General features: G+C 41.6%; 4 protein-coding genes across 9 annotated transcripts in view; 2 read left to right on the forward strand and 2 right to left on the reverse strand.

Annotated features, from left to right (window-relative positions):
* Positions 1-80,188: 80,188 nt before the first annotated feature.
* On the forward strand, positions 80,189-205,423 carry PIAS1 (protein inhibitor of activated STAT 1). Of its 3 annotated transcripts, none has more exons than XM_047767151.1 (15): positions 80,234-80,300; positions 116,919-117,363; positions 151,166-151,250; positions 151,502-151,549; positions 152,019-152,078; positions 154,848-154,938; positions 155,581-155,715; positions 162,766-162,871; positions 176,201-176,274; positions 188,307-188,467; positions 190,392-190,522; positions 191,247-191,427; positions 196,322-196,464; positions 200,465-200,502; positions 201,388-205,423. In XM_047767151.1, exons 1-15 carry the CDS (start codon positions 80,277-80,279, stop codon positions 201,679-201,681), a joined length of 2,016 nt encoding a protein of 671 aa, XP_047623107.1. In that variant the 5' UTR covers positions 80,234-80,276; the 3' UTR covers positions 201,682-205,423. The 3 variants fall into 3 exon arrangements, with proteins under 3 accessions (XP_047623109.1, XP_047623107.1, XP_047623108.1); XM_047767152.1 differs by lacking the exon at positions 80,234-80,300 and adding an exon at positions 115,435-115,455; XM_047767153.1 differs by lacking the exon at positions 152,019-152,078 and having other exon boundaries at positions 80,189-80,300.
* Positions 205,424-207,755: 2,332 nt separating this feature from the next.
* Positions 207,756-221,035, reverse strand: CALML4 (calmodulin like 4). Of its 2 annotated transcripts, XM_047767154.1 has the most exons (5): positions 218,002-221,035; positions 217,889-217,919; positions 213,295-213,435; positions 210,717-210,905; positions 207,756-208,068 (listed from the first exon to the last, which is right to left on the reverse strand). In XM_047767154.1, the coding sequence occupies exons 1-5, from the start codon at positions 218,002-218,004 to the stop codon at positions 207,971-207,973; spliced, it is 462 nt and encodes a 153-aa protein (XP_047623110.1). In that variant the 5' UTR covers positions 218,005-221,035; the 3' UTR covers positions 207,756-207,970. The 2 variants fall into 2 exon arrangements, with proteins under 2 accessions (XP_047623110.1, XP_047623111.1); XM_047767155.1 differs by lacking the exons at positions 217,889-217,919; positions 218,002-221,035 and adding an exon at positions 216,915-217,853.
* A 5,316-nt stretch (positions 221,036-226,351) lies between these two features.
* On the reverse strand, positions 226,352-244,515 carry CLN6 (CLN6 transmembrane ER protein). Of its 2 annotated transcripts, XM_047767156.1 has the most exons (7): positions 244,285-244,514; positions 237,243-237,357; positions 232,922-233,020; positions 231,515-231,703; positions 231,145-231,200; positions 229,492-229,614; positions 226,352-227,721 (listed from the first exon to the last, which is right to left on the reverse strand). In XM_047767156.1, the coding sequence occupies exons 1-7, from the start codon at positions 244,368-244,370 to the stop codon at positions 227,451-227,453; spliced, it is 939 nt and encodes a 312-aa protein (XP_047623112.1). In that variant the 5' UTR covers positions 244,371-244,514; the 3' UTR covers positions 226,352-227,450. The 2 variants fall into 2 exon arrangements, with proteins under 2 accessions (XP_047623112.1, XP_047623113.1); XM_047767157.1 differs by lacking the exon at positions 232,922-233,020 and having other exon boundaries at positions 244,285-244,515.
* A 41,133-nt stretch (positions 244,516-285,648) lies between these two features.
* FEM1B (fem-1 homolog B) overlaps positions 285,649-288,358 on the forward strand; it is a 15,569-nt gene continuing 12,859 nt past the window's right edge. Inside the window, exon 1 of one of the 2 annotated variants that reach the window (XM_047767158.1) lies at positions 285,649-286,567. In XM_047767158.1, coding sequence (XP_047623114.1) covers positions 286,320-286,567 — 248 coding nt within the window. In that variant the 5' untranslated portion in view covers positions 285,649-286,319. Of the gene's footprint in view, positions 286,568-287,604 lie in introns of those variants that run through there. The other variant, XM_047767159.1, reaches the window with a different exon arrangement.

Below are 288,358 nucleotides of genomic sequence, written 5' to 3' on the forward strand. Positions count from 1 at the left end.
TGGTACATCCTGTCTACCAAGAAAAAAATTACAAAGCATGCCAAAAAGCAAAAGCAACAACAATAACAAAAAATACTTTGAGAAGACAAGGCAATCATCAGAACCAGACATGGCGGGAGTATTGGAATTGTCAGATTGGGAATTTAAAATAACTCTGATTGGTATGCTAAAGGCTCTAACAGATAAAATTAGACAGCATGCAAGAACAGATGGGCAATGTGAGCAGAGAGATGGAAATCCTAAGGAATCTAAGAAAGAACCAAAAAGAAATGCTAGATTAAAACAACAACAACAACACACGTAACAGAAATGAATGCCTTTGATGTGCTCATTTGTAGACTGGACACAACTAAGGAAAGAATTTTTGAGCTTGAGGATATCTCAATAGAATCCTCAAAACCCAGAAAGCAAAGAAAACAAAGATTTTTAAAAAATAGAACATCTGAGGTCTGTGGGGCCACTATATAAGGTATAATACCCTGTGTGTAATGGAAATACCTCAAGAAGAAACAGAAGAAATGTTTATAAAAATAATGACTGAGAATTTTCTCAAATTAATGTCAGATACTCAACTGCAAAGTCAGGAAGACTAAATATTTAAAAAGTGCATCATGGAGTTCCTGTCATGGCTCAGCAGGTTAAGAACCTAACTAGTATCCATGAGGATGTGGGTTCAATCCCTGGCGTTGCTCACTGGGTTAAAGATCCTGCATTGCCATGGACTGTGGTGTAGGTCACACATGTGGCTCAGATCCCATATTGCTGTGGCTGTGTCGTAGGCTGGCAGCTCCAGCTCCAATTCGACCCCCAGCATGGGAACTTCCATATGCCAGGGGTGCAGACCTTAAAAGTAAATAAAAAAATTAAAAAGTGACTTCTTGGCTTCTTAGTTTTAAATTACAGAAAATTAAAGATAAAGAAAAATCCCTGAAAGAAACCAGAGGAAAAAGACACTTAACTATAGCGGGGGGAAGGGGGGGAGGTAAGAATTATATCCAGGAGTTCCTGTCATGGCTCAGTGGTAACGAACCTGACTAGAATTCATGAGGACACAGGTTCGATCCCTAGCCTCGCTCAGTGGGTTAAGGATCTGGTGTTGCTGTGAGCCGTGCTGTAGGTCACAGATGCAGCTCAGATCTGGCGTTGCTATGGCTGTGGTGTAGGCCAGCGGCTACAGCTCTGATGTGACCCCTAGCCTGCAAACCTCCATATGCCTCGGGTATGGCCCTCAAAAAAGAAAAAAGTGGGTTAAGAAACAGGCTGCAGCTCTGATTTGACCCCTAGCCTGGGAATTGCATATGCTGTGGATGCGGCCATAAAAAAGAGAGAAAAAAAGTCATAGAATTTGCATGTGACTTATGCACATCCTTCTGTATACTTTAAAGCATCCCTAGATTACTAATACCTAATACTATATAAATGGTATATAGATAGCTGTAAATACAATGTAAATGCTATGTAAATAGTTGCCAGGGAATGGCAAATTCAAGTTTTGCTTTTTGAAACTTTCTGGATTTTTCCCCAAATAACTTCAATCCAAGGTTGGTTGATTTATATATGTGGAACTCATGGATATGGAGGGCAAACTCTAGGTCAAAAACTCAGATGTACATTGGGAAAAAAAAAAGCTTGAAGAAGGAATAAGTGAAGGCCAAATAAAACTTGTTTTTCTTATTCTTTTTTTTTTTTTTTGTCTTTTTAGGGCCACACCCATGGCATTTGGAGGTTCCCAGGCTAGGGGTCAAATCAGAGCTGTAGCTGCCGACCTATACCGCAGTTCACAGCAATGCTGGATCCTTAACCCACTAAGACCAGGGATCGAACCCCTGTCCTCATGGATACTAGTAGGGTTTGTTAACCACTGAGCCACAACAGGAACTTCTTTTTCTTATTCTTAATTGATTTAACAGATAATAGTTTGCTTAAAATAGTAAGAGCTACAGTGTTTTTGATTCTGATGCTTATAATAATTGGAGATAAAAGCAATGATACAAGGGACAGAATGAAGGAATTAGGATATTTTGTTGTTATAAGGTTATACTATCTGTGAAGTGTTATAGTATTATTTGAAAATGGACTTAGATTAGTTGTAAATATATATTGCAAACTTTAGGAAAACCACTAAAAAAAGAATAACTGATTTGTTAAGAAAGGAGAGAAATGAAATTAGATAAAATGCTTAATTAAACCCACAAAAGGCAGAAAGAGTGAAAAGCAAAAACATGGACAAAGAATAAAGGCGAGAAGTAGAAAACCAGTAAAAAATAGGTAGATTTTTAAACAACTATGTCAATAATCACTTTGAATATCATTGGTCTAAATGCACCAATTAAAAGACATATTTTCTGAGTAAGTCAAGAAACATGACTCAACTATGTGTTGTTTACAAGAAACCCACTTTATTATTTTTTAAAATTATTATTATTTTTTTTTTGTCTTTTGTCTTTTCAGGGCTGCACCCATGGCATATGCAGGGTCCCAGGCTAGGGGTCTAATCGGAGCTGTAGCCGCCGGCTTACACCAGAGTCTCAGCAACTCAGGATCCGAGCCATGTCTTCCACCTGCATTACAGCTCACAGCAACGCCGGATCCTTAACCCACTGATGGAGGCCAGAGATCAAACCCGCAACCTCATGGTTCCTAGTCAGATTCGTTTCCGCAGCACCATGACGGGAACTCCAAAAAACCCACTTTAAATATAAAGACACATATAGATGAAAAATAAATAGATGGAGAAAATATACTATGCTGACGTTAGTGAAAAGAAAGCAGGAGTAGCTATATTAATTTCAGACAGAATTAACTTCAAGAGAGTTATCTGGGATAAAGAATGGCATTACATAATAATAAAGAGGTCAATTCTCCAAGAAGACATAACAAGTCTTGACATGTATGGGCCTAACAACAAAGTGTCAAACTACATGAGGCAAAAACTGATAGGACTGCAAGGAAAAGTTGATGAATCTACTATCTTAGAGATTTCAACTCTTCTCTGTCAGAAATGGACAGATTCTCAGGCACACAATCAGGACACAGTTGAACTTAACAATACCATCAATCAACCAGGTATTATCTATAGACTACTTCAGCAACAGAAGAATAAACATTTTTCTTAATGTTCACATGGAATATTCACCAAGAAAAGAAGATGAGCAATTTTCCCTCTTTATCTCTTGTCTGAAAGAGTTTTTATAAGATAGGGGGAGTTCCTGCTGTGGCTCAGTAGTAATGAACCTGACTGGTATCCCTGAGGATGCAGGTTTAATCCCTGGCCCTGCTCCCTGGCTTAAGGATCTGGCATTGCCATGAGCTGTGGTGTAGGTCATAGATGTGGCACAGATCCTGCGTTGCTGTGGCTGTGGTGTAGGCTGGCAGCTGCCACTCCAATTAGATCCCTAGTCCAGGAACTTCCATATGCCACACCTGCAGCCCTAAAAAGCAGGAAAAAAAAAAAAAAGGAATTATTGGTCCCCTTACAGTTTAGTAAAACTCTCCCATGGAACCACATGGATCAGAATTTTTTTAATGGGTAGATCTTTGACTATAATTTCAATTTCTTTTATGTTTGGTATTTTATATTTTCCTGTTTTCCATTTCATCTGAGTTTCTTTTTTCTTTTTTTGCACAATGTGTATAGCAGTTTTTTGTAAATTTTATAATCTATTCTGAGTCAATAGTTGGTAGTTTGACCATTTTGTCCATATATATAATATTAATTTTCACTCTCTTTGTTTCACTTGATCGAGTTCTTTAAGTCTTTTCGAAGAATCACTAATTAACTCTTCCCCTATTTTATTGCTTTCTACTGCAGTCTTTATGATTTTTCTTTTTTTTTTGTCTTTTTGCCTTTTCTAGGGCCACTTCTGGCGGCATATGGAGGTTCCCATGCTAGGAGTCTAATTGGAGCTACAGCCGCGGCCTATGCCAGAGCCACAGCAATGCCAGATCCGAGCCTCGTCTGTGACCTACACCACAGCTCACGGCAACGCCAGATCCTTAACCCACTGAGCAAGGCCAGGGATCGAACCTGCAACCTCATGGTTCCTAGTCGGATTCATTAACCACTGCACCACGATGGGAACTACTGTATGATTTTTGTTTATTCAACTTTTTTTATATTTCATAGGTTTTTTCCAATTCTTTCTTCATGTTTCTTTTTAAAAATTTTATTTTTATTGAAGTATAGTTGATTTACAGTGTTTCATCAAATTCCGTTGAACAACAACACCTTCTTTTTCTCATACTATTGGCCATCATGTTCTATCCCAAGAGTAATTTATTTATTTTTATTGGAAGCTGTGCTGGATTGACTAGTGTCTTCCAAAATTGATGTCTATCTAGAACCTATAAACATGACTTTATTTGGAAATAGGGTTTTAGCACATGCACCCAAGTTCAAATGAGGTCTTGCTGGGTTAGGATGAACCCTAAATCCAATATGACTGGTTTCCCCGTAAGAAAAGAGAAATCTTTCTCTGGATCCAAAGAGACACATAGGGAGAACACCATGTGATGATGGAGGGAGAAAGTGAAGTGTCCAAAGCCAAAGAGTGCCAAGGATTGCATGCAGGCACCAAAAGCTAGCAAGAAGCAAGGAAGTATCCTCCCTCCAGCCTTCAGAGAGAGCATAGCCCAGCCAACACATTTATTTCAGTCGTATAAGCTACTAGAACTAATAAACAATAAACATATGTTGTTTTAAGCCACTTCATTTGTGGTAATTTTTTATGGCAGCCCTAATGCAAAAGCTAAGTTCATCCATCATTAGTCTTTCTTTTATAATAGTTTTATAATAATTGCTTCTCAGTCTATATATTTCCTTGAAAACTACTTTGCATCCCAAAGTAGTACTTCATTCAATTCTAATTTTATTATGATTTTCCTTCAACCCATTAATTACTTAGAACTGTGTTTTTAAGTTTCCAGTGGTATGCAGGTTTCTAGTCATCTTTACACTGCTGTTGACATCTAATTTTATTTCTGTGTTGTCAATAAATGTTTTGTATTACATCAGTTTAAAAATATTTTGGAGACTTACTGTGCAACCTAATAGTCAATTTTCGTAAATTTTTCATTTGTCTTTGAAAAGAACATACATTTTTCTTTTGGGTTCAGAGTTATCCACTAGGTTCACAGGTTATTAATTACTGTGTTGGAGACTGGCTAACTGATAAACAAACTTATTTCTACCTTCTTTCCTGGGCACACAACAAGACTATCTTTCATGGCCTCTCTTGCAATTAGATGTGGCCATGTGACTGAATTTTGGCCAATGTGTCACTTCCAGGACTGGCTCACGTACAATTCTCCATTCTGTCTTTTACTATGTCTGCCTGCTAGGTCTCAACACTTAGGGGACCATGGAAGCCACATTTTGAAGTTAGCAGAGTATCAGCTTGAATCCCTGAATGACTATGTGAAGCGGAGACCTTTTCTCAGTACCCCATGATCTAAGTTGAGACTGTACATGAAAGAGAAATAAATCTCTATTGTGTAAGGGTTAAAATCCTGATATTTAAGGTTGTTTTTTTTTGTTGTTGTTATAGATGCTAACATGACCTAAATTGAAACATTTTTACTCTCATATACTCCATACCTTTATACTCTTTGTTTTACTTATTAATCAGATGTGAGGGATGTGTGTTAGAGTCTCTTAATATAAATATTGATTTATAAATTTCTCTTAGTAATTCTGTAAAATTTTCTTGTATATTTCACAGCTATGCTATTAGGTGCACACAATCTTGTAAGTGTTATAAATGTTGAGTACATTTTCCTGTGTTTATTAACATTCATTTTTAATGCAGATATGCAATATATTTTTAAAAGAATTCATTAGGATCTATATCCTCATCCAAACAAGGCAGAAATGCTGAAAGAAACTTTTTTATTTTCCTTTACTTTTTGTGGGATATTTCTTCACACATTTACTTGGTTGACACCTGAAATTTAATTCCAGGTAGTTATTTTATAACTTTCCCGGGAAGTTCTTATGATTTCTTAAATTCTTTGTTCATTTTGGTCTTTGCATGACAGTTTCCTCTTGGATTTACTCATTTTTTTCCTTAACTGTAACACAACATCGAATTGGTTTTTGTTTAATTTTATTTCATTTTCAGAAGGGATCTGGAGAAGAGAGGTGAGTAAACCTTCTGAGTACCTTTTTGTGTGTGTGTCTTTTTAGGACTGCACCTGTGGCATATGGATGTTCCTAGGCTAGGGTTCAAATTAGAGCCCTAGCCACGGGCCTACATCACAGCCACAGCAATGCCAGATCCTTACCCACTGAGCGAGGCCAGGGATTGAACCCACATCCTCATGGGTACTAGTCAGGTTCTGCTGAACCACAACAGAACTCCCTGGAGTACTTTTTAATCCTCACATTTAAATAATAATTTGACTACTAAATACTAAATTCAAATGTCCTTATGGTTAGCATTTTGAAGATATTGAACCGATGTTGCCAAAAAGAAATCCAACTTCATTCTTTTGCAGTTGGTAAATCTGATTTTTTTTTTTGTCTTTTGTTGTTGTTGTTGTTGTTGTTGTTGCTATCTCTTCGGCCGCTCCCACGGCATATGGAGGTTCCCAGGCTAGGGGTTGAATCAGAGCTGTAGCCACCGGCCTACGCCAGAGCCACAGCAACGTGGGATCCGAGCCGAGTCTGCAACCTACACCCCAGCTCAAGGCAACGCCGGATCGTTAACCCACTGAGCAAGGGCAGGGACCGAACCCGCAACCTCATGGTTCCTAGTCGGATTCGTTAACCACTGCGCCGCAACGGTAACCCCATAAATCTGATTTTTTAAATGAACTTTTAATTTAGAATTTCTACTTTGTCCTTCATGTTCTGAAATTTCACTGTGATGAGTCCAAGTGTGGGTTTAAACATTTTATTGGTACATAATGGACCCTTTCATTCTGAAGACTTACTTTTTAAGAAAATTCTGGTAATCTGTGGTAATAAGGCAATTATTTCCTTAAATATTCCTTAAATATTCCTTTCTATTATCTCTTCTCTATATCTCTAAAACTCTTATTAGATAAATATTGACACTTCTCAGTCTATCCCCTATATTCTTAATTTTTCTCTTTACCCTCCATCTCTGTTATTTGTGCTGCATTTCAGAAGAATTCCTAGATCTCATCATCCAGCTCCCTGATTTACTCTTTAACTGTGTTTGCTACTAGCTCATCTATTTTTAATTTTAATAATTACATTTTATTACAAAATCTGTAATTGCTTCTTTTTAAATTTTTCTTAATTACAGTTGATTTACAATGTTCTGTCAATTTCTGCTGTACAGTAAAGTGGCCCAGTTATACATACATACATATATATGTATATATATATACACACACACACACACACATATATATACACACACACACACACACATTCTTTTTTGTCACATTATCCTCCACTGTGATCCATCACAAGTGATTAAATATAGTTCCCTGTGCTATACAGCAGGATCTTGTTGCTTATCCACTCCAAATGCTATAGTTTGCATCTACCCCAAACTCCCAGTCCATCCCACTCCCTCCCCCTCCCCCTCGGCAACTACAACCTGTTGTCCAGGTCCATGAATTTATTTCTTATCTGTAGAGAGGTTCATTTGTGCCATATATTAGATGTAAGTGATGTCATATGGTATTTGTCTTTCTCTTTCTGACTTACTTCACCTAGTATGAGAGTCTCTAGTTCCATCCATGATGCTGCAAATAGCATTATTATTATTATTATTTTGTCTTTTTAGGGCTGCACCTTCGGCATATGGAGGTTCCCAGGCTAGGGGTCAATCAGAGCTGTAGCTGCCAGCCTATGCCAGAGCCATAGCAACTCAGGATCTGAGCCACATCTGCGACCTACACCACAGCTCACAGCAATGCCAGTTCCTTATATTTTGTTCTTTTTTATGGCTGAGAAGTATCCCATACCACATATACCACATCTTCTTAATCCATTTATCTGTCAATGGACATTTAGGTTGTTTCCATGTCTTGGCTATTGTGAATAGTGCTACTATGAACGTAGGGTGCGTGTAACTTTTTCAATCAAAGTTTTGTCTGGATATATGCCCAGGAGAGGGATTGCTGGGTCATATGGTAGTTCTATATTTAGTTTTCTGAGGTACCCCCATACTGTTTCCACAGTGGTTGTACCACTTTACATTCCCACCAACAGTGTAGGAGGGTCCCCTTTTCTCCACACTCTGTTCAGCGTTTGTTATCTGTAGACTTACTAATGATAGCCATTCTGACTGGAGTGAAGTAGAACCTCCTTGCAGTTTTGATTTGTTCTTCTCTAATAATTAGTGATTTTGAGCATTTTTTCATGTGCCAGTTGGCCATCTGTATGTCTTCTTTGGAGAAATATCTATTTAGATCTTCTGCCCTTTTTTTTTTTTTTTTGCTGTTGAGTTGCTTGTGTATTTTGGCGATTAGGCCCTTATCAGTTGCATTGTTTGAGAGTATTTTCTACCATTCCATAGGTTGTCTTTTTGTTTGTTTGTTTGTTGTGGTTTCCTTTGCTGTGCAAAGCTTGTAAGTTTGATTAGGTCCCATTGATTTATTTACTTTTATTTCTATTGCTTTGGGAGACTGACCTAAGAAAACATTTGTACAGTTGATGTCAGAGAATGTTTTGCCTAAATTCTAGTTTCATTGATTTATATGCAGCTGTCTAGTTTTCATAGCACCACTTGCTGAAGAAACTGTCTTTTTACCTTTTTATAGTCTTGCCTCCTTTGTCAAAGATTAATTGACCATAGGTGTCTGAGTTTATTTCTGGGTTCTCTCATCTGTTCCATCAGTCTGTATGTCTGTTTTTGTATCAGTACCACACAGTCTTGATTATTGTAGCTTTGTAATATTGTCTGAAGTCTGGGAGAGTTATGCCTCCTGCTTGGTTTTTGTTCCTCAGGATTGCTTTGGCAATTCTGGGTCTTTTATGATTCCATATAAATTTTTGGATTGTTTGTTATAGTTCTGTGAAAAACTCCATGGGTAATTTGATGGGGATTTCATTGAATCTGTAGATTGCTTTGGATAATATGGCCATTTTAATGATGTTAATTCTTCCCACACAGGAGCATGAAATGTCTTTCCATTTCTTTGAATCCTCTTTAAATTTCCTTTATTAATGTTTTAGAGTTCTCAGGAGTTCACATCATGGCTCAGTGGAAATGAATCTGACTAGTGCCCATGAGGATGCAGGTTCAATCCCTGGCCTTGCTCAGTGGGTTAAGGATCCATGTTGCTGTGAGCTGAGGTATAGGTCACAGGTGTGGCTTGGATCCTGTGTTGCTGGGGCTGTGGTATAGGCCAGCAGCTACAGCTCTGATTTGACCCCTAGCCTAGGAACCTCCCTCCATATGCTGCCGGTGTGGCCCTAAACCCCTCCCCCAAAATAAAGTTTTATAGTTCTCAGCATATAAGTCTTTCATCTCCTTGGTCAGTTTTGCTGCTAGGTATTTAATTTTGGGGGGGTATGATTTTAAAAGGTATTGTATTTTTATGTTCCTTTTCTAATATTTCATTATTAATATAAAGAAATGCAACTGATTTCTGAATGATAATTTTATATCCTTTTTTTTGCTGAGTTCATTGATCTGTTTGAGTAGTTTTTGTGCAGAGTCCTTAGGGTTTTCTATATATGGTATCATGTCATCTGCATAGAATGACAATTTTACCTCTTCTCTTCCAATTTGGATACCCTTTATTTCTTTTGTTTGTCTTATTGCTGTGGCTAGGACTTCCAATACTGTGTTGAATAAAAGTGAGAGTGGGCATCCTTGTCTTGTTCCAGGTTTTAGTGGCAAGACTTTCAGCTTTTCTCCATTGAATATTATATTGGCTGAGGGTTTGTCTTAAATGGTTTTTATTATGTTGAGGTGTTCCCTCTATACCCACTTTGGTAAGAGTTTTTATCATGAATGGGTGTTGCATTTTGTCAAATGCTTTTTCTGCATATATTGAGATGATTGTGTGGTTTTTGACTTTTCTTTTGTTAATGTGGTGTATGACTCTGATTGATTTGCATATGTTGAACCATCCTTTTGAACTTTGGATGAATCCTACATGTTCATGGTGTATGATCTTTTTTATATGTTGTTGGATTCGGTTGGCTAAAATTTTCTTGAGAATTTTTGTGTCTGTATTCATTAAAGATATTGGCCTATAGTTTCCTTTGGTAGTATCTTTGTCTGGTTTTGGTATTAGGATGATGGTGGCTTCATAAAATGTCTTTGGGAGTGTTCTTTCTTCTCGAATCTTTCGGAAAAGTTTAAGAAAGGTTGGTATAAGATCTTTGTATGTTTGGTAGAGTTCGCCTATGAAGCCATCTGATCCTGGACTTTTGCTTGTAGGGAATGCTTTTATTACATATTCAATTTTGTTTCTAGTGATCAGTCTGTTCAGTTGATCTATTTCTTCTTGATTCAGTTTTAGCAGGCTGTAAGTCTCTAGAAAGTTGTCCATTTCTTCTAGGTCATCAAATTTCCTGGCATATGTTATGGTTTTTTTTATTTCTGCAGTATCCATTGAGAGTTCTCCTTTTTCATTTCTTATTTTGTTTGAATTCTTTCTCTCCTCTTCTTGGTGAGTCTGGCCAGAGGTTTGTCAATTTTGTTTACCCTTTCAAAGAACCAGCTCCTAGTTTTATTGACTTTTTTTCTATTGTTTTTCATATCTCTGCTTTATTGATTTCCTCCCTGATCTGTGTGTTTTCCTTCCTTCTGCTGACTTTAGGTTTTGTTTGTTCTTTTTCTTTTTTTTTTTTAGGTGGTAGGTTAAGTTGTCAATTTGAGATTTTTCTTCTTTTTTGAGAAAGCCCTGTATTGCTCTGAACTTCCCTCTAAGCACTGCTTTTATGGCATCACATTGATGTGTGTGTGTGTGTGTGTGTGTGTGTGTGTGTGTCTTTTTAGGGCTGCACCTGCAGTATATGGAGGTTGCCAGGCTAGAGGTCACATTGAAGCTATGGCTGCTGGCCTACGCCACAGCAATGCCAGATCCAAGCCATGTCTGCAACCTCCACCACAGCTCATGGCAACACCAGATCCTTAACCCACTGATCGGAGCCAAGGATCTAACCTTCGTTCTCATAGACACTAGTCAGATTTGTTTCTGCTGAACCATGGTGGGAACTCCCATCCCATAGATTTTGAATTGTGTTTTCATTATCATTTATCTCAAGATATTTTTTTAATTTCCCTTTTGATTTCCTCATTGACCCATTGGTTTTTTAGCAGCAATTGCTTCTTTTTTTGCAACCAGCTCTTCTTGTTTCATAAATGAAATACTGTTTCTTATCTCTCTGAGGATTTATCATTACATTTATTTTAAAATCTATTAACTCTCTTTCCTCATTTGTGCATTTATCTGCTTGTCAGGCCTATGTTCCCTTTTTTATAATATTGCCCATCTCAAACAATTGGTGATTCTTGACTGTGTATGCATTTTTGCAGTTGCAGTGTCTGGGTAGCCTGACAGCTGCCTCTGGTTGAGCAGTTTGCTTGCTGAGAGGGGAAAACAGCTGCTAGAACTTGTACTCCACACTTCTTTGATGGGCAGGACCTGCTGCTGGGTGGAACCTCAGCAGCTGGTCTTCTGGGCTTGGATGTTTTTCATTCCTTCCAAGACTTTAACAGCCACTCAGTACATGGCCCTTTCTCATTAATTTAATATTCTCCCCCAAAGCTCTTACATGTAGGTTACATGGAGAAATGCAAGGTCGGTGGGCCTGGCTGCTCCTGCCACAGTTCCCCAATTAATTCCTTTATCAATTTCCTCCTGGGAACTTTTTTTTTTTTTTTTTCAGTTTTCTCCCTTCACTTTGGGACATGGAATACTTTGTTGTTCTTCTCTCCTTTGGGGTAGCTCACTTCAGCTATTGCTGCTACTAATTTCCTTTCTAATTCAATCCTGCCTGCTTTCAGTCTCATGGAGATCCTTTACACCACTGGGCCATAAAGAAAGCCCCTTCTTGGAGTTCTCCTGTGGTGCAGCAGGTTAAGGATCTGGTGTGGGTTAGATCCCTGGGCTGGGAACTTTTATATGCTGCAGGTGCAGCACCCCCTCACCTCCAAAAAACTCCTACTTGTTTTTGAACATATATCTTGTCCCCCTATCTTTTCTAAGGCTGGGTGTGGGCTCAGTCAGCCATATATATATATATGTAATTCTGTATTTTTCCACTTAATATTTTGTTAAAAACATATTATCAAATATGCCAGTATAAGTAAGTGTGTGTGTGTGTGTGTGTGTGTGTGTTTCCTAGCTGTGTCTGCTAACAGGGCCCAGAGGCAATGGTACTTTAGCAGTAAAGAGAATACTTGTCAAAATCTTGGTTTCTAAATATTATTAGCCACTAAAAGTAACTAAGGCTTCTTTGGAGAAATAACTAACCCTAGAACTGAGGCATGGACAGTACAAAATAAGCCTGGAACATCTTGTTGCATCAAATAGTATGGAAATGCCAGGAAAAATGATGAGGTTCTGGAGTTCCCATCATGGCTCAGTGGAAATGAATCTGACTAGGAACATGAGGTTGCAGGTTTGATCCCTGCCCTTGCTCAGTTGGTTAAGGATCCAGTGTTGCTGTTAGCTATGGTGTAGGTTGTAGACACAGCTTGGGTCTGGCGTTGCTCTGGTCATGGTGTAGGCCGGCAGCTGTAGCTCTGATTAAACCCCTAGCTTGGGAACCTCAATATGCTGCAATTATGGCCCCAAAAACCAAAAAAGAAAAAAAAAGATGATATTCAATCAAAAGGATATAGGAGTCAGTGGAAGGGGTTCCCAATGGCCACATCTGGGACAAATTGAGCTTCAAAATAAATGATATAATAAATAATAACTCCTAAAATAATCCATGCTGATAAAATCCATGCTGATAAAAAAAGTGAATAAATATATAAATGGAGGAGAAGGAAAATTTCTTCCTTAGGCTAGAATTACAACCAGTAAAAAGAAAGGATTGATGGAATCAGAAAAAAATCACCATTTGGCAACCACCATAGTAAGAAATATTTCAAACAAATATCATCAACAGATGCTAAAACTAGTAGGTAAAATATTACAAGAAATAAGATATTTGCATAGTCTCAGAGTATCTCTCATAGATACTTACTAATTACAAAGGGAAGAGGAGTTAAGTTTACAGTGGAGAAACCTGATAGTCACCACCTTGACTGAGTAATTACTTCACCAGTAATGTGACAAGAAGCTACCATGTGCCTCTTAATTTGATAAGGACCATCGCCTCTGTCATGGTTCCAATAAAAATGCATGATCAGAATCTAATCATGAGGAAACATCAGATTAAACCCAGATGGAGGGACAGTCTACAAAACAACTGACTTGTGCTGTTCAAAGTTACCAATTCATGAAAGATAAGAAAGGGGTGAGAAACTGTTCAGGATTAAAGGAGACCAAAGTGACATGACAGGAATTCCCACCGTGGCTCAGCAGTTAACAAACCTAACTATCATCCATGAGGACTTGGGTTCGATCCCTGGCCTCGCTCAGTGGGTTAAGGATCCAGCATTGCCATGAGCTGTGGTATAGGTTGTAGACATGGCTCAGATCTGTTGTTGCTATGGTTCTGGTGTAGACCAGTGGCTACAGCTCCCACATGACCTCTAGCCTGGGAACCTCCATATGCCGCAGGTATGGCCCTAAAAAGACAAATAAATAAATAAATAATAAAGTGACATGTCAACCAAAGGCAAGATGTGATCCAAGGTTGTATCCTGAACCAGAAGAAACATTTTTCCCCTTTGGTATAAAGATCATTACTGGAGAGTTCCCTGGAGGTGCAGAAGGTTAAGGAACTGGCGTTGTCACTGCTGTACTTCAGGTTGGCTCCCTGGCCCGGGAACTTCTGCATACCACAGGTGTGACCAAAAATTTTAAAATTAAAAAAACGAATGTTACTGGGACAACGGTGGAATGTTTATGTCTATGGATTAAGTGATGGTATCATATCATTTTATTTCCTAACTTTCTTTGCTTATTGTTATGTAAAAAAGTATTTTTAGAAAAAAATCATACTTAAATATTTATGGATAAACACACACACATACACAAAAGCACATATTTTTATGCCATCAAGAGGTGAACACCCAGCGTAGGACCTGCATAATACTCCACTGGCTAGCTACGCTGTAATTTATTAATCATAACTTTCATGCTGGACATTCTATTATTTCTGATTTTTCCCAATGATAGATAGTACTGAAGTGAACATGCTTATATTAAATACTCTGTCCACATTTCAGATTTCTTCCTTTGGATAAATCCATAAAAATATTCCTTACTGTCCAGGAGTATGAACCTTTTAAGATTCTTAATACATACTTGATTCAGATGAATTGGAATAACCCAATCATGTTCATGTATGTTCTTTTTTTTTTTTTTTTCATTTTTGGCTCCCTGTGGCATGTGGAGTTCCCAGGCCAGAGATCAGATCTGAGCTGCACTTTTGACGTAAGCCATAGCTGCAGCAACCCCTGATCCTTAACCCACTGTGACAGGCCTAGGATTGAACCTTCATCCCAGCATTCCCAAGATGCTACTGATCCTGTTGTGCCACAGTGAGAGGTCCCGTGTATGTTTTCACTCATTTAAACATTTTGCTAATTTAAGAAGGGAGAAGGGAACTATATTTCTTTCTTTCTTTCTTTCTTTTTCCTGGTTTCTCCCTCATCCAGGAATCAAACCCATGCCACAGCAGTGACAGTGCTGGATCCTTTAACTGCTAGGTCACCTGGGAACTCCAGTTTTATATATTTAAATTGGCATTTCCTTAATCTTTAAAAAGGATGGTTTTTTTCCTCTAAGAAGAGTGGATTTTGTTTTGGTTCCTGGTTCCTGAAGGGATTCATGACAGTCATATATTTCTCCTGGGGGTAAGAATAGCAAAGCTGCTTGTAACTTCTAAGAAGTAATAAATAGTGATTACCATAGTAGAGCATGCAGTCAAATCATGTGTGACACAACCACATTACTACACAAGATTGAACTGACAATTTATTTAGACTCCCAGAATGAAGAAACACTATCTCCAGGAAAGGGTGAAGAGTGGGTGACGGGAGGAGGAAATAATTTCCTTACCTGTTTGTTTACTTACCCACCTCTTTCCCTCTTCACATCCCCCCCCACTCCTCCCTTCTAAATATATCCATGCATATGCCATCTACTGTGTGTATATGTATATACACACATAATATATACATTATAATAAAATGTTATGTATTATCATTATGAATATGATATAATCCATGATAATGTAATATACACATGACGTTACCAGGCATCAAGAAAATTCAGGGAGGTGAGGTCAGCTGTCTTTCCTCTGGGGACACACATTCTAGTGAAGGCAATAAGATACATGCCTCATGATTCCAAGCCAAGGAGGGGTTAAGCCTGGCCCCAGCATTCTTTATAGACCTTTTCATTGCCCACCAACCTGAGCTCTGCCTTTTCTATAAATCCCTCCTTGCTTTTCTTCCTCAGAGCCTCACTTACTTACTTACTTACCCATTGATCGAGGCCAGGGATTGAACCCACAACCTCATGGTTCCTAGTCGGATTCACTTACTTACTGCCTCTCAACTAACCTAATCATCCTTCAGGGCTCACTCAGATGCCACCTCTTCCCAAAAGCCTTCTCTGACTTCCCACTCTTAGATGCAGTGATATGTGGCTTCTTTCTGCACTCTGCCTGCTCCTGAGGCACCTGGCACTTTAGACTTGACACTGCAGCTGTTATTGTACTTGTCATAGGCCTCTATTAGGCTGTGAGCTCCTAAAGGGCAGGGCCTGGTCTGATGCCTCCCTGAATCCCTATGTCACCTGTCACAGCTCCTGGCATGGAGAGGGCATCAACCTCAAGGCAAGTGAAGGAATGGACACATCCATACCATATTCTTGAGTTTCACAGTTTCCCCACACCACCTGCGATGTGCACAATGTGTGTACGAGAGTGGGCTGTGTTACACCTCTGAGTGATAGCACACAGATTGGTCTCTGGACAAGTTCCCAGAAGAAACTTCATTACCTTGTTTAATCCTTGCAAAGGCAATAAGAAATAGGTGTTATTGGAGTTCCCTTCATGGCTCAGCAGAAACGAATCTGACTAGGAATGATGAGGTTGTGGGTTCAATCCCTGGCCTTGATGAATGGGTTAGGGATCTAGTGTTGTTGTGAGCTGTGGTAAAGGTGGCAGACGTGGCTCGGATCTGGCATTGCTGTGGCTGTGGCGTAGGATGGCAGCTATAGCTCCAATTAGACCCCTAGTCTGGGAAACTTCATATGCCACAGGTGGGGCCCTAAAAAGCAGGGGAAAAAAAAAAAAGCGAACCTGATTAGTATCCATGAGGATGTGGCTTTGATCCCTGGCCTCACTCAATGGGTTAAGGATCCAGCATTGCTGTGGGCTGTTGTGTAGCTTGCAGACACGGCACAGATCCCACATTGCTTGGCTGTAGCATAGGCTGGCAGCTGCAGCTATGATTTGACCCCTAGCCTGGGAACTTCCATATGCCTGGGTGTGGCCCTAAAAAGACACACACACACATACAAAAGATGTTATTGCTCCTATTTTCAAGATAAGAAAATATTGGCTCCAAAAAGTTGATATGAAGGAAAAGCCAAAATTGGAATTCAGGGAGTTCCCATCATGGCTCAGCGGTTAATGAATCTGACTAGCATCCATGAGGATGCAGGTTCAATCCCTGGCCTTTCTCAGTGGGTTAAGGATCCAGCGTTGCCATGAGCTGTGGTATAGGTCACAGACACCATTCAGATCCCATGTTACTGTGGCTGTGGCATTGGCCAGCAGCTGTAGCTCCCATTCAACCCCTAGCCTGGGAACTTCTATATACCTTGAGTGTGGCCCTAAAAAGCAAAACAAACAAACAAACTGGAAATCAGATCCATGACTTAGGACTCCATCTCTAGGAGGCCACCAAAGGCCTCTGCCTCATTTCATTTCCCACCATCGTGTCCTCCCTGCCACGCCAAGGGATGCCCAGACACCCCACTGCTTGCCTTCTGTGGACTCATAGTTCTTTACACCTAATTCCCTATAACTGGCATCTCTTCTAGTGCTACCTTTCTTGGAAAAGTCTTCTTATTCTTCCACATCTACATCCAACTTCACCTTCTTTGCTCTCCCTGGTATTCTCAATCATAACTTCATTTGAATGCTTATCAGGACAGACTATTATTTTATGTTTACACATCTCTTGTCCTCTCCGGATTCTGAATTTCATGAGAATCTGGATTTTATCTTATCTTTATACACCCAGAGCCTAGCACTGTGCCTGGCACATAATAGCTGCTCAAAAATTTGGGCTGAATGGATGTGGAAGATCTATGAGTCTGCCCTTGTTCTGCGTGGCAGAGAATATTCAATGATGTATGACGCTGTGATTTATAATTTCATTGAAAAGATAAGAAAGACACATGGAGGCAAGTAGGAAACAAAATCTATGCAGCTGGATGGCAAACTGTGGTTTAAAGAGGGATGAGATCTTTGTGGCTGAGATGTCAGAGGAGAATTTAGGGATCTGAAACAGATGTGGGTATGGGACAAAGCCCTCCCCTCAGTGGGCTCCACAATACTTTTTATGCAATGGCGCTAGTCGGCCAAATAAGCTGAAGAAAGGCTGAGCAGAATGAATACATTGATGCACAGAATGAATTTCTAAAAGATCATGGAATCTTAGACTTTCTAACTAGTAAAAAGGGTAATAAAAATTGTTCTGCCAAACAAAAGAGGGACGAGAGGCCCAGAGAAATTAACTTATATTCATTGCAACCAATGTTCTTTTTGTAAAATTTGATTTGTTAGAAGCTCAGTGTATTTTTAAATGTTCAAAGTACCTTAATGTATGATTAGAATTTTAATAATTAATAACTTTAATATCTGATGATTGAGAGTTAAAATTTGATAAGCTATTTAATTTCTAAAGCTGATACCTCTATTTTCTCATCAAGTGAAATGTGATGGGATTACTCTCTGGGCAAGCACACCCTCCTTGATGTGTCATTGAGAATGTCACTGATGGTCATAATTGTCTCTGCCTTAAGGTTCCATTGTCCAGCTGAGCCTTTCTTGAAACCCTTTATTCTTGTCCAGAGTTTCTAAACCTGTCAATGTCAATTGCTTTCACTCTTAAATTGACACACATTGTCACATGAAAACATAAAGCCCTTTTTGTGAAGAGATGGGAAACTATTATGGGTCCTTACCAAGACTATGAGAAAAAAGACACCCTCTGCAAAGATAGGGTCATAGCAAGAAGAAGGTTCACTCTGGATGGTTCACATGAAGGCATTAGATGGACAGGAATACTTAGAGAGACAGGAGCAGAATTCAGGGAACCAACAAGGGATGGTGGGGGTCCTCAGAGACCAGCATCTGAAGGAGGGAGAGGAGCCGCTTCCACCCTTAGATCTGAAGGGATCAAAGGAGTAAATAGTGTCACTAGAGCTCAGTATGAATTGGATCTGCAAGAAGGGACTGCCCATCAGGAGCAATAGCCATAAAGGGAGGCAGCCACTGCCAAAGACAGACCATCACAGCAGGGAGAGAGGGAGGGCAAAAAAAAAGATCTGACCCACATCTCTGCCTGTCCCCAGTTTCCTGCTAACCAGAAGTAAACTGGCCTGGGAGATGCATCCACAGAGGCAGACTTTAGGGCACAGAGGAGGGAAGAGATGAGGTCTGGATAGTGTGTGTGTGTGTGTGTGTATGTGTGTGTGTGTTGCCAGGGAGTAGAGGAAGGCTAGCCAGTACACTCTTGGAGAGCCAAACTGGAAAAATCTACACATGATGGAAGCCATCAGCTTCTCTAAAGCAGCCCTTGATGGGTGACTGTAAGGGTTGACTGCACCCAGGACTTCAGTTAAGGCACTCGATTAAAAATTGATTGCATTGTATCCAATTTGGGAGTCATAAGAACTCTCAGTAGGAGTATAGGCAGCTGGGGTGAGATCTCAGAGAACAGAATTTGACCACGTGTCTCAACCCTGTCAGGGGAGAAGGTGGGCTCACTGTCAGCCCCCCTGCGAGCCTGCCCCCAAACAGAGATGGATGGATCAGACTGTCCTAGCTTAGTAACACCTGCTGTGAAAGCACCTGCTCCAACCCATGGCTCTGGTTCAGAGTCTCCAAACAGCCTGCGTTTAGCATTTGACTTCCCATATAGCTTTTCCTCTGTAGGGAGAGAATGTGCTGATCAGCCCACAAAATGCTCTGATGCCCTTGACCATTATAGCTCATGCTAAATTAATAAACTGGCCTCTGGTGTATCTGGTGAACTTGGGAATTCTGAATCAGGGCTCTCTCTATAGTTCCCCACCACTTTTACTTCCATTCCCAGAACCCGGTCACACTCAGATTCAATAACCAAGTGTCTGAAGCTCTACTTCAGAGGACAAGATTCTGGAATGAGGGCCTTGCCTCTCTGGACAACCAACCAACCTCATCAGATCATATCTTTACTTCAGTTCTCCAGCTGTGGTGAGCAGCTGATGGGCTACCCTCTACCTGCTTTCTCTCTCTCTCTCTCTTTTTTTTTTTTTGGTCTTTTTGAGGCCGCATTTTGTGTATCTTCCATGAACTTAATTGTCAGTGCTGTTCATTTGATACCAAAGAAAACCTGATGGAAGAAATACATTAAACACTAAGGAATAAGATTTTGCCAGATAAGGTTGAGCTTTTCAGGGCCATAAGCCGTTGTCCTGTTTTAAGACTGTTTCACCGCCAGAACCAATGTTCACCCTCTTGAGTGTGAAGAGAATGCTTGAGTTAGTCCAAGAGCATCATTTTATGGATTAGAAAGATACCGAGAGCTGGAGGAATAGTCACACAAGAGGATTAGGTAGAGCTGGAATGAAAACCAGCTTTTCAGATTCCAAGCCCAGGGCCCTTTTATGTCATCCAGGAACCTTGCTCACCAGTCAGCGTGAACTGGGTCCAGGTTCTGCCAGCCTTGATGCTCTTTGACTCTCAATTTTTATTGGGAGAAAAAAAAAGTCTTCATTGTGCTATGGAATGTACTGTGATTATTAAGCTGTGTTACAGTTGCTCCCCAACCCAATTTCCACTGTGGCATATAAAAGCGGAGAGCTAATTATATGATAGTAATTACCTGGAAATTATATGTTTATTGGTTTTCCACTAGCAGATACTACTCTTTTCGAACTTCTCATTGCTCTGCTCAGCAACAGGAGTCACACTGTCTCTACCCCAAATATGCCCTCCAATCCCATGATTAGCAGACTCTTTAAATGGAGCCACTGCTGGCAGCAGGGAGAGCCCCCAGGTAGGAAAGGGGGCACGTTGACTCCTTCCATGCAGGAGGCACCCGGAAGTCTCCATGGCCCATGTTCACGTGCATCTCACTTCTTGACAGGAGCCTTTAATCATACAGTGCTCAGCATCCTCCAGTCTAAATGAAGCACATTCCTCTCTTTGCCCTTGGATACTGGGAATAGTATCCAATAGGAAAGGGCTGCATCTACCACCAGATATATTTATCTACCCTTCAATTACATGCCTTGGTTAATTGTCCCTTTTCTACCAGCTCTTCTTACGACAGAGATCCTGAGCCTTGCCTGTAATTATAGTGAGGAAATATTTCTACGAGCTTTTAAAGGGAAACCTAAACTGGGTCAAAACATTGAAGTTGGATGGTCAGGGAGCAAGGGTCAATGTTGGCTTTACTCTGATGTGTTGGTTTCTTGGGGCTTTGAGCGTTTGCTGCCACTTGAGGGCCCTGGCCTGCGTTGCTACCATCAACATCTCATTTGACTGTTGTTATTACTACAATTTGGATTTTACAGTTGACATAGTATTTTTTTTTTTTATCTTTTATCTTTTAGGGCTGCACCCAAGGCATATGGAGGTTCCCAGGCTAGGGGACCAATCAGAGCTGTAGCCACCGGCCTACTCCACAGCCACAGCAACATGGGATCTGAGCCTCATTTTCTACCTACACCACAGCTCACGGCAATGCTGGATCCTTAACCCACTGAGCAAGGCCAGAGATCGAACCCGCATGCTCATGGATGCAGTCAGGTTCACTAATTGCTGAGCCAGGACGGGAACTCCTACATGGTATCTTTTACTTGACTGTCTCACTTATCTTAAAAAGTGCTGAGAGGAAAAAAAATTGCTGAGAGCAGTTAGGTGACTTGCCTGTCCTTACTTGGCCATTAAAATGTATCTCCTTCCCATCTGGAAGGGCCAGAGGGCAAGCTGTGTCCGGCCCTCTTTATGCCTCAGTGTGGTTTAGGAGGCAGCTTGCAGCACCAGTCACTCTGCATGTGTTTTCTGTTCATAGTAGGACTTCAGCACCTAGCACAGTACCCAACTCATGGTAGGACAGAGCAAGGGTTTATTGAGCAAGTGATTGCATGTATCTAGCACAGGGATTTATAAGATTATTTTTAATATCTGGGTCATCTCCTTGTTCAGTACGTGCTCACCTCCATGCCTTTGCTGACAGTGCCTCCTTGGAACCCCTCTTTGTTTACCCAAATGTGGCCATCAGCTTTGCATGAATTCTACTAACTTAGAGACCTTCTTGGGGCCACGGACCCCCAGGGATCCCTTCCTATTCTGTACTTTTCCAGCCTTGCTCACCTAAATCTTCATTCCATTTGCTTAGCCTTGACCTGAAGTTGGAAATCAATTAATTACCTGCCTAACCACTTCATTTAACAGATGAAGAAAGAGGTCTGCAGAGGGAAACCGCTTTGCCCAAGCCTCAGATAGCCCAGGGAGTCAATGGCAAGGTTGAAACCGGAGTCCTTGTCTTTTGATTAGCCATTCAGTCTACCTTCCATTACACCAAACATAGGAAATAACTTTCATCACAATCGTCATCTTAGCTGAGGCTATGGTAGCTGCCCAGAGTGAGGGATTGAGATGGCTTGTGAGGGGGTAGCCTGCTTGGTGGGGAAAAGTGCTGAGATTGTTTAATCATGTCTGCCAAGCTGTGGGAGTGAGTGTGTGGGATGGAGAGGGGCTCACATTGCAACATTTGGGACCTCCAGTTAACCTGACCTCAATCTTCTATTGCAACTGATGCTGCTGGCTGCCCCAATTGATTCTGGGCAACTCCTTTTGCTCATGCTGAAAAAAACCCCACAGTCTGAAGATGCCAGAGCCAGGTCAGGACCTATGTCCTGCTCAGCTGGTGACAGGGCTACAGTATTGCCTCTCCTTCCCCACCATCTTGCCCCAACCCCAGAGGTGATTTCAAAGCTTTGTCCATGTGTGTGTATCATTAGAAGAGCAACCTTTAAGAGAAAAGCCGCTCCATAATGGAATTTTAAAATGCCAACAGAGCCAAGGAAGCTTATCTGGAAGAAGGAAGGAGGGGTGAAAGAAAAGATCAAACTCACTATAGTCATAATATGCAGCACCAGCTCCACTGAGGGAGAAGCAGGTTTGCAAATTAGGAGACAATTAGGAAAATGTTTCTCTTCTTCCTTGTGGGTCCGGAAGAATAGTTGCAAACACAGATGCCTATAGAGGCAACACAGATAATAGAAATGAGTGCATTAGCTTGAGTGTAAGACACTAGGGAACAGAGGGGACTGTGGCTAATGGAGAGGGTATGGCCTACCTAAAGGAGTTCAAATTCTCAAATATTTTCAAAAACATAGCACTCGCCAAATAGTAGATGTTTGCAGATTTCATTTGGCTTTAGGGCTTTAGCCTGAAAACTGTCTATTAGAGATATGTGTATGTCTGCTCTAAAGTTACTAACTGGTTAAATCAGAAAAATAAAGAAGCCTACATGATAGTAACAAGGTAGTGGTAATGGGGGTTGGGGGTGTGGGGGCTCTAAAGGAGACTGATGAGGCCCTCCCAACCTCTGACTCTTTTATGGAACAGAATGTCATTACCGCCTGCGGTCTGTCCTGCTGACCCTCTGGCTATCATTCCAGACTGCATAACTCACACTTAAGGAACTGTACTGCTGGGGTGGGGAATGCTTTAAAGTGAGATCAAGTCCTAGTGTTTGAATGTGGCGTTTCCTAAAACAAGGGAGCAGATTTGCAAGGCAGAAGTAAAAAGGAAGGCGCTTTCTCAGAGAAGCCTGAAGCTGGGGCATAGGGTTAGGGACTGGCAGGGCTGAGCTGTGCCATATGACGGTTTCGAGGGCTTGTGGTACCCACAATCATACCTGGGATGACTTCTTGGCCCTAAACTTCTTAGTTTAACTTCTTGGCACTTGCTTGCAATCTATGGGGGGAAAATCATATTTAGCATGCATGCTTAAAATTCTTTCCATTGCTGCATTGAGATTGTCCCTAGTTACCCTGCTTCCCTAGTTGAGCCTCATGTGATGATGCCATAGAGAATAAAGGGAGGGGGCAGGATGGTGAGAGTGGCCCACCCCTCCCATCTGGAGCAAGCAACTTGCTCTCAAGGGGGCCATGAAAAAGTCCCAGGAGGTCCCAGGAGCTGTCCAAGAGGAGTGCATGATGCTGGAGGGGATCCCTGCCACTCACACCCCCTCTTTCCTAATGTGCCATGGAGGACTGTAACCCCCAAAAGGGGAAGCTGCTGACATTTGGAGCAACCTGCCCGATCTCCACCCATATCCTCAGAGCTGGTGGTAATAAATGCTCCAGCAACCTCACAGGAGGGCTGGGTGACTCAGTACAGTGGAAACTGTAAAATGCTTAGGAAAATAGAGCCCTATAAATGCAAAGTATTATTATGAGCCCTCCCTTCCCACATGCTTTTCACTTTCATGAGATGTTTTCTTTAAGGCCCAGTCAGAGTGCTTTGAGTTATAAGATTTTTAAACTCAACCAAACTGACAAGCAAGCATCCAGAGGAACCCCAGGCCCTTGGAAATAACAGCCCTCACATAGGCCTTGCCTCTCTTCCCTGGGAGGAGAGAGAGTATGGGCCAGTGGGAAGTGCATGGGCTGGGGCTACTGGCAAGTCTGGGTTTGAATGTTTTTTGCTTTTTAGGGCTGCACCTGTGGCATATGTAAGTTCCCAGGCTAGGGGTTAAATTAGAGCTGCAGCTGCCAGCCTAACCACAGCCATGGCAACACCAGATCCGAGTCATACCTGTGACCTACACCGCAGCTTGCGGCGACACTGGGTCCTTAACCCACTGAGGGAGGCCAAGGGCCAAACCCACATCCTCATGGATCCTAGTTGGGTTCTTAACACCATGAGCCACAACAGGAACTCCCTGGGTTTGAATCTTAACTTCATGAACGGTGGAACTTCCCCTCTCTGGGCCTCCATTTCCTCAGCTGTAGGATGGGTGGTAACACCTCCCTCACCAAGCTGCTGTGAAGCTAGTTGAAATAGTCCCTGAAACTTTGAGCAGCCTAAAATGGTGTTACAGGTAAATTTTTACACAGATGGGAAGGAAAGAATGGCTGTTGGATTCTCAGATGATGTTTGAACTTTCAGTACAATTCAGCTATTTCCTCAAAGAACAGACCAGGGACACATGAGCTGTGTCCCTAGTAAGATAACATTCTTTCATTATAGAAGATATATTAGGAGTTCACATTGTGGTGCAGTGGTTAACGAATCCGACTAGGAACCGTGAGGTTGCAGGTTTGACCCCTGGCCTTGCTCAGTGGGTTAAGGATCTGGCGTTGCCATGAGCCGTGGTGTAGGTTGCAGACGCGGCTTGGATCCTGTGTTGCTGTGGCTGTGGAGAAGGCCGGCAGCTACATCTCCGATTGGACCCCTAGCCTGGGAACCTCCATATGCCGTGAGAGTGGCCCAAGAAATGGCAAAAAGACAAAAAAAAAAAAAAAGATATATTATTTGTCCCAAGGGGCCTGTGAAAACTGCCCCACCCCTGGATAGTTAGACTCTGAGGCTCTTGAGAGCCCAAGAGGCCAAAGGTCAAGGCCCAGGGAAATGGCCGCATCCCACGACTTGGGGCAGTGGGACCACTTACTCTCCTGAGGCCCCTTGGGTATGGTCAGCAGGTACTGCTGCTGTGTGCCCACCTCTGTGCACTCTCTTAAGCAACGCATCCTTGTGACTGGAACATCTGCAGCCCTGCTCAGCACAGAGGCAGTGATAGAGCAGCACACAGCTTGCATCCATTTCCTTGTGGCTTGTCCTCTGGGACACAGAAAAAAACATGGCCACCACCAGCTTTCAGACAAACCCAGTAAGGCAATGAGAGCTCCTGAGTTCAGAACCACCCCTTCTTCATTGAGAAGAAGGTCTTCTCCATGGTTATAGGATGCATTTTAAGGCCTGAAGTCTACACCCAAGGCTCCCCCCATATGGCTCAAGCCCTCTGGCTCAGGCTTATTGGTATACACAGCCCCTCTAGCCCAGAGCCCAGCTCCTCACACATTTCCTGCCTTTGCACTCATACTGCTTTCTTCCCCATTTCCACCAGCTCTATAGCTGCTTATTTGTCAATATCTCTGAGAAAACTTCTTTCCCCCCCAAAAGAGCAAGATATTCTCTTCACATCCTAAACCAGCAAACTTGGCTGATCCACCTGCACATCACACCCCTTACAAGCATGTAAAGCTTGATCCTGGAGAGGTCCCAGGGGAGAGATGGGGATAGAGGAGCAACAAGGAGCAGAGAAGGGGTACTCAGGCAATTATGGTCAATCTGCACCACCACCCCTTCCCAGATCTGTGCTCCAGCACTGAGTGTTGCCTCTGAATCCTTTATCTTGTCCATCTCAGAACTTTCATTCTGTCTTGGGCCTTTGGCTTTCTGCTGGACCCTGGACTTGGTTCAACCTTCTGGTGGCTCAACTATCTGCAATGGGAATTCCCTGCCCCAGCCTCAGATTCTCAAGACCTCACCCTGGTTTCCACCTTCAAGGGAGGAGTCAGGCTTCTCCCTCCCCTTTGCTTCCCACCTTTTTTGATCTGGAACTTAGCACTTTATCTTGTAACTATTTGTTTATTACTGAGCCCCTCCCTGGACTGTGAGGGATTTGAAGGCAGAAATATGACAGGGTGAGAGTTTATGTAGTGGTTCAGCAGAAACAAATAGTAACCACGATGTTGTAGGTCCGATCCCTGGCCTCGCTCAGTGGGTTAAGGATCCTGCGTTGCCATGAGCTGTGGTGTAGGTTGCAGATGAGGCTCAGATCTGGAATTGCTGTGGCTGTGGCGTAGGCCAGCGGCTGCAGCTGCGATTCGACCCCTAGCCTGGGAAACTCCGTATGCCATGGAGTGGCCCTAAAAAGCAAAAACAAAACAAAACAAAACAAAAACAATAACTAAAAAAGCATATGGCATGGTGGATGTTGAAACATATTTTTTTCCTTCAGAGTTTTTATTTTATGGAGGTATGGTTGATTTACAATATTATATAAACCTCAGTTGTACAACATAGTGATTCACAATTTTTAAAGGTTATACTCCATTTATAGTGATTACAAAATATTGACTATATTTCCTATTTTATACAATATATCCTTGTAGCTTATTTATTTTATATATGATAGTTTGTACCTCTTAATCCCCTACGCTTTCTCCCTGCCTCTTCTCTCTCCCCACTGGTAACCACTAGTTTGTTCTCTATATCTGTGAGTCTGTTTCTTTTCTGTTACATTCACTGCTTTGTTTTATTTTTTAGACTCTGCATATAAGTTATATCATATGGTATTTGCCTTTTGTTGACTTATTATACTACCATAGAAGTATTACTGACACAATACTCTCCAAGTCCGTCCATGTTGTTGCAAATGGCATAATTTCATTCTTTTTTCTGATTGAATACTATTCCATTACATATATATATATACACATATATATATATATACTATTCCATTACATATATATATATATATATACACCACACCTTCTTTATCCATTCATCTGTTGATAGGCAGTTAGGTTGCTTCCATATCTTGGCTATGATAAATAATGCTGCTATGAACATTGGGTTGCATGTATCCTTCAAAACATATTCTTAAAATGAATACATAAATGAATCATGGCCAGTCTGATAATAATGCAAATGATATCTGAGCACAACGAACTACATAGGATCACTTTTCTCATCCATGACTTCCATTTCAAGCCTCCCAAGGAGGAAAAAGAATCTCTACCTGTCTGGCCCCACTTGGAGTCAAAGGAATATTTTAGTTCTTTTCCCTGTATTTTTCTAATGCAACCACTTTCTTTGGGGTGTGTCCATCTTACTACCTACTGTTTGAATTTGGATGAAGTCTGCTGCTTGGTTATGCATTTTGAACTTCATCTTAAAGTGGTCGTGGCTCATTGCGATGGCTTCACATTTCATCTGTTGTGTTTCCTCTATTATTACTTTTCTATAGGTTGTGACTTAGGATACTAAAGTCAAGATAAAATCACCCCAAGCCACTTGCAGCTCTGGGAAACTGGCACTGGGCTGTCTGAGGCTGGCTGGGTGCCATCAAGAGGAGGAAATGTTCTTCCATGTCACCAGCCTTAGGACTGCTAATAACTTCTTGCCAAAATTTTAGGAAGATGATGATATACTGCCCTGGAGCTATCCTGTATGTTTCTATAGGTGGGGAGTCTTTCAACAGGTATTTTGACTATAAATGCCTCTCATGTTTTTTCGTTGGATTAAGCCTGTAATTTGAGCTCCATATTGTGAAATACTGACATAGAGATAGTAATCACTGTTCGTAGTTGCGGTATCACTGTCATAATCACCAGCCACTCACACTAACTCAGTGTATGGAACCCCATTCAGGATATGCTCCTGAAAGAATAATTGGAGACTTTTAATCACCAAAATGTTCTTTTTGAGGGAATGAAAAGCAGGGAGAATGGGAAGAGCTGATGAAAAGCTGGTAGTTAATCACAATCTCTTCTTTTAAATATTTACTCTCTATCTCTTCATCTCTTTGATGCCAATTCAGATAAGAACTCAATTCAGATAATTCAATGCATTTCAGGGTTTTTCTTGTTTGGTGGAGGAATTTGTCTATCTGGCCTGGGCAAACTGAATTTCAACTTCTTAAGTATTGACAGGCTATAGCCTTAAACATGTCTTTCCCCAATCAACTGACCATCAATCAACTATGCCTACTAAGCCCAGACTACGTGCCCAGACCTGTGTTTGGAAGGATACAGAGAGGAATAGGGCATTGTTTCCTCTTTCTCTTTATCAGTTTATATTCTAATCAAATAGTCTGGGTTCAAATCCTAGTTCTGTAACTTAGTAGCAAAGTGGAACTTTAACAAGTGATGTGATCATTCTGAGCTGCTGTTGTTATCATTATCCCATTATCAAAATGTTGCTCCTCAGTGTTGCTATAGGATTTGAAGGAAAGAGTGGGTATCTTGTGCCGGGTGCATCTACAAATGTTGGTTTTCTTCTCCTTCCCTTAGTCTTTATTTAGCCTGGAGATGCTCCAGTGGAAAGGGTCCTAGGGCCCGGTGTGAAGGCCCTATTTTCAAGGCCATTACCTCGTGGTCACGTGAAAGCAGGATCATGGTGGCTAGCCTGCAGCAAAGGCTGTAAGCTGGCTACCTGCAGGCCAAAGCCAGTCTCAGGCACTTCTAATTAGTTCTATGTGATGTATAAAAAATAATAATAATAAAATAATAATAATAATAATAATAATAATAATAATGCAATCTGTTGTCAATGTTTAAGTATCAGAAGATATCCATGAAAGCTTGAATTAGAGGATTTTCTTGAAATTCAGAAGATTCTGGTCTTTGACACTCAGATGGGACTCACCAGAACTCACCTTCTTTGAATGGATCAAGGGCTGTTGTGATTGCTTGTGGTTTCCCACAGGGAGATGAGCTGTGGTGGAAAGGCCACCATTTAGATGAGATCCAGTCAGAATCCAAAGCCAGGAGTGATGAGCTAAAGCAGCAGGAGCCCTAAGGAGATCCCTGGGGAGAGCAAAGGCTTCCTTCATTCGTTTGTTCATTCATTCAACACATATTATTACTGAGGACCTTAATGTGCAAGTTGCAGTGTTGGCCTTTTGAGGAAGAACATTTATTGAGAAGCTGCTTTGTGCCAGGCTCTAACATGAGACTGCAATACACTGGACAGGCTCCTACAACAAAAAGTTATCCATAAAATGTAACAACAAGGTCAAGGTTGAGAAACTCTGAATTATAGGCATTAATGTAGATGAATATCATAAATACAATGTTGAGCACAGAAAGCATGTTGCAGAAGAATATATACAGAAGAATACTATTTTTTTAAGTTCAAAGGCAAAAAACAAAAAGAATACATTGTTTAGGAATTCACACACACACACATATATATATAGTAAAATTATACTGAAAGCAAGAGAAATAAAAACAACAATAAAATCAGTTTCTTTGGTGGGGAAACTTGGGGGTGGGGTTGGAAATGTATATGCAAGAAAATGCAGGGAGTTCCCTGGTGGTTAGTGGGTAGCACCTGATGCTTTCACCACTATGGCCCTGTTCAATCCCTGGTCTAGGAACTGAGATCCCACATCAACCTGGACACATTGCAGCCAAAAACATAAAATAAAATAAAATAAATTTTAAATGCGATGCTATTGGAATGTTGTAAATCTTTTCTTTCTTTCTTTCTTTTTTTTTTTAAAGACCTGCACTTGTGGTATATGAAGGTTCCCAGGCTAGGGGTCAAATCAGAGCTGTAGCTGCCGGCCTACACCACAGCCACAGCAACACAGGATCCGAGCTGCGTCTGCGACCTACACCACCGCTCACGGCAATGCCGGATCCTTAACCCACTGAGTGAGGTCAGGGATCAATCCGGTGACCTTGCGGTTACTAGTCAGATTCATTTCTGCTGCTCCACAGTGGGAATTCCCTGGAATGTTGTAATTCTTAAAGTGGGAGATGGGATCATGGTTATTAGTTTTATGCTTCATAACTTACATATACGTTATACATATTCTTTTATAAGTATCAAATACTTCAAAAGTAATGTAGTAAAAACATAGTTTTGGGGTTTTTTGGTCTTTTTAGGGCCACACCTGTGGCATATGGAGGTTCCCAGGCTAGTGGTCCAATTGGTTCTGTAGCTGCCAGCCTACACCACAGCCACAGCAATGCAGGATGTGAGCTGCGTCTGCGACCTACATCACCACTCACAGCAACGCCAGATTCTTAACCCACTGAGCGAGGCCAGGGATACTAGTTGGGTTCGTTAATCACTGAGCCACAACAGGAACTCCAAAACATAGTTTATTTTTGAAAGAGTATGTACTATTCAGTTTACAGTGGTATGTCTAGGGATCAAGTTTATGGGGGACTTTCTCTTTCATTTCTAAATTGTTTTTATCCTTCATGTTTCATATGCAAATGTTTGTATTGGGAGGAAAACAATAAGGAAAGAAACAAGGAACAAATACATTGGAGTTTCTTCACCCACAAAGACCATGTTACAAAACCTCAGATGTACCTAAATGCAAATACTACCACCATGATTCATCAAACCCAAGATACCTCAATTATGAAATACATTCATCATTTTATGTATTGCTAACAATGAATAACAGGAGTTCCCATTATGGCTCAGCAGTAATGAACCCAACTAGTATCCATGAGGATGTGGGTTACACCTCTGGCCTTGCTTGGTGGGTTAGGGATCTGGTGTTGCCATGAGTTGTGGTGTAGTTTGCAGACGAGTCTTGGATCTGGCATTGCTGTGGCTGTGGCATAGAACAGCAGCTGAAGCTCTGATTCGACCCCTAGCCTGGGAACTTCCATATGCCATGGATATGGCTCTAAAAAGACCAAAAAAAAAAAAAAAAGATGAACAAAAAAAAAATATTGCCAAATAAACTGCAACACAGTATTTATCCCTTAGATTTTCATCTTACACTTATTGAAAGAGCTCTCTCAGACTCATTTAGACACTCACTACATATAACTCATACATAAAAAGGGAAATATAGGCAAATAAATTGGCTAAGCTATTCCTGAAATACCTTCAGATTCCAAGGCTAACTCTCCTAGATTATTTTTTAACGGAGAGTGAGTGACGTCTGTGTTTTCCATACAATGGTGTTCTCTCTGCCATGAAGACATTAGTGATGCAATGTGTCCTCAAAGAGTGTCTGCGATTGTTACTGGGATTTTCTTCTAAGCCCCTGCCTCCCATTCTGTTAGTTAATCTTGCCAGAAAGTGCCAACTGTACCATGACCCCTCTCTGGCCAATAGCAATCTAAGATGGCATTGATTGCCATAGGTGTCTCAGTTTCAGAGATGTTATAATGTGAAAGTGTACATATCAGAATTGATGAGTTACAGAAAAGCAAATGTTACCATCCCCCAAATGCTTCTCTATCCCAAAGTAGCAAATAATAAAAATTTAAAAAACTAAAGGGCAGGAGTTCCCGTCGTGGCGCAGTGGTTAACGAATCCAACTAGGAACCATGAGGTTTCGGGTTCGGTCCCTGCCCTTGCTCAGTGGGTTAACGATCCGGCATTGCCGTGAGCTGTGGTGTAGGTTGCAGACGTGGCTCGGATCCCGCGTTGCTGTGGCTCTGGCGTAGGCCGGTGGCTACAGCTCCGATTGGACCCCTAGCCTGGGAATCTCCATATGCCGCGGGAGCAGCCCAAGAAATAGCAGAAAGACAAAAAAAAAAAAAAAAAAAAAACTAAAGGGCAGAGGACTGCAGGCAGGTCACAGGCCTTCAAGGTCTCCTACAACAGGGTGTAGCAAGAAACAGTGTTGGCAGCAATCTTCTCTGGGTACTGGCCTTGAAAGGATGGGCTCTCTCTAGAGAAGCTAAAAACAAAAATAAAACCTTAGTTCTAAGGATCCCTCTGCTTTGTATTATGATGTTCTGACAATTCTAAACAATGTCCAAGATAAAATAATCCTCCCTGAAAACATATCTTTTGTTGGTCAAAGATCTAAATAACTGAAGCAATTTATGCTTGAATTTTAATTCTAAACCCATGAATACTCAAAATTGGTGTTATGATTACATATCCTTTAATAAACATTGTATTCTACATGGAAGTTAATTTGGAGAACTCCTAGTTCTACACTTGGCAGACTCAGCTACAAGTGTTCAGTTCAAAATCCATAATCATAAGCCTGCTTTGGATCCAGTTCAGGTTGCCAGCCCTTGTGGTACTACATCTTCCTGCATTCAAACAGCACATTTACAATAAATAGTGATAGCACAGTGACTGTAAGAACTTGAGTTATTTCAGTTCTGTCATTCTATATCATGTACAGTTTTTGTGTTTAAAATATAAAACATTGGGCGTTCCCATTGTGGCTCAGTGGGTTAAGAAACCAGCTAGTATCCATGAGCATTCAGGTTCGATCCTTGGCCTCACTTAGTACGTTAAATGATTCCAGTGTTGCTGTGGCTGCAGTGCAGGATGGCAGCTGCAGCTCTGATTTGACCCCTAGCCTGGGAACTTCCATTTGCTATGGGTGTGGCCCTAAAAAATAGAATAAAATAAAATATAAGACATTGAAACAGAGTAAGAATGTGAGATGGAATATTTTAACGTAATAAGTAGAAATTTTAGTTCAATCCATGAATGAATTTAATAATTTTGAATGATATATTTTAAATGTAGTTATCTTTTAAAATTGTTAAGTATTTAAAGAACAAATCAAGAAAACAGAAACTGTAATGATATTTTTGATTACTAAAACAGATTGGTAAGTAGATGTAAGTTTTTTCCTCTTTAAAAAAAAAGACACATTAATGTAATTAAGTATTGCTCATTTGTTTTTTCCCCTTTCATTGTATTATTTTTCCCTGACATAATTGTATATATGAAGTTTAATAGAAGAAAATTTTTATTGACTGCCTTTTTTTCCTTTTTTTAACTCAATGAATTTTATTACATTTATAGTTGTAGAATGATCATCACAACCCAATTTTACAGCATTTCCATCCCAAACCCCCAGCCCATCCTCCCCGACCCCCAGTCTGTCTCCTTTGGAAACTAAGTTTTTCAAAGTCTGTGATTCAGTTTCTGTTCTGCAAAGAAGTTCATTGTATCCCTTTTTTTAGATTCTACATATAAGTGATAGCATATGACATTGGTATCTCACTAACTTTACTTAGCATGATAATTTCTAGGTCCATCCATGTTGCTGCAAATGCCATTATTTCTTTCCTTTTAATGGCTTAATAATATTCCATTGTGTATACATACCACATATTCTTTACCTACTCCTATGTTGATGGACATTTAGGTTGTTTACATGTCTTGGCTATTGTATATAGTGCTGCAATGAACATTGGAGTACATGCATCTTTTTGAGTTAGGGTTTTCTCTGGATAGATATCCAGAAGTGTGATTGCTGGATCAAATGGGTAATTCTATTTTTGGTTTTCTGAAAACCTCCATACTGTTTTTCACAGTGGTTGCACCAATTTACATTCCCACCAACAGTGTAATAGAATTCCTTTTTCCCCACACCCTGTCCAGCATTTATTGTTTATAGACTTTTGGATGATGGCCATTCTGGCTGATATAAGGTGGTACCTCATAGTAGTTTTGATTTGCATTTCTCTAATAATGAGTGATGTTGAACATCTTTTCATGTGTTTTTTGGCCACCTGTATATCTTCTTTGGAGAATTGTCTGTTTAGATCTTCTGCCCATTTTTTGATGGGGTCATTTGTTTTTCGGTATTGAGCTACCATCAATGAATTTGGCAAAGTCACAGGATACAAAATTAATACACAGAAATTGACTGCATTTCTATACACTAACAACAAATGATCAGAAAGAGAAATTAGGGAAACAATCCCATTTACCATCACATCAAAAAGAATAAAATACTTAGAAATAAACCTACCTAAAGAGACAAAAGACCTATACTCTGAAGACTGTAAGACACTGATGAAAGAAATCAGAGATGACACAAACAGATGGAAAGACATACCATGCTCTTGGATTGGAAGAATCAGTGTTATCAAAATGACTATACTACCCGAGGCAATCAACAGATTCAATGCAATCCTTATCAAATTACCAAGGACGTTTTTCACAGAACTAGAACAAAACATTTTAAAGTTTGTTTGGAAGCACAAAAGACCCAGAATAGCCAAAGCCATCTTGAGAAAGAAAAATGAAGTTGGAGGTATCAGGCTCCCTGACTTAAAACTATACTACAAAGCTATATTCATCAAAACTGTACAGTACTGGTACAAAAACAGAAATATAGATCAGTGGATAGAGATCCCAGAATTAAACCCACACACTTACAATCAACTAATCTATGAAAAATGAGGCAAGAATATACAATGGAGAAAATATAGTTCTTTCAATAAGTGGTGCTGGGAAAACTGGACAGCTATATGTAAAAGAATGAAATTAGAACACTTCCTAATACCATACACAAAAATAAACTCAAAATGGATTAAAGACCTAAATATAAGACCAGATACTATAAAACTCTTAGAGGAAAACATAGGCTGTACACTCTCTGATATAAACCACAGCTATGTCTTCTCAGATCCACCTCCTAGAGTAATGACAATAAAAACAAAAATAAACAAATGGGACCTAATTAAACTTAAAAGTTTCTGCAAAGCAAAGGAAACCCTAAACAAAATGAAGAGACAACCCACGGAATGGGAGGAAATATTTGCAAATAAAGTGACTGACAATGGTTTAATCTCCAAAATTTATGAATACCTCCTACAGTTCAATGACTGCCTTTTTTTCCCTGACCATTAATATTTGCTTTTTGGAGTTCCTGTTGTAGCTCAGTGGAAACAAATCTGACTAGTATCCTTGAGGATACAGGTTCAATCCCTGGCTTCGCTCAGTGGGTTAAGGATCCAGGGTTGCCGTGAACTGTGGTGTAGGTTGCAGACTTGGTTTGGATCTGGTGTTGCTGTGGCTGTGGTATAGGCCAGCAGCTATAGCTCCAATTTGAACCTTAGCCTGGGAACCTCCATATGCCATGGCTATTGGCCTAAAAAACAAACAAAAAAAATTATTTAATTACTGTTATTGAAAAAAATTGTCAAATACAGGAGGGGAATGTTAAAAAGTGATCATATTTGTCACAGCTCAAAGGAGCCTAATGAGACACAGCTGCTAAGTGCAATAAGGTATCCTGAATGGGATCTTGGAACAGAAAAAAAAAAGATGTTAGATTAAAAACTAAGGAAATCTGAATAGAGACTTTAATAATAATGTATCAATAGTGGTTCATTGGAGTTTCTGCTGTGGCACAGTGGGTTAAGGATCCAACATTGCCACAGCTCTGGTGTAGGTCACAGCTGTGACTTGGTTCTGATCCCTGGCCCAAGAACTTCCGTACGCCACAGGTGTGGCAAAAAAAAAAAAAAAAATTGTTTCATCATATGTATCAAACACACTATAATAATGTAAAGTGCTAGTAATGGGAAAATGTTTGTGGAGTATACATGAACTCTCAATTTCTTTAAATCTGAAATCACTTTAAAATTAAAAGTTCCTCTGATGTAGGCTGGCAACTGTAGCTCCAATTAGACCCCTAGCCTGGGAACTTCCATATGCCTCTGGTGTGGCCCTAAAAAAAGGACAAAAGACAAAAAAAACCCAAAACTTCAGCACAAAAATAAAATGATCAGCTCTTGAGTCGGCTATGCTGGGTACAGCATTAAAGACAATCAAAACTTCTGTTACAGGGAGTTCCTGTAGTGGCACAGTGGAAACGAATCTGACTTGTATCCATGAGGATGTGGGTTTGATTCCTGGCCTCAATCAGTGGGTTGGGGATCCGCCGTTGCCATGAGCGGTGGTGTAGGTCGAAGACACAGATTGGATCCTGTGTTGCTGTGGCTGTGGTGTAGGCCAGCAGGTGTAGCTCTGAATTGACCCCTAGCCTAAAACGTCCATATTTTGTGGGTGCGGCCCTAAAAAGAAAAAAAAAAACAACTTCGGTTACAAAATCTGTCTGCCTTAGGGATCTTCTATGGTCACTTCCAAGGACCCTATGTTTATGTTTCTTTGTAGTTCCCCAAATCCCTCCTCTAGGCCATAATCCTTTTAGTTACAACTTGTTGTTTTCTCTAGTCCAGCTGTTACAGAGTGTGGTTTGTGGACCCTTGTTTTTTTTTTTTTTTTTTTTGTCTTTTTGCTATTTCTTTGGGCCGCTCCCGCAGCATATGGAGGTTCCCAGGCTAGGGGTCCAATCGGAGCTGCAGCCACCGGCCTATGCCAGAGCCACAGCAACACGGGATCCGAGCCGCGTCTGCAACCTACACCACAGCTCACGGCAACGCCAGATCGTTAACCCACTGAGTAAGGCCAGGGACCGAACCCGCAACCTCATGGTTCCTAGTCGGATTCGTTAACCACTGCGCCATGATGGGAACTCCGACCCTTGTTTTTTTAATTAAAAAAAAATTTATTGGAGGAGTTCCCATCATGGCACAGTAGAAATGCATCTGACTATTAACCATGAGATTTCGGATTCAATCCCTGGTTGCTCAGTGGGTTAAGGATCTAGCATTGCCGTGAGCTATGATGTAGGTCACAGATGTACTTGGATCCTGTGTTGCTGTGGCTGTGGTATAGGCTGGCAGCTGTAGCTGTGATTCGACCCCTAGCCTGGCAACCTTCATCTGCCAGGGGTGTGGCCCTAAAAAGAAAAAAAAAAATTGGAGTATAGTTGACTAATACTGTTGTGTTGATTTCGGGTGTACAGCAAAATGATTCAGTTGTACATATACATACATCCATTCTTTTTCAGATTCTTTTCCCCATGCAGGATATTGCAGAATATTGAAAAGATTTCCCTGTGCTATACAGCAGGTCCTTGTTAGTTATCTATTTTATATATAGTAGTGTGTGTATGTTATCCCAAGCTTCTCATTCATCCCTCCCCTCCACATTGCCCCTCTGGTAACCATAAGTTTGATTTTGAAAACTGTGAGTCTGTTTCTGTTTTGTAAGTAAGTTCATTTGTATTATTTATTTTACATTCCACACATAAGTGATATCATATGATATTTGTCTTTGTCTGGCTTACTTCACTTAGTATGATAACCTTTAGGTCCATCCATTTTGCTGCAAATGGTATTATTTCATTCCATTGTATGGCTGAATAATACTCCATTGTATATATGTACCACATTTTCTTTGTCAGTGGACACAGGTTGTTTCCATGTCCTGGCTATTGTACATAGTGCTGTTATGAACAGTGGAGTGCATGTATCTTTTCAAATTACAGTTTTCTTTAGACATATGCCCAGGACTAGGATGCCTAGATCATAGGGTAGTTCTATATTTAGTTTTTTTGTTTGTTTGTTTTTTGTCTTTCTCTCTTTTTAGGGCTGCACCTGCGGCATATGGAGGTTCCCAGGCTAGGGGTCAAATCAAAGATGCAGATCTACACCACAGCTCACAGCAACGTCGGATCCGAGCAGAATCTTCCACCTACACCACAGCTCACGGCAGCACTGGATTCTTTACCCACTGAGGGAGGTGAGGGGTTGAACCTGCGTCCTCATGGATGCCAGTCAGGTTCATTAACGACTGAGCCACGACGGGAACTACTATATTTAGTTTTCTGAGGAACCTTCATACTGTTCTCCATAGCACCAATTTACATTCCCACCAACAGTGTAGGAGGGTTTCCTTTTCTCCACGCTCTCTCTAGCATTTATTGTTTGTAGACTTTTTGATGATCCTTTTCTGTGCAAAAGCTTTTAAGTTTAATTAGATCCCATTACTTTATTTTTGTTTTTATTTTCATTACTCTAGGAGGTGGATCAAAAAAAATATTGCTGCAATTTTTATCAAAGAGTGTTCTGCCTATGTTTTCCTCTGAGTTTTTATAATATCTGGCCTTAACCTTAGATCTTTAATCAATTTTGAGTTTGTTTTTGTGTATAATGTTAGAGAATATTCTAATTTTATTCTTTTGCGTGTAGCTGTCCAGTTTTCCCAGCACCATTTATTGAAGAGACTGTCTTTTCTCCATTGCATATTCTTGCCTCCTTTGTCATTGATTACTTGAGCACAGGTGCGTGGGTTTATCTCTGGGATTTCTATCCCATTCCCTGATCTATACTTCTGTTTTTGTGGCAGTACCATATTATTTTGATTACTGTGGCTTTGTATAGTCTGAAGTCAAGGAGTCTGATTCCTCTAGTTCCATTTTTCTTTTTCAATATTGCTTTGGCTATGTAAAGTATTTTGTGTTTCCATATAAATTAAAATATTTTTTGTTCTGGGAGTTCCCATTGTGGCTCAGTGGTAACTGACTTGACTAATATCCATGAGGAGGCAGGTTCAATCCCTCGCCTTGCTCAGCAGGTTAAGGATCTGGCATTGCCATGAGCTTTGGTGTAGGTTGCAGATGCATCTCAGATCTGGCATTGCTGTAGCTGTGGTGTAGGACAGCAGCTGCAGTTCTGATTACCCCACCACCACCACCACCAGCCTGGAAACCTCCATATGTCACAGGTGTGGCCCTAAAAAGATGAACAAAAAAAATTTTTTTGTTCTAATTCTGTGAAAAATGCCCTTGGTAATTTGATAGGTAATTGGTATGTACAGATTCAGTGCAATCCCTTGGGTAGTACAGTCATTTTGACAATATTGATTCTTCCAATCCAAGAACAAGGTATATCTTTCCATCTATTTGTGTCATCTTCAATTTCTTTCATCAGCATCTCATAGTTTTCAGATTAGAGGTCTTTTGCCTCCTTACATAGGTTTATTCCTAGGTATGTTATTCTTTTTGATGCAATGGTAAATGAGATTGTTTCCTTAATTTTTCTTTCTGATCTTTCATTGTTAGTGTATAATAATGAAAGAGATTTCTGTGCATTAATTTTGTACATGCAAATTTACTGAGTTCATTGATGAGCTCTAGTAGTTTTCCGGTAGCATCTTTAGGATTTTCTGTGTATAGTAGGATTTTCTTGTATTATGTTGTCTGCAAGCAAAGACAGCTTTACTTTTTCTTTTTCAATTTGGATTCCTTTTATTTCCTTTTGTTTTCTGATTACAGTGGCTAGGGCTCCCAAAACTATATTGAATAAAAGTGAGGATAGTGGACACTTTTGTCTTGTTCCTGATCTTAGCAGAAATGCTTTCATCTTTTCACTGTTGAGAATGATGTTAGCTGTGGGTTTGTCATTTATGGCCTTTATTATGTTGAGGTAGGTTTCCTTTATGCCCATTTTTTGAAGAGTTTTGATCATAAATGGGTGTTGAATTTTGTCAAAATTGTGGACCCCTGTTCATCCCCAAGACCATTCCAGGGAGTCTGTCAAAACCATTTTCATAATAATACCAAGGCATTATTGGCTTTTTTCCCCAAGGTTGACATTTGCACTGATAGTGCAAAAGCAATGATGTGATGGTGCAAAAGCGATGGTGGCAACAACTGCTGGTCCCTTAGCATGGATTAACACAGTGGCACCAAACTGATAAAATATCACCAAACTGATTTATCACCAAACCTGATAAAAGTTGCATTTTTCACCGCTCTGCACTCTCAGTTTGAAAAAAAAAAGAAAAAAAAACCCAGATTCATGTAAGAATGTCCTTAATGAAGCAGTAAAAGTATTACTTTTATTAAATCTTGACACTTGCATACCTGCCTTTTTAATGGAAAGCAAAGTAAAGCATTGCTACTAAATACTGAAGAACAATATTTGTCTCAAGGAGAAGTCAAGTTGTTTTGAGTTGCAAACTGAATTCTCTGATTTTCCCCTGAAACACCATAATTTTCTGGCCACACCTGAAGCATGCAGGAGTTCCCAGGCCAGAGATCAAAACTGTGACACAGCAATGACTCGAGCCACAGTAGTGACAACTCTGGATCCTTAATCCATTAAGCCACCAGGAAACTCCATGAAACACCATTTTAACTTGAATGAACTCAAGACTGACAAAGATGGTTACTGAAACTTGAATATTTGGCAGACAACCTCTTAAATATAGTCAGTTACTTTAAGGAAAACAACTGATAGCACTTGTTGCCAATGATAAAATTCAAATTCTTAACTGAAAATGTGTAATTACCATTGAGAACTTGACAGCTTACCGACACTTAAAAATTTTTCTGATAAGTTTAGTGGTGGTATTAACAAATGTGATTTTAAAAAATATTACATAATGAACTATGTCAATATTTGGAAGATCCATATAACTTAGTGAGCCTATATTTTCTAAATGACCAAAACATATTGTTCCAAAATCACACATGCGTATGATGATCCATACATGGATTTTAATATAATAGAGTAGGGAATGTTCATGATGTGTAATCCACATTGCAACTAAAATTTAAGAAACTATCATTTAATGTGTAGTAGGGTGGTAGCAAATAGAAACATTCACAATTACCTAAAAAGGCTTTTAAAATACCCCTCTCTTGGGATTTCCCTTTGTGGCTCAGTGGTTAACGAACCCAACTATGATCCAGGAGGATGTGGGTTCAATCCCTGGCCTTGCTCAGTGGGTTAAGGATAGGCGTTGCTGTGAGCTGTGGTGTAGGTTGCAGACGCAACTTGGATCCTGAATTGCTGTGGCTGTGGAGTAGGCCAAGGGCTGCAGCTCCAATTCAACACCTAAGCCTGGAAAGTTCCACATGCTGCAGGTTCGGCCCTAAAAAGCAAAAAATAAAATAAAATAAAATACTCCTCCTGGGAGTTCCCGTCATGGCGCAGTGGTTAACGAATCCGACTAGGAACCATGAGGTTGCGGGTTCCATCCCTGCCCTTGCTCAGTGGGTTAACGATCCGGCATTGCCGTGAGCTGTGGTGTAGGTCGCAGATGCAGCTCGGATTCCACGTTGCTGTGGCCGTGGTGTAGGCCGGTGGCTGCAGCTCCGATTAGATGCCTAACCTGGGAACCTCCATATGCCATGGGAGCAGCCCAAGAAAATGCAAAAAAAAAAAAAAATACTCCTCCCTTATATGTTTGAATAACTGTGTGAGGCAGTGTCTTCTACCTGTACTTTAGCCAGTACATTTCGCAGGTTGAATGCAGAAGCAGATATGAAGATCCAGCTGTCTTCTGTTAGCCAGACTTCGAAAGTGTTTGCAAATGCCACTTATCTCACCATTTTTTTGGTGTGGAAAATATACTTATTTTTCATAAATGATATTATTTATGTTAACATGTAATGAGCTTGTTATTGCTATTTTTTAAAAAGTAAGACAATAAGTACTTACAATGTTCTCAGTTTTAATTTTTTGATACTGTACATATCAACAGAGCCCAAATAAACAAAAGTTCTTAGGATCCTTGATAATTTTTTAAAATTAAAATTTTTTTTTTTTTTTTTTTGCTTTTTAAGGCAGCACCCATGGCATATGGAGGTTCCCAGGCTAGGGCTCTAATTGGAGCTGTAGCTGCTGGCCTACACTAGAGCCACAGCAACTCCAGATCCGAGCCGCATCTGTGACCTACACCACAGCTCATGGCAACACCAGATCCTTAACCCACTGAGCGAGGCCAGGGATCGAACCTGCAACCTCACGGTTCCTAGTCGGATTAATTTCTGCTGCACCATGACGGGAACTCCAGGATCCTTGATAATTTCTAAAAGTGTAAAGAGATCCTAAAACCAAATGGTTTGAGAAGAGTTGCCCTAGTCTACGACAGATCTATTTCCTTTATCTCCTGTCCCATTTTCGTCTCTGGAAGAGTTCCATTTATTGAGTGCTTACCATGGGCAAACACTGGTTTAAAGTAGGATGAAAGAGTTATGAAATTCACAGGACTTGGCATCTCATTTTTTGACTCCTATCTCTACTTTCAGCTAATGTCTAATTAGATTTTCTCCAAGTTACTTTCTTTCTCCTCCTTTCTTTGTACTCATTCATATAGTAAATATTATAGAACACCCTTTAATAATAAATAAAATCAACTAATCAGTATCAAACCTTTGCCTGACTCAGACACTATACTTCATTTGAGTTGGTTATCTCATTTAGTCCTTCAACAACAGTATGAGGCAGGTATCATTCCCCTTTTAGAGGTGAAAAATGAAAGGTTAAATGAGTGAAGCGAGTTGCTCAAGGTTATGCAGGAAGTAAGATGTTACAGAGTCAAGACGTGGCCCCAGGCCTCATAAGCTTCATATCTGGGTTTAGCCCCTATCTTACACGGACGTAAAATTGTGTGGGAAGGATATGAATATTTTGAAAAAACATAGTCTTTGTTGGGATTTCCCACTGTGGCTCAGCAGATTGAGAACCCAACTAGCATCTATGAGGCTGCAGGTTTGATCCCTGGCCTCACTCAGTGGGTTAAGGGTCCAGCGTTGTTGTGAGCTGTGGTGTAGGTCACAAATGCAGCTTAGACCTGGTGTTGCTGTGGCTCAGACCTGGCAGCCTGCAGCTGAAGCTCTTATTTGACCCCTAGCCTGGGAACTTCCATATGCCTGGGTGCAGCCCTGAAAAGAAGGAAAAAAAAAAAAAGATATAGTCTCTTGTTTAGGAGCTTATAGAATAGTATTGAAGATTAAACAATTTTGTAAACATTTGGTATTTTAAAATTTATTTCTATCCTGTCTTGTTCAAGAAAAAAAATTTTTTTTTAAAGAGGTTTAGTGGGAGTTCCCTTTGTGGTTCAGCAGTTAATGAACCCAACTGGGATCCATGAGGGTGGAGATTCAGTCCTTGGCCTCGATTGGTGGGTTGGGGATCTGGTGTTGCCGTGAGCTGTGGTATAGATTGCAGACACAGCTCGGATCCCACGTTGCTGTGGCTCTGGTGTAGGCCAGCAGCTATAGCTCTGATTCAGCCCCTAGCCTGGGAACTTCCAAATGCCATGGGTGCTGCCCTAAAAGCAAAACAAAAAAAGGTTTGGTGGTTTGTATTCATTTACTGTCTAATTCTCCCAAATATTTGGGAATGTTAATAACCCCTCTCTGAGAATTAACTATGTACTGAGCAGTTCATTGGGAGAAAAAAAAAAAACAAAGGTGGCCTGCCACGTTTTAGAGGGAGGGGGTTGGTGGAAAGGCTCACAAATAGCTACAACATCGGGGAGAATGAGATAAGTTCAACAAAAGAGGCACACCATCTAAGGTGGGGACAGAGATTACTGGATGGAGAGAGAAAGTCTGATTGGGTACCTAGGCAAGGCTTCTTAGAAGAGGTGGCATCTGAAAGATAGGATGAATTGAGGCAGGAAGAGATGGCAGAAAGTGGGAAATCTAGGCGGGCAGAAGGATCCATGCAATTGCCAAAGCATGGCTTCTCTAGAAGCAGAGTGTTTTAGAAATTAATATCTATAAAAGGAAGGGAGAGGAAGCAGGAAGGGCAGAGGAAGTAGTGGAATTGCAATGCAGACTTGACAAATCTTCAACCAATGAGGTGGGGAATTCTGCCAGGAACAGAGCCTGGCTATGCTGTCCCAGGTCAGGTTGCAATGGCCAGACTTTTAGACCCCACCTCCCTTGGTTTCACTGTAGGGCAGCTATAGGCTGCCCTGGGGCATTACCAGGGGTGAGGTGACCCTGCAGCTGAGGTCAAGTTGCTGGGTGAAAGTGACCTGATCAGAGCTCTTGTTTGGGACAACAGTCCTGTAGCAACTTGGCAGACAGATTCAAGGCCAAAGACATAAATTCATCCTTGGGTTGTTTGTCCAGCTGCTCTTCTCTGGGAATGGCCCTGTGGTGTCCTCATGGCAACATTGCTCCATCATGGGCAATCTTTGGCACAGTGGGATGCTGTCCCCAGCACACAGTTGAGTGGTCCCAGGGTAGAGGTATGCCTACCTCTAATCAGAGTGTCTTGCATGGGAATTTGGAATTGAGCTTGAGAGATTCTCATCCCTGCCAGGTGTGGTTTCTTGGAAGCAGATGTAAAACTATGGATCAATGGCCATGATTTCCTCCTTGAGGTCTGAGGAACAGGAGAAAAAAATGCATAGACCAAAATCACCAAGGAGTTCATAGAAACAGGTAACAAACAAGCCTTGGTGATTTTTCTTGTCCATAACTCTACCTTTCTTTTTGAGTTTCTGTAGGTTATCCTTGTAATCTTTTCATGGATTTTCCTGCCAATCTTTTTTCTTTTCTTTATTTTTTTTTATTTTTTTATTTTTTTTGTCTTTTTGCTATTTCTTTGGGCCGCTCCCGCAGCACATGGAGGTTCCCAGGCTAGGGGTCAAATCGGAGCTGTAGCCACCGGCCTACGCCAGAACCACAGCAGCGCGGGATCCGAGCCGCATCTGCAACCTACACCACAGCTCACGGCAACGTCGGATCGTTAACCCACTGAGCAAGGGCAGGGACCGAACCCGCAACCTCATGGTTCCTAGTCGGATTCGTTAACCACTGCGCCACGACGGGAACTCCTTTTCTTTCTTTTTTTTAAAACAGTCCATTTCCACTGTTGGCTCCATGAAGTCAAGAGGATTTTGGAGTTCCCGTCATGACACAGCGGAAACGAACATGACTAGGAACCATGAGGTTGCAGGTTTGATCCCTGGCCTTGCTCAGTGGGTTAAGGACCCAGCGTTGCCATGAGCTGTGGTGTAGGTCAGCGGCTATAGCTCCAAGTGGACCCCTAGCCTGGGAACCTCCATATGCTGTGGGTGTGACTCTAAAAAGCAAAAAAAAAAAAAAAAAAAAAAAAGGAAAGAAAAGAAAAGAAAAAAAAGTCAAGAGAATTTTAACAAGGGGTCCAGGGATGGGAACGAAAAGAGGATTACTTAGAGAACCATTTAGTTTGGCAGCAAACTGAGGGTGGAGGGGACAAAAAAGAGAGAGAAAAGGAAGAGCTTTGGTGCCTTTGTGACAGGGAGGATGGCAGCCCCAGAAACCAAAATAGGGACATCAAGGAGTTTTCCTATGGTGCAGCGAGTTAAGGATCCAACCTTGTCACTGCAGCAGCTTGGATCACTGTTGTGGCGAGGGTTCAGTCCCTGGTCCAGGAACTTCCATATGCTGCAGGTGCAGACACAAATTTAAAAAATCAATTAATTAATCAATCTTCCAAAATAGGAATGTCAAGAAGAAGAGCTGGCCTGGAGTGGGGCAGGGCCTGGGGTGTGTCTTGTGCTGGCAGGTGCTCCATGTGCATCTCACTTTGCTCTGGCCTTTCTCCTGTCTAAACACCAACACTTCTAAACTAATGTCCTACCTGCCCTCTACTCCACCCACTCCCCAAATTTTCATAATTCCATTCTTGCATATCTAATCATCCAGCCCTTGCAACCCGAGTCTTCAATTCCATTTATTCCTTTTTTAAATTATTTATGCCCATAACATTCAACAGTAATTTGTCGAAAAACCACTGCCAGCCAGATACTGGGATACGAAGGGGATGAAAGAAGCATCCCTGGATCACAGACTAAAAGGACGACACACCAGGTGTGGCAGGATAATGCACAAAGACAGAAACATATACAAGTCATCAATGTACCGACTCATGCATTTTCACAGAGTAAACATATCCAAATCAAGAAAGAGAACAAACCAGAAGCCCGTTGGGTCACCACCTCTTCTCAAGGACTCAACTACATTTGTAAAAGACCTCTCTCGAAGCAGCTCAAAAGCTGGGTCCAAGGGGTTGAAACTGAAGATGAAGAAATTTGTTAGAAGGCAACAGAAATGGTACATGCATGAGATGGTGAGGCCTGACTCGGGCTGGCAATGGCGGAAAGGAAAGGAAGGGTAAGATTTAAAGATTTGTGTATATGATGGAATTGACAATATCCTCTCTGCAGGAAGGTCTGCAGGATTGTGATCTGACCCTGAGAATTTTCAGTGGTTTCCCTTATAATTTAAAGGTACTCAAGACTTAAGAAGAAGCAAATGCCTCAATGCACTTCGGCTTTTAAAGGGAGTGCTTTGGTTCACTTTCTGGGTTATTTAAACACAACAACAAAGACTAAACTGGACCTTGTAAAAAGAGACTACAGATACTTCCTGAGTATCTTCAGCCTGGAAGAGTCTTTTTGCAGGTTGGAACTGCTCACTGAGGCACACTGGCAAAGCTATGTGGCATGGACTCAAGCCATTTAATTTTGCAAACACCCACACAATATTACAGGGGAAAAAATTTTAAAGCAATAAAAAAAAAACAACGAATAATTGCTATACATGTGTCTGCAATCCTGACACAGTAATAACTTGCCTGTAAACACCTTCCTTAAAGAATTGGTTAATAGGATGCATAATACATGGCAAAGGAAATTATTAATCCCACAAAAGCTTTTTTTTTTTTTTTGTCTTTTTGCTATTTCTTGGGCCGCTCCCTCGGCATATGGAGGTTCCGAGGCTAGGGGTCAAATCAGACTATAGCCACCGGCCTACGCCAGAGCCACAGCAACGCAGGATCTGAGCTGCGTCTGCAACCTACACCACAGCTCATGGCCGGATCCTTAACCCACTGAGCAAGGGCAGGGATTGAACCTGCAACCTCCTGTTTCCTAGTCGGATTCGTTAACCACTGCGCCACGACGGGAACTCCCACAAAGGCTTTTAAAATGGGCCATTCATTGATTCTTCCTGTGAGGCTGGGATGATTCTAGAAGATTGGAGAGAGTCAAGTGACAACTTTCTAAGGATAGAGGGTAGAGTAGATGTCTAAGACATAGAAATGTTCCTTGACCATGGTTGTTTCCTCAGCAAAATGAAAGCATATATTGAGACCTGTGGGGTTTTTTGTTTTGTTTTGTTTTTGGTCTTTTTAGGGCGGCACCCCCTGCATGTGGAGATTCCCAGGCTAAGGGTTGAATCAGAGTTGTAGCTGCCCACCTACACCACAGCCACAGCAATATGGGATCCGAGCCACATCTTCGACCTATACCACCACTCATGGCAACACCAGATCCTTAACCCACTGAGTGAGGCCAGGACTCGAACCCATGTTCTCGGGGACACTAGTCAGTTGTTTCCTGTTGAGCCATGATAGGAACTCCAACCTGTGGGTTTTTAATTTTGATCTGTGGAGGTGGGTCCATGGGCCTCTCTCTCAGCACCACTGTCTCCCCTGCTTTAACTACAACCTCTCTGTTCTCACCTATTTAAATGTTTCTTTGTAAGATTTTGTTTGAAGAGGGATTGCAGAACGGAAATAGAGTTCAAAAACCTCTGGATTAGATAATCTCCAAGGTCCATTACAGATTTAAAATTCTAGGAATGTAGGGAGTTCCCGTCATGGTGCTGCAGATACGAATCCAACTAGGAACCATGAGGTTGCGGGTTCGATCCCTGGCCTCGCTCAGTGGGTTAAGGATCTGGCATTGCTGTGAGCTGTGGTGTGGATTGCAGACATGGCTTGGATCTGGCATTGCTGTAACTGTGCTGTAGGCTGGCAGGTGTAGCTCTGATTGGACCCCTGGCCTGGGAACCTCCACATGCCATGCGAATACAGCCCTAAAAAGAAAAAGAAAAAAAACTAGGAATTTAGAATCCATCTAACATATGCCTGACTTATGAAAGGTGCTGAAGGATAATGCAATCCCCATCTATATCTATAAGCAGGTAAGTTAGGGGATCCCTAGAGGAAGAGAAATAGACATGGCTTTCTTGACATAAGAGAAGCCATTTTGGGGGCTAAATCATTTTGTGATCTAAGCCTGGCCACAATGCTCACCCTTGAACAGGTCTCAGTAATCATCAATCTTAAGGGAATAAAGGAATGCAGGAACAGAGAAAAAGCAAGCAAACAATAGTGCAGTGATAAAGCAGAGTCCTATTTCCTCCCCAAGGGACTTACACAATAGTATATCTTCAAGTTCTGTGGGAACTAAGGTCCCCAACCTGGTGGAGGATGAAATGATGACGTTGATCCTCCAGCCTTCAAACAACTAAAGCTTGGACTCTGTCGATCTTTGCCACATTTCTATGCTGGATTCTCTGCTCAAGCACCCTGATAAGGAGTTCCTATCGAGGCTCAGAGGAAATGAATCTGACTAGCATCCATGAGGATGCAGGTTTGATCCCTGGCCTTGCTCAGTGGGCTAAGGATCCGGCATTGCCATGAGCTGTGGTAAGCCAGCAGCTATAGCTCCGATGTGACCCATAGCCTGGGAACCTCCATATGCCAGAGGTATGGCCCTAAAAAGGCAAAAAAAAAAAAAAAAAAAGGCCTCTCATGAATATGCATGTACCCTTAGCTTAAAATTTCCCCAATTTTGCTGTTCAGGGATAAAGTGCTTTGGGAAACATCCCTGATGTTCTTATTTGCTGCAAGAAATAATAAATCTTTCCTTCTCCTGATCTTTTGCTTAGTATCCCTTGGCACAATACCCGCCAAGAGGTGAACTCCATTTTGGGGGTAACACTAGCATAAGGTGTGCATGTGAGTGTGTGGAAGGTGAAATAGTATTTTTTTTTTGGCCACGTCCATGGCATGTGGATGTTCCCAGGCCAGGGATCGAACCCCAATTCCAGTATGTGTAGTATTAATGATAGAAACATGATGGGGCCTAAGATGGAGGTATGAATCAAATGTTTGGGAGATGCTTTTGGAAGATTTTTAGAGAAAATAACATTTAAGTGAGTGTTAAGTAAAGAATAGGAGATTACCAAGTCTAGAAAGAGGAGGGGAGTTACTGGAGGCAGAAACCAGCATGAGCAGAGTTATGGAGGCCACAAGAGGGTGCATGGTTGGCGAACTACAGTTAACTCATTCTGTTCCCAGCACCCCCAGGGAGAGTGGCTAGAAGTGGCCAAGAGGCTGCTGAGGGACCAGCTGAAGAGAGTAGAGGCACTCCTCCCAAACTCCTAGATCCTGTGCACTCTTTTGGGGCTGTTGCTAGATTCTGCAAGAATAATAGGTTGTTTAACCATTGACGAGCCACTCCTTCCTTCTATTATTTTGCAATTCCATGAAGTTAAGTAAAAGAGGAATGTGTTGATAAGACAATGGTGAGTTCACAACAAAAGCTTAGAAAAGGGAGAGTCAGAGCTACCTACACTGGCAGTGCTGGCCCCACACTCCTTCTGGCAAACAGGAGACCTGGACCAGGGATGTGACCTGCTCAGACCTGGCCAGGGCCAGGATTCTCCTCTATGCCAAATAGGTTGCTTCAACCTTCCAGGCTAAACGCCTTTCAGAAAACTAGACTTTGTGTAGAACTCTGAAACTAGTTCCTCCGGGAGAAGAAAGTCTAGTCTTCCAGGGTTGAGAAGGCAGTCCATTTCTCCAAGACAGGGAAGGACTGAGTGTTCCAGAATAACGGATTCATGGGTGGTGAACCCTTGAGGAACCACTGGCACATGGTGCCCCAGATTGAGGGTGACCCAGGGAAGCCAGACCCTAGGCACTCTAGCCTGGAAGTCTAGGTGAAAGATCTTAGTGACTTGCTTGAATCAAAGAAGACAAAGTTGCCTCAAAAGTTAGGTAAATATTTATCTCAGCAGCGAGTGACCAAGATAGACCCAGAAGGGCTTTCCCCACCATTTCTGGCTTGTTGGAGCCTCCAGGGATTCTTGTATAGTTTGAGGAAAGAAGATCTTCAATAATAAACCACTCTCTGGAAAATGGGAGCTCAAGGTCAATTTCATTTGATTGAGAAAGATAATGAGATGCCATGATTCTTGCATCCAAATATTGTGGTACAAACGCTTGCCACTCTAATGGCTTTTCAGTGGGTATTAAGACACAATCAGACCTGTCTTTTGGAAAGATCACTCTGGTAAGTGCAAGAGGATGTTCTATAGGAGCAGGGATTGACTGTGGGGAGACCAGTCAAGAAGCAATTATGGAAGTCCAGGGAAGGGGTGATGGAGCTAGGAGAGTAGAGATGAGATTTGCAATGGGATTGGGAGACATTTTAGAGGCAGAATTGACTGGTCTTTGGCAGCCAGTTTAAAATAACAAACGAAGTGGGAGTAGGTAAGGATGACACTAAAGCAGTGGTTTGTACCTTGGCTGTACATCAGAATCACCTGGGAATCTTTTAAGCCTCCCCTCCCCCGATGCCCAGGCTACACCTCACACCAATTAGACTGAATTGCTGCCTGTGGGACTCAGGTGCACGTACCTTCGAATGTAGCCAAGTTTGGGAGTCACTGCACTCAGAGTTCCACCTTAATAAACAGAGTGAATTGAGATGTATTAAATGAGATAGGGAACAAATAGTTCTTTGTGGTTAGGGTGTAAAATAGGCAAAGAGGGGAGTGGAAAAGCAAGTTCAGACAGAAAATAATGAGTTTGGTTTCGGATGGGCTGACTGCAATTAATGACCTGTTGTCCTTAGGAGATGGCTGGGAGCTGGAACTTGGGGGTAAGGGGTGACAGCTTGGAAAGGGTGGGGCATCACTTCTTTTGAAAGAAGGATGGGTGAAATTGAGAATCACTTCCAGGGGGGATGAGAAAGTTCTGGCTTGGAAAAACAACCACAAAAGAATGTATATGTCTGTGTGTGTTGTGTCAAGCGCTATCACTGAAGGGTTAGGTGACATTACTCTGTATTAGCTACTATATTAACCCAGGAGTAAACCTGTATGTGATTTTTTTTTTTTTTTGGTCTTTTCTAGGGCTGTGGCACATGGAGGTTCCTAGGCTAGTGGTTTAATCGGAGCTGTAGCCACCAGCCTATGCCACAGCCACATCAACACCAGATTCGAGCTGCGTCTTCGACCTACACTACAGCTCACAGCAACACCAGATCATTAACCCACTGAGGGAAGCAAGGGATTGAACCTGCAACCTCATGGTTCCTAGTCAGATTCGTTTACCACTAAGCCACAACGGGAACTCCAACCTGTATGTGATTTTGGCCAACATTCATCTTAATCTGTGTGTGCTAGAGCCAGCTTGTACCTGTTTGCAAAAACAGATGGTCAAATTTGCAGGAATTTCAGTTATTAAACAGCCATTATTAAAATTAAGTTGCTTAAATTGGAATATATTAAATACATTCTATTTAAAACAGAAGCGAGAAATGCTTATTTAATACTCATCACTTCCTAATTATTTTACTACATGTTACTGATACTCTTGAGGTAATTTACATCTTTTGTACATGTTTCATTGAACCACTGTATAATAGTGAAACTGCACACTTCAGATGGGACTCGAACCCACAATCTTCTAACTGAAACTGCACAACTCATCTTAGGGCTTAATGAAGCTTGGGGTTCTTTATGTCTTGGTGCAGAAGGAGTTGAGCAAGAGGCAAAGTAATAGGTAAGTAGATATATTGAGAGAGACACACTCCACAGGCAGTGTAGACCATCTCAAGAGGCAGAGGCTCCAGGATATGGGAGTGGTTAGTTTTTATGGGCTGGGAAATGTTATGGCCTAATGAGCAGGAGGACCATTCCTTCTCCAGGGAAGGGGCAGAGATTTCCAGGAATTGGGCCACCGTCCACTTTTTGCTCATTTATGGTTGGTCTCCAGCTTTCATGGCCCCTGTGGGTGTGTCATTTAGCATATGCAAATATATTACAGTGAATATATAATAAGGCTCAAGGTCCACTGCAAGTTGAATCTTCTACCATCTTGGGCCTAGTAGGTTCTAACGAGTTTATGTCGTATCCTCAACTACGTCATTCTTTTAAAAGTCATGCCCTGCCCCCTTCTCTCTCTTCTTGGTAGTATTCTTCTTCTAACTCTGTATGCCGTCTTAACATTGATAGCTTCAAATTGGCCATGAATGGAGTAGTTACACTTTGGAAATTGGAAAATGCTACAAATTAAGGCTGACCCTTCCCATCCCCCCACATATAAAGCCTGTTGTTAAACATTTACCAAGAAATCATTGACCTGAATCCACTGCACAAGATTTTCTTGATAATGTCCTAGCATTGAATTGTATGTGCTCAAATTCCTATTGCAATTTATACTTGCCACAATATTGGTTGTGTATTAGTTTTGAATCTTTTGACTAAAAGATTAAGCCAAATTTGTAGTAGAATAAATATAATTGGTAATTAACAATTTGGCACTAGAATCCAGTTTACGCCAACTTAAGCAAAAAGGGGGATTTACCATGAGGATACAGAAAATTCTCATGGTATCTCAGTAAGTAGCCAAGTCTCAGAAAAGAACAGGGAATGTTGGCAGAACTTCTCTCTCATTTTTCATCCTCCCTTTCCTTTTTTCTAACTGCATTTTGGCTTTTTTTGTTCTACTGGCCATGTGGCAGAAATTTCTAGTCCCAGATCCTGGGTTCATAAGTCCAGTCTATAAACCAGTCACACTGAAAATGGAATCTTAGTCTTGGTTCTAGATTCCCAGGGAAGGAGCTTATTGGCTCAGCTTGCTCCAGATGCCCAGCCCTGGGCCCACCAAAGTGTCTTCTTTTCTTATGTAAAACACGGCTGAGGAAGCCAGACAGGAAAATACTCTGCATCTTTCTGTCCATTTTTTGCCTTAGGAGGAAATGCATCATTTGTACTCAAGAGTCCACTGGGTGTTGTAAAAGGTGACAGCTGTCCTGAGACCAGCCATCCAGAACATCATAGCAGACCTCATTGTTCTTACCTCCAACCTAAGATAAAACCAAGATATCACATACGTCTCTCATCTCTGCCAGAGAGAAGAATAGCTCCAGAGGGCATCAGGCAAACAAAGTACATTAGCCTAAGTGGCAATTTTTTTTTTCTTTTTAGAGTCACACCCTCAGCATAGGGAGATTCCCAGGCTGGGGCTTCAATCAGAGCTGTGGCCACCGGCCTACTTCACAGCCATAGCAACACAGGATCCCTCACCCACTGAGCCAGGCCAGGGATTGAACCTGTGTCCTCATGGATGCTAGTCAGATTCATTAACCGCTAAGCCATGACGGAACACCTTGCAATTTCTAATTTTAATGGCTCGGCTGCTTGCCATGGTATTGTGGGAGACATTTGAATCTAGTACTGTTTGCTATAAGACTGAATTCCCCCCCATCATTCACTGTGAAATGTCTGTAGCTGAACAGTCTAGTCGATATTTAGGACAGTTGTTTGGTTTAGGGCTTGGCTGACTTCTTAGTCCATTAACTTCTCATTGACCAGTTCAGGTACAAAAGACGAAGCCCGTATCTGTGGACTTAAACAAAAGCTAAGGTTAAGACAGGAATGATACACTGTTTACTGTCTTCCAACATTAGATTGTAAACAATTGAAAGCCGAGCTGTCTAGAATCTAGACTTTAGATTACCTCTACCATCTTATCAAGTCTTAAAATACTAGATTTTGATGTTTTTTTTTTAAGAGGAAACGAACTGCTCCCAATCCCTATAACTGACGAAAGTTATAGGGAAAACACCCCCAAGTTTGTGGTGAGCAGTAAGAATTTTTGCAGTTGATTCTGTCTCCACACTAGTCATGGGAATGTACATTATGTTGAGCAAATGTCTCAGCAAATGTCTCTCGAGAACTTTCTTAGTCAAGCTGAAGAATTATCAAGTCCCTCGAGAAGGAACTGATGTTCTGCTCAGGGGTGGTTAGGGACTAGCTATGTTACGTTTAAACTATATCTGGATTACTAATTTTCAGAAAATCTAATTATAGTAAGACATACTTGGCACTGAAACTCTTGGGGTCATAAATGAGTCTTTTTTTGATGACCTAGCAGGCATATTTGTACCTTCTTTCATTTAACAGATTTTGAAACATTGAGTGTCTCTTATGACACTTGTGAGGCTTGTTCTAGACCTTAGAAATAACAACGATAAATAAGACTGCCCCTGTTCTCCAGGAGCTTGCTAATTTAGTTGAAAAGGGGAGGCTGAAGGGGAGGAGGAGTAGGCTGATGGGCTGGTGAAGGGGGGATATTTCAGTACTAACAGAGCAACATACATGTAGGGGCTGCCCTGAGAAGGGGTGTGTCACCCAGACATTTGCATGGGGCCTGGTCTAGGAAGGGCCTTCAGAAGTGGTGACATTTTAGGAGTTCCTGTCGTGGCGCAGTGGTTAACGAATCCAACTAGGAACCATGAGGCTTCTGGTTTGATCCCTGGCCTTGCTCAGTGGGTTAAGGATCCGGCATTGCCGTGAGCTGTGGTATAGGTTGCAGACGTGGCTCAGATCCTGCCTTGCTATGGCTCTGGCGTAGGCCGGCGGCTACAGGTCTGATTTGACCCCTAGCCTGGGAACTTCTATATGCCACGGGAAGCGGCCCTAGAAAAGGCAAAAAGACAAAAAAAAATTTTTTTTTAATACATAAAATAAATAAATAAATAAATAAACAAGTGGTGACATATTATATGGAGACCAGATCAATAGGAGTTTGCAAGGGGAGGGGAGGGTGGAGTGAGATATTCCAGGAAGGGGGACAGGGGCTGAGATAGATGCTGGAGAGCTCAGCCTCCAGGACTGTAACTGCCCTTGAAGGGCGTGGTTATTACCTCTGAAAGGGCTAGTTGTTATTATCCTTCCTGACATTATTCCTAAACCCAGATATTTATTATCGTATACTTCATCTCCATTATCTTCTTTTATGCAGGAACCCTGTGATGTAGGTGTTGTGGCTCCATTTCACAGGTGAGGAGCCTAAGGCTGGGCATCGTCACATGGCTCAGGAGTCTTAGGGAGTCTGGGGCTGTGCCAGCCTGAGCTCCTTCACCAACCACCCTCCCCCCAGCTGCCTCAGGAGGGGTCACCTGAAAGAGTACCTGGTCCGCACCCATGCCTCTGGTATCAATCACTCCTCAGGGAGCTTATGGAGGTATTAAAGCACTGAATTTCAGCAATCCTGCGGCATAATTGGGGTGGGAGGGGTGTTAAGCCAACAGAAGTGGTCTTGAATACAGGCTCTGCCATGCATTAACAGCTGTGTAAATGTGGGCAAGTGACTTAACTGACTCCAAGGCTATCCTGCTGTGACTTGAAACTGAGTTCCCTGCTTCACTAGCATGGGCGGTGCCACACAGCACCAGAATCTCCCCCGGTGCCAAGATGGGGGTGGGCAGCAATGTTTTCCTATCAGACACATCATACCACTGAGACAACCATTGGCCCTGCCCACATGGTCCCTTTAGGCCCAGCAATTCTGTTATCTTTGTGCCACATTGGAGATTTGGGCATCTTTTTTGAGTCTCCTTATAATCACCCATCTTAGATGAAGCCAATAGCCATTCCTCCCTGGGGATTTGCTACCTCCCAGAAATAAGAACCAGGCTCCCTGTGGATCAGGGCCCTCCCCCCACCAAGGAACTCTATTTTTGCCCCTAAGCATTATCTATACCTGCAAATAGCCTTCTTCCTTTCTTTCCTTTACAAAACCTCTAATTTTCTCTCCAGCTCATTGGGTTTTGGAAAACAAAAGCCAAAGAGCTTTTCCTGCTTCTGCCTTCTGCTCTACTCAAACCTGTCTTAAGGTTGCAGAGTTCAGAGCTGACCCTCTGGTTGAACAGGAGGAAAAGAGAGGAGCAAATAAGAGGAGGGGGGGTGCTGACAACATATTAAAATCTTAAAATGTAAAATCTAGTTACATAGTCAAGAGATAACTGAGGTCGCTGAACTGTAGAAGTAGAGTGGAGATAGAAGGAAATAAATAAGGTCAAGAGATGTGGTAGAAGAGTCGTTCATTTTTTGCCAACCAATTCAATGTGGGAGTCATGGAATGCACAGGTCAATCAAACAAGGTGGTGAGTAGGGAGTTCCCGTCATGGCTCAGTGGTTAACAAACCCAACTAGGATGCATAAGGATGTGGGTTCGATCCCTGACCTTGCTCAGTGGGTTAAAGATCTGGCATTGTGTGAGCTGTGGTGTAGGCTGCAGACATGGCTCAGATCCCGCATTGCTGTAGCTGTGGTGTAGGCCAGCAGCTGCAGCTCCATAGACCTCTAGCCTGGGAACCTCCATATACCGAAGGTGCAGCCCAAAAAAGACAAAAGACAAACAACAACAACAAAAAACCCCCAAGGTGATGAGTAGTTGTCATTTTAGGTTGACTCTGAGTTACCTGCAAGTAAATTCGTTGACTTGTCATCTCTTGACTGTACTTACTCAAGTGAACATGGTAGAAATAAATATGGATGTTTTAGATAGATTAGACTGGATCTTGGGTACATGAAGTTTCATCATATGATTTCTTTTGGGTATGTTTAAAATTTTACATACTAACGTTTGAAAAAATAAGTACATAAATCCATCTTAAAAGCAAATTTTTACAATCCATCAACTTGTATATTATGACCAGAAATATTTGAACTAATATTTCAGATTCAATGTGAACACTTTATTCTACTAGTTAGATGTTTTCCATAACCCTTAGTTCTGACCTAATGAATCGGTAAAATTTTAGAAGGTCTCTTGCTAAAGGATGAAACAAGCAGACCAAGAGAAGAAGAAGTGAGGGGAAAAAACCTACAATTCTAAGAAACCCTGTCTGTATTTTCTTAGAGGTGAAACTAAAGCCAAAAAGGAAAAGGAGATTATAGAACCTTAGTGTACTTGGCTGTACCCTCAACATCATGGGGTAATGGGGAGAGAAGGGGAGCCAGAGCCTGAGGGCATGGAGCTAGAGAGAATGACCCTGCCATCAGACTAGCCCCCAGGGGAGCTGGCAGCCATCCAAGACAGTGTCCAAAGGGACATGCGGTACTCAGAATCAGACAGGCGGAAGCACCTTTGTTCTGGGTCATCAGTTGATTCAGAACAAGACAGCAGCCAGCAGTCAGGTGTTTAGAGAATTTTGGCCAGTTCCTCAAAGAGAGAGGCTGATGAATGTGGCCAGAGTGTCCTGGTCACGTGGTCCCTCAGTCAAGGCAGGAAGTGGCAAGACAATGAGGACACAAGGCAGATGCCTGCTGATTGTGGTCCTAAGGCTCCTTCTGGTTGGAAGGAAAGGAAACAACTCAGGTTACTCAACTGCTTTTAAGAATGCATCGGGAAAGTGCTTTGAACCCTCTCGACATTTCTTCTCTCCTTTTCACTGTAGCTTGTGACTTCTGAAAGGTTTCTATGAGGACATGGGGTCTGCAATCTCATGCCTGTTGCTCACTGTCTTCTCTGAATGTGTCTGGGCTTCTGTTCCACTGTCTGCTTCCCCTTCTGGCTTAGAATTCCCAAGGAAAAGACTCTGAGGTGGATATTTGTATGTAGGAAGTTTACTGGGAAGAATTCCCAAGATCGACACCTATGAGGAGTAAGAGACAAGGGAGAGGTTGGACTTTGGTGCAATCCACACAAAGGCCTTAGCCAACCAGGAATTCTGAAGCTGGGATGGCCTTTCAGAGGTGCTTCAGACTGAGACAATGGAGCCAGGCCTTTGTACTCTCAAAAGGTTTTAGATACTGGCTGCTCCTGGGGAAGGAGTACAATCTGGCTGAGGGCAAGTCTAGGAGAGAGGTGAGTTGTGAATAGCCAATAATACCTGCAGGGGGGAAAAATGAGTGCCTCAGTCCTAAAGGAGGGTATGTGGTGCCGTATCACAGCATCCCCTATATCTTCTGTTTGACTGTCCCCAAAAGAGTAATTCTGGTGGGCCCACTGGTCCCTATGCTGTAGAGAAATTTCCTGTTTGTCAGAGTTCTCATGCCTGGCACTCTACAGACTGGGCTTTACCATCTATCTAATCATATGGGGCCATAGGTTGCAGAGCTACCTGGCTCAGAGCAAAACAGCTTTCTCAGAAGGGCCCTTAAGAATGGCATCTCATGCTTCCAGTGAGATGGGTGTTGGAGAAACTCCGAGGCCCAGAGACCCCAACAAGTGTGCAGAAGAGCACCTCATCCCAAACCCACCTGCCTGAAGGACCTGTGGAGGCTAATGCCCTCCCTATGTTGGTCAGTATTGGCCTGGAACCCGTGTGGCGTTGAGTCTGTACATTGTGGGCTTGATGGTCTCAAGGTGAGAGAGCCTAAGGAAGCATTCTAACTCCACAACTTACTACTTTTAAGCAAGTCATTGGCCCAATTTTAGTCAGTTGGTAAATACTTAGTTAGCACCTATGTGCCAGGAAATACGCCTCGCATCGGTGAGTCCCTCTCTGGGCCTCAAGTTCCTCTTCATAAAATAAGCGTGTTGGGAAGTTCCTGTTGTGGCTCAGCCGTAACAAGCCTGACCAGTATGCATGAGGACGCGGGTTCAATCCTGGCCCCACTTAGCATTGCTGTGAGCTGTGGCATAGGTAGGAGACGTGGCATGGATCCTGCATTGCTGTGACTGTGGTTTAGGCCAGTGGCTGCAGCTCCAATTCAACCCCTCGCCTGGGAACTTCCATATGCCTCACATGCAGGCCTAAAAAGCAAAAATAAAATAAAATAAGGGTGTCAGAATAGATGATCTAAACGGATTTAAATTGTGGCCATCTTCTCAGAAATAAAAATCTACAATACACTGTCTGGCAATGTCAGATTTGATGTTAAGCATGCCCCCAGAAAATCCAAGATGTACAACTTTGCTGGACACCTATAGATGGACTCCATTCCCTGCTCCCCACCTTTATTTGTTTTCCCCAGACATTCCACATAGAATGACTTGGTCCTCAGAACTAGGGGTGGGAGCTCTAAGAATTATATGGTCTCCTATCTTGCTTATCTTTAAAATCATTTAAGTGTTTACCCTTATTTTTTGCATTCTTTAGAATTTAAACCATCTGAGTTTAAATAGTCCCAAACGCATTCCTCAAACACTCTTCTTTAAACAAAGCCACGCAGTGGTGATTACACAGCCAGGTCTGTTTCCAAACCCTTGAGACTTTATAACTGTTTTATCTTCAGGACAAGCATGCATACCTCCTAAGAGCTTTGCCTTTGGTCTTTCAGAGGCTGGTGCCACAGCTGCACTTCTCTCTAGCACGGTCCATAGTAGTTCAGGCAGAACTAAAGTGGGGCCACTAGCCACTGCTACAGGTGCAGCCCTAAAAAGATACACACACAGGGAGTTCCCATCATGGTCAGCAGTTAACGAACCCGACTAGTATCCATGAGGTTTCGGGTTTGGTCAGTGGGTTAAGGATCCACATTGCCGTGAGCTGTGGTGTAGGTTGCAGATGCTGCTCAGATCCCGAGTTGCTCTGGCTCTGGGGTGGGCTGACAGCTACAGCTCCGATTAGACCCCTAGCCTGGAAATCTTCAAATGCTGAGGGTACAGCCCTAAAAAGACAAAAAGACCAAAAAGAGAAAAAAATAAGAATAGAGCTGTATTAGGTGGATCAGGAGGACCCATATTAGAAAGGTACAGAAGGGCCTTGAATTTTTGTCATTATTATTATTTTTTTCTTTTGTCTTTTTAGGTCCACACCTGTGGCATATGGAGGTTCCTAGGCTAGAGGTCAAATCAGAGCTGTAGCTGCTGGCCTATACCACAGCCACAGCAACATGGGATCTGAGCCGAATCTGCAACCTACACCACAGGTCATGGCAACATCAGATCCTTAACCCACTGAGCAAGGCCAGGGATCGAACCCATGTCCTCACGGATACTCAGTTCGTTAACCACTGAGCTGTGAAGAGAATGCCCCAGGCTTTGAATTTTAAATAGGTGAGCCAAGTGGTATCCCTGGGAAAGTGACATTTGAGTGAGATGGAAGCCATCAGGGTGTTTATAGTTTTTGTTAATCTGTGTTTTTTGGGCATGCCCATGGTTTACGGAAGTTCCCAGGCCAGGGATCAATCCCACCCAAGCCATAGCGGTGACCCAAGCTGCAGTGACAATGCCAGATCCTTAATCTGCTGTGCCACAAGATAACTCCTGTGTTTTTTTTCTTAATGTCCTTTTTAAAAAAAGGAAAAAAAGTTATTTTTTATTAAAAAACTTTTTGTGGAGCTCCCACTGTGGTGCAATGGGATTGGTGCCATTGCTGGAGCACTGGAACACAGGCTCAATTCCCCCCGCCCAGCACAGTGGGTTAAGGATCTGGTATTGCTGCAACTTTGGCTTAGGTTGCGACTAGGACCCAGATCTGATCCCTGGCCCGGGAACTCCATATGCCACCAGCAGCCAAAAATGAAAAAAAAAAAAACTTTTTGTTATAAACAATTCAAAAAGTACATCTAGTACCCAGCGAAATTTTCCTTGTGTCCCTTATACTTATTATACATGCTTCCTCAGAGGTTCTTATTTTTCTTTTTAATTTTTTAAAATTAAAGTATATTTTAAAAATTACAGTATAGTTGATTTACGGGAAAACTCCTGTTAATCTGTGTTGTAAAATAGGGATTGGCAAACTTTTTCTATAAAGGGCCAGATAAATATTTTATCCTATGTTGGCCATGTAGTCTTTGTCACAACTACTCAAAAAGTTGCTGCTCTGGCATGGAGGTATAATGTGTGAAAATAAGTGTAACTTTGGTCCAACAAAACTCCATTGTTGTGCACTTTGGAATTGTGTATAATTTTCATGTGTCACAAAATATTATTCCTCTTTTGATTCCCCCCCCCCATCTTTTGAAAATATGAAAACTATTCTGAGCTTACGGGCTGTATTTGGCCTTACTGATTTGCTCATGGACAAGGAATGACAGGGTATAATTGAGCTTCTGCCAGAGCAGCCTGGCTGCTGTGTTGAGAAGAGATTGGAGGGAGAAGCACCGAGACAAATGGAGGTCATGGCTATCAGCTGGAGGAAAGGTGATGCTGATCCTTGGACCAGCAAGGTCATGGCAATTACATTCTCATTTATCCTCCACCATCCTTGGAAACAGATATTATAATGATCCTTCATGTATACTCAGGCTCTCACAGGTAAGTGACTTTCCTAAGGATACAATACACACACATGGTAGAGCTTAGATGTGAAGCCCAGTTCAACTGCAAACCATGGGTCTCAACAGTCACACCTGTATGGTCATGTCACGTGGACTGTATTATACCAAATCGCACACGAGAATATTGAGACTCCAAGAACTCAGGAAATTTGCCCGAGATCAAGTAGGTCTTAGTGATTCCAAAGCTATTACTCTTATTACTAACCGAGGCTATTTCTCAACCTAAAATGGGATTTTTGCCCACAAGGTGCTTCTATTCTAGGTGAGAGGATTCTTTTTTTTTTTTTTTTAAATTTTATTTTTATGGCCACGCCCATGGCATTTGGAAGCTCCCAGGCCACGGGATCAAACTGGTGCCTCCAGAGTGATCTGAGCCACACAGTCAGGCTCTTAACCCACTGCGCCACAGCAGGAAGTCCGAGAGGATCCTTTATATGAGTGCCTCTGAGGTGCCAATAAGGTGACCAGGGCATGCAGAGGAGGTGGAGTGACATTCACCTGGAGTGGGAGGAGGAAGGGATTGATGGAAATATTGCTGTTTGCCACAGACGTTGAAGAATAGCTAGCTCTTAGGTGATTCCTATTGCCATCAGGACTGCTTACCGGTTTTTCTCAGAGCTAGTTTGTTTCTTTTGCTTGTTGTTTGGGATGGGGAAAACAGTATCTTAGGAACAGTATTATTCCTCTGAGGTCATGTGAGAAAAAGCAGTGGGGCCCTTAAAATGCATCTCATTTTATATATATATATATAAATAAAATAGAGAGAGAGAGACAGCAGCAGCAGTATATATCTCAATATTATATATATCATATATATAACTTTTAACAGGTAGAAGGAAATAAAATTTTTAAATAAAAATTGCTCAAAGGGAGTTTCTTCTATGGCACAATGAGTTAAGAATCTGATTACAGTGGGTTAAGAATCTGACTGCAGTGGCTCAGGTTGCTGTGGATGAGCAGGTTCATTTTACCAGCTGGCTGCAGTGGATTAAAGGATCCGACATTGCTGCAGCAACATCGTAGATTGCAGCTGTGGCTTGGGTTCCAAATGCTGTAGGTGTGGCCATAAAATTTAAAAATAATTACTGGAAGTTCCCGTCGTGGTACAGCAGAAACGAATCCATCTGGGAACCATGAGGTTGAAGATTTGATCGCTGGCCTTGCTCAGTGGGTTGGGGATCCACTGTTGCTCTGAGCTGTGGTGTAGGTCACAGACGTGGCTCAGATCCTGTGTTGCTGTGGCTGTGGTGTAGGGTGGCAGCTGTACCTCTGATGAGACCCCTAGCCTGGGAACCTTCATATGCCGTGGGTGTAGGCCCCCCATAAAAAAAAATAAATAAAAACAATCACTCAAAATCTCATACCCTGAGATAACCGCTGTTCAATATATTAGAGTATGCCTGTGCATGTTTTTTCCATGTGTAAACACACTTTTTGAAAATGGGACTACAGGTATATATTGGGTTTTTTTTTTTGTCTTTTGTCTTTTCGTCTTTGTTGTTGTTGTTGTTGTTGTTGTTGCTATTTCTTGGGCTGCTCCCGCGGCATATGGAGGTTCCCAGGCCAGGGGTTGAATTGGAGCTGTAGCCACCGGCCTACGCCAGAGCCACAGCAACGCAGGATCCGAGCCGCGTCTGCAACCTACACCACAGCTCACGGCAACGCTGGATCGTTAACCCACTGAGCAAGGGCAGGGACCGAATCCGCAACCTCATGGTTCCTAGTCGGATTCGTTAACCACTATGCCACGACGGGAACTCCGGTATATATTGTTTTATAGTGAGATTTTTCCCACTTCACATATTTTAACCATTTTCCCACATGATAAAATGTGGAAATTTCATTCTATAAAGTCATTTGTAATGGTTCCAAAGTATTCCATCATTCACTTCCTCCGTAAATGGTAATTGAGCACCTGCTGTCTGAGAGGCCCTATCCTGGGCTCTTCGGTACATCAATCAACAAAAGTGAGAAAAATCCCCATCCTCATATAACTTACATTTTAGCAAGAGGAGACCCAATATTTTTTAAAAAAGAAATGTAGTAAGTAAATAAATATAGGGCCTTGTTGGCCATTGTAAGGATTTTTATATTTGCTGTGAGTGAAATGGGGAACCATTGCACTGCCTATTGTGTGAGTATGTAATTTATTCAACCAGTCCAGGCATTGGTTGAATATTTAGATTATTTCTAATATTTTGCTACTGTAAAGTACATATTTTTATATAGAGATACATGAGAGACACTTTTTATTTATTGGATGTTTGATACTTTTATCATAAAAGTAATATATTCTAATTGTGACAAGTCAAACAATATGGAGATATATACAAAAATTTTAATTATCTCCTCACTATCCTCTTTCAGTTTCACTCTTCTGAGATAAAGTAAATCTATCAGGAAAATAGAAAATACATGGGTATTTTAACAGAGATAATTTTATCTAGAATGGAGTTGATATGCTAAGGCCTGTACTTCATTCAAGTGCAAAAGTTGGCCAAATCTCATCCACAAGCTATTTTTGTAAATAAAGTTTTATTGGAACAGAGCCAGGCTCATTTTGTTTCTGTATCATCTATGGCTGTTGCCATGCTACAACATCAGGGTTGAGTAGTTTTGACAGATACAATATGGCCTGCAGAGCCTAAAATATTTACTGTCTGTCCTTCATAGCAAAAGTTTGCAAATCCCTGCTCCAGGGGATTGGAGTGGTAGGCAGAGTAATAGTCCCCAAAGAAGTCTACATCCTGGTCTAGGTAAACAGTTATTATGTTACTTTACATGGCTAAAGGGACTTTGCAGATATGGTAAGATTTAGGATCTTTAGATGAAGGGAGTATCATGGATTATCATTGTGGATTCAATGTCATTGCAAGGGTCCTTACAAGGAATAGAGGGAGGCAGGAGAATCAGAGATTTGAAGATGCTATGCTGCTGTCTGTGAAGGTGGAGGAAGGAGTCACAAACAAAAGAACCAAGGAAGCTTCTTTTGTTTTTTGTTTTTTGTTTTTTTTTTTTTTGTCTTTTGTCTTTTGAGGGCCGCACTCGCAGCATGTGGAGGTTCCCAGGCTAGGGGTCTAATCGGAGCTTTAAACACCAGCCTACGCCACAGCTACAGCAACACTGGATCGGAGCCACGTCTTTGACCTACACCACAGGTCACGGCAATGCCGGATCCCTAATCCACTGAGGGAGGCCGCAACCTCATGGTTCCCAGTCAGATTTGCCTCTGTTGCGCCATGGCGGGAACTCCCGAAGGAAGCTTCTGGTAGCTGTAAATAGATTCTTTTCCAGTCCCTTCAGAAAGAATGATAGCTAGCTGACTCCTTGATTTTAACCCAGTGAAACCCCATTTTGGACTTCTGGCCTCCAGAACTATAAGATAAATTTATGTTACTTTGGAGTTCCCGTTGTGGTGCAGCAGAAACGAATCTGACTAGGAACCATGAGGTTGTGAGTTCGATCCCTGGCCTCCCTCAGTGGGTTAAAGATCTGGCATTGCTGTGAGCTGTGGTGTAGGTTGCAGACGCAGCTAGGATCCTGAGTTGCCATGGCTGTGGCGTAGGCCGGCAGCTGTAGCTCTGATTTGACCCCTAGCCTGAGAACCTCCATATGCCATGGATTCGGCCCTAAAATACAAAAAAAAAATTATGTTGTTTTAAGCTACTAAGATTGTGGAAATATATTAGAATAGCAGTAGCAAACTAATCCAATTGACTTAGGTACGAAAAGACTCAGGAGGCATGGGGGCATTGAGATAACAGAGAAACTGCAGGAAGTGGCTCACCACCCCCAGGACTGGGGAACCAAGGGAAGTGGCCAGGGTTATTTAAACTCAGAAACTGGGAGAAGAAGCCTTGTGGAGCTGGGACGCCGACCTGTGAGGAGTAGGTACCAGAGTAACCATGCTCTACGGTGCCATCACGAAGCTCATTCTGGGGAGTAGGTACCAGAGTAACCATGCTCTACGGTGCCATCACGAAGCTCATTCTGGGGATGTGGAAAACACTGGAAATTGGAACCAGCTGTTGCTGCCAGAGTGAAAAAAATTACTGGGGCCCCTCCAACAGGAAGAGAAAGCCATCAGAAGGCAAATAGGAAGTCCTTCCTCCAGCCTTCCTGTCTCCCTCCAGCATCCCTCATTAACAGAATTTAACAGACAGAAGCTGGCAAAGCAGAAGTGTGATTTGTGTCAAGTCTCAGCTCTAGCATCACAAAGCAGAATTAAAGGTTTTTGACCTGAGACAATAGTCTGTAACAAGTACACAATGGTAATGATTTTGTCCGTATGTTACACACTTTTCTATATGCTCATACAGAGATCTGTCCCATGTATTACAGGATTTTCCGTTTTCTTTTTCTTTTTTTTTAGGGCCCCACCCGTGGCATGTGGAAGTTCCCAGGCCAGGGGTCCAATCAGAACTGCAGCTGTTGGCCTACACCACAGCCACAGCAACACAGGATCCGAGCTGCGTCTGAGACCTACACCACAGCTCAGGGCAACGCTGGATCCTTAACCCACTGAGCGAGACCAGGGATCGAACATGCAACCTCATGATTCCTAGTCAGATTCGTTGCCACTGCGCCACAACGGGAACTCCCCTCCCTTTTCTTAGAAAAAATGTGGTCATAGTATACACACTATTTGGAAATTTGCTTGCTTCATTAAACTATATATCACGCACATCTTTCCAGGTAAGCTTACTAGAGCAATTTCACGTTTAAAAAGCTGCTCAGAGAGTTCCCGTTGTGGCTCAGCAGGTTAAGAATCTGACTGGTATCCACGAGGATGCAGATTTGATCCCTGGCCTTGCTTAGTGAGTTAAAGGATCCAGTGTTGCTGCAAGTTGAAATGTAGGTTGCAGACACCGCATGGATCTGGCGTTGCTGTGGCTGTGGCGTAGGCTGATAGCTTCAGCTTCGATTCGACCCCTAGCCTGGGAACTTCTGTATGCTGTAAGTGCAGCCCTAAAAAGACCAAACATAAATAAATAAATATTTGAAAAATTAAAAAGCTGCTCAGTGATATCTCATGGAAATGCCACAATTTATCCAGTCTCCCAATTTCAGTGATTGGTTAGTTTGGCATGTGACTCATTCCAGTCTGGGGTCCATTGGGGCTAAGGATGTAGCCAAACCTGTGTAATCATGTGCCTGAGAGTATGAGGAGGGCAGTTCCTCCAAAAGAAAACCTATGTGCTTTGGGCAGAGGGAAAAAGAGTGCTGGAGAAGGAAACAACAAATGTTTGCTACAACTTCCTCATATCTTTTGCCTATTGTCCCTGTTGTGTTGTTTTGTTATCAATTTATTGATGGTCTTTGAATATAGCTAACATTAGTTAATTCTTTGTATATGTATTGCAGATGTTTTCCCATCATATGTTTTCTTTGTCTTTTACCATATAAAACTTAAAATTAGTATATAGTCCAATGCAGCTTTTTCTTTTTCTTTTTTTTTTTTCAGGGCCATACCTGCGGCATGTGGCAGTTCGCAAGCTAGCAGTCCAATCGGAGCTACAGCCCCTGCCCTACGCCACAGCCACAGGAATGTGGGATCCAAGCCAAGTCTGTGACCTACACTACAGCTCACACCAACGCCAGATCCCTGACCCACTGAGCAAGGCCAGGTATTGAACCCACATCCTCATGGATACTAGTTGGATTCATTTCCACTGTGCCACTGGGAACTCCCAATGTTGCTTTTTTCTTCTTCTTTTTCTCTTTTTCTTTTTTAAACTTTATGGCTGTGGATTTCCTTTCCTGTTTAATGTTTTCTTCCTACAGAATTAAGTACTCTGGTCACTATACTGGTGAGGAGAGGTTAGAGGTGCTGTGGCAACAAGAAAAAAAAAAAAGCCCTAAAATCTCAGTGGAATAGCTCAATAAAAGTATTTCTGCTTACACTACATTTTGGATTGGCAGAAATCTGTACAGGTTGTAGTCACTCAGGGGCCCATAGAGGCTGCGTGTTAAGATGTGCTTCTACAAACACAAACACAGAGGGAAGGAGAGGAAGAGGAAAGGATGAGTCAGCACTGACTCTAAGAGCTTCTGCCCCAAAATGACATCCATGACTTCCTTTCATATTTTATTGACTAAATTCAGTCGCACAGTCAGGATTAATTTCAAATGGAAAGGGGAAGTACAATCCTTCCATGTGCTTGGAAGAAAACCAAAATAATTGTGAACAGTCATGAGGACTACTATAATCCACATTTTAGCCACCCAATGCCTTTCCCACAATAAAAATCTTCTCACTCACCCTTTCTGAAGGGAGTCAACCCCCAAATCCCATTTTGCTTGGACTTTTATTCTCACATTTTAATCCATTCAGAGATTTAAGTGTAGACATAAGGTCAATAGCCTTGATCAGAATCTTACTATAAGATTGAGGGTTTTTGTTTTGCTTTGTTTTGTTTTTTTCTGTTTTGTTTTGTTTTTTTGTTTTGGCTATACCTGTGGTGTGTGGAAGTTCCCAGGCCAGGGACTGAAACCCATGCCACTGCAGTAATAATGCCAGATCCTTAACCTGCTGCACCACAAGGGAACTCCTGTAAGACTGAATTTTCAATGTTTGATCTTTTATCTTATTTGTAATGAAAAGCACTCTGTCCTTCAACTCTGCAAATCTCTGAATTTCTGGACTCTCCTTTGCCTTTCATTCCTACTTGCAAACCACCCAGTCCCCCACCACCACCCAATAACTTGTCAAATACAGTCAAACCATACTGTTAATATTATGTTTTCTAATTGCTTCTTCCAGAGCTACATGTTCATTAGATGCATAAGTTACCTTCCAAATAATTTCAGGCAAACAATTTACCAAATATTTCACCATTGGGTAACATGACTCACCGTCCTTTTCACCGCCAATGACACTTTTTAGGTTTTTGTTCTGGTAGCATCATATTTTAGGGATTAGGTCAAAATAAAGTATGTTATGCTATAGTTATAAACTCCCAGATCTCGATCACTAAAAACAATAAAAGTTTATGTCTTGCCTCTGCTACATGTCCAACATGGGTCAACAGGGCCACCTGTTCACTTAAGTCACTCAGGAACCTTAGCTGATGAAAGATCCACTTTGAACATGTGCTTCCACAATTATCACAGCAGGGAGGTAGGGGGATATGGCACAGATCCATGGCTCTGCCTAGAAGTGACACATCTTCCTTCTCCTAACACTTGGGGTATTTGTGAACAAACTTAATGACTATCACAGGTTTGTTTTGTTTTGTTTTGGCTGTGCCCTGGATATGCATAAGTTCCCAGGCCAGGGATTGAGCCCAAGCCACAGCAATGACAATGCCGGATCTTTAACGGGCTAAATCAACCAGGGAACTCCTATCAGGGGTATTTTTGTTTTAAAGGTTTCTTGCCGTGAAATAGAATATAGGTGGCAATAATAATCTGGTAGCAATAACAACCTCTCACTATCCACATCACTGGGTCTAGTTTTTTAACTCCAAGTAGGACTTTTGCTACTCTATTTTTGTGGTTCTGAGGGCAGGCCACCAGATTCTCAGCCCACCTTTAAAAATTTTTAATTTTGCTTTAAAGCTGAATAAAAATATCTAATCCTTAAGAATGAGTTCCTTTTTACTACATCACACTCACTTAAAATAACTCATAATTGGGATATCTCCTTATTCTTTCTTCCTTACTTGATATTTAGTTCTGCAATTCTGTTAAAAACTGAAAACCCTGGTTAGTAATGTATTTTGCAAAAGGGTCAGTAAAGATAAAGTAAGTGTTTGTATTCAAAATGAAAAATCTTATTTTGTTTTTATTCAAAAATTTTAAATGGCCTTTAGTCCACAAAAATAAAGGATATTCATGAAATTATGATGATCTGCTTTGTGGAATGGAAGAATGTTAGTGAGAGAGAAACGTGAACTGTTGTTTAGCAACTAAAAGGTTAATATAAATATCTGGGCATATTTGAGAAGTAGCAACATGAGGCAGCTTTCTAATATTTCATCCTGAAATTAGATCGCAGGTCTATCTTGAAGCTAGGCTCCCTAAATGCAGGTTTCTTAATCATTGGTTGAAAATGACTTGACAGAAATAATGTTGTGTTAAACATTACCGGGAGGATGGCTGCTGAAAACTCCTTGCGTGTAAGGAAACAGACCATTGAGAACTATGTCTAGATACTCGTGTTGCAACAGAACAAAGGGTAGGGAAAGAATAATGTATACATGTAAGGATAACTTTTTTTTTTGGCTTTTTGGCTTTTTGCTATTTCTTTGGGCCACTCTCGCGGCATATGGAGGTTCCCAGGCTAGGGGTTGAATCGGAGCTGTAGCCACCAGCCTACGCCAGAGCCACAGCAACGCAGGATCCGAGCCGCGTCTGCAACCTACACCACAGCTCACAGCAACGCCGGATCATTAACCCACTGAGCAAGGGCAGGGACCGAACCCGCAACCTCATGGTTCCTAGTCGGATTCGTTAACCACTGCGCCACAACGGGAACTCCAGTATACATGTAAGGATAACTTGATCCCCTTGCTGTACAGTGGGAAAATAAAATAAAATAAAATAAAATAAAAAAGAAACAGACCAGACAGCAGGGAAGTAAGCAAAGGAAACATTCATTCATTCATTCATTCATTAAGCTGGTATTCACTGAGATCCTGTTACCTGTCAGGTTCTGTTCCCAGTACAGTGGAAAGTAAGGCAGATATAAACCCTGACCTCCTGGAGCTTACACTTAGGTATAAGTCAGCACCAAGTAGACAAACAGATAAAATAATTACACAATGTGATAACTACAGTGAAAAAAAAAGGAACCAGAGAATGATGGCATCAGACAGGATTCTTGACTGCAAGCAAGAAAATCTACTTAGGTTAGAAAAAGAAAAAAGAAAAGTTATTAGAAGATAACTGGGGGAGTTCCCATTGTGGCTCAGCAGTTAACCAACCCACCAGCATCTATGAGGACTCAGGTTCGATCCCTGGCCTCGATCAGCAGGTTAAGGATCTGGCGTTGCCGTGAGCTTTGGTGTAGGTTGAAGACATGGCTTGGATCCACATTGCTATGGCTGGTGTAGGCTGAGGGCTATGGCTCCAATTGGACCCCTAGCCTGGGAACCTCCATATACCACGGGTGCTGCCCTAAAAAGCCAAAAAAAAAAAAAAAAAAAGAAGAAGATAATTGGGAACTTTTAGGATCAAAGGGAGCCTGGACAAATGGACTTGGAACATGAATCAAGAACCCTGAGAGATCCGGAAATGGGAAAGCAGGAACCACTGAGAAGGTGGTGCTACAGAAAGCTGTGCTTGTTGGGTCTCTGCCCTTATGTCTCTGTGTCTCTCCAGAGAACCAGAGGTTTTGCCTGAATAGGCTTGGTTCACACACTTGTTCCCCTAGCTGAACTGAAAAGCTATTCTTCCTCTGCTTCTGGCCTTGGTTTGGGTAGCTAGCTCTGAACACTCACTTCCCACCAAAATTTTCACCATGGGGAATTCCCTCTGTGAGGTCTATTTTACTGGATGTGGGCCAGCCAAAATTAGGGCAAATACTGACTAGAGGTGAAATACACTCTACTAACAGTACTGTCTTAGATATCTCAGAAAGAGTAACAATTAAGCTGAGCCAAACCCATTCTTTTGCTCTTCCCAAATTTGCCACACTGTGATTTTAACGAGTGTTTCCCTGATTCTCAGTGGGTTAAGATCTGGCATTGCCGTGAGCTGCAGTGTAGGTGGGAAGCTGCAGCTCTGATTTGACCCCTAGCCTGATGAAGTTGAGGATCTTTTTTATACATCTATTGGCCATTTGGAATATGCTCTTTAGTGAAGTGCCAATTCAACCCTCTTGTCTGTTTTTGCTCTGTTGGGTTGTCTGCTTTGTTGTTGTTGTTGTTCAATTGCTTTGAAGGAGTTTTATAGACTTTTTATATAATATTGTAAATGATCTCTTCTGTTGGATACATGTATTTCAAGTATGTTCTCCAGGAGTTCCCGTCGTGGCGCAGTGGTTAACGAATCCGACTAGGAACCATGAGGTTGTGGGTTCGGTCCCTGCCCTTGCTCAGTGGGTTAATGATCCGGCGTTGCCGTGAGCTGTGGTGTAGGTTGCAGACGCGGCTCGGATCCTGCGTTGCTGTGGCTCTGGCGTAGGCCGGTGGCTACAGCTCCGATTCAACCCCTAGCCTGGGAACCTCCATATGCCGCGGGAGTGGCCCAAGAAATAGCAACAACAACAAAAGACAAAAGACAAAAAAAAAAAGTATGTTCTCCCACTAGTGGCTTGGCTTTTCTTTCTCTCTCTCTGTGTGTGTGTGTGTGTGTGTGTGTGTGTGTGTGTGTGTATGTCTTTTTAGGGCCACACCTTTGGCATATGAAGGTCCCCAGGCTAGGTGTCGAATTGGAGCTCTAGCTGCTGGCCTATGCCACAGCAACACCAGATCTGAGCCATGTTTGCAACCTATACCACAGCTCACGGCAATGCCAGATCCTTAACCCACTGAGCGAGGTCAGGGATCGAACGAACCTGCTTCCTCAAGTTTACTAGTCAGATTCATTTCTGCTGAGCCAAGACAGGAATTCCAGAAATAGAATTGTTTATAGTATTCGTTTATAACCCTTTTTATTTTCATGAAGTTGATAACAATGTCCACTCTTTCAGTTTCTGATTTTGAGAGTTCCCATTGTGGCTCAGTAGTAACAAACCCTACTAGATTATAAGAAAGGAAGGTTCAATCCCTGGCCTCGATCAGTGGGTTAAGGATTTGGCGTTGCCATGAGCTGTGGTGTAGGCTGGCAGCTGCAGCTCCAATTTGATCCCTAGCCTGGGAACTTTCATATGCTGTGGGTGTGGTCCTAAAAAGAAAAAAAAAATTCTGATTTTAATAATTTGAGTCTTTCTTTGATTACCTTAGCCAATCTAAGATCTAAAGATTTGTCAATTTTGTTGATTTTCTCAAACAGCCACCTTTCAGTTTTGATGATTTTCTCTATTTTTCTGTTCTTTGTTTCTTTTATCTCCACTGTAATCATTATTTCTTTCCTTCAGCTATCTTTTGATTCAGTTTGCTCTTCTTTTTCTAATTTCTTAAGATGTACAATTAGATTATTGATTTAAAATCTTTTTTTTTGTCTTTTTCCTTTTTTTGTTGTTGTTGTTGCTGTTGTTCTTGCTATTTCTTGGGCCGCTCCCGTGGCATATGGAGGTTCCCAGGCTAGGGGTCGAATCGGAGCTGTAGCCACCGGCCTACGCCAGAGCCACAGCAACACGGGATCCGAGCCGCGTCTGCAACCTACACCACAGCTCACGGCAACGCCGGATCATTAACCCACTGAGCAAGGGCAGGGACCGAACCCGCAACCTCATGGTTCCTAGTCGGATTCGTTAACCACTGCGCCACGACGGGAACTCCTAAAATCTTTTTCCTTTTTTGAATGTATCTCTTTATAGCTATCTAAGTATGTTTTTTATTGCACCCCATAAATTTCAGTATGTTGTATTTTGTTTATATTTGTTACCAAGTATTTTGTAATTTCTCTTGTGGTTTATCCATATATAAGGTCTTTCTTTGCCTCCTAGAAACTTTCTTGACAAGATTTGTCTGATAATCATATAACCATTGCAAGTCCCTTTTTTGTTTGTTTGTTTTGTTTTGTTTTCCCAAGAAAGCAAAGTAAGGGTTATTTAAGTGATAACATGTGCTCAAGAAGTGGGCAGTCTCAGGTGAGTAGCTGTAGCAAGTCTCTTTTGGTTATTATTTGTATAGAATATTTTTTTCATCTTTTTACTTTCAACTACTTCGTGTCTTGTCTCTAAAGAGTGTCTCTTACAGATAGTGTATAAATGAATCAGGTTTTAAAATCCATTGTGATAATCTCTTTTAATTAATAAGAAAAGTCCCTTGGAGTTCCCTTGTGGTACATCAGGTTAAGGATCTGGTGTTGTCACTGCAGTGGCTTGGGTTGCTGCTGTGGTGTGGGTTTGATCCCTGGCAAGAAGAAGAAAGAAGAAGAAAGAAGGAAGAAGAAAGAAGGAGAAGGAGAAGGAAGAAGAGGAGGAGGAGGAGGAGAAGAAGGAGGAGAGAGAGAGAGAGAGAGAGAGAGGAAAGAAAGAACTAAAGACAGAAAGAAATAAAGAAATAGAAAGAAAGAAAGAAAGAAAGAAAGAAAGAGAGAAAGAAGAAAGAAAGAAAGAGAAAGAAAGAAAGAAAGAAAGAAAGAAAGAAGGAAAGAAAGAAAGGAAAGAAGGAAGAAAGAAAAGGGGTTCTGGCTCAGCAGTAATGAACCTAACTAGTATCCATGAGGATGGTGTAGGTCCCAGGTGCAGCTCAGATCCTGCATTGCTGTGGCTATGGCTAGGCTGGCAGCTGCAGCTTCAATTCCACCCTAGCCTGGAAATCTCTATATGCCATGGCTGTGGCCCTAAAAAGAAAAAAAAAAAGAAGAAGAAGAAGAAGAAGAAAGGAAAGACTTTCTTTTGCCATTTAACTATTTATCTTCTATATGATCTATATACTTTTTTTTTTAGGGTGGCATTTGCAGCACATGAAAGTTCCCAGGCTGGGGTCAGATTGCAGCTGCAGCTGCTGGGGATTGCTAACCCACTGAGTGAAGCCATGGGTTGAACCTACATCCTCATGGATATTAGTTGGTTTGCTACCACTGAGCCACGATGGGAACTCTGATTTATATACTTTTTATTCCTCAATTCCTTCACTGCTGCCTTAAATTTTTTTTGGTTGCTTTTTGTGTAGTATTCTGCTTTAATTCTCTTCTTCTTTCCTTTTATGTACATATTTTAGTGATTTTTCAACCTAACCTGAATAGTACCAACTAAATTTCAATAATATACAAACACTCTTGTTCTCGTGTATCTCTGTCCCTCCTTCTTTATGTCGTTACTGTCACAAATTGCATCTTTATACTTTATGTGCCCATTAACATAGATTTATATTTATTATTTTATGCATTTGTCTTTTACAGAGAAAAAAGTTACAAACCAAAAGTACAGTATGATTAACTCATATTTATTTATGTATTTTCCTTTACCAGTGTTCTTTCTTTATTCACATGTCTAAGTTATTGTTTACTGTGCTCTCACCCCAAAGGATTTCCTTTAGCATTTCTTCTAGGACAGATTCATTAGTAACAAACTCTCTTAGCTTTTATTCATCTTAGAATGTCTTATATTCTCCTTCATTCTTGAAGGATAGTTTTGCTGGATATAGTATTCTTGACAGTTTTTTTTCTTTCTTTTAGCACTTTAAATATATCTCCCTTTTAAGTTAGAGCTTAAAACAAAAAACACCTTTCCTGGAGCTTCCTCATATTTCAGTGGGTTAAGGACCTGGTGTTGTCACTGATCTGGCTCTGGTTACAGCTGTGATGCTGGGTTGATACAACCCCACAGGCCCAGGAACTTCTGCATGCTGTGGGCAAGGCCAAAACAAAAACAAAACAAAACAAAAAACCAAGCACATTTCCCAGTCTTTGCAGTTGACTCTGTGTGGTGGTATTCCTTTAATACTTAGCCAGGCCTTTTGAAATTCTTCCTCAGCCTTCACTTCCTGGTTGTGAAACAGAAGGAGAGGGGGCAGGGCACAACTTTAAAAAAAAATGACAGCCATTGAGAACCTGACAAAAACTGGTTAGTCCCAAGTTAGCAGAAGATTCAGTTTCCCCTCGACCTTGAGGCTCATTATACCCTCATTGTAATACATTAGCAAACTAAATAATACTCCTACAGGTGACATGACATTTCAGAGGCTGGCCATAAAATACCAAAAAGTTGGCAGTGGCTCAGTTCCTGGAAATCTCCTCCCCTTCCCCCAAAATATTTGGGATAATCTCCCACTCATTAGCCTATGAAATTACCCAAGCCATAAAAACTTATCTTCCCATGTATTGGGGACTCTTGCCTTCTGAGATGGTCCACACTCTTTGGAGTGTGTTCCCCCAGGGCTGCCCTCTCACCTTTTTTTTTTTTTTTTTTGCTTTTTAGGGCCACATCCTCGGCATATGGAGGTTCCCAGGTTGGGGGTCTAATCGGAGCTACAAGCTACCAGCCTACGCCACAGCCACAGCCACACCAGATATGAGCCGAGTCTGCAACCTACACCACAGCTCATGGCAACACCGGATCCTTAACCCACTGAGAAAGGCTGGGGATCGAACCTACAACCTCATGGTTCCTAGTCGGATTTGTTTCTGCTGCGCCACAATGGGAACTTCTCTCTCGCCTTTTGAGATGGACCACATTCTGTCTATGGAATGTGTATCTCCCACACTGCTCTAGCCTCCTGAGTTGGCCCACACTTGGTCTCTCTCAAATCTACTTCTTTTTTTTTGTTGTTGTTGTTGCTATTTCTTGGGCTGCTCCCGCGGCATATGGAGGTTCCCAGGCTAGGGGTCCAATCGGAGCTGTAGCCACCAGCCTACGCCACAGCCACAGCAACACGGGATCCGAGCCGCATCTGCAACCTACACCACAGCTCACGGCAACGCCAGATCGTTAACCCACTGAGCAAGGGCAGGGACCGAACCCACAACCTCATGGTTCCTAGTCGGATTCGTTAACCACTAGCGCCACAACAGGAACTCCTCAAATCTACTTCTTACCTATCACTTGGCCTCTCGCTGAATTCCTTCTGCATAGGGTCATCAGAACCTGATCTTCAGTATGTCATGAGACCAGGTGTGTGATTTTAATTAAAAAACAGTGGGTCGAAGGCCTAGTCTGAGTCTTGGCTGGATTAGAATCCCAGTCTGTAGAGTCAAGTCCTGGCCAGTGGGTTTGAATCCCAATCTGAAATGTGTGGTTTCAGTTGCACTGAACATTTAGATCAGCCAGTGGTAAAATCTTCGGGTCTTCTCTGGTCTTTCCTTAGCATGCATCTTGTCTCAGGCACATGTGTAACTTTCTAAATGCTTCCTCTATGCACAAACACTTTTGAATTTGAATGCTCTAATTTCTTAGCATGTTTATCTCCCCAGCTTTTACTTCCAGGATTTAGTCGTCTGTTGTATGTACCAGCTATAATCTTTGGGCTCAGGCAGGTGCAGTTTATTTGTTCACCTTACAGTGTTTTCAAGCAAAACCCACTGCTTTTCTGTTTTGGATTCACGGTTTGGCAAAAGACCAGTGCCTTGAAGTTAGCTCCCAAAACAGAACAGACAAACTCAATGATTACCAGGGACCAAGGTTCCATGATGGGAAGGTAGACTTCTATCTTTAAGACTGCTGCTGGAGTTCCGGTCATGGCACAGCAGAAACGAATCTGACTAGGAACCATGAAGTTGTGGGTTCAATCCCTGGCCTTGCTCAGTGGGTTAAGGATCCGGCATTTCTGTGAGCTGTGGTGTTGGTCACATACATGGCTTGGATCTGGCATTGCTATGACTGTGGCATAGGCTGGCAGCTGTAGCTCCGATTAGACTCCTAGCCTGGGAACCTCCATATGCTGCAGGTGCAGCCCTAGAAAAGACAAAAAAATTAAAATAATAAAAATAAATTAAAAAAAAGTATCCCATGGTATAGATGTATCAGCATATCTAGATGTTTACTCATTAAAGGATATTTGGGGAGTTCCTGTCATGGCTTAGCAGTTAACAAACCCGACTATTATCTATGAGGACATGGGTTAAGGATCCAGTGTTGCCATGTGCTGTGGTGTAGGTTGCAGACATGGCTCAGATCCCAAGTTGCTGTGGTTGTGGCTGTGGCTGGCAACTGTAGCTCTCATTCCACCCCTAGCCTGGGAACTCCCATGTGCCATGAGTGTGGCCCTAAAAAGACAAAAAAAAGTGATATTTGGATAGTTTCCAGTTTGGGGCTCTTATAAAGCTGCTATGAACATTCTTGTATAGTCTCCTGCATGAAAATAAGTCCTCATTTCTATGGGGAGAATGCCCAAAGATATAATTGTTATATTATATGATAAGTATGTTTTTAATTTTCTTTCTTTATTTTCTTTTTAGTTTTCAAAGAAATCGCCAAACCCTTTTCCAAAGTGGCTATATGATTCCCACCAACAATATATATGTGATCCATAGCCAAGGAAACTGCCTAACTCAAGGTCATTGAGACGTACTCCAAAGTTTTCTTCTAAGAGTTTTATAGTTTTCATTTGTTTGCTTTTTGTGGCTGCACCCACAACGCATGGAAATTCCAGGGCCAGGGACTGAGTCACAGCTGTGACCTATACCGTGACTGTGGCAACACTAGATCCTTTACCCCACTGTGCCAGGTAAGGGATCAAACCTATGCCTCCACAGTGACTGGAGCCACTGCAGTCAGCCTCTTAACCCACTGTGCCATAGTGGGAACTCCAAGTTTTATAGTTTTAACTCATATTTAGGTCTATGACTCATTTGAGGTTAATTTTTAAGTGTCAAGTGAGACCCACAATAGTTTTAAGGTCCCACAAAAAAATGTTTCAAATGTTTACAATCAGAAGAAAAAAATGAGTACATTCAGCTTGGATTACATTAGTCTTTATATTGATGCAGATATAAACTATAATTTTAAAAATTTTTTTTCTAGAAGAAGGGACCTCTGAGGTTCTTTCTCACATCAAATATGTGGAGTCTTTCCACATCAATTTTCCAACACCAACTTGGCATCTAAAATTCAGTTTTGACAGTAACTACAAGAATAAGTTCAGACTCCATAATAAGTACTTAATCTCAATCTGAAGGTTGTATATACCACATATGAGATTTCCTATAATTCCCTCTGTAGTTTTTTTTTTTTTTGGTCTTTCTCTCTTTTCTAGTGCTGCATACGGCATGTGGAGGTTCCTAGGCTAGGGATCTAATCAGAGCTGTAGCCACAGGCCTATGCCAGAGCCACAGCAATGCCAGATCCGAGCTGCATCTTTGACCTACACCACAGCTCATGGAAACGCCAGATCCTTAACCCACTGAGCAAGGCCAGGGATCGAACCCGCAACCTCATGGTTCCTAGTCGGATTCGTTAACCACTGAGCCATGATAGGAACTCCCCTCTTTAGTTGTGATAATTCACTGAAATGACAGAACTCAGGAAAACAGTTTACTTACATTTGCCAGTTTATTACAGAGAAAATAACTCAGTTAACAGCCAAATGGGAGATGCAGAGAGCAAAGTACAGAGGGAGGGGCTGCAGAGCTTCCACACCCTCTGAGGCATCCTCCTAGTACTTCCCTATATTCCTTCACCTCCTTCTAATCTTGTCTGGTCTCCTAGAGACCAGCACCCATCCCAGGAGCCCCACCCTAAGTCACCTCATTAACATAAATTCAGGTGTGGTAGAAAGGGGCTCATTATGATTAACAAAAGACAATCTTATCATTCAGGAAATAAGAGTTTTAGGAGCTCTGTGTCAGAAACCAGGGACAAGTCATCTTTGTTAATATACCAGAATCCCTAGAAGGCAAAAGTGCCTAGGGCCTCATTGCCTCATCAGTTGAGTAGTCTTCCTAGCAGTACATTTTTGAAATTGTGGCAGACTGCAGTAGGGTGACAGTAGTGAAAACAGTGAAATGGGCAGACCTGGGATATGTTTTAGAAGTAGGGTCAGCTGGACTGGCTGATGGGTTGGATATGAGAGGCTATTGAAAGAGTGAAACCAAGAATGAGTTCCATGATTTTATCTTGAACAGGTGTGTGGATGATGATGCTATCCTCTGAGAATAGCGAAAGGAGCAGGATTGGGGGTAAAATAAAGGCAGTTTTGCTATGATGAATGTGATATGACTATGAGCCACGAAGGAGAGATATTAAGTAGCCAGTTGGATTTGTGAATCTGGCTTTTGGTGGGGAGGTCTGAGCTGGACAGAAATCCAAGAGTCATGAGTTGGTAGACTTAAAGTCAAGGAGTTGCATGAGATTCACTTGGGAGGGAGTAAAATAGAAAAGAGGATAAGAACCGATCCCTGGAGCACTACAACATTTAAAGATTGAGCCAAAAAGGAGAAATCAAAGGATTTTGAAAAGGAAGCCAAAAGAGGGAATAAGAAAATCGAGACCATAAGATACTGAAGAAAGCTCGGAAGGGAAAGTGTTTCAAAAAAAGGAAGCTTGTCAACTGTTGGCAGTTCTGCTGAGAGGTCAATTTAGATAAGACTAGAGAATTGGCAATTGACTTTGGAAACCTGGGCATCATTAGTAATCTTGATAAGTGATCTAGGTGAGGGAATTCCAAGCTGGATCAGAGTTGGCTGAGAAGTGAATGTGAAGTGAGGAAGTGGGGAAACAAGCACTGTACAGAGCTCTTGAAAAAGCTTTTTCAGAATTTATGCAGTGAGGAGAGCAGAGAAATTGAGCAGTTCTGATTTTGCAGTCATGAACGTTTGTTTTGGATGGGAGAAATTTCAGTATGTTTATATGCAGATAAAAGTGATTTAATAAGAAGTTCCCTTGTGGACAGTGGGTTAAGGATCCCAGTTGCCACAGCTCTAGCGGGGGTTTGACTCCTGGCCCAGGAACTTCCACATGCCATGATGCAGCCAAAAAAAAAAAAAAAAAGGTAATCTAATAGAGAGGGCAGAAAAATAATGATGCTGGATGCTGGAGGCAGGGTAGAAGTAAAATCCTTAGGAATGTGGGAGAGAAAAAAATCCAGATCCAGTAGAGGGATTGGCCTTCATAGTTGCAGGGACACTTCATTCATAATGACCCAAATGCTACTATGCCTATAAGTGTAGTTTTGATAGTGAGAAGACAAGGGACTTAGTATTTGGTTTATTTTCCATCAGATATGAGACAAAGTTGAGCAGTAAAATGTGGAGTTTGGGAGGAGGAACAGGAGGCTTTTAGAAGAGAGGAAAAGGTGTGAAATAATTCTTTTATCATGTCTACTTAAATGGTTTAGTGGAGAAAGCTCTTCCAGTATTAAGCACATCTTCTCCCAACCCCGTTTTCTCTCACTGGACCGTTTGCTCATTTTTGGTATTCTTCGCCATTTGTAATTGTATCTTTATTGGTTAACTTGTCTGTTTCCTTCATTAGAGAACTACTGAAGGCAGGGACTTTATTGTTTTTAACTTCCCAACGTATATATATCAACATAGACCCCAGAAACAGGGCTGGTAAAATGTCACTAAATAATTATTTGTTAAAACAAAAAATGAATGAATGACTTCAGAATTTTGTCTTAGGGTAACTTCTTTTAAGTACTTGTTTGGGCAAGTCACTTTTCCCCTCTGAGTTTTTATATCTGAATATATATACCACAGGAATTGTAATCTCTTCCTTGCCTGCCTCACCGCGTCGTCATGAGGAGGATCTGAGCTAATGAACCTGGAAATGCTTCATCAAGTGATCCTTAAATATAACGGATTGTTATTTTTAGCCCACGTGTAGCATCGCAGGTAGCAGGTGCTGAAAAGGACTTGCTGATTGGGGGAGAGAGACATTATTGTTTCCTGAGACTGCAGGCAAAGAAGCTTTGCAGAATGGTTCCGCAGGCCGCGGAGGGGCGGGTTTCAGGCCAGCAGCCCTCCGTCTCTGGCCTTTCCCCTAAGGCGCTAGCCTGGCAAGGATGGGGGGCGGGGAAGCAGAGGGGGGAGTAACTGTCAAACCTCCCCGCTTGGCGCCATTATTTAAATAGTACGTGGCTGTCTCGTAGCTGTACGTGCCCGGGGCGGGGCTGCGAGCACGGGGAGCGGGGCGGAGGCCGGGGGTGGGCCAGGGAGGTGGAGGGGCAAGAGGGGACGGACCGGGGCGGGGCCAGGCTGGCTAGAGGGGCGGGCCTAGCGGCGGCCCCCGACGAGATTCACTGCGCTTGCGCTGACAGACGCAAGATGGCGGACAGTGCGGAACTAAAGGTAAAGCGCAGCTCGAATTCACTTCTAATATTCGGCCGCGGAGACGGCGCGGCTGGTGCCAGGGGGAATGGGTCCGACCCTGGGGGGCCGCTCGAGCCTGACTCCATCCAGGCCTGGAGTTGTAGGGAGGAGCGGCGCGCCCGGCCCTGGCAGAGGGGGCCCGGCAGCGGCGGGCCGCGGGCCCCGGGTGCCTCGGGGGCGCTGACGGGTCGTCCCCGGCGTGTTATTGTTGTGGGCGCCTCTGGCGGGGGTGGCGGGGGAGGAGATCGGGAGTCGGGAGGTGGGGGCCGCGGCTGTCCTCGGGGCTCGGCTTCTTCACCTTCCAGTCAGCCTCCCCGCCCCCCGTGGGGAGCGGGGGCAGGGTGTTTGTGTAGGGGGGATTGGGAAAGCTCCTCGCCGCCGCTTCCTCTTCCTCCTTTGCAGTCCCGGGCTCCTGTCAGGCGCTCTCCCCAGACCCCCGGGAACTTGGCTCCGGCCGCCCCGCCCCTCCGTGGCTCCCTGCCGCCCCCGCCCGGGACTCGGCTCTCCCCGGCCGCCCGCCTGTCAGGAGGCGCTTGGGGTGCCCCACTGGTGGGCAGCAAGATCCTGGGGGCTTAGGGGTGGGGATGTGGGGAGAAGCTCCGCTAAAGTTTAGTGAACCCCGGGCTGGCGTTGGGGTTCGACAGGGGGGTTAGCGGGGGAGTTTGTCGGGGCGGGACGGTACTCTTTCTGATTCTGGGCAGCGGCGGGGCTTTGGGGGTTGAAACCCCCTCGAAGGGTGTGTATTTGGAAGCAGTGGTAGGTGGTGGGAAGCAACTACTCCCCCTTCTTCCCTTTTGGCTGGTGTGGAGGGTGAGAGGAGCCTTCGGGGGGGTCTCTGCACACACCATGATGGCGATGCTATAGCTGATGGAGGTGAATGGTTCGTGTTTATATCCCCCCGTTGCCTTTTGTTTGTAGGGACATCTTGCTGGCCATGTTGATTTGAACGAAATTCTCCCCTCGTCCTACTTCAACTCCCAATAAATAGAACGTTCCTCCGTTCCTTTCAACTGTACCAGTTACTCACGCCTCGCGAAATTGGATGAAAGGGTGCCCCCTTTTCCCCGCTTTTTCTCCCACCCCAAGCTTCTTTACCTGATGATGGCTTCTTTACTGAAGCAGATACACCACTACACAAGCAGCTGGGGAAGCGGGGGGTGGAACCCTCATGATTGGATTGTGACAAATGGGGCCCCGCTTGAATAATTTTGCTTTAGTACCCATCAGTTTTTAACTAACGAGTATTATTTCGAGGCTGTGAATGCGATATTCCCTTCTCTGTGGCTTCCTGTGTGTGAACCGAGCAGCTGGTCGTATCTTGACCCAGAGAACTGACATCTCTGTCAGAGTGGAGATGGGATATACAGTTGTAAATCTTTGGGGAGAGTTGTCGTTTTATAATTAATAAAAATTACTTAAAAATTATCTCTGTTACAATGAAACAACTTCCAGAACAACCAAACGTCAGGTTTGTCTCTGGAGTTTTCCAATGGAAAGCTTCCCTGGGAAATCGTTTTCCACAATAATTTTTCACTGCTAACATTCCAAAATTTGTGTGTTTAAGCTCTGCTTTTGAGTGTCATTCTTTTTAAATTTACTTCTAATTGCAAATTAAGGGAGAGCAGATTGAATAGGGATGCTTTCATTTTTTCCAGTTGCAAACTATTGACTGAAATGAAAAAAAAAAAGCCTCAGGGAATTTGAATATTTGGAGATAATTAACTCTTCAAATAAAAAAGTACGCAACTTTAAGATACATGTTTTCTATAGTTTTACTCTTAAAATGTAGTTGCTATGTTGCTCTGATCTTTGCCATCTAATATTTATTTTGTTAGGAATCGTTTTGAATGATAACTAATCAGTTCTGTTATACGTGAACTGCAGAGTAAAGCTGAAAAGCCTGTGCTGGCTATGTTGTCACTCTTGATGGTGTCCAAAGAAACTGGTATGGAAAGCACATGCTGGGAGATTTCCTCCTTTGTTCTTTCTCATTTTAAGAAAGTGCCTTTGGGGATAGATCAGATCCCTGGTGTGAATCTTGTTAGGTAAAGTTTCTCTTTACAAAAATGAGCCTGCATCAGATAAACACTAAACACTGGGGGGAGGGGGGCATTATTTTTCTAAAATTGGCCTCCTTTTTTGCTCTCTTCGAAATCTACTTGTTTTTCTAAAGGAGTTTTTTTTCCCCCTACTATTTTGTTCTGTTGTATAGTTTTTTTCAAATTATAATAACTACTCTAAACATACTGGTCAGGCATTGGGCACTGTGTGTGACTAGTACTTTGAGGAGCTGTGATAAATTGCTTGGAGCTGGGATAAATTGCTTAGCTAGTGATAGCTGTGTTAAACATTTTGTATATATTTAATTGTGGTTACATTTGCTGGGTTTCTGTTTTTGTTTTTGGAGGAGAAGATCTTAGAAATGCCTCTACCATAGTTATTTGAGAATATGTGTATGTAATTTTCTGTGCAGTGAGCTTTGGAAGGTATCCCTTTTGGAAATTATATTTTATGAGTGTTTTTTATTTATGGTTTTTGGAGGTAAATAGCATTTATTCCTAATAAGGAATGAAAAATCAGAGTAAGAATGAAGAAAAGCTCGGATTTTTCAAAGTTTTAGGTGAAAACACAATACTCCAAATTTCCAGCATGAGGCTTTGAGTAAATACAGTGACTTTTTATTATATAAATTTACAATCCACATTTCATTTTGCTGTGGTTTGTATTCATGATTATTTTCCTCATGGCCCATTTTAGTGAGTCCTTTTAAATCTGTTAACAGATCTGCAAGATCAGATGTGGAAAATGGATAGACCTGTATCCCCTTTAGGAATAGTGCAAGTGGCAACACTTAAAGATATTGCCCATAAAATTAGATTGTGAGTAATACCTATCAAAAAATTCTCTGTATGCATTTGTTTATGAAAGGTTTAATTTTTCATTAGGGAAATACCCATAAATGACATTTGTAAGAGTGCGGAGAGTGAGCATTTTATTATTTTTAGGAACTTAAAAACAGGAGGGTGTGATGGCCGGATGATCTTGGAAGTTATCTAACAGCTTCATGTAGTTCTAAAGTACTTTTTAAAAAATTACAATTTTTTTTTTGCATTAAAACTCAAATCGAGTTATATTGCCATTTTTAGTCACAGGAGGAACAGTAGGAAGAAAGAATTCCATTATAATTTTAGTGGAGTAAGTAATGGAATTCAAGAAGAAAAATCATATTTTAAAAATCATACTTTTAGAAGTAGTATCTATATAAGTTGCCAGTAAATTCTGTTGTCATATACTGCCTCTCTTTGTTCAAGAAATAGCCACTTAATTTTGACCTTTGTGGTGTAATTTGTCTGCTTTTATTTCAGATAGAAGCAAGTAAATGTGACAGTTTATTCATGGATTTGATTTGAATCTCCATAATTTGCTTTTCTCAAGTGCCATATTTGGATGGCTTTTTAGTCACCATTTTTTGAACAGTTTTAAAAACAATTTGTAAAACGCTTTAGTTTTTAAGTATTTCCTATAGTTGTTTTGAAATACCACCTTTTCCTCTGCTGTTTTCTTCTGTGTGATTGTATTGTCTTTCTCTTCAAAGAGTCTCTTGTAATCCCTGTTGATTGCAGTAGTGCTTAGTGGTGAGTCCATAGCTGATTAACCTTGGGTTTCTCCTGGTTGAACTCCATCAACATGCTGCTAGGGTTCTTGCTGAGGCTTTTTAAAAGTTCAGTGTAATTTGTACCCTTTCTTGCTTGTAGCTAAGGATAAGAAAAGGAAATGGCTTAGAGTTGTAGTAGGGACTGGGAAGAATTATCTAAGTTTCTGAAAAACTGGGTGTTGATGAGATGTAGCCTTTAAAAACAAAACCCATTCAATACTGTTCAATTCTGTGAAATTGATTGTAGTGTGTTCTGTAGTATTCTGTTCTGGCATTAAACACAAAATTTTTTTTTGAGTAATATCTTATGATTCATAATGTTCCATAATATATATGATTCAAAATAATATATTCGCAGTTCATAATATATCACATTATCTCATTTGATTTTTCCAACAATTCTTTGAGGTAGGAAAGGCAGATGATATCTCCCTTTTATCAATAAAGTAAGCCCAGAAAGGGTAAGTGACTAGCTCAAGGTCATACAAATAAAAGTGGCAGGAACTTCAGCCTAGGTCTTGTCATTTCAAAACCGTGTACTGTAGGCTTCTTTAAAGGTGCCCTGCCAGTCCTGGAGCCCTCTAGGGTTCCTTGCTAGAATTCTAGTAATGTTGTTGCTAATACTTTCCTCCTTGCTCTATGCCAGGGTATTTTTGGATATTCCTTGGACTTTTTGCAAGGAAGACTTTGGAGTTTGTTAGAATTATAGATGTTAATTCTGCAAATATCATTTTACTTATGAAAGTTTCAGAGAGTACTGAAAAGTAAGTAGAAAACTAAATAGCACCTGCAATCCCAGCACTTAGAAATAATCATAGTTGACATCTGGGTGTCTTGCCATTTAGACCTTCTCTCTGTAAGCAAATGCATATGTATATTCATCACAAAAAGAGATTATACTATTTATTTGTAATCTTTTTTTTGTGTGTTTTTTTTTTTTTTTTTTATGACTGTACCCATGGCATATGGAAGTTCCCAGGGCACGGATTTAATTCAAGCTGCAGTTGAAGCAAGGGTGAATCCGTTAAACCATTGTGCTGGGCTGGCTCAAACCCACACCTCTGGGAGTTCGCATCTTGGCTCAGTGGTTAACGAATCTGACTAGGAACTATTAGGTTGCGGGTTCGATCCCTGGCCTTGCTCAGTGGGTTAAGGATCTGGTGTTGTAGTGAACTGTGGTGTAGGTTGCAGATGAGGCTCAGATCCCACGTTGCTGTGGCTCTGGTGTAGCCCATCGGCTACAGCTCCTATTTGACCCCTAGCCTGGGAACCTCCATAGGCCCTGGGAGCGGCCCTAGAAAAGGCAAAAAAAAAAAAAAGACAAAAAAACCCCAAAACACACAAAAAAACCCCACACCTCTGCAGCTAGCCAAACTGCTACAGTCAGATTCTTAACCTACTTGCCACAGCAGGAACTCCCTGATTTTTTTTTTTTAATGCAGAAATTATTTATATTTTATTCAAATATCACTATTAGGGTATTCTGCCTACGATATTCTAACCACAGTAGCAGCCTGTGAGGTATAACTTTAATGATTAACTTTCATTAGTAATTTTTTAGAACAATTGGAACATATAACACACACACCAAAAGTTTGATATTTTGAGTTGAAATTTACATTATTATATAATGTAATCTGCTGTTTTTGTAGCTGTCTTTCCAGATTAGTAAATATAGATCATTTGAAAGTTAACATTAGGAGTTCCTATCATGGCTCAGCAGAAACAAATCTGACTTAGCATCCATGAGGATGCAGGTTGGATCCCTGGCCTCCCTCAGTGGGTTAAGGATCTGGCATTGTTATGGCTGTGGCATAGGCCAGCGGCTACAGCACCAATTCGACCCCTAGCCTGGGAGCCTCTATATGCCCTGGGTGCAGCCCCAGAAAGACAAAAAAAAAAAAAAAAGTAAGTTAACATTTATTTTATTCAGCTAGTCCCCTATCATTGGACAATTAGATTACCTCCATTTTTTTTTTTTTTGCTATTTTAAGCAGTGTTTTGACAAACAGCCTGATAAAAAAAGTTTGCAAAAATGTTTTATTCTAATTATATTTATTTGACAGACATTTTTTTGTGCTTCAGGGAACAGTGCAAATAGAATTTTGATTAGATGAGATGTGATTGAAATAAGTAATTTTTGATTTGTTCATTGCCTGTACCTTTATTGTTTCTGTTTCTGTAAACCTGTCAGATAAGATTATTAAATGATGGCGAGATAGACTTTATAAAATATAAGTAAACATTGCTTCTGAATCAGAACATTTGACAAAGTATGAAGTAGATTATGAAATAGCATGTATAACTTATTTCAGATATGTTCAATTTGGAAATTATTGTAACCTAATATTTCAAGTTTATGTGTCTTATTAGATGCCCACCTGTTTTTAAACAGGTATTTTTTTAAAAAGGCAATGCTGAGCATTAGTATAAAGAAAGCACAAATGAGAATTTTTGCCATACCCATATTTTTAATCTCAAAGCAAAGTGTTGCCATAGTATAATATTGGTAGGTAACATTGTTTCGAGGAGGGCCTTAGAGAAAGGAGGTTACATAGGCCAGTGAAAACACTTTTCTATTTTAAGAACCCTTTGTGGGTTAAATCAATAAATGCATATGTGAATTGAGTTAAGAATGGTATTTGTGGAGTTCTGTGGTGACACAGAGGGTTAAGGATCCAGCATTGTCACTGCTCTGCCTCAGAGTATACCTGTGGCATGGGTTTGCTCCCTAACCCCAGGACTTCTTCATGCCCTTCTTCATGCTGCCGCCACAGTCTAAAAAAGAGAGAGTAATATTTGTGCAACATCTGAAAAGTTTTAAACTTTAATTTGCTTTGTTTTATCCTCTTAATCTTTTCTCATCATTTTTAACGTCTCTTCTCCTACCTTTTAATTTTAATTACATTTTCATTGTTTTGTTTCTCCTTGCCTGTACACTTTTACTTTGTTTTTATGATTGCCTTTTATTAAGAAGAAATGGCTGATGTAATTACGGATATGAAGTTGATCACTCTGTAAATTGATGTGTTAAATTTGGTCCTCACATAAATCTTTAGCATTTATTTTATTTTATTTTTCTTTTTATGGCTGCACCTGCAGCATATGCAAGTTCCCAGGCTAGGGGTTGGTTGAATCAGAGGTGCAGCTGAGGCCTACACAACAGCCACAGCAATGCCGGCTCCTTAACCACCTGACCAAGGCCAGGGATTGAACCTGCATCCTCACAGAGACAATGTGGGGTCCCTAACCCACTGAGCAACCACAGGAACTCCAGTCTTCAGCATTTATGCAACAAATTGTGTCATTAGAATTTTATAGAAAATAGGTGATAGACAAATTTAAAAATACTTAGTTGTCCTTTACTATCAATTTCAGGAATAGTACTAATTGCTATGTACTTTTTGCTAGTCTTACTACAAAATGTTTGCAACAGTACTATTTCCCTTTCCATGTTAAAAATTGTGGAACTTGGAGTTCCTATTATGGCACAGCGGAAACAAATCCTAGGAACCATGAGGTTGTGGGTTCGATCCCTGGCCTCACTCAGTGGGTTAAGGATTCGGCTTAGATCCCACGTTGCTGTGGCTGTGGAGTAGGCTGGCAGCTGTAGCTCCAATTGGACCCTTAGCCTGAGAACCTCCATATGCCGAGGGAGCGGCCCTAAAAAAACAATAAATTAAAAAAAAAAGTGGGACTCACATTCCTTTTTTTTTTTTTTTTAAGGGCCGCACTCATGGCATATGGAAGTTTCCAGATGAGGGGTCAAAACAGAGCTACAGCTGCCAGTCTGCACCACAGCCACAGCAACAAGGGATCCAAGCCATGTCTGCCACCCATACCACAACTCAAGGTAATCCTTGAGCGAGGCCAGGGTTCGAACCTGCATCCTCATGGATACTAGTCAGGTTTGTTACTGCTGAGCCGCAATGGGAACTCCCAAATTTATTGCTTCTGATTCCCTTTACTATTGGTTTTAGGGTATCACATGAAAAAATAACTCCCCGATTCCTCCCTCCCCTCACAATTCTCTGGTAAACCTTTATTCTTAGGCATGAACTTATAAAATTCATCTAAATGAAGAAATCACCTTTTCCTTCACTGCTTCACCTTAGATCAAGCAAAAAAAAACCAAACATAAACCCTTTGAATATTAATTAATAACTTTGAAATATCAATAACTCACAGGACTATTGTATATGTTCCTATTTTTAAAAAGTCACCTCTTTCTTACTTTTCCTGCTATTCCTTGCTTTCAGTTTACCCTTTGGTTGCCAGGTCAAATTTCCCAAAACTCCTTTCATCCTGTCACTTCATTGGCTTTCCATTGAAAACAGGATAAAGTCTTAGCTCTCAGTTTGGTATTCAAGATTTTCTGTAGTCTGACTGACCCCAGAACATTTTGTGTGTGTGATTTGTTTCCTCCATTATGCAGCAAAAGTCTTTAACTTAAAGCCAGAGCTATTAGTTTGCTTTTTGTTGTTGTTGTTGACTAGTATTCTGCTTTGTACACTGCTCTGTAATTCCCCATCCCTACTCTATGAACACCCTAGGTGCCTAAGATGTATTTGTCAAATGAACAAATTATGTTCAAGATTTCTTTCTGTTAGGAGGCAGAGTCTCATGTTTATATGACAGTCTAAATTGTGAATATTCTGAGATAGTCATATCTTCACACTTTTCATCATGGCTGCTTCGTAGATGAATTTGAATAACATTAAATCCAGAATAATTAATGAAAGACTGTTTTACGTTTGCCTTTTACATTTCTTTTAAGTTATATAGATAATAAATATTTATCATTGTAATGATAAGTAGCAGAGTAAAAATTTTATTTTATTATTTTTATTTTTTGCTTTTTAGGGCTGCACCCGAAGCATATGGAGGTTCCCAGGCTAGGGGTCTAATCGGAGCTACAGCTGCCAGCCTATGCCAGAGCCACAGCAACACCAGAGCCAAGCCACATCTGCGACCTACACCACGGCTCATGGCAATGTCAGATCCTTAACCCACTGCCCGAGGCTAGGGAAGGAACCCCCAACCTCATGGTTCCTAGTCGGATTTGTTTCTACTGCGCCCCGATGGGAACTCCCAGAGTAAAAATTTTAAAGTGGGATTAATCTTCTTAATCCCACTTTGGTATCTATCTGATTTTTCAGGGAGAGAGCATAACAGCTTTATTGAGATACAGGTCACATACTGTACACTTCATCCATTTAAAGTGTACAATTAAATGATAATATATTCGCAAAGTTGTGTGACCATCACCACAATTTCAGAACATTTTTTTTTTTATTCTCCCAAAGAAGTCTTGCACCCTTCAGCTATCACCCTCATTGCCCACAACTCCCTCCACCATTGGGCAAACACTAATCTACTTTCTTACCTGTAGATTTGCCTGCATTGAGCATTTTGTATAAATGGAATCATATAACATGTGGCCTTTTGTGTCTGACCTATTCATTATTCTTTGGACACTTCATTATATATGTCTGTATAACATTTATTGTATGTGTATATGTCTAGATTCAGAACTAGAGACAAAGACTAAACTCTTAAGTACTCATTAAAAGAATGCATACACATCACTATATATAATCATGCTATACTTACTAGACATAGTATCCTTTTTTTTTGTCTTTTTTTAGGGCTGCACCCATGGTGTGGCATATGGACGTTCCCAGGCTAGGGGTCTAATCAGAGCTGTAGCCGCTCGCCTACACCACAGCTCACAGCAACGCCAGATCCTTAACCCACTGAGCAAGGCCAGGGATGGAACCTGCAACCTCATGGTTCCTAGTCGGATTCATTTCCACTGTGCCACAACAGGAACTCCTAGACATAGTATCCTTTGACTTGCTTTTTTCACTTAACAATATGCTATATTTAAGCTCTTTCCATGACATGTCCCAAAATGAGATGGTCTTATTCTTTTTTACCATGCAGGTATTTCTTATATAGGTTTACCATGCAGGTATTTCTTTATATAGGTTTACCTCTTAAATTCATCAGTGTCTATGTCAAAAAGTTCTTAACTTGTTTTGATGATTTTGTTATTTTTTTTAAAATTGTTACCACATTTAATGTATCCACTATAGTATTAATATTGGAGTTTTACTTAAAAATTGGAATTACATTTGTAACAGGTAAGGGTTGTTTGGTTTGAGGAGAAATGGAATGTAGACTCTTTATGGGTTTCTAGCAGTACACAGCCAAAGCAATTCATTTTGTATTTGGATTTCTGAATGTGAGCAAGCCTGTTTTTAGCTTCATGGCATAGTGCTTAAAATAGAATTTAAACATGCTATCTTGTGCTTTATGGTGAATTTTAAGATTTTTCTTGCAGCCATGAAAGTTTAATCTTAACATGTAAGCTCTGAAAGATTTCAGGGTAAATATTTTTCTCATATATTAAAATCATCAATCTGGTCTATGGGCTTCTGTGATTTACCCAAGAAAGGGAATGTAAAGGCTCCTAGCTCAGAGTCTGACTTATGATAGGTATTTGGTAATTATTTGTTTGTTTTTTTTTTTAATTCAGGAAGTATCAGAGTTCCTGTTGTGGCGCAGCGGAAACAAATCCAACTAGAAACCATGGGGTTGCAGGTTCGATCCCTTGCCTCACTCAGTGGGTTAAGGATCCAGCGTTGCCATGAGCTGTGGTGTAGGTCGCAGATGTGGTTCGGATCTGGCATTGCTGTGGCTGTGGTGTAGGCCATTGGCTACAGCTCCGATTAGACCCCTAGCCTGGGAACCTCCATATGTCACGGGTGTGGCACTAAAAAAAAAAAAAGACAAAAGAAGTATCTTATTCTGTAATTAATTATATGTTTGAGTTTCTGACTCTGTGAAATACCAGATTATCAGTGGTTTGAGCATATCACCATATACATATGTGTATTTATTGAAACACCCTTGTTACAATGGAATATGTAATAAAAAAATTTTGTGGGAGGTGGCTGCTCCTGAGGCAGGTGGAAGTTCCCAGGCCAGGGATCATATCCATACCATAGCAGTAACCTGAGCCACTGAAGTGACAACACTGGATCTTTAACCCACTAAAGCACATGGGAACTCCAAAATGTGTTTTTCTTAATCATTCAAGTAATGCATCAGCTATTTCAGTGATTTTCAAAGTCTATTTCCCAAACTTCTGGTTATTCTCCAGACTTTGTGGGGATTCTCTAGATCAAAACTATTTTCTCAATAAAAGCCACACATTATTTGCCATATTGACATTTGCAAAATCAATGATGGGTAAAATTGCATGAATTAAGACAGTAGCACTAAACTGTACTAGTTTAGGACATCATTGTGCACTTGGAATTAATTAATTTTTTTTTTTTGTCTTTTTGCCATTTCTAGGGCCACTCCCATGCCATATGGAGGTTCCCAGGCTAGGAGTCCAATCGGAGCTGTAGCCACCAGCCTACGCCACAGCCACAGCAACGCAGGATCCGAGCTGCATCTGCAGCCTACACCGCAGCTCACGGCAATGCCGGATCCTTAACCCACTGAGCAAGGCCAGAAATCGAACCCTCAACCTCATGGTTCCCAGTTGGATTCATTAACCACTGAGCCACAACAGGAACTCCTGCACTTGGAATTAAACATAAATTCCAGGGAGTTCCTGTCATGGCTCAGCGGGTAATGAACCTGACCTAGTATTCATGAGGACTCGGGTTCACTCCATGGCCTCGCTCAGTGAGTTAAGGATCTCGTGTTGCTGTGAGCTGTGGTGTAGGTCACAGACTTGGCTCAGATCCTATGTTGCTGTGGCTGTGGTTCCCTAGCCAGGGAACCTCAATGTGCCACAACTGTGGCCCTAAAAAGACAAAAAAATTAAAAAATAAAAATAAATTCTAGGCATTCCCACTGTGGCACAGTGGAAATGAATTGGACTAGTATCCATGAGGATGCAGGTTTGATCTCTGGCCTCAGTCAGTGGGTCAGGGATCAGACATCGCAGTGAGCTGTGGTGCAGGTCACACATGCAGCTCTGCGTTGCTATGGCTGTGGCATAGGCCGGCAGCTACAGCTCCGATTCCTGGCTTGGGAACTTAACACATGCTGTGGGTGTGACCCTAAAAAGCAAAATAAATAAATGAAATAAATTCTAGTTATACTTTTATTGATGAAGTAATGGAACTTATTTCTATTGTCTTACTCTTTATGTTTTAAAATTTATTTTGTGTAATGAAATGGAAAGTCTTGTAAACCACTTTTTACTAAATACAAAATCTGATGGTTAATTCAAGGAAAAGAACTAGTGCGGTTGTTTGAGTTGCATGCTGAACTAGCTAATTTTTGTTGTTGTTGTTGTTGTTGCTATTGCTATTTCTTGGGCCGCTCCTGCGGCATATGGAGGTTCCCAGGCTAGGGGTCGAATCGGAGCTGTAGCCACCGGCCTACGCCAGAGCCACAGCAACTCGGGATCCGAGCCGCGTCTGCAACCTACACCACAGCTCACGGCAACGCCGGATCGTTAACCCACTGAGCAAGGGCAGGGACCGAACCCGCAACCTCATGGTTCCTAGTCGGATTCGTTAACCACTGCGCCACGACGGGAACTCCTGAACTAGCTAATTTTTTTAATGAACTACCATTTTTATTTGAAAGAATGGCTGACAAAGTATAGTTATAAAGACTTGTGTATTCGTTCCACAGACATTTTCTCAAAACTAAACCAGGAATTCCCTTTGTGGCTCAGCGATAACGAACCCAACTAGTATCCATGAGGATGTGGGTTCCATCACTGGTCTGGCTCAGTGGGTTAAGAATCTGGTGTTGGAGTTCCCATTGTGGCTCAGTGGTTAATGAATCTGACTAGCATCCGTAAGGATGCAGGTTCAATCCCTGGCCTTGCTCCGTGGATTAAGGCGTTGCTGTGAGCTGTAGTGTAGGTCACAGGCACCACTTGGATCCTGTGTTGCTGTGGCTGTGGCAGTGGCATAGGCCTGCAGCTACAGCTCTGATTCTACCCCTAACCTGGGAACTGCTATATGCCTCGGGTGCAGCCCTAAAGCAAAAACAAACTAAACCGAGTGAGCCTGTTACTGCAAGACCAACTGTCAATATTTGTGAAAATAGAAATTTGGAAGACTTGTGTTTGCTATTTTAAGCTTGATAGGTCCCAATACTTGACTTATAAATAACCAATGCATAGTGTTACAAAAAGTCATGCATGTGTGCTCGCTTCGGCAGCACATATCCGAAAAAAATTAAAAAAAAAAAAAGTCATGCATGAGTAAAAGGATCCACTGAAAATGGAAGATAATCAATGGATTTCAATATATCAGAGTAGGAAATGTTCATTGATAGGTTTCAGATTCCATGTTGTAACAGCATTTAAGAAACTGCCACTTGTCGAGTTTTGGTGAAAAATCAAAAAATATCCACAGTTATCTGAAAAAGCTATTAAATACTCCATTTTTCTTCCCAGTACACATTTGCATGAGGTTGACTTTTCTTCATATACTTCAGTCAAAATAATGCGTATTGAATGCAAAAGTGGGTATGAAAATCAGGCTGTCTTTATTAATCTAGACATTAAAGAGATTTGCAAAAATGCAAAAGAATGTTTTGCTAATATTTTGTTTGAAATAGTTTTGTAAATTTGATATTTTGATTTTGTTAACAAGTAATTATTTTTAAATGCAGTAAGTCTAAAATTTTTTAATAAAATCATATGGTAGTTAAAAGTTTTTATTATAGTTGATTTACAATGTTCTGTTAATTTCTGCTGTACAGTAAAGTGACCCAGTTATTTATATACATATATATATATTTTCTTTTTCTCACATTATCCTCCCTCATGTTCCATCACAAGTGATTAGATATAGTTCCCTGTGCTATACAGCAGAATCTCATTGCTTATTCACTTCAAATGCTATAGTTTGCATCTACTATCCCTGAACTCCCAGTCCATCCCACTCCCTCCTCCTCCTCCCCCTTGGCAACCACAGGTCTTTTCTCCACATCCCTGAGTTTGTTTCTTTTTGTAGATAGGTTCATTTTTGCCATATATTAGATTCCAGATATAAGAGATACCATGTGGTATTTGTCTTTCTGACTTACTTAATATGAGAGTCTCTAGGTCCATCCATGTTGCTGCAAATGGTATTATTTTGTTCTTTTTTATGACTGAGAAGTAGTCCATTGTGTATATGTACCACATCCGAAGCCATTCATCTGTTGATGGACATTTAAGTTTTTATGTCTTGGCTATTGTGACTAGTGCTACTGTGAACACAGAGGTGCATGTATCCTTTTGTATGGATATATGTCCAGAAGTTGGATTGCTGGGTCATATGGTAGTTCTATATATAGTTTTCTGAGGTACCTCCATACTGTTTACCATAGTGATTGTACCACTTTACATTGCCACCAACAGTGTAGGAAGGTTCCCTTTTCTCCACACCTTCTCCAGCGTTTGTAATTTGTAAATTTACTAATGATGGCCATTCTGACGGTGTGAAGTGGTACCTCATTGTAGTTTTGATTTGCATTTCTCTAATAATTAGTGATGTTGAGCTTTTTTGCATGTGCCAGTTGACCATCAGTGTATCTTTGGAGAAATGTCTCTTCAGGTCTTCTGCCCATTTTTCAATTGGGTTGAATGTTTTTTTGCTGTTGAGTTGTATGAGTTGTTTGTGTATTTTGGAGGTTAAGCCCTTGTCAGTTGCATCATTTGCCATTATTTTCTCCCATTCTGTAGGTTGTATTTTTTTTTTTTTTAATGGTTTCCTTTGCTGTGCAAAAGCTTGTAAGCTTGATTAGGTCCCATTGATTTATTTTGTTTTTTATTTCTATTGCTTTGGGAGACTGACCTAAGAAAACATTTGTACGGTTCATGTCAGAGAATGTTTTGACTACTAAAATTTTCTATTTTAACTTTTTTTTCTTTACAATTTTAAAATTAAAGTAATATATACATAACTTAAACTTTACTATTATATCATACATTTTTAAGTGTGTATGGTTCAGTTCTGCTAGGTATATTTACATTGTTATGCAACCAATCTCCAGAACTTTTTTTTTTCCTTTTTTGCTTTTTAGGGCTTCAGGTATGGCATATGGAAGTTCCCTGGCGAGGGGTCGAATCGGAGCTACAGCTTCAGCAACACGGGATCCAAGCCAGGTGTCTGCAGCCTACACTACAGCTCATGGCAATGCTAGATCCTTAATCCATTGAGCAAGGCCAGAGATCAAACCTGCATCCTCATGGATACAAGTTGGACCCATTACCACCACAACTAGAACTTCCCAGAACTTTTTACAAGATTAAAATTATATATTGACTAAACAGCAACACTAGTTTTAACTTCTAAAATAGGAAACATGGGTAGATTTAATCAACAGAAATTGGGGAGGGGGGAATCCTTCCATTTTCAGGACTATAAAAGAGTTCAGAGAAGCCGAAACTTTGAGAACCTGAGCACTCTTTTTTTCCCCCAGAACACTTTTTTTTTTGTCTTTTCTAGGGCCGCTCCCGAGGCATATGGAGGTTCCCAGGCTAGGGGTTGAATCGGAGCTGTAGCCACCGGCCTACACCACAGCTCACAGCAACGCTGGATCCTTAACCCACTGAGGAAGGCCAGGGATCGAACCGGCAACCTCATGGTTCCCAGTCGGATTCATTAACCACTGCGCCACCACGGGAATTCCCAGAACACTTTTTATTGAGTCACAGTGTAAGAGTCTGTAGTTTCTTCTTATTTTTAGAGCTGCATCCATAGCATATGAAAGTTCCCAGGCTAGAGGTCGAATTGGAGGTGTAGCTGCAGGCCTACACCACAACCACAGCAACTCGGGATCTGAGCTGCGTCTGTGGCTTACACTACAGCTTAAAGCAATGCCGCATCCCTGACTCACTGAGCAAGGCCAGGGATTGAACCTTCATTCTTCGTGGATACTAGTCAGATTCTTTTCCACTGGGCCACAAAGGGTGCTCTAAGAGTCTGTAGTTTAAAATGAGAATAATATCCCTTTCACCTTATTTATGGTATATTTTTATAATTTATAGATAATTAGTGATCCATTTACAAGGCAGGTTTGCTTAGCAGAGCTGTTTAATTGTATCCTGTGCCTCTGTGGTAAAAATACCAAGCAGTAATGGCTTGCATTGCATTATATAAATGTTCTCCAATACTTTCAGTCAGTAAGGGTGTAGGAATTATATATTTTTTTATTTTTTCAAGATTATGTTTCAACCCTTGATTACTTTTTTTTTTTTTTAACGTCCTCACCCACAGCATATGGAAGTTCCCAGGCCCAGGGATTGAATCTGAGCCCCAGCTGCAGCAACACCAGATCCTTTAACCCATTGTGCTGGGCCAGGGATCAAACTGTACCCCCCACTGAGCTGAGCTGCTGCATTTGGATTCTTAACTGATTGTGCCAAGGCAGGAACTTCTGCCCTTTTTTTGGGGGTAGTATGAGATGGCAATAGCTTGGATAAATGAAAAATTCACACAGATATATCCTAGTCTGATTTTAGCCAGTGATTTCCTCTTTAGCAGATCTTAATAGCTTTACCAAATATTTAAGGTGATTGATTTGCATTTGACCTGTTTTGCTTTCTTCCTTTCCCTGTTGTGGGATTAACAGAGATTATAAGAATGAATGCTTTTCACTTTCCACCTTTTTTTAGGGTTGTGTTTGAAAAACTTCGACCTTTATATTTCTCAAACATCTTCTTCAAGGCGTCAAACTAAGACTGGGAAAGGAAGTTTTTTGTTTTTTGTGTTTTTTTTGTCGCAATTTATTCTAATATGTGATTTCAAAATAAAGTAGCATTTTAGAGGTGACAGATCTTTTTTTTTTTTTTAAAGCATCTTTTGTCTATTTGCATCATTTTAGGATTGCTATTAGTTTTCAATCTTGAATTTAGACAGTAATGCCAGCTATAGTTCAGACTAATGGGGATGATGAACAATTAAAATTAATAACCCTTAATTTTAGGCTTTAAAAATTACTTCTTGGTATATGTGGCAAGTATTGTTCAATTTTTTCCAAGTGGCAACCCTGTTATGCCCAATGAAAAGAATATTAGATAAGATTCATTGGTAATTAGTAGCATTTGTGTTATAAACCAGATGGGTTATAACTACTGATTAGGTTAAGCTTTGATACTCATAAATTGATTGATAATTGTTTAGGACATATTTTCTTGTAGGTAAATACTGAGTTATTCTCTGGAAACTAGTGATTTTTTTTTATCTTTTGTTTTCTTAGGGCTGTACCCCTGGCATATGGAGGTTCCCAGGCTAGGGGTCAAACCAGAGCTGTAGCTGCCAGCCTATACCACAGCCATGGCAACTTGGGATCTGAGCCACATATGCGACCTACATACACCACAGCTCACAGCAACACCAGACCTTAACCCCCTGAGTGAGGCCAGGGATTGAACCCGAGTCCTCATGGATGCTAGCTGCGTTCGTTAACCCCTGAGCCACCTGAGCCATGACGGGAACTCCGTGGGAACTACTGATTAACAGGTGATTCTGTTGAGGGTGGAGGGTAATCCTGAAGCTTTTGTTTTGCAAACAGACTTGTTTTATTTGTAGCTTTGGTAAAAGTGATGCATTTTTTTTCAAACACATGTTATCATAACTGCATAATCCATTTGAAGGAACAAGGTTTGAGGGTGATAGTGTTTGTGTGTCTAAAGAGAGGCTGGTGTGATAGTTGCAGTGGGGATGCTGGGGATACTGTTGGAATTCAGAATTTGTCCTCTATATGAAGGTAATTCCACAAATAAAGTTAATTAAAGGAAAAAGTGATATTGATAAGAAATGCAAGCTCTTATAAATTAGCTATGAATTTAGAGTATTTGAAGAAGTATATAATGCCTTATGAATATGAAAAATTTTTTATTTGATTTAAAAGTCAATATTTTCCCTTTTATAGTCTTAGTTTGTTAAAAACATGGTATTGAAGAAAATTTTACTTCTATATAGTTAGGCCTTTCCATGCACTCATTTATTTATTCAGTAAATATTTGTGCCTGGTGCTGTATTAGTCAGTCAGTATACAAAGATAATTAAAACTTAACTTCCTGATGGAAAAGAATTCATTGTGGTAGAGATGGATACATACTATCTTGCATCATGAATCTGCTTAAGGTGAATAATAGAGCCGTGTGTGATTGATCTGTACTTTTTACTTAACTTTTTTTTTTTAATTTTTTTCTTAACTTTGAATCTCTACATTTCTGATACATTTAAGAAAATTACTTCTCAGTTTTCACATTTGAATGATTTAGATTAATAAAAAATTAGTTATCACTAACTTATTTTTTGAAAAACTTAGGTATTAAAGGCTTTTGTTCTGAGATATGTTCATCTTTTTTTTTTTTTGTCTTTTGTCTTTTGTCTTTTGTCTTTTTTAGGGCTGCACTGGCAGCATATGGAGATTCCCAGGCTAGACGTCTAATCAGCTACAGCTGCCAGCCACAGCCACAGCCACAGCCACAGCCACAGCCAGGCCAGATCCGAGCCTCATGTGCTGCCTACACCACAGCTCACGGCAACGCTGGATCCTTAACCCACTGAGCAAGGCCAGGGATCGAACCTACAACCTCATGGTTCCTAGTCAGATTTGTTTCTGCTGCGCGATGAGGGGAACTCTGATTTCTGTTTGTCTTTTGTCCAGCTACCTGCCCCTTGCCCACACCTCTTCTTGCTCCATGGTTTTTAAAATATATACTTCATTTTTAGATTATTTACCAACCTAAATTAAAGTAACCAAAATCTTTAGGAGCAAGAAGAGTTTAGATAAAGTTAACATTGAACTTTAATAATGATTTTAATGATTTTACTCAAAGCTAGTTAAATCTTTGACAAATCTTAGCTTTTTAGGAAATTTTCTTTAAAGACTAATTTTATCCCTTGAATAAACTCTAGACAGTTTGAAGTATGATATTACTTTTGAACATTTAGGACATTTTCTCTTCTGTACTTTTGCCTTGTAACCTAAAGAGGTACAGGGTAAAGAGTGACATTTCTGTTCTTGAACCTTTACATAAGATTTGTTTGGAGGTTTTAGGATGTTTATTCCTAATGTGCTCAAACTTCATGATTTGGAAACTTTGGGGGAGGAGGTATTTTTTCAGTTATTGTGCTAATATGGTATCTGGTGGCCCAGTCTGGAAACACATGTCCTTAATTTCTGAGAAATTTCCTTATATTAATCCTTTAGTAATTTTCTTTCTTTCCTTTTCTCTAGTCAGAGGAATGGACCTCTGCATTTAAAAGAAAAAATCTATTATTGTCTTTTGTGTTTTGTGCTTGTGAATTAATTTTAACTTTTTTATTCCTTTATTCTTTTTGTTTCTTTTTAGGGAGGGAGTATGATAGATGTTTGTATATGGTCAGTTTGTATTTCACTAGTGGACATTCTAAACATTCTGCAAAGTTCATGATACAAACTATATGATAATCATTTTTAAATATTTCCAGTATAGAATTAGGATTTATATTGAGTGTTAATAGAAATTGTGTTCTTTTCTGAGAGAAAGCCAGGTTCCTTTGTAAAAAAATAAATGTATATGGAATTCCCTGGTGATCTGTTGGTGAGGACTTAGCACTTTCACCAGTGCAGCCCAGATTCAGTCCCTTCTCTGGGAACCGAGATCCCACATCAAGCCACTGCATACTATGGCCAAAAAATAAAATAATATACAAAATAATATGTATAGCTTTATAGAAGAATGTATAACTTATAGATGACTAATAAAACAAACATCAAACTTAGAGTGTTCCAAAACTTTGAGGCTTTCTTTTGTGCACCCACATCCTGTCTCCTCCCCACTTCCTCCATGTAACTTTATTAATAGGTTACTTTTAAAATCAAAGGTAGTAGTGAAATACTAGTTTTGTATACTATTTTCTTGTAAGGTTGTTTGTAAGTTATTGCTCCTAATTAAACGTATATCACAGTCTTATAAGTTTCTAAATTTGATATGGCATTCTTTGAAGAGGAGGATTCTGTAGTGGAGAGGAAAGTTTTGGAGATCTCATTTTGAAAATATGCGTTAACTGTGGCAAATATACATGTCCGTAGAATCTAGCAGTTATGCTCACTGATTTTCAGGAGAGAAAAGGGGGCTTAGGTTAATTGCCACAGTGATCCACACTCTTGTAAGTCTTAAAAAATGTCTAGATTTATCAGTATCTGGAAGTTCCCATTGTGGCTCAGCAGTAGCAAACCCTACTAGTATCCATGAGGATACAGGTTCGATATCTTGCCTCACTTAGTGGATTCAGGATCTGGTGTTGCTGTGAGCTGTGGTGTAGGTTGCAGATGGGCTCAGATCCTGAGTTGCTGTGGCTATTATGTAGGGCAGCAGCTGTAGCTCTGATTTGACCCCTAGCCTAGGAACTTCCGTATGCCACAAATGTGGCCCTAAATAGAAAAAAAAAGATTTATTGTGTCTTTGGTGTAGTTAGTATGTGAAGAAGTTAAATATTAGAGTTATAAGAAATGTCTAGCTTTGTGGTGGAAGCATAAACCATTGTAAGCTATGTTTTACTTTCTATGATTTTTGTCATTTTGTTTGATATCTTTTTTTTTTTTTTTTGGTCTTTTTGTCTTTTAGGGCCGCTCCTGCAGCATATGGAGGTTCCCAGGCTAGGGGTCCAATCAGAACTGTAGCCACTGGCCTACACCAGAGCCACAGCCACACAGGAACCGAGCCATGTTTTCGACCTACACCACAGCTCATGGCAGTGCCGGATCCTTAACCCACTGAGCGAGGCCAGGGATCGAACCCACGTCCTCATGGATACTAGTCGGGTTTGTTACCGCTGAGCCATGAGGAGGACTCCCCTATGTTCAGTATTTCTGAACTACATACTTCCTCTACTTTCAAGTCTTGTCAAATCTTTCTTAATGTTACGCATTCCTTTCCTTTCTTGCTATCACCCTCGTTATTTCAGACTCTCATAGTTTCATGTTAGGTGTTAACAGTTTCTAAATTGGTCTTATCAGAAGTTCTCTGATGGTACAGTAGGGTTTGTCTCTGCTGTGGTTTAGGTTTGATCCCTGGCCCGGGAATGTCTGCATGCTATGGGTGTGGCCAAAAAAATTGCTCTCATATGTTAATTTCTCTTTTTCAATTTATTTACTCTTTAATCAGATTGAGTTTTTGATTATATGTCAGTCTCTTCCCATTGGTTGTAGAATTAAGAACAAACTTCAACTTACCTGTCCAAACTAAGTAAATTATTGCTTGAATACAGTAACATGCTAAGTAGGCACTGAGCAGAATTATATAATGTCCTTATTTGTGGGAGGTAATGTGTATAATTTCTGATAGGTTTGAAATACCAGTATGGCTTATAATAACTGAGATGCCAGAACATCATTACTCATATACATTGACAGTGCATAAGACACAGTTTGTACAGACAGAGCTTAATTTGGTAGAGAATAGACAAGTAAACAGGGCTTCTCTACACTGTGGCTTATATAAGAGCTGTATTGACTTAAATTGGGGAGCACATAAGAAGGTTGAAGTTAGCTAGAAAAAGGTTGAGATGAGAGAGAGAAGAGTTACTGAAAGAAGAGTATGTATATGAGAGTCCTGGAGGATGGAGAGCTAGTTAAGGGGGTTAATGGCAATGGCTAGACTGGATCATGAAGGATATCTTGGGCCATGTTAGGAAATTTGGCCTTTATCCTGAGTATAGTGGGTAATCATGAAAGATTTAAGCATGAGAGTGACATGATCAGATTTATATTTTAGAGAGATCAGCAATGTGGAGAGTGACTTTAAGGAATAATACTGGAGACAGGGAGAACATTTGAGTTTCTTATAGACATCTAGGGAAGAAATCACAGTAGTCTGCATTAAAGTGGTAATAGGAACTTAGATATTTTAAGGTGGTAGGATTCATATGGCTTGGTAAATGAGAACAAAGGAGAAGTTGGTATAGAAGTTTCTGGTTTGGGGCAACTGGTTAAGTGGTTTGAGAGAAATTTGATTTGTTAGGTTTGGACATGTTGACCACTGCTAGGACACGGGGTGCTTAGCAGATTTGATTTGTAATTCAGAAGATAAAGGCTAGACTGGAAATGAAGATTTGGGAATTAATAGCCTAGAAATGCCATTTTGGAAGTCATGAGGTGGAAAAAGTCACCCTGGAAGACTGGACTGAGTGAAAATAGAGTACATAATAGAGTGTGTAAAGGAATGGGGAATTAACTTCGTGGCTTGGCGAAAACAAATCTTGCTGGCATCCATGAGGATGCAGGTTCGATTCCTGCTCAGTGGGTTAAGGATCCAGCGTTGCCATGAGCTGTGGTGTAGATTGCTGATGCAGCTCAGATCTGGTGTTGCTGTGGCTGTAGCATAAGCCCTCAGCTGTAGCTCCAATTCGACCCCTAGCCTGGGAACTTCCATATGCCACAGGTGCGGCCCTAAATAAAAGCAAAAAAATAAAAACAAAAATAAATACAACCTCAGTTACATTTCCCTGAAAAACATTGCAGTTTTGTTGTTAGGGGAACTTTGAGGATTGAGTGCTAATTTAATGAACAGATTTTGGAAAGGGCCTTTCAGGAGTTCCTGCACAGTGGGTTAAGAATCTTACTGCAGTGGCTTGGGTTGCTACTGAGTTGCCGGTTCAATCCCCAATCTGGCACAATAGGTTAAAAGATTTGGTCTTGCCACAGCTGGAGTGTGGGTCACATCTGTGGCTCGGATTTAATCCCTGGCCCAGGAACTTCAATATGCTGTGGGTGCAGCTATAAAATAAATTTAAAAAAAAAAAAACTAAACACAAAAGCTGTTTCAGTGTTATTTCTTCTAAACTAGGCAATACGCCTCCATTTATTTCTTCCTTTTTCTCGTTTTAGACTTCGAATGCAGTGATAGGTATTGTTTCTCCTTGGTCACAAAATCTGTCTCTATGTTTTTGATCCTCAAATGCTGACTTCTAGATTTAGGAAAGAAAGAAGTGAACTTCCTTTTTTTTTTCTTATTTTTGGTCTTTTTGCCTTTTCTAGGGCCGCTCCCACAGCATATGGAGGTTCCCAGACTAGGGGTCCAGTCGGAGCCATAGCCACCGGCCTACGCCAGAGCAACGCCAGATCCGAGCTACGTCTGCCACCTACACCGCAGCTCACAGCAACACCGGATCCTTAACCCACTGAGCAAGGCCAGGGATCGAACCCTCAACCTCATGGTTCCTAGTTGGATTTGTTAACCACTGTACCACAACGGGAGCTCCTGAACTTCCACTTGTAAGAATATTAGTTGCATTGAGTATTTGGAGAAATGCTCTGGAATTTGATTAGTTATATGTTTAAGGAATGGCATTAAGTTTCTGCTTATTCTTCATGAGTATGATAAACTCATTTGTTTCTTTTAGGACAATTATAGTATATTTCTTTGTTTTATTGTCCTCTAGATGTAACAAACTTTTTTTGGAAACATTTTTGTGCTTCGAAAAAAAAATTACACTTTGTTGACAGTAACTCTGGTATTGGCATTTTGCCTTTTTTGAGGGGGTGGGTGAGGGGTGGTTAATGTTTTGAATATATTAAAATAGATGCTGTTAGGTTTTTGACATCAGAGACTTGTAAGTAGCCAGTCTTGCCACTTGATAAATTTCAGGAAGAGCGTGTAGTGTGTTTTCATGGTCTTCATCTTGAGATGTATTTTTATGTGCATTAATGAAATTTCTTAAAAGAATATGAGCATTTTTTAAAGCTTGCTTTTACTGTAGGGAGTTTCCGTTGTGGCTTAGCAGTGACGAATCCAAGTAGGATCCAAGATGACGTGGGTTGACCCCTGGCCTCGTTTAGTGGGTTAAGGATCTGGCGTTGCCATGAGCCGCGATGTAGGTTGCACACTCAGCTCAGATCCCGAGTTGCTGTGGCTGTGGCATAGATCGACAGCTAGAGCTCCGATTTGACCCCTAGCCTGGGAACTTCCATATACCTCCGATTTGGCCCTAAAAAAACAAAACAAAACAAAACAAAAAAAACCCAGAAAAACCACTTTGCTTGTAAATATCTGTCATATCAGTCTGTTCTGAAGATAATGATCTGTGTAAATTTCGTAGTGCGTTAGCAGTTTTACTTTATGTAGAATAAAAGATGCTTTTGTTGTTTCTTTTACCCGTAATTTATAGAATAATCAGGTGAAAGTATTCTGTTCTGTGTAGAAAAGGAAGAGGTGTTATCATTAAATTGGTTTCTGATAGGATTTAAATGATTACTTAGGCAAGCTGTCACTGCAAGACTTGAACAACTTTTCCTGTTTCTTTCCTTTTTTACTATTTTTTTTTAATATGTCTTCGTAGTTTGTGAGGAATCATACCCAGGGTTGTTAGAACATTTGTATGATGCACCCCAGTGTTCATAGCAGAACTTTTTACGATAGCCAAGACATGGAAACAACCTAAATGTCTATCAGCAGATGAACACACAGACACACACACACACACACAGACACACACACACACAGACACACACACACACACAAAATAGAATACTACCCAGCCATAAAAAAAGAATGAAATAATGCCATTTGCAGCAACATGGGTGAACCTAGAGGTTATCATACTAAGTGAATTAAGTCAGAAAGAGAAAGATAAATACCATATGATATCACTTGTATGTGAAATCTGAAATAACACAGATGAACTTATTTCTGAGACAAATAGACTTACAGACATTAGGAAACAAACTTATGGTTACCAGAGGGGAAAGAGGATGGGGAGGGGTAAATTAGGAGTTTGGAATTAACAGATACAGACTTCTGTATGTAAAATAGATGAACAGCAAGGTCTTGTTGTATAACACAGGGGACTACTTACAATATGCAGTAGTAAACCATAATAGAAAAGAATATAAGTAAAAAGAACATTTGTGTATATCTTTTTCTAAGCTTGTTTTTCTCTTAAATCTTAAGATTGAAATATGGTAAGCTTAATTGTTTTTCTTGTGCACCCTGGGCAGTGTTTATTGAATAATTACCTTAAGATTTGGGAATCGTGGGGAAAAGTAGTCATCTGAATCCTAAGTAGTTCAATAATCTTATTTGTAACCTTAAACTTGATTGGAAGGGAATTTCTTATCATATACCACTGGGCTCTATAGTCTTGACAGTTTTAAATCCCAAGTTTTAAGGGTATGAATATTTAAGAAGCAAAACTCTCAGATTTTGCAGATGACACAAAACTGGGGAGAATATGTTAGAAGACAGAGTCAAGAGGAATTCATCATCACCAGCATCATCTCCTGGACACTTACTAGATGATATCTACTGTACTTAGAATAGGTGATGTGGAGAAAACTGTCCTTGAAAAGCTCAAAGTCTAGGAGAGGATATAGACTAGAAAATGAACTATTTACAGCACTGATAAGTTCTATAGTGCAGGGTGCAGTTCTTCAACAGGGTTTTGAAAAGCTGGAATGATGAACTTGGGGAAAAAAAGGAAAGTTTAACAGCATTAAATATATAAAGTTCTATTTTTATCAATTTTTAATTTTTTTAAATTTCATTTTAATTTTTTTTTGACCATGCCCATGGCATGCGGAATTGAACCCATACTATGGCAGTGACCCTAGTCACAGCAGTGACAACACCAGATCCTTAACCCACTAGGCCACCAGGGAACTCCTAAAGTTCTGTTTTTATTTTTTTAGGATTGCACCTGCAGCATATGGAAGTTCCCAGATAGGGGTCAAATCTGAGCTGTAGCTGCCAGCCTACACCACAGCCACAGCAACTCAGGATCCAAGCCATAGCTCACAGCAATACTAAATCTTTAGCCCACTGAGTGAGGCCAGGGATCGAACCTGCATCCTCATGGATACTAGTCAGGTGCTTAATCTGCTGAGCCACAACAGGAACTTGTAAAGTTCTTTTTGTTTTGTTTTGGTCTTTTTAGGGCAGAATCTGTGGCATATGAAGGTTCCCAGGCTAGGGGTCAAATGGGAGCTGTAGCCGCCAGCCTGCACAGTCACGGCAAAGCTGGATCAAAGCCACCTCTGCGACCTGCACCACAGCTCATGGCAATGCTGGATCCTTAACCACTGATCAAGGCCAGGGATTGAACTTGCATCCTCATGGATACTAGTCAGGTTCCTTTCCACTGAGCCACAGCGGGAACTCCTGACACTTAAATTTTTGATTGAAAACATTGTTAATGGATTTCACTAACTATACAGGATTATATTTCCTTAATTATAGAGGAGTAGAAGAATGAGAATATTTTATTAAATAGAGTTAAATTGTTACAGTTTTTTTTTGGGGGGGGGCACACCTTTGGCATATGAAACTTCCCAGGCTGGAGGTTGAATTGGAGCTGCACCTGCCGACCTATACCGTGGCTCATGGCAACACCAGATCCTTAACCCATGAGCAAGGCCAGGGATCGAACCCGCATCCTCATGAATATTAGTCAGGTTCATTACTGCTGAGCTACAACGAGAACTCCATGTTACAGAATTTTGAAATTTTAAGGAACCTTTGAGAATCTATCATTTTTTTAAAAAAATAGCACACCTCAGGAGTTCTGTTGTGCTGCAGCAGAAACAAATCTGACTAGTATCCAGGTTCTATCCCTGTCTTCTCTCAGTGGGTCGGGGATCTGCCATTGCCCTGAGCTGCAGTGTAGGTCACAGTCTTGGCTCAGATCTGATCCCGCATTGCTATGGCTGCTATGGCCGGAAGCTGCAGCTCTGATTCGACCCCTAACCTGGGAACTTCCATATATGCCATGTGTGCAGCCCTAAAAAGTGAAAAAAACACCCACAAATACTTCATTTTTTATTTATTCATTTTTTTGGCCACACTTGGAGCATGTGGAAGTTTCCAGGTGAGGGATCAAACCCATGCCATAGCAGCAACCTAAGCCACTGCAATGACGATGCCAGATCCTTAACCTAACTTAGCCACAAGAGAACTCCCAAATTTGTCATTTTTGAAGTGAGAAAATAGAACCTGAAAGATTGAGGTTCAGTAAATTAGTGGGTAAGTCAGTACTAGATTCCAGATTGTGTGTATAGTAGTACTGTTTTATATTGTATTTTACCTAGCATATAGTAGGTATACAGTAACTTTTCTGAATTAATTTGATTACTTGTTTCTGTCTTTGAAGACTAGCCTATCTTTATATGTTCATTGTCCCTATATTCCTCTTTCAGCAACTCATTGAGCCAAAAACAAAAAAACCCAAACCAAACCAAACACATTTATTGAATCTCTCCGTGCAGAGCAGCTTTTATTTATTTATATATTTTGGCTTTTTTGAGGCCACACTCGTGGCATATGGAGATTCCCAGGCTAGGGGTCAAATTGAAGCTACAGCTGCCGGCCTACGCCAGAGCCACAGTAACGTGGGTTTGGAGCCGCATCTGAGACCTCTACCACAGCTCATGGCAGTGCCAGATCCTTAATCCACTGAGCGAGGCCAGGGGTCGAACCCACAACCTCATGGTTCCTGGTCAGATTCGTTTCCTCTGTACCACAACGGGAACTCCCCAAAGCAGCTTTTAAAGTTATATCTTCCTCCCTCTGTGTGAGAAGTTCGATACTGTGTTAGAATTTTAAACTCTGAATTAACTTTTTTATTGTAAAAGGTATTTTATCTAAATTTTAAAAGGTTTTTTTAAATTCAGGTTTGTTATTTTTAGTCCTCAAGTTATTATCTAGAAGGAGCTTTTTGAAGGACATATCCATATGTTTTATAAAATGTAGTACATAAATGGGGATGATGTTTAAATTATCAAAAATCAAAGCCATGGTTTGCCATTTTAAGAGTGTTTATTCTTGGCTCGAAGGAGAATTGAATCTCCCTCTTCTTTTCTTTTGTGGGAGCTAAATGCTTCATATATGATGGAAGAGACCAGGAGAGGAAGAAGATAATTGGCTTGAGGAGTAGGTACTACAAGTCATTTTTCAGTCATCTTAATTGAGAAATAAATAAAAGATGAGAAACTGGGTGGAACAACATTATGGAGAAATATGTAACTAGCTTGACTTGCTGCTTTAGTAGAAACTGTCTAACTAGGTTTTCTGGTTGAACTGGGCATTGTTGACCACTTGCTAGTCTAACAGCTGCTTATTAACTACTTCAAGTGGAGAGAATTAGAAATGACCCAAAAGTCAGTTCCATTAAATAAAGAATCTGACTCTGAAAATAATAAAATATTTAATGTATGCACTAAGAGAATTTTTGATGATTACTTTTATGGGTAGAAAGCAAAAGTATAAATGAAATATTGTTAAATTTGTTTTGTCTATCTTTAGAATTCATTTTGGTTTACAGTTGGTTACAAATTGATGCTAGATAAAGGTTCATAATATAGAGTCTGCTTTATGACTAATCCTCTGAAATGCTGCAGTGGGATGTGTAAACAAGAGTAATCATGTGGTTCAACAGAAAGTACCTAATTCTTATTCATGATTTACATATGACCTTTGATTGAGACAATAAAATTGTCACTATTTAGTCTCAGAAAGCACTCTGTCCTTAATACTTGTTAATATTGCTTGATTATTGTCTTGTATTTATCTTTCTCAGAATATGGTCCCTTCCTTACATGCATACACACGCATCTACATATGTGTCTTTATGTGTGTTTGTAAAATCTTACGTATCTGAGGAGGAGATTTACGTTGAAATGTCTTCTTATTGAATGGCTAGGATCTCCCCTACTCTGCCCTGAGAACATTGAAAGGCAGCCTTTTATTGCCAAAGCAGGATTTTGGATAGAGGATCCCGCTCTGTCAAAAGTTATCAGATAAAAGGAAAAAAAGAAGTCCTCAAGATAGCCAAGTTCCCAATCATCCTAGAATGAAATACTCTGGTCTGCTCACCCACATAGTTCATCTGATCATCTTTTTTCTTTTTTTTTTTTCTTTCTCTTTTTTTTCTTTTTGATTGCACCCAGGGCATGTGGAAGTTCCGAGGCCAGGGATCAAACTCATGGAGTGGTTGTGGCCTGTGTCACAGCTGTGGCAATGCTGGATCTTTAATGTGCTGCGCCACAAAAGAACTTCCTGATCAACTTTTTAGTGTCTTACTCATAGATGTACAGCCAAGACATCCCCCTTATTCAAGGGAAGTCATCAAGAGCATGAAAGGCAGAGACCAAAGCAAATAGCAAAAAAGAACTCAGAGATTACAGAGACAGTGCAGTCAGCTGAAGAAAACAACATCAAAAACCCAATTTATTTATATCCTCAAGAGAAAAAAAGATACTGCATTCATGAAAAATAAGAACAAAATGCAGAGGGAAAAGAAAAAGAAATACAGAGCAAACAAAAAAGAGCTCAGTGGAATTAAAATTTTAATAGAAGAGTTAGAAGATAAAGTTGGGGAAACTTCTCAGAAAACAGAGCTAAAGATAACAGATGTAAATGCAAGAGGAAAAAGAAAATAGACCAGGAGTTCCCATCGTAGTGCAGTGAAAGCAAATCCGACTAGGAACCATGAGGTTGTGGGTTGGATTCCTGGCCTCGCTCAGTGGGTTAAGGCTCTGGCATTGCCCCGAGCTGCGGTGTAGGTAACAGACACAGCTCGGATCTGGCGTTGCTGTGGCTGTGGTATAGGGAGGCAGCTGTAGCTTCGGTTCTACTCCTAACCTGAGAACTTCCAAGCAAACAATACAAAACAAAACAAAACTTTCTGGAACTGAGGAACATACATCTCTAAATGTAAAAGATTAGCAATTATCAGTTCATACAATTAAAAAAAAAAACCTAATCCAGGATACAGTGTTGTAAAATTTTAGAACACGTGAAGAAAAGGTGACTGTGAAGGAATGGGGATCAGATTGTGCCAGGCGTACTAAGATGATGAGGAAAGGCCTTCAGAATTCTCAAAGAACATATTTTCCTGTTTGGAATTCTATACTGAGCCAAATTCAATTATTAAATATGGGTAAATGAAGATATTTTCAGACAAAGCAAGGAATAAAAAAGGTGTATTTCCCATGCCTCCTTCTCAGGAAGCTACTGGAGAAAAAACCCCGCTATAAAGAGGAAATCAAGAAAGGAGGAAATGAGATCAAGGAAACAGGAGTCTAACATGAAGGCAGACAAGGGAATTCCCAAAATAAGTTAAACGGAAATTCTATGAACATAGTTTTGTACTGGGTCTAGAGAGTAAGCAGTCCAAATTGGTCATTTTTTTCCCTGACGGAGGATTGTAAGAGGTATATTTTTATTTATTTATTTGTCTTTTTGCCTTTTCCAGGGCCGCTCCCACGGCATATGGAGGTTCCCAGGCTAGGGGTCTAATTGGAGCTGCAGCCACCAGCCTATGCCAGAGCCACAGCAACGCCGGATCCTTAACTCACTGACCAAGACCAGGGATCGAACCCGAAACCTCATGGTCCCTAGTCGGATTTGATTAACCACTGCGCCACGATGGGAACTCCTGTAAGAGGTATATTTTTAAGAAATGCAGTGATTTACCTGAATATTTGAATATGTCGAGAGGAAAGTTATGCTTTTAGTAGTTTACAGATAAATTAGTAGTAGCATAGAAAACTAAGCAAATGCGGAAATGGTGCAGTTATTAACTAGAAGGAAAGCAAGCTCATACGTAAAAGGAACAGTAGTCAGAATGTACTTTTGGTATAGCTGTGAATATTATTTATAGCCATAGTAATAATTAAACACCAACAGTTGATTCAACCAGAAATTTTGATGGGAAAATGAAGGTAGAGGACATGTAATAGATCTAAATCTTTTTTTTTTTTTTTCCCTCTCCATTTTTGGCTGCCCTGTGATATACAGAGCTCCTAGACCAGGAATCAGATCTGAGCCACAGTCACAACCTAAGCTGCAGTTGAAGTTACACGGGATGGTTAACCCACTGTGCTGGACTGGGGATTGAACCTATGTCCTGGAGCTCCCAATATGCCACTTATCCCATTGTGCCACAGTGGGAGCTCCAGATCTAAATCATTCTTTTAGTAAGAGGTCATTTTTTTCCCTAAAAGTAAAAAATTCTAAATAGCTTTAAAAGATCTACTATATAGTGGAAATAGTGAAAAATGGCAGTAGAAATAGCTAAAAAGACTTGAAAGTGGATGCCTTAGATTTATGAAAAATGGGTGGGGCAGAGAAACATCTGTTTTCCTTTAAAACTATTTGACTTTTAAAACTGTGTGCATGTCCAGACCTGAAGAACAGACTTGTGGTTGCCAAGGGGGAATGAGGAGGGAATAGGGTAGACTGGGAGATTGGGGTTAATAGATGCGAAGTATTACATTTAGAATAGATAGACAATAAGTTCCTACTGTATAGCACAGGGAACTATATCCAGACCGTGATGGAAAATAATATAAAAAAAGAAAATATATGATTATATATATATGCATGCCTGTGTGACTGAGTCACTTTGCTATACAGCAGAAATTGGCACAACTTTGTCATTCAACTATACTTTAATAAAAAATAATTTTTAAAGAACCATGTGCATATCTATCTGATTTAAAAGATTCATTTAAAAAAGATGTCCCTCAGGAGTTCCCATTGTGGCGCAGCAGAAACAAATCTGACTAATATCCATAAGGATGCAGGTTTGATCCCTGGCCTCACTCACTGGGCCAGGGATCCCGTGTTGCGGTGGCTGTGGTGTAGGCGGGTAGCTGTACCTCCCAGTCAACCCCTAGCCTGGAAACTTCCACATGCCAAGCGTGTGGCCCTTAAAAAAAAAAAAAGGAGGGGGGCAGGAAAAAAAGATGCCCCTCATAGTGCTTTCTTTACAGAGTATACATATTTCTCAGGCATTCTAAGTTCCCTAGGCTTCTGAGAATTGTATCATTTGGGGATGTAGAGTTACCAGAATGCTATTTGAGGAGGCAGTGATTTCTAGTAGCAGTGGTTGATGTTATCCTTACTTATAAATATTCATTTTGTTGTAGTGCTAACAAATGGAGATTTGTAAACACATGAAAAATGAAAATATATTGCATTTCAACATTTCAGATGTGTTTAGTTTTTCTCTGTGTTGTCAACACTTTACATTGTGAATTGACTGCTGTTCCATGCTTCCCTGAAGCTTTTTGGTTTAGTGATAACTTCAGATGTTTGTTTTTCCCGCTTTCTTTTGTTTGGTTTTTAAATACTGTATGCTTATTACGGTCCTTAAAAAAGTATGCAGCAGCTGCTCCGATAATAGTAGATAGCACTTCATCTTTCACTATACCTGATAATAAGGTGCAATAGTTAATTTGAATCCAGATGTTTTCTTTTATCTTAACCATCTTGATTGATTGATTGATTGATTTTGCCTTTTAGGCCTGCACTTGGAGCATATGGAAGTTCCCAGGCTCTTGGTTGAATCAGAGCTGCAGCTGCCCATACCACAGCCACAGCAATGCAGGATCCAAGCTGCATCTGTGACCTGTGCTGCAGCTTGTGGCAATGCGGGATTCTTAACCCACTGAGCAAGGCCAGGGATCAAACCCGCAACCTCATGGATACTAGTCATTAACCAGTAATTGTTTTAAAAGCCAAAATGGGGAGTTCCCGTCATGACTTAGCAGAAATGAATCTGAGTAGCATCCATGAGGATGCAGGTTCAATCCCAGGCCTTGCTCAGTGGGTTATGGATCTGGTATTGCCATGAGCTGTGGTGTAGGTTGCAGATGTGCCTCGGGTCCTGCTGTGTCTGTGGCTGTGGCCTAGGCTGGTGGCTGTGGCCGAGGCTGGCAGCTGTAGCTCCGATTTGACCCCTAGCCCAGGAACCTCCATATGCCTTGGGTGTGGCCCTAAAAAGCCAAAAAAAGATAAAAATAAAAGCCAAAATGTTGAAGTTTGAGGTTGAGATGGAATGTTAAATAAATTGATCTTTTAAAAGTTTTTCTGTTTCCTAGTTAAAAGGCATGTGGCTTGTTTTCTCTAAAAGACACTAGCAATGTAAAAGTACCACATTTGGAGTAGAATTAGTTGTGTAACATTCAACAAATTTTCTTCCTTCCTTATCTTTTTAGGGCCACACCCTGGCATATGGAAGTTCCCAGATTAGGGGTCGAATTGGAGCTATAGCTGCCAGCCTATACCACAGCTCATGGCAACACCAGATCCTTAACCCACTGAGCAACGTGAGGGATTGAACTCATATCCTCATGGATATTGCTTGGGTTTGTTACTGCTGAGCACTGACGTGACCTCCCACATTCAACAAATTTCTTAACCTTCCTAGGCCTCAGTTTTCCCATCTGTAAAATGAGGACAATACCTACCTCATAATTATGGTGATTAATTATGCATCCTGTGAGAGCAAAAACAAAAATTATACCTATGTCATTAACTTTTTTCTTCTGATCATCAAGCAAGAGATTTTATTTTATATGAATTGTCAATATGTTCTTCATAAAAAGAACAGTGATACATCTGTGCTGCATTTAAATCCTTATATCCAAAGAGTCAGGACAAAAGCTGCCTTAAGTTTACCGTAATTAATGAATTTCAGTTTTTGATTGTGTTTGACTTTGAAGAATAGAGTTGAACTGAAATGGAAAAACATTCTTCTCTTTCTAAAAATTTATCCTATTTTCTCTTTAAAACAAAATGCATTTGACCATTGCCAACTTAAATTTGTTTTTAACCTATAATCTTTGAAACATAATTTGTGTTATTTCTCTAAGAGTAAAAGCTTACTTATTTTTTTTGTTTTGTTGAATTGCAGTACTTTTTATTGAATATAACTGAATTTATACGGAATTTTCGCCATAGTCACTCTCCACTCTAATTCCTGCTATAAAATACTGTAGGTTCAAGATTTCTACACATTTTTCTCATTTCTCTACTTAGTCTGGATTAACCCCTTATTGCCTACAGGATACAAATCTGTGTAAGTGAAGAGAAACACTACCCGACTTCACCCCTTTCTTAGCCTCTTTCTCAGTTCCTCACAAGGCTCCCTTTGGCAGGATGGTCTCAACCTGAACCCTGCCCTGGCTGTCCACTTGAGCTTGTGCTACTGTCTCCACTCTACTCCAAACTTCCTCCTGTTTCTTTAAACCACAGATCCTAAATCTGTTAAAATTCTCTGCCTTCACATGGACCGTCCATTCCTAGCAATCAAGCTAGATCTACATACTCCTGACTTTCCCAGTTCAACTCCCCTTAGCGTCACCACCCAGCTCATCCAGCTCATCTTCTGCTAGAGCACTCTTTCAAATTACACTGCAGTTTCCTAGAATGAAAGAAGTCTAGAGCAGGGTTCTCTTTGCAAATCCCATGAATGTGGGCACCTACAACTTAAGTGAAAATATGCTTTCAAAATGGAGAAACAGTGATTTATGACTTTGCATCCAGGAGAAGTTTACTTATTAATACAGTGCCTGTATTGCTGAAATACCTGTTCCTTCTTAAATAAGTAATAAAAAAAAATCTTTAGAACTATTTTGTACTCTGAAGACAGTTTGGAGAGTAGGGTGAAGTTGATATCTTCTGACATTATAATCTCTGATGACATACTCTAAAAAGAGAAACATTTATAGGATTTGGGGTAGAATTTGTTTTTAAAGCCTATGTTATATCTTTGGATAAACATAAGATTTGGGTTTGCATTATAGTTATACGTATAGTTATCAATGTAGAATCCACCCCCACCCTTTCTTCTGGTGTGACTTTCTTATTTTGTTGATTCATTTATTGTCCAGGCATTTGATGAGTTACTTATCAGATGCACCGTAGTGTTAGAATGCTGAAGATAACATGACATTGTACCATAGAGGACTTCAATCTGGTCACGGAATTATTTGTAAAAAGGAAAATTATAATATAGCAAGATAAGTGCTAAAATAAAGATAGGAAAAATGGCCAGTAAGAGTTGTGCGAAGAGAGTCATTTAGTTCTGCCAGGCTTAAAAAGCAAGGCTGACCAAAGCTGAGCTTCACAGAAATAAAGCATTTACCAGGCCATAGAAGGCAGGGGAAAGGTTCATACTACTTTGATTAATCAACTATATTGCATCTAAAGCTCTTTATACACTTGTTTTTCACACTGTTTTGTTTTTCTTAATTGTTTTATAATCTGAAAATAACTTCTAGATGATTGGCTTGGGATGAATGTCATCTCAGGGAGTGCTGGTAAATTAGGGCAGCTTAACTTTTGCGTTATTGATATTTGGGATGTGATGAGGGGATACAACGGTTGGGGAAATAGCAAGTGTTAATCTCATATGTGGCTTTCATCCTGACTCTTCCCTGTCAGTGGTGGTAAAGTCAGGATTCTGCTGTTAATACCTGTATGATCTTGGGTAAGCTGTTTCTTCCCTTTGGATTTCATTTTCCTCAGCTTTATTTATTTATTTATTTATTTTTGCTTTTTAGGGCCACACTGTGGTATATGAAAGTTCCCAGGCTAGGGGTCGAATCAGCTACAGCTGCTGGCTTACGCCACAGCCACAGCAACTCGGGATCTGAGCCACATCCGCGACCTACACCACAGCTCACAGCAGCTTCCTCAGCTTTAAAATGAGAGAATTGATGTAGGTGGGTATTTTCTGTTGGTAGTCTCTTAGTAGTTGGGGAAAAAGGTGAAAGAGTGACCAAATAAGTTTGGAAACACAGTGTTAAAACTTAGAATTTCTTTACTACAGCCTTATATGTTATGGTGTTAAATTTCTGTACTTCTTAGCCTGGCTTTGCCAGTAGAGTGTCAATAATACGGTTTAATGGGAAGATCATAGGCTTTAGAATTATACATATCTGGGTTTGAATCCTGATTGATATTTAGTATCAGTGTGGCCTTTGTTAAGTTGCTTAACTTTTCTTAACTAGTTTCTTCATATATAAAGCAGGAAGGATAATACCTGTGGAGTTGTAAAGATTTAATGACAACCCATATGAAAATATCAAATATATTTGGCATATAATGGGTCAAAAAAAGTATAGCTTAAACCTTATAAATTCTGAAGTTAGTGTTGGATGTAATATCTGATGTTATTTGTATCCTGCCTACATCTGGTGTTTGAAGTAGACTGTTAATGTAATTCACATATACTTATTTAATTTTTCCCCAAGAAAATAAATGTTCTTGAGGGCTCATTACTTTTTGCCATCCGGAATATGCTCAGCACTGTCCTGGAGACTTAGTAAGTGCTTGATAAATACCTGAGAATTTCATTGTAACAGTGGAATGAGGTGAGACGTGGTTCTACCTGGTGTATACTTTTATATCTTATATAACACTAGGTAGAAGTCAGTGAATTTTTGAATATTTATTATAAATTTCTTTAGCTGGAGTTCCTGTTCTTTGGCTCAGCAGTAATGAATCCGACTAGTATCCATTGAAGATGTGGGCCCAGTTTCTGGCCTTTGCTCAGAGGGATAAGGATCTGGCATTGCCCTGAGCTGTGGTTTAGGTTGCAGATGCTGCTTGGATCTATCTTTGTTGTGGTGTAGGCCAGCGGCTGCAGCTCTGATTTGCAGCTCTGCAGCCTTCCTAGTCTGTGAACTTCCATATGCCACAGGTGCAGCCCTAGAAAGAAAAAAATAATAAATTTCTTTGGTTACTTATATTAAATGGCTAAATTTTAAGTTTGAATATTCAGACTACTGTATATAGAACACACTTGATCTTAGCCAAAAGGCGGAGAAGCAATTACTATATGTAGAATAGATGGTAATGGGGACCTACTGTATATAGCACAGGAAAATTTACTCTGTACTGTATGGTAACCTATCTGAGAAAAGAATTTGAAGAAGAATGGATGTATGTGTATGTATAACTGATTTACTTTCCTATATGCCTGAAATTAACATAGCTTTCTAAGTCAACTATGTTCCAATAAAAATTTTTAAAATATTTTAAGTTTGAAATAACTAGAATTGACTGTAAATGAGCTGGCCTTTAAGCAAACCATAAGGAGAAAGTATTTATTATAACACTTTGTTTAATGTTGTAAATTATATTATTGGAATACTAATGTTTTACATTTTGTTTTGTCTCTAAGCAAATGGTTATGAGCCTTAGAGTTTCTGAACTCCAAGTACTGTTGGGCTACGCCGGGAGAAACAAGCACGGACGCAAACACGAACTTCTCACAAAAGCCCTGCATTTGCTAAAGGCTGGCTGCAGTCCTGCTGTGCAAATGAAAATTAAAGAACTCTATAGGCGGAGGTTCCCCCAGAAAATCATGACGCCTGCGGACTTGTCCATCCCCAGCGTACATTCAAGTCCTATGCCAGCAACTTTGTCTCCATCTACCATTCCACAGCTCACTTATGATGGTCACCCTGCATCATCACCGTTACTCCCTGTTTCTCTTTTGGGACCTAAACATGAACTGGAACTCCCACATCTTACATCAGCTCTTCACCCAGTCCATCCGGATATAAAACTTCAAAAATTACCATTTTATGATTTACTGGATGAACTGATAAAACCCACCAGTCTAGGTAAGATTATTCTATAATGGCTATTTGGTTACTCTTGGAGGAAATATTTTCTTTTTCGAGTTTGACCCAATTTATTATTCATAATGACAATTACATTTGGTAGTAGCATCCAGATGGTAATAAGGATCTTTCAATTTTATTTCTTTTTTTCATTTTTTTGGGGGGATCTTTCAATTTTAGACAAAATCAAGAATGTAGAAGCTGTCTTTTAGACAGAAAAAAAGTATATTCAGGTCTGCAGTGATGGTTGCTGACACAGTAAATGTTAAAAAGTTTTCAAGAATATAAAACTTGGAGTTCCCGTTGTGGTGCAGTGGTTAATGAATCTGACTAGGAACCATGAGGTTGTGGGCTCGGATCCCACGTTGCTGTGGCTCTGGCGTAGGCCTGCGGCTGCAGCTCGTTTAACCCCTAGCTTGGGAACCTCCATATGCCGCTGGAGCGGCCCTAGAAAAGGCAAAAAGACAAAATATATATATATATATATATATATAAAACTTTTTAAAGTCTTAACATTTTAGATTGTTGATTAATATTTTACAATAACCCTTACAAATTAAATAAATTAAAACCCAGTAATTACTATCAGTCTCTGAATTCACTTTTTAATTTTCAAGGGTTGATGACATCTAAAGCAAATTACTCTTTTTGATTCTTTAAATGAGTAAATGGTTTTAATTATTATAAAAGGATATTTGAACCCTGATATATAGTATTGCAATTTCAGCTGACTTTTTCAAGTGGATGTGTGTGCTTTGCAGGGGCACACATGATCATATTTATATAATACTAATGAATACTTGAAATTTCATGTACTGTGTTCTACCATTTGATTAGTGTCTAGAATATGCTGTTAATAATTCAATGTATTAATTAACTTGAAATTTTAATTTATATAATTCTACCTTTATTTAGGGTAGAATAAAACTTACCTTATTGTGATCTCTGATACTTTTGGTGTAAAATATTTAAAATATCAGACTTCTAGATGCTGGTTTGTTACTATAAATCTGGTTGGCAAACTATGGCTGGCAAAGCTGATGCATCCTGTGGATCTGAGCTAAGTTGTTTTTTTTTTTTTTTTTAATATTCCTAAAGAGTTATAAACTAAAACGAAAACGAAGAATATGCAGCAGAGATCATGTATCTGCAAAAGCTAAAATATTTGTCTGATCCTTACAGAAAAAGTTTTCTGACCCCATTAACAAATCATTAAACATTTCAACTTGGGGGGTTGGTGAGTGTTGAATTTTTGAGAACATTTACAGAAATTCTTTGAACTAGGAAATGTTTGTTTTAAATTATATCAAGTAGAATACCTGAATAAATTAACATTATAGGAGTCATTTTCAAACAACATGAATTTTATGTCACTTTTTAAAAATAGCCATTAATAAGAAAAATTAACACTTGTTGAGAATCTGTCCTAAGTTTTTAAAACCTATACATGCTCATTATAAAAAAGGAAAGTGCTGAAGTCCCTTCCTCATTAGCAGTTTAGTATCTATGCATATATAAGCAAATTATGTTTCCTGTTCTTAAGCAGGAATCGTATTAGACATAGCATTCTCTGACATGCTCTTTTTTTTTTTTTTTGGCTTTACTAGTATAGACAGTTTTCCTTGTCTTATTTTTCATTTTTAATTGAAGGCCATATATGCACAATTTTATATATATATATATATATATATATATATATTCTACCTCGTTTCTTATTAAAGACTGTGTTCTATTCTGTGTTCTAAATAAGCCCTCTATTAAAAGGCATATTTTTCTGGTTTTTCACTGCCAAAAACATGCTGTAGTCAACCTCATCTGAAATTTGAAAGAAAAAAAAGATGTTAGTGGCTTTTATTTGATTTGATTCCCAGCTCTCAAATTTTTCTTCTGGTCTTAATAATTAATGTATCCTGTTTTCAGTTTCACTAATGTAAATTTCAAGTACCAGTGTGAATAGATGATGTTTACATATGTATCTAATTTTGTTATGAAAAGTAGAAATGCAAACTAGACATACATTATGGTTATGTTTGATAATATTTTAAATAAAAATTGAGCATTTTAAATTTATTTCACAGAGATACTTTTCTTGAATATATGTTATGTCTTCATTTCTAATTGTCTATACTTTTTTTAAATGCCTTTGTAGCTTAATATATCATAATTTATATCTTACATCTTGTTGTTTTAATACTTTAGGGTACTTTATCCTTTTGAAATTTTTAATGTGTAATAGTAATGGGAAAATATATCTGATTTCTCCCTAAAAAGATATTTGAAGTAGATAGTTCTTAAGAAATTATGTTAGTAAAGCTGACAATAGTATTTGCTGTCTTTCTATAGTATTTTCCCTCTAATGACTATTTTCAGAGAATAGTCAATAAATTTTAAATAATTTTTCTTGCTTGGAGTTCCCTTTGTGGCACAGTAGTTAACGAATCCAACTAGGAACCATGAGGTTGCAGGTTCGATCCTTGGCCTTGCTCAGTGGGTTAAGGATCTGGCGTTGCCGTGAGCTGTGGTGTGGGTCACAGATGAGGCTCGGATCCCACGTTGCTGTGGCTCTGGTGTAGGCCGGTGGCTGTGGCTCTGATTGGACCCCTAGCCTGGGAACCTCATGCCACAGGAAGCAGCCCTAAAAAAGGCCAAAAAAAAAAGACAAAAGATAATTTTTCTGTCTTTACTCCCAGCTGAAAACTTATAAACTATTTCATGGGGTGTTTCTGAGTGACAGTTTAAAAACAATGTCGTAAAATTTTGCCCATTCTTTATAACCAGTAAGTAAACCCTTGCATTTGCAAAATTGACACTGGGTTGAAGTATTAAAATACTTCCCACGAGATTTATTTAGTTGGACTTTCTTTGTCTTGTCGAGCCTCATCATTTGCACATTCTGTATTTGTGAAGTCTGCTATCTCAAACTTATTTGTAAATCCAAAATCACTACTCAGAACAGTTCCATAGCTATTTATAGACATGCACAGAGCTGCAAAAGGTTTGAGATGGCTGATGTGTGCTTTCCCACCTGTGGTTGAACTATGTGATTCTTGCTTTCTTGTTTTCAGCTCTCTTACCATAAACAAGTGTCCTCTTTGCATGTTACTTAATGCCACATTTTTTGCGTTTCTGTGCTTTTTGTTGGTGATTGCTTGGTCTAAAATGGCCCCAGGGGTTCACTGGTTAAGGACTCAGTGGTTAAGGACTTGGTGTTCTCACTGCTGTGGCTTGGGTTACTGCTGTGACTCAGATTTGATCCCTGGCACAAGAACATCCACATGCCGTGGGTGTGGCCAAAAAAATAAATAAATGACCCCTAAGCATAGTGCTAAAGTTTTGTCTAGTGTTCTTAAATGCAACAGGGCTGAGTTGTGCATTATGGAGAGAATACATGTATTAGATCAGTTTTGTTCAGGCATGAGTTACATTGCTGTTTGCTATGAACTTAGTGTTAATGAATCATCAGTATATATTAAATAAGGTGTCTTGAGACAGAAACACATAAAACAGATTAGATATTGATCAGTTGATGAAAATGTGACCAGAGGCTTGCAGGAACCTAATCCTGTATTTCCCCTAAGAGCAGTGGTTCAGTATCCACTAATTCATTGTTTGTGGTGACTTTATAGAACATAATTACCACAAATAATAAAAATTGACATTTAAAGTGTAATTGTATTTGAATACCAGTTTTCATGAATAAATCCATTGTTTGTGGTATACACACTAAATGAATAGGTAGGGTAGAGTTTTGCTTGGTGATATTGTAAATAGATTTCTGATTTCTCATTATTATCCTAAAATTAAGATAAAGGCAGACATTTTGGTTATCCACGAAAAGATCTACCAGAAAGTAATTTGTGGAAGTGTATTGATCCAGCGAATATTTGAGATGGAAATACTCACTGGATCTGGAAGAGATTGAGAAAAGAGTCTGAGTAATCTGCAGAGTTTAAGCTGAACATTAAAAAAAAAAATTTTTTTTTTTTTGCTTTGTTTTAAGGGCCACACCTCCAGTGAAATGGTAGTTCTCAGGCTAGGGGTTGAATCGGAGCTGTAGCTGTCAGCCTACACTGTAGGTCATGGCAATGCTGGATCCTTAACCCACTGAGCAAGGCCAGGGATCCTCTTGGATACCAGTCTGGTTTGTTACCACTGAGCCACAAGGGGAACTCCTAGGATGAGCATAGGCCCTGTTAAGTTAAAAATAATTGAAAAAAAGAATCTATAAGATTTTTAACATTGTTAAAGGGCTGTCTCTGTACTTCACTAAATGAAGTGACTACTTCACAGAATTCAGTTTTCTAAAGGGTTACTTTTGCCAGTAGATTACTTGTTTTGAATCTAGGAAGATATTTTCAGACAAGTTAAATACCTTCCACCATTCTTTTTGTTTCTAAACATACAGATGTTTAAAATCATCACAAACTTTTAAGAGTTTAGTTATGACCTATTGCATAATAGCATAATTCATCACAATCGCTTGAGTCCAGAATGTGATGGAATAAATTTAATTTTTTATTTTTTTCCCTCTTCTTTATCTTTTTTTTTCATCTCTTAAGGGCCACACCCGCGGCATATGTAGGTTCCCAGGCTAGGAGTCTAATTAGAGCTGTTGCTGCCGGCCTACGCCATAGCCACAGCAATGCGAGATCTAAGCCGTGTCTGCGACCTACACCACAACTCATGGCAACGCCGGATCCTCAACCCACCAAGCCAGGCCAGGGATCCAACCCAAAACCTCATAGTTCCTAGTCGGATTCATTTCCGATGCGCCATGGCAGGAACTCCCATTTCATTTTTAAGAACTAGATTTAAACAGATTTTAAGATGTTCCAGTGTAAGCTGAATGTTTTTTATGTGTGATTCATGTTTCTAACTAAAATCAAAACAATGTTTTGGTATTCCCCTGTAATATTATTAGATAATATTTATCCATCTTTATAATCATGTTGTTATTTCTTTAACTGTAAGTAATTTTAAGGTTTTTATTCATTTTGGAACACAAAGAGAAATCTTTTCATTGTCCGTAGTTAACTAGAAGAATTGGGAGATGAAGTGGAGTAGTTGTAATGTAAAATGCTTGATTTACTCAGTATTTTTGTCTCAGTATTAAAATTCTGTTTGTTCCCTGAGGCCATTTCTAATGTTTAAAACCTTTTCCATTAATCTTTCTAAGATGCCCCCCTTATATCTGACAGTTCTTACCCCCATCCAAATCAACTTGACTTTCTTTCATGCTCTTATAACATTTTATTGTTGTTAGTTCCTCAAAATGGTAGGACTCTGCTTGCTGTATTCATCTGTATATTCCCATAATAGCTAGCTGTGAACCTGCTATGTGGTAGTTGTTCAGTAAACATTTATTATCTCTCCAGTTTATTTAAATACAGTGTTGAAGAAGTAAGAGTCTGTTCTTACATTTTTCCAAATTATTTGGATGCTACAGACTTAGGAATTTGAAACACTGAAACATTTTAATTGATCATATGGATGTCATTCTTAAGTTTGTGATAAAACAAGTCACTTATCTGTTTTTTTTTTTTTAAGTCTTGGAAGATGGCTTCTATTTAAATTTTAATGTTTGTCAAACAATCTTTTCCATTAAACACCACAGATTTCTCTTTGTTACGTATGTTTGATTTTCCTCACCTCAGTTACAGGTAGTTCTAATTTGATGTGTCAGTACCTGTGTTTCCTATGGAAGTGTGCTGGGTTTATATTCTCAGTATTTTAGAGAGCTAGATCAGTCTCTTTCCCTTTTTAAAGTAGAACATTTCTGTATGGAAAATTACAATTATTTTGGGCTTGGGAAGATATATGAATAATTTATAGAAAAGATTTGAATAAAAAAATTGTAAATTTGGTTTTTTGCCTTAGGAAACAAGGCAGCAGATGCTTCAGCACTCCTAAATAGTTAAAATGATCCATCTTATTTTGTGCAGTGCGGGTAAGGTTTCTGCTACATCTTAATAACATTGGTTACCAGTGTTTTCTGCCAAGGGCTCCTCTGGCATTGGATTAGATTTCACAGTTTCCTTCTCCTCTCATTTTTTATAATTGAGTTTGCCTTCCTCCACATGCCTAATAGCCAATGCCTGGAGATCAGGTGATGCAAATTCAGGGACATAGGCTCTGATAAGTATTGGAAAGGGCATTCAAAGGTTTTATGATTCACTCTACTTTGCTTTTAGAAAATTTGCCTTCTAACAATTCAGCACAAACTGTGCTCCTCTCTACTTGAATTTTGGAAAATCAAAAGCAGTAATTTTTTCTGTAGATGGGTTTCTTCCCTAGAAACTTCTCTTCCTAATTTGGCAGCACTGGTTTCTGATTTATGAGACAAAATCTAAGATTTACTTTTTTAATCTACATCCCTCTGTAGATAATCTGTCTTTGTATCTGGTGAATTTGATTTAATATTCTTATTGTCATCTGTACAAGAGGCCAGAGGCCCGAAGAATCTACTGTGTTTTTAATAAAAGAGGTCTGTGTTCTTGAGTGTTACCTTGGGAACTAAGATTGATGGACTTTGTTGTTGTTGGGAAGGAATCTTGACAGTAAAAATCAGTAAAGAATTGTTCTGTATAGTTGTAAAAATGACATTAAAGCATTTTAATTGTGAGATTAATAAGCCAGCCATTTAGGGTTAGAAGGAAGCAAGTACAGTTTCATAGAGAAATCCAATATAAAAGATTTTACTGGAATGAAATGTAAAGATCAAATACGTAGTATATGTCATGTTTGAAATACAGTGTTTCAGAATTTGCTAATGAATTCTATACCACTTTGGCCCAGTCTCCCAAGCACAAATTGAGTTAGCATAACGATTTGAGATTAGCCAGCTGGAGAACTTGGTTGTGGTAATCATAGGATAGGTAAGATGGTGCAACAAAGGGAGAACCCATTTTTAACATTCCATTTCTTTCCTTTTTTTTTTTTCTTTGGCTGCGCCTGTGGCATGCAGAAGTTCCCAGGCCAGGGAGTGAACCTGCATCACAGCAGCAACCTGAGCCACATCAGTGACACCAGATCTTTAGCCCACTGAGCCACCAAGGAACTACCTTTTCCTTTTTCTTTTTTTTGAAGAAAAATATTGTTGATCGATATCTGAGGGATTGGAAGGTAATTTTAAGCCATTCCCTTATTTTTTTTTTTTTTTTGGTCTTTTTGTTGTTGTTGTTGCTATTTCTTGGGCTGCTCCCGCAGCATATGGAGGTTCCCAGGCTAGGGGTTGAATCGGAGCTGTAGCCACCGGCCTATGCCAGAGCCACAGCAACGCAGGATCCGAGCCGCGTCTGCAACCTACACCCCAGCTCACGGCAACGCCGGATTGTTAACCCACTGAGCAAGGTCAGGGACCGAACCCGCAACCTCATGGTTCCTAGTCGGATTCGTTAACCACTGCGCCACAACGGGGAACTCCCATTTCCTTTTTTTAGCCTTACTATTTTGGTGTTGACAGTGCTTGCAGATGACTGCAATAGTTTTGAGCAGTAATTAGTCATTCTGGTTCTTTGGTACTACTGCTGCTGAATTTATGAACATTAAAATGTAAACAAGCTTTAGATGTGCCAAAGATGGGGATTTTTCAGTGTAAAAGAAGCTGGATGTTTAATGTAGTATTAGAATTAAATCACTTTGCAACAGGTAAAAATAAAAAGACTGAATTATTATTATTGTCTTTTTGAGTTTTCTAGGGCCACACCCACGGCATATGGAGGTTCCCAGGCTAGGGGTCTAATCGGAGCTGTAGCCACCAGCCTACGCCAGAGCCACAGCAACGCGGGATCTGAGCGGCGTCTGTGACCTACACCACAGCTCACGGCAACACCGATCGTTAACCCACTGAGGAAGGGCAGGGATCGAACCCGCAACCTCATGGTTCCTAGTCGGATTCATTAACCACTGCACCACGACAGGAAACTCCAAGGCTGAATTATTTTTTAAAAATACGTTAAGTCTGTCACCTCTACACAATCTGTACAGTTCTTAGAATTTTATTTCAGTGTTTATTTCGGTGCTATAGTATATATATATATATACACTTTTATATATATGTGATATATATATTTTTTATTTTTTATTTTTTTAGCCAAGGCATGTAATGGCTTAATGTGGGGTCTCAGTTTCCAGACCAGGGATTGAGCCCAGGCCACAGTGGTGAAAGTCGTGTTGAATCCTAACCACTAGACCACCAGGGAATTCTCCAGTGGTGTATTTTTCAATGTTTTATTTCTGCTCTTAAATTTTATCATTTTAATTTTAATATTATTATATAAGATATGAATTAGATGGGAAAATCACTTATCTATAAGTACTCATAGCATTTTATGCTTCTTTTCACCAGCTTTTCATGTAAGTTTAAATATAAAGTTACCAATTTGTTTACATGCAATTTAAGAAATCTCAAGGGAAATGATGGAGTTAATTACATGAAATTGTCAATACCCTATACATCAGGGGGTTTTTTCGGGGTTTTTTTTTTGCTTTGTTTTCTTTTTGCTTTTTAGGGCTGCACCCGACGCATATGGAGGTTCCCAGGCTAGGGGTCAAATCGGAACCACATCTGCCGGTCTATGCCACAGCAATGCTGGATCCTTAACCCACTGAGCGAGGCCAGGGATCGAACCTGCAACCTCATGGTTACTAGTTGGATTCCTTTGTGCTTGCCACAACGGGAAAGCCTACATCAAGTTTTTTTAAAAGCCCAACTGTAAGAGTAAATACCAAATAAAAAATATTTGAATTAAACATAGAATTACAAGAAAGAATTCGCAAATCAAAATGGGGGAGGATACTAAAGACTATCCGGCAGTGTGTGAAAAGATAGTTATTAAAGGGGAAATACTGGCGTTCCTGCTGTGGTGCAATGGGATTGGCGGCGTCTCTGCAGCGCCAGGATGCGCGTTCGATTCCTGGCCCCTCACAGTGGGTTGAAGGATCTGGTGTTGCCACAGCTGTGGCATAGGTCACAAGTGTGACTCAGATCTGATCTATGGCCTGGGAGCTCCATGTGCTGCTAGGCAACAAAGAAAAGGTGTGTGCATGGGGGGCGGGGGTGGGACACTTACAACTAGGAAACATGAAAAGTACTCACTTTTACTAATTCCAAAGATAATTCAAAGTAAGTCAACCATGAGATTTTTAAGTCGTGTCTATAGAGCTTATATTAAAATATATATGGGAGTTCCCCTCTTGGCACAGCAGAAACAAATCCGACTAGGAACCATGGGGTTGTGGGTTCAATCCCTGGCCTCGTTCAGTGGGTTAAGGATCTGGCGTTGCCATGAGCTGTGGTGTAGGCTGGCAGCAACAGCTCTGATTACGCCCCTAGCCTGGGGACCTCCATATGCCACCGGTGCGGCCCTAAAAAGACAAAAAAAAAAAAAAAAGTAGATCGGTTTGGACCTGTGTGAAATTTATAGTACATATGAGGAATTCTGATTTCTGGTTTATTACTTCTAGATCTTAGTCACTAGATTTTTTTTAAAGTGTTAAAATTATAGACCCTTCATAACTCAATACTTAAATATTTTAAAGAAAAATTCATTTTTTTAGTCCAATCTAGATTTCAGGTTTTTGCTTAAATTCATTCTGTTGACTTGTATGTGACCTGTATATGTAGGTAATCTCAAAATCTCCCTGAGGGGTTCCCCTTGTGGATCTGGCGTTGTCATAAGCTGTGGTATATATAGGTCACAGACATGGCTCGGATCCTGTGGCTGTGGTATAGGCCGGCAGCTGCAGCACCGATTTGACCCCTAGCCTGGAAACTTCCATATGCTTTGGGTGCAGCCCTAAAAAGCAAAAAAAAAAAAAAAAAGTTATTGACAGAAGAAGCATTTTCCCTCATTGCATGGTAAGAGTTAAAGTCTTAATAGATTGAATAATTATGGTTGTGAGAGAATTGCTGTCAGATGCAGAAATATACATTTACTTTCCTTAGTGCTTTCAGATTATTTCGAAAGGTCTCTGTAGAATCCAAAAGCTAACAAACAAGTCATTCAACTCAAGGTAGGAAGGGTAGGGATAAGAAAGTCTGATGGATACATTGTGAATTGAGTTAAAACTCAACCAAGAGAGTGGAGCTATAATAATATTTAACATGTCAAATTGCAATTTCATCCATTTAGTAGATTAGGAAATTCGTATTTTCAAGTTCACTTAGGACCTGATTGTTAACTTCCTTTTTAATAGAAATAACAGATTATTCTTTAACAGATAACCTTGATGCCATAACATAAATTTCCTTTTTTTTTGATAGGCAAGAAATAGATTTGTTAAGGTAGGATGCTTGTGAGAGATGCAAGCAGGCAGGCCAGGAGGCTCTCTCTAACATAAATTTCTACTTAAGGTTGAAGTTTCTCTAGAATTTATCCCATATTACTTTTAGATAAAGTAAATCAGGTCATATGTTTGTATTTATCTTTTTTTTGTATAATTTGCTTATGCTTGTGTGGATTATGGTGTACTTGTGAAGTCAGTTTTTAAAGCCAAGATTGTATTTATGTAAGTGATTTCCCCCCCCCCCCCCCCCCCCCCCCCCCCCCCCCCCGCTAGGGTCGCACCCTTGGCATATTGGAGCTTCCCAGGCTAGGAGTTGAATCGGAACTACAGCTGCTGGCCTACACCACAGCCACAGCAACACCAGATTCGAGCCCAGTCTGTGACCTACACTACAGCTCAGGGCAACGCTGGATCCTTAACCCACTGAGTGAGGCCAGGGATTGAACCTGCATCCTTTTGAATGCTAGTCGGGTTCGTTAACCACTGAGCCACACCAGGAATGCTAAGTGATGATTTTTTTAAATACTGATTCTCTCCTTCCTACCATAAGATCTAGATTTGCTAAATCAGAAGACTATCTAGAGGAGAAAGATACTTTGTGTGACTAGAATTAAAATGCTGGCGCTTTTATTGCCTAATGAGTAATCTGTATCAGCCTTTCTAAGCCTATAGCTTTCTACTTTGCTCCCCAATCTAGCATTTCATCTCTAGCTTTTCCCCCATTATGCCTTTTTGGTTTTTTTTGTCTTTTTCTCCTTTTTTTAGGGTCGCACCTGCGGCATGTGGAGGTTCCCAAGCTAGGGGTCTAATCAGAGCTGTAGCTACCAGCCTGCACCATAGCCACAGCAACGCCAGATCCTTAACCCACTGAATGAGGCCAGGGATCGAACCTGAAACCTCATGGTAGTCAGATTCATTTCTGCTGCGCCACCATGGGAACTCCCATTATGCTTTTAAAATATCTTCTGAAATGTGTTTTAATTTTATTTAAAATGAAATTATATTTCTTAGTGATAGTTTGTTATATCTCTTATTGTCCTACATATATTAGATTTTCAATATAAAATTCCAGGATAGACACTAATTTTTTTGACACATAAGAAATCACCTCACATAGTTAAACATTTTACCCTTAAAAAAAAAAAAAAAAAAGACAGTTACCAGTCTAATTCAGTTCTTCATTTGAGGGTCATTGTAAAGCATACTTCTGCTGTATGGCAAACTATGCTTTAGATACTGACTCAATTAAAGGTAACACTTATTTTTCCAGTTGATTTTTTTTATACTCTAGTTTGCATGTATATGCATTTGCATACATGAATATGTGTGTGTAAAAGAGTGCATTCATTTGCATCCACAGTTGGAGAGAGGAAGAGAAATAAGTGAGAATGTATAATTAGAGATATTAGACTATTTGCATCCCCCTTTTCTTCCCCATCAAGGCTAAAATGATGGTTTAACACCTGTCTCTGTCCCCATGAGGAAAATGACCTTTGCTTCTAGGCCTTCTGGATTTTCTGAATAGAGGGTCTTATGGTACAGGAAGGTGAACTTGAGCAGCATGAAGAAAATATTCTTTTCCCTGTGTGCAAAACTGGCCCAGGCCAAATTTCAGCAGAAAGTTGTCTTTGGCTTTTTCCCATTTGTCTTTCTTCATGCTTCTCCCACTTCCTTCTGCCTTCTTCTTAAGTGTTGAGTGTCTTTAGCTCCTTACTGTGGTATTTTTTCCAGGCCTGCATATGTACTCCTTATTAATCTCCCACAAGCCCCCTCCATTTTCTTGCTAATATTGTCTGTAAAATAACAATTTGATCTATAGAGTGAAGGGAATTGTGGGTTTTTTAATTTGTTTTTTTCGTGTGTTTTTGTTTGTTTGTTTTTGCTTTTTAGGGCCCACCTGTGGCATATGGAAGTTCCTAGGCTAGGGGTTGAATCAGAGCTACAGCTGCCAGCCTATACCACAGGCACAGCAACAGGCAATCCATGCCGCGTCTGCAACCTATACCACAGCTCAGGGCAGTGCCGGATTGCTAACCCACTGAGCAAGGCCAGGGATCGAACCTGTATCCTCACGGATACTAGTTGGACACATTTCTGCTGCGCCACGATGGGAACTCCCGGGAGTTGGTTTTAAAAGTTAGTGTATTAGCCTGACTGCTGACAATTCCTGAAATTTTCTATCAGTTACAAGAGTGTAGCATATTTAAATAGATACACAGCACAATAAGCTTTCCTCCAGCATTGGGTCAGATTGCTGTTTCTTTGGTTGAACACAGATGAAATTGGCTTATGTTGTGTGAAAAATCATTACTGGATCTTTAAAAGGTTAGCATTATAATCAGTATGGTGTGAGGTGCTCTTGTTAGGAGAGATGCAAAGAAACAGACTGACAAAGGGAATCACACTCTTCTCTTCACCTGGGACTGTGGTCAAACAGAATTTCTGGCATTACTTATGATTATTTGGCACCACAGTGAAAAGGTGGTTTTGAGCAAGGAGCTAAACCTAAAAAGCCCACTTTGTTGGCTTTCTTCTAGATCAAATTAATGAAATTAATCTTGATACTCATAATTTATTTTTCTACTTTTGAACCTTTCTGCTTAGGGTTGGGAATCCAGGATAGTAGTAGCTATTTGTACATGTTTACATATTTGTAATTTAGGTGTTTGTTAGGAATTATTCATTAACTTAAAACTATTTCCTTCTGATCACTGTTCACATCAAGTATCTTGGGTATGGGCTCACTTGGCACCACATTCACCTCATGAGTCCTCTTAATCCTTATCAGAAGGAAATTCCATTTCTTCCTGTGGGAAAGTAAACATAGTTTGTAAGATTGAGTTCTCTTAAGCAGTATATTTCAAGAGTAATCAGTATTTACCTAAATGCTTAGAATTTTTAGTTCATCTATTATAAATATAAAATCAGTTATGGATAAATGTGATTGAATTAATGATGTTTATATGAGAGAATAGTCTTTGGAGCCTTTTTTGAGTTCATGAATTTAGGTTGCTACTCAAATTTTAATATTTTAACACTTTATACTTCACTTGAGAAAGAAAGGATAGTGTAGAATGGATTTGAAAATGGCAGTTAAACTAAATCTAGATATAGTAGTTATGCATGATGACAAGTAAAGTACCCAGCATTTTTAAAGAAGAAAAAAAGTTCATGGTTAATACTTAATGGTTATATCAGCTAGAGAAAAGATGCATTTAAGAAAAAACTAAGTGCATTCACTGTGTTTCAGTCTATATTACCAGGCAGTTAATGAAACATTTTAAGTAATTTCCCTTTCTAGTCTAGAGTTGTAGTGTAGTTAGAAACTTCTAGCTGCTTTTATACAAGAACTCTTCTACAAGAAAACTACTAGAAAATCAACTGTGAGGAACCGTTAGAACTAATTAATGGTTCAGCATGAGAGCTAATTGAAAGTTGCAGTGAAAAAAATAAGTGTTATTTTTGCTACAAATGATAGACAATCCACCTAAAACTGGCATGAATGTAAAAACTGATCTATTTATATAACCAAAGGATAAGAGTCTTCATGTGGAGCTCCATGAACATCACCATGATCCTTTTCTTGATCCTCTACTTCCCCTGCCAACTTTTACCCCATTGCTTTTCTCCTCATTGTGGCAGGATTCCATGAACAAGTAGAAACAAGTGTGGTTTCTACCTCCATTTCTTCACTTTCCATTCTCCTGTAAGTAAACTTCAGCCATGCTTTTGTTCCAGTTACTCCACTGAAACTTCCCTTGTCAAGAAGAGCTGTGATACCAAAGCCCATGATCCCTACTCAGTACCTAGTTTGCTAGTTCTGTTAGCATCTTTTAAAAATTTTATTGGAGGAGTTCCCATCGTGGCGCAGTGGTTACCGAATCCAACTAGGAACCATGAGGTTGCGGGTTCGGTCCCTGCCCTTGCTCAGTGGGTTAACAATCCGGCGTTGCCGTGAGCTGGGGTGTAGGTTGCAGACGTGGCTCGGATCCCGCGTTGCTGGGGCTCTGGCGTAGGCCGGTGGCTACAGCTCCGATTCAACCCCTAGCCTGGGAACCTCCATATGCCGCGGGAGCGGCCCAAAGAAATAACAAAAAGACAAAAAAAAAATTTTATTGGAATATAGTTGGTTTACAGTGTTGTATTAGCATCATGTTTACAGCAAAGTGGGCCAGTTACACATATACATATATTCATTCTCCCCCCCGTAGTTTATTACAGAACATAGAGTAAACCTCCATGCACTATACAATATAGCCTTGTTACCTATTTTTATATATAGTAGTTTGTGTTATGTTAATCCCATCCTCCTAATTTATCCCTCCCTGTTAGTAACATGTGACACAGTTAATCAGATTCTCCTACTTGCAACACTTTGTCGGTGTCCTTCAATCTCGCTGGTCATTTCTTCTTACACTTCTTTTGTTCCTCTTCTCCCAGACCTGTTTCTGTCTACATTTGCTTCCTCGGTGATTATATCTATTCTCAAGGCTTTTAATAGTAACTAAACATTAATAACCCTAAATTTATGTCTCTAGCCAAGTCCCCTCTGAGTTCCAACTGCCCATACATATGAATCACTATTCATATGTCTGTCTCAAACTTAGTATGTCCAGGAGGGAAAATTTTTGTTCTTTCTTCTAAAACAAATTCTGCCTGCAGTCATCATCTTGGTTAAGGGCATCTTCCATCTGTCTAGTTTTCAGGCTAAAATGTTTAAAGTCACCCTGGATCCTTTTCTGTTATTATGTCCCAGTCTAATTAGTTAAGAAAGTCTGTTGACTCTATCTTTAAAATATATCCAGAATCTGGACACTTTATTGACCACTTCACTCATAGCCTTCACTGCCACTACCCTGATCTGAGCCACCACCACCTCTTCCCTGAATTATTATGTTGATCTCTGCTGTTACCTTTGTCTCCTTTACAATATTTTCAACTTAGCAGCTAGAGTGATTCTTTTGAATGATCCTTTTGATCATGTTACTTCTCAGTTTAAAACTCTCTGATGTCCTCTCCTGTGATTCAGAGTAAAATCCAAAACTGTTATGATTTAGCCCTCTGTTATTCATTGGATATCGTCATTTACCTAGTATTCTCTTTAACTTGGCTCTGACCACAGTGGCTTTCTTGCCATTCCTCAGATACACTGTATGCTCTTATCTTGGGGCTTTGGCATGGGTGTTTTCTTTACCTGGAATGTTCTTCCTAAGATAGTCACATGGCTGTCTCCTTTACTTCCTTCAAGTCAAGCTATTAATACATTTATTTAATAAGACTTACCTAGACTACTCTATTTAAAATTTTACTTCATTCTTTCCAGTTCCTATTACTTTGTCCTGTGTTTTCCATAATGAATATCACTTTCTGACATTTATTGTATCATTTATTAACTTTCTTTTTCCCTTAGAATATAAGTGCCATAAGGGCAGAGGTTTTGGTTTCTTCTTCATTGATTATCCTAAGCACTTGGAGTAATGTCTTATGCATGTTAGGTTCTCAATAAATATTTGTTGAACAAATGTTTGTATGACAAATCTGTTTCATGTTCTTTATTTTGTAACTGCTTCCTTGATGTTGGTCTCAATTTTTTAGGCATTCTGTAGTTCCCAGCAGTTCCTGGACTCCTTCCAGATTTAAACCTAGCCCCAAAGAGAAAAAGTCTTTATCCCAGCATTTCCAGGAATAGTCCTGAGGTTCACTATGATCGAACTACTTTAAATGCCATGTCCAGCTCTTGACCAGTCAACCCTGCAAGAGAGTGCAGTGCACTTTTCAGCCTAGACTTTGGTCATATGCTCCATTTTGAGGCTGGAAGTAAAGTCACAAACAAAAGTGTCTATTGCAGCTGAATACAAGAAATGTCTATTAACTTATATACCACTTTTTAACAAAATCTGATTTTGGATACTGGTTCCGTGGGATGTTAGTAGGTACTCTTTGACCATGTTGCATTAAGGGTAGAAACTTAATTTAAATGAGCTTTATTGTTGCACAATTTCTCAGGGTTTTAAATATGATTATGTACTCTACAAGTCTCTAAGTGAGAGATGTTTTATGCTACAACTTACCAAAATTCTTTGAACATGGAATCCCTTTCCCTTTAGAACATCTCATGGTGTTTTCTCATGGCCTATACTATAAAAAATATTATTATATTTGCCAAGAACTAGTTACAAAATTGAAGGAAAATCTCATGCAAGAACAACCAAAAGAAAAAAATACAGAGGAATACTCATCAAATTTATAGGATTTCAGAGTTCCCTTGTGGCTCTGTAGATTAAGGACCTGATGTCACTGCTGTGGCTCTGGTTGCTGCAGTGGCTCAGGTTCAATCCCTGGCCCAAGGAATTTCCACATGCTACAAGTATAGCCAAAACAAACAAACAAAAACAACAACAAAAAAACCCAGGATTTATTTGAAGAAAAATTGTGTTTATGATACCCCTAAGAACTTGACTATATAGAAAGACACAGTTTTTAAAAGATGTCTATTCTCAATAAATTTAGCATAGTTGTAATTACAAATCAAATTTATTAGAGAGGGAGATGAAGGGGAAAGATGAAATGATTTTAAAGTTCCTTTGTGTGATAGGGTGTTTTTTTTTTTAATACAAGGAAGGGTAGTACCTCATGCTACCTAAGAAAGGTTTATTGTAAGGCTATATAGAAATTAAAACCAGAATTAGAAAGTTATGGTTATGTACTTTCTCTGCCTGATTATGTGCATTCTCCTCCTCTGTGGTACCTCTTTATCTTTCTAAGCATCTATTTTGTTTGCCTCTGGCTACAAAGAGCTCTTGGAGACCCTCTTTATGTTTCACACTCCAAATCCTAGAAGCTAGTTTGAATTGATTTTAGTTAATGTGTCGCTAATGGATGGATTCCTTCAGACACAGTCATTCTCTGGGTTGCCGGGTAGATACACCCCTGGGAAAATTATGCTCCTTATTGCTATCAGTGGCTGTTCAGTACAGAAAACAGCCTAGAGCTGCTTCCCTGGTAGAAGGTGTGGGCTGGGAAGATTCAACTAGGAGGGGAAGTTGGTTGTGGTAGATAGCATGCCTAAAACACCCAGTATAAATTGGAAGAAAATATAGGAATTCTGAAAAAGAGGTATATGGCATAACACATATAAAGTCCGCTGTCTATATATGTGGCAAAGGTATAGTAATTGAAACTGTGGAATTAATGCCTGAATAAGCAGCTAATGAAGTATAAATACAATTTTAAGATAACATAAAAGTAAAATTTCTAATTAATGGTATGTATTAGATATTAAATTGTTCAGGAGTACCTAATTAACCTTTGGAAAGTAAGGTTCCTGCCTTGCAGCTTGTCAGAATAATAGCAAAATGGTTTGAAGATTTAAATGGTTAAAAAATAAAACTAAAGTGATATCAGATATATAGGTTGCATTTAAATAAACACATAAATAATGTATTAAACTATATAAAAATATTTAAAAATTGGGGTTAGGAAGGAATTTTCCTTCAGGATAGAAAGCATTAAGATTTCATTGTGAGAACTCAGATTTTTTTTTTATTACATTAAGTAACTAAATAAACCAAGGGAAAGTATTTATAATTTATGACCATATTATATATCTTTAATACATAAAAGACTGTTAGAAATAATTTCTCTGTGGTCAGGAGTGCTTAATCCTACCCAGCTATCAGACAGTGTGACCCTAACTTATACACTCTTCACACTTTGCTGAGTGACTGTTTCATTTAATCGTCTCACAATACATGGTTCTGTTACAAACAGCTGTTCTTCCTCTCTCTTTCCCACCATCATAAGTACCTTAAAGACACCTACCTGCAACTTTTCCCATATGTTATATATCTTCTTCTGCGACTCTGAACGAATTCTTTGGCTTCTGGACTAAGGCCAATCCTTACACTTGTGTATTAGATCCCATTTGCTTGATTATTCAAGGACATTGCCTAGTAATTCTTCCTTTTCTCTCGTACATCATCTGTTTTTTGCCTATTTACCAGATCACTCCATTAATACACAATTTTATGCTAACTTCCCCATCTTAAAAAACAAACTACTTTTCTCCAAATTTCCCTCCAACTGTACCCACATTTCCCCATTTTCTTTTCCTTCACCACAAAATTCCTTGCCGGGTTTTTTTTTTTTTTTTCTTTTTGAAAGGGAATTTATTTTTAATTAATTAGTTAGTTAAATTACTCATTGAATTTCATTACATTTGTAGTTGTACAACAATCATTGCCAGGAGTGTTTTGTTTCATTCTCTTACCTTCCTTTCTCTCATGAACCCTTTCCAAATAGGTTTTCACTTAACCCATGCCAAAAGAAACTGCTGTTGTCTAGGTCATCAGTGACCATTATGTCACTAAAAGCAATGGTTGTTTCTCAGTTTTGAAGCATCAAAAGAAAATATTAAAAGATGACTGATATAAGTAGAGTGACTCACAACACAAAGCCAATGAGGGTATGAAACGTAGGAGTTCCCATGAGTGGCACAGCAGAAACAAATCTGAGTAAGAACCATGAGGTTTTGGGTTCGGTCCCTGGCCTCCAGTGGGTCAGGGATCTGGCACTGCTGTGACCTGTGGTATAGGTCGAAGAATCGGCTCAGATCCTGCATTGCTGTGGCATAGGCCCGCAGCTGTAGCTCTTATTGGACCCCTAACTTGAGAATCTCCATATGCCTCAGGTGTGGCCCTAAAAAGCCCCCCCCCCAAAAAAAAGAGGAGAGGAGTATGAAAGGAGTCAACTTACAAAGTAGCCAAGAAATCCAAATTTAAGATAATAAGATGTTTTTCATCTATTGCCCAGTGTTGGCAAGGAACTCTGCAACTCTCATATACCATTTACTTATGCGTGTGAATAACATTTCTGGAAGCAATTGGGCAACTTGTACAAAAGCTTTAGAAATGTATATATTTTGTGGCCCTCCTATTCCTTTTCTAAGAGTATGTCCTAAGGAAATAAAGATCATACAAATGTACACCCCCACCCCTGCCACCCAGGGAGAGAGGAAAAAATTCATCAAGACATAGTTTCTAAAAAGAAAATTTGGGAGTTCCCATTGTGGCTCAGTGGTTAATGAATCTGACTAGGAACCATGAGGTTGTGGGTTCAATCCCTGGCCTGGCTCGGTGTTTAATGAATCCGACTAGGAACCATGAGGTTGTGGGTTCAATCCCTGGCCTTGCTCAGTGGGTTAAGGATCCGGCATGGCCGTGAGCTGTGGTGTAGGTCGCAGACAGGCTCAGATCTGGCGTTGCTGTGGCTCTGGCATAGGCCGGTGGCTACAGCTCCGATTCGACCCCTAGCCTGGGAACCTCCATATGCCGCGGGAAGCAGCCCTAGAAAAGGCAAAGAGAAACAGAAAAAGAAAAAGAAAAAAATTTGAAAAAAACCTAAATGTCCAACAATGGAAGATTGGTTAAATTAAATTAAATTGCAGCATATCTGTGTAATAGAGTAATACCATGTAGCCACTTAAAATGATGACAGAGATAGGTTTATTTACATGAAAAGATTTATATATACACATACATATATATTTCTTTTTTGGCTTTTTAGGACCACAGTAGTGGCATATGGAAGTTCCCAGGCTAAGGGTTGAATTGGAGCCGCAGCTGCAGGCCTACACCACAGCAACAAGGGATCCAGCCCCATCTGCAACCTACACCACAGGTCACGGCCATGCCGGATCCTTAACACCAGATAGATACCCCACCCACTGAGTGAGGCCAGGGTTTGAACCCACCTCCTCGTGGTTACTAGTTGGATTTGTTTCCGCTGTGTCACAGTGGGAACTCAGGCATGAAAAGATTTTTATTATACACTTTTTAGAGAAGTACTTATGTGTATATTACACTCATTGATGTACATACACATGGAAGAATGTATATATACCAAAGTGTTTTTTAGCTGCTGTCATCAAGTAGCAGGTTTTTTTCTAACTTGGATTGGTTGTATTGCCAACAACAGAAAAAGAGGAAAATGAAAAATGTTTGTAAAAGAAAGAAAACTAACTTCCAATTGTAGTCTGTTTCCTTTTTCTACTTACATTTAAACATTGATCATCAGACTGAGTTCAAAGCTGGCTGGCTTGGTTTGACCCAGTCTTGTTTCTTAACTCCCCTGGACTTAAAATAGTCTGATTGCCTGCCAGCTGTGAAAGAATAGATAGGCCAGATAAAATATTTACCATACTTTTAGCTTTAAAGTTACTCAGGAATCTGTATAGGCTCATTTGATTCATCGATCAGGAGACCAGCTAATATATCTGAGAAATTACAAAGACAAAATAAATAGAACAGGTAGAATTAAACTTCAGAGGAAAAAGATGATAAAAAGTATTGTAAGCTTAGTGAAAATGGATTTGTTAGGAACCTGACATTAGGATATGATAAAATGGAGTAAGAGTCTTTTGCAGAGCTGGAGTCCAATAGAATTGCATGTTACGGTATTGCTTCCTGTTTCTTAGTATTGGTAATTTTGTTCTGTATGAGTGGAAAAATTCATGTATGGCTTTTGTTTTACCCCAGAGAACTTTAGCCACATTTTATTGTGAAATAATTTGCCACCATGAGAATTAAAATCTAGCGATAGACTATTATAGCTGTATGTTTAATGTGTGTGTGAATTCTGTATAAGATATGTAAAACAAATATTATAAAAACAGTGCAGGAGTTCCTGTTGTGGCTCAGCGGCTTAAGAATACGACTAGTATACATGAGGATGCAGATTCGATTCCTGGCCTCGATCGATGGGTTAAGGATCCTGCGATCTATGGGTTAAGGATCCTGCGTTGCTGTGAGCTGCAGTGTAGGTCGCAGAGGTAGCTCAGATCTGCTGTTGCTGTGGCCATGGCGTAGGCTAGCAGCTATAGCTCCCATTCAACCCCTACCCTGGGAACTTCCATATGCTGCAGATGGGATCCTAAAAAAGCAAAAATAAATAAAAAATAAGTAAAGTTTTCTAAAAAAGCAGTACATACTCAATATGAAAATAAAGTTACAATGAAATCAGTTTTTGCTTTTTTGATCTTTCATGCATGTATATATGCACACATGTAATTTTACTTATTGCTGTACATATCAAATTTATATCTTTTGCCCTTAACATTTATTTTGACTGTGCTCTCATATCATTATATATTGTTTACTTAAAATACTTCCTGTGTTGGAGTTCCTGTCGTGGCTCAGTGGTTAACGAATCCCGACTAGGAACCATGAGGTTGCAGGTTTGATCCCTGGCCCTGCTCAGTGGGTTAAGGATCCGGTGTTGCTGTGAGCTGTGGTGTAGGTCACAGATACAGCTCGGATCCCATGTTGTTGTGGCTCTGGTGTAGGCCAGCACCTACAGCTCCTGTTAGACCCCCAGCCTGAGAACCTCTGTATGCCATGGAAGCGGCCCTAGAAAAGGCAAAAAAGACAAAAAAACAAACAAACAAAAACCTTCCTGTGTTAAAGATAGGTAGTCAGAGCAATGTGAATTTGTTGATTTATTGGAGAAAACAAATTTTCTGCAACCTTCTGTTTTAATGGAAGTTAGCAGCCTAATGATGAAATTATGTAATTCCAGCTGTGTTTTTAAAATTTACCCAGGTTTTTGTTTGAATAAACGAAAATGCTTATTAAAGATTTTAAATGACATTTGTAGATAGGTACTTTAGTTTCAGTTTCCTCAAGACAGCAAAAAATATTCTGTAACAGAAAGATTACTATTTTTAGCTTTTCTTTCTGCTGGTGAGGTGGAATAGCGAATATTTTTAGAGCAGTTGAAAGTACAACCACTTATATTAGCTCAGTGTTTCTATCATCAGAATCTCAATAACCTTGTTTATTTCATGTATCTAGGTTTTTCCTTCCAATGTTTTTAGTTTATGTAATATACAACATGATTCTTCTTTCTCTTTTTAGTCTAGTTCATCTTTCTGTGGAACAATATGTTTTAAACAAAGGTGAACTTTTTTAAAACCTTAGCTTTCTCTGCACATCTTAGGTATTTTGAATGATAATTATATTCTGGTTATTATGGGCAATGCTTTTCTTTCTTACAGATGAAACATTAGTAATTAACACTTACGGTGGGGGGGGTGATTATTGAAAAATCTTCTCCCATGAATACAATAAGCCCTTAATATTCACAAGAGATATCCTCCATGACCTTTGTAGATTTCCTTAATTATGAGCTCTACTAGAACATTTCATTCTTTCTTTCAATTGGACTATAGACTGTATGTGACTGTTTTTACCCTCATTGAGAGCTACTGACAAGTATACAACAATTCAGGCCTCATTGAGAGTCTCAATTATTACCCAAAGGATACTCATATTACATCCTCAAAACAGCTAATATTCTAACTCCCAGCCTAGAAAAATTTCAAATTACTGTACTTGGCAGAACGTTGGAGGCCTTCAAGATTGGCTATAATGATTCAAAACAGCATATTAATGAATTCACAATCTGAGATATTAATATGATTTCCTATTGCAAATGTGAAACAAATATATTTAAGTGTTAAAATCAATAACCATTCATACCTGAATCTCTTACAATCTGGCTTTTGTTCCACATTTTACTGCAACAGGTCCAGCCAAGATCATGTGTGACTTGCTAGTTATTAATGAAACTAACCTCTGATCATTTAACACGGTCACTTTGAAATTCTCTCTTCTCTTGGTGTCAGGGACACCATTTCCTCCTGTTTTTCTTTCTGAATTTCTGGCTATTTTTTCCTTGATTGAGCCTTAAATATAGTACAAGTTCCTCAGGGTTCTACTGTTTACTTCCCCTCCCCATCTGCTTTTTTATTTTTGCTTGGGTGTGTATGTATGTGCAGGCATGCATCATTTTGTTGTAGTTACTAATTTTTAAACAACTTTATCAAAATATCCTTGACATACCATAAGCTGCATAAATTTGAAATCATCACCACCATAAAAATAATGAACATAACCATCACTCCCCAAAGTTTCCTCATCCCATTAGTAATCCCTCCCTGCTTCCCCCTCCATTCACACCCAGACCTAGATTAGATGTATTTTCTGTCACTATAGATCACTTTGCATTTTCTAAAATTTTATGTAATGGAATCATGGAGTGTATACTTTTTTTTTTTTTTTTTTGAGGAAGGCCAAGATCCCACTTACTTCACTCAAGATTGTATTGTAAGATCTACCCATATTGTGTGTATTACCAGTTCATTCCTTTTTATTGCTGAGTGGTATTTCATTTTATTTATTTATTTATTTATTTATATTTTTTTGTCTTTTTGCTATTTCTTGGGCCGCTCCCGCGGCATATGGAAATTCCCAGGCTAGGGGTCGAATCGGAGCTGTAGCCACCGGCCTACACCAGAGCCACAGCAATGCAGGATCCGAGCCGCGTCTGCAACCTACACCCCAGCTCACGGCAACGCTGGATCATTAACCCACTGAGCAAGGGCAGGGACCGAACCCGCAACCTCATGGTTCCTAGTTGGATTCGTTAACCACTGTGCCACGACGGGAACTCCATCATTTTATAGATATAACACTATTTATTCAATTACACATTGATAGACATTTGAGTGGTTTCCAGTTTGGGGCTGTTGAGAACAAAGCTGCTGTGAAAATTTGGGCTTAAATCTTTGTATAGATATATGTTTATATTTTTCTTGGGTAAATTACTTAGGAATAGAATAAGTGGGTCAAATGATAGATACAGGTTTAACTTTGTAAGCATCTGCCAAATTGTTTAAACTGTTGGGCCATTTTATATTCTCACCTGCAGCGTATGAACTTTGCAGTTGCTCTACATCCTTGTCAACAGTACTGTCATTTTAAAGATTTTAGGCATTCTAATAGGTGTATATCTCATTTTGTTTTTAATTTTCATTTTCCACAGACTAAGGATGTTGAATATCTTTTAATGTACTTTTTTTGCCATCCATATACTTATCGTCTTTGATGAAGTGTTTGATCAGATCTGCTTGCCCATTTTATTTTATTTTATTTATTTTTTAGGGCCACACTCGTGATATATGGAGGTTCCCAGGCTAGGGGTCCAATCAGAGCTACAGCTGCCAGCCTATACCATAGCCACAGCAACGCCCCATCTTCAACCCACTGAGGAAGGCCAGGAATCGAACCTGCACCCCCATGATTCCTAGTCGGATTCGTTTCCACTGTGCCACGACAGGAACTCCAGATAATTTTTTTTGTTTTTCATTTTTTAGGGCTGCACCCGAGGCATATGGAGGTTTCCAGCTAGGGGTCTAATTGGAGCTATAGCTGCTGGCCTACACCACAGACAGAGCAATGCCAGATCCGAGCTGTGTCTGCGACCTACACCACAGCTCAGGACAACCCACTGAGAGAGTGGCAGGGATTGAACCCACAACCTCAAGGTTCCTAGTCAGATTCGTTTCTGCTGCACCACGACAGGAACTCTGCCCATTTATTGTGTTATGTTGTTTTCTTTTCATGTTAGTGACCTCCAAGAGTTCTTTATATATTCTGGCTACACGTCCTTTAATGGATATGTGATTTGTAAAAAAATTTTTTCCAGTCTTTGGCTTCTCTTTTCATTTTTTTTTTGTAAAATAGTATCTTCCTAAGAGCATAACTTATTAATTTAGATGAAGTCCAATTCGTCAGTTTTTAAAAAAGGATTGTGCTTTGGGGCCCTATCTGAAGAAATCTTTTTCTGACCCAGGATTATAAAGACTTTCTTTTATGAGTTCTTTTAGATGTTTTGTAGTTTTAGGTTTTACATTAAGGCCTATGACAATTATTGTAGTAAGAAGTAATATAAATAAAATTTGTCATTTTATTATTTTTAAGTGTATAATTCAGTGCATTAATTACAGTTGGGGTGTTGTGCAATGATTACCACTATTTCTGAATTTATATCATCCTAAACAATAACTTTGTATCCATTTGAGCAGTAACTTCCCATTCCCCCTTCCCTTCAGCCCCTAGAACCCCTGATCTACTTTGTGTCTCTATGAATTTGCCTATTCTATATCTATAAGTTGACTCATAATATTTGCCCCTTTGTGTCTGCCTTATTTCACTTAGGATAGTGTTTTCAAAGTTCAAACATTTTGTAGCATGTATCAGAGAACTTCGTTCCTTTTTATTGCTATATGAGATACCACATTTTGATTACCCTTCATCTGTTGATGGACACTTGGGTTTCTTTTACCTTTTGGTTATTGTGAATAAAGCTGTTATGAACAATGGCATTGCAGGTATCTGTTTGAGTCCATGCTTTCAGTTCTTTGCAGTAGTATATACCTAGAAATGACATTGCCAAGACTAAATGATAATTCTGTATTTAACTCTTGGAGAAACTGCCAAATTGTTTTCCACAGCATCTGCACCATTTTAATATTCCCATCCTCAGTGTGTGAAGGGTTCCAATTTCTCCATATCCTCACCAACTCTTGTTATTTTCTGGTTTTTTTTGGAGGATTTTTTTTTTTTTTAATTATAGCCATCCTAGTCAATTTGAAATGGTTCTGGTTTTGTGTATGTGGTATGTGGTTTTGATGTGCATTTTTTATTTTTAAATTTTTTTAGGGCTGCACCCATGGCATATGTAGGTTCCCACGCTAGAGGTCAAATCAAAGTTGTAGGCACTGGCCTATTCCACACCCACAGCCACAGCATCTCAGGATCTGAGCCACATCTGCAATCTACACCACAGCTCACAGCAACGCTGGATGCTTAACCCACTGAGCGAGGCCAGGGATTGAACCCACAACCACATGGTTCCTAGTTGGATTCATTAACCACTGTGCCATGACGGGAGCTCCCTGCTGAGAGTTTTTTGAAATGAGGAATGGATGTTGAATTTTTGTCAGATGCATTTTCTACATCTAGTGAAATGACAACATGATATTTATTTTTTGGTTTGTTAATCTAGTCAGTGACTTGAGTGTTCAACCAACCCTGCATTTTTTAGATAAATCTCTCTGGTTGTGATGTATTATCTTTTCTTTTTAGGGCTGCGCCTGTGGCATATGGAGGTTCCCAGGCTAGGGGTCGAATTGGAACTGGAGCTGCTGGCCTACACCACACCACGCCACAGCAACCCAGATCTGAGCCGCGTCTTTGACCTACACTACGGCTCATGGCAATGCCATATCCTTAATCCATTGAGAGAGGCCAGAGCTCGAACCTGTGTCCTCATGGATCCTAGTCAGGTTCCTTTCCGCTGCACCACAACAGAAACTCCATATTATCCTTTGTGTATATAGTTGGATTTGATTTGCTAAAGTTCTGTTAAAAATGTTTGTGTTTATACTCATAAGAGGTAACAGTTGGTAATTTTCTTTTATTGTCTTTGTCTTGTTTTGGTACTGGAGCAGTATTCTCATAGAAGGAGTTGAGTATTCCCTTTTTATTGGGGGGAAGAGTTTGTCTAGAATTCGAATTACTTCTTTTTTAAATGTTTGATAGAATTATTCAGTTTTTGGAAACAATTTATGTAGAATTGGTACCATTTCTTTCTTAAATATTTGGTAGAATTCCACAGAGAAGACATCTGGGACTAGACTTTTTTTTTCAGGAAAGATATTTAACTACAAATTTAAACATTAGGGTATATATAGGGCTATTGGAGTTATCTATTTCTTCGTGAATACACTGTGGTAGTTTTTGATTTTCAAGAAATTTGTCTTTTTTTAATTTTTCTTCTGCTTTTTAGGGCCATACCCACGGCATATGGAGGTTCCAGGCTAGGGGTCTAATCTGAGCTGTAGCTGCCGGCCTACAGCCATAGCCACAGCCACAGCAATGTCAGATCTGAGCCACCAGATCTGAGCCACGTCTGCAACCTACACCACAGCTCACGGCAACGCCGGATCCGTAAGCCACTAAGCGAGGCCAGGGATCGAACCCACAACCGTGTGGTTCCTAGTTGGATTCGTTTCCACTGCGCCACGATGGGAACTCCTTGTCCTTTTTTTCTGAGTTGTCAATTTTTGGCAGAAAGGTGGTTATGACATTTCCCTGTATGCCCTCATTATTTATAAAATCTGTAGTGATGCCACCTCTTATTCCTTATTCCTATTTGTGTGCTTTTTTCTAATTAGTTTTGCTAGAGGTTTATCAGTTTTATTGATCTTCAAAAAGAAAGTAGCTTCTTGTGTTATTTTTTTCTCTTATGTTTTTGGTTACAGAGTATTCCATTATATGAAAGTTTATTCATTCATTCTGTCAATTGATATTTTGCATAAGAATAATCTTAATGGGAATTATGAGACTAATTTATATGATGAAAATAATAAAATGTTAAGGATATGAGTAAATGGACACAGGTATGGTACTCCAGGATGGGAAAATTAAAGATGTAATGATATGAAGATGTCAGGTCCAAAATAATTCATGGGTTGGTTGTAATTCTACTCAGAATATTATTGGGCTTTGGGAATCATAGCAAAAGGACCCAGAAGTTCATCTAGATGATACAACATTTGAGTTGATACTAAAGTTCTGAAAAAAGAAGAATGAATGGAGAGACACCTAATAGAAGATATTAAAACATAGTGAAACTATAACAAATAAAAAATAGAGTGTTAGCACCAGAATAAAAGAGGCTAATGAGAAAATAGCCTGGAAATGGAACTTGTTGGATGTAAGGATTTAATATATGATAAAGGAAGCACACATATCCATTGGAAAGAAGGATTATTTACAAATAGTGTTGCTATAACTGTAAGCAATTTGGAGAAACAAAAATTTAGATTTTTTTAAATATCACGTACTAAATTTCTAGATGGATTGATAATTACATAGAAATGACAAGCTAAGGAATTGAATTGTATAATGACTGAACCTAAGAAGGGAAACAATAAGAATTTATAAAGGAGTTGGCTGGCAGGTTATACTGCATAAAACTTAACTTTTACATCATCCAAAAATATAACCAAAGTGAAAAAATAGACTGGGGGAAATATTTGTGCCAAATTTTCAAGGGCTAATATTTTTATATATGAAACTCTTGTGCACATATAAAAATGGGCATAGGACAAGATTAGACAATTAACTAAATAGGAAGTTCAAATAGGATTTTTTTTTTTTTTGTGGTGGTGGTTTGTCTTTTTTTAGGGCTGCACCCACAGCATATGGAGGTTCCCAGGCTAGAGTCAAATCAGAGCTATGGCTACTGACCTACGCTACAGCCACCGCAATGCCAGATCCGAGCCACGTCTGCCACCTACATCACAGCTCACAGCAACGCTGGATCCTTAACCCTCCAAGCAAGGCCAGGGATTGGACCCACAACCTCATGGTTCCTAGTCAGATTCATTTCTGCTGCACCATGACAGGAACTCCAGGAAAAAAAAAAAATTCTAAATGCAAATTAAACTACTAAGTAGTTACCCAGATCCACCCTTTAAATTAGCAACAACTCCCATGCAGGCCAGAGTAGGATGCAATTCGTAGATGCATACATTACTAATAGTCTTATATATAGTGTTACAAGCATTTGAAAACCACTCTGGTGATATGTCAAGATTCATTAAAAAGAATTTCCATACTTTTGACCTAGAAACTGACCAGGAAATAGATCCAAAGAAAATAATAATGCCCCCCCCAAGAAAAACAAACATATAAGTTCTTTTCACAGAGGTGTTTCAAATATTGAAAAATTAGAACCTAATGGCTAATCAAGGGAGTAATTATATTTTTCATATACCCCATAGATAGAATACAGTGCATTAATTAAAATGTGGTAGTAGAGATTATAAATTTTTTAAAAGCAGGCTTTCAAATTATATATAATTCGATTGGAAAGAAATATGTAAAAATGGCAAGCAATTATGAGAGTATAGTGGGTAATTCTTTTCCTGTTTTCTATGATCTAATGTAATGCTAGACTGCGTTAATAGAAGTATAACACCTAGATCAAAGAAGCTTCTGTGTTATAAGAAGAGTGTAGGTTTTAGAAATGTATAGATCTGAGTCCCAGTTTTGCTTCTACCTAGTATGAGGCCGTGACAGGTACATAACTTTTGTGAACCTCAATTTCTAAATCTGAAAAAAGAGCATTACCCTTTCTGCCTGATTGTTGTGTGGATTAACAATAGTAGAAGGTAGTTGTTGATAAAAGTATTATTCTAATCATATCACATCTAGAATAATACACCAGTCAACATACAAGCAGTCATAAATTTCAGTGACAGACAGCAAAGATATATTTCTCACTTAATGTTACTTATTTAGCTGCAGGTTGGTTGTGCCTCTGCTGTATGGTCTCTTCAATCTAGAATCAAGGCAAACTGGGAAGAAAGATGTTAAACCAAGGATAGTTCTGAAATGTCTGCTTGGAAGTGGTACACTTCCACTCATATTTCATTGACTAAGGCTAATATCAGGGGCACTGGGTCATAATCCTCCCATGGGGGTGGGCTAGTACAGAAGGGCAGCAGATATCTGGAGAAATAATATATGCTGTGACAGAATGTATTCAGTTCTGGCTTTCACTTTCCAAAAGAGTGATAACCAGGGATATGTCCAGAGGAGAAAGATCAGAGGATGGTAAGTAATTCTGAAATCTTCCTTGAAATACAGTGGGAAGAGTCAATGGAGAGAGAGGAGCACATTAATGTTGTCTAACCTGAAGGTTGATTATGACTGGATATATGACATCAGTGGGTAGGAGTTTTATAGCATTATATATTTTGATTCAATGTAGGAGCCTAAGAGAAAGGGAGACAGAAAAGGAAATTGGTGCTTATTTTAAATACCTTACCACATTTATATTTAAAAGTAACCCTAAAAAGATTTTGTGTTTGTGTGTGTCTATGTTTAAATGTTGAAGAAAACAGACTTAGAGTGGTTAAGTACCTAAGGTCATATGGCATATAAGTGGTAAACTAGTTTGGAATCCAGGTCTATGAGGTCTCATCAGTTCCCACTAAGCTTTGCTTTCCTGTTGTGCTGCAAACCTTCTTCTTTTTTTTTAGGGCTGCACCTGAGGCACCTGGAGGTTCCCAGGCTAGGGGTCTGATCTGAGCTGTAGCTGATGGCCTACGCCGAGCCACATCTTCGACCTACACCACAGCTCATGGCAATACTGGATCCTTAACCCACTGAGCAAGGCCAGGGATCAAACCTGCATCCTCATGGATGCTTGTCAGATTCATTTCTGCTGAGCCACAGCAGGAACTCTCGTAAACCTTCTTAGAATTACATTGTTCATCACCAGTCATCTTCTGCCTGACAAGGTAATGACCACTCTTCTCCCATCTCTAAAAGGATTCAAAGTATAAAGGGAAGAATTGAAAGGAAAGTTGAACTCTATCTAGATCAATGGTCTTCAGACTGACTGCAAAATAGATCGTTTTACCCCTTAGCAAAATAATTTAGCTTATACTATATATATGCTGTGTGTAGATATTAAACTATTATCCTAATGTATATGTTATAAAACATACCAAAATAGTTTAAAAAAGTTAAGATTTGACATAAAATTTTAGATGTTTTTGTCAATTAGATTTTATGTGAAATCTCAACTTTTTAAAACTTCTGTTTTATAGGTAGATACTTTTTCCATTTATCTCTACAAATTGTATGTGTACCCACTGAGAAGCATACCCTCAATTGACACTGGAGGTCATTGTTTTAGATGGTTTGTAAGACTCCTTTTTCAGTATGAAGATTCCGTAATTCTGTTTGACCTGAATTTTTCTGAAAGGGATAATGATAACTTAATTCACTTTTAGAAAAGTTTTTAAAATAACCTATTATCTAAGACCAAAATGTAATAAATTCATTGGTATTCATAGCAAATTAAACCTGAAAATCAAATAGCACAAAAGATGCATTTCCAGGTAAACAGTAATAACCCCATGAGCATTCCAATCTACTATATATAAAAGAGGATGTAAAAAGGGGTTACTATTAAGTAATAAACCTGATTTTTGTATGTGGCTCAAGAAACAGCTTCATTATTTTAGTCATGTCTTCTCTGTCTAAATCTGCCTGTGTGTGTGTCCAAAACTTACTAGGCTTATATATTCTAAAATGAATCTGAAATTTTGCCTACAGAAAAATTTTAATTTTGGTACTTGGGAAATTATTTTAGCACTGTTTTAGAACAGAGCCAGAACTCTAAATCACACTAAGCCTACTGGACTAAAAATTTTTTTACAGATATCTCCTTTAAGAAGCAAAGGTGTTACTTTCATTGCCTGACAGAGTTTGCTTTTCTACATTCTGGTCCTTGGTCATCTGCCTTTTTTGCCAGGTTGATATTTGATAATTAAAATAACTTTCTGGTTAAGAACTACTTCTTGGCAATAGTGTCTTTAAGAAAAAATCCTTCCCAGTTGACAGAAAGCAGAAACACCGATATAGACTTTAAAAGATACTCCTATATTGACATGACATTGTAGATCACCAGTGCTCTTTTTCATTTCTTTCTCATAGTGAGACATTTGTAAAGCTTTCTTAGCATGACATTTGTGTTTGGTGGTCGTTTTGAAGGAAGTGTTGCTTGCCAGTAAAAGATAGCCAAGTTGAGCTACTTTTTCTGCACAGGTTTAAGTGGTCCACAGGCAGGGAGTTCCTTGATGATAACTTTCAGTGATCCATTTGTACTGGAAAAGTACAGTTTAAATAATTTAATTTGGTATTTCTTAATTTTCAGTCTTTGTTTCACACTCTGGATCATTTGGGGGGGATTTTTTAATTAAAGTATAGTTGATTTATAATGTGCTAATTTCTGTTCTACAGCAAAGTGACTTAGTTATACACATATATATGCATTCTTTTTTTAAAATATTCCTTTCCTTGAATGTAGTTCTCTGTGCTATGCAATAGACCTTGTTGTTTATTCTCTCCATGTATAATAGTTTACATCTGCCAACCCCAAACTCCCACTCCATCCTACCCTCTTGGCACCCACAAGTATGTTCTCCTTGTCCATGAGTCTTTTTGTTTTGTAGATGAGTTCATTTGTGTTGTATTTTAGATTCCACATATAAGTGATAATCATACAGTGTTTGTCTTTCTCTTTCTCTTATTTCACTTAGTATAATAACCTCTAGGTCCCTCCTTGTTGCTGCAAGTGGTATTTTTTTCATTCTTTTTTATGGCGGAGTAGTATTCTATTGTATATATGTACCACATCTTCTTAATCCATTCATCTGTCAATGGACATTTAGGTTGTTTCCAAGTCTTGGCTATTGTGAATGAACAAGGAACATTGCAAGAACTGCAGTGAACATTGGCATGCACGTATCCCTTTGAATCATTGCTTTGTCCAGGTGTATGTCCACAAGTGGGATTGCTATATCATGTGGTAATTACGTCTTTATTTCTCTGAGGAACCTCCATACAGTTTTCCATAGTGGCTACACCAATTTACATTCCACCAATACTGTGGGAGTGTTCTTTATTCTCCAGAGCCTCTTCAGCATTTGTTATTTGTAGACTTTTTAATGATGGTCCATCTGACCAAAGTGAGGTAACACCTCATTGTAGTTTTTATTTGTATTTCTCTAATAGTTAGTGATGTTGAACATCTTTTCATATGCCTGCTGGCTTAATTTTCAGTCTTTTCTTCGTTTGGCAAACAGTTATTCAGTGCTTCTTTGTGCCAAGCACTAAAGAAACATCAGTGAACAAGAGGGATATTGACCACTGATTTTTTAAGATATATATAATGTGTATTAAAAGCCAATAGATCCAATAATTTTTTTTTAAAGCCAATAGAACTGTTGTTACTACTCACAGCATCATTTTGTAGGAATCCCGGATCTATACTGACCTGTACTTTCCTGCCTCTTGCTTTTTTCTCTCTCCCTATCTCCACGTTCCTCCTTCTCTTCTCTTTTTCTTAAAACTTTTCCCTCATTTGAGATAGTGACCACAGGCAAATTTTAAAGTCAAGCCATCTAAGCACTGGAGAAACTATATATGATATTTATTATGTAAAATTTGCATGGTATAGTTAGATGGGAGATGATAAAATTCTTAATTTACCTTAAAAATCAAATGTCATCTCATCCGTGCAGATCCTCCTACTATTATTTTAAGTAAAATTCACATCATGTTTTTATATGTGTGCTTTTTATTTTTACTTTTTTTTTTGTCTTTTTGTCTTTTCTAGGGCCGCACCTCCAGCATATGGATGTTCCCAGGCTAGGGGTCTAATCGGAGCTGTAGCCACCAACCTACACCACAGCTCACGGCAATGCCGGATCCTTAACCCACTGAGCGAGGGCAGGGATCAAACCCACAACCTCATGGTTCCTAGTCAGTTTCACTAACCACTGAGCCACACAAGTGTGGCTCAGGAGCTCCACAAGTGTGCTTTTTAGGTGCAAACATTTATATGATTAAATATTGGCACATTTCTTATTTTTCAGTGCCTTACTTGTTATCTAAACTCTAGAATCTGTCCTAGTTAATTAAAGGCGTGTGAATGGTTGGGGTTTTCGTTTTGGTTTGGGTTTTTTGCTGTTGTGTTTTCTGTTGATGAATTTGAAGGTAATTAAAAGTGTAATTATTTTCTTCTTTAGCATCAGACAACAGTCAGCGCTTTCGAGAAACCTGTTTTGCATTTGCCTTGACACCACAACAAGTGCAGCAAATCAGTAGTTCCATGTAAGTTGTCAAGTGTAACTTGAAGTTTGACCTTTGAATCCAGTTTTGTCTATAATAAGTGACTTTTTAAAACAGTGTATTGGGTATTAGTGTCATGCAAATATTAATATTATGTTACTATTATAGTGTTAGTTACCTTAAGAACAGTATCTCTGATAAATTTGAAATAGTTTCTGGAGTAACAGTGTCTTTGAATCAGCTTTCATGTGCTATCTTTAAAATAATTGTAGTTCTTACTCTGTCTTTTCTAGGGATATTTCTGGGACCAAATGTGACTTCACAGTGCAGGTCCAGTTAAGGTATAGTGTTGACTACAGTATATATATCCAAAGTTTAAAAGCTAACATTTCTTAAAAGATTTTTTTTTAACCTACCTAATTTTCAGTAAGTATATTGAAAGTATTGGGTTTAGGCATTTGGGTGAGGGAAAACCTTTTCCTGTTATGAAATACCCTAATTATTATCCAATTTAGATTTTTATATTGCAGGTCATGTACCATATACTTAACCACATTCTTGATTTTTGTTGCCCTTGGTTGGTTTAGAAGCTCCAGTTAATGATATGTTTAAATATAGTGATCATTCAGAAGTACCAAGTTTTATGAAAGCAAAGACCTTACCTGCATGAGTGGCAAACTACTGTACTATAGATAAGAAACTAGTACTTGGGTTAAGTTTACAATGTCTTGTGGATTAGCAAGAACCAAAATAGCCTAATTTGCTTTGTTCTGTATTTTAAATAATTGATTTAAGTACTCTCTAATTTAGATTCCATGTGACACATCTCTTCATAGTTTTGCAAAGACAAAAGGAAAATTTTCCAAGATGGTACTGCCCCATATTATTTCCTTTCTTAGCCCATTTCTTCTAAGAATATCTAAGAAATCTTTTATGTTAATATGTCTTTTTCTCTTGCTTATGTAAATCATCTTATGCTGTTCTTTTTACTCAGTGACTATCCTTGTGTAAACCTAAGTGCCCCACACTGTTCTTGTTGCAGTAGTTGTTTTCCTCAACAAGCTGTTTTCCCCATATAGTGGGAAGGATCAAACAGATGGCCCAGTCTCAGTAATCAGATACTAAGTGGTATGTACAGATTATAAATACACTAGGAGATCAGGAAAGAGATTAAAGCACCAGCTCAGTGCCTCATGGAGCAATGTGTAAAGCTCTGATGTAGGCTTTAAAATAGTGTGATGAAAACTGAGAAAGCAGAGGAGAGATTGCTTTGGGTCTTGGTTTTAGAAGGCACCAATAAAGGTGTTTCTATGTAAAAGGTACTTTACTCTATCAGGGAAGACTATGATAATGACTGAATAAATGAAAGGACTAGAATCCTGGGAGCATATAACTACCTGCTATCCTAATCATAAGTCTTTTTCTAAAACATGAAAACAATTTGGTTAGAATTAGATATTTTCTCTATTAGATTTCTAATCTATTTTTATTTAATCTGTTTTCTCTCCCCACTCCCATGAACTCCTATATATAAACTTTCTGCTCTTGTTCCCCCTTTTTAAAATCCTTTTTTCTCTTTGGTTTATTAGGGTGATTTTGATTTTCACTTTTTGTTTAATCGAAAGTCAACTTGTCATATACATTATTCTTCTTCTGTAGGTTCAGGCAGCCAGGTCCATTTTTAAAATTTACCACTGCATTGGCATAATTGATTTAAAACTTTATGAGAGTTCCCATTGTGGCTCAGCAGCTTAAGGACTGGACACTGTCTTTGTGAGGATGCAGATTCAGTCCCAGACCTTGCTCAGTGTGGTTAAGGATCTGGTGTTACCGCAAGCTATGGCGTAGCTCATAGATGCAGCTCAAACCCACTGTTGCCATGACTATGGTGTGGACAACAGCTGCAGCTCCAACTGACCCCTAGCCTGAGACTTCCATGTGCTGCAGGTGCGGCCATTTAAAAACAACAACAACAACAAAAACCCAAAACTATGGCAGTCTCTTACTGTTGCACTGTAAAGAACTGATCTGTAATAGAAGGTTTTGCTAGGGCTAGAGGTGATCCTATGAGCTTTGACATCTCTTTGCTAAGTACATTTTGAGGAAATCTTTTTAGATTAGTAAATCTCAACCTTTATGTGGATCTTTAAGCCCTTTGAAAATCTGATGGAGTATAGGTTGTTCCTCCTTAAAGATGACATACGTAGGTACCCATAAAATTTTACATAGCAAATTGTCCCATTTTGTGGACCTTTCCACACAGATTCCATGGCTGACAGATCAAGATGTTGAGAGAAGATGTTTGTACATGGTGACTTTCACAGAATTCAGAGATAGTATTGTTCTTAACATGTAACTCAAAGCTGCTGTGAACATTCTGTAAAGGTGGAATAATCCTCAGATTTATGTTAGTAATAAGGATGTAATTATTGAGGTTGCAGGTTTGATCCCTGACCTTGCTCAGTGGGTTAAGGATCTGGTGTTGCTATGAGCTGTGGTGTAGGTTGCAGACACGGCTCTGATCCCACGTTGCTGTGGCTCTGGCGTAGGCCAATGGCTACAGCTCTGATTGGTAGGGCCTGGGAACCTCCATGTGCTGCGGGAGCAACTCAAGAAAATGCAAAAAAGACCAAAAAAAAAAAAAAGTTGTTTTAAATAGCAGTTAGTAATTTATTTCTTGATCTATAAGATGAGTAGAATGAAAATTTACAAATTATTTGGCTGTCCTTGGTTTTCCCAAAAGCTTATGCATTTAATTTAGAAATAAATGTTTTCATAAGTTTCTTTTTTCTTTTTGCCATTTCTTGGGCCGCTTCCACAGCATATGGAGGTTCCCAGGCTAGGGGTCGAATTGGAGCTGTAGCTGCCGGACTACCCCACAGCCACAGCAATGCCAGACCCAAGCCACGTCTGTGACCTACACCATGGTTCATGGCAACACTGGATCCTTAACCCACTGAGCAAGGCCAGGGATCGAACCCACAACCTCATGGTTCCTAGTCGGATTCCTTAACCACTGAGCCATGACAGGAACTCCTTCAGGAGTTTCTAAAATAGTATTCTAAATACATGTGGATATAATACAAATAATGTTATTGTTCAGTATCTTCAGTTTGCAGGGTATAGTGGAGTATCTGGGCTTAGTGAAAAGAATTTGATCCTATAGGTGGTCTTTAGCATTTTCAGCTCAGAACCAGAAAAAAAATGCTTCATAGAAAAATAAATTTGAGATACGCCAAATATTTCCCTATTAAAAAGTTATAGTGCTTATTAGCCCCACTCTAGGAAGTTCTATATTAAGGAAACTTGATTTTTTGATTCAGAATTTCTTAAATTTATTCATAGAGCGCCTCCCCTTCCTCCCTTAAAAAAAAAAAAAAGGCTTAAATAAATGATTGGAAATATTATAAACTACTTGGTAGTTGTGACTACTGAAACTCTACAGTGACAGAATTATTTATTTTGAACCTGTTCAAATATGTTTTTTCATCTTGCGAAATGTCTAGTTTTAATAGGGTTTTTTTTGTTTATTTGTTAATAAGTTTGACCATCTCTAGATTAGCTATGGAACTGATAGCTCAAAAATATTAATGAGGCCATCTTTTAATAATGAAAATTAAACTTACCTTTATTGTTTAGGTTTTGTTTATCAGAAACCAGTTGTCCACAAGAAGATCACTTCCCACCCAATCTTTGTGTGAAAGTGAATACAAAACCTTGCAGCCTTCCAGTAAGTCCTAAAAGCTGTTTTTTAACTGCATTGACAGCATAGCTAGCAAATAAGTCATCACAGCTGTTGTTAATCATAGTTTTTCATTAAGAAAAACCTCTTTAGATATATATTCATGTGACTAAGTGAAACACTTGTATAATTAACAGCTGTGACATTAGCTATAGAGATAAAGTCTAGGACTTGGAGTTGGATGTGGTAGCTTTAGTGTTGTACTGAATTTTGGGAAGAAGAGATTATTTTAACAAAACCTCGGACATATTTGTGTGAATCTGGAAGCTTGTGGTAAAATAGAGATTTGAAGAATGCTGTGCCTTTAACAGAGGAATGGGGGTTGCTATTATTCATCTTTAAAATCGTTCTTAAATACTTACTCAAGCTCTTTTATGAATTCAACTGGATTCTTAAATTTTAGAGATTTTTAAGTTCTATTGCCAATATTTTTCTCAGGCTTACTGTAAAGAAGCTATAGAGTTGTTTAGGGAAACATACAGGAAACTCTTCTAAATATTTACTTAGCTACTTTTAAATGAAAATACTCATATTTTCTAATATGTAGCTTGTAGGATTTTTTTTTTAAGGAATGGAAGTTGAAATGATTGTGGAAATATTAAGTAAAAATAAATTGTATCTCATCCTTAGGGTTATCTTCCACCTACTAAAAATGGTGTGGAACCAAAGCGACCCAGCCGACCAATTAATATCACCTCACTTGTCCGATTGTCCACAACTGTACCAAACACCATTGTTGTTTCATGGACTGCAGAAATTGGGAGAGTAAGTAAATTTTTATTTCTACCAGATTTTTGTATTATAAGGAAGGGTTAATCTCCAGGGCTACCTGAACTTTATAAAGAAGTGATATTATAAAATGAGTTACAAAAGGATTTATTTTTGTCTCATAATGAATTTTCAAAATTTCTCTTTTAAAAAAAATGGGATCTTGGAGTTCCCCTCATGGCTCAGTAGTAACGAACCCAACGAGGATCCATGAGGATGCAGGTCCCATCCCTGGCCTTGCTCAGTGAGTTAAGGATCTGGCATTGCCGTGAGCTTTGGTGTAGGTCATAGACGTGGCTCAGATCTGTCATTGCTGTGGCTGTGGTATAGGCCAGCAGCTGCAGTTCCAATTCAACCCCCAGCCTGGGAACTTCCATGTGCCGCACCTGCTGCCCTGAAAAGACACACACATACACAAAAGGGATCTAAAAAAGGTATCTGGCAATATCCAGTATTTTATAACCTGATAACTCAGTCATTTTCATAAACACCATCCTATGTCATTTTGTATTCATCTGAATGATTTTTAAATGGCTACATCATATTACAATATGAGTATCTGTAATTTAGCCTATTACTTAATGTTAACATTTATTTGGTTGATTCATTAATATTTCAAAGGACATTTTGAAGACTATCCTAGTAGTTAGAACTTTGTATACATACATGTTAATTTCCTTACAGCGAATACCCAGAAGTTGAATTGCTGCATCAGAGTATGCAGAATTTAAAGAAATTTTGTGTACATTGGCAGATTGCCTTACCAGAAAATGTTGTACAAATTTATTCTCTGACTTTCAGTGTTTATTCACATGCCTGTTGACTGATAACACTGAGTTTTATTTTCTTTAACATCTCTACTAATTTTAATAGGCAAATAATGGTACCACATTGCTTTAATTATTACTCCTTTTGTTATTACTGAGATTGAACATATTTGTGTTTGTGATTATTTACATTTTTAAATTATATCAATGTCTATTTCTCTATTTCTGCTTTTAATTCTTATTGATTTATGAGTTCTTTATATATTGGTTTAACCCTCTTTCACATGTTACAAACTTGTTTCTAATTTGTTACCTCTTATTTTTATTTATATGATTATTTAATGTGTAGAAGGTTTAAATTATTATGGAGCCAAATCTTACTCAGTTTTGTTTCTCTGTAGTCTTTCCTCTCAGCCCCCATCATGCTTAGGCAATCTGCCCTTCTCAGTCTTACATAAATATTTGTTTATATTTTCGTCTCTACTTTTCAGTTTTCTTATTTTACCTTTACATATTTAATCCATTGTAAATTTGTGTGTGGTAGGAAATAAAAATGTATTTTAATATTTCAAATAGCTAGTTCTAACACCATTAACTAAATAGATGCCAATTCAGAAGCTACCATTAATATATATTTGATTTTCATTTATCTTAGGTACGTTTCGGAACTTTTTTATATAGTTTCTTAGCCTAGCATTCTTTTGCTGGCACAGTTTCAGAATGGTTTTCGTTATTACAGTTTTTGATATGAGCTCATGTATGTTCACTAACTCATAAGTACTATAGAGGAAAGGTATATGGTGGTTTTAAAGCATATTAAAGGGCACTTTGAACCAGAGAAAGGTCAGGTAGGGTTTCCCTGAGGAAGTAATGACTGAGCTAGGAGCTGAGAGAAGGGTAGAAGGAATCAGTTAGGTGAAGTTCAGAGGAAAACAACCTTCAGAATAGCCCACTGGCAGGAGTGAGCCTAGTTCTTTTTAAGAAAATGAAAGGGAACAAGTATGGGCTACAGCACATAGATTGGGGAAGAGCAGTATACAAGATGAGGCTAGTAGAGGGGTAAAAAAGGGCCAAACCATGCAGGCCCTTTGAGGTAATAATGTTAAGGATATATCTCTTTTTAAGCAAAAAGTTTATAGGGCTATATTTCTCTTTAGCAAAGGCTACTCTTCAGAGTAATGAACAGCTTGAATGGAGGCCAAAATCCTGCAGAGAATTTACCTCTTACAATTGCTGAAGTATTAATGAGAGAAGCAGTATATTAAAGTGGTGGCATTGAGGATGGAGGTCAGTAGGTAGATCTGTAGGACTAAGTGATAGATCAGAAGCAGGGCCTAAGAGAAAGGGAGAGATCAAGGATGACTCCTTGGTTTCTGGCTTGAGGGACAAAGTAAATGATGATATTGCTAACAAAGAGTAAACACTAAAAAAGGACTGAAATCAGGTGTGTTTTTGCTTTGCTTTGAAGGATGGAATATTAGAGGACTACATGAAGACAACCATGAGTTCAGTTTTGAAGTTTTTGAGTTAGAGATGCCTTGAGACATTCTGAATAGACAGTTAGGTTATCCAGGTTCAGAGGATAAGTTTAGGCTAGCGGGAAAAAATGTGAGCATGTGCATATTGGTGGTTATTGGAGCCATAAAAGCAGGCTGACATTGTTTATAGAGAAAATATATTGAGTAGGGGAAAAAAGAGTGTTGAAGACTTATTCTTGAGGAACTATAACATTTAATACTGAATAGAAGGGAATGAACCTGCAGAGGACATGGGGAAGTAGTACTGGAGAGGTGGGGCAGAATGGAGGGTGGGTATGAGAATCCAGGGAAAGAGTTTCAAAAAAGGAGATGGTAAGCAATATTGAACAGATGTTGAGAAGTCAAGTATGTTGAAGCCTAAAAAAATACTTTTTGAGTTAGAAACTGAAGGTGACTTTAGCATGAGCTGTTTTGATGTCTGATGGGAGGAGAAGCCAGATTGTGACTAGGTGGAGGTGAGGCAGTAGAGTTAGTTGTAGATGTGTGGCTTTGCAAAGAGGTAAGTGTGAGCTGGAGGGAAATGTGAGATGAAAGTTGTTTGCTTTCATGGGAGAGTCTTAAATGTGTTGTCATCATCATCATAAAAGATGATGGCAGGTATCTTCTTGAGAGGAAGAGATAAAATATATACAAGAGAGAGAAAGGATAATCAATAGTTAATTGCATAGTAACTCACTATAGTTAGGAGGACTTCTTTATTAAATGGAAAAATAAAAGGACTGAATGAGTGAGTATGATTGGTACTGGAGAGATGAGTAAACTTTGATCTGCTGACTTCTCTTATGTCTGTGAGATAGGAAGTGAGATAAGTCTGCTATGAGTGAGAGAAGAAATGGGACCTCGAGGAAAGTGGAAATGTTGGGAAAGTAATTACTGGGAGTAAGACATGTTCCCCCTGCATTATTTCCCCAAATCTTTCTGGGAATGTGAATGAGATTGCTTTTAAATTTGTATATCAACTTAGGATTAATTTATTTACAGTATTTAATGTTCTTATTCCATGAATTGTATGTTTCTCCATTTATTAAAATCCTCTTTTATGTTCCTTAGTAATTTAATAGGTTTCTTCTTATAAATCTTTTTTATTGATTCCTCTTGTTTATTTTTATTACTGCTATTATAAATCTTTTTTCTATTACATTTTATGAAAAATATATTTATTGTTTGTTTTACTTAAAAGCTAGTCATTGTTGAATATTCACTTAATACATAAATTCATGTATTGGTTCTGATAGCTTTTTAGTTTTTTTCTTGGTATTTCCAGAAAGGCAGTTTTGCATTTGAGATATATCATTATACAAATAATGATAATCTTAATTCTTACGCCATAATTTATTGTTCTTGTTCTCTACTGCTGTCTAAAACCTTCAGAACAGTGTTAAATAGTGTGAGTGCTAGTGGACTGCTTGACTTGTTCTTTATGTTAATGAGAATACAACTAGTGTCACAATATTAAATAATGTGATTGCTATTAATTTTTGATAAAATTTAATTACATCAATAACATATTCCCATGATCCTCCTTTTTACTGGATAGCTTTGAGAGAAATGGATTTCGAATTTTATCAAAATCCTTTTTTTTCATTTATTAAGTTTATATTTTTTCCTTTACCTAATTAATATGTCATCATTAGGTTTATAAGATTCTTTAAAATGGTTCTTTTCTAGTGTACCTTTCCCCTTTTTGTCTCTTTTTGAAGAGAGTGTTGCACATGTTTTGGATTTAGTCTGTTTGTGATTAGTATAGCCTACCAGGGAAGTGTATAAACACCAGGATGTTTACAGTGATCCATGAAAGAAGTGTGAAACTGAAAGAGTAGAGAGGTGTGGTTGCTGATATATAGCACTGGGGGCGGGAGGGATAGGATATTCTTCCATGGGAGGCCTTCTGCATCTCAGGAAGAAAACAATATCTGCAATGATTTGATTAGTCTACCAGGTGAGATCTTTGTGTAGACCCTGATCACAAGTTGGAGACCTTCTTTTTAAAGTAAAACATTGAAAGAAAATCAGTCTTTCTCTAAAGCCCAGAAGATAACTTATTAGATTGGTTTCCCATCACTGGTTTTAATTCAACTTGTGAAGATGCTCTGAATAATACATGTAGGATCTCTTACTGTTTGGGGGAATTAACGTCTATTATTAGTTACCATTGAGAAATGTTTGTATTATGTCTTCAAAGGAAGTAAATGGAAGAGCTGGTGTTAGCTAATGCTGTGATTGTAATCATCTTAGACTATTTAATTATGAAATCAACACTTACACAATGTTATACATCCATTATAGCTCAATTTTTAAAATTATATATAAAAAGAGTTGGTACAGTGCTTGAAGGAAATGAGTGAACTATATTGAAACTTCTTATCTTACCTCAGGGTAATCACTGCATCTAGCATTTATTAATCTGTCACTGTTTGTAGAGTTTTTTAGATACCAGTGTAAAGGGCACTTAATGAGTAGATCATATCTTAATAATGAAGAAAATGTCCAATGAACCTGATAGACAGTTTTGAATACTTCTGAAAAAGCGTTTGACAAAAACATCAGTGTAATGCAAATCCAGTAGTTGGAGTTAGGAAGTACTTTGAAGGGTTAGGAATAATATGATATCATCTACCCAGAAGAGATACTATACCACTGTGAGGATGGGGGGAGGGGCTTGGTTTATGTGTCATAAAATTTAATTCCATGTTATTGGTACAGTGGTGTTAGTTAACACCTGACCTTTTGCTGCTGCTGCTGCTGCTTCTTTTTGTTTCCCTTCTTTTCTTATCAGGTTACATGTTTCAACTAGAGTGAACATACCTTTTCACTGAACTTGTAGTTGTGGTTTTCTGCTTATCTCTCCTTAGAAATTTATATAAAGCCTTAGGGTAATTCCTAGTTGTGTAAATTCAAGCTGCCACTACAAATTTTACAGTGTTAATTAGCATTTCTCTATTTTCTATCATACTTGAAACCTTAATCAAATTATAAAAGCGAATAAGGATTTTTTATTTCTAATAGAAGCTTTTTAGTTTTAAAATTAGATTGGTATGTTGTATGCTCTAAAATTTAGGCAAGTTTGGAGTTCCCGTTGTGGCTCAGCAGTAGTAGGATCCATGAGGATGCGAGTTCAATCCCTGGCCTCACTCATGGGTTAAGGATCTGGCATTGCCATGAGCTGTGGTGTAGATCACAGATCTGGCATTGCTGTAGCTGTGGTGTGGGCCGGTAGCTGCAGTTCCGATTGGACCCCTAGCCTGGGAACCTCCATATGCTATGGGTTCGGCCTTAAAAAGCAAACAAACAAATAAATAAAATGTAGGCAAATTTTAAGGTTACTTGTTCCTCATTAATAAATTGTGAAATTTATTAATGAAAGTAAATTAGCTTTTTTTGATACTTCATTTTCTTCCCAGAAAAAAATGTGTAGCTTAAGAACATGGATAGGTTTCTGAACTCTAAATGAAAATTTGATCTTCCAGAGGGTAGTGTGGGATATGTTCTCTCGTTTCCATAAGGGGGGAATGCATTTTCCAAAATAACTCAGAGTTGGAATGTACATTCTATTAGGTTATGGAGGGTCAAAGCAGGGAGTGTATGAAATCAGCTATAGAGAACTACAGTGGCCTTGGTCATTAGTCAGTTGTCCTGACATCTTACTTTTTTCCCTTGGTTTCTAGGGCCATTTTGTCACCACGCAGGTGCATGATCTTGAGCAGATTCCATATATATTTTAAATTTAGAATTGAAACTTAAAAAATTTGGGGGTACCTCTATATCATCATACTTTCATTTGGAAATGTACTTACCCTACCTGTCTCTTATAGGCCTTCTTTGAGGTTTAAATAAAGTGGATAGTATATGTTAAGAGTGCATAGAAAACTATATATAGCTATAAGTAGAAGATGGCTGTAATTATTTTATCTTTTGCCTCTTTACAAATCTCTTGATCTTCCTCTTGATTCCAACACCAAATGAAAAGTGGGCCTTCTCACTTAGATCTCTCTCTTAACCTTCATAAGCCTCAGACTTCTTTTCTTCCTCTTATCCAGTCATGTCCCGTTTACTTTGCCTTGGCTTGTTGACTAATTATTTTCTTTATCCCCTTTCTCCTACTACCATCTGTGGATAGTCCTTCTGCTAATAATGAATATTCATCTGTTCATTTGCGAAACCAGAAGCTTCCCTTTGAAAATGTTTAATATTCCCTCTGCTGGTTGTGATAATGGCCCAAGTAGGTAGGATCTTTTCAAGAACTAGTTAAAGGCATATAGAGAGATTAAATGATAAAAAATAGGATGCCAATCTAATTTGTAATTTTAAAAATAACTACTATTTTAGATATATGTTAGCTACCAAATATATTTTATGATGACATCTTATTGGCCTTGGTTTTTATTTAGTTTTAAAATGTCCTTTTGTATAAGTGCCTAAAATTGATTTGCTTCAAGTGTAGGTAGTATAGAAGTCAGGTAATATAGAAGTGGCTTTATTGTTTGCAAGTTGTAAAGTTAGGGCAAGTTCTTTTACTTCTCTACACTTCACTTTCCTCACTGATAAAAGTAGGATTACATCAGCAGCTTTTTGATTAGGATTAAACGAATTCCTGTTCATGAAGACACCTAAAATAGTGCTTGGCACACAGTAGGTGTTTTAATAGGCATTAGTTCTCTTTCCCTATTATTGTGGGATTAAAATAGATGTACCTATTTACTTACATATGTTGTTTGTTTTCTACATCTTTTTTTTTTTTCCAGAACTATTCCATGGCAGTATATCTTGTAAAACAATTGTCCTCAACAGTTCTTCTTCAGAGGTTACGAGCAAAGGGAATAAGGAATCCGGATCATTCTAGAGCTTTAAGTACGTATGATAACCTTATTTTATTTATGCAGCTGAACTATTTTGGTAAGGTTGAGAATAGTATTTTCTCAACTCAAGAAATTTTAGGGGTTTTTTTGGGGGGGGGTTTTGTTTGTCTTTTGCTAGAGTTTGTCACAGTGGATGAAAACACTGAAAACTTTGTTTCGCAAGCTAAAGTGAATCAAAACTTAAGAATAGTTTTAATATCTTTGTTATGATCTATATTTCATAATTTATATTTTACTGATCTTTAACTTTGTTAAGTCAGTACATGGACACTGAAGAATATTTTATCAGAGCGTCTTAGAAATAAATAAGTGTTCAGGAATTGTAGGAGATGGGAAGGAAATCTAAGCATATATTTTACAAATTTTTTTTTTTTTTTGCTATTTCTTGGGCCGCTTCCACGGCATGTGGAGATTCCCAGGCTAGGGGTTAATCGGAGCCATAGCCACCAGCCTACGCCGGAGCCACAGCAACGCAGGATCCGAGCCGCATCTGCAACTTACACCACAGCTCACGGCAACGCTGGATCGTTAACCCACTGAGCAAAGGCAGGGACCGAACCCGCAACCTCATGGTTCCTAGTCGGATTCGTTAACCACTGCGCCACGACGGGAACTCCTACAAATTTTTTTTTATGTTTAAGGTTTATCCAGGATATGTGATGACAGCATCCTTACATTAACAAAGTAAAAAGAGAGCCAGTGAGATGGTAGATATAGTAATGAAATAGGAGTTCCCATTGTGGCTCAGTGGAAATGAACCCGACTAGGAGCTATGAGGACTCAGGTTCGATCCTTGGCCTTATTCATTGTGTTAAGGATCGGCATTGCTGTGAGCTGTGGTCTGGGTTGCAGATGGGGCTCGGATCCTGCTTTGCTGTGGCTTCGGTGTGGGCCAGCAGCTGTAGCTCCAGTTAGACCCATAGCCTGGGAATGTCCATATGCAGAGGGTGCAGTCCTATAAAGCAAAAAAAAAAAAAAAAAAAAAAAAGGTAGATTCTGCTTTTAATCAATTATGTGGCCTTAGACAAATCACTACTCCTCTAAATCTCTTTCTCCTCATCTATAACAAAAAATTTATACCACATGATATCTAAGACCCCTCTAAAATCTGGGTTCTTAGGTGTGAATAACTAGATGGTTCATTTTGTCGTGTTGAATTCGAGAGGTGTTAAGGTGCAAGTTGACTGTTCAGACTTCTGTGGATTATAAGGCCAGAGGCTGGTGACGTTTCCAAAGAGGTGAACTAAGTGCTTCCTTTATTCTCTGTGAGAGAGATTGTTCATGGATGGATTTGGAAATGGGACTGGGCACTTAGAGGACAAAGTTTTTACAGACCAGGGTTAAATAATTAGCTGTCCTTTAGGGATTTTTGATGTGAGTTGATTAATGAAGCTCAGTATTGGGTTTGTAGTTAGGAACACCAAGGTGGAAAGAAGCTAAAGTAAGGCCAGCTTTCCTCTCACTTGCCTTTGTGGCATGGCTTTTATCTTTTTTTCTAACTTGTTTTTATGCCAGAGTAAAAGATCCCACTGATACTTAATTTCAGTATACCCTTAAGAGTTCATTGAAGGATTTTTCTGTATTAAAAGGCTCTTTAATTTTTTTTTTTTTTCTTTTGGACCCCACCCACGGCATATGGAGGTTCCTCAGCTAGGGAACTAATCAAAGCTATAGCTGCCGGCCCACACCACAGCCACAGCAACACCAGATCTGAGCTGTGTCTGCGACCTACACCACAGCTCGTGGCAATGCCAGATCCTTAACCCACTGAGTGAGGCCAGGGATTAAACCCACAACCTCGTGGTTCCTAGTTGGATTCATTTCCGCTGCACCACGATGGGAACTCCTAAAAGGCTCTTTTAAAAATGCAAATGTTCTGGGTGAAGAGGAGCACATTAGTGGCTAATATCTCTGTGGGTATTCCTTGATATACAGTGGGGAGCTAGATTGACAGCACTGGTTTGGGGACCAGAGGGGTAGAAGCACCATTTGGCAAGGACAAGGAGATAATAGAAGATTCTGAAAGAAGAAAAAGGTCATTCATTCATTTGAAGGAGAGTGCAAGAGCAGGGTTATTCTTTTTTCACACTCTATTCCTCATCATTCTACTGAGAACCTTCATATTTGCAACATAGTTTTAGAATGTCATGTAGTTAGAAAGTATTATGGAATTATGTGGGCCAGTGTGGAAAAGTTCATACCAAGAAATAAAACTGATGAAGCTGTTATATTTAACAATAATAATAATAAAGCAGACTGTCTTTGCTTGAGCTGTAAACTCTCTCCACCTGTAGCTGTAGCACCATCTGGAGGGAGAGTGAGAAGGTGAGCCTAGAATTGTTTTATTTTCTAAAGCAAACCACCAGTAGTCACTGTTAAGCAGCAAAAACTCCTTAATTCAGAAGCTATTTATTTCATCTCTAGTACAGTCTAGAGGTAGAGAGTAGTTGCAAATTGGGTAGGTTATTTGTGGCACTTTGTATCTGATCTTACTTAATTGGCTTGGGGAACCAACAAAATGTTAATTTGGATCCTACCAATAAAATATTTGTCATAATTGACTGAAAAACAGATTGTTTGCCTTTATGCTATTCTTAAATAACTTTCCTGGTGTTCCCTCTATGGTACAACAGGATCAGGGTTGTCTCTGCAGCACCAGGAAGCAGGTTGCATCCCTAGGGCCCAGCACAGTGGGTTAAAGGATTCTGCATTGGCCAGATTTGGCCTCTGGCCCAGAAAATCCATATACCATGGGGCGGCCAATGAAAAAAGAAAGAAAGACCTTTCCCACCAAATAATTATGCACTTGAAAGATTGTGTGAAACAACTTGACAGAAGAACATGCTGGCAGGCTTCTCAGGTTTTTTTGTTTTTTGTTTTGTTTGTTAGGGCCACACCCATGGCATATGGAAGTTGTCAGGCTATGAGTTGTATCGGAGCTACAGCTGCCGGCCTACACCACAGCCACAGCAACACGAGATCTGAGCCGTGTCTACAACCTACACCTCAGCTGATGGCAGTGCCACATCCTTAAGCCACTGAGCAAGGCCAGGGTTGGAACCCACATCCTCATGGATACAAGTTGGATTGTTTCCACTGCGCCACAACAGGAACTCCCCTCAAATTTTTTTTTTTTTCTTTTTAGAACTTCATCCTCGGCATATGGAAATTCCCAGGTTAGGGGTCTAATCGCAGCTACAGCTGCTGGCCTATGCCACACCCACAGCTATAGCAACTCAGGATCCGAGCCATGTCTTCGACCTACACCACAGCTAATGGCAGCGCCTGATCTTTAACCCACTGAACGAGGCCAGGGATTGAACCCAAAAACACATGGTTACTAGTTGGGTTCTTTTATGCTGCGCCACAATGGGAACTCCTCAGATATTTTTGAAGAATCAAATTATCTACAAATATGTTCATTGTTAAGTCATTCTTAATCTTATTAATAAAGTCTACTGGCAAAGTTTTATAGTCAAATCAGGCGCTGTTCTTGAAATAAAGTCAATAGTATTTATACTTTGCATAGAGAAATCCATTTTCTGATTCATTTGATTTAGTGGATTTTTGTACTATTGTTTCTGTCTTTGTGTAGAGGTATCCTTTCACAACTGTCACAAAACAGTCCTTTACTAATTCTTGGTCAAGTTCCTGACTCTTCCCCCTCTTCCCTTTAGTAATCACATCAGATCTTGACCATGTTTAAACATTATTCCTCCTCCTCAACATACATTGTCAGTGTAAGAAAATTGTTACTACAATGTGTGACTTCTCCAGGAAGGGGGTTGGGGAGGGAGTGGGATGGATTGGGAATTTGTGGTTAATGCAAACTCTTGCTTTTGGAATGGTTAAGCAATGAGATCCCTGCTGTATAGCACTGGGAACTATATCCATTCACTTACGATGGAGCATGATAATGTGAGAAAAAAGAATATATACATGTATGTGTAGCTGGGTCATCTTGCTGTACAGTAGAAAACTGACAGAACACTGTAAACCAGCTATAATGGAAAAAATAAAAATCATTATAAAATAAATAATACACTCTGTGCCTTCTCTAAACTGCCCCTTTCTTCTTTAATCCTTTTTTTTTTTTTTTTTTGTCCTCTTAGGGCCACACACTTGAGCATATGGAAGTTCCCAGGCTAGGGGTTAAATTGGAGCTGTAGCTGCCAGCATACCACAGCCACAGCATCATGGGAACCAAGCTGCATCTATGACCTATACCACAGTCACAGCAACGCAGGTTCTGAGCTGCAGTTGTCACCTATGCTCTAGCTTATGGCAGCACCCACTGAGTGAGGCCAGGGATTGAACCCGAGTCCTTATATACTAGTCGGGTTCGTTACTGTTGAACTACCACAGGAACTCCCTTATTTCTTAATCTTAATGTCACGTAACTACTTTTCCATTTACCTTCATTTGTGCCCATCCTTACTTACTCTCTTCAATATTCTTCTCATTCAAGAAATTATATTAAGAGTCTGCTATGTTCCAGGTACAGGAGAATATAGCATTAAACATAACACACACTACCTCTTCATCCATCAGAAGTTTGCAGTTTGGTGGGAAAGACCGAATTAAATGATTTCATGAGTCATTAATGAATTATAGTTGTGACATGTCCTAAGGAAGAAAGACAGGGAGCTCTGAAGATAACAGCAGGAGGACATAGTCCTGTCTGGTGCTGTGATATTTAAGTTGAGACTGTAAGGATGAGGAGGAGTTAAGCCCAAACATGGAAGGGGGATATGCCAAGAGACAAGGCCATTTGAGTTGGAGTAGAGAGAACAAAGAGGGAAAGTGGCCAGAGAGATAACCACTCACCAGAGTTTATATAGGTGATAATAAAGATAGATGATAGAAGATCCATGGATTTTTAAGCAGAGTAGTATGATCAGATAAGGGCAATAAAAAATCACTTAGAAGACTGAATTGAAGGGGAGCTAGGCTGATGTAGTAAGGCCAGTTAGGAACCTATTATACAGATAAGAGATGATGGTGTCTTGAACTAAAGTAATGATGGAAATAGATAGCAGTTGATGGCTTGAGAGGTGTCAAAGGGGAGAAATGGTGACTACACGTGGGGAGTAAAGAACAAGAAGTGAAGGAGGAGTAAGTTTCTTACTAGCCAACAGGTTACATGGTAGTGCCGTTTACTGAAATGGAAAACAGTGTTCAAAAGATCAGGTTGTAGGGGAACAATCACAGTGGACTTGGTATTTGAGATGTCTGTGAGGAATCCAGATGGAGATGCTCAGAAGTAGTATTATGCGACATGAGTGCTTCACTTATCTGCTCTCTGTCCTGTATTTTCAGTTCCTTCCTCTTTACAGGCTCTGTCAGCCTTCCCTGTCAAGTCTGTTTCATCCTTTAAAAAATACAAAACCAAACTACTCTCTAGAGCTGTGTTCCTCCTATGGTTCTCTTCCTAGTTTCTTCAAAAAGTGGTCTGTACTTCCCTTTCTACCTCCTCACTGCAACCCATTGTGAACTTTTCACTCCCATCGTTCCACTGAAACTGCTCTTGCAGATGTCACAAGTGGCAGTCTGCCACATTTAAAGTTTTGTCTTTTCAGTTTTCATCTTAGGTATTTTTGCTACATTTCATATCAACTTTCTTCTTGAAATTCTCTTCTCTATTTTATCACAATCACTTACCTTCAATGGATTCTCTTAAGGGAAGCATCTTAAATTTTTGTTTTCCCTGGGTTTTTTTCAATCTTTGGGCCACTTCTCTACATACTTTGCCTAGAGATAATCACATTCGCTCCTGTGGTTTAAATTAGCACCAACTCCCAAATAGATGTTTCATCCCAGACCTTCGCCTGGATTCCAAAGGTAGATTCATGTAGCTAAGCGTCTTCACTGAAACAAACCACTGGTTCCTCACATTCAAGTAGTTAAAACTGAACTCAAAAAGTTTCATCAGACATGTGCTCTAAATATTTCTCAGATCTATCCAGTTCTCTTTTTCCCTACCGTCACTGCCCGCATTTAAGCTCCCATATGTTGCCTTTATTTTATTTTTATATTACTCAATGAATTTATTACATTTATAGTTGTACAATGATTAATGATCATCACAAACCAGTTTTATAACATTTCCGTCCCAAAATATGTTGCCTTTATTTTAAAAACCTATTCTTAAATGATAAATGCCTCTCCTTTCTTGGCCCCCCTCTTCATATCTCTCTTCTGCTACCAATCTAAGTGGTTAATACAGATCTAATCTTAACATTCCTTAGCAATCCATGGCCTCCCAACACCAGTGGAATAAAAATTCTACTTTTGGAGTTGCCATTGTGGCTCAGTGGGTTAAGAACCCAACTAGTATTCATGAGGATGCCGGTTCGATCCCTGGCCTCACTCAGTGGGTTAAGGATCTGGTGTTGCTGTGGCTGTGGCATAGGCTGTGGCATACAGCTCCAACTTGATCTCTTGCCTGGGAACTTCCATATGCTGCAGGTGTGGCCCTAAAAAACAGACAAAAGAAACTCCACCTTTGTTAGCAAGTCATCTTTCTGGTGTCACCTCTATATTCCAAAAGTAGTGAATTCTTTTCTTTCCCTCAGTGTTTTGCCAGTATTGTTCTCTATGCCTCAGAAGTTCCCTGTTGCCTCTTTTTCCTAACTCTAGTTATCTTTCATGTTTTATCTTTTCTAGGAGGTATCTCAGAACCCCCAGAGTAGATACATTAATTTTTAGCTAGCTTCCATCAGAGTGTATTACAGATGATCTCACTAAGTGTCTTTGTTCTCTACTGGCCTATGAGTTCCTTTGGGCAGGAATTTAATCTTGATGCTTAGCACAGTGCCTGGCACATAGTAGATCATCAGACTTTTGTTAAGTAAACTGATGAGAAGAGGTCTTGAGTAAAAGATCAGGTTTCTGTGCTTCTATTTTCTTGTTCATAAGATGAAGTATTCTGTTTAGTATGTTAACTTATTTCCAGCCTAACATTGTAAAAAGGCTAGAAATTATTTTTATAAAGCTAGAACAGGAGTTCCTACTGTGGTGCAGTGGAATCAGTGGCATCTCTGGATCAATGGGATGCAGATTTGATCCCTGGCCTGGCACAGTGGGTTGAGGATCCAGCATTGCTGCAGCTGTGGTGTGGATTACAACTGCAGCTCAGATCTGATCCCTGGCCCGGGAATTCCATATGCCACAGGGCAGCCAAAAATGGGGGGAAAAAAACTGAAACGAAACCCTAGAACACACCATCTAATAGAACAGTCTGTGATGATGGAAATGTTTTGTATCTGCACTATCCTGTATGGTAGCCACCAGTACCATGTGTCTATTGAGCTCTTGAAATGTGGTAGTACAACTGAGAAACTGAATTTTAAACTTAATTAAATTAAATTTAAAGATAGCTACATGTAACTAGTGGCTAACTCTCATAGTTCAGGACAATGGGGATTTTAAAAGATTAATTTTATTTTTATTTATTTGTCTTTTTTTTTTTTTCTTTTTTCTTTTCTGGGGCCGCTTCCCAAGGCATATGGAGGTTCCCAGGCTAGGAGTCAAATCGGAGTTGTAGCTGCCGGCCTACGCCAAAGCCACAGCAACGCCGGATCCGAGCCACATCTGCGACCTACACCACAGCTCACGGCAACTCCAGATCCTTAACCAACTAAGCAAGGCCAGGGATCGAACCCGCAACCTCATGGTTCCTAGTCAGATTCGTTAACCACTGCACCAGGACAGGAACTCCAAAAAGATTAATTTTAAATGTGGCTAGCTGTTACTTTATTATAGGTCATGTAGTAAAATATTGTTACCACTGCAAGCTCACAATGACACAAGAGAACCTGAATACCTGGAAGACTTACCAGTTATTGGTTGTTGTAGCAGGTTGAATATTATATCTTGCTTTTATTCTTCATTCTCTGTCCCACAAAGGATGAATACTTTGCTTTTCCTCATATTTTCTTGTAAAATTTAACATAATGATTCCCACCTCCTACCTTTCTTCTTTCTTTACTTTGGTTATATTTATTGAAGTAAAATTTTCAATCAGTAAAAACTTACCTTCTTAAATGTACAGTTTGATGAGTTTGACAGGTATATACAATCATGAACCACATGCCACAATCAAAATATGTAACATTCTTCACCCTAGAAAAGTTCCCCTGTGGCCCTTTGCAGTCCATCTCATCAGCTTACCCCCAGTTCTTGTAACCATTAATGTGATTTCTGTCTCTGTGGTTTTCCTTTTCCAGAATATCAGATATTTGAAATCCCACAGTTTATAGCCTTTTGTTTCTAGTTTCTTTCATGTAGTATAATGCTTTTAGGTTCATCCATTTAGTTTGATCCTCTTTATTACTGAGTAGTGTTCCATTTATCTGTACTGTAATTTTTTTTTTTTATTTATCAGTTGATGGACATTTACATTGTTTCCAGTTTTGCATTATCATGAATAAAGCTGCTAAAACGATTGCATTTTGCTTATGTATATCTCAGTTTTTATAAGTGCATAGTGCACATTCCATTTTTACATTCCCACCAAAAATATGTGAGATTTTGAGTAGTTCCCCATCCTCACTAGCAGTTGGTATCATCAGGATGCTTTGATTTTAGCTATTCTGGTCACTGTATAGATGATACATTGTGATTTTTCTTTTCTTCTGGCAGCACCTGTGGCATGCAGAAGTTCTGGGCCAGGGATCAACCCAAGCTTCAGCAGTAACAATGCTGAATCCTTAACTGCTTGGCCACCAGAGAATTCCCATTGTGGTTTGATTTGCATTTTTCTCATGGCTAATGATGCTATGCATCTTTTCATGTGCTTATTTGCTACCTTTATAACTTCTTTGATGAAATATCTATTCAAATTTTTCTCTCATTTCATTAACAGTTTGCACTTTTTGTGTACTATGAAATCATTGCCTAACCCAAGGTGACAAATTTTTTTTTTTCCTAGAAGTTTTATTGTATTAGCTCTTTTATTTAGGTCTACAATTTAATTTTTATATATGACATAAAGTAAGCTAAGAGGTTCATTTTTTTTCCCAATATAGATACCCAGTTGTTCCATAACATTTGTCAAAATTCTCATTTTTCCTCTTTTAAATACCTTGGCACCTTTGTCAAAAACCAGTTGGCTGTAGATATATGAGTTTATTTCTGGACTCCATTATTTTCCATTGACCTTTTTGTCTATCCTGTGACAATAACAGTCTTAATTATTGAAGCTTGATAGTAATTCTTGAAATCAGGTAGTCCTCCAACTTTGGTTTGTTTGTTTGTTTTAAGAATTACTTTGGGAGTTCCTGTTGTGGCTCAGCAGGTTACAAACCCAAGTAGTATCCATGAGTTTGTGGGTTTGATCCCTGGCCTCACTCAGTGGATTAAGAATCTAGTGTTGCTGTCTGAGCTGTGGTGTAGGCCAGCAGCTGCAGCTCCAGTTTGACCCCTAGCCTGGGAACTTCCATACGCTGCACCTGCGGCCCTTAAAAAACAAAAAGAAAAAAAAAAGTATTTAGGCTAAGTCAAAAAATTTTAAGTACAGTATATAAAAAGATAATACATAGTGATCAAATAGAATTTATTCCAGGAATACTAGGTTGATATGACATTCAAAAATTAATCAATATAATTCACCTTCTCAGCAAACTAAAAAAATCACATAATCATCTCCATAGATGCAGAAAAACCATTTGGTCAAATTCAATATCCATTACTCAGCCAAAGAGAGAGAAGGGAATTGCTTCAATGTATGTAATAAAGGGTATTTACAAAAAGCCTTTAGCTAATATAGTTAAGGGTAAAAAGTTTCAATGCATCACCCCTAACATTGGGAATAAGGCAAGAATATCTGCTCTTTTTAAATTTATTTATTTACTTATTTGCTTTTTTAGGGCCACACCCACGGCATGTGGAGGTTCCCAGGCCAGTGGTCTAATCAGAGCTACAGCTGCTGGCCTATGCTACAGCCACAGCAACACCAGGTCTGTGACCCACACCAGGTCTGTGACCCACACCACAGCTCACAGCAATGCCAGGTCCTTAACCCACTGAGCAAGGCCAGAGATTGAACCCACAACCTCATGCTTCCTAATCGTATTCATTTCTGCTGTGCCATGACTAGAACTCCTATTTATTTATTTTTATGGCTATACCCATGGCGTATGAAAGTTCCCAGGCCAGGGATTGAATATGAGCCACAGCTGCAGCTTATGCTACAGCTGCAGCAATGCCAGATCCTCTAACCCACTGGGGATCAAATGTGTGCCTCCACAGTGACCCAAGCCACTGCAGTTGGATTCTTAACCCTTTACGCTGCAGTAGGAATATCCAAGAATATCTGCTTTTAATACCTCTATTCAGCGTTGCCAATAGAGAACCTAGCTTGTCAAATAAAGACAATAATTATTATTCCTATCTAATCTGTATGCTTTTTTTTTTGTCTCCCTGTGTTGGCTTGAGATCCTAGCCAACATAATGAGGCAAGAAAAAAGAAGCATACAGATTAGATAGGAGTAATAATTAATTTTTTTATTTGAAGGTGACCTCATGTGTAGGAAAAACCCCAAGGAAAAAAAAAGCTATTATATCTAATGCGTGAATTTAGCAAGGTTGCAGAATACATGGTCCTTTTTTAACAACTGTATTTCTACTAGTTGTGGACAATTAGAAATTGAAATTAAAAAAATAAGAATTTACCATATATCAAAAAATATGAAATACTTAGGGATATGTTACACCAAATATGTACAAGATTTGTATGTTAGAAACTATAAAATTGTTGAGAGAAATTAAAATAAGACCTAACTAATCGATCAGAACACTCAGTATTGTTATTGGAGATATGTCAGTTCTCTCCAAATAAATCTATAGATTAAATTCAATCTAATCAAGATCCTAAAATGTCAAAAGTATCTTTACATGAAAGAATTAAGATTGAGTCTATAATGGCAAAAGTGAAAGGCAAAGCTTTTTTTTTTTTTTTAGTAAAATTGACAAGCTGATTCTAAAATAATTTCAGAAAATTCTTTCACTTCTGAAAGAAAATGAACATACAAATAACATTTTAAGTCGAAATTGGAGGTTCCATTGTGGCTCATAGGTAATGAACCCAACTAGGATCCATGAGGACGTGGGTTCGATTCCTGGCCTCTCTTGGTGGGTTAAGGCTCCGGCATTGCTGTGAGCTGTAGATGCGGCTTGAATCTGGCATTGCTGTGGCTGTGGCATAAGCTGGCAGCTACAGCTCTCATTTGACCCCTAGCCTGGGAACTTACATATGCCCCAGGTGCGGCCCTTAAATTTTAAAAAAAAAGAGACATTTTAAGTCACAATAGCTGATGTTTATTGAGCATAATGTAAGGTTATTTTAAAGCATTTTTATGTATTAACTCATTTAATCCTTAAAACAATACTATGGGGTACTGTTATTTCCACTTACTAGATGGTGAGATTGAGGCACAGCAAAGTTAAATGACTGAGGCTGAATTCTAACCTAGGCTGGCTCTAGGTCCTGTATTCTGAACCACTACCTCCTGTTGCCTCTCCTCTTTCATTTCTATTTGAAATACTAACACTAAACTTTGTTTTACATAAAGCTGATACTGTGATCTATGGTATTGCTTCGTTTAAGTGGGAGTTTAAATAGACAAAGCCTAAAGTCAATTACTGTTCCCATTACTGTGTGTATGGTGGGTATTAGAGGGGTAGTTGGTGAAGACATGCTGAATGGTTAATAATCACATTAGCATTCTATTTACATGTTTGTTTTCTATGGCAATTGTTGGTCACCTGTAAAAAACTATTTATTAAATGTATCTTTATAAGATAGGATTGATTAATATTGGGTCTGTGATGGCAAAAGCATACTTTTCATAATTTACATGTAATACTAATTCACGTAAGTGATGGGATATCTATTGTTTCCAAACTAAAACCCAAGGATTATATGCCTTTTTACATATGATAGAATTTAAGATTTTGGAATTTCTAGGCCATGAAATGACTTCTTAGTCTCTCATCAGAATCACATCTGGAGCTTTTTAAAAATGACCTACCCATTAGTGTCCCTCTTCTCCGTTCTGATTCAGTGGGCAGTTGTAAGATAGTTCTGATGTGCATCTTAGTTGAGATCCACTAGTTTAGAATATCTAAGATTTGGACCATCTCAAAAAAAAATTTGTACTGTATAATCATATTTAATAAAGGCAGAATTCTTAATTCTTATAAATGGTTATCAGTTCAACAGACGTTTTCTCTGAAATCATTCTTCCTTATCCACAAATTTTTCCCTTCCTCTTCTCCCTCCCTCTTTCCCCCCTCCTTTCTTCCTTTCTACCTACCTACCTACCTACCAGTCTATCAACTACAACTATCTGGTCACACCCAGTTGTGCCTCAGCTCTGAAATTCTGTGATAGACTGTGCACAACTACTCCACTTGAGAGCACCCTCACCCATATAGACTTTTAAGTTACTTTGGAACAGTTTCTAAAGCTATTGGAATATTACATTAAGGCATTTTCGGTCTCACTTCTATGTTGAAGTTTAAAGTTCTGAGGTTTTGAGAAGTAACTTATCTCAGGTTTTCAGATGAGAAGTATAAAGGTCCTTGTTATGTTAGAGTGACCGAGAGTTATAGAATGGCTTTTAAAGTAAAATTACCAGTGTGTTCTCTCAACAACCATAGGAAATTTGAACTGAGAAGACTTAGATTTAACTAGTCTGGGCTATTATTTTGCAAGAAGTAAAATTAAATTCAGAGAGGAGAATTGTTTTGCCCAAAGTAGCATAATTAGTTTATGGATAAATAAATGTAAAACAAATAATTACATAGTAAAAAAGCAATTGAATTTTTATAATTTGAAAATAGAATTAATTTGTTTACAATGTTTTGTTACCTGAGCTTTGTAAAAGCTTGTGTTAGTTTTATAGTTACTTTCTTTTAAAGAATATTGTCATAGTTTAAAAGAAAGAAACCTTTATCCAGAATCTTAGGGTTATAAAAGAAAAAGAGTCTGCCATCAATTGAATATGTCAACCTGCTATAGAAATTTTCTTATATTAGTATAATACAGTTTTTGTTTCATGGGTGAGAAATAGGAAACTTAAAGGAAATGTGGTCAATCTATAGAGAGACCATTGTTTTCTTTCTTTTGCTTATTGTAGTGATTATAAACTATATAATTGCTTTTATCTTTTCATTCAATTTATTGGAAAATACTCTGCAGATCATTTTTGAGTTCCTTTTTTTTTTTAAGTTACTCATTTTAAGTTCCTTATTTTTTTTCTTATGTTGCATCAGTGATGTGTCTTTAATAAACTTCTTCTGTTTGTTTGAATGTTAGTTAAAGAGAAATTGACTGCGGATCCAGACAGTGAAATAGCTACAACCAGCCTGAGGGTTTCTCTACTATGTCCAGTAAGTGTTAATACTTGCTCTCCAGACGGTTTAATGTATACTTTCTGTTTTAAATATTTCCAGTATTTGAAAAATTCTGTTAACTTGAAACATGCTCATTTTTGTTAGAGTATATGAAAAGGGAAATACATTGTTATTTAGTCTTAAGATTTGAAATCTAAACAAATTTATGTCTGTAAAAATTTTCTACTCTAGGGGTTCCTGTCGTGGCACAGCGGAAACAAATCCGACTAGGAACCATGAGGTTGAGGGTTCGATCCCTGGCCTTGCCCAGTGGGTTAAGGATCCGGCGTTGCCGTGAGCTGTGGCGTAGGTTGCAGACATGGCTCGGATCTGGCGTTGCTGTGGCTGTGGCGTAGGCCAGCGGCAACAGCTCTGATTGGACCCCTAGCCTGAGAACCTCCATATGCCGCTAGTGCGGCCCTAAAGACAAAAAGGGAAAAAAAAATTTCTACTCCAACAAGTTAGACTTAAATATTGCTGTGGTTATTAATTGACTGTCTCTCAGACATAAGTGTAAAGTCTCCAAATAAGGCATGTTTATTTTCTCAGTGTATTTATTAAAATTTCATTTTTAAAAATAGTATACCTCTGAATAAAAATTTGGCCATGATTGTTGACATATTCTTTTTTTTTTTTTTTTGTCTTTTCTAGGGCTGCACCCAAGGCATATGGAGGTTCCCAGGCTAGGGGTCCAGTCCAAGCTGTAGCTGCCAGCCTACGCCAGAGCCACAGCAACGCCAGATCCAAGCCGTGTTTGCGACCTACACCACAGCTCACGGCAATGCCGGATCCTTAACCCACTCAGCAAGGCCAGGGATCGAACCTGCAACCTCATGGTTCCTAGTCGGATTTGTTAACCACTGAGCCACGATAGGAACTCCGACATATTCAATTTAATCATTTTGCCAACAGTGACTATATTATACCAATCCACCAATTAAAAACTTATTCTATTTAGCCTCAAGAGTTGAATTGGCTATGCATATAAAAATGAACTTTTTTAAAAAAAAAAAAGTTCCCATCATGGCTCAGTGGAAACGAATCTAACTAGCATCCGTGAGGACACAGGTTTGATCCCTAGCCTCGCTCCTTGGGTTAAGGATCTGGCATTGCCATAAACTGTGGAGTAGGTTGAAGATGTGGCTCACATCTGGCATTGCTGTGGATATGGTGTGGGCCAGCGGCTACAGCTTTGATGGGAACCTCCATATGCTTCAGGTGAGGCCCTAAAAGGACAAAAAATAAAAAATAAAAATGAACTAAAAATATTTTTAAACCAGAAAATGAGATCAGTTTCAATCATTTCTACAAAATATATATAAGGCCTAAGACATAGAAATCGATTAAAGTATGTGAAAAAGTTTCCAACCATGTGTTGTTAAGGTTTATTTCTTAACTAGTCTGGTGTTAGGTCCACCAGTAGCAGGAATGGTGGTTGAATGATGCTTTCATACAAAAATATGTGAAAAACCAAAAGTAAATTATTTGATGTTTTGATTGCCTTTTCTATAGTTAATCAAATTAACTATATCTAAGTTGGGAAGAAAGTATGAAAAATGAGAGGACACAGATGTTTCCTGATTTGCTGACATTGTTCAGGCAAGCCTGATAGTGAAAGCTTTTAATATTGAAATACTACTAAGCTAAGATGATGATGTTTTTTATTCTTAAAAATTTTAAGCAAAAATTAAATGTTATTTGTCTTATATTTTAGTATTTTATAATTATAAAACCTCAAGCACAATATGAAAAAGTCATTAGCTCATGAATTATTTTATAATACAGTATTTTGCATGGCTCTTTTTTTAAAAACTTTTATAGTTCATTATTAAACTTCTATAAATTACGGAGGGGGGGACCCTGGTGATGTTAATAAAAACCACCAAATGTGTCCTTTTGTGTATATCCTTCTTTTTATTTCTTATTGTAGCCATTCTTTAGGGAAATGACTTTGACTCTAGACATTTTATGTTATTGTTTTAAATTTTGAATTTTTTTTCCCCAATGTATGATGCAATCATTGATAGAACTGAAAGGAGAAATAGATGGCAGCACATCTATTCAGTACCCTACTTTCAGTTATGGATGGAATAATGAGACAGGTCAACAAGGAAGCAAAGGACTCAAGCAACACTATATACCGATTGGACCCAACAGACATATACAGAATACTACATCCAACAAAGCAGATTATATATTCATCTCAAGTATACATAGAACATTCCAAAAGAGAGCACATGTTAGGTCACAAAACAAGTTGTAACAAATTTAAGATTAAAATTACATAAAATATCTTTTCTGATCACAGTGGAATGAAACTAGAAATCAATAGCAGGAGGAAAACAGGAAAATCCACAAATATGTGGAAATTAAACAACGCATTCTTAAACAACCAGTGGGTCAAAGAAGAAATCACAAGGGAATTTAGAACTTATCTGAAGACAAATGAAAATGAAATGCAGTATACCAAAACTTACAGAATGAAGCAGAAGCAGCAAGAAGAGGGAAGTTTATAGCAGTAAATGCTTATATTAAAAGAGAGATATTAAAATGGCAGCCTAAGAGTTCCCGTCATGGCTCAGTGGTTAATGAATCCAACTAGAAACCATGAGGTTGTGGGTTCAATCCCTGGCCTTGCTCAGTGGGTTAAGGATCCAGCGTTGCCGTGAGCTCTGGTGTAGGTTGCATATGAGGCTTGGATCCCGTGTTGCTATGGCTCTGGCGTAGGCCAGCGGCTACAGCTCCGATTCGACCCCTAGCCTGGGAACCTCCATATGCCACGGGAACAGCCCAAGAAATGGCAAAAAGACCAAAAAATAAATAAAATAATAAAATAAAATGGCAACCTAATTTTTACACCTCAGGAAACGAGAAAAAAGAAAACAATCCCAAAGTCCTCAGAAGGAAATAATAAAAGATTAGAAGAGAGATAAATGAAAGAGAGAGTAGAAAAACATTCCAAAAAAATCATGAGACCAAGAGTTGATTTTTTGACAAGATCAGCAAATTTGACAAACCCTTAGCTAGACTAAGAAAAAAAAAAAAAGAGGGGAGTTGTAACAGGGTTAAGAACACGACATAGTGTCCATGAGGATGCAGGTTTGATCCCTGGCCTCGCCCAGTTGGCTAAGGATCCAGTGTTGCCACAAGCTGTGGGGTAGATGTCAGACACAGCTTGAATCCATCATTGCCCAGCTATGGTATAGGCCTATAGCTGCAGCTCTAATTTCTCTAGCCTGGGAACTTCTATATGCTGCACATGCAGCCATAAAAAGAAAAACAAAAAGAAAAAAGAGGGAAGACTCAAATAACTAAAATTAGAAATGAAAGAGGAGACATTTTAACTTATGCCAAAGAAATAAAAGGATTATAAGAAACTACTATGCCAACAAATTGGATAATCTAGAAGAAATGGATGAATTCCTAGAAATCTACAACTTACCAAGACTGAATCATGAAGAAATAAGAAATTAGTGAGAAGTTTACAGTGGCAATGAAAAGGTCAGGCCTCTAGAGCTTTACTAAAGAATCCCACCAAACTTTTTTTTTTTGCTTGTTAGGGCTGTACCTGGGGCATACGAAGGTTCCCAAGCTAGGCATCATATCGGAGCTATAGCCGCCAGCCTACGCCACAGCCATAGCAATGCAGGATCCAAGCCACATCTGCAGCTTACACCACAGTTCATGGCAATGCCAGATCCTTAACCCACTGAGCGAGGCCAGGGATTGAACTTACAACCTCATGGTTACTAGTTGGATTTGTTTCTGCTGCACCACACTGGGAACTACCCCTACCAAACATTTAAAGAATTAACACCTTTTTAAAACTCTTCCAAAGAATTGAAGACTATTCCCAAACTCATTCTGTGAGGCTAGCATTACTGACCCCAAAACAAAATGGAAAAAAAAAAATGAAACCCCAGAAAACTGCATACCAATATCCCTGATAAATATTGATGCAAAACCCCTAAACAAAATACTAGCAAACTTAACCGACCAGCACATTAAAAAGATCATACACCAGACCAAGTAGGACTCATAGCTGGAATATGAGGATGGTTTACAGAAAAATAAATCATTGTGATATACCACATTAACAGAATGAAGGACAAAAATCACATGATCTACTCAATCAAAGCAGTAAAAATTTGACAAAAACATTTGGTAGAATTCAGCATTCTTTCATGATAAAAACACTCACCATACTACGAGTGGAAGGAAACTTCCTTAGTATAGTAAAAGCTGTATATGGAAAGCTTACAGTAAACATCATCCTTAATATGTAAAGACTTGAAAGTTCTTCCTCTAAGGTCAAGAACAAGGCAGAGATGCCCACTCTCACCACTGCTGTTTGACATAGTACTGGAAAATCTAGCTAGAGCAATTTAAGAAGAAAAAGTTTGGGAAAGAGTTAAAATATCTGTTTCCAGATGTTAAGGATATTTTATGTAGAAAACCTTAAAAATTCCATACACAGACCAAAAAAAAAAAAAAAAACCATTAGAACTGAATTCACCAAAGTTGTAGGATACAAAATCAACAGTCAAAAATTAGTTGCACTTCTATACACTGACAGTAACCAAATTAAAAAGGAAATTAACACAGTCCCATTTACTATAGCATCAAAAAGGATAAAATATTTAGGGAAAAACTCAACCAAGAAGATTGAAAACCATAAAATGTTACAAAAATAATTCAAAGAAGATAGAAATAAATGGAAAGATATCCCATAATTATGGATTAAAAGAGTTAATATTGTTAAATTGTTCATAGTACCCAAAATGATCTACAGATTCAGTGTAATTCCTATCAAATCCCAATAACATTTTTTGCAGAAATTGAAAAAAAACTAAAATTTCTATGAAATCTCAAAGGTCCCTGATTTCAAAACATGTTCCAAAGCAATAGTAATTAAGATGGTGTGGTACTGACATAAAGAAAGATGAGGAGTTCCCATTGTGGCGCAGCGGTTAACGAATCCGACTAGGAACCATGAGGTTGCGGGTTCAATCCCTGCCCTTGCTCAGTGGGTTAAGGATCCGGTGTTGCCATGAGCTGTGGTGTAGGTTGCAGACATGTCTCAGATCCCACGTTGCTGTGGCTCTGGCGTAGGCCGGTGGCTACAGCTCCCATTAGACCCCTAGTCTGGGAACCTCCATGTGCCGTGGAAGTGGCCCTAGAAAAGGCAAAAAGACAAAAAAAAAAAGAGATGATATGGACCAGTGGAACAAAATAGAGAACCCAGAAACAAAGTCTTGCATGTATGGTCACATGCCTTTTTATAGAAGTGCCAAGACTAAATAATGAGGGAAAGACGGCCTCTTTAAACAAAATGGCACTGGGAAAACTGGGTATTCACATGGAAAATAATGAAGTTGGACCCTTAGTATACAGTGTATGTAAGAATTATCTCAAAATAGATTAATGACCCAAAGTGTGTTATACTCCTAGAAGACATGGGAAGCAGGGGGAGTTTCACTTGAATTTGTCAAAAGCTTCTTGGATATGACACCAAAAGAAAGCACAGGTAACAAAAGCAAACATAGAGAAAGGGGGTACACTAAACTTAAAAACTGTTAAAGGGAACAATTTAGCAGGGTGAAAAGACAACTCAGGTATGCAAGGACATAATTGAAAATTGTATAGCTGTTAAGAGGTAATTACTCAGAATATATAAGGAACTTTTATAACCCAACAACAACAGAAAGACAGCCTGATTAAAAATAGGCAAGAAGAGTTACCAGTGTGGCTCAGTGGGTTATAAACCTGACATAGTGTTGGCGAGGATGCAGGATTGATCCCTGGCTTCACATAGTGGGTTAAGGATCCAGTGTTGCCACAAGCTGTGGCATAGGTGACAGATTTAAAAAAAAAAAAAAAAGTAGACAAAAGGATTGAGTAGACATTTCTCCAAAGAAGATATACACAATGGCTAACAAAGCACATCAAAAGATGTTCAGCATCACTAATCATTAAGAAAATGCATATCAAAATCCCATGACCCATCACTTCATGCCTTTCAGAAGAAAAAGAAAACAAATGTCAGTGAGGATACCAGAGACACCGGAATACTTGTACACTCTTGCCGTAACCATTATGAAAAACAGTATGGAATTTAAAAATTAAAAATAGAATTTCCATATGATTCAGCAATTCCTCTAGGTATATATCCAAAAGAATTCAAAGCAAGATGTCAAATAATTTGTATACTCATGTTCATAGCATTATTCATAATAGCCAAAGGGTAGAAACAACCCAAATGTCCATTAAGAGATGAACAAATAAAATTAGGTATACATACATACAATAAAATATGTATGTAGCATTTGAAAAGAAGGAAATCCTATCCTATACTACAACATGGATTAACTTCAAGAACGTTACAATAAGCAAAATAAGCTAGTCACACAACCATGAATACTATGTGATTCTACTCATGAAATAGTCAAAAATCATGGAAACAGGAAGTAGAAAGGTGGTTATCAAGGGCTAGGGAGAGGTGAATTAGTAGGTATAGAGTTTCAGTATTGCTGGATGAAAAAGTTCTAGAGATCTGTCAAACAACAGTGTGAATATATTCAGCATTACTCACTTATATACTTCAAGATGGTTATGGTGGTAAATTTAACATTAAATTTTTTTTTACTACAATAAGAAATATTGCCGGGGGACATGGGATGGATTCTTAAGTAATTGGATAAATGTTATAACAGACTATGGTGTAAAGATAGGTGATGTTTTTTAGCATTTAGAAAAATGGTTCACAGAACAAGTAAATGGAGGATGGGAAAAAGAGGTTGTTTTGGGGTTTTTTTGTTGTTGTTGTTCTTTTTTGGCTTTTTAGGGCCATACCCACAGCATATGGAATTTCCCAGGCTAGGAGTCAAATCAGAGCTGTACCTGCTATTCTACACCACAGCCACAGCAATGAAGGATCCGAGCCACATCTTCAACCTACACTGCAGTTCATGGCAATGCTGGATGGATCATTAATCCACTGAGCAAGGCCATGGATCGAACCCATGTCTTCGTGGATACTAGTGGGATTCGTTAACCACTGAGCCACAATGGGAACTCCAGAGTTATAAAGGTGAGTGTTTACCATGCCCTCTTTCCTCCAAACATCTGTTCATCCACCCTCCCCCTCCCATTCCATTATAAAACACCAGTTTAAAGAATATGAGAGGAGTTCCCGTTGTGGCTCAGTGGTTAACGAATCTGACTAGAACTGTGAGGTTGCAGGTTTGATCCCTGGCCTTGCTCAGTGGGTTAAGGATCTGGCATTGCCGTGAGCTGTGGTGTGGGTTGCAGACACGGCTCGGATCCTGAGTTGCCGTGGCTCTGGCATAGGCCAGCGGCTACAGCTCCGATTAGACCTCTAACCTGGGAACGTCCATATGCCACAGGAATGGCCCAAGAAATGGCAAAAAGAAAAAAGGAAAAAAAAAACCATGAAAATTTTAGCAAAGTGCATAAGCTTTATTATCCACTGAAATCATTGGAAGGAGTCTCGTTTTTCTGCGGTCTCACTTTTAAAATGTTTATAATTGGCTGCTGTATATGGTGTTTATTTAGATGAAGCATTTATTCATATAAATAAGCACTACAATATAAATCTTGATGTTTTATTTATAGAACTAGTTTTGAATAAAATAGTTAAGATGATCTTCTTTATTAGAAAATGTTAATCACATTTTGCTCCTCTTAATGGGCCACTTTAAAATTTTTCTTTCTATCTCCCTTCTTCTCATTTATTTATTTATTTGTTTATTTATGTCTGTTATGTGACTGTTCCCATGGCATATGGAAGTTCCCAGGCTAGGGGTTGAGTTGGAGCCGCAGCTGCCAGCCTACACCACAGCCACAACAATGCCAGATCAGAGCCACGTCTGAGAACTACACCACAGCTCACAGCAACTCTGGATCCTTAATCCACTGAGTGAGGCCAGGGATCAAACTTGCATCCTCATGGATGCTAGTCAGATTTGTTTCCGCTGAGCCACATGAAGTCCAAATAGTTTTGAAGGGTTTTTTGTTTATTTGTTTTTTGTTTGTTTGTTTTCTTTTTAGGGCCACACTCAAAGCATGTAGAAGTTCCCAGGCTAGGAGTTGAATCGGAGCTAACATTGCCAGCCTGTGCCACAGCCATAGCAAGTAGGATCCAAGCCACATCTATGATGTACAGCACAGCTCATGGCAATGCAGGATCCTTAACCCACTGAGCAAGGCCAGGGATCAAACCTACATCCCTATGGATACTAGTCATACTCTTTTCCTCCTTGCCACAATGGAACTTCTTTTTCTCTTTAGTTTCAACAGTTTTAGCAGTTCATTTTAAATTGACTTACGCTTTCAAAATTCATATTACAGGAAAAACATACATATAATCCATAATTATTATACTTTGATGGATTTCTATTTGGCCAAAGGGACAATCTCTTTACAATTATTCTGGAACAGTAGGCAATATATTTTAGGTATGTTTTTACTCTAAAAAGTAAAACTTAGTAATGACAACTCATCTATATATCAAATTTATAGAATAATAAAAGAGATTTGTTCCTTTGAAATATGTAAATACGATGTCTGACTGTGCATTTGAATTGCCCTTGTGATATACACAGCTCAAAATAAATGAGTTTCTGTTGTTTTTTTGCCATTTAGCTAAAGGCAATGAAAATAATTAAAAATGTTTTTGCTCTTTGGGAATTTTTTAGTTCTGATTTATTAAAAATAGAGCTAGAAAAATATTTGAGAAACCTGCTTAGCAAGGTACTTCATACACCTGAGACACTTCCTAGACCTCTAAACTCACTTGGAGTTGATAGAAGGAAAACAACAAGATATTTGGGAATTTATTCATGAAATATTTATGATGATGATGATAGAAAAGTTGTGAAATTCTTAAAATCATACTATTCCTTTTTATAAAGAAAAAGTATATATATTACTGATATTTTTAGGTTACTTTTGGTACAAGCTGGTTTGAACTTATGTATCTAGGTAGGGTATTTTTCTTGTAGTATCATCAGTTACTGTTATGTTATGGAAAGATTAGTGGCATTAGAAAACTACCTTGAGAGTTGTTTTCAAGGTGATTATTTGCAAATGATGCTTCTTTTCTGATACCAAGTTAGACAATTCAGTGTACATTTGTAGATAAGTATTTAGAAGTTAGTGATTGTTTTTAAAAATCAGGAATATGAGGATTATCATATGACACTATTTTGTGATTCTTTGAAGCAAGGCATTTGTGTGACAGCTAATAAACTGCATTTTGAATTGAACTTTCCCTTTCTCATACCTGTTTGTAAATATCCTTCCTGTACCACTCATGTAGCAGTGTTCCTTAAAAGCTCTGTAGGTAAACTTGTCAGTGTGGCTTATCATAAATGTTTGAGAGTTGCTCTTCCACCAAAAATGATGGCATTGACAGCTGGGGATAATAGTACTGAAGGTATGTGAGATGACAGTCTTTGGAGAATAACTACTTTTGAGAGTATAAGTTCTATGGCCTATGGCTTGGATTCTGAAACAGTATTTCTAATTTTCTTATCCATTGTCTTCATGCATTATCAAAAGTAGCCCACTAGATTTGCAGTTACATTAAACCTTGTCTACAGTCACTATGTTTGTCTAGGATTTCTCTACTTAGTATTAAGGCAGTAGCAAGTATGCCTCCTCAGTAGGAATTTGCACTTCACAGATAAATTAAGGTCTTAATTTGACTTAAGATGTAAAAATTTAATTTAGCACCACCGTTTAGATCATTTGGCGAATGTTTTAAGACTAATGCAGCATGTCTTGGCTAATGGTAAATAGATGATTTTTCTGTTATAAGAGTTTGTTTGTGTGTGTGTGTGTGTGTCTTTTCATCAGGTATTTAGGGAAATCAAATCATGAAAATTGTATAGAAGTATAGAAGTAATGAAGTTGTTGCACACTGTGTGAGCTCAGACTAGAAGACTGAGCTGAGATTTGAGTGGGTCTCTTGCTCACTTACAGAGTGAGTTGAAGCAAATATGTTTCTGTACTTTATAATGTGGGACATATATTGAGCATTTACTGTGTGTCAGGCCTTGTGCAATAAATATAGTTTAGACCCCTCAATCTTGTAATAATAGTCTAGATGCTGTTTTTATTTTTTATCCCCATTTAGTAAAATTGGAGCTCAGAGAGACTAAATAACATCTAAGATTCACACCCTAAGTAGTGGGGCCAGGATTCCAACCTAGGTAGTCTAATTCCAGAAGTCATACTTAGGGCTGCCTCATGAAGAGCTGCATACACCCTGCACGCTGTCCATGAATAGTGCCTTCTGGCACTGCTCAGTGTGCACAGACGAAGACTGATGAATATGGAGTTCCCTTCATGACTCAGTGGTTAACGAACCCAACTAGGATCCATGAGGATGTGGGTTCGATCCCTGGCCTTGCTCAGTGGGTTAAGGATCTGGTGTCGCTGTGGCCATGACTGTGGTGTAGGTCAGCAGTGTTAGCTCTGATTAGACCTCTAGCCTGAGAACCTCTATATGCCTTGGATGCAACCCTTAAAAAAAGCGGGGGGGGGGGGCAAAAAAAAAGACTGATGAATACACCAGACTGTCTTTCTGCTGTATGTATAGCAGATACATTTCCAGGTGTCGAGGATTAGGAGATGAGCCGAGTGTGTTGCTAGCATGAGAAGAAATGCATAGATAAATAGTGTAATCGTATGCAGGGTAGAGTTGGGAGCACAGAGAAGGGAGCCGTCAGTTTTCTCTACATCCCTCCTGTCCATACTTCTGATACTGTAAACTGGCATTACTCCCTTCTCATGAAGTGATAGCACATTCTGGGTCCTTTTTTATTCTTCATCACTACATCCTGTTGAAGTAAGGAGGAAACAGTGTTACCTCAGAGATAGAAAATGCAGCCCAGAAAGGTTAAGTGCCTTTCCTAGAGGCACAGTAAATCATTGGTACCCGGACAGTAATTTAGGGCCCAAAATGAAATTGCACATTTTCCTGAAATTTTCCTAAGCCAAGATCTTTTTTTTCCCCCTCATTTAACTCATAGCCTTATCAAGTCTTTGTATTTTTCAAGCTTGCAAATATGTGAAAGATCTTTTCCTAATGTTTAACAGTGTGGTTACTGCAAGTGGATAATTTCTATCCTGTACAGCCATTGTGGCCTCTGGGGACCCCACAGTGATAATCCAGCTGTACTGTATGAGGTGTCCTCCATACAAGGAGGTCATGACATGGTAGCTCCCTGGGCAGGTCTCTGGAAAGCTTCTGTGCTTTGGGCCAAAGCTAGCAGTTCAGGGACCAGAAGAAGCAGATTTTGTTGTTCATAGGACAGACTCGACTTCTGTCAGCTTAAGCATTATTTGCAGGGCCATAAGAGCAAGTCTGATAACATGTTAGAGGTCCAGAGGTGTTTGCTGAATGGCCTGTGATGGTGCCCAGTGAGGGAGGAAATACAGGGAGTGCACAGTCCTGGCTTTTTCTCAGAGCTTTGCTTTGGCAGTTATGCCAGACATTGTGGGGAATACTTACTCTGTTTTTGCCTGTAAGTCACTCTCATGCAGAGATCAGATTGATGTATGTTTCTATGTTTTGTCGCGTTTAATAAAGCATTCCTTTTTCCTTTCCTAATCCCTAGTAAAGTGTTTCTTCACTTGCTTGGATTAGAGACTACTGTGAGAATTTGGTTAAAGCACTCTCTCTGTTAAAGATTTTGCATATGACTTCGCCCTATGGTCCTAGCCCCAAAAAGCTGATCTGTGAGCTGTGGATTGAGGGTAAATAACTTTTGCTGTAGACTTTTCTTAGTCTCTGTATTTTAATATCCAAAGAAATACTATAATTTTTTAACCTGTAGATGTTCCACAGAAAATGTGTTTAATGTTCTTCCATGCTGATGAAAAATAAATACAGTATGCTTTTAAATCAGAATACATACATGTTGTGTTTCAGGAAGTTTTTATCAGAACTAAAATTTTGAGTAACAGTTTCTAGTATTTACTTTTGTCTCCCTCTTTTAAAGCTTGGGAAAATGCGGCTGACAATTCCATGTCGGGCCCTTACATGTTCTCATCTGCAGTGTTTTGATGCAACTCTTTATATTCAGATGAATGAGAAAAAACCAACCTGGGTTTGTCCTGTCTGTGATAAGAAAGCTCCATATGAACACCTTATTATTGATGGGTATGTCAATTTAAAGTTTTTCCTTGCATCTCAAAGTAATCATCTGTTACTGGTTTTGTTATCCATTAGGTTTGGGATAAAAATTTTACAGGTAGCGTTTTCTGAGTTATGTATTTTTAAGAGTTTCATGACTGTAGAAATCAGTATCTTCCTAAATAAGCACTTAATATTATGAACATTTTTCCTTTTTAACATTATGTCCTCTTATTTTGAAAATGTGTGCCTTACCGTCAGTGCCTCCTGACATTTACCATTTTAAAACTCTAATGGTTGTGAGCAGGTTGTGTTCACCCCTTTTTCTAATATGAATCCATCTATCCGTAGACATGTAGACCATATCAGAGAAAGAATGAAAGAATTATGAAACTCTGGTTAACTTAATCTGACCCAAAAAATCAGTCTGCTTTTGGAGATTTTCTTGTACTTCACTTTTGGTCCATCATACCTAGCCTGTCTTTTTTTTCCTTCTCCACGTATAGAATCACAACAGTAAATTAAGGTTTGTTTGTTCATTTGTTTTTTAACACTGTGGTGTTTTATGTGTCCTTCCAGACATCTTGAAATGTCCCTCCCTAAAATTTTCTCCTTTTCTCTAGCCTCATTTTTTTTTCCCTTTTTGCCACTGAGCCAAGGTAAATTGTGAAAAGGAGAATCTTATTGAGATCACCTGCACCCTCAAGCAAAACACTTAAGGCAGTTTTTCCATAGCATTTGAGAAAACGTAGGAGCCTAAAGGTGTAATGTAAGGAATAGAGTACATTTAACAATCCAAGTGTAACCTAGAGCTTGAAAAATGTCAGACCAATCATATGGGGAAAAGTAAACATGTGACTTAAATGTTTTAAGTTTAATTTTTCAGAGATGACAGTGATCACCAATAAATCTGAATTGAATGATAATTTACCAATTCTGTGTATTATATAGCTCAATTGGGATTTTCTTTTCTTATTAGAAAAGCCATACACACAACACACCTAAAACAAACACACTCACTCCTAAAAAAATTTGGAAACCATAGAAAAACAAAAAGCTTTTATGTTGTGTTATTTTCTGATTTTTTTTTTTTTTTACCTAATTGTGATTATATAGTATTAGTGTTTTTTATCCTTTGGGTTTTTGTTTTTTGTTTTTTGTCTTTTTAGGGCTGCACCCACAGTATATGGAGGTTCCCAGGCTAGGGATCCATTCAGAGCTGTTGCTGCTGGCCTACTCCAGAGCCACAGCAATGCCAGATCTGAGCTGCACACAGCAACACTGGATCCTCAACACACTGAGTGAGGCCAGGGATCAAACCCGCAATCTCATGGTTCCTAGTTGGATTTGTTTCCACTGTGCCATGATGGGAACTCCTCCTTTGGATTTATTTAACATTACAGCCTAAGAATTTGACCATTAATTTCACAGATTTCATTTCTTAGTATCAGTATGTTTTATTGAGGAGACTTATCTTTCAAAACATTTCTTAATATATTGCTTAAGTTTATCAAATGATATGTACTTTATTGCAGGCAGTTTGGATTATGTAGAAAAGTATTAAAAAAATAAATATCTACAATGTCGTCATTCAGTGTTAACCACTATTTATATACCACTCACACATGGAATTTTATTTTTAAAATAGTTTTCTTGGCCTATTCCCACTTTTTGTGAACATATTTTCCTCTTCATATTATTAAATGTCTTTGGAAACCTCATTTTTCATGGTTACTTATTATTTTCTTGCATGAAGCTACCATAATTTAAGTAACTGTTTTCCTATTTAGTCCTAGATTTTTGAGAACAAATATACCTCATCTGTTCTACTTACTTTCTCATCTATACTTGTATAAGACATAGAAAGTCTGAATGTTTTTTGAACAGTAATAATTCTATCTAGTCTTAATTTAGAATGTGATTATTCAAATAATAAATTGTTTTTTTATAGCTTGTTTATGGAAATCCTAAAGTACTGTACAGATTGTGATGAAATACAGTTTAAGGAGGATGGCTCTTGGGCACCTATGAGATCAAAAAAGGAAGTACAGGAAGTCTCTGCTTCTTACAATGGAGTCGATGGTGAGTGTTAGTTCTCCAAAAGGGTGGGGCAGTCTCCTTGCTGTTGTAAGCCTTGGTTTTCAATATTAAAAAGCATAAATTTTTTAAAAACACTCAGCAGTTTATGGATAGCTCAATAACTGTTATTAAACTATTGATTAAATGTTCAGAAGTAGTGAAACTTTTTAAAATCACTTTTTGCCAGCTTTAAAAATTTTGTGGTGTTAAGATTTCAAAGTAACATAATCTTATAAGTTATTTGTTGAGTCATGCTTTTGAAATGGTGTCCTTTTAAATTTTTAACAGACTTGATACAGGTTAGTAAACATTCCTTTTTCATTTACATTTTTTCACTGGCTGTTAATATGTTTTTGCTGGAAGGAAGCTATGACTTTTTAAAAATGTTTTCATAACATTTCTCAGTATATCAGGTAGTGTACAGGTAAATAAGTGTAATATGTAGTTTTTGCCTTCAGACTGCTTTTATTCTGAGGTAGACATACATTTTGTTTTGGTTGTTTGCCCTATTTGGAATTGTTTTTCAAAAAAATCCTTAAAAGCTGATAATAGTAGTATTACGCTTAGGGGAACAGAACCACTGTTGCTTTTCTATTCTCTGATCCCAGTAATGTAACTGTAGCTGATAAAGTCTAAACTATAACTGCTGAACTAATCCATAGGCACACTGAGAAAAACAGAAGTCATGGGTCTTTTTTGCCTTGTGTTTCTAATCGTTCGCACACAGGATGCTTGAGTTCCACATTAGAACACCAAGTGGCTTCTCACCACCAGTCCTCAAATAAAAATAAGAAAGTAGAGGTGATTGACCTAACCATAGACAGTTCATCTGATGAAGAGGAGGAAGAGCCATCGGCCAAGAGAACCTGTCCTTCCCTATCTCCCACATCACCGCTAAATAATAAAGGGTAAGTGCTGAGATCTTTTTTTAAAAAGTCATTCTGAAAGTTAATTTTGCAAATAGGATAAAAGATGTGCCAAGTAAAATGATTATGCATGATTGTAAAACTTTGTAATCAGAACAGGTTGACTTTTTCTCAGGTTCGTTATATTCTTTTAAGGGGTTGGGATAATGTATTAAAGGGGTCACTTAGATATGATATTCATCATACCAAAAGATGAATCCAGTACAGTGGTTCACAAACTTTGATGTACATCAGAATCAGGTCAAGAGCTTACTTATTGAAACACACATTGCTGGAGTTCCTGCTGTGGCACAGCAGGTTAAGGATCCGGCGTTGCCACAGCTATGGTGTAGGTCAGCTGTGGCTCAGTTTCTGTCCCTGGCCCAGGAACTTCCATATGTCATGGGTGTGACCATTAAATGCATACACACACACACATTGCTCCCCTATCCCCTCATGTCTGATTCAGGAATAGGAACTGAGAAAATTTGTATTTCTGATTAGTTCCCAGATGATCCTAATGCTTCTCATAGGATTAGAATATTTACTCAAACTGGAAATTGTATGCTATAAAATTAACCCTATGTATTTCAAGTAGAAATCAGAGGAAGACCAGATGAATGCTTGAAACCTGCCTCAGAATGTATAAGACTGGCAGTGAAAGAAGTCTAAGGAGTTCCTGTTCTGGCTCAGTGGTAACGAACCCAACTAGTATCCATGAGGATGTGGGTTTGATCCCTGGCCTCATTCAGTGGGTTAAGGATCCGGCATTGCCATGAGCTGTGGTGTAGGTCGCAGACATGGTTTGGCGTAGGCAGGCAATTGCAGCTTCGATTCAACTCCTAGCCTGGGCACTTCCATATGCCAAGGGTTCGACCCTAAAAAGACAAAAAAAAAAAAAAAAAGACAAGTCTATAAGACTTCTGAGTTGCAGTACATAGTAGTTTCCGTTGCAAATTCATTTCCCATACTTCCCATTAGTCTCATATCAGTAGTAGTGTACCTTGGTTATGCTTCAGTTTACTTCATGAAACACTTTTATCTACTTTATATAAAATTAAACGGGAGATTATAAAGTAAGTACAGCCCTAACCTTAAAGAGTTTAACATTTTGTAGAGGTTGATCAAACAAGTAGCTAACTTTAGTTATACTCTTAAACGGACTGTTAGTCTCATGACACTTTGGGACTTCCTAGCAAAAAACTTCATGTTCTGGGAGTTCCCGTCATGGCGCAGTGGTTAACGAATCCACCTAGGAACCATGAGGTTGCGGGTTCAATCCCTGGCCTCGCTCAGTGGGTTAAGGATCTGGCATTGCCGTGAGCTGTGGTGTAGGTCGCAGACGCGGCTCGGATCCCGCATTGCTGTGCCTGTGGCGTAGGCCAGTGGCTACAGCTCCGATTCAAGCTCCATATGCCGAGGGTGCATCCCTAGAAAAGACAAAAAACAAAACAAAACTTCATGTTCTGCTGAGGCACAGTTGTTGCACACTGAAGTAAATCTAGAAACAGATGTGACCCCTTTAGGTATATATATCAGGAGAGTTATGTGGCCTGATATAATTGAATAAGAGTTATTCAAAAAAAATCTTCTGACGAACTGTAGTGCCTGAAAGAAGAACGTAAGTGAGAGGAGGGAAGTCTGCAGAAGTTGTAACAGATTTCAAGGTTTAAGAGGGGAAGTTAATATCAGACCAGGAGAGGGCATTTCTGCGCTTCGAGTCAGATTATTTTCAGGCTTGATACTGTTTTGAAGGTAAAAGATCTATTTAAATATATTTGTAGTTACTTGAAAGATGAAGTTGCAACAGTAAAAGCACACAATCATGATTTGTAGCTCCTCTCATTAAAGGACTTTGACTATTTCAGGAGTCTTCATAATACAGATATATTACACATTGATATTTTCACTCCAGAGTAGCTTATTTCAGCATACAAACAGAAATAAACACATTAAAAGCAGTATCATTATTTTAAACAAAATAAATATTTGAACACTAATTCTGCTTTCCATCCTACTTCATGAACATCCACCTCTGATGAAAGCCTACCTTGATGGCTATTATCCACCAAGCCTGACCTTGTTATTACACCAACTTCTCCTTTTTTTGGTGGGGGGGGGGAGGCGGGGGCATGCCCTCCGCATCCAGAAGTCCCCAGTTCAGAGATCGAACCTGAACCAGAGCAGTGACAATACCAGATCCTTAACCCTCTGAGCCACCAGGGAGCTCAAACACCAACTCTTTTATAAATCTGAGTGGGAGAAAAAGAAAAGTCAAAATGCCAAAAGCTGGCATAGTTAGAACAAATTTCTATTGAATTTTAATTCTAAGATATTTTATATTTAATAATATATATATACTTCAGTACAGTATGACTATATTTAACATAGTATGACCAAAAACATATCATCATATTATTACTTTAAATGCATTAAAAGATATTTTGTAAAACTGATTATAGAAATACTTTATAGATTAAATACATCATTTTATATATTTCACTGTTTAGAATATTGATAGTAGTCATATGCATGTAAACATTTTTCCTTAAAGGAAATTTTTTGAGTGTTTAGAAATCTGATTTTTCTTTGTCAAATATTTGCTTTGCTATTTTTCCAAAAATAGCTTGTTTATTATATTTGGAAAATTACATTAGATGCATTAAGTACTTCCTGAGCTTCCCAGTGACTAATTGAACCCAGAGAAAACATTTGCAAATGCCAGACCTTTTTCTCTTTTCAAATAAAAATAAGCAACTTGAAGGTTTATGGCATTTTTAGAAGGATACCACTACATTCAGTATCATTGACCATTTTACAATAACGACTAGCCAATAGAAACCTAAACCCAGCATGTTGTGTTATTGTTCTGTGTGAAGGTGGAAATGCGTTGTTAGAACATTATCACAAAATTGAAAGAAAAGGAGCCAGCCAGGAATTAGAAAGAGGCACGCATCAGCAAATATAAAACATTTTGCTGCCTTCAGCCACTGTTTAGTATTTATCCAGAAATTTCCTTCGCTCTTTGGTATACCAAGATGTTTTCAAAGACAAGCATTTCAACTGCTTTAGTCTCTCTTATAATCCCTTAGGCATTGTCAAAGGAGATAGCTAATGGAAAGTGGTACTTTTTATAGATGTAAGAGGTTTAATTGAGCTTCCATTAGACAAAACATTTTTATGAGGTGGATGAGAGAGAGTATATTTTATGCTTCATATCCCATTGATAAAAATATGGTAGAAGGTCATAGCTAGAACTCCATTCCAATCTTGGCAACTTTTGAAATATTCTTTACCATTGAAATTGCATCTCCATACCCCCTCCCCTGTACCTTACATGAAGGTTTAAAAGCAAAAGACAACCTCTTTCTGCCTTATTTTCTCTTTACTTTCTGTAACTTATCTGTTAGCCTCTTATATGATTGGGATAGTATATGACCCTTATGTTTTCATTCAGGACTATTAGAATCCTTTCTTTTTCTTTTCAAAATAATTTTGGTTCTTCCTTTCCTTTTTCCTTTCTCCCTCCTTTTTGCTTTTCCTTAATTTTTTGTAAAGAAAGGGGAAAAAAAAGATTTAACTAATTAGCTACTTAAATATTTCGTTCTGCTCTTCCAGAATCCCTCTCTCTGTTCTTTTTTCTTTTTCCAATTATACCTCCTTTTAAAAAGGCTTCATGGAGTTCTCGTCATGGCGCAGTGGTTAACGAATCCGACTAGGAACCATGAGGTTGCGGGTTTGGTCCCTGCCCTTGCTCAGTGGGTTAAGGATCCGGTGTTGCTGTGAGCTGTGGTGTAGGTCGCAGACGCGGCTCGGATCCGGCGTTGCTGTGGCTCTGGCGTAGGCCGGTGGCTACAGCTCCGATTCGACCCCTAGCCTGGGAACCTCCATATGCTGCAGAAGCAGCCCAAGAAATAGCAAAAAAAAAAAAAAAAAAAAAAAGACCAAAAAATAAATAAATTAATTAAAAAAATAAAAAGGCTTCACCACTCTTGTTCACTCTGGAGCACCTCTGCTACTTGTCTTGCTGTCCTCCTTCATTCAGCAGGCATTTTGTGCAAACAGTGTGCTAATGACTGTGCTGGGCAATATATATATCAGGATAAACAGTACCTAGTTTTTGTTCTCATAAATCTTATAAGTCTAGGGGCCAGCTGTGAACTCCTCACTGCAGATTGATGCATTCCTCTAGTCTTGTTTGTATATATTTTCTTTACAAGGATTTACCTATACTTTTTACTTGTCAATACTCTAGTGCTTATTTTCTAAAGGTTTCAGAATTCTGTCTGCTATAGATTCTTTTCACTCGTATCCCATTGAAGTGGTTCAGCCATGCCTTCCTTCCTGCATTCTGAAAATGTAGATGATGTTCCAAAGACATCATGTGATATATGAATGTTGGATGCCATTGCATCTATCTCTCTTTCCCTGTTGCCTCTGCAAGATGCTATTAAGTTTACAGATTATTTCCTAATAATTATGGTAGTCTAAATTATATATTGCTTTGCTTATCTTTTGTTTTTATTTACAGCACAAAAACTGGGACTCACTGTCAGATGCACCCCTTTTGTTAAATTTAAAAGTTCAGGAGTTCCCGTCGTGGCGCAGTGGTTAACGAATCCGACTAGGAACCATGAGGTTGCGGGTTCGGTCCCTGCCCTTGCTCAGTGGGTTAACGATCCGGCGTTGCCGTGAGCTGTGGTGTAGGTTGCAGACGCGGCTCGGATCCCGCGTTGCTGTGGCTCTGGCGTAGGCCAGTGACTACAGCTCCGATTAGACCCCTAGCCTGGGAACCTCCATATGCCGCGGGAGCGGCCCAAGAAATAGCAACAACAACAACAACAACAAAAAAGTTCAACTGACTCATGAAAATTTTGCCCACCTTTTCTTCTTCTAGCATATTGAGTCTTCCACATCAAGCATCTCCAGTGTCACGCACCCCAAGCCTACCTGCTGTAGACACAAGCTATATTAACACATCCCTCATCCAAGACTACAGACATCCTTTCCACATGACACCCATGCCTTATGACTTACAAGGTGAGTCAGTGGTTCTTCTCTGTTGTCACATAGCATTATGAATGCCTTTGATCCCTATAAGCTGCTTTTGGGAAAGTCTAAGGAAGAATTGAAAGATTGAGAAAAGAGGAATTCCCTTTGTGCAGCAGAAATGAATCCGACTAGTAACCATGAGGTCATGGGTTTGATCTCTCGCCTCGCTCAGTGGGTCAGGGATATGGCGTTGCTGTGAGCTGTGGTGTAGGTCCCAGACGCGGCTCAGATCCCATGCTGCTGTGGCTGTGGCACAGGCCAGCAGCTGCAGCTCCAATTCAACCCCTAGCCTGGGAAGCTCCATATGCCATGGGTGTAGCCCTAAAAAGCAAAAAAAAACAAAAACAAAAACAAAAAAGAGGGTTGGATCTAGGAAACTGGAGGAAATATAATACTGTAGTCATAAATAAATACAGACTCAGTTCCTTGTTAGTACCTTCATCAATAGCCAGTGTTTTACACCAATGGTAAAAAACAGTGCAATGACCTTTAGGTTTTATGGCTTTAAAGTAGTCTGCAACCTGTTTCTGAATGACTTCCTGCATGTTGCTTTGAATTTTGATATTTATGAAAATTATGTTTTGGGAGTCCCTGTTGTGGCTCAGCAGTAATGAACCTGACTAATTTCCATGAGGATGCAGGTTCAGTCCCTGGCCTTGCTAAGTGAGTTAAGGATCTAGAACTGCCATGTGCTGTGGTATAGGTTACAGATGTGGCTCGGATCCTGCATTGCTATGCCTGTCACGTAGGCTGGCAGTTATAGCTCCAATTTGACACCTAGCCTGGGAACTTAACATATGCCGCAGGTGTGGCCTTAAAAAGAAAAAATTATTTTTTATTCCCTGAATCTGGTTATAATGCAGCAGGATTTGTGGGTAGTTATGTTGTGTTATCTTTTAGATAATGCAGAATTGAAACAATGGAAAATTTTAATTTTTGTTCTGGTGAAACTGACTTTTCTTTTTGAAAGTAATTTGAAATGTCATTATACTCAATTCTACAATGTATTTTGAATCCTTAATCACTTACATTTACATTATGCAAAAAAATTACTCTCATCTTTGTAATTGAGTAATTTGTATAATAGCGAATTGAATAATTTGTGTTTGAATAATCTAAAAACATTTTTTTAATTAAAAAAGGCCATAAACACATAAAGTGGAACTTTTCCTCCACCCCTTCCCTGCACTGAAATTCAGGGTCACTGGCAAGGATTCTTGGGAACTGAGATAGTTGAGTAGATTTTTTTTTTTTTTTAACCTTCTAGGAATATTTAACATATTTATTCATACAAATGTTCCAAGGAATATGTACATGACTATTTCCTGTAGTATTATTTACAATAAAAACCCCTGATAATCTGTTTTTATTTGTTAAAATTTTTTTGAAGTATAGTTGATTTACAATATTAACTTCAGTTGTACAACATAGCGATTCAATATTTTTACAGATTATTCTCCATTTAAAGCTCCATTTAAAGTCATATAAAACACTGGCTGGGAGTTCTCTTGTGGCTCAGTGGCTTAAGGATCCAGTATTGTCGGTCACTACTGTGGCCCTGGTTACAGTTGAGGCCAGTTCAATCCCAGGCCTGGAAACTTCTACATGCTGTGGAGATGGCCAAAAATAAATTAAAAACAAAAAAAAAAACAAAAAAAATGGCTGTATTCCCTGTATCCCTGAGAATATCTTAAAACCCATTAGTAAAATACAACTAAACAAAGAAATGTTGTATAACTATTAAAATGAGTAAGATAAATCTATGCATTAATATATCTACAAGATGAGATGAGGACCATATGATAATATTTTGGAAAGGGAATTTCTTAAAAAAATGATTTTTGACTATCCGTGGTTTATATTTGTAAGCGATCATGTCTTTTTAATTTTATACATTTTACCACATTAAATTAATACCTTTTCATCAAAAGACCCCAAAAGGATAATAGAAGGAAAAACCGTAGTGTGGGAGAAGATATATGCAACCAACATGACAACAAATGACTAATATTCAAAAAGTATAAAATACACGTATGAATCAAAAAGAAAAAGACAGAAGTTCCCTTTTTGGCTCAGCAGTTAATGAACCCAACCAGGATCCATGAGGTTGTGGGTTCTATCCCTGGCCTCACCTAGTGGGCTAAGGATCCAGCATTGCCATGAGCTGTGGTGTAGGTCGCAGACAAGCTTCAGATCCTACACTGCAGTGGCTGTGGCACAGGCCAGCAGCTGCAGCTCCAATCTAAGCCCTAGTCCGGGAACTTCCATATGCTGCAGATGCAGCCCTAAAAACCAAAAAAAATAAAGGGGAAGAAAGAAAGAGACAGATAACCCAATAGGAAAATGGGCAAGAAGCTTGAGAGGCACTTCACAAATATTTTATAATATTTAAATAATTATGAAATATTTCATGGAGTTAAATTATTCCAGTCAATATTGAATTCCATGATATAAACATTATGTCATTAATAATCAGTAAAAGGCAATTAAAATAACAATGAGGACACAGTCTTTAGGGCATTAGCCTGCTGTGGCCCCCTTTGCCTAGCAAAGCAACAATAGCTATTTTTTCTTCTTTGCCAAAAAAAAAAAAAAAAAGAAATACCAATGCATACCAACCTGATTGGTAAAAAATGGAAAAGTCTAATAATACCAGATATTGATGAGCTGCAGCGCAAATAAGAATTATCCTCAATGTTAGTGTAAATTATTAAAACTACTTGGAGAACAACTTAGTAGTAAAATCGAATATATACATACTCTATGGCCCAATAACTCCCAATATTAGGTGTGTTCCCTAGAGAAACTCTTTCACTTATGAAACAGAATACAGTAATGACATTTGCCAAATTAGTATTCAGTGGAACAGATTTTAGTGATTGTTTATGAAGCTGCCTTTTAGCTCTGTTCAATAGAACTTTCTGCAGTGAGAGAAATGTAATCTGTACTAACCAGTACAGTAGCCACTAGCCACCTGTGGTTATTGAGGATTTAAAATATGGCTAGTGTGACTGAAGAACTGAATTTTTCATTTTACTTAATCTTAGTAAATTTAAATAGCCACATTGGATGATGAGTGGCTTCCCTGTTGGACAATGCAGCCCTATTTTCTCACTTAGCAGACTGCCAAATTCATGATCACAAGACACAGTACTATACATTTAACAGATCCTTATATATAATCTGTTCTAGTGTAGGCAGTGACTGGATCCCTGAAGTATTTGTGGCATTGTCATATTTTTATCTATATCTGCTTGTTGTACTTTTGTCCAAGTTTAGGTATCCTAATGATGTCTTTTATTCACATTGCTTTTCTTGCTCTTTGTCATATTACATGCTGAGCAATATGGATGTGAATGTGAATTGGAAGAGGCCAGCTTGTAGTGACTTCCTGGCAGCCAGGGATGAAGGCTGGTCCTTCTGTAATAACCTCCATGCCAGCAGTCAGACACCTCCAGATCTCTTGCCCCCTCATGTCACTCAAGAGTCTCAATTAGAATCTGGGACAGATAGTGGAAAGTGAATGAGTTTGAGAAAGAAAACCCATCTTACAACTTGCTTAATGACTTTCAACTTCAAACTTTCTCATCCACAAAATGAGGCCAAAAATAATGACATACCTCATGGGTTACTTGTTGGGGGGTAATGAGAGTAGTTTGAAAGGTTGCTTAGAGGAGTAAGGGAGAACATTTTGTGAAAAGTGTTGTATCAGTTTAAGGGATCAGTGTTAGATTTAACAAGTCTCACAAATGGAGTCACTGGGAGCCCAAAGCACTGCTAAAGCTTGGACTTCAGCCTTAGTAATCTAGAGATGGGAAAGACATAAAACATTCAGCTTAACTCTCTTTGTTTAAATAAAATTCTAAATGAATTTAAATTCAGCTTTTAAGATTTTTTTTTGTTTTCTTGTTTATTTTTTGGTATTAGGGCATTTGGGAGGGTGTTTTCTTTCTTTTTCTTTTTAACTAAAATATTTTTCTCCCCACAGGATTAGATTTCTTTCCTTTCTTATCAGGAGACAATCAGGTATGTTATATGAAAAAAAAAAATTACTGTTATTTTAATTCTACATTAAAATACTTTAAAGTATAATATATAGCCAAGAGAAAGAAAATAAATTTCCTTAGAAAATTCAAAACCTACTATTGCTAAGGTTTTAAATTTTTAATGGAGTTCTTTTTGTGGCTCAGTGGAAAAGAATCTGGCTAGCATCTATGAGGATGCAGGTTCGATCCTTGGTGGGTTAAGGATACGGTGTTGCTGTGAGCTGTGGTGTAGGTTGCAGATGTGGCTCGGATCCTGAATTGCTGTGACTATGGCGTAGGCTAGCAGCTGCTGCTCCAATTCAGCCCCTAGCCTGGGAAACTCCATATGCCTTGGGTGTGACCCTAAATAAAAATTTTTGATTGAATTAAAAAATAAAAAATTTTTAAAAAGTCCCTTTGTTTCAGCTATGCCTAAATATATAGTAAGAACAGTGTCTATTTGTTGTTTCCCAGTACTGTTTTATAAAGAAGCGGGGCAGGGAGTCATATTGACTGATAAATTTCTTGGCCAACTATCTTCAGAAGAGAAAGAAAATAGACTGTCCTCTTTCCTGCTGCTTCTGAGCATATGTCTGTTTGGAAATAGCATTTTGAGAACTGCTTGCAATACAAATTAAAACAAAAAACAATAAAACTTTTATTTTGATATCTCCCCACATTTCAGATATAAAAATGTGTCTTAAAATCAATGATATGATCCTTGTATAAGGCCCATATATTTGATTTTGCAAAATGTTTCACTAAATATTTCAGAAACATCAGGTACTCAGAAATGTTAAATTTAGGACTCTGCTCTAGTGAGAAGAAAGTTTGTTAATTTGAGTATAATTAACATTATTTTTTGTCTTTTCTTTCCCCTACCTAGCATTATAACACCTCCCTCCTTGCTGCTGCAGCAGCAGCAGTTTCAGATGATCAAGACCTCTTACACTCGTCTCGGTTTTTTCCATATACCTCCTCACAGATGTTTCTCGATCAGTTAAGTGCAGGAGGCAGTACTTCTCTGCCAACCACCAATGGAAGCAGTAGTGGCAGTAACAGCAGCCTGGTATCCTCCAACAGCTTAAGGGAGAGCCATAGCCACACCGTTGCAAACAGGAGCAGCACAGACACGGCATCCATCTTCGGCATCATACCAGACATTATTTCATTGGACTGATTCTCTTGCCCCTGCTGCTCCCATCCCCATCACAGATTAAATGAACTTGGCAGAAAGAAGAGAACTTTGTGCTATGTTTTACCTTATTCTGTTTAGAAAAGTACACAAGCGTGTTTTTTTTCCTTTTTTTAGGGAAAAAATTAAAAGAAATGTACAGAGAACAAAACTATATTTTCAGTTTTACTTTTGTATATAAATCTAAGACTGCCTGTCTGATAAAACACTTGTTTAAAAAAAGAAAAAAAAAAGGAAAGAAAAGAAAAAAAGAAAAAAAAAACAAGTACCCACAAACCACCTTCGGTTCATTTTTTCTGGATTCTGAAGATTTTTTTCATCATTTGTCCTATGGTTTTGGTTTTATTTTACTTCAATGGCATTATTTTATTTGCAATAACAGAAAAGGAATTGCATGTATGAAGTTTTAAATTGTGGGCTTTTCTTTGTTATGGGGGGGGGCTGGGGGGGATAGTTTTAATTTCTATTTTCTAGAAATGACAGACTTGGATTCTGTTTGTGTGTATGCATATTTTATCCAGCCTTAAGTTATGAAACTCATCTGTCCCACTGCATTCCCTATGTATTTTCAGGACATAGCTTGTGGGTGTGTGTGTTCAATGTGTGTGTCTGTGTGTATTTTTCTGTCATTACTGTTCCTTCTCCCGAATTTGCATTCGTTGATAAATCAGTTGCCTGCTTCTTTCAAAGTGCTTTGAAGGTTTTGAACTCACATATGAGCATTTTTATTGACTATCCCAATTGCATGTTCTCCATCACATATTCTCTTTATTTGCTAGATACCCCCTGAGAATATGTTTCAGAGATTGGAGTAAAGCCGTCTGGGTAAGGAGTAGGTTTAGCCGACCTGTGAATAATACACTTTAGTCTAGTTCTTTATTCTAAATTTGGATTGCCAGTATTATGTATTTAAACCAAGTCTGTGAACACCTGCTTTTTTTGGCCACAGAGTAACAAGTTTTCATGTAGGATCTTCATACCAAAGTAGGAAGTAAAAATAGCTTAGAAAACCTGTTGGGTGTCCTGTGCAGCTAACAGAGGTAAGGCTAAATCACCTCAAAAAAGAAAGTCAGTTATCCTGAAAGTAAATTCTCTTCAGAAAATACAATGCACCATACATGTCAATCTGTAGAAATCTATCCATCTGATAAACAGTTGAAATTCAAAATGAGCTTGATCCTTAGTCGTATTTACTCTCTGGTTCCAAGTGTACTTATTTTTTTAGCCTAGTTATCTTGTTTGGTTTTTTTTTTTTTTTCTCCTTCACCTTTTAAAGACAAGCATGACATAGGAAAGTCAAATTTTTTTAAGAATTCATGGATCTGTCTGATCTGTTATTAATAATGGAACATGTAAATATGTTGAAACTGTTTTTCAGGAGATGAGTGAGGGTTGGAGGGAAGGAAAACGTGGTTTTACTTGTGTTCCAAAATCCTCTCCAAAGAAGATGACATTCTTCAGGTAATAGCTGAAGGTGTTGAAAATACTTTTTAGCTGATTGGTTTAGCAGGTTTAACAGAAAAGGTAAAGAAGGGGCATAATGATTACCACTTTTCCAGATTGGATTTTTTTATATCACAACTGTCAATGTTCTCAGAGTTGATGAAGGACCACCTTTGTGTATAAAATTGTCATTTTAAACCTTGCAGTGGTAACAGATTGACCTACTACTTTAATCCAGTTAGAATTCATGATGGCTATATCTTCAATTGTATGATAAAATGAATGGTTCACATGACTGTGTGGCATCTAAAAATACCTATTTTTACAGCATCACTCTGCCACTAAATTGTTGACTTGAATTTTGAAAAACAAGTTGGTATTGATATGTATATGTGTGTGTGTATATATGTATTTATAGACATGTGCGAGTGACAAGTGAGTTATATAGTCTTCCCCTACGCATGTGTATTTCACACATACATGGCTGAGTTATAGTCACTAAACAATTTGCAATAAAAAAAAGTTCTTTGTCAGTTAAAACAGGAAATAGTTAAGTTTTTAATGAATCTGGTGTTATGGTGAGTAAACACTTTAGAGTTCTCATTACCATCTTAACTTAGGCTAATATCTAATAGTATTATAATTTGTGTCTAAATTCAGATTGGGGTAGAAATTGAATTGTGGGGAGTTGCTTCTTACTTCACGTTGTAATAGGAAATGTTTCTATTAATTCAGCTACCTAAGATAAAATGAATAGTTTTGTTTTTTTTCTTTTCTTTTTTATGTCATTGTTAGCTCAAAATTCTGATCAATAACTCTGTGTATGATGCTGAATTACAAACTCTTTGAATGATCCAGTTGAAAACCCATCCCTCTACTTTCTTCAGCCCAGTTTTGGAGAGGGTTATTTTCCCTCAGTGTCCTGTGTTACACCAACCCAAGGGAAGAACAGGTAACAGGGAGAAATAAATGTCTGTCTAGTGGCTTTGGTCATGTCTCCACAAGAGAAACTAACCATTCAGTTGTCTTTTTATTTTAGTTCATTCCACTCTAAGGAGTTTGTTCCCTTCAGTTGTTAAGACTTTGCAGCAGCAGCAGCAGCAGCAGCAATAGTAGTAGTAGTTATCACTCTGTTGGTCTCACAGCCGATATGTCAATGGAAATTTTATGCTCCATAGTAATTATTAGTGGAGTCATGCACTGCATCTTTATCTTCTAAGCTAAAAAAAAAAAAAAATTACGTAGTCATTTCTTCTTTTCCTTAGCCCACCATCACTCCCACATCCATGCTAATAACACTGACATGCTGTCTGTGGACAAATAATTCTCAGAATCTTTAGTCAAGTTGCCACCACCCCCCTTGCTTTGGTCATTCATAATAGGTGTGCATAAGTTTGTGTTTCTGTATAGTACCCTCTGTGTGTGTGTGTGTGTGTGTGTGTGTGTTTATGTACACACACACACATCTTTGATAAAATAGCTGTTTGACTAGCAGGGTTGAAGTGGCTTTTAATTATTTTGTGGGCATTATTTGAACACATCTTTTGAAAACAATCTGGACCTTAGCCATGCCACGCTTGGTTGACTAATTTATTTTGAGTGTTAAAAATTTTCTACTTCTTTTAATTTAGATTTATCACAGTTCTCTATTATTACTGACTTACTTAGCAAAGATTCATTTAAGCTTCTGAAAAATGTGATTTCTTGGCAGATTTTCCTTTGACTCAAATGTCTGAAACTGAAAATGTATCCTGAGTTTTAATTCCTAATTGTGGGAAAAAAAACATTGTTTTTAAACAGTTCCAATTTTAAACACATAAAAAACACTTCAAGATCTTCAGGACTTTAAAGCACATTTGAAATTATTTTAGTAAGAATTTTGTTTTATCAATACATGTTGATTTCTGTTTTTTAATTAAAAGAAAACACAAAGATTTCAGAAAGAGGGAGGGAGAATAGCTGGTGGTCCCGGAGTGTGCTGCTGTTAATTGTTTAATTAACAAAGGGGAAAATGTATATAAACAGATATAAAAGTTACCATAAATTCCATGAACTTAAAATCTGTGATTCATTGCCTTAAAACTTTCTCTCTTAGAATTTCCATACCGCATGCCAAACCAGTAAAATGGCTTTTAAAAATGTATAGTAGACCAATGTCAGTTTGTATAAAAGTACCAAGTGAAAATATTTATTACATGCATTGGAAAAAAAATTGTTTACCTATTGAATGTTACCTGTTTATGTAGAGCTCTTTAGATGTAATAAAAGAAAACCCTTCAGTTAATTTGTCTTCTGTAAAATGCACTGCTGCGTATACAAGGTAACAGTCCCTGTGAGAAAAAGTGACAATGCTTTGTGCTTCCAGAGCCCCTTTGATCCAGAGATTTCAAAGCAGGACAAGTAACCCATTCTCTTGCAACATGCTTTGAGGGTAAGTAATGAATATACAGCCATCGTTCCCCTTTCTTACTCAAATTTGGCTAGCTTTGTAATGACCCAGAGTCTGTTTAGTTTTAAATCTGTTTAATTATTCTGCAAGTTGATTGTTAAGAGCACTGTGGCCTTTTTTGCAAACAATACTAGGTGCTGGGTAAACCAAGTGGAATTTCAGGAATGTGCATGAAACCTGGACACGGGGTGGTGTCAAAGCCTTTCCTGGAGTAGAGATTTAAGTCCACTAGAACATCTAAGAAGATCTTGGAATCCTACCCACTGAACATCCATAATTAGAAACACAGTCAGTGGACGAGAGCCCCAGGTTCTAATGGCCATTGCACACCACTTGGGTGTTTTGGCAAGGTACACTTCAGATTCTTGTTAGGCAAATAAGATTAATAACATGCGCTTTAAAACCATACAGGTACCATTGTATGTGGCATATCAAGATGTAAAGTTTTGAAGGAACATACCCTCACTGTTATAGCCCAAAACTTGCTTTGCCTCTACCATCTAAATCACAGCTATCTACTATCCAATCTTTCACATTCCAGGACTAACTTCCTCATATCCATGCTGAGTTAAAAAGAGATGTGGAGCTAGGACCCTTGAGCCTTGCCTAAAAGTGAAATAGAGCGGTTCTCCGTGGGGTGCCAACATCTAACCAGCCAGCTCACAGGTGGAGTTACCTTGAAGGTAATGAAGTTTGAGCACTGGGGCCCCTCACTTGCTCCGGCTTCTTCCAGGTCCTTAGACCCCACAAAACCTGGATATCTTGTAACTGTGAACCTTGGATCCCCAGCTAGACAATCACAACTTCACCTACTTTGTGGTTTAGGAGGCTTTTTATTGCCTCCCCCCACAAAAGCCTGCTCTGCTGCTCCTAGGAATCCCTGCTCACTTCCATTGGCAGTTACACTGTTAGGGAAACAAAAGCAGCTCTCCTTTCTCAGGCCCTCCATTTGGTCTGAAGCCATGCAGCATTGTGAGATAGTTGCACCGTGACTGTTTTCTTCCCCGCAGTTTCCTTTGTGTCTGGCCCTTAGATTTGTGTCATGGGTAAATCTCTGAGGGACACACCTCCCTCTTAATTTGGTTTTCTTTTGCTTTAGCCACTACGGCACCGTTAGATGAAGCCACAGCCCAGAGAGCCCAATTTTGATACATATAAGGATGAAAATCTCTGTCCTTAGAGTTCTGCCCTGCTCCCCCTTCAACATGCTGGTGTGTGACTCCAGCCCTTTTTAGGGCTGTGCTGACGCTAGCAGTGGATCCACAAGTTTGATGAGTGCACAGCCAGCACCAGCCTGGCACCTCCTGGTTACATAACTAACTTAAAAAGCCGCTTGAGCTGGAAAAGCTCCCAGCAGGACCAGTACCCCTACTGCTGTTTTCTGGGGCTCTTGCTGTGCCATGGCAATGGCCTGTTCCACCCCTTATTCTTTTCCTTTAGTCCTGAGGAAATGGCTTGAACCCTGTGATCAATTCTGCCCAACTTGAACAGACCATCCTAGTTCCGTGACCCTCTCTGATGTGCCAGGGGAACACTCAAAATCCTGAAAGAAGTATCATTAAGGGTCTTCTCAAACTCAGCAAAGCCTCAGTGAATGCACCTCATTACATCTGGTTTCCTTTGGTTTGGGGTATAAAGTAAGATCATGCTTCCCATGGTTTAGCTGATGCTGCCTTGTTTTAACCTGTTTTCGCCCATATTCTGTTGAGGAATGAGTCTTCTGAACATCACTATGCATTGGGAATGAGAATTCGCATGTGGCCCTGTGGTGCTCCAGGAAATGTTGCCATGGTTTGTTTGAGCTCTTTGCTTGTTGCTGTTTCTCAGCTAGCACTGGCTTTATCTTGGGAATGTGCAAGATGGTTCTAGAACCCAGATACGGGATATATTTCTTTTGGTAAATTGCCCTTTTTAGGAGGAACATACCCTGGCAACTGAGGATTACACAGTGCGCTGCAATTTGCAAAGACATTTTCAAGACCATCCTCAACAGGTTCCATGAGGTAAGAAGTAGGAATCCAACTTTATTGAGGATCCTAAGGTTTTAAGGGGTGAAATGATTTGCCCAAAGTCACTTTATAGCTGGGAAATGGCAGCCAGGACTGGAACCCTGGCCCACCTTGAAACCATAGGCTCATGTATGTGTAAAGGGCCGGACTCATGGTAGTAAAGTCAAAAAAGTCTTTTATTAAAATACATGCTGTTTTAGCTAATACCATAGCCAAAGTCATTTGGTTTCCTTACTAAGCTATACTCTGCTGTGGTCAGCTCTGTGTGCTTGCTGGGTTTGCCATCTCCCTCCAGTGAAAGGAACACATTTCTTTTTAAAAATGCATCAGTCTGAGTTCTCAGGCCCAGGGAAGGCTCTCTTCTTCTCTTGATTCAGTAGTCCTGCACAGGAATGGTGACCTTGTGGATAAATTCGTCATACTTCACTTTGCCATTAGGTTCAATATCTGCTTCCTTGAAAAGATCATCCACTGCAATAAATCACATTAATTTTTTAGTTTGGCTTTAGTGTTAGGCCAAACTAAACTAAGAACTGGATGTTAGGGACATCCAGTTCTTGTGGGTTGGGGATGGGGGGGCGCCCTCCCCAGAGGTCTTCCCTGAGCATCCAATTGACCATTCCCATAGACGAGGAAGTAAACCAGTGAGTAGAACAATTCACCCTCGTCCCCTTAGAGACTATGGATTCAACTTTGAGTTAGGCTTTGTGCAAGGACCCAGGTAGCAGGTATACTGGTAAGGAATCAGTCACTCAAGTCATCGTACAGGGTTTTTTTGTTTCTTTCAGAAAAATATCTGACCCCTGTGCTAACATTTCCAGGAAGCTTAGGCATGGATTTACCTTCCACAACCCACCCTCAGCCCCCTGCAGAACAGACACCCTTTGCCACTCCATCATGCCACTCCCCTTGTCAGGCTTTGGCCTGTCCCTAGCCTGCGCGCGCCTGTCTTTCCAACTTGAAGTCTCCCACCCCGGGGGGGCTTTGTGACAATTATCTGCCACCATCACCCCTTTTAGAAATGTGTGTTTTGGATGTGGGGGTAGTATAAGAGAAAATAAATTCAACTGTGCCTAAGCACAAAGCCTGTAAAATTGCCCTTGTTCTCTGATGTTTCTCCAAAAAAAAAAAAAAAAAAAATTCATTTACTTGTTTCTTCAGGTTCTGGCTTCCTGGTACAAAGTACTAGCTTGTCCAAGAAGAGCCATTCCAGCTTATATCTTCCCCCAGTGGCCTCTCAGGACCATCCTTACCGTCATACAACCCTGTCTCACTGCTCCCGCATAATTCTGGGCAGTTAGTTAGAAAGTATCCTGTGACTTCCTGCTTAACCATCCTCCTCCAAAGTATAATTACATGCTCTGTGCTTAAGCTGATAGTACTTCTCAGCATCATTTTTTTTTTTTTTTTAAGATTGAGACTGCAGTTTATATTATTTATACCCATCAACCACTTGGTTAAACTGTCCAAATGGACAGGTCCAACATGAGTTCCAGCACCAACCACTACAGCCTGTAACTGTCCCGAAGATAAGCAGCAGAAACTAAGGATGCCCTCTGAGCAGAATGGCAGTTCCTTGTAAACCCATAGAGCACCTCCCTGGCAGCCATCTCGACTGCTCCAAGGATGCTTCTGTTATCAAACCGAAGCTTTTTCCATCACCGACAGTAAAGGAGTCTTACTTCTAGTATCATCTTTCCTATTTCCCACAGCCAACGGAAGGGACATCAGTCTCTGCTTGCTTGCAACCCTGGCCAGTTTCTTTGAAATGTTTGTTTTCTGGTTAAGTGAGAGATGTGTTTAGTTTGAGGTCTGTTACATTGCTTTAGAGATCATTAACCATAAGAATTAAGGCCCCTCTGCTAACACTCCACCTGGTACATAAAAGGCCAAGCAGTGTCCACAGAGCCAGGGAGGGAATGAGAGCCCGTATTTCCCTGTTCACATTAAAACAGCCACAAGGAAAGATGAGATCGTGCTAGCTGCCAGCCTGAAAAAGCTGGTGGGGGGGGGGGAAGAAGCTCCATCTGCCTTCTGCAGCGCTATTTTTACATGCTTTGCACTGTGCCTTTGTGACTGCAGATAAAATCTCAGCAGACTGCTTTATACAATGTTAGCTCTTGGAAGGACCTTAGCGATTGTCTCTTGTAGCCTCATTTCCCAATGAGAAGACGGAGGAGGGTGAGAGAGGTTAAGAAACTCATCTGAGGTCTTGTAGAAGGAGGGGGAACCAGAATTCAAATCTAGTTCAAACCACAATCTTACACACCCTCCAATGGTTTGTTGTGATTTAACGAAAGACTAAAGGCTCTTTGCTACTGAAGCCTTTTTCCCTCTACTCACTGTGTCCTCCTCCCCTGATCATAGGCAAGCCCAGAGCCCTAACTAGAAATCCCAGCCTCTGGTGTTGGTGGCTGTGGGCTCTGACGGTGACCTGGGATGACTGCTGTGGCTGGACTGGGGAGCCCATCCGGCAGGCTGGGAGAATGCTGGAAAAGGGCCCAGCACTGGAGTCGCCCTTTTCCATGGACCTCAGGCTTTCCCAGAAGACCTGAGTCCTTCGTCCTGCTCTGAGGCAGGAGGGAAGGGAAGGTGTGAGGCAATGGCCACCAGAGACACCTTCTGGAAGAGCTCTAAAAACTGGCTTGGTCATGAGGAAAGGAAGCAAAAGTAACACCTCAATTTAGAAACTCTTGGCAGCCGAGGAAACTCTAGAAGATAGCTATGGTGTGAGGAAAGAGTCTGAGGGGTGCTGGGGTACAAGTGTCTAATAGACTTGGATGCAGCTCCAAGCTCTGCCGCTCACAAGCTACACACTGCGCTTACTGCTTTAACCAGTATGAGGGGGGTACTAGTGTGCCCAGGAGTGTCACAATCTCTAAATGAAAGCACACAGTGAAAGTTTTAACATGGAGTGATGCCCAAATAGATCCCAACTTGGTTTCCCCAGGTTTAAGGCCAGAATTCACCAAGCTCAACATCTAGTCACGGCCTTCTGAGGCATCCATCGGATGCAGAGCCTGCACAACCTTGGTGACATGGATTGGGCTTTGATAGCCTTCCACCAAATTCCCTAATCACCTCTTGCTGTTGGGGGAGGAGGGGGATCAGGCCATTACCTTCCTTGTGGGTGAGCTTCTCCCCCAGTTTCATGAGTTTGGACCGCAGTTCAGATGCCATGATGTATCCTTTCTTCTCCTTGTCTGCCATCAGCATGGCCAAAAGAATTTCCTTCTTTGGATCCTCTTGTTTCATTTGCATGTGCATGATGGTCAGGAAAGTAGAGAAATCCAGCTCTCCATTTTTGTCTGGGGAACCCCCAAACACAGCAGAGTGAGCAAAGAGGAAAAGGTTCCTCTTGGGGAAGCCAAATGGCCTCCTGCCCAAGCCTTCATGGCCAGCTCAAGGGCCACCTAACTCAGGAAGCACCTTGATGGTGGCAGTGGTCATGGGGAAGAGGATGCAGCCTGTTCTGCTGAGTTCCCACCACCGGTATGCCTCACTTAATCCTCCCAACAAGAAGGTTATCATCTCACTCTGCCCACTAAGGAGACAGAAGAGCTCAGAGTGTAGAGTCACCTCTGAGCAGTGGCAGGACCAGAATGAAGCACTGCCTCCTCTACTCCCTTCTAGATGATCTGACCTGAACTGGCAGGAATTGCACTGACATGTCTGTCCCTCTTTAGCAGCTACTGTGGCACATCCCTAAAGACGGATGGATGACCCCCCCCACCTGGGGCCTCAAGCCTCCAACCTCAATCTCCTCCCCGGGATGTTTACCTGCCCTTCCCCTCATTGCAGCCTCCACCTCAACCCCCCCAGCCCCTGCCCTTCCTCCAGGCATGCCTGGGGCCCTCAGCCCTGGCTCTGGCTGGACGGCAAGTGCAGGAAATCAGAACTGCCTCTGACCACAGTTTCCTGTTTGGAGGAGACAAACCAAAGAAAACCGCCACCCTTCAGAGCTGGGTCTCAGTCACTGAGGACCCCATCACTGAGCTTAAGACCTTCAGAGGCTCCTCCCCACCCCTCCCAAGGCTGGGCTCCCAGCACTGTGGCAAGCGCCCTCCAATGGGACCTCAGGATAACCCAGCAGGCAGGTTGGGAGAGGTGAGGAAAGGAAGTCCAGACAGGTACTAAGCAGGAGTTCTTTCCAGGCCACCCCATCATTGTTCCTGCCTGAGTGTCCACCTGCCAATGCAAACAGCCATCCCAGCCTCTGACACCCCTCTCTCTTTCTCTTAAAACAAAACCTTGTTTGTTTCAGGTCTTAAAAGTCCTGTATGGGAGTTGCGGTCAAGGCTCAGCAGTAATGAACCCAGCTAGTATCTATGAGGACTCAGGTTAGATCCCTGGCCTCGCTCAGTGGGTTATGGATCTGTCATTACCGTGAGCTGTGGGGTAGGTTGCAGATGCGGCTCAGATCCCATGTGGCTGTGGCTGTGGTGTAGGCCACTGGCTACAGCTCCGATTTGACCCCTAGCCTAGGAACCTCCTCCATATGCCACGAGTGTGGCCCCAAAAAAGCAAGACCAAAAAAAAAGTCCTGTATGTTCCCATTGTCAAAAATACAGGAAACAAGGGAATGAAAATCATCTATAGGAGTTCCCGTCATGGCGCAGTGGTTAACGAATCCGACTAGGAACCATGAGGTTGCGGGTTCAGTCCCTGCCCTTGCTCAGTGGGTTAACGATCCGGCGTTGCCGTGAGCTGTGGTGTAGGTTGCAGACACGGCTCGGATCCCGCGTTGCTGTGGCTCTGGCGTAGGCCGGTGGCTACAGCTCCGATTCAACCCCTAGCCTGGGAACCTCCATATGCCGCGGGAGCGGCCCAAGAAATAGCAAAAAGACACACACACACAAAAAAAAACATCATCTATAATTCTATCACCAGAGAGAAACACTTGGTAATGTTTTGGGTGGGTTTTCCTATATATTTTTTCTTCCAGTTTCGCACTGTTTTTAAGGAGGTCAATCCTGGCAATTAGAATTGGGTTCCAGGAGTTCCCGCTGTGGTGCAACGGGATCGGTGGCATCTCTGCAGTGCCAGGATGTAGGTTTGATCCCTAGCCCAGCACAGTGGATTAAAGGATCCAGCATTGCCTCAGGTCGGGTATGTCACACTTTTGTGGCTCGAATCTGATCCCTGGCCTGGGAACTCCATATGCCGAGGGGCAGCCAAAAAAGGAGAGAAGAAAAAAAAAAAAAAAAAGAATTAGGTTCCAAGCCTGATCCCAGTGTTGGCTTAAGCACTCGGGCAAGTTACCTAATGTGCTTTGCATCTTGATCTTAATCTGTAAAACTTGGATTAGGATAATGCCTCCCTCACTGGGTTCTCGAGCTAAGCACATGACAAATAGTAAAGAGCCATTGTTCTCTCAAAACAATGTTAGCGCTGTCTGGACTGCAGGTTCGCAACAACCTTGTTGGAATGGCCTAGATCCCCTGGCCCTCCGAGACAGGGGTGGCATTGGGGCTGTGAGGATTCAAGGAAGCCAGAGCCATACACAGCACCTCTAGCCATGTGCCTCCACAGCTCCCAGCCCTGAACTCTGACCACCACCTGCCCCACAAATTTCTGAGCTGTTCACACCCCTACCATCTGCCCCCACCTGTTGGGCCCTCCCCAGGAGCACTGATGTTAGACCGAGCACCCACCCACCAGCCCAGACTCCTCCTTCTCTGGCAAGTACCTACTTACCTATCTTGTGAGTCTGCAGGTGCCTCTGTGCCTCCACCGGCGTTGGGCTGGCCCCCAGGCACCTCATCACAGTCAGGAGGTCAGTGGCCTTAATCTTCCCTCGCTGCTGCTTGTCGTACAGGGAGAAGCATTCCTTGTACTCTGCCACAGCCCAGAGAGAGAGTCAGGAGCACTCTCTCACCCTCTGCCCCCCCCATCCTCTCCCTGGCCCTCCCCCCTCCTTTGGCCTCCTCCTGCTCCTCCCCTCCTAGAGCAGCCAGATACAGCACAGAAAAATACAGGGCTGCCCAGGTAAAGTCAACTCGAGATAGACAATGACTATTGTTAAGTCAATCCCAAGTTTTGCGTGGGGCTTACTTTTAACTATGCAGAAGATATTGGTTTATCTGAAGTTTCTATTTAACGGAATGTCACCCCTATCCCTTCCCTCTACTGACTTTCCTTCTGCTGCCTCCCTCTCCCTCCCTGCTCCCTTCCTCAACTGACAAAAACCTCTGCAAAGCCTCTCAGCCTTGAGAGGCCCAGCCCAGGGAGACCAGTAGCCCACAGCAAGGGGTCCAGACTCGTAGGAGGTTTTGCAGGAAAACTTATGTGATGAAAAGTACCTCTGGGTTATTGGAGGACCTGCAATCCCTTCTGGGAAGGCCTGGCAGAGAGTCTCTCACATGTGGTGACAATAATCACAGCTGTGAGCACTTCTTCAGCCACCGGCCTCCAGGCTGGACTCTCAAGATGCGCTCTGACACAGGCCCTGGCCCTGCTCTTTAAGACTTCAAGGGACACTGCCGGACAGGCCTTCCAGGCTCTGCCAGGATCCTGCCTGCTGCTCTCCCCTAACCCTCTCTCCCCTGCTGGAGGCAAAGTGGCTGTCAGAACCAAGGCCTCCAGATCCACAGCCCCTGAGTTCAGCTGAGCCGGCCCCCGCCTGCATCTCCCCATGGCCTCAGCCCTTGGTGCACAGTGAGGCCAGCGAGTAGCTGGGCAAGATAAGGGGCTCCTCACAGGTTCTGACCAGGCGTAGGGGTGGTCCTGGGGCTCTCATCAGAATTGGTCAAAACTCTCCTCCCATCTAACCCCTGGGGCCTGCGGGGTGGGGTTCCTGTTTGAGGCCCACTTGACAACGTGTAAGACCCTGCATGATCCTTGTCAGCGCCCTGCTCTCTCCTGCTTCTCACGCCACCCAGCTAGTCCCTGAGGCCTGGGCCAGCTGCTCTTTAGCTGATGGTAACAAAGCTAACATGGCAGCTTGTACTACTGAGCACTACTACCCCAATGCCCTTGAGTAATCCTCACTGTGACCCTACGATGTGGTACCTTTGTTGTTTCCATTGTGCAGACGGGCCAAGGAAGGCTGGAGCTGCTGAGTGTCTGCAGTGGGCAGCCTGCTTTGCTCTTGATGCCACACGGGATCTCCAGTCCCAGGCAGAAGCCACCAGAGGGCAGCAGAGCAGAAGCGAGAAGGCAGGCCCTACCCCCCTAGCCCAGACCTAGGTAGGGCCTCTTCATGTTCCCTAGTGAAGGCCTCCACTGGCAGCCCAGGAGTTCAGGGAAGTTGCTAAGAAAAGGCAATCTGGGAGTTCCCGTCGTGGCGCAGTGGTTAACGAATCCGACTAGGAACCATGAGGTTGCGGGTTGGGTCCCTGCCCTTGCTCAGTGGGTTGATGATCTGGCGTTGCCGTGAGCTGTGGTGTAGGTTGCAGACACGGCTCGGATCCCGCGTTGCTGTGGCTCTGGCGTAGGCCGGTGGCTACAGCTCCGATTCAACCCCTAGCCTGGGAACCTCCATATGCCGCGGGAGCGGCCCAAGAAATAGCAACAACAACAACAACAAAAGAAAAAGAAAAAAAAAAAAGGCAATCTGGCCAGCAAGGTTTAGGGATAATTAGCTACTTTTGTGCCTGTGGGGAGGTTGAAGGGAAACTGCCCACCTTTTCAGAGCCTGGGCTTCTGGAGGGGCAGACCACCATCAGGACCTGGTTGCAGGGACTGGAGTGGCCCAGGGGAAGCAGAGCCGGAGCCTGGCCTAACCCCACCTTGGGTTCCTGCAAAACCTAATTCCCTTCAAGAGGGCCCAGTGCCGGTGGGGAATGGGGTCAGAGAGGGCCGCCCTGCAGGAACTCAGCTCTCCCCACTGCCCCTCCTGGGGCCCTCTCTTGGTCACCCTGCTTCATCTTCCATCTGGGTTTTCCTCTGTTGAGCAGTGGGCCTTCTGCCTTCCTGAGAATTCATCCTATGACAGCTGTCCCCACCTGGCCATTGTCAGGAAGTGATTGTTACACTCTTGGAGCCTAGAATCCACCAGGCTCTACAGGCGGGTAAACTGCCCTCCTCCCTCGTGTCCTGCATCGGAAGGGCCTGTGGGCCCCTGGTATCAGAGGGCTGGGGTCAAACAGGGGCCCATCTCCTAACAGTTACATAAAAAATGTTCTGTCTTCCTGCCTTTAAAGATCTGGAAGAATGGATCTGACCTTGGAATCCTGTGCTGGAACAACACGGCTCCTCTCCTTCCACCCTCTCCCCGGCCCCACACAACCTCCACACTTCCTTCCCCTCCTGCCCGGCTCTTCTCCCTGCAAGCTGCCCATCTAACATCCTGGGTTTTTTTTTACTATTTCCCTTTGTTGTCCTCTCCCCCTGCAAGGGGAGCCCCATGAGCACAGAGATTTGGGGCTCTTGCGTGCCCTGCTGTATTTTTAATGCCTAGAGCTGAGCTGGCACAAAGAAAGGACTCAGATTGTTGAAAGAACAAGTTGGCTTCAATAAATTGAATTTAAAATCCCCTTTAGGTTCTCCCCGTGCAAATACCAATACCCCAATGTGAGAAAAAAAATCCTACCCTGGGGCCTAGGATAAGACCAGTTTTGTGCTGGCGAGTGTTAACAACCAGCTCTGGTGATATATGTACATAGCATAAGATTTATAGACTTAGGATGTGCGGCCAATTTACAAATATTCAATATTCTTGATTATACATTCCATCTAGCTAATCAGACTCTGAGTTCTGCCAGCTCTTGTACCCTTTGCCAAACTCAGTTTCAATTTAACCGTGACAGGAGGTGGCATGCTGGTGAATGCAACTCTTTTCCCAATGACCATGTTGTCATTAAGCCTGATGAGTGACCTTCTATTAAACTATGTTACCTTTGGGCAAATTATATTCATTAAATGGAAATCTGTCAAATCTTCAGCACTATTGATTGCTATAAAGCTATCTTAAAATGTTTTGTAGCAGAGAAAGAGGTTGGAACATTCTTTCGTCTTCCATTATTTAATGACTGATTTTAACAACCTGCTCCCAAAATTCCTAAAACTGTACCAGCTGGCTCAAGCTCTGCAGGGCAAGCTGGCTCCAGCATACATCTAGGTGACACCTAGGCCCCATGTCAGGTTCATGGCTGACATCCTCTGTCTCTCACTCACGGCAGCCTGGTGAGGCAGTGTCCTTGTCCCCACTTCACAGATGAGACAACTGAGGCTCACAGGTGACTGGAGCCAAGATCTGCTGCCTCCAAGTTCCCTGGGTCTTCCCACTCCATCCAGCCACCCTGTCTAATCTCATTCATTAAACATTTGTTGTCACTTTCTTTGTGTCACATATTAGGATACAAAGGGACTCTTACCTTCTTCCTTCTGGGAGAGTCAGAGGCCCCAGAGGGATGGTCACTGAGCCTCAGAACCAGGTGTTGGTGGGGTGATGGGGCTGCAGTGCAGCTGTCAGCCTCAGACACATCAAGTCTTGCCCTGAGATCTGGGCAAGAGAAGCCCCTGCTCTGGGCCCTCTTTTGGGGTAAGGATATCCAGCGGTCTATGCAGAGGTACCTACTGGGAACTTGCCATCCACCCACCCATTCCCCCTCTTAGATCAAGCTCCTGGTACCCAGAACTCGGGAATCCCTGCCCAGGCAAGCCTCAGTTTACCTCCCAACCTGAGTCCTGCTGGGCCTCCCCTATTAGATCTGGGCCCCTGCGTTCTGTGTAACCCAACTCTCTGGGCTTGGCCTTGGGAAACAGAACTGGGCACAGTGAGAAATAAAGGGGACCCGGGGGGATAAAGTGCTCCCTACACCAAACTAGGTTTGCTCACAGGGCAGAGGGGACCTCAGAGACCACTTAAGCTGATCCCTCTTTACAGATAAGGAGACTGAGGCCCAGAGAGTAGATGCAACCTGCCAGAGAATGCAGACCTGGGCCCTTTTTCTCAGCCAATGACAAAGCCCCTTCTTTTGTCGGGCCCGCAGCTGCAGCCAGTGGCTGGCATCTCTCGGTCCACCTCCTCTCCCCTTCCCTCCCTAAACCCAACCGGCAGGTTCTGGAGGAAAACCTAGTTGAGCGCCCTCTCCCATCACTGTCTTGTAAGTCACACTGACAACATAATACTGACATTTCCTTCCTCCAAGCCTTGCTCCTCCCCACCACAACCTGCCTCCACCCAGCAGCCATTCCCTTGCCCATGGGTGGGCCCAGCTCTCCCCCTGCCCTGAAGCCGAAGCTGTAGCCGCCTTCCTACCCACCAACAAAATGTGAGCAGAGCAACTCGCCTAATGAGACCCATATTTCGCTGTGAATTGCTAGTGAAAAAGAAAACTCAACCTACCGTTAATTTGGTCCTGGGAAAGAAACTTGGCCTGGAGCAGAGAGAGAAAAACCGTCAGGGAGGGACACACGAACACCCCCTACCCCTGCCAGGCTACAGTGACCCCTACTTACCATCACGCAGGGTCCTCCGGCTGCCACCCGTGCACTCTCCGTCCCCTGCACCGCCTTCTCATTCCTCTTCCTCCCCACTTCAAGTCAAAAGTCCACCAAGCTGGGTGGAGGCCCGGGTAATAAATCCACGGCTGCCATGGAGACCAGGCCCAACGCTAGGGGTCAGATTCCAGCTTCCTGTGCTCTGCTGATGTTCCAGGCCTGCCTGCTTGCCTGCCTCCCTGGGCCGGGTAGCAGCTTGGGGTTTGAGAGGCCAGAGCTGCACAAGGGCTTCCCCATCATACAGTCCTGCATCCGGAAGTTGATGCTCTGTAGCCAAGGGACAAACGCTGTTGTTCCTTCCTAGGAACCCTCTGTGGACACTAAGAAGGGGTTGGTGACACACAGAAGGGGATGCCAGGGTCTTTCTCTCTGGGGGCTGGTAGGCTCCACCTAGGTGTCAGGCACTTGGCACACTGCCTTAAGGCTCTTCATACACCATCTTGTAGGTGAAAGAAAACCTGGCCCTGATGGCACCTCTGTGACAGCCACCTCCACCCCCAGACTCAGAGGATGCTGTGGACAGAAGGGACACAGGCCCTGCTGATCTCAAGCCATTTGCTGAGTGACCTTGGCATGTCATTACACTGCTCTGTGCCTCACTGTCCTAGCCGGACCTCATCATAGGGCTTTTGAGAGTCAAAGGCCAGAGTGCTGTCAGTTCTCATGTGTAGAGTTCCCTCCCCTCCTTCCAGGGACTCAGGCTGGGTCTGGGGGTAGGTAACTGCACTGGGAGATCTGGCCCCAACACAGGCTACCCAGGGGGCTTAGAAGGGGCCTCTTAGGTGACTTTCTCCACCAGGAAGCCTCCCACTTTTCCTTTCCCTCCTCTTCCCACAGCAGCCCCCACCCTTCCTACAGAAGCTGCTGACTCCCCATTTCCTCAGTGGTGTGAGCTGCACCCACACAGCTGCCCATAGCCCCTGAGGACGTGAGTGGAGCTGCTGAACCTGGCACAGCTGGGCTCTCCCCATTGGACACCCAGATACCTGCTGTATCCTTGTCCACGGCTGGTGGCTGCCCGGCCCGGGGGCCCCAACTCCAAGGTCCACCCACCTTATTAGGACCAGCACAGAAGGCAGCACAGGTTGTGTGCAGCACCAGAGCTCCCAGCCCAGGGACAAGTGAAGCCTGCAAAGGGGCTGCACATGCACATAGGAGGGACCTGTTGCTAATCTGTGGGGACACATGGACAGGTGGGGCCCTCCTTTGCCCACCATTCTCCCTCCCTCCTCCAACCGCCTCTATATGGAATGTTCTCTTTTCCTCTACACTATCAGTCACCTTCACACCCATTTCTAGACCTAGAGATGTTCAGCTGGAGGCTTCTGACCCCTCCCTGTTGGGGCTGAGAAGAGGAAAGGTTGATGGAGGGCAAGACAGGAGAGGAGCTTCTCATTAACAGCCTTGGGGTGGGGGGAGGTGGGGAAAAGAGATGGGACCATGGAAGTGCGAGAGGGGCACAGAGTGGCGGCTTGGGGGCCAGGGGGTTGGGGGGGGGCTGGAGTGTCCAGGCAAAAATGCACTCAGAATCGTCCTGCCTTTGGAAAGGGACTCTCAGGGGAGATGTGGCTGGGCTTCATCCAGCTAAGGGCCCAGAGACAGCAACAGAGACACCAGTGATTTACTGGACAGGGCATCTTACTTGTCTGAAGCCAAGTCCTGGAGTGGCACCCCACTGTGTATGGCAGATGGCAGGCAGGACATTTCTTGCTAGGGGGTGGGGGGGCATGGCAGAAGCTACTCTTTATAGGAGGAGTTGACATTGGGTTGGCTCATCAGTTACCAGGGAAACCCAATGGCTGAGGCAGGGGGCAAGCAAAGAGGCAATTACTAATTACTAATTAAGCCCTATGATTAAGAGGATTGGATAGTCATACAAGTAGGGTACAGGTGAAGCAGGAAGTGGTCGAGCAGGGGCTGTGCAGAGAGCAAGAGAACAGCCATCTTGAGTGGCTGACCATACACTCCATCCCTACATGCCCTGCAGTCTCAGCTCACCCTCTTCCACTATATTCCTGGGGGGAGGAACAGAGGTGCACTGCAACCAAACCCCACAAATGCAGTGCAGACAACTCAGCAGCTAAAATATCAAGAGTAAGATAGTCAGGATACTAAAGATAGTAATTCACCAGGGGGGGGGGGGGCAAATTTTGGAGCCAGGTGCTTATTGGGTCGATTTTTCATGAAGTCCAGAGGTGAATGACAACGGCGTCTCGCTGTAAACTCAACAATCAGATTCATTTCCAAGTGAGGCCACCGCTGTGGCCCTCCGCTTAGGCTAGGGATGAAATTTAAGGCACAACACAGGAGAAACCATAATCATTAAACCAAACACAACCCGTACCAGCATCCTGAGAAAATAGCATCCTTGCCCGTGGGTTTGTCCTGGCCAGGAGGACCTCACAGCCCATCCGCCCTCAGTTCCCACAGCCGGTGCCAAGCACTGCAGAGATGATATACCAACCAACCCTGGGGTAATATAATGGTGCCATTCTCCATTAGCAGCCTGGATTAATTACCTTAGTGGTCTTAGGTGGGGCCAGGTAGAATATACATGAAATCACTAAATCCCCCTCTAGTCCTACTCCCCACAGGGCAGCAAACCCCAGCCACGGGGATGTACCTGCCAGACCCAGGGCCATTTTCTAGTGTGTTCCCCTGGGGGGGCGGGGGAGTGTTAGAGCCTGTGGTATGGGCAAAAATGAGTTATTGTCCGGATAGTTGGCAACGGTCCTTTGGGAGTCAACAGTTAAACTTGGATGGTATTGACTAGCTGCTTCTGAGTTAACATGGCATAGACGCTGGGATGCTCAGTTACGGCTCAGAGGGCTTGAGTTAGCCTCCTGGTCTGCGTGTTGGGAGAGCGAGTGTCCCGTCTCAACTGTTGTGCAAGTAGTTCATCATTTCAGTTAGTCCAGCAGCAGTGGGGTCGGGGGAAAGGGGATGTCCGTGACCATCATTTTTTTCCTTTTGCTTTTTAGGGCAACAACCATGGCATTTGGAGTTTCCCAGGTTAGGGGTCTAATTGGAGCTATAGCTGCCGGCCTTCGCCACAGCAACAGCCACGCAGGATCCAAGCCGCATCTGCAGCCTACACCACAGCTCACGGCAATGCTGGATCCTTAACCCACTGAGCGAGGCCGGGGATCAAACCTCATGGATCCTAGTCAGGTTCGTTAACTGCTGAGTCATGAAGGCAACTCTGTCCATCATTTTTACCACCCCATTGCTGAACGTCCTGGCTGGCAAAGTGGGTTCCTTGGTCACTTTCGAGGTCCTTTCCCCGTAGGAGAAGCCCCGGAGTATATCCATCCAGATGGTGTCCGTCACAGACTGGTGGCCCCTGCTGTCCACCCACGTGAGTTACCCCAGGCCGGCACCAAGCTTCCGAAGGGGTGGGGCCTCCACCTTCTTTCGCTAAAGATGGTATCTCAGGAGGATCAGCTGTCTTGTCAGGCTGGTGGGGGCCCCAGTGATGCACGTAACTGGACCTAAGACAGCATGTAACTCTACACTCGATGGGCTGCTAGATAAAGTGCTATGCAGACTTCAATAGGCATGGTACTTAGCTACGGTTTGGATTGGGGCAGGCCTGGACTTGGGCTTCTGGAAGCCATCCTCTACCACCCAGCTACAGGATAAGTGACTACATACAAGTTACTAGGGTACCTTTCGTGATGTCTTTCACCTGCTGTCAAACATTGTGTAGATTGCACACAGCTGTTGCTCTATCAAGCTACATCCTTCTGCGCTCTTCTATTGCTGGGGCCAGAAGCCAAAGGGTACTCTTGTAATTTTGCCATCACCACAGGCCCCAACCCAATCCTTCCAGGTAGCTGGGGTCACATTCAACTTAGAAGCCTGTCCCTGAGTTAATATCCCTAAAGCCTGTGTCTGTTTAACAGCCACCTGGTCTTGGGTGAAGGCATCTTCCTCCCCTGGGTCCAATCCCAATGAGCCCCCTTCTTCACAAGCCTGTACTGTTGCAAAGGTTGGGCCAGATGAGGGATGAAAGGCCGTCAATAGCCGTGGAGCCCTAGACATGTTTTTTTAGGGCTGGTGGGATGGGGGTATGCTTGCATTTTGTCAGTAACTGCTGAGAGTACCACTTTTGTCTCACCCAACCAGATAACACCCCAGTATCTGACAGATAATCCAGGTCTTTGCACTTTGTCTGCATTCACCAGCTAGCCCTATGCCGTCATGGAAGCCTTGAGCGTGGAGGCTGCTACTCTTTTTCCCGTCTCAGTTCCTTCCATCTTTACAGCAGATGATCCGAGGGGGCTGCAGTTTTTATCCTGGAAGGCGACCCCAGGGTTATCGGGATATCATCAGTGTGATGGATGAGGGACATCTCTCCTGGTGGTCAGCGGCCTCCGCTCTGGGGCGGGGAGCAGCCCTTCATCTGCATCCTGTGGGATGGAGGCTCTCAGCAGGATCCCACAGCTCAAGGGTCCCCCCATTTTTTTTTTCTATGGACACACCCATGCTATGTGGTAGTTCCCAGGCTAGGGGGCTGAATCTGACCTGCAGCTGGCAGCCTACACCACAGCCACAGCAATGTCAGATCCGAGCTGAGTCTGCAAACTGCACCACAGTTCAAGGCAATGCTGGATCCTTAACCCACCGAATGAGGCCAGGGATCAAACATGCATCCTCAATGATACTAGTCAGATTCATTTCCACTGAGTCACGATGGTAACTCTGAGGGTTTCCTTTGGATGGGCCATGACCACTCCAGCCTTCTGTCAGGGAAGCTGCCTTCCTTCAGCCAGGCCCTGTGGCAGGCAAACATCTCTACTTCCCATTTTGTTTCCTAAATCTGGCCATTAACGATTCAGCAGTTTCGGTTTGGGCAGGCCTAGAGTTCCTCTTCTAGTCCCCTAACCTCCGCCTTGGCCACTAGCTCAGTGTCTGTGGCCTTTCTCAGCATCCAAAGCAGTGGCCAGCTCACAGCCACGGGCACCGCCTTGCTGTCTAGGTTTTTTTCCCCGACAGTAACAGCAGCCAACAGTTCACAACTCCCTTAGGGAGTCAAGGGATTTCCTGTGGTCTCTTGTTTTTTTGTCTTTTTGCCGTTTCTTGGGCCGCTCCCACAGCATATGGAGATTCCCAAGCTAGGGGTTGAATCGGAGCTGTAGCTGCTGGCCTATGCCAGAGCCACAGCAACGTGGGACCTGAGCTGCGTCTGCAACCTACACCACAGCTCACAGCAACGCCGGATCCTTAACCCACCGAGCAAGGGCAGGGATCGAACCTGCAACCTCATGGTTCCGACTTGTTAACCACTGAGCCACGACGGGAACTCCCAATTTCCCATAGTCTCTTGGCGGCCCCCACTCATCAAGGAGAGATGCCAGGGTTCCCTGGTGGCCTAGCAGTTAAGCATTGGTCAGTGCTGTAGCTCGAGTTCAATCTCTGGCCCAGGAACTTCCATGTGCCAGGAGTGGCCAAAGAAAAAAAAAAGACAGATGTCACAGGGCTCCATACTCGAGTAGACGACCACCCCTAGTTTCCCCTAAAACTTTCCATTTTCCAGTGCTCAGGGGGGCTTTGTTGGCCTCTTGGCTGGCTTGCCCATTGGTGGCCTAAGCCTTGTAGTAGCCCAGCCTTCAGACCAGAGAAGGAGCCTGGAGACAGTAACAGAGAAACCAACAACTTGTTAGACAGGGGAACTTACCCATCCAAAGCAACATCCTGGAGATGCACACCTACGGCGAACAGCAGGCAGAAGAGAGCAGCAGTCCTCTCCACCCCCAGGACCAGAGGCTACCAGTTATAGGGGGAATTGATGTCAGGTGGGCTCATCAGTTACCAGTGACTAGTTAAGCCTTATAATTAAGAGAATTGGATAGTTATGTGGGTAAAGCAGGGGCCAGTTGAGCAAAGGATAGAGAGAGCAAGAGGACAGCCATCTTTTTTTTTTTTTTTTGTCTTTTTTGTCCTTTTTAGGGCTGCACTCTCAGCATATGGAGGTTTCCAGGCTAGGGGTCTAATTGGAGCTGGAGCCACCAGCCTACGCCAGAGCCACAGCAACGCCAGATCCAAGCTGCATCTGCGACCTACACCACAACTCACAGCAATGCCGGATCATCAACCCACTGAGCAAGGCCAAGGATCGAACCTGCAACCTCATGGTTCCTAGTCAGATTCATTTCCGCTGCGCCACGACGGGAACTCCGAGGACAGCCATCTTGAATGGGCAGACCACACACATGACATTTCCTTGGCTTCAGGTCAGTGTGTGCTGGGGTTTGGGGCTGTGTGTCTCCAAAGGCACCCCAACTGACATACCCTTGCCAGCTCCTTTTTTCTGTTTTTAGGTATCTCTCCTGATTGAAAACACCTGCAGAGGGTGGTGGTTCCCTTCGGGTCCAATTACACAAAAATTCACCAAGCTGTATGCTTTACTGTGCTGTATGTGTGCTACACTTCAACTCAACCTGAGAAGCAAAACCCACCTCAACATAATTTGGGGGCAGAGATTTTAGTCACCCAAAGGGCCCCGTCGCCAGAATTTCTGATTCAGTCAGCAGAAGAGCAAGAATTTGCATTTTCCTCTGTCATCCAGATGCTGCCCATCAGGGCCCCACTTTGAGGACCACTGACCTAGAATCTTGTAGGCGGGGTGAAGCCAGGTTGCAGTTAAGAAGTATTTCTAGGGAATGGTTTTCACTAAACTGCCCAAAGAGACCTTGGTCAAGAGAAACACAAATCTCCAAGGCTCCAATAATTTGCTGTGATTTCCTTTCAATTCTAAACATCACTTTTAGACGTAATTTATTATTCACTTTTTTTTGTTTCTTATCAAGCATCCCCTAAATTGTATAAGCTTCAGACCCCACCTAAGCAGGCCTACGCCTGCTCAGAAGATATCTATAAAGAACTTCTGTGGAGAACAGGCCCTGGAGAGGCTTTGGAGGAGCAGTGGCCTAGAGGTGGGAAAGAGTCAAATGAGGTTGCTGGACAGGTGGGGGCCCTTGTGTGTTGAGAGGCCAGAGCCGACTCTGAATTAAGAAAATGCAGATTATGACCTGCTGAGTGAGGGCACGATCCACCCACATGGGGGCAGCAGGGAGCTCCCTCCACATCCAGCTCCCACTTTGGGGAAGTGAAACCCATGGGGTCATTTTGACTGAATGCACAGTCTCAATACATCCCCACAAAGGAAGTAAAGTCACAAGATTTATTATTGCAGATCCCAGAATCCAGGGGGCACAAGGAGCCAAGGGAAGGGCCATCCTCCATCCCAGGCCTTAAGGGAGCAGGAGATGGAGGACAGCAAGCACCTGGTATTTATGAGGTGGGGGTGGGGACAGAGGCTGCTAACTTTTCATGGGTTTAAATTCTTAGGTGGTTATTTTATTTATTTATTTTTTAAGGGCCACACTCATGGCATACGGGGGTTCCCAGGCTAGGGGTTAAATTGGAGCTGCAGCTGCCGGCCTACACCACAGCCACAGCAACACCAGAGCTGAGCTGGATCTATGACCCACACCAGAGCTCCTGGAAATGCCGGATCCTTAACTCACTGAGCAAGGCCAGGGATTGAACCTGCATCCTCATGGATGCTAGGCAGATTCGTTTCTACTGTGCCATGATGGGAAATCCCTTAAGTGGTTATTTTAAAAGGTGCCCAGGAAAAGCAAAACAGGAACTCACAGCTGGAATCCTAAACTCCAGTCTTTATGTCCAGACTCTGGGTGGGAGAAGGGTTATCACACTAGAATGCAGAGGCAGCAATTCTGAAAAACAAAGCTGCTTTCATCAAAAGGTGTTTTTCTCATCACAACATGGCCTATGATGGTGCAAGCATTTCCCGTCCCATGCAGCCTCCTCTGTGTTTTCTGCTAAGAGTAGCTCAGTGAGTCCCTGGTGGCTGCACGGTGACTCTCAAAGACCAAGAGCTGAGGCTCCAAGGGATCAAATGATTTGCCCAAGGCTAAGTGCCAACTTCTCACAGACCAGCCTCCCTGCCTTCCCACCAAGGGCATCCTCTGCTTCAGCCTCTGGAACAGGGGGTCAGAGGTGACATCTCTGAGGGGCAGGTCTGGAGAGGCCCGGTCCCAGCCCCCAGACGCCTCTGAAGACAGCTGGCACTAAGAGGCCTTGCTTCCTGGAGGCCCCCAACCTACTAAGTGGCACGGAGGGCAGCACCTGCTCTCAGATGGGGGCATAAGGGGCTGAGTGGGCCCTCAGGGTCTGCCCAGGGCTACTGCCTAGGCCCCAGACCAGCCACTCCTTTCCCAGCTTCACCCTCCTCCTCCCAAATTCGCACCCCAAGAAGCAGCAGCAGCAGCAGGCAGGCTTGGATTCACACCGCCTTTATTCACACCCCTCAGCCCAGATGCTGCCAGCAGACGGGACTCACGGGGCTGGGAGGGACCCCTACATGAAAGGAGAATCTGAGGCACAGGGCTCCCTGAGAGCACAGGGGAGGAGGCAGGGCCTCTGAGCCGCCTGTGGGATTCTGCTGGGAAATCAGCTGTGGGAGACCTGGCCCAGTGTCTGGGGAGGTGGGGGCAGAGGGGGTCCCGGGATGAGGCCTCCTTCTTCTGGGCGCAGGGCCTTGGTGTGGGGGAAGGTGTAGATTCAGGCTGAGACAAGATGTCCCCGCCCCTGCTGAGGGGCTCAGGGCACAGTGCAAGTAGGGAGAACTCTGCCTCCAGCTGCCACTAAAAACCTACGGTTGCGGGGAGAGGGTAGAGACAGCTGCTGGCAGAGCTACGTGGCTGGGGCACAGCCGCTGCCAGGCGCCAAGATCAGGTTAGGGGAAGGGCTGGTCTCTGGCTCCCCGCAGCCTGAGGTTCGGTGAGGATCTGGGGTGTGTACCCTCCCAGGGTAGGAGGGGGCAGGGGCCGGGTAGAACCACTCATCCCTCCCAAGGGGTGCACTTTGCTCATGAACACACAGCAAGTTCATGTAACCTGTGTCATCAGGCCTCCAGGGTCTGGGCGGGTCTGAGCAGTGAGCCAGGTCGGGGGGGTGACAGGCCAAGTCCCCTCCTGACCTCTGCCCCACTCAGGCCTCTCTTGTGCAGCTACTGGAAGACCCCCAGGAGAAGAGACAGCCCTGAGCAGTGGGAGTGAGGGCCTGACTCCAGTCAGGTGCACAGGAGGACAGGGCCCAGGGCCTGGCCGGGACACACTGCCTCAAACCAGATCCCGTCCTGAGAAGAGCCAAACCGCAGAGACTTGACCAAAACAAGTGACTCTCACAGTGACACTCACTGTGCGTGCACACACCAGCACACGCACACACCCCATCCATGTGCACAACGCAAACTCACGCACACGTGCTCTCAGCCACGCACACATGAGACAGACACAGACACACACCCACATGCTCAGACACCCTCAATGGCCCACCTCCCACCCGGCAGAGCACCAGCAGCCAGGGCCGGGGGCTCAGTGTCGGCTGCTGACATGGAGCGTGTAGAAGGCCCAGGGCTCAGGGACATAGATGACACCTGGGTACTTCTTCCTTAGTACAGGGTCATTCCACAGCCAGGCGACCCAGAGCGCTACCAGCAGGAGCGTAATGGCAAAGGAGTAGAAGAGGAAGAGGCCGTTGCTGTCCAAGAAGAGGCACTTGCGCTTCTGGTGCAGGACCAGGGCCAGCATCGCGAAGAAGGTGAAGATGAAGAGGATGAAGATCTGGCCCTCGGTGACCAGGTACCTGAGGAGACCAGTGGAGGAGGGGAGGTGGTCTCCACCACAGCCCACCCTGCCCACATCCCTTCCTCTACCCAAGTACCAGGCTGCCGGTCCAGTCAGTCCCAACAGCGAGTGCATCGAGTGAGGAACCACGTCGCCCTGCGCTGTGGTCCACATGCAGCATACTGATTTGCCTTGTAGAGTTACTGTTATTTATTTATTTACTCATTTATTTTTAGGGCTGCACATGAGGCATATGGAGGTTCCCAGGCTAGGGGTCAAATTGGAGCTACAGCTGCCGGCCACAGCCACAGCCACGGCAACATGGGACGCGAGCCAAGTCTGTGACCTACACCACAGCGCATGGCAACGCCAGATCCTTAACCCATGGAGCAAGGCCAGGGATCGAACCTGCAACCTCATGGATACTAGCTGAGTTTGTAACCTGCTAAGCCACGATGGGAACTCTTAGAGTTACTATTCTTTAAAAAGCGAAGTTAGCTGCCAATATTCAGCAGATGAGCTCTGGTTTTCATGGTAGGCTTGTATTCCCTTGTGACAGGGAACTGATCAGAGGAGAAAGCAACAGCTGTTCTGCAGCTTGCCACAGTCCCCACCATTCCCTACTGCCTTGCTTGATGCATTTGAGTTTTGGGATGCAGTTTCAGTGTATGGGGTTGTCATTACTGTCTCCCTGTGGACTGGGACAGTCTTATCTCCCAGGGTTCCCTCCAGCTCTTAAGGCAGTACCTACACATGGCCAGGACTCAGAAACACTTGGGAGAGGGCTTCTGAGAAGCTATCTGGTCCACCTGCCCCTAGAGAAAACCACAATGCTGACCCATAGCTCTGCAACCTAGTGGCTGTGTCACCTTGGGAAATTCACATGACATCTTGGAACCTGTTTTCTTACTCATAAAGGGGGCATACGTGGCCCTATCTCTCAAGGTTAATGACAAAAAACCATGCTCTTGGAAAAGCATATCATTCAATAAGCAGCCTTCTGCAGTCGCCGCTGCACTAATGCGCCGTGGGTAAGAGCCGGCCGAAGCTCCTCTTGCCTCCCTCTTCCCCTCCAGCTGTAACTGCCACCCATTCTTTTTAATCCTATCCTCAGCAGGTGTACAGATTCGCCCTGGCACCCCTGGAGGTGGGTTGGAGCTGGCCCCAGGACAGGAGGCCTGTTTCATTTGGCTGGAGACTCCCCACCAGAGAAGGGTCAGTCCTTTACAGGATACCCACAATTCCCAGAGGAGCCTGTCCCCAGAGCAGAAGTGAAGAGGAGGGTTAAGAGCCTGACTAAGGCCTGGGTCCTCTGGAAGGGGAAGAGAGAGCTGGAGGGAAAAAGAAACCAGGCGGGGAGCCCCTAAGGCCACAGAATCCCCCCACCCCATCTGTCCTTGTCATCTCCATGATGCTTTACAGTTTATGGAGCCCCCTTCTCTCTCCCGGATTCTCACCGTGTCCCACAGAGAGACAGGCAGGTGTTTCCCCCACTTCACAGAGGAGGAAACTAGGCCCGTACAGGCCTTGGCACTGCAGATGGATTCTATTGGCCCCAAGACAGCACTCTGAGTGTGACAAGGTCACACTCAGACCTGGCTTTCTGGTAAAGAGCGGTCACCATAAGGCAGTGTCACAGTCCCCACTAGAAGAAGAGAAAGAGCAGGGACCTCAACAGGGAGCGTCTCACCCGGGGTCACTCGGCAGCTCTGTGCTCCAGTGCACACTTCACTGCCTGGCTCACCGAGTGCCCCGCCCCTCTCCCACCCCAGGTCCGACGTCCACTCACCAGTAGTACAGGCCACTGGGCACCACCAGGAGCAGGGCCGCCCCCGGCATCACACTCTCAGTCTTGGTGGGAGTGAAGCAGCCGCTGAAGTACATGAAGAGGATGAGGAAGAAGGGGATGTACCTGCAACAGGGAAGCCGGTGTCTCTGAGGCCTGCCTGGCTGCCCTGCCCACCCACCCACCCAAGGGTCTCATCCCCACCCCTTCTTGTACTGGTTCCCCACACCATCCCAGGCAGTGTCACTTCACGGTTTACAAAGAAGCCTGGTTTGGGTGGGGGCGCTCTTCCCTGACAACCCTTCCCAGGTAGGGGGTCCAGAAAGGAAGCGGGATGTTGGGTGGGCCTCTGATCCCTGAGCACATGCGGATCAGAGGCCCACAGGCTAGGGGGTGCGGGTGGGGGGCAGGTCCCTCCCATACCACCCTGGCCACCTTGCCCACTCCGTGTGCAGGTGGGGTACCTCTGCCTCACCGACACACCCAAACACCAGCAGCCTCGGACTCTCACTGGCCTGGAAATGGGTGCACCCAGCAGGGCTGAGGAGGGAGAGGCCTGAGGTCTGTGTTTTAGAAAAAGGGTGGGGGGCAGAGCACCTGTTGGAGGCCTCCAAGGAGCTCTGTGAAGACACAGCCTCACTCTCTTTCCAAACACACACGTCTGGTACACTGTCTCCTGCCTCCACACACAGGCGCTTGCCCACCGCCTGTGCCGTCTCTCCTGAGCCCTCCCCCTTCCCATGCACCACCTGGTCGCATGACCCGCTTCCCGCTGCCCCGCCTGGGGCCTCCACGCGCTCCCACTCCTCTCGGCTCCTTCATTTCTCCAAGCCTCTGCTGCTCTCTCCTCCTCCTTTCCCCCTCCTTCCAAGGGTAGGGTCCTGTGGCCAAGGCCGGGGAGAACTGCCAAGAGGGCCTATCTGTCCAGGGACCCGCTGACTTTCCAGGCCCCCCACAGACCACGTACAGGGCACATGTGACATGAGGGTCACTAACTTCAACCCACGTTCACAACCCCGCCCACAAGATGCCAAGCTCATCTTGTTTATAAAATGGGGGTCGGAACAGATGCCTGCCCCCAGCCAGGGCCCTGAATCTCCTGTGGCTGAGCCTGCATTTGTGAGGTTTGTGCCACAGTGGGTGAAGAGGTAGGAGGGAGAAGCTCCTCTGGGAGTTTGGAGGAGCGTGGTGGGGTGGGGGGGGCACTGACAGCACCCCCACTCCCACCCGGCCCCCCAACCTGGTCCAGCCAGCCCTCCTCACTCAAAGCTTCCTCTCCTCCTCCACGCCTAAGACCCCAAGACCCAGACCGCGGCCAGACAGGGCGGGGTCCCCTCGCCTTTCTCATTCCCATCCCCAGAGCTGGGAGGGAGGGGGTTGTTTACGGCGCAGCAGCCTCAGCCCAGGGAGCACAGCCGCTCGCTGCCCTCTAGTGGCCACCGCGGGCACCGCGGGCTGGAAGGGGCGGAGGGCTTCGCGGCTGGAGCCAGGGCCCCGCTGCCCCGCGCAGCCCAGGCGCGGCGCCCCCACCCCCACCCCCGGAAGAGCACGCCATTCCAGCCGCTGCGCTGGAGACCTGGAGACCCAAGGCACTTGTTCGGTGTCACCAAGGCCTGCGAGGCAGAGCTGGCTGGGGCCATGGGGCCCATCACTCACCACAAGGAGTGGCCCAGGTACTCGTCGTAGTAGTAGAGCAGCTCAAAGGAGTCGATCTGGGGGCAGCAGAAGCGACACAGGGGAGAGGGGGAAGGGCTTCAGCGAGGGTGCCCAGGCCCGCGCAGCCCGCGGGCCACCACTCCCCTCCCCCACACCCAGGCCTCCCCAGCTGCTCTCAGTCCCTCCCTACCACGAGGAGGGAGCCCAGGTGGGAGCCCGTGTGCCGTCTCCTGGTAACACAGGAGCATCCTGGCCTGGCCACTGACCTTCCCTCCCCAGGGCACCGGGATGGGTGGGGCAGTCTCTCTGGCCTCCAGGACAGACTGTGCCCAGAGGGCTTGTATGCAGTGAAGCGGTCAGGGGTGCTCACCAGCGTCTCTGGCTTGAGATTCTTGATGATGGGGTTCTCTCGGACCGACAGGTGGTTCTGGTAGCCGCTGAAGATCAGGCGGTGGTTTACGGAGTCGCCCACCAGGTGGATGCTGGCGCCCATGATAAAGGTGATGATGCTGACGTAGATCATGGAGCGTGGCAGGGTGCGAGGGGACCGCTCGATGAGCTGAGGTCAGAGGGAGGCCGGGCAGCATGACCCCTGCCCCTGTCAGGATAGGAGACACCCTCTGCTTCCCTCCCTCACACCTGCAGTGAGAAGGACGCCACCAGCTGGAAAGTCACTCTCAAACTGGTAGGTCCCTTTAGTGGGGGCTGGTGAGTCTCCAGAGTCTCACTTGCCCCCTGTGAACCGGAACAGCGCCTTCTTTTCCCAGGGAGGAAACAGACTCAGCTGGGTCAGCTCATTGCCCAGCATCACACACAGCCATGTCCTGGAGGTGACCACCAGGCCTTCAACACAGGCATCCAGGCTCCAGGCCTTGCCCTCCCACCACTCGCAGTTCTGCTCCTGGTTGGGGCTGGCCTGCTGAGACCCACTTTTGGTTTTTGTTTGTTTTTTTCTTTTAGGGCCGCACCTACAGCATATGGAGGTTCCCAGGCTAAGAGTCTTATCGGAGCTGTAGCCGCCAGCCTACCAGAGCCACAGCAACGCCAGATCTGAGCCATGTCCGCAACCTACACTACAGCTCACAGAACGCCGGATCCTTGACCCACTGAGCAAGGCCAGGGATCAAACCCGCAACCTCATGGTTCCTAGTCGGATTCATTCCTCTGTGCCACGACTGGAACTCTGACCCTCCCATTTCTGAGCAACTGACCAAACTACTTAAAGACTCCTCAGAATTCTGACATTATATCATCTTACTTTCTGGAGATTTGAAATGTTTCTCTAAAAACAAAATGATAGGGATAGTAGAAGGTGATAGTTGTTTTAAAAGCCCTTATTTGGCAAAACACAAAGCCAGTAGATCTGCCGGGAGCTGTGGTGGAGGTGGCATCTCCCAGCGCCCTCTAGGAGCAAGCTCTGTGCTCCCAGAGGTCTCTCAGGTAAAGAGTTCACCCTCCTTTGCTGCCCTTCCTGCCATCTGCCCCCCACCCCGCCCACCTTCTCAGCTGGTCCCTGACCTCTCCCTGGGCAACCCAGCCACCCCTTGTGCCTGAGCCTCCCCAGATGTGTTATGGTTCCTCAGGCATGGCCTTGTCTCAGGTCCTCCTGCCTGAAGGTCTCCCCCAGGCATACCAGGTGGAGGCCCACATCAGAGCCCCTCCTTGGGGAGGCCTTCTCCATCCCTCCTGGGCAGAGACAACCCTGCCTCTCTGGGGGCCCTCAGGGTAGAGGAAGGGGTGAGGCTGGGAAGCGGGGGCAGGGAGCCTAGAAGTGTACCTTGAGCAGGAGAAAGGGTGTGATGATGTTGTAGGCCATGTGGAAGTAGTCCCCCACACTGGGCTTGCTGAGCGGAAACCATTCAAGAGGGAACACCAGCTGCGGAGCAAGGGGAAGAGTGACATTCACCGGGCACAGCCCCCTAAGGCCCTCAGAACCTCCTCGGCACCCACTGAATTCTCTGCGATCTCTGGGGATCCTCTCGGCAGCACTGAGGTGAAGGTGTCTTCAGACAGACAAACTGAGTCCCAGAGAAGGTAAAGAGACTTGTCCCCAGGCTCACGGCCTGACCCTGTGTCCCCAACTAAAAGTCCCTGGGTTCTAGCCTTAGTGTGGGAAACTCCTCTGGGACTCCGTTCTGCCACCAACTTTCCGGGTGACCCTGGGCAAGTCCCTCCCCTCTCCAGGCCTCGGTTTCCCCATCTATAACACAAGAAATGTGGCCCTGGGGTCTACATGGACCCTTGGGATCTGGCATGATGACAAGATCTCCTGGCCACCTGGGCGTAGAAAAAGACTCTATCCCCTGAGCAGAGGGGCCACTTCCACATCAGGCTGAAACTACACATTATGAAACAAAGGAAAAATAAGTTCTACACAGCAGCTTCAGTTCTTCCTTCCCTACCTTCCCCGAGAGAGGCAGGGGAGCCAGGGCCGTCCCTCTGTCTGGAATGCCCTTGTTCTTCCTACTGGTCTACCCCAGGAAGTCCCAGCCTTGTCAGGTCAGTGTGAAAACCCCTATTTGGGGTCAAAACACTTCCCCACCCTCATCCTGCCAAACTGTACCTCCCGTATCTGCTGACTGAGAACATGTGTAATCATCATACATTTCAATCAAAAATTTAAATATTTACCTCTTTTAATGAAAAAAATGCCATGCTTGGAGCTCCCTTTATGGCTTGGTGGTAATGACCCCGAGTAGTATCCATGAGGATGCAGGGTCGATCCCTGGCCTTGTACAGTGGGTTAAAAGATCCGGCATTGCCATGAGCTGTGGTGTAAGCCACAGACTCAATTCAGATCTGGCATTGCTGTGACTGTGGCATAGCCTGACAGCTGCAGCTGTGATTTGACCCCTAGCCTGGGAACCTCCATATGCTGAGGGTACAACCCTAAAAAAGAAAGAAAAAGAAAAAAATGCCATGCTGGATAAAGCCAACTTACAGAAATAAAACTCCCAGGATACAAGAATCTCAATCTCTTTCTTACTTGCTGTGTGTTTGCATCTCTGTATCTTTATCTATGGCAAGATATATATGTTGGCTGAAATAATCTTTGTGATAGAAAAATACCAGAAATAAACAAGTCTTCAACCAAACAGGGCTAGCTGAATGCACTATTTTTTTTTTTTTTTTTGCTTTTTAGGGCCACATCTGTGGCATATGGAGGTTCCCAGGCTAAGGGTCAAATCGGAGCTGTAGCTGCCACCCTACGCCACACAGCAGTGTGGGATCCAAGCCATATCTGCGACCTTAACTCACTGAGCAAGGCCAGGGATTGAACCCACAACCTCATGGTTCCTAGTCGGATTTGTTTCCACTGCACCATGATGGGAACTCCTACTTTTATAATTTGTAAAAAGTTTTATTTTGTTGTTATTAGAAATTTGGAACTATCATGTATACATTTGAAAAGCTCCAGTGTATACACAAGCTTTTCAAATGTATATTCTTCTGCTGAGCCTACTTAGGGTTACAGTGGCTACAGCAACTCTGAGCAGTGGGGGGGAAGTGATTTGCCCAACAGGAGATCTATTAGGCCAGATGAGGCTGAATCCTAGTGAGATGGGACAGCCATGGAGCTCACGCCTGGTCTCATCTCCCCTGTCCCTATAACACGAGTTTGATGGGCAGCTGCTTTGTCCCTCAGTATCTGGGACCTTCATGCTGCAAAGGGGCTCAGAGCAGTTAGTCCAACCAGTCCTCTTAGAGGCGAGAGAACCAAAGTCCAGACAACAGTGATTTGCCCAACATCACTGACAAACCTGACTGGTTGCATTGACTCATGGCTCAGTCCTTTTTCTTTCACCTGTATTTTTTTTTCTTCTTTTTTGACACCCTGTGACATATGGAATTTCTGAGCCAGAGATCAGATCCGAGCCATAATTGCACAGTTGCAACCTATGCTACAACTGAGGCAATATTGGATCCTTATCCCGCTGTGCTGGGCCGGGGATTGAACCGCATCCCAGTGCTACAGGGATGCCACCAATCCCACTGAACCACAGCGGGAATGCCTACCTTTGGTTTTTTTTTTTTTGGCTGTGCCTTTGGCATGTGTAATTCCTGGCCAGGGATCAAGCTGGCGCCACAGCCACAACCCAGGCCATGCAGTGACAACACTGGATCCTTAACCCACTGAGCCACATAGGATCTCCCTCACCTACATTTAAAAAGCAACATAGAAGCCTTATGGAAAGCTTGCAGAAAGGAGACCCAACATCTGCCATACCTCCTTCCCAACACTGCAGCCAGGAAGCTTTTCTTCTTCCCTTTCAACACCTTGATCCCATGTGGACACAATTATCAGCGTTGTTACTGACTGGACATCAGTATACATGCCACTTAGGCATCTTTTTTCTCCTTAAACCTTCCAGGCTGTTCTGTAGTCTCCACAATTCCTGTTTAATCCCCAGGGAGCATCTCCTATACCGCATGTAGCAAAGTTGATTTACCAGTCCCTACCGCTGGACAATGAAGTCACTTCCAAGTTGCTATTATAAGCAACACTGCAATGAACACCTTTGGTACAGAGACTGTCTTCTTCCTGATTATATCTCCAAGGAAGATTCTTGGAAGGGGTCTTACTGAGTGAGGAGAGATGAACATATTAGGGCTCTGGATATTTACATGACAAAAGCGGGTGGCTCTAGGGGCAGATGCTGGCTCCTTCACTTGCTGGTTGGGTGACCCTGAGCCAGTTACTTACCCTCTCTATCCTCAAGTCTTCTCAACTATACAGTTGAGATTAATAATAGCACTGACGTGAGAACTACCTACGTTTAAACACGTAAAAAGCTTGGAACAGACTAAGCACTCAATGTATGTTAACTGCTATTTCTACCTTACTGTTGTTATTAATATTCATTCAGTACAAGTATACTGAGCTCATCTCTTGCTAGGCACTATTCTAGGTATTAGTTATCACCTTGACAAACTGCCTTCCCTACGGGCTTTGCATTACCACATTAGCATGTATGAGGTGTCAGTTTCAGTGTTGGATATTGTTATTCTTACCACCCACATGCAACAATTAACTCATTAATGAACATGACGTTGTAAAAGAGGACATCAAAAGCATAAAATGTGGGGGAAGTAAGAAAATGCAGATTTCCCCCTCCATGATGTATTTGAGCCTGTATGACTACCAGTCTAAAGCAAGTAGCTATAGGAAAGGGTTAATATATTTGAAAAACAGGGCAACCACAAATCAAAAACATACAGTAGATTCACAAAAAAAGCAAAAAGAAGAGGTCATAAGCATCTAATGCAAAAACACACTCATAGAGAACAGACTTGTGGTTGCCAAGGGGTGGGGCGGGGGGGGGAAGGATTGGGAGTTTGAGATGAGCAGAGGCAAACTGTTATATAGAGGATGGATAAATAAGGTCCTACTGTCTAGCACAGGGAACTATATTCAATATCCTGCGATAGACCATAATGGTAAAGAATATGAAAACTGAGTCAATTTGCTGTAGGGCAGAAATTAACACAACACTGTAAATCGACTACGATAAAATGTTTTTAAAAATTAACATCTTGGAACATGGTGGTCCTCACTCAATTTTTTCACCTTCTATCTATCTGTCTATCTATCTATCTATTAATTACAAGTCAGGGGCTTCAGTGGCCTTCCAGTATTAATCTCTGTAGAGGCTACTGCTGTACCATGATGCATGAAATAGCCTTACAGGGAAGGGGACAGTTTCACCAGAAGGCACTAAAAATTACTCAAGGCTCAAGTCATACGATATGCAAAGTCAGCCTATACCCTTCACCTCCAGAAAAACAATACAATCCTAAGGCTCGGGGACAGCTGATGGGATCCTTTCCCATACCTCACTCTCTGACTTGGTGCTTCGCTTAAGCCTGGATATGGGATATGGGGGGGGCAGGTGCACAGTATGACTATTCAGGCCCTCCAGACCCCACCCTCCTCAATGATGGCTGGTCCCAGATGTAGAACTAAAGAACATGAAAGCATCCAGGTCTATTCTCAGTTTTCTGGTAGGGGCAATGGCTGGTCTGAGGCCACTCTCTTAATTCATGTCACTTTGTCTCTTCACTGCTGGCTCGGGCTCTGTCTGCAGCTTCACACTCACCATGGCAATGGGGCGGCCAAAGTCCAGAATCCAGTTCTGCAGTGTGAAGTAGAACCAGAGATCAAGGTGGAAGGGAGCTGTGCTGGCAGCCTCATCAGCCTTGACGGAGCTGTGCCTGGGAAAGGAGCAGACGAGAGGGCTCAGCTTTTCCCTCGTGGGAAGCTTCACCCCTCGGATGAGCCAGCGATTTGGAGGCAGGAGGAAACACACATGATTAAGTTCTAGGAAAAGGTTCTGCTGGAAATACTGTGGTCTAGGGGAAGGCAGCCTGGGAGCGGACTCCATCTGCCCTAACCTTAATTCCTCTATCATTCCTCACCTATAGAATGATGGAGAAGTCAGATGGGGCAAAGAATGCAAGTGTGGCTGAAAAACATGAAACATGGTGATGGATGGTGATGGCTAATCTTCATTGAACACTTTCAATATTCCAGGCACTATTACAGCTGTTCACATGTGTTATCTCATTTAACTCTCTTAATCCTCAAAGAAACACTAGAACACTACTCTGATTTCACACATGAAAAAAATAAGGCCCAAGATGTTAAGTAACTTGCCAAAAGCTATAGAGCTAAATATTTGATCCTAAATGATGATGTTCCAGAGCTTTTTTTTTTTCATATTTTGTCTTTCTTTCTTTTTTTTTTTAAGGGCATATGGAAGTTCCCAGGCCAGGAGTCCAATCGGAGCTACAGCTGCCGGCCTACAACACAGCCACAGCAACATCAGATCAGAGCTGGTCTGCGACCTACACCACAGCTCGCGGAAACGCTGCATCCTTAACCCACTGAGTGAGGCCAGGGGCTGAACCTGTGTCCTCAAGGATACTAGTCAGGTTTAACCACTGCATCATGATGGGAACTCCCCAGAGCTTATTTTTTTTAACCTCTAGCCCATCACCATATCCCCAGTGATTGGTCCACAGGATGGGCATATGACCTGAGCTGGACCAATCAGAGCCCTCTAGTGAGACATGCCTTATAGACTACAAACTGGGATGAACAGGGGGCTTCCCTTTCCCTTGGTTTCTGAACCATGAGGAGGTCGGAACAGGGCTGCTGGTGTCCTCCTTCTCAGCAATCCAAAGTGAAACCTAAGAAGGAAGTCAGCAGGGACAAGGTGAAGCGAGAGACATGAGACTGAGCACCATCTGACAACACATCTTTGGATGCCTATCCCTCCTGCAACAGATCAGCTGAAGTTCAAGGAACGTGCCTGTGCCGCCACCTCCAAGAATGCTTCCTGGAGAAAGCTTTTCCCAAAGCCCACCACAGGGAGCGCTTCATCCCTAACTCCCAGTCCGGCCATGACGTCACAGAGCTGGAGATTTGCTCTTATCTAGACCCTCAAGAAGGGTGATTTTAAGGTTCTCTCAACTCACCAACTTCCCCAACAGAGGACAAATCCTCTTTACAGCATCCCTGCCACTACGTGCATAAGCAGCCCGCTACTCCTAAGATGACGGATGTGTGAGTTTTGGTGCCCTCTTAGTGCCAAGACCAGGAGCTATGTCATGTGACTCTGCAGTCTCCAGAGCCCTCAGTTCTGTACCTGATTACAGGCCAATATAAAACAGTCTCAATCAGCAGTTACTCATTCTTTTCAGTGGCAAACATCAGCTTAGAGGCACCGTGAAGGTTTTCCTCTGTCAACACTTACTGCTTCTATAACTTTCTGGGGCCCCTTTCAGCCAGTTCCAAGAATGGTCCATGCTGGGCTGATAGAGCAACACAGAGACAGGGAGGCAAACTCTTAGGGGATCTCATCATCCTCTGGTGGCCACAAGACAGATAGAAGGGGGTCTTTCCTAGGTCAGCTAAGTCTGCCTGTCCCCTCCTCTACTCAGCACTCCAGCACTTAACTGAGTGCCGACTGTGTGCTACGCTAGGAGCTTCCTCTGCACCTTCTCATATAATCCCCACAGTAGTACCAGGAGGCTCCCACTTTGCAGATGGGGATACTGAGGCTTAAAGGGTTAAGGGCTTAACCAAGGTTACCCCTCCAAGAAGAAGCTGCATCACCTATTCCTTTTTCAGCCTATTTCCCACTCCTTGCTTCTTCTGGTGAGATATGATGTTTCCTGGGCCACAGGGAGGCCCAGTGATCCAGGCCAGCCCAGTGGGACTTTTCCAACTAGAGTTGGAAAAAGCACCTTCCTTTCTGGTATGGGGGTGCCAAGGATGAGAGCCCAGGGCTGCCTGTGGCCAAGGTTCCAGTCTCAAGGGACAGCCAGGCGAGAACGAAGCAGCCCTGCAGAGAGGAGCAGGGGAAAACTACAGGCAAAGCCCTGAGAGGGTTCACATTCCCAGTTCCACGCATCCTCAGGGCCATGGTTTGGCCATGTGAGGCAGTACATTCTGTTTTGCAAGGGGCGATTTCTGTTACTTGCAATCCAGGAGTCCTAAAGAGCAGAGAATTCAAATCTGGGTCTATATGGATTCAAGACCTGTGCTCTAAGTAGTGTGATATTCTGTTTCTGATTATTATAAGCTATGTGGCACAGCAGGAGATCAAGATAAGAGAGGGATCAGTGTGGCCTAGAGCAGGATGCCTAGCCTGCAGGAAGGAAAGGAGCCTGGAAACCCCAAAGGGTAGAGGTAACTAGGCAGAAAAGCAGCAAGGGAGCAGGATCCAAGGCCTGGAGTTGGAAGTGAGAAAGACATAGGAGGGAGCAGAGCTGCCTGGCTTACTGCAGAAGGAAGAGAAGGGAGGAGCTGCTGCGCCTTCAGACTGGGCAGATATTCAGAAACTAACCCTGAAGAGTGTCTGAGATGCATCTGAAATGAGGGACTTATTTTTGGTTCTATACACACAAGGGTGAAATACCTGACCTGATGAAAAGTGGGGCCCCACCCTGCCCCTTGCCCTCAATGACCATCAGGGCAAGACCTCACAAAGCCACTGGTGACAATCCCCAGGCCTGAAGAACTTGGACAGAGAAGGAGTATAACAGCCTTCAGTCTTTCATTCTGGAAACCTCCAAACTGGGCCAAGAGCAGGATGTCTGGTACAGGAAATAAAGGCATTTGGAGAACCTGGGGAGCACCGCAGGGTGGTCTCGGGCAGGGTGGTGTCTGCTGTGGACACCAAGCAGAGACTAGGGGCAAGGGAACTATTTCCTCCTCCACTTCAACGGGCAGCTCGGTCAGTGGGGATCCCTGGCATGAGTCCAGCCTGGCTGAACAGGGCAGGAAAGAAAAGGGCAGGTGCAGGACAGACACCAAGCTCGGGAATCAAGATTGGTGAGCATCTGACTGGTTTTTGTCTGCTGGGACTCTGAGCAAGGGAGGCAGATCAAGGAGGTGAAGGCGTCCTCCCCCCGAGTCCCTGTCCTGGCGTTGAGCACCTTCAAGCCCAACCCAAGTTCCTCACTCCACAGACTCCACACACTGAGCCCCCAGACTGCCAGCCCGAGGCCTCCATCATCAGAAACTCCTGATGAGAGCAATGGTGAAAGCACTGTGGCAGGTAACCCAAGACAAGGATGGCCTGTGCTCTCCACCACAGCTTTACAAGTCTCCCATCTGGGAAAGCGGATACCACGACAGTTGGGGAGCGTATACCATATAGCACACAACACACAGATGAAACAAAGCAGCAGCAGCACCTGCAGGACCACCTGGCAGAAAAGGGAGGCACCTCAGCCATGGTGAGGTCAAGCAGGGACCAGTGAATGGGGACTACAGAGGAGCCGATTTTGGTTCTGTATACACAAGGGTGAAATACCTGACATGATGAAAAGTTTGAACAAAAAATGAGAAAACAAAGGCAGAAAATGAAGGGGAAGAAAAAAAAAAGGAAAGGCAATTAACAATCCCAGGAAAAACAAAAGTAATATGAGAAAACAAATGTTAAACATTACTCCATTATTGCAGGGAACAATATTTACATGGCTTAACTAATAAAAACACTGTATAATGATTTTCAAAGTTTAGACTTAATCCACAAACAATATATGGAAATGCTTAAAAAAATGCTTAAAAAAAAAGGAAGAAATACTGTCAACTTTGATGACTTGAAAGTAAAATTGCAGATGACAGGAATGGAGAAAGGGTAAAGAAAGCTAAAGGGCTGAGTAGGGTACTAATATTCTCCTTCTAAAAAGGAATCGAGATACTGCCTTTATTGTAAATCCACTATACTTCAGTAAACAAACAAACTTAAAAAAAGAGAGATAGTCATAGTTGACTAAAAAAGAAATAATGGTATATACATATTCCCTAAGGCTACAAAAGTAACATAGAGCAAAACTAAAAATGGTGATAAAAAGAACCATCTCGGAGTTCCCGTCGTGGTGCAGTGGAAACAAATCCGACTAGGATCCATGAGGTTGTGGGTTCGAACCCTGGTCTTGCTCAGTGGGTTGAAGATCTGGCAATTGCTGTGAGCTGTGGTGTAGGATAGCAGCTGTAGCTCCAATTGCACCCCTGGCCTGGGAACCTCCATATGCTGCAGGTGCGGCCCTAAAAAGATAAATGACAATAATAATAATAAATAAAAAGAACCATCTCATGAAGATGGGGGACGTAGAAGTGAACCAAATCATAACAGAAAATTAGTTGGTAACATTAGCTTAGAGGCTAAAATTGATAAACTAAGAAATAGTAATTGAGCACAGCTTTTAAGAGCATGGACTTTAGAAACTTCCTGGGTTCATATCCCAGCTCTACCAGTAACCAAATCTTGAGCAAGTTACCTCTTGGGCCTCAATGTTCTCATCCGTGAAATGGAGGATAACAGCACATCCTACCTCAAGAGCTGTGGTTGAATTGATACATACAGAAACTTAGAACAGGGCCTGGTCCATAGAAAGTGCTACATACATAGCACTTGTTACTATTATTTAGAAATAGGAATTTAATTCTGATAGAAACAGCTAGGAGTTCCCTGGTGGCCTAGGAGTTTGGGTCTGGCATTGTCATTGCTGTGGTGTGGGTTCAATCCCTGGCTGGGGAACTTCCGCGGGCCACAGTGCAGTCAAAAAAAAAGGAAAAAGAAACACCTAAAAGAAGCTAACGTGGTTGTCTCTGGTGCTAGGGAGAGGTAAACAAAGGACCACTGGTTTTTGCTCTAAGCCCAACTGTGCAATTTTAATCATAGACATGTACTACTTTGACTACAATAATTAAAAAAAAAAAAAAAACTGTCGCCATAGCAGGCAGAAGCTGGAATAGGCTCCACTGAAAGGTAGTGAGCACCTTGTCATTAGAGGTAGGTAAGCAAAGTGTGGAAGCATCAGAGGAAATCCAAGCATCCTAGGAGTTGGACAGGATGATTCTGTCTACTGTCTTCTGCAGTAATAATACTGAGAATGGGCCCAGAGGCAGCCAATGAGGGGGGCAGAGACACCCCGAAGAGAGCCAGCCCTACATGCCACCCTCATGAGCACCCTGGCTGGTGGGGAGCTCATGCAGAAATAAAGAGGGACATCACTTCTCAGCAGCCAGAATGAAGTAGTGAGAGCAGAAGCCTGAAATCAGAAGCCCTGGGGTTAGGCCCTGGTTCTTGCACAACAAATGATATAACCTTCTCTAGAACTGTTTTCATATATACAAAATACAAAAAGACTGAGTAGGATGCTGCATGTGGAAACCCCACACTTGAGATAAAGTGCTGACCATATCTGATATTCACAGACCGTTCCAACTGGGCTATCCCAGTTTAAGGCTGACTCCCAAGTTGCAGGGGATCCAAAACAAGAGATGTCCTTCAGTAGCGGAAGAAAGCTACTCTCAGCCAAGTGTCTCAGATTTCTTCCCTCAGCCCAAATCATACCACAGACTTCCTAAAATTGACTCTGAGCATGCTAGTGCTCAAAAACCTGCCATGGCTCCCCTGTGCCCTACAGAACAAAAACTGCATCCTTAACCTGCCATTTAGGGCAGGAACCAGGGTGAGGCAATTAAAGTACTTAGGCCCAACATTTAAATAGGCGCAAGGGAGCCATGGAAGGTTTTTGAGTGTTCCAAGAGTGAGCGTCTCCTTAAATTTTGCACTCTAGGCTCTCATTCAGGTTCCAGCCTGCAACCAGTCCGCATCCTCCTGCCACTGTACACATGGAAAGCTCCAGCACCACTGCACCGCTTGCCTTTCCTCAAGCTGGAACAGCCTTTCTTCCCCTGTCACCTACTGAGTACTTTGAGATGCAGCTCAAATGCTACTACCTCCAGGAAGTCCTCCAAGATAACCCCTGCTTGGATTCTGTCCCTCCCAGGTCCTTCTGGACTCTGGGACTCTCCGGCTTCACCTCATCCACCATTTCAGCTCCTGACACAGCGCGGGGCACACCAGAGATGCTTAATGAATGCCTGTAATAGGCAACGAACGTTTCGGGATGAAGGCAGAGTGGAGGGAAAGATTTAAAAGTTGCTTCTGGCAGAGCCTCCTTGCCTGCCCGCTTGCACGTCTCACTAGCGTCCTATCTTAATAAATCGATTTTTTCCCTGAAATAAAATAAAATAAAAATGACTTCTGTACCTTCCCCCGCCCCAAGTGCCTCGTCTCAACTATATAAACCCTTAACTTCTTCCCGAGAGAACAGCAACCTTGTGAGAAAAGCCCTTCCTCATTTCTCCCTTCCTCATTTTCTCCCGAGGGGAGCTTCCACACTTCGCTGTCTTTCATTTACATTCCCACATTCTTGGGTTCCTTGAGGCAAGGAGTGAGCCTCCTGTTAACACCAGAATCCAACTCCTATTGATGGCTGAGGGGGCAGGAGAACTTGGGGTGGCGCCTGGGGTTTGCAGGAGCCTTGGGGATTCAAGTGAGCGGGGGTGTCCTCTAGGCTCACCACCCCCACCCCTCCAGGTTTCTTGGACCCCTGAAAACGTCCCTTAGCTGACAGACTGTCCCAAAGCCGGTCAAGGCTGCTGAGCCTCCCTGGGCGGAGCGCGGAGGCGGGGCCCAGGCGAGTGGGCGAGAGAGCAGCTGCAGAGCCAGAGGGGGGAAAGACCCATCCCCGGCTCCGCAGCCCCGGCGCCCCGATCCCGCCCGGTCACGTGGTGGGGCCGCGGTTCCGCTCCGCCGCCCGGCGCGCGCCCACCTGGCCTGCAGGAAGGAGGCGCCCGGCTGCGCGCCCGGGCCGCCCGCCGCTCCCGGCTGCTGCCGCCTCCGCGCCGCCGCTTCCATGGCTGCCCCGCCGGCAGGCCGGGCCCTCCACCACGCTGTCCCGAGCTGGAGACGGGCTCGGTGGGCCCGGCGGCCGCTACAACACAGGCTACCGTTGGGGCGGGCCCTCGGGAGAGCGCGGAGAGGGGAGGTGCGGGCCGGAGGCGGGGCCCCGGGGCGGGGCTAACGGCGGGTGCTACTCCGAGACCGGTCGATGGAAAGGGAGGCGGGGCGAGCTCCACACGAGGAAGTCGGGGCGGGAGGGAGGTGGCGTCCCCAGCGGGGAGCGGGGGCGGAGGCGGAGGCAGGCGCGCACTGCTTCGGGCCAGCTGGGGCTGGGATTTGCTGGGGTCCGCTCCTGACAAGGGGCGGGAGGCTTTGCCTAGGCTGCCTAAGACTCAGATATTGGTCTAGGGCAGACTGAGCACTTGGGAAATGACTCACCCGACCGGAATGCTTCCCTGAGGGGGAGGCAAGGCGAGATTTCCTTTGTCCTTGGGGAGAGGGGTTCGTGTCCTTTTCCCACTGTGCTACGCACCTTCATTCCGCAGATGGAAGATGTCGCGTCTGAAAATGTCAACTTTGTGGCACTTGACGCTAGGCATTAAATAATCCGTGGGATAGGACGGTCAGATGCACAGGAGCAGACTTTTTTTCCAAGCTGGGGGGCGGGGGCGTGGGATGACGCAGATTCCAATTCTGGCTTTGTCATGCTTGGGCTCAGTGGATTCGGAAAAGTTACTTCCTTCTCTCCCATTAAAATTTGTATTAACTCTTGCTGTGAGCAGTGCACTGCGCATACAAGAACAGAAGAATCTTGCTGTAGTAGGGCTTACATTTGAGGGGTGGTGGGAGGAGGATTGGTAAGTGATGTGCTGGGGAAAGTACTGAGTATTGTGTGCGCAGAGACTCGGAGAGGGTGGGTTCAGACAGGCTTCCGGAGGACCCAGTGGGTGTGCTGTGGACCTGCAGCAAAGTCAATCTGCTGACACCAGGTTCTGGTGAAGGATAGAGGGTTTACTGCAGGGTGCCAATTGAGGGAGTGAGAGACAAGCCTCGCTCAGTTCCACTCCAATTTAGTCATTGAGTTAGAGGAATTTGTTTTGTTTTGTTTTCCAAAAGAGAAGAGCAAAGAGGCTGTAATTAATCAGCGTCTTGTGACATTTGTTAATTGTAGTTTCAGGAATCAGGTTAGCCCTAGTTTAAAATTCTCTGGCAGGGTGATCCATCTTGCCCTGGAGAAACGACCTGGGTTTGTATATTCATCATGACATCTATAATAGTAATTTTTATACATTAACGACTGTCAGTTGAAAAAAAGCACAACCTGAACGTTGAGAATTATGTTATATTTGGGGACCTTCCTGAGGGTTATAGTGGCAGCTGGTAGCCTCTCAGATAGCTCTGAGAAACTGTTCCACCCACAGAGGTTAAGGGAGGAACCAGGATAATAGAAATTTTTGCTGGGAAAAAAAAAAGGAGTCAAACATCAGAAGATTACCATTAATCAAGTGCTTTTCTATTTTTTCTCTTTTCTACTTTTTCTGGACTCATTGAAATCATTCCTTTGATGTGTGCCTTAACTATCAAGGGCCATTATCCTGTTTTTCTCCATCCTTAATTCACCTCAGGGTGCACCTTCGGGGCAGCTGCCCTGGCTCGTGACTTTATGGCTGCAACATCCTTTGTTTACTGAAATGACAGGTGACATTTTTTTGACCACTTGATGTTATCAACAGTAACAATTTTAGTCACCTGACTGGTTGATCAGTGTGTTCCATTAGCACAGAGTTGAGGTCAAAGTGGGTGAGTTTGGGATAGATTAATCACAAACTTGGTTTGGGGTACTTGATTTCAGATCGACATTCTAGCTGTGACTTTGGACTTCTGAGCTGACAGTGAGGTCTGAACAAGTCAGCCGAAAACACAAGGGGTGGGTAAGAGCATTCCTGGCAGTCAGAACAGCCAGTCAGGAATCCAGAGAGACCCTCTTGTTTGGAGGAAGGTAAAGAAGGTCAGTGAGTGCAGCAGAGAGCGGGGGGGCCAAGGAAGAGCCACAGGAATTCAGCTGGAGAACAGACCAGTGCCTTTATCTTGAGAACAGTGAGAGAAAGCACAAGGCTTTGGGGCAGGGGAGTGGCACACACGCAGTATTTGGAGTTTAGACCCTTCCCTCCAGAGCACGGGGCAGGGGCAGGGGGTGAGAGAGAGGGAGATGGAGGAGAGGAGGCAGGACTGGAGACTCGGAGGTGGAGCACTGTTGTTCTAGTGAGGGTCTTGGGCTGGTTACAGGGACAGTGGGAAGGAGAGACATGATGACATCAAGAGTTGTAGGGGAGGGAGTTCCTGTCGTGGTGCAGCGGAAATGAATCCAACTAGGAACCATGAGGTTGCAGGTTTCTTCCCTGGCTTCGCACCATGGGTTAAGGATCCGGCATTGCCATCAGCTGTGGTGTAGGTTGCAGACTTGGTTGGATCCACGTTACTGTGGCTGTGGTATAGACTGGCAGCTGTAGCTCCGATTGGACCCCTAGACTGGGAACCTCCATATGCCATGGGTGTGGCCCTAAAAAGCAAAAAACAAAACAAAACAAAACAAAACCAAAAAAAAAAAAAGAGTTGTACGGGATGCTGTGACTTGGATGTCAGGGGTAAGGAGGGAAGAACTTAGGCAGTTGCTAGGTTCTGCAGCTGGGTGGATGGTGGAGGGGCCCCTTGGGAAGTGGGTTAGAGCAGGTTGAGGCTAACTGAGAATTCATCCTTGGACACATTAAGCTTGAGGTGGCTCAGGAAGGCTGTTGGATCCATGGACCTGAAACTCAGGCCAGACTTGGGACTGGGCAGATGGGCTAGTAAGACATGGGATATAGAGGAGAATTAGAACCTTGGAGGATGCCTAGGAGATAGCATCCCCGTGAGCAAAGAGAACAAAGGGCAAAGAACTATCTGCCAGGCCGACTGCCTGGGTTTCAATTCTGGGACCCTTGCTAACTAGCTGTGACACTTGGGTAAGTTGCTCAGTTTACTCATCTGTAACAAGGAGGAGCCTGTTGCATCTACTGCATTGGCGTTGTGATGATTACATGAAATAAGGCACCTGAAGCACTTGGCACAGAGCCTTGCACTTCTGTTTTTGTTAATTACAATGGTCTGTCTTTGGACCTGAGGTCTCCCACTATGTGTGAGCGGTTTGAGCTGTGCCTAATTCCATTCTATTTTCTTTCCTATCTTTTCTTTTGAGAGATTTTTAAAATTGGGTTTATTCCTTCTCCTTTTGATTGAACCCACATGTCCCATCTTGGTTGTGGCTGGTGCCCACGTTAAGGCCATTTTCCATCAGCCCCATCTTGGGCTCCAGCAGCCCACAGACCATACCCCAAGGCCCAGCTCTGCCTCACTAAAGGACACGCTGGCTTTATAGCTTGCTTTCTCTCATTTACTCCTCGCCACATCATAAGCAGAACAGGAGCTATTCTATTTTGCAGCAGAAAAAGCCAGTGTCCTGAGTGAATTAAAAAGGAGCTGTACGAGGTCAGCCTGTGACGTCACTCAGATTAGATCTCAGGATTAATTTTGGTGCATCTGATCTTCCATCTACAGATTGATCTCTGCATACACCAGAGAAGAAGGATTGAGGCTTCCCACTCTGAGCCGACTCTCTCATTCTCTGCTGGCTTTGGGAGCCTGCTGGGCTCCAAAGGAAGGGGTGTGCAGTGCCCTGGGATGTAATCATTGATTTAATAATACTCAGGGGGTGGGCTTCCAGCCATTAGAGGATGAGACTGTGTGGTGGGGGCCTCTCTGGCCTATTTAATCCTCCAATCCCTTAAATACAAATCCGCCTTCTGTCTGGAGCCAACAGCTGCCCCTTGAGTGGAGTAGAATCCAGGCTGGCAGGGAGGCCAGGACTTTCTGAATGAACAAAATTAAAACTCCCCCCACCTGCTTGGATTATCAGCCCCCCCTCTTTCCTGTCCCATCGGGACTCTTTAAAAACACCATCTGCCTTAGCCTTCCTGTTGCACGGGAATTGGGAGATGCCAGGGGATAGAGCCAAGTTGGCACCAACTCTTGGGCACTGAGGAGTACAAATTTCCAGGGAACTTGCTTGCAACTCCCTGGGGACATGGTTTCTGACCACCAGAAGGGCTAATGGTCTCAGGAATCTGAGCTGCCATTTCAGTGACCAGCAACAAGGAAGTTTTCAGCTGGGTAGGTCCTTGGGGATTATAGAGCCCAGTGGTTTTGACTTTCATTTTAGCAGATGTTTGTGCCTATGGCATGCAGAGGTTTCTAGGCCAAGGAATGAACCTACACCACAGCAGCAACCCAGGCCACAATAGTGACAGTGCCAGATCCTTAACCTGCTAAGCCACCAGGTTATGAGCTCCTTTTTAATTTACCGCCTAAGATCCTCAGCTACACCTGTCTTCCAGGTCTTGCCACTTATTTCCAGCACAAGCAAATGGCAACCCCATGCTCCCCCAAACTCCTGGCTTCAGTGCAGGAGTGTCACACACCCCATGGGTCTCATCTTTGACCAACAAAAACAAGGGTGCGCAGATGAATTCCTTTCTCTTCCTCTTTCTTGGTAGCCTGTCCTAAGCTTCATATGGCCTCTTTAAAGAAGGTCCTGCAAGATCTAGCATCAGGGTATAAGCAGCTTTTGGCAGGAAAGAGCTCTCTGCAGGTTGCCCCTTGGTCTTGTCTCTAACCTTAAACCAGGCACCCCTATGCTCTACTCCTCCGGCCCTGGCACCCCTCTCAGATCTTTTGAACACACAATACCTTGCCTAATCTGTTGGTTCTTTCTGTAGGTCAAAGAAGTAGAGGTGAAGACAAAATAATTAACAGATGGCCATATCTCCTCCCTAGCTTCCCCTCCAGTAATCTCATGAACAAACTGTGTGAACAAGATAGTACCGAAAGAAAAATCACAGGAAGTCCAGAAGCCTGCACAACAAGCCTGCACACGGTGGGGGACAGCAATGACTCTGACCCCATCTCAATGATTAGCTGAAATCACTTCCCTTTAAAAACTTTCATGGCCGAGCAGACTCTTCGGAGATGGTTCCTGGGGGATGATGAGTCCACCATCCCCCAGAATGCCAGCATTCTGATTAAAAGCAACTTGTTTTTCTACCAACTTTTGCAAGGGTTGATTTTTTTCAAGTGGTGAGAAGCCAGACTTGATTCAGTAACCAGGAGATGCTTATGGCAGCCAGCTCAGCAAAGCCCCTGTACCATCTCCTTCTCTCTCATCCCACCTTTTCCTCACTTAGCTTCCTGGCTCGGTGCTTTCTCATAGAGTGTTCACACGTGTGCTTCTGTCTCAAGATCTGCTTCTTCGGAAACCTGGGCCAAGACAACATCAAAGAAGGATGCTCGGTGTAGAGAGCAGATACTCCACGTGAAGGGAAACGGGGCCCCAGGGACCATCTCTTTTGCCTCTTACCATTTCCAAGGTGCTGACCGAGGTGCCCTCCCAAGGCTCCCAAAAGCCTTTCATCACCTTCGATTCTGCCATTCTGCTGCTGGGGAAACTGAAGCTGGAAGTCACACAGTGAGTCAGAAGCAAAGCCAGGACTAGTCTCATCTTCTCACTCCTAATCCAGTGAGATTAATCCTCATGTGTCTATGAAGTTTATGTAAGAACTTCTGGAAATTTTTTCTTTTCCCAAAACATCAACCTTCCAGGTTGACCCCTGGAAGGCTTCCCCCTGTCCAGCTTTGTTGAGAAATAACTGACATAACATCACTGCACAAGGTTAAGGCATGCAACATCTTGATCTGATTTACATATAGTCTGAAGTGATTACCTCAATAGGTTCAGCTATATCCATCATCTCTCTGGAAGGCTCTGAAATCCCGTTAGACTGTAGCCACCGCCTGGGAGGCCTGATGCACAGACCTCTGAACTCAGAAGCGGGGACTCAGGAGAGCAGACAAAGAGGAAATGGGACAGAGATGGGGCAGTTATGCTGGGAGAAAGGTGGTCAGGAAAGGCCCAATTTAGGGACCTCTGCATGTGAGCAACTGGGCTTACGTGGTTTGAAGGCTACACAAGGACAGACCTCAGGGGAGAGAAGACAGGCCTGGGGAAAGGGGGAGGGACTGTGGAAGGAGGTGGAGACTGGCTCCCAACCCTCCCCCAACCCCCTCGGCCAGCTGGGTGTAGGACACCCTCCTCCAGGCTGAAATCATGCTTAAAGAAGCTGGGAGGGTAACCTCACTGTGGGGAAAAAGACAGAAGGAGGTGTTTGCTTCCAGTTGTTTTCATAAGATTCCTACAGTTGTGACTGCTAGAAACAAGTTGGGGCCAGGCTGATGACAAAAAGCTTTTTTTTTTTTTTTGTGGTTTTGTTTTTTTAGGACCACACCCAGAACATATGGAAGTTCCCAGGCTAGTGGTTCAATCAGAGCTATGGCTGCCGGTTTATGCCAGAGGCACAGCAATGTGGGATCCGAGCTGCAGCTGCGTCTGCAACCTACACTACAGCTCACTGCAATGCCACTGAGAGAGGCCAGGGGTCGAACCCATGTCCTCATGGATGTTAGCCAGGTTTGTAACCTGCTGAGCCACAATGAGAACTCTCAGCCATTTTATATTATAACGATAGAGGGGCTTCTTAGGGAATCTAAGTACAAGGATGCACTAAAGCTCCTTGGGGAACAGATAAGAACCAGGGCCTGGACTCAGAGAACCCAGAAAGCCACCTCCCTCCAGCTCTGCTTCTGTTCCAGCCTTTTTTCTCCCTGAAACTGGCTTGCCCTGTGTCCTAGGGAGCACTGGCAGCAAATGGCCTCAGCTAGCAGCTTCCAAGTTTACTTTGCTTGCATCCAGGAGACAGGCAGAATGAGCCTGGACTCCTCTGAGCCAATTCTAAGTTCTCGTGGAGGGACTGAGGCAGGTGCTCACCCCAGGCCAGTCAGTGAGGCCAGATGCTGTACAGTCACGGCTGCTCCCTCTCTAACCAGACAGGCCAGGGAAGGAGTGGACAGTTCACTACTTTGGGCCTGTGTTTTTCAGTGAAGATCCACGAGGAGATTCTGTGCTCTTTCGCCCTACCTTAATGGATGAGATCACTCTTTACTACGTGTGTTACAAATTCAGACCTTGTCCAGAAGTCTGCCTACCCCATCAGAGCCCAGATGAATTGTTCTCGGCCAGCCCCTCCCCCTCCCACCTGCTTCTGGTGGGGTTGTGGGGGCTGAGAGGGTCCCAGGGCTTGCCACTGCCCTGATGCCACATCCTGAGCTCTTACCTGAACATTAGTTAAGTTTACTTATGTTTAATTTTAGACTTTTTTTTTTTTTTTTTTTTTGGTTTGTGGCTGCAGCATGCAGAAATTCCTGGGCTAGAGATCAAACCTGCGCCCTAGCAGTGACTGGAGCTGCAGCATTAACACCAGATCCTTAACCCAATGAGCCATCAGGGAACTTCTTAGACTCATTTTTAAAGGCAGGTCAGTGGGCCTCAAATTTCTCCCTTCTAAAGAATTTCTAAGGACCTGCTTCTGACTGAGCCCATGATGGGAAAAACTGATGCAAGCTTCTAAATCCAGAACTTACATGGTGTTTCCTGCTTAAGGAGTTCAGGGGTGCAAAGCCCAGAGAAGAATTCAGGGTCCTTTTCTTTCACTCTTAACAATGGACATTTATAGCACAGTTGCTGTATACTGGGCTCTGCTTTATGTGTCTGACCTCATTTGATTCTCGCACTAGCCCTAAACAGGAATAACTTTTGTCTTGCTTACAAATGAGGAAACTCAGGCACAGAGAGGCTGAGTCACCTGCCCAAGACCCCACAGTCTGTGCTATTAATGGTGTAGTCCTCACTGAACCAGGCAGCCAGCCTCTGGGGCCTGCACTCTTTAGATACCACCATATGAACTGTCTGACCAGGCAGGCCATGCAGTTTTCGTGATGTGGAAGTTCCCAGGCCAGAGATCAAACCTGTGCCCTAGCAGCGACCTGGGCCGCTGCAGTGACAATGCCAGATTCTTAACCTGCTGTGCCACAAGGGAACTCCAGGCCATGCAGGCTTGCAGGAGGTTTCTCCGTGGCCATGACAAGCAATGAGCGGTATCTGCTTTTAAAAACTGCTTAGGAATTGTCAAGCCCGAACTCTGTGTTATTAGACTTTCAAATTTAATCATCTGTTCAAGAGACCCAAAACCGTCAGAAAATCTACACTAGTCTTTGGAGGCCCATTCATAGGCCTGATCTTTAAAAAGTAGAAAAGTCATCCCTTCAAGTGGATAGCCACACTGCGAAAAGCAACGGCTTTGAACAGAGAGGCCTTAAATAGGATCTGGCCCCACTGAGGCTGCTTTAGGCCGTGTGATCTGGGGAAAGTCACCTAAGCTCTCTAGTTCTGGTTTCCTTACCTGTAAAAATGTGATGATCATAACAACCCCCTTCCAAGGTTACTGGGAAGCTTTACGATGGTGATATAAGCCTGGACAACTCACGATCACTGTCCTGGTGGCAAGAAATGTGTTTCCCTGGGCAGGAAGCACTGGGAAGGCAATGCTCAATCCAGAGGGAGCAGGAAGACCAAAGTTCAGGAGTTCCTGCTGTGGCGCAATGGGATTGGCAGCGTCTCGGGATGCAGGTTTGATCCCCGGCCCAGCACAGTGGGTTAAGCATCCAGTGTTGCCACAGCTGTGGCTTAGGTCATGACTGTGGCTCAGATCTGATCCCTGGCTCGGGAACTCCATAGGCGACAGGTGGCCAAAAATGAAAGAAGGAAGGAAGGAAAAGAAAGAAAAGAAAAGAAAGAAAGAAGGGAAAGAAGGAAGGAAGAAAGAAAAAGACCAAAGTTTGGCACCAGTTTGGGGGCCACCTGAAGGCCAACTTCCTGGATCCCCTCCAACCCCACCAGGTGGTCAGTGTCCTGCTTCACATCGTAAGAGGGATGGTGGATTCCTTTCTGGGCTTTGAACCCATGGACTGCTGAAGTAGAAAACATCAGGAAGTTCTGGGGGGTTTTTTTTGTTATTTTTGTTTGCTTTTTGGCTGGATCCATGGCATGCAGAAGTTTACAGGCCACAGTGGCAACCCAAGCTGCAACAGTGACAACACTGGATCCTTAACTTGCTGAGCTACACAGAAACGCTACATAAGGTCTGGTTTTAGAAATCCACATCAGCCTTTCCCACCAGTGGCTCAGAAGCAGGTCTGAGGCCCACTGACCTGCCTAGAAAAGGAGTCTAAGATCAAACTTAAGTAAATTTTGCTAGTCTCAGGCTTAATTGAGAGAGAAACATGATAGCTTCCAGTCACAGTTTTAAAAAACTTAGCTATGCCTTGAGCTGTGGTGAAGGTCGCATATGTGGCTCAAATCCCATGTTGCTGTGGCTGTGGTGTAGGCCAGTAGCTGTAGTTCCAATTCGACCCCTAGCCTGGGAGCTTCCATATACCACAGGTGCAGCCCTAAAAAGAAAGGGAAAAAAAACCAGCAAAAAAACTTAGCTATACTGAGGTGTAATTTTCACACAATAAAACTCTTTCATTTTAAGTATAATTCAATGATTTTTTTTTTCTTTTTAGGGCTGCACCTGTGGCATATGGGTTCACAGGCTAGGGGTCAAATTGGAGCTGCAGCTACAGGTCTATGCCACAGCCACAGAAATGCCAGATCTGAACTGCATCTGCAGCCTACACTGTAGCTTGCAGCAATGCTGGATCCTTAACCCAATGAGCAAGGCCAGGGATAAACCTGAATCCTCATGAATACTAGTTCTTAACCCACTGAGCCATAACGGGAACTCCTCAATGAATTTTGGCAAGTGTATATTCTCATGTCACTACTACCACAGTCATGATACAGAATAATTCCATCACCTCAAAAAATTACCTCCTGCCCCTTTATCATCACTCCCTTCTACCATGACCAGCCCCTGACAACCTATGATTTTTTTTTTCCTTTTTACGGCAGGTACGAGATATGGAAGTTCCAGAGCTAGGGGTAGAATCAGAGGTGCAACTGCAGTTGACACCACAGCCAGAAAAACGCGGGATCTAAGTTGCATCTGCGACCTATGCCGCAGCTTATGGCAACACTGGATCCTTAACCCACTGAGTGAGGCCAGGGATCAAACCCACATCCTAATGGAGACAGTGAGTCCTGAACCCACTGAGCCACAATGGGAGCTCCTGATTTTCTTTACGTCATTACAGTTTTGTCTTTTCTTAAATTTCATATAAACAGAATCATTTAGCTTTTTCATCTGGATTTTTCCACTAGTATGATGCTTTTGAGATTCATTCGTATTGTGGGATGTTATCAAGAGTTCAGTTCTTTTTTTTTTTTTTTTTTGCCATTTCTTGGGCTGCTCCCTCGGCATATAGAGGTTCCCAGGCTAGGGGTCCAATCAGAGCTGTAGCCACAGGCCTACGCCAGAGCTACAGCAACATGGGATCCGAGCTTCATCTGCAACCTACACCACAGCTCACGGCAACGCCAGATGGATCGTTAACCCACTGAGCAAGACCAGGGATCAAACCCGCAACCTCATGGTTCCTAGTCGGATTCGTTAACCACTGTGCCACGATGGAAGAGTTCAGTTCTTTTTATTACTGAGTGGAAGTCTATTGTCTGGGTGTACCACATTTTGTTAATCCATCTGAAGGACATCTGCATTGTTTCCAGTTTGGGGCTACTATGATAAAGCTGCTAGGAACATCCATGTGCAAGTCTTAGGTAAACACCCAGGAATGGGACTTGTTGGCTCCTATGGTAAGTATACATTTAACTTTATAAGAAACTGCAAACTGTTTTCCAAAGTAGCTAGAGCATTTCAAGGTATCCTTAATCTTAAAAAAATTTCAGATGCTTTCCCTCGAAGTAGGAGTCCAAAAAGATTACCTTCTGGATGATAGCAGAGGTAACCACGGCAGCTTCACTCTGCTGATGAATCAGGTCGAATGCTTAACTCCCACGGCCTGGAGGTGCCTCATCCCTGTGATGTGACAGGGAAAGTTCTAAACTGGGTCATTCACCCCCATCCTATGTCTCATCCTCCCCCACCTTTCCATGATCTTCCCACGCTGGGCTCTGGCCTGAGTGCCGAGTGCAGAAGCAGGTCGAGGCAGCCCATACATAATGTATGCCCTCTCTGGGAATTAAGTTTCCACCCAAAGCAAAAAGTCCTAGTTGCCTGACTTTAAATTAAATAATCATTTGTTTGGCTACAGGATCCCCCATTCTGAATAGACCCTGCAGACGAAGCGGGATCCCTTTTCCTAGATGGACAGCTAACCAGAGCCAGTTCTCAGTTACCCAGTCAGCAAGCATGTGTTGAGCTGCACCAGGATAGTGCATATGGAACCAATATTTCTTGCAACCTTACTGTCCTTGCCCACCCAGTCTGTGCGAATGGCCATTACTCCTTGACAGATAATGAATCGGTAACGGGGAGATATAATGCCAAGACCACCCAGCGGAAGCCAGAATGGGCTCCCAGGTCTTCCTGCTCTGTTGTCCCTTCCCTAGGGAACATGTAAGGTAGCCAGGGTTGGGTTGGACTTGGGGAAAAGGCTGAAATGCACGAGATGAGACAACCCAGTTTTTCCCCCAGAGCACTCCTGAAAAAATTGACCATTGCATAAAACTGCTTTCCCCATAAGACAAATGAGTTGGGAGTTTCTGATTAAGGCCTTGACATAAATTAAGTGATGAAAATGTCTTACAAGTAAGGCTATTACAAGCAGAAACCTTTATAGTAACTTGTTAGTAAAGCCAAGCTTAGTCCTTGTGAAACAGACATGGAGGCATCATAGATATTAATTACACAAGGGTCCTATTCTATGGCAAATTTTTTAATGCAACATGAAAAACTTAATATAATTTAAAACTAATATGCTAGAAATGGTGAACAGTGAATATTTAATTAGAAACGTTTTTATTTATGTTTAGAAAAGCATTAAGAGGAAAATACCAATGGCTTTGGCCTCTTTTGACCTTATTTCTCTTGTTGGTTCTTTCTCTCCATGGACAAGGTCCTCAGATGGGCATCAGGGGACTTTGGAACACCCGAAGTTGTATGCAACATGCTTTGAGGATACATATTTTTCTGGAAACTTAAGCTTTCAAAAGATGCTCACAGGCCTCTGTGATATAGCCATAAGTTTGAATCACTTATACCTTGGGTTTCTTTCTGTTGTGAGCAATGGCATTAAAATTATTCCACAGACTTTAGAGCTGTGGTCAGAGTTGGAATCATTCTTTTATTTATTTATTTATTATTTTTTGCTTTTCAGGGCAGAACCAGCAGCATATGGAAGTTCCCAGGCTAGGGGTCAAATTGCAGCTTCAGCTGCCAACCTACACCACAGCCACAGCAATGCCAGATTGGAGCCGTGTCTGCCACCTACACCAGAGCTCACGGCAACGCCAGGTCCTCAACCCACTCAGCGAGGCCTCAGATGGAACCAGAATCCTCATGGATACTAGTCAGGTTCATTACCACTGAGCCACAATGGGAACTCCTCTTACCTTCATTTAAAAAATTTTTTTTAATTTTTTTGCTTTTTAGGGCCGCACCCACAGCATATGGAGGTTCCCAGGCTAGGGGTCTAATCAGAGGTACAGCTGCCAGCCTATGCCAGAGCTACCGTAATGCAGGATCCGAGCCGTGTCTGTGACCTACACCACAGCTCATGGCAACGCCAGATCCCTGACCCACCGAGTGAGGCCAGGTATTGAACCTGCAACCTCATGGTTCCTAGTCAGATTTGTTTCTGCTGCACCACAACAGGAACTCCTCCCTTTTCATTTAAAAGTAGCCTAAGGAGTTCTCTGTTGACTCAGCAGGTTAAGGAACCAGCACTCTCACTGCTGTAGCTTGGGTCACTGCTATGGTGCAGGTTAGAAAAAATTAGGTAGCCTAGATCTTCTGTTCTTGGCAGTGTGATGGACTAGATTCCTAGAAGGGCTTCCCCCCTGTAAAACAACTGGATTCTAGGAAAAAAATAATTTTAGTGCATTGTTTTGGGTATGCAAATAGTAGAGGAAATTACCAGGGTTCCTCACCACTAAAATTAAACAAACAAAAATCATGGACATGAGACTGGAGGAGGGAGTCCTGATTAGAAAGCAAAGGGAAGGTTGGGTGGCCTGAGGACAAATGCCCATTTCAGCTGGTCCTGGGAAGCCTGCCCTGGGGCCAGTGGCAATGTGGGGGATCTGCCCCAGGACTCCACCTTTGCTGAGGTCTCTAAGGGACTGTGTATTGTCCTGGCTCCCCTTCTGAGGTCTCCTTGGCATGGCTAGGGAGAAGCAGAAACTACATTTCCCAGAATCCTCTGCCTCGTGGGGTTCCTGAAGAAGCTGCAAATGAGAGGCCCTTTGGCAAGATCAGGTAGGCAGGTGAAAGGGAGGGGGCACAGTTCTCCAGAGAAGTTCACAGTAGCTTTAGGATGTGCTTCTTGAAAATTACCTGCAATGTGCTGCTGCCTGAGAGTGTGAGTGGGCACCTCCCAGAGGCTCTTAAGATTAGAGTGTTCTTGGGGAAAGCATGAGAACTGCCCGTGTGGGTGCTGCACTGAAGTTGCAGTTGAAGGCTCCCTTACCTGTGCTCACCCAACCTTTCCAAAGGTTGTATAAACCTTTATTTCCCTGTATCCAAAACTGGTACTTGGCATGCCAGCTATCAATTTATTGCCTCTTGTTCCAAATTTACTTTTCAATACCTGTCCTGTGATTATGGGCAAAATTCCTTTAAACATACCCCCTTTTTTAAATTACTCAATGAATTTGTTACATATATAGTTATACAATGATCATCACAATCCAATTTTATAGGATTTCCATCCCACAACCCCAGCTCACCCTCCCACTCCTCGAACTGTCTCCTTTGGAAACCATAAGTTTTTCAAAGTCTGTGAGTCAGTATCTGTTCTGCAAAGAAGTTCATTCTGTCCTTTTTTCAGATTCCACATGTCAGTGAAAGCATTTGATGTTGATGTCTCATTGTATGGCTGACCTCACTTAGCATGATAATTTCTAGGTCCATCCATGTTTCTAAAAATGCCAGTATTTCGTTCCTTTTAATGGCCGAGTAATATTCCATCGTGTATATGTACCACATCTTCTTGATCTGCTCCTCTGTCGATGGACATTTAGGTTGTTTCCATGTCTTGGCTATTGAAAATAGTGCGGCAATGAACATTGGAGTGCATGTGTCTTTGCGAGTCATGGTTTTGTCTGCATAGACGCCCAGGAGTGGGATTGCTGGATCAAATGGTAGTTCTATTTTTAGTTTTCTGAGGACTCTCCATCCTGTTTTCCAGAGTGGTTGCACCAATTTACAATCCCACCAACAGTGTACTAGGGTTCCTTTTTCTCCACACTCTCTCCAGCACTTACTGTTTGTAGGCTTTTTGATGATGGCCATTCTGGCTGGTGTAAGGTAGTACCTCATAGTGGTTTTGATTTGCATTTATCTAATAATGAGTGATGTGGGACATCTTTTCATGTGTTTTTTGGCCATCTGTATGTCTTCTTTGGAGAACTGTCTGTTTAGATCTTCTGCCCATTTTTTGATGGGGTTGTTTGTTTTTTTGGTATGGAGCTGCAGAAGGTGTTTATAAATTTTGGAGATTAATCCCTTGTCAGTCGATTCATTTGCAAAGATATTCTCCCATTCTGTGGGTTGTCTTTTCGTTTTGTTTAGGGTTTCCTTCGCTGTGCAGAAACTTTGAAGTTTGATTGGGTCCCATTTATTTGTTTTTGTTTTTACTGTCATTACTCTAAGAGGTGGATCTGAGAAGATGTTGCTGACGTTTATGTCAGAGAGTGTTTGGCCTATGTTTTCCTCTAAGGGTTTTATAGTGTCTGGTCTTATATCTAGGTCTTTAATCCATTTGGAGTTTATTTTTGTGTGTGGTGTTAGGGAGTGTTCTAATTTCATTCTTTTCCATGTGGCTGTCCAGTTTTCCCAGCACCACTTTTTTTTTTTTTTTTTGTCTTTTTCCTATTTGTTGGGCCGCTCCCGCAGCATATGGAGGTTCCCAGGCTAGGGGTCGAATCGGAGCTGTAGCCACCGGCCTACGCCAGAGCCACAGCAACGCGGGATCCGAGCCGCATCTGCAACCTACACCACAGCTCACAGCAATGCCGGATCGTTAACCCACTGAGCAAGGGCAGGGACCGAACCCGCAACCTCATGGTTCCTAGTCGGATTCGTTAACCACTGTTCCACGACGGGAACTCCCCCAGCACCACTTATTGAACAGGCTGTCCTTTCTCCATTGTATATTCTTGCCTCCTTTGTCATAGATTAGTTGGCTATAGGTGCATGGGTTTAATTCTGGGCTTTCTATCCTGTTCCACTGATCTATATTTCTGTCTTTGTACCAGTACCAATCAGTTTTGATGACTGTTGCTTTGTAGTATAGTCTGGAGTCAGGGAGCTTGATTCCTCCAGCTCCCTTTTTCTTTTTCAGGATGGCTTTGGCTATTCTGGGTGTTTTGTGCTTCCAAACAAACTTTAAAATATTTTGTTCAAATTCTGTGAAAAATGTCCTTGGTAATTTGACAGGGATTGCATTGAATCTGTAGATTGCCTTGGGTAGTATAGTCATTTTGATGATATTGACTCTTCTAATCCAAGAGCCTGGTATGTCTTTCCATCTATTTGTGTCATCTCTGATTTCTTTCATCAGTGTCTTATAGTTTTCAGAGTACAGGTCTTTTGTCTCTTTAGGTAGGTTTACTCCTAGGTATTTTATTCTTTTGGATGTGATGGTAAATGGGATTGCTTCCCTAATTTCTCTTTCTGATCTTTCATTGTTAGTATATAGAAATGCAGTCGATTTCTGTGTATTAACTTTGTATCCTGCAATTTTGCCAAATTCATGGATGAGCTCTAACAGTTTTCTGGTAGAGTCTTTAGGATTCTCTAGGTATAGTATCATGTCATCTGCAAATAGTGATAGTTTTACTTCTTCCTTTCCAATTTGGATTCTTTTTATCTCTTTTACTTCTCTGATAGCTGTGGCCAGGACTTCCAAGACTATGTTGAATAGCAGTGGCGAGAGTGGACATCCTTGTTTTGTTCCTGATCTCATTGGGAATTCTTTCAGCTTTTCACCATTGAGAATGATGTTTGCTGTGGGTTTGTCATATATGGCCTTTATTATGTTGAGGTAGGTTCCCTCTATGCCCACTTTCTGAAAGGTTTTTACCAGAAATGGGTGTTGGATTTTGTCAGAGGCTTTTTCTGCATCTGTTGAGAGGATCATATGGTTTTTATTCTTCAGTGTGCTAATGTGGTGTATCACACTGATTGTTTTGCAGATATTGAAGAACCCTTGCATCCCTGGGATAAATCCCACTTGATCATGATGTACAATCCTTTTAATATATTGTTGGGTGTGGTTTGCTAGTATTTTGTTGAGGATTTTTGCATCTACGTTCATCAGTGAAATTGGCCTGTAGTTTTCTTTTTTTTGGTGGTATCTTTATCTGATTTTAGTATTAGGGTGATGGTGGCCTCATAGAATGAGTTTGGGAATATCCCTTCCTCTGTAATTTCTTGAAATAGTTTCAGAAGGATAGATATTAGCTTGTCTCTAAATGTTTGACAGAATTCACCTGTGAAGCCATCTGCTCCTGGACTTTTGTTTGTTGGAAGTTTTTTTATAAACATACCCTTTTACTATGAGCATGACAGTATGAGATTTTTCAGTAGACAGCACTGGAAAGGCACTGGAGGTTTCTCTTAATGGTTCTGGTGCTCTGTCTTTGGGTAGTGGTATGTGTGAGAGCAATTCCAGTGATGTTCTTCCCAGCTGCACACCCAGAACACACAGTTGCTCAGTGACCTTGCGGCCCCTGCTGAGCCTGGAGATCCCTTCCCAGGACACTCCAACATAGGCAGTGGGTGTTCCAGGTCTCCCTCCTGCAGTGGTGCCAGATTCCCTTTGTGCACCTGCAGGCCTGACCACCTGTCCCCAACCCCAGCCCCCTGGCACAGTTCACCTGTGCTCCAATAGATTGCTTCTTGCTTTTCCAGAAACTGAGGACAGGCTCTGGACCAGGTCAACTTGCAGACTTCTCTGCCATATGGGCTGCAACCACATCTTCTCCAGTGAGGTCTGAACCCCAGCTTTGGGCAGAGAGCTCCCTTCAATGTTTGTCCTCCCTTGGGTACTTTCTCTCAGCCCTGCAGTTCTTTTTACATCTCATAGTTACTCTTTTATCATAGCTTAATAATTCTTTGTATTAAACATCCCCTGTTTAAATAACTGTGTGGTTTCCATTTCCTGACTGGACTCAGGTGGATACACTTGAAATACACAGTGTATATGGCTTCTGTTTTCCCAAGGACACCCTGAATGATAGAAGCTAACATAGTCCTGGATCTATAGACATCTTGGCCCTGAGTAGAAGCAAATGCGTATCTTCTCTGGGGTTTCCTTCCTGCTTAGGTCCTCAGAACTCATTTGTTCACTCAAAGATTTGCTAAGTACCTGTTACCTATCAGTCACTGTTCTAGATGATGGGGATATAGCAATGAACATGAGAAAAATCCTACCTTATATTTTCACAAAAATGTATCATCAAATATAGAAGGAAATAAGTCACCATGAATAGAAATAAAAAAAACTCACATTTAGATCCCTATCATTTTTAGTTATTGCAATTATTCAGATAGAATAAGATATAAAATATCTAGATAGGAAATGTTTAAAGAAATAAAAGATGGGATCATATGAATAAGCAAGAGATCAAAAAGACAATAACAATTGTTGGGGAAGATATGGAAAAATTGGAAGCTTTACAAATTACTAGTAGGATTGTAAAATGGTGCATCCCCTTTGGAAAACTTTCCAGCAATTCCTCAAACTATTAAATATAGAGTTACCACATAGCATAGGTATATGGGTATACAACCAAGAGAAAAGAAAATATGTACCGGCACAAAAACCAGTATATGAATGTCCATGGCAGCATTACTCACAATAGAAAGAACAAAGGTAACAACAACCCAAATGTCCATCAACTGGTAAATAAATGAACAACACAGGGTAGACCCATACAATGGAATATTATTCAGCCATAAGAAGGAACAAAGTACTGATATTTGCTACGATATGGATGAATCTTGGAAACATCTTGCTAGATGAAAGGAGCCAGTTACCAAAGGCCATATATTATATGATTCTACTTACATTAAATGTCCAGAATAGGCAAATCCATAAATAGGGAAAAGAGAATTAGTTATTCAGGGGAGACGAGGGTAGAAGGAAATTGGTAGTGACTGTTAATAAGTACAAAGTTCCTTTTAAGGATGATAGAATTGTTCTGGAATTAGTGGTAATTCTTTCACAATTTCAGTGAGTATGCTAAAAACCAACGAATTGCACACTTTCAAAGGGTGAATCTTATTTTTTTGTGAATTATACCTCAATAAAGCTGTCTTTTTTTTTAATTAGCAAGGCAGAGACTATTGTAAGTGACCAGACATATCTGAAAAGGAAGCAAAAAAAACTTAGCAATTTAATTGTTGAAATAAAAACTCAATGGACAGGCTAAACAACAGATTAAAAACAGCTGGACAGTGAATTAGTGAACCAGAAGATAGATCTGAGAAAATTACCCAGAATGCAGTACAGGGAGTCAAGAAATATGACTGGGAGGTTAAGAGAAGGTAAGATGGAATGAGAAGATCTAAATAAAATCCAGTCAGAATCCCAGAAGGAGAGACTAAAAGAGAAGGAGTATTTGAAAAGCTAATAGCTGAGAATTTCCAGAGCTGATAAAAGATGCAAACCCATGGAAAGGAGAAACAGATAATGCATCAAGCAAATTAAAAAAGAAAGAAACCCACACCTCTTTATATCATAGAGAAACCACAGAGCACTAAAGGCAAAAATGTTAAAAGCAGTTAGGGAGAAAAGAAAGATTGTCCTCAAGGAAATAAAATCAACAGTGACAGCAACATTGAATCTAAAAAATAGAAAAATATCTTCATAGTACTAAGAGAAAATAACTGTTAACCCAGGATTGTATACTTAGAAAAACTATCTTTCAAGAATGTGTGTGAAACAGACACACGAAGGTGAAATAGGGACTTTTTTTTTTTTTTTCCTTTTTTATGACTGCATCTGTTGCATATGGAAGGTTTCCGGCCTAGGGGTCAAATCAGAGCTGCAGCTGCTGGCCTTTGCCACAAACACAATTCGGGATCCGAGCCACAACTGCAACCTATGCTTCAGCTTGCAGCAACACTGGATCCTTTACCCACTGAGCAAGGCCAGGGAGCAAACCCGCAACCTCATGGATACTATGCCAGGTTCTTAAACCTCTGAGCCACAATGAGAATTCCTAATCGTGACATTTTTAGAAAGAAAGAAAAAACAACAACAACCACAGAGATTTTACCACTAATGGACCTTCACTAAAACAAATAGAAGATGTTCTTCATGACGAAGGAAAATGAACCCGGAAGAAAGGTCTCAAATGCAAGAAAAAATGATGAACAAAGAAGTCGGTAAATTAGTAGATAATTCCAAACATACTGTCTGTAAAAAAAATTACTACAAGATGGTGATGGCATGTAACTTGTGGGGTTGAAAAAGGACAGGCACAAATATAAGACAATAATAATTTATAGGTGGGGAAGGAGAGGTGAGGTTAGTGAGAGGAGGTAGAGTGTTCTGAGTTCTTCTTGAAAAGATTCAGGTATTGTTCACTTTAGACTTTGTTAAAGGTGCTTGGTGAAATTTCAAGGGTAGTTACTAAAAATAGAAAATATGACTTCCACACCAGTAGAGGAGAAAACAGAATAAGGAAACAAAAACAAAAAGTCAATTTAGGGGGAACAAGGGAGAAAGAAGTTTAGAAAAGGAGAATAAATAGGAAATAAAAAGTAAGATGGTAGAAATCTAAATATTATCAGTAATCACAATAGGTATAAACGGGATAAAGAATTAAAAGTCAGATTCTCAGACCTAGATTTTTAAAAAATCTAGACACATCTAGAATAAAAGGACACAGGGGTTCCTGCTGTGGCGCAATGGTTAACGAATCCAACTGGAAACCAGTTACAGGTTTGATCCCTGGCCTCACTCTGTGGGTTAAGGATCCAGCATTGCTGTGAGCTGTGGTGGAGGTCACAGTCGCAGCTTGGATCCTGTGTTGCTGTGGCTCTGGTGTAGGCCCGCAGCAATAGCTCCGATTAGACCCCTGGCCTGGGAACCTCCATATGCCTCGGGTGTGGCCCTAGAAAAGATAAAAAGACAAAAAAAATAATAATAAAAAAATAAAAGGACACAGAAAGGATGAAAGTTAAGCGATGAACAAAAATATACTAGGCAAATGCTAATTAAAAGAAAGCTGGTATAATTATATTAGATAAACTAGGCTATAAGGCAAAACATATTATTAGGGCCTTTTATCATTATAATGATAAAAGGTTTAATCCATCAGGAAGATATAACAATTATAACATTGTGGGTACCTAGTAAGATAGTATCCAAATACCCATAAATAAAAATGTATAGAACTATGGAGAGAAATTAACTAATCCACTAACATAGTGGGAGGTTTCAATAGAATATTCTCAATTTTTGATGGGTCAAAGAAGATTTGAAGGTGTTCCAGTGGTGGCTCAGTGGTAACAAACCCCAACTAGTATCCATGAGAACGTGGGTTCAATCCCTGGCCTTGCTTGAGTGGGTTAAGGATCCAGTGCTGCCATGAGCTGTGATGGAGGTCAAAGACGTGGCTTGGATCCTGCGTTGCTGTGGCTATGGTGTAGGCAGGCAGCTGTAGCTCTGATTCAACCTGACCCTTGGCCTGAGAACTTCCATATGCTGCAGGTGTGGCCCTAAAAAGACCCCCCCCCCAAAAAAAAAGAAAGAAAAAAGAAGAATATTTGAATAATTTGAATAACACAATTAACCAGCTTGATTAATGGATATTTATAAATTACCCTACATCCAACAATCAAGGAATAGACATTCTTTTCAAGTGCACATGGAATGTTTCCAAAAAATGACCATATAAAAGTTCATAAAGAGAGTTTCAACAAATTTCAAAGAATCTGATTCACATAAGCCAATTTTATGACCTATGACCATAGATATAACTTAGGCAATTAAATTAGAAGTCTTTAACAAAAAGATAAATGACACTCTCCTAAGTTTTGAAAATTAGAAAGTAGACTTCCATATAATTTTTGAATCAAGTAAGAAATCATAATAGAAATTGAAATGCCAGATCCTTAACCCACTGGTGGATGGGGAGTTCCCATTGTAGCTCAGCAGGTTAAGAACCTGACATAGAGTCCATGAGGATGTGGGTTCAATTCATGGCCTTGCTCAGTGGGTTAAGGAGCCAGTGTAGCTGCAAGCTGTGGCTCTGATTCAATCCCTAGCCCAAGAACTTTCATACGCTGAAGGTACAGCCCTAAAAAGAAAAAAAAGAAAATCTGGTGGATGAAGCAAAAATGACAATTATACGGAAATTTATAGCTTTAGATGCTTACATTAAAAAAGAAAAAAGGCATGGAGTTCCTGTCATGGCTCAGCAGTTAATGAACCTGACTAGAATCCATGAGGATGCAGGTTCAACCCCTGGCCTCACTCAGTGGGTTAAGGATCTGGCATTGCTGTGAGCTCTGGTGTAGGTCGCAGATAAGGCTAGGATCCTGTATAGATGTGGCTGTGATGTAGGTCGGCAGCTACAGCTCTGATTCCACCCCTAGCCTGGGAACCTCCACATGCTTCGGGTGCAGCTCTAAAAAGACAAAAAAAAAAAAAGGCTGAAAATTAATAAGCTAGCTTCCATTCCAAGAGGAGGAAAAAACACAATAAACAAAGTTTAGAAAAAGATATAAAGAGCAAAAATTAATGAAATGAAAGAAATATATGATAGAGATGATCAATAAGTCAAGGTCAGACAAAATAGACAAATTTTTGGTAAGTATCATTAAAAAATAGGGTAGTAGCATGCATAAACAAGCAATAAAAGGAATGGAGACAGAAGAAAGCTAGAAATACAGAAGAGATTAAAAAGATAAGATGAACATATGATGAATAACAACACATCGGCGAATTTCAAAACTTATTAGAAAGGGAAGTATTTCTAGAAAAATATAACTTATCAAAGCTATAACAAGAAACCTTGAATTTCCAACTATTAGATTGAATCAACGGCTTAAAAAAAAAATCAAGCCTTGCTGGTTTTCAGCAATTCCTAGCAGATTTTCATAGAACAAATGATTCTAATTTCACACAAAGAATATCAAAAGAAGCAATACTCATCAACTCATGTGAGGTTAATATAACCTTGAAATAAAATCAATCAAGAAATGTATGAGGAGTTCCCGTCGTGGCGCAGTGGTTAACGAATCCAACTAGGAACCATGAGGTTGCGGGTTCGGTCCCTGCCCTTGCTCAGTGGGTTAACGATCCGGCGTTGCCATGAGCTGTGGTGTAGGTTGCAGATGCGGCTTGGATCCCGAGTTGCTGTGGCTCTGGCGTAGGCCGGAGGCTACAGCTCCGATTCGACCCCTAGCCTGGGAACCTCCATATGCTGCGGGAGCGGCCCAAAAAATAGCAAAAAAAAAAAAAAAAAAAAAGAAATGTATGAGAAAGAAAATAACAGACCAGAATCCCTCTTGATCATTGATGGTTTTATATATATATATATATATATTTTTTTTTTTGATCTTTTGTTTTTTTAGAGCTGCACCCATGGCATATGGAGGTTCCCAGGCTAGGGGTTTAATCAGAGCTATAGCCCCCAACCTACACCACAGCCACAATAATGCTGGATCTGAGCCTCATCTGCGACCTACACCACAGCTCACAGTAACGCTGGATCCTTAACCCACTGAGCAAGGGCAGGGACCAAACCCTCAACCTCATGGTTCCTAGTTGGATTCGTTAACCACTGCACCACAATGGGAACTCTGATTGATGGTCATATTATAAACAAAATATCAGCAAATCAAATCCAGTAGCATGTGATAAAGGCAATTCATCATGATCAAGCTGGATTTATTTCAAGAACATTCAGGAGATCCATAGTGGCTCAGTGGTTAATGAATTTGACTAGGAACCATGTGGTTGTGGGTTCAATCCCTGACCTTGCTCAGTGGGTTAAGGATCCAGCGTTGCTGTGAGCTATATAGTGCAGGTCGCAGATGTGGCTTGGATCCAGCATTGTTGTGCCTGTGGCATAGGCTGGCGGCTACAGCTCTGATTAGACCCCTAGCTTGGGAACCTCCATATGCTGCATGTGCGGCCCTAGAAAAGACAAAATAATAATAATAATAATAATAATAAAAAATAAAATTTCAAGAACATTCAGATGATTGAACATAAAAACCTGTAACTTTAATTCATCACATTAGTGGATTAAAGAAGTTATATGATTATCTCAAAAAATGTAGTAAAGGCAGTCAGTAGAAGTCAACATCCATTCTTGACAAAAAAAAAAAAATAGTAAAGCAGGAATAAAACAAAACTTCCTAATGTTAAAAGGTAATTTTTAACAAAAAGCCTACAGTAATCATCATTCTTAATGGTGAATCATTGAAAGCCTTGTTCCTTTCAGAGCAGAATAAGACAAAGTTGTCTGCTATTACTTCTTCTCCACAGGGCAAGAATAAACAGATATGAGGCAAAAGAAGGAAACAATACTGTCATTAGTTGCAGCTAATGTAATTGTATACGTAGAAAACCTCCAAAGAATTTGCAAATTATGAAAATTAATGAGTGTTTACCAAGTTTGCTAAACACAGAAACTGATATATATCTCCCTAGATTAAGTTCTTAATATTAAAATAAGAAAAAGACAAACCAGTAGAAAATGGGCAAAAGACAGGAATAAGCACTTTACAAAAAAGGAACCATAAATAGCCAATAAAAATTAAAATATGCTCAACCTCATTGACAACCAGGGAAATATAAAGCAAAGCCACAATAAGAAACCATTTTCTAACTCCAGTGGCAACAATTAAGAAATTTAGTAACACCAGGTGCTGGTGGGACCTTTTATATACCACAATTGGAGTGTATATAGGTACAACTTTGAAAAACACTTTGGCTATATGTATTTTATAAATCTGAACTAGATATGTTACAAAGACACTCTTGGAGTTCCCATGATGGCACAGCGGGTTAAGGATCTGGCATTGCCCCAGCTGTGGCTCAGATTTAATATCTGGCCCAGGAACTTCCATATGCCTCATGTGCAGCCAAAAAGAAAGAAAGAAAAGAAATTCTTGTATATGAACATATAAAAATATTCACTGCCATAGTGTTAAAATAGCAAAAAATTGGGGGCTACCAGTGTCCATAGATAGGAGACCGCATAAATAGATAGCTGCCTATTCCTACAGTCAATTAACTACAGCTACTTACATAACATGGTCAAATATAATACATGAAAAAGGCAAGTTGCAGAAAATGATACAAAATCATGATAGCACTTTTATAAAGCTCAAATGAGTAAATTAAACAATATTTTGTTTAGAGATGCATATGAAAAAACAACCTATTTTTAAAAATCAAGGGGGAATTCCCATCGTGGCCCAGTGGTGAGGAACCCTACTAGTATTCATGAGGTCTTGGGTTCGATCCCTGGCCCTGCTCAGTGGGTTAAGGGTCCGGTGTTGCTGTGAGTTGCAGTGTAGGTTGCAGATACAGTTCAGATCTGATGTTGCTGTGGCTGTGGTGCAGGCTGGCAGCTGCAGCTCCGATTCGACTCCTAGCCTGGGAACTTTCAAATGCCGCAGGTGCGGCTCTAAAAAGCAAAAAAGCAAAAAAAAAAAAAAATCAAGAAAATGGATCAATATTAACTTCAAGATAGCATTACCTCTGGTGAGTAGGTAGGATAAAATAGAAAAAAGGCATACAGGTGAATGTATCAATAGGCAATTTTCTAGTTCTCAAGTTGGATGGTTTGTTTCCAGTTGTTTATTTTAATGTTGCATTTATTATTTTGATGTATCAAATAATGCTTGGTATATGATTAAAAAGTGGCCTGTAGTTTCTCCCTTTCACCACTACATGGCAGGCAAGTCCTTCAGTAAAGTAACTCTTGACTGGGAAAGGAAAATGGAACTGTACCTAATGGCTGTGTTCTAGTAGAGTTCAGTTTCCCCTACAGGAGCATATGTAAAACAGGGCTGTTCGTTCTGAGTGTTTACATGCATAACCAGGGCAGTTCAGGGGCACCTTACTCTGACGTGGATCTTGCAGCCCTGTGGCCAGGTTTGGGTTTTTTTTCCCTTTCTTTTTGCCTATGTAACCATCTTTGCAAATTTAAAAGTATATCTGCTTAAATGCTGATTTTTATTTCTCAGAACTTTTCAATTATTTTCCAAGGTGTTCATTCCTAAAATAACAACATGGAACATGTGGTTGGTTATTTGGCTTCTTTCTTGGCAATGGACACATCTAAATTCTCCCTCTAATGTGTATTGACTACTGGCTGTTTTTGCTGTTTGTTAGTGTTTTTTTGGCTATGCCCAAGGCATGTGGAAGTTCCTGGGCCAGGGATCGAATCTGTGCCACAGCAGCGACCCAAGCCACTGCAGTGACAATGCCAGATGATTAAGGACTGTTTTGTAGCATTAGCATTATAACCACTGTATAATGAATTCTGGCTGGCACTGTTACATACAGGAATATTTTAAACTTGGTAGCAATGATAAAATAGCAATACCATAGTCACAATCATCATCACAATCACTCACAGGAATTCTGGTGCCAAATTGCACCAGTCACAGGAAGTGACTGACAAACATTGGTAGGTATTTCTGTTTCAGCAGCATATGTTATGTCACCAAGTGGCAATAGCACAAACCTTTCTCCAGCCACCCACTTCCATTTTCATGCTCTAGACCTGCCCTGTCCACTCCATCAGCCATTAGCCACATGCAGCAACTGAGTACTTGGAACTAGATATTTCCTAAACTATACACCAGATTTTGAGGACTTAGTATGAAGAGAAAAAGTAAAATGTCTCGGTAATTTTAATATTGATTGCATGTTGAGATGATAACATTTTGGATGTGTTAGGGTAAATAAAATATATTAAAATTAATCTCACCTGGTTCTTCCTACCTTTTTAATTGGCTACTAGAACATTTAAAATTACATACGTGGCTCGCATGTGTGGCTCACATTTTATTTCTATTGGACAGTGCAGCTCTAGAGGTTATCAACACTTGTGATCCTCACCTACCAAAGTCGGCTTCATTGGTGTGTGGCCGATGCAGTCAACACAGGGAGCCCCCATCTTCACAAGTGCTTTGCCTTTGATTTAATTCTCTGCCGTAACTGCCTTGAAATCCTTAATTGCTATTTTTGAATTTGCGTTTTAGAAGGAAAGCTCCCAGAACAATGGAATATGCGTTGGGGGGGGGGGGGCTGAAAGCCTTGGTTCATGCGTCTTCACGCCTTCAGTCAACTCCCGGTGTCCCTGCTCCTGCCCCGCGACTGCCACCTTTGGTCTGCGTCACGGTTCTGCGCGCGGTTGTGGGAAAGGTCAGGGGTGTGGTGGTGGCTATCCCGTCTCCGGGCTGACTGTGCAGGGTCTCTCGCCCACCTTGACCCACGGGCGAGAGCGCCACCAGCGCCGAGGTCGCAGAACCCTTGGGAGTCGCCTGTCTGCCCTGGTTTGGGGGGGTGGGGTCTGGGGAATGTGAGACACCTGGCCTGACGTCGCTAGACTCCTCCCACCAGGGCGCGGCGCTGTGGTCAGCTGCAGACGGGGACCGGACCCTGCAGCCCGCAGGGCTGAGCTCACTCGAAGCCTCGGGGAGGGATGCGCGCCCACGCGCAGCGGAAAGAAGCTTGGCTAAAGCGCCTGAGAGCACCGGGAGCGCGCCCTAGTCTGGCTGCGACCTTGAGGGAGAATTGCGAGGACCGTTTCCTCCTTCCAGTCTTCTGTTTGTTTCTTCTGGACAGCTCAAGGCACCCCCTAGGGACAAAACGTAACTCACAAATTGTGTAACTTCTGTAATTGATTCCACGGGAGTCACTATGACGATTGAAATACTGTGATATTTGCATTTAGAACTGCCCTTGCACAATAGAAAGATGAATGGTAAAATTCACACTAATAATTACAACTTAAAATTGTAATTCACTTTACATTTTTAAATGATTAAAAAATTAAAAGTTAAATTGTGGCAAAATAGACAAGGTAAAATTTACCATCTTAATTAACCATTTTAATTGTATAGCTCAGGAGTGTCAGGTATTTACATTGCTATGCAGCCAATCTCATCTTGCAAAACTAAAGCTCTACCTGTGAAACATCAACTCTCCATTTCTTACCCTGGCAACCACCATTCTATTCTCTGTTTCTATGACTTTGACTGAAATCATGGAGCCTTTGTCTTTTTACAACTGGCTATTTCACTTAGCATAATGTCTTCAAGTTTCATCTATGTTGTAGTGTGTGTCAGAATGTCCTTCCTTGTTAAGATCGAATAATATTCCACTGTATGCATATTTTATTTATCCATTCATCCTTCAATGGGCATATGGATTGCTTCCACTTTTTGGCTACTGTGAATAATACTGCTATTAAACTATGTATAAATATCTTTCCATTTCTTTGCTAAAATAAGACTGCAATGGATACCTTTGTACACATAGCACTTTGCATACCTGTAAATGTATCTGTAGGGTAAATTCCTGAAAGTAAAATTGTCAGGTCAAAGGAAACATGTAAATATTGCCAAATTGCTGTCCATAGATGTTGAACCATTTTACACAGCCTCACAAACACTGTATGTTTTCAGACTTTTGATCCTTGACAATATGATAGATTAAAAGTGGTATTTACATCAATAAGAATGAGCAGAAAAATGTGAAGTCTGTTTAAATCCATAGGTTTGTAATAATACAGTAAGCACCTGCCAAATCTTCAGTGTTAACTTTTGGAAGATGCTAGGAAAACAATTCATTATTTTGAAACAAACAAAGGAAAACAGAAAGAATCAAGTACGACCTGCCTTTTCTACATGGCATAAGCCATATGTCAGATAGGTAAATAGTCAGTGAGAGGAAGTTTCTCTTTATAAAAGTATTTTCATTATTACATAAAGAAATAATGCAAATACTAAGGAAATGATGGATGTAGGCTATGATCATCAATGGTTACAGAGAGAGACCAAGGCAAAGTGAGAAAGAGATGACCAGACATCCATTCTATACCTTCCTTATAATAGGAGACCACTGTGCTACCTCTCAACTACTCTTGCCTAAACATTCGCACTTGAATCTGATCATCATCAGGTCTAATGGCCAACAAGTTACAGAAAATACAGCATAAGAAGAACATGTTAAATAACACACAAAAGGGGATACAATCAGCAAAATTCAGACCATACTAAATGCTAGAGGACAATTACTATTTCTTCAGTAAACAAGAAAAAGGAAAGAGAGGGAATTTCTAAATTAAATTCAAGGTACATAGCAACCGAATGGATCTATATGGGCCTTATACAGATCCTGATTCAAACAGAAAAAAATATGTGCTGTAATTTAGGTTGGGAATTTGAACACTGATTGGATATTTAATGATATTAAGGAATGAATTACTAATCTTAGGTATTATGGTCTTATGCCATTTTTTAATATGATATTTTAGATAATATGGTGTTATTTTTCAGATTTATGGTATTATGGTTAGGTTAAAAATATTATTTTTTTTAAAGATATATATGAAAATAATTGGAGTTCCCTTCGTGGCTCAGTGGGTAACAAATCTGATTAGGAACCATGAGGTTGCGGGTTCGATCCCTGGCCTCGCTTAGTGGGTTAAGGATCCCGTGCTGCCGTGAGCTGTGGTGTAGGTCGAAGACGAGGCTCGGATCCCACATTGTTGTGGCTCTGGCATAGGCGGGTAGCAACAGCTCCGATTCGACCCCTAGCCTGGAACCTCCATATGCCGTGGGATCAGTCCTAGAAAAGGCAAAAAAGATAAAAAAAAAAAAAAGATATGTATGAAAGCAATTATTAATGAAATGATACATGTCTAAGATTTCCTTCAAAATAATACAATGGGAATGTGTGTGGGAGGGGGTATGGATGAACCATGAATGACTATGAGCTTATGATTGTTGAATCTGGGTGATGCATACTCTACAGTTTTCTCTACTTTTGCTTATGTTTGAAATTTTCCAAGTAAAAAAGTTCATTTCAAAAAAAGAGAATGAAAAGAGAGTAATTAGAGGCAATGAATACAGATAGCTCTCTTATTTTGAAATTTTGATGTAAAAAGGAGCAAAAAGGAAAAAGAATCAATAGCTATCAGGGTCAACAGAAGGGTATTTTTATTTTATTTTATTTTTTAATTGTTTTGTTGTTTTTGCCTTTTTGCCTTTTCTAGGGCCTCTCCCTCGGCATATGGAGGTTCCCAGGCTAGGGGTCAAATCAGAGCTGTAGCCGCCAGCCTACACCACAGCCACAGCAACGTGGGATCTGAGCTGCCTCTGCGACCTACACCACAGCTCATGGCAACGCCTGATCCTTAACCCACTGAGCAAGGCCAGGGACTGAACCCGAAACCTCATGGTTCCTAGTCGTATTCGTTAACTATTGCGCCACGATGGGAACTCCGAGAAGGGTATTTTTAAAAAAGAAACTTAGTTATTCAAGTACTACATACATATTCAAAAGGAGTTCTCAAGAATTCCCATGTGGCTCAGTGGGTTAAGGATCTGACATTGTCATTGCAGTGGATCGGGTTGCTACTGTGGTGTGGGTTCCATCCCTGGCCTAGGGAATTTCTGAATCCTATGGGAACAGCTAAAAAAGGGAATTTTCACCAATAACTCCATGTATGAAAAAAGGTATATTATTTATTTTTGTAAGCATCTTTGTTGAAGTATAACTTACATAAAGTGCATAAACATTAAGTATGTTAAACTCCATGAATTTTAAGTATGCTAAACTCAAATGAGTATCCCCATGTAACTAGCTACTCAAGTCAAGAATGCTAGAAGCTTCCTCCATGCTTCATCCCAGTCAATACAACCTGCAAAGGTAACCTCTCTTCTAACCTCTACTATCAACAGTTAGTTTTGCTTTCTTTTGAGCTTCATAAATGGACTCATACAATAGTTAATCTCTTGTGTGGTTTCTTCTGTATCAGAAAAGAAGGGAGAAAAAAAGGGGAAAATTATGAGCGAGCCATTGTACCAAACTGTGAAGACAATAAACTATGGACTGAGGAGTGTGATTTATTCACTCTTTGCACCTGAGGACCTGAGCTCCAATTTAAAAGAAAAAGAAAACGAATAATTTCAGAAATTAAATATAGCTGGAGTTCCCACTATGGTGCATTGGTTAAGGTTGCAGCTGTGGCTTGGATTTGACCCCTGGCTCAGGAACTTCCACATGCCATAGGTGCAGCTGAAAAAAAAAATTAAATATAACTATGGAACAAATATATGAAAAATCCCAACATTTTTAGGAATCAAACAAATACAAATCCATATAATAATGAGCTATCACTTACACTATCAGATTACCAAGTATTAAAAAAATTTAATTTCCAGTGTTATGGAGTTTAGTGAAATAGGGTTCCTCAAATGTGGCTAGAAGGTGCATAAATTGGCAAAATTATTTAGGAATGTGTACCATTTATTAAGATTCCAAAAATATTGGTGTTCCCGTTATAGCTCAGTGGAAACGAATCTGACTAGTAACCATGAAGACACAGGTTCAATCCCTGGCCTCACTCAGCAGGGTAAGGATCCGGCATTGCCATGAACTGTGGTGTAGGTTGCAGATGTGGCTTGGATCCCGCGTTGCTGTGGCTGTGGAGTAGGCCAGCTGCTGTAGCTCCGATTCATCCCCTAGCTTAGCCTGGGAAACTCCACATGTAGCGGGTGCAGCACTAAAAGAAAGAAAAGAAAGAAAGAAAGGAAGGAAGGGAGAAAGAGAGAGAGAGAGAGAGAGGGAGAGAGAGAGAAAGAAAGAAAAGAAGGAAAGAAAGAAAATAAAAAGAAAGAAAGAAAGAGAAAGAAAGGAAAAAGAAAAAAGAGAGAGAGAAAGATTCTAAAAATATTTATAACTTTGTTCTCACTAATTCTATTTCTTGGAATATGCTAAGGATATATTCCCTAAAACCCAACATTCAATAATAGAACCATTGAAAAGGTTTTTATAAAGCTTGTATAATATGATGAGAAATGTTTATGATACAATGTGAAGATTTTTTACAAAGCAGGAAATAAAGGTGAATATTATTTATACTGTATATTATACATTTTGAGTAAAATATATAAAAACAAACCCTCCATCTAGGAGTAAAAGATTGAGCCCCCACCCATGGCCGATTCACAGTATGGAAAAGACAGACAGCAAAAACAGGCAAAAATAGGCAGACCTCAACTTTTGTGACAAAGAGGATTTCATGCTAAGAAGTTGGTCTTGTTAAGTAAGAACTGAGACCACCCATGTCAACATGACACAACGGCTCCAGGAAACACTTGTCCAGGAACACAAATAGAGTGATGATTTGCTTCAAGAAATTAACTTATCTGAGCAAATAGTTTGCTCATCTGGGATAGGATAGATGATTGTCAGGACCACAGACTGCTCAGAGAGGCAAAGAGCTCACACAGGTTTATTTAACAAGACTTGCGTCAAGACCCCTTCTTCTGTGTCTACGAACACCAAACTGTCTTAAATGTCCCAAACTGTGTCCAAACCCCATCAAGGTGGGGGTTCTTGCTTTGAAAAACCACCTTGAACAGCTTGAGCCTAGGCCTCCAAACTCTATAAACATCCTTTCTTGAAATCCCCCTTCATAGAAACTACATTAATCCTCTATCAAGATGTTCTCCTTTATTGTAGTAAATAGCAAATTAACTTGGACTTCTTGATCAACAGGTTTTACTGGCCTTCTTTGGAGGAGGTGGCAGTAGCCAAGAGCTCTCATAAAACCAATGAACTTGAATGAGAAAAAATCAAAACAAAACTGACATTTTCAGAAAACTTTAACTGAAATTGAGCATTTCCTTCAATGATGACTGTAAACAACAAACCATGATGACTTTTTTCAGCAGAAAAAAATTGCAGGTCTTATCACTCTGCGTTATAGCTGTTATACTCAACACTACTTTGAAATTAATGGTAGGGTCAGAATTGTGAAGGTTCTGAGATTTTACCTTCCCTACAGGCTAACAAGTAAGCCTGCCAAAGGTTCCTGGACAAGGACAGAAGACACAAAACTCCTGGATAAGAGATGTAAGACTTTATCACTCACAGAAAAAGGGGTAGCTAGAGTGTCAGCATATTTGTGCTGTTTCCCTGAGCTCTAATTCCCATGGGACAAGACAGGGGCCAGGTGCCTCAAGCACAGCTAATAGATTATGTTACAAAAAGGGAACATAGAGCCGAGGGCCCAGCACTTTTTGAGAAAGCAGCAAACAAGCTAGTTTGTTGCTTAAGTAACTATAGCCACTGAAACTACAGCTCAGTATTACAAGGGTGGATTCAGCTACAATATACATGAAGGAGTTCTTGTTGTGGCTCATTGGGTTAAGAACCTGACATAGTATCCATGAGGATGTGGGTTCAATTCCTGACTTCACTAACTGGGTTAAGGATCTGGTATTGCTGCAAGCTGTGGTGTAGGTGGCAGATGAGGCTCAGATCCTGCATTGCTATGCCTGTGGTGTAGGCCGGCAGCTGCAGCTCTGATTGGATTTCTTGCCTAGGAACTTCCATATGCTGCAGGTACAGGTAAAAAAAAAAGAATGTACAGGAAAACTCAGGACCCATGGCAGACTGCCTTTCCTCCATGACTACTAGATCTTGTTATTGATGCATTTATAAAGGACCAGATGTATTACCCTATTATCATTTTGCTTTTTTTTTTCTGTCTTTTTGCCTTTTTCTAGGGCCGTTCCTGCGGCATATGGAGGTTCCCAAGCTAGGGGCCTAATCGGAGCTGTAGCCGCCGGCCTACACCAGAGCCACAGCAATGCCAGATCTGAGCCATGTCTGCAAACTACACCATAGCTCATGGCAACACCGGATCCTTAACCCACTGAGCAAGGCCAGGGATCGAACCCACAACCTCATGGTTCCTAGTTGGGTTCGTTTCCACTGCACCATGACAGGAACTCCTTATATTTTTAATATAATTGGTTTTCTTCATAATGCTATGCACTTTTTAATATACATATGAATATATTATTTTGAGAAGTGGTTGGTAGGCTTAACCAGGCTGTCATGGCACAAATAAGGTCAAGAAACTGAAGATTTTCAAAAATATTTTCACCAAGAAGTGTGGATATAAACAATTTTATACACCTCCATTACTCAGGAAAACCTTTTCAGGGCTCTTCTTGTTTAGAAGGCAGAGAGGGAAGGGCCCTGGCACCAAATCCAGGACACTGGAGTTTGACTAGTTGTAGTTACATAAACTCTAGTTACATAAACTCTAGTTACGTAAACTCCAGCTAGTTACGTAAACTTTCTGTGCCCAGTTTTCCTCATCTGTCATGAGATGCTTGTTACCTAGCTCACTGGCTCAAAACAGAGACTGAGATGTATATTGTCACACATTGCTGCTCAGAGGATCAATGGAATACATTATTATTATTATTATTTTGTCTTTTTAGGGCCACAACCGCAGTATATGGATCCCAGGCTAGGGGTCAAATTGGAGCTACAGCCGCTGGTCCACACCACAGCCACAGCAACGCCAGAGCTGAGCCTCATCTGCAACCTACATCCTAGCTCACGGCAACGTGGGATCCTTAACTCACTGAGTGGGGCCAGGGATCAAACCAGTGTCCTTATTGATACTAGTTGGGTTCCTTACTGCTGAGCTACAATGGGAACTCCCTGAATACATCTTCTGGTGATTAATTTAGCTATATGTACTAAAAAAATTCAAATCCTTCAACCTAGTAATTATTCCATTACTAGAAATTTATTATTAGGACATAATCACATAAAGTGCAAGTAGAAAGATGTTCATGGCAGTAACATTTTTGCAAATATATTGAATGTCCAATAATTAGGGCATGGATACAGAATTTGTGGCAAACCTATATTGATAAACAGTCATTATAAATTTTTATAGCCAAATGGTTGGCAACATTAGAAAATGCCCATGATTTTATGTTCAGTGAAAAAACAAATCTAAAACTCTTTGTGTAGTAGGCCTCCAAATTTTTCTTCTTCTTTTTTTTTTGTCTTTTGTCTTTTTAGGGCTGCCCCCATAGCATATAGAGGTTCTAGGGGTTCTAGGGGTCTAATCGGAGCTACAGCTGCCGACCTACGCCAGAGCCACAGCAATGCCAGATCCGAGCCACGTCTGCAACCTACACCACAGCTCACGGCAATGCCAGATTCTTAACCCACTGAGCAAGGCCAGGACTCAAACCCAAAACCTCATGGTTCCTAGTCGGATTCATTTCTGCTGCACTACGACGGGAACTACCTAGGCCTCCAATTTTAAATGACCTGTAAATGTACATAGGCTCAGAAAAAAAAAAAATTACTGAAAATGCTATTGCTAGTGGTATATTATATACATATTTGACATTTTGAAATTTACATTTAAAAACAGTTTCTAGTATTCCTCAATAAGCATGTGATGCTTTGTTATAAGAGGAGCAAGTTATTTTAGAAAGCAGCTCAAAATTGAAGTCATTTATGTGAACTGCTATGAAAATCACATTGTGCTACACAATTGTGAAATGTTACTAGTGTTTTTCTGGGGCTTTAGAGGCACGGTTGGATTCATATTTAAATCAGTAAGTTTGACTGCAAGGAAGATAAATTGGTCAGTGGACGGCTGGTTTTTGTGCAGCCTCTCCGGCAGGCAAGATCCCTCTACTCCTTCCTGGCTCCCCACCCCCTGCAGCCCAGCAGCTGTGAGCTCTGCCCAGCTCTAACCTGTTTGCTTTTCTTCTTCATCTCTATCCACCACCCAGCCCTCCTTTCTCTGGTGCAAGTCTGTCTGGTCTTGTCTCCTGGGCTGAATCATGTCTTAGAAGTGGAAAAAGCCTCAAGGCCAGGGCCTGTCTGTTGGGGCCCCGCTTGAGGGTGACATGAATGTACATAATGAGAGTTTTGCTGCAGATTCCATGTTAGAGGGCTGCATGGGCAATGCCATGTTTATGGGCTTCTGAGCCCGAGCCCTGATGGAATGCCAAAGTTGTTTGTTTTTGTTTAACTTTCTTTCTTTCTTTTTTTTTTGTCTTTTCTAGGGGTCTAATCGGAGTTGTAGCCACTGGCCTAGGCCAGAGCCACAGCAACGAGGGATCCGAGCCACATCTGCAACCTACACCACAGCCCGTGGCAATGCCAGATCCTTAACCCACTGAGTGAGGCCAGGGATCGAACCCTCAACCTCATGGTTCCTAGTAGGATTCGCTAACCACTGAGCCACGATGGGAACTCCCCAAAGTCATTTTGACACAGGTGAGGAAAAAGCCACTTCTATGGTACAATCTGAGGGCATCCTGTGACCTCCTTTACCCCGAGTTCTCTGGTGCCAGCTTATTTTCTCCCACTCTTGACATCTCTGCCACAGGAGAAAAGGCTCCTGTTAAAATGTACATGGATTATCTGGGGTAGCACCGTATCCTAATATGAAGACTGAGGCTCTGGAATCAGACTCAGATTTGGATCCCAGCTTCACTATTACTTGGGGATGTCACTTGGTGTTTCTGAGCCTGCATCTCTTCATCTACAAAGACAAAAAGCACTTACATACAACAAGGATATGCCAAATACAAAACTACGTGTCTTTCTTATATTAACTCATTTGCTCTATGCAACAATCTTATTTAGGCACATGCTGTTATCATCATGCCCATTTTACAGATGAGGAAACTGAGGCCCAGGGTGGTTAATTATCTTACGAAGTCTCACAGGATCAGCACTAGGATGAACCCAGGTGGTGTGGTTCCAGAGTCCATGTTTTTAAGGGCCATGTTTGGGAGTCTCACTGTAAGATGGAACAACAATGGTAACTATGATTTATTAGGAGCTTACTTAGGGCCAGGCATTGTGCTGAAGGCTATACAGGAATTTCTTATTAGTTCATCCCATGGCCTGGATGAAGGAGGGACTATTGTTATTTGCTAACACAAATCTGTCAGGACAGCCTAGTGTATACAAGGCCCTCTATTAAGGGCTGGACCTTCAGGGGTTTCTACAGCACAGAAGTCGGATGTGTCCATAAATAACCATGATTCATGGTAGAATCAGAGCTTGATGGAGCTGGCAGAGAGCTTAGAGATTATCTGGCTTAAACTTATTTTTACTGATGACAAGAACGGACTTGCTTTGTTTTTTTTCCCACAGGTTTTGGGGACTTAATGAGATAATGATAACAAGAGCCAACACTTAATTGCTTGCTGTGTATGTGTATGTGTGTGTGTTGGTGTGTGTGTGTGTTTGTCGGTCTCATTCAACCCTCACAACAACCAGATAAAGCACTATTATTATCCCATTTCACAGATAAGAAAACTGAGTTGGAGAAGTTAAATAAGCAACTCGCCTGATGTTAGCAAGTCGTGGAGCTGGGATGCTGGTAGAGTAGGTTCCAGAACCTGGAGGCTAAACCTCATGTTCTGTCACCCCATTCACAGAAGGTGGTTAAGAAGCCTAGGAGGCAGGGGCTGGATTGGGTGGATCAGAAAGTGTCGTAGACTATAAAGTGTCACACAGACATGAGCTATTATTAGAAAGAGGCAAGGTCCCAAGAGAGGAATAAAGCGGAGCTCAGTGCAAAATCAAGGAAGATCTCTAGGATGAGAGAGCATTTGTTTTGGATTTGGACCTGTGTTCCCCGGTAGGAATAAGGAATGCCCAGGGGAGTTCCCACTGTGGCTCAGTGAAAATGAAACCCACTAGTATCCATGAGGATGTGGGTTTGATCCCTGGCAGTGGGTCAGGGATCCGGCATTGCCATGAGCTGTGGTGTAGGTGGCAGATGCAGCTCGGATCCTTTGTGGCTGTGGCTGTGGCTGGTGGCTACAGCTCCAATTAGACCCCTAGCCTGGGAACCTCCATATGCTGCAGGAGCGGCCCTAGAAAAGACAAAAAAAAAAAAAAAAAGCCAGGAATGCCCAGGGTGTGTGAGGGTGGCCAGGTGGGAAAGTTTCCTTTAGGTCTCCCCTATTAGCACAGCTTGGATGATTGGATTACCTGATTGGCACCTGGCAAAGTGATCAGGACCATAGAAAGCCTTGGGGACCTCCAGCCCAGCAGAGAGTACTCAAAGGGGGATAAAGAGGGAACAGAAGTCTGGTAGCAGGGTCAGGGGTAGGGGGCTGACAGCTGACACCCAAATCCTCACATTCTACCACACTCTAGTTATGAGGCCATGGGCAAGTTACACAACATCTCTGTTTCTTCATCTGAAGAATGAGAATGATAATAATGGCATGTCCCTTGAAGGCTTGTGCAAATTTAACATGCTAATCTGTGTAAAATGTTTACTGTGACAGCTAGCACAGGGTAAGCACTCAATACAAGCTTGCTCTTGTTATTTCTGTTATTATAAGCCCAGGGTACCTGACTAATCCACGATTCAGGGAGGAATGGGGTTAGAAGGAAGACACATGTCTGCTTCAGTCTTCTTTCCTGGTAAACCCAAGTCTGGGAGGGGTGAACTGGTTTGGGAAACAACACAGACCAGCTGCCCCCTCTCCTCCACCTTAGGTTTTGTCTTTGACAATCATTACATCTGCTTTTCAGGGGAAGGCAAGGGGAGACAGGAAGAGGAGACAAAGGCCAGTGGGTCGCTAGTCTTCTGAAATTGGGCAAATAGAGACTGGTCACCAGTGGTTTCTTGGCCATCACTGATTTCTGACATCTTCCTTTCCATGGCTTTGTTACAATTTCTGAGCTCTTGTCGATTACTGTCCCCAGCCCCTTGCATACTATGGATTTACTCTCCATATGTGTCCAGAGGTGGACACATTCCTGCAGGAAAAAGGTAGATGGGGTGGGAAGTCCTTTCCTGAGCAGGTTAATGGCACAATAGCAGTACGAGTGTGGGGTCAGAGCCAGGGTGAAGGGAAATATTATGTGCTGACAGGAACTCCTTCAAGGACTAGGCTGGTGAAGGAGCTTGCATGTCACCATCACACCAGCCCTGCAAGGAAAGTATTTATTATCTCCATTGTATAGATGAAGAAATTTGCCCAAGGTCATAGCTAGCCCATAGAGAAGGGAGTCTAACCTCAATCTATCCAACAAAAGTCATCCTCTTGCATTAGAGTACATGGGAAGGTTGCAGGACTAAAACAAGTATCTTTACTAGTGCCCCAAAAATGGCATTTTGAACATATTTTACACAACATCTGAAAAACTCCATTGACTCAGAGCTGTAGGTTGGGTTGACTTGGTTTGGCAAAAGCAATGCTCCATGGAAGGTACAGATAAGTCTGCTCAAAGGTCACCTCCAATCTCCAGAAAGCACAGTGCTGGAGGCTGGTGCTATCTTTGGTCCAGGTAGAAGGTTGCCATCAGCAAATCAATCTCCATCATGATATAACTATTCGTAGTTATGTTTTGCATGGTTCGTTTGTCAGTGGCTTTCTATTAAGGGGAAGGGAATAGGTCAGAAGCAGAAGGAACTATTCCTGGGCTCTGGCTTTTAGGAAAGCCACCTTGTCCTGTTTACACATCCTCTCTCCGATCCGCCCAACCTAACTGCAGACACGTCATCCTCTAAGCCCAAGTAAGACAGGCAACCAAACAGTCTCCAGTCAGTCAAATGGCTATTGTACAACCAAGGGGGCCCAGAACCCTATCACCTGTGATAAAGGAGAGAGCAGCCCAAGGCTCCTGACCTTGGGCTGTTGGAGAAGAAGTGTATTCCCACAAAGTGCAAGTTCTGGGCTCCTCTCTGTCATGACTCTTGGTTTAGCCACCCCTCCTAGCGCTCACCCAGTTACACCAAATTGTGTGTCAGCACCAGGATGGACCCTAGTTCAGCTTGAAAGGATGAGAGGAGGAAGAAGAAAGTTTCTTAATCAGCAATGAATAGCTGGATGAATCAGGTCTCCTTCAGAAAATGGAACCAAAGGGAAGAAGGGGCCTGTGTCTGGATCACCTTCAAAAAGTCGGGTATGAAAAGAATGATGCAGGGCAAAAGGCTGCAAGAAGAGGGAGGAAGGAAGTGGGAGGGAGAGAAAGGGAGAGAATGTGAGGAGCCTGGTTGCACTGCAGAGCCTGGGAATAAAGTCAGTTGGAAGGCAGCACTCAGGTCACACATCTGAACGTGTCACTGCCAAGTGCCCAGAGGCCAAAAAGCCTGGGTCAGCCTGTCAAGAACTGGAATTTTTTTCCTAACCCTGAAGCCCTAGGTTGATAACAACTAGTTTCGCCTTTTTTTCCACCAACTATTTCAGAGACTCTACAGGTAGAATCTCATCTTCAGCTCTGATTTCCAGTGTTGGTTTTGTTTGATATGGAAGGGAGAAAAAAAAAAGTTTGTGTAGAGATCTGAGAATAGGTAAAGTTGTGCTGCAGATGGAGGAGATGGAGAAGTGGCCCAAACCCCACTGACAGCCCAGCAACTGAGATGAGGCCTTCATCAACTAGGACTGGAACCGTGGGGTTCAAATGAAATAATTTATGTGAACCTGTTGAGTCCAGCCGGTCCCTTGGGACCAAATAAATGTATTTGTTCTTTTTCTGTGGTAGATATTGTCCTGTGTGTGTGTGTGTGTGTGTTGGAGGTGGAGGTGTAGATATTGTCCTTTGTGTGCACGAGGACAAAATGACCTCCATAAGTTGTATTTTTGTGACTGTCCCACCAGCTTCATTACCTGCACTCCTACCATCCTAGTCCAAAACTTTACCTCTTAAATGGCCTTCCTGCTTTGACTCTTGCCTACCAGAGTTTATTCTTCACACAGCAGACAAGAGTGACTTTTTAAAAAACATAAAATGTTATCTTGTCGCTATTCTGTTTAAAACTCTTCGAATGGAGATCCTGTTGTGGCTCAGCAGTAACGAACCCGACTAGTATCCACGAGGATGTGGGTTGGATCCCTGGCCTTGCTCAGTGGGTTAAGGATCCGCACTGCTCTGAGCTGTGGTGTAGGTTACAGACCCAGCTCAGATCCCAAGTTGCTGTGGCTGTGGTGTAGACCAGCAGCTACAGCTCTGATTTGACCCCTGGCCTGGGAACTTCCATATGCCCCCGGGTGCCGCCATTAAAAACAAACAAAAAACCTCCTCAAATGTTCCCACCACACTTGAGGAGATTTTAAACACTTTTATGGGTTATTGGGCCCTAACATGACTTGCACCCAGCAGATTTCATCTCCTATTACTTCTATAGCTCACTCTGCAGTGGCCACCCTGACCCTCGTTTCTGAACCCACCAAGACTGTTCCTCCTCAGATTTGTAACAGATATTCCTTCTGCCTAGAATACCCCCAGCTCCCCTCACCTGTGGGAGGTCTCTGAGCACCCTAGCTAAATTAGCTCCGCCCTTCACCCACCCCCCACTCTGTTTCTTTTGCTTCCTAGCAAATGCTAATGATATGAACTCAACCAGTCTTGTCTATTATTTACTTGTTTATTGTCGGTTTTCCCTTCAACAACAGTCCCTGAAGGGGCACTGTGTCTCTGTGGCCTATCACCCAACCCCCAGTGCCAAGCCGCGCCTGGAACAAAGTAGATCTCTAATATTAGTTGGATAAATGATCTTTTCAAATCCTAAGAATCTTGTGAGGTCTGGGAGAAACCCGGAGTTTCTGTCAGGCTCAGGATTGGAGTCCTGTCTGTCTGAGCACAGCCCTCGCCTTCCTTCCCAGGGTATCTCGCCTCTTTCCACAGTTCCCCATCTCCCACCACCTTTCTCGCACACTCAATCCTCCTCTCCAGAGCAGACATGCTGACTTCTAGTCTCTTTTCAGGGCTTGGTGCCGGTCCTCCAAGCCCTCCCACATTTCGGGGGCTCAGAGACGCCACCCTGTTCCTAAAATGGACCCTGCCGGCTGCGCGAATCCCCCTCCCTGGGCCCCCAATCAGGGGCTGTGAGGGGTCCCACAAGGTCTGTGGTAAAACGGAGAGCGCCTCCCTAGCCCACCGGTAGTAGCGGTTCGGCGCCCTCTGTCCCACTCACTGGCCAAATACCTCCAGGGCCTAGTGGGGGTGAGTTGGAAGCTCCAGGAGTCAAGGGCAATGAGGACATTCAGGGCCGAAATGGGTTTGGGCCACCTTCGCGCAGCAGAACCTTTCTTCATCGGGTCTGGTTTGCCGGCCGGTCGGCTTTGGAAGAGACACCCCACTTAATCGTCCCCCGCTCGCACCCTCCCCCTCCCGTCCTTATCTGCGGAGGCCCGCCTTCCTCCCGGTTCCGAGCCCAGGGGCTGCTGCCGCCCGAGCGTTCAGCCTCGCTCCGGGGCCTCGCCAGGCGCGGACTTCCAGGCCATCATCAGCGTCTGGCGCTTCTGAGCTCCAGTGGGCTAGGGCCTGCGGGTTTCCTCCAGCTGGGGAGGACGGAGAGCGGAGGCGGAGGCAGAAGCAGTTTCAGGCCTTAGGCCCGGCGGTCCGGGTTGGGTGAGACGCTGCCATCATTCGCCGTCTGGGGCACGCGCGGGCCTCTTGGGACCTCGCTGGCGACCCGTAGCTCGGGCACGCGCCTGTCGCAGCCCGCAGGAAGGAGGGGTCCGGCCTGAGGCCCGGGGCGGCGGCCGCCATGGAGATCCCCTCGGCCCGGGGCCGGCGCCTAGGGCTTTGGGGGCGGCCCTGACCGCCCTCCTCAGTGCCCGGGCTGAATAGCGGACGTGCCCCCGGCGGCATTGGGCCACCTCTTCGTCTCCACCCTCCACCGGCCGCACTGCTGCCTGGGCGCGGCGGCGGCGGCGCCCTGTTGAATGGGCTGTGAGGGCCCAGGTTTGAAGCGCTGGCGAACGCGGCCTCCGGGGGCGCAAGGCAGCAGCAGCGGTGGCGACCAAACGGGTATTGGAGTTGGCGGCGGCCATGGAGGGCCTGGCTGGCTATGTATACAAGGCGGCCAGCGAGGGCAAGGTGCTGACTCTGGCCGCCTTGCTTCTCAACCGGTCTGAAAGCGACATCCGCTATCTGCTTGGCTATGTCAGCCAGCAGGGAGGGCAGCGCTCCACGCCCCTCATCATCGCGGCTCGCAATGGACACGCAAAGGTGGTGCGCTTGCTATTAGAACATTACCGGGTGCAGACTCAGCAGACTGGCACCGTCCGCTTCGACGGGTAGGCATATTCTAGCTCCAGCCTCGTCTCTATCGCGCTCGGACCCATGACTCATGGGTCCTCCGCTCCCTCTCTCTTTCTTCATGGAGGTAGCACTTCTCCCATTTTGTACCTCCTGACCTGCCCCATTAATGCCCACTTCTTCTTCTAAGGCTAGTACTCCATCCCATGTTTTGCTGCTCATCCTCATTGGCCCCTACCCATTATTTCCTCCATAGGTAACTAGCCACACCCTCTGTCTTGATACCTAATAGGCATTCTGTATTCCTTACTAGATGGTCTGTGAACAAGCAGTATGGGGGAAGTTGCTGCCCTTTCAGGTTTTCCCATTATCAGTACCGGGGTTGAAACCGAGGTCAGAAATTAACGAGGTCATCAGCTAACATTGAAGACCTCTGTGGAATTATTTGGTCACCCAATTTTTACTCCTTTGAGTGTCCAATAAAGTCCTTAGCGGGTTGCGGAAGCTTCATGTCAAAATAAGCCTCTAGAACTAGCATCACCATCAGCTCTTGAGGGATTGTCATGCAGCCAGACATCCCAAGACATGATTCTGATTCTCACATTGCTGGGGGTAGATATGTTGGCTTTGAAAATGGCACTGGACCTGGTGTAGGAGGAATGATGCCGTTGTTTCATAGGTGTTATCTTGTGATGTTGTGGGGAAGCTTGATAAATTACTGTTATTCCAGGTGGGAGGGGGGTTCAAAAATTTATATTGTTACAGTTAAAACTTGCCTTTTAGGTTTAATTGTAATATTTTGGGGCATGATGATGTTGAGTACAGGATTGTCAGGTTTGACATTATCTTTTCTGTGCTGGATGATTGTAACCTGTTTTACAGATTACAACTGCATGAAAATTTTGCTTCATTGATTGCATTTGTTTTTGTTGACTTGTGGCAGGATATAAGCTATTCTAGGATTTTTCTTCTTTTGAGGTAGATGTGGTCCAAACATAAAATACATATTTTTAATTTTGGTGATTGAAAACTGTTTGGTTAAAACCTGATTAAAAAAATAATTCTTCTTGAAGATGACTAGGGCATTGTTGGATTTTGATTGATCCTTTTTGTAGATTAAAATAATAAGAGTTTTTCTTCTGTTTTAGATGAGAGGGAAATATTTCAGAGTATTACGTTTTACTGAAATGATAGCCCCTGGCTGGTGGTTAATCTCTGGTACCACCTTTCCAGACATTAAGGAGGTGGTCTTTTTCATGTTAACCAGAGATGGCAACCTGATTCTTGTTTGTTTTTCCTTACTGCTTCTGTGTTCTTTCTTTCTGTAACTCCCTGCATTCCCACAGCCTTTACTATACCCAGAGGAGTGAAGCAGAATGACCCCTGAACTTCCAGCACCATTCCCATTGTATAGGCACAAGCATCCATTGAAATATGAATCTGCAATAAGAGCTGCTTGGGAACACGGCTGCTAAGGAGCTTGCTGAGTCCTGTTCTGATGAGGGGAGAATAGTGGCAAGAAAAAATAGTTTCCTAAAACATTTGGAAAGGCTTTGCTTTCCTTTCTTAACCATCAAAGGGAAAGGTATTTTGTGGTGGCAATTGAAGAGAACCTGAAATGACTAGAAATATAGCATTGAGCAGGTATATTGGTTTACCTTGCCCAGAATTCTGCACTGGCCAGTGAAATTGGGAGGTTCAATAAGCAAACGTATTTTGAACATCTACCATGTGCCACATTCCGTGGTAGGGATTAGGTATGCAGAGATGAATAACACACTGTTCTTACTGCGGAGGAAGACAGTCTGGTGAGGGAGGGGGGTGAGAAA

This window comes from Phacochoerus africanus, chromosome 2 (assembly GCF_016906955.1).
Source record: "Phacochoerus africanus isolate WHEZ1 chromosome 2, ROS_Pafr_v1, whole genome shotgun sequence".
NCBI classification, from domain to species: Eukaryota; Metazoa; Chordata; class Mammalia; order Artiodactyla; family Suidae; genus Phacochoerus; species Phacochoerus africanus.

Excerpts from the sequence above, each read along its gene's own strand:
- PIAS1 (XM_047767151.1), top strand. The coding sequence starts at position 80,277 with ATGGCGGACAGTGCGGAACTAAAG. Across the intron at positions 151,550-152,018 it reads ACAGTGCAGGTCCAGTTAAG|ATTCCATGTGACACATCTCT; the intron begins GTATAGTGTTGA and ends TCTCTAATTTAG. Across the intron at positions 154,939-155,580 it reads CAAAACCTTGCAGCCTTCCA|GGTTATCTTCCACCTACTAA; the intron begins GTAAGTCCTAAA and ends TCTCATCCTTAG.
- CALML4 (XM_047767154.1), bottom strand. Across the intron at positions 213,436-217,888 it reads TTCCCAGGACCAAATTAACG|AGTACAAGGAATGCTTCTCC; the intron begins GTAGGTTGAGTT and ends GGGCTGTGGCAG. Across the intron at positions 210,906-213,294 it reads CCTGCAGACTCACAAGATAG|ACAAAAATGGAGAGCTGGAT; the intron begins GTAAGTAGGTAC and ends GGGGTTCCCCAG.
- CLN6 (XM_047767156.1), bottom strand. The coding sequence starts at position 244,370 with ATGGAAGCGGCGGCGCGGAGGCGGCAGCAGCCGGGAGCGGCGGGCGGC. Across the intron at positions 229,615-231,144 it reads TACCTGGGCCACTCCTTGTG|GTACATCCCCTTCTTCCTCA; the intron begins GTGAGTGATGGG and ends TCCCTGTTGCAG. Across the intron at positions 227,722-229,491 it reads CCCAGTGGCCTGTACTACTG|GTACCTGGTCACCGAGGGCC; the intron begins GTGAGTGGACGT and ends TGGTCTCCTCAG.